At 41.2% G+C, this 288358-nt stretch overlaps 9 protein-coding genes, 1 long non-coding RNA gene and 2 pseudogenes across 26 annotated transcripts; 7 read left to right on the top strand and 5 right to left on the bottom strand.

Moving 5' to 3' along the window:
* The first annotated feature begins 19525 nt into the window (after positions 1-19525).
* CDC23 (cell division cycle 23) lies at positions 19526-36287 on the top strand. Of its 3 annotated transcripts, XM_081093216.1 has the most exons (16): positions 19526-19907; positions 19995-20067; positions 22226-22363; positions 23138-23180; positions 23678-23783; positions 23886-24018; positions 27767-27944; positions 28025-28122; positions 28267-28348; positions 32535-32688; positions 32809-32928; positions 33520-33595; positions 33924-33985; positions 34843-34921; positions 35002-35121; positions 35317-36287. In XM_081093216.1, exons 1-16 carry the CDS (start codon positions 19747-19749, stop codon positions 35485-35487), a joined length of 1794 nt encoding a protein of 597 aa, XP_080949342.1. In that variant the 5' UTR covers positions 19526-19746; the 3' UTR covers positions 35488-36287. The 3 variants fall into 3 exon arrangements, with proteins under 3 accessions (XP_080949342.1, XP_080949343.1, XP_080949344.1); XM_081093217.1 differs by lacking the exon at positions 19995-20067 and having other exon boundaries at positions 19716-19907; XM_081093218.1 differs by lacking the exon at positions 19995-20067 and having other exon boundaries at positions 19727-19907; positions 22230-22363.
* A 431-nt stretch (positions 36288-36718) lies between these two features.
* KIF20A (kinesin family member 20A) lies at positions 36719-45618 on the bottom strand. Its single transcript, XM_081093215.1, has 19 exons — positions 45571-45618; positions 44947-45129; positions 43124-43213; positions 42907-43026; positions 42072-42210; positions 41763-41950; positions 41547-41676; positions 41176-41370; positions 40957-41068; positions 40792-40860; positions 40440-40583; positions 40126-40291; positions 39872-40036; positions 39605-39744; positions 39113-39215; positions 38610-38811; positions 38290-38381; positions 37668-37805; positions 36719-37265 (listed from the first exon to the last, which is right to left on the bottom strand). Exons 2-19 carry the CDS (start codon positions 45109-45111, stop codon positions 36948-36950), a joined length of 2676 nt encoding a protein of 891 aa, XP_080949341.1. The 5' UTR covers positions 45112-45129; positions 45571-45618; the 3' UTR covers positions 36719-36947.
* Positions 45619-45830: 212 nt separating this feature from the next.
* On the top strand, positions 45831-70214 carry LOC308518951 (bromodomain-containing protein 8). 9 transcript variants are annotated; one of them, XM_081090759.1, is made up of 22 exons: positions 45831-46166; positions 47329-47425; positions 53645-53714; positions 54294-54343; positions 54557-54679; positions 55320-55400; positions 55829-55893; positions 57764-57900; positions 58442-58660; positions 59053-59197; positions 60042-60251; positions 60638-60918; positions 61262-61714; positions 62015-62108; positions 62308-62354; positions 63118-63332; positions 63701-63793; positions 63983-64051; positions 64438-64615; positions 65562-65666; positions 67607-67651; positions 69268-70214. In XM_081090759.1, exons 1-22 carry the CDS (start codon positions 46148-46150, stop codon positions 69325-69327), a joined length of 2856 nt encoding a protein of 951 aa, XP_080946885.1. In that variant the 5' UTR covers positions 45831-46147; the 3' UTR covers positions 69328-70214. The 9 variants fall into 9 exon arrangements, with proteins under 9 accessions (XP_080946885.1, XP_080946890.1, XP_080946888.1 ...); XM_081090764.1 differs by lacking the exon at positions 58442-58660; XM_081090762.1 differs by lacking the exon at positions 58442-58660 and having other exon boundaries at positions 65535-65666.
* Positions 70215-72698: 2484 nt separating this feature from the next.
* LOC308518949 (bromodomain-containing protein 8-like) lies at positions 72699-84835 on the top strand. Its single transcript, XM_081090755.1, has 7 exons — positions 72699-73059; positions 74304-74567; positions 76229-76386; positions 79357-79446; positions 79545-79613; positions 83769-83946; positions 84448-84835. The coding sequence occupies exons 1-7, from the start codon at positions 72754-72756 to the stop codon at positions 84496-84498; spliced, it is 1116 nt and encodes a 371-aa protein (XP_080946881.1). The 5' UTR covers positions 72699-72753; the 3' UTR covers positions 84499-84835.
* On the top strand, positions 84729-102892 carry NME5 (NME/NM23 family member 5). 3 transcript variants are annotated; one of them, XM_081090756.1, is made up of 6 exons: positions 84729-85234; positions 86463-86637; positions 89150-89355; positions 90855-90955; positions 97390-97508; positions 102480-102892. In XM_081090756.1, exons 2-6 carry the CDS (start codon positions 86509-86511, stop codon positions 102561-102563), a joined length of 639 nt encoding a protein of 212 aa, XP_080946882.1. In that variant the 5' UTR covers positions 84729-85234; positions 86463-86508; the 3' UTR covers positions 102564-102892. The 3 variants fall into 3 exon arrangements, with proteins under 3 accessions (XP_080946882.1, XP_080946884.1, XP_080946883.1); XM_081090758.1 differs by having other exon boundaries at positions 85229-85479; XM_081090757.1 differs by lacking the exon at positions 84729-85234 and having other exon boundaries at positions 86021-86637.
* LOC308519241 (small ribosomal subunit protein eS1-like) lies at positions 88389-89103 on the top strand (annotated as a pseudogene). The gene has a single exon. The product of its transcript is annotated as a small ribosomal subunit protein eS1-like (transcript).
* A 32475-nt stretch (positions 102893-135367) lies between the features above and the next one.
* On the bottom strand, positions 135368-140179 carry WNT8A (Wnt family member 8A; the record flags this gene model as incomplete). Its single annotated transcript, XM_081091099.1, has 6 exons — positions 139972-140179; positions 139846-139879; positions 139489-139627; positions 137495-137620; positions 137221-137363; positions 135368-135913 (listed from the first exon to the last, which is right to left on the bottom strand). Exons 1-6 carry the CDS (start codon positions 140037-140039, stop codon positions 135368-135370), a joined length of 1056 nt encoding a protein of 351 aa, XP_080947225.1. The 5' UTR covers positions 140040-140179.
* A 28955-nt stretch (positions 140180-169134) lies between these two features.
* FAM13B (family with sequence similarity 13 member B) lies at positions 169135-238887 on the top strand. The gene is made up of 25 exons (XM_081090750.1): positions 169135-169479; positions 188415-188581; positions 190531-190722; positions 191359-191571; positions 199718-199895; positions 200210-200351; positions 201166-201261; positions 201742-201902; positions 202798-202839; positions 203615-203767; positions 208739-208871; positions 215060-215124; positions 217725-217773; positions 218181-218325; positions 221393-221458; positions 223122-223332; positions 223916-224045; positions 225104-225185; positions 226944-227173; positions 229619-229702; positions 229934-230029; positions 232682-232765; positions 232860-233023; positions 234592-234693; positions 236559-238887. Exons 3-25 carry the CDS (start codon positions 190566-190568, stop codon positions 236680-236682), a joined length of 2907 nt encoding a protein of 968 aa, XP_080946876.1. The 5' UTR covers positions 169135-169479; positions 188415-188581; positions 190531-190565; the 3' UTR covers positions 236683-238887.
* LOC308519240 (elongation factor 1-beta-like) lies at positions 233791-234498 on the bottom strand (annotated as a pseudogene). Its single transcript has one exon. The product of its transcript is annotated as an elongation factor 1-beta-like (transcript).
* Positions 238888-240245: 1358 nt separating the features above from the next.
* PKD2L2 (polycystin 2 like 2, transient receptor potential cation channel) lies at positions 240246-271884 on the bottom strand (the record flags this gene model as incomplete). Of its 3 annotated transcripts, none has more annotated exons than XM_081090752.1 (14): positions 240246-241432; positions 241877-241989; positions 250979-251033; positions 251625-251689; positions 254854-254955; positions 255338-255458; positions 261003-261184; positions 261477-261647; positions 262890-263118; positions 264163-264384; positions 266251-266507; positions 268070-268203; positions 271214-271315; positions 271854-271884. In XM_081090752.1, the coding sequence occupies 14 exons, from the start codon at positions 271882-271884 to the stop codon at positions 241336-241338; spliced, it is 1881 nt and encodes a 626-aa protein (XP_080946878.1). In that variant the 3' UTR covers positions 240246-241335. The 3 variants fall into 3 exon arrangements, with proteins under 3 accessions (XP_080946878.1, XP_080946879.1, XP_080946880.1); XM_081090753.1 differs by having other exon boundaries at positions 261477-261581; XM_081090754.1 differs by lacking the exons at positions 255338-255458; positions 261003-261184.
* On the top strand, positions 249033-259394 carry LOC308518948. Its single transcript, XR_013995968.1, has 4 exons — positions 249033-250923; positions 253313-253391; positions 256657-256855; positions 258114-259394. It is a non-coding gene; the product is annotated as an uncharacterized lncRNA (long non-coding RNA).
* Positions 271885-273683: 1799 nt separating the features above from the next.
* Positions 273684-287622, bottom strand: MYOT (myotilin; the record flags this gene model as incomplete). Its single annotated transcript, XM_081090749.1, has 9 exons — positions 273684-274308; positions 274521-274654; positions 275086-275251; positions 276800-277007; positions 278006-278138; positions 278680-278729; positions 281154-281258; positions 282357-282531; positions 287270-287622. The coding sequence occupies 9 exons, from the start codon at positions 287620-287622 to the stop codon at positions 274136-274138; spliced, it is 1497 nt and encodes a 498-aa protein (XP_080946875.1). The 3' UTR covers positions 273684-274135.
* Positions 287623-288358: the final 736 nt, after the last annotated feature.

Below are 288358 nucleotides of genomic sequence, written 5' to 3'. Positions count from 1 at the left end.
TGCTTGAATTAGACTAATAGGTCATCTGTGCTTTTCTCTGAAGAAGGTCCAAATTCCTGGTAAACAACCAGATCACTCTCCCAGCCCAGGGCCCACAGCCAAGACCGGGGGGTGGGGGCACAGTGACTGGACTGAAGCTTTTAATGGTATCCTGGCTGGCTGGGATGGTTAATGCCATTAGACTAGCTTCTGGGTAACGAGGTGGGAAGAGCTGCTGGCAGCAGTGATAAATGGAGAGTACTGAATTGTAGACCTCAGCATGTTTGGGGTGAAGCACACTGTCTTTTAAACAACTATCTTCAAATTCACTCATTCAGTCAGTCAGTCAGTCAACGAACCTTTAACAAGTACTTGTTCTGTGCCAGGCTGTATTTTTCAAGATGTGTCCTTACCCATTCACAAGCTACCATTTCAGCAAAGGGGCAGCCTAGGACTCTGGCAGCTGGGCCTCAAGTTTGGGTGGCTGAGGCTCTTTATCCTAGTTGATTATAACATGTTTGACCTCGGGAAATATTCTTTACACCTCTGAGCCACTATTTCCTCATCTACAGTGGAGATGCCAATGGAAATACCTAACTTAAAGGTTTTTGCTTTTTTAAAAAATACATACAACATTAGTAATTTAATTTTAGCTAAAAAACTAATTGGCAGCCCTAGCTGGTTTGGCTCAGTGGATAGAGCATCAGCCTGTGGATTGAAGATTCTGGTCGGCGGGTATATGCCCGGGTTGTGGGCTCAGTCCCCAGTGGGGTGGGGTGGGAGGTGCAGGAGGCAGCTGATCAATGATTCTCATCATTGATGTTTCTTTCTCTCTCTCCCTCTCCCTTTCTCTCTGAAATCAATAAAAAAAATATTTTTAAAAAACTAATTGGCAATATCAACTAATGTTTATATCAATTTTAATGGTTTGGGTTGGCAATCTTTGGGCTTCCTATTTCTATAAAAGCTTAATAAGCATGAGGAATTTATGCTTGTTTTGATCTCCATAAAAATATTTAAAACCAGTCAGAGTTGTTTTGAGGACTGGAAATAATTATAACACTTAGCATAGTGCCTGATACAGCATGAAGACTTAATCAGTGACAGCTATTACTGTTATTTCTAGGAGAGGATCTGTGGGTACCATGTACTCCACTCCCTGCACTGGAGTGATGGTGAGCGATGGTGCTGGCTCTCCCTCCAAATGGGCTGAATTCTGGGAGATTCACTATTCAAGGTCTGAACTCCAGGATGAAGCCAGAGCTCTGGGTCTGTAGCTCAAGCCCTGAGGGACTTTGCACAAGCCATGGACTCAAAGAAAATGCTTTAATCAAGGGTCTTTTAGCTGCAAGTAACAGAAACATTGGAATTACTTGGTAAAAGGGGAGTGTCATGCAACCCAATCCCAGGAGTACAGCCAGGCCTTAGGGGATCTGGAACTGACAAGCTAGGAACCAGTTTTGAGCCCTATTTATTGAAGACCTAGACATCATGGACCATCTACTTCATTCTCTCTGCAGACCTACTTCTTCTGCATGACATTCCAGGTCCAGCAACTTCAGCTACATGACCTCCTATCCCAATTTCAAACTCATGGAAAATCTGATTGCCCGTACACAGGTTCTAGATTGGCTTTTCTGGATCGAGGGTCCATCTCAGGCCTATCAGCTGGGAAAAGAAACTAGTTTCATGTGCTAGCAAAGTGATTACAGGATCCCAGGCCTATTATTGGAGGGCAGTTCTCAGAGAAGTCAGTATGGCTCACTAGTACCCCCAAAGGCATAGACTCTTGTCAGGGAATTGGGGTGAATCTTAATCACCTGAGGTCCAGATTTGCTCTTGTGGCTTCCTCCCTGACCTAGAAGTGACTTTTCTGAGCTTCCTTCTTGGATGCCCTGAAGGGAGGGGAATGTAGAAACACAGGGCAGGTACTGCAGCTCCTTTGGGTCTGAGAATCACTCTGGGAGGTAGATCTGAGGGATTCTTTATGGCTGCAGAAGGAGGCTTTGCTGCCGTGGGGCTTGCTAGATTTCTGATCCTTGCAGTTGAAGAAGAAGCAAAGTGAAGAAAACCAGAATATGCCACCTGCTCTAGCTGATTTGGCTCAGTGGGTAGAGCATCAGCCTGGGGACTGAAGGGGCCCGGGTTCGATTCCGGTCAATGGCATATGCCTAGGTTGCAGGCTCAGTCCCCAGTAGGGGGCGTGCAGGAGGCAGCTAATCAATAATCTTCTCTCATTGATGTTTCTATCTCTCTCTTCCCTCTCCCTTCCTGTCGGAAATCAATAAAAATATGTTGAAAAAATATGCCATCTAAAATATGCCACTTTGGCATAAGGATTGTTTTTACTTGAAGGCAGTTGAGCTCTCCTCTGAGGACACATCTAATTGCAGAGCTGCTGCCCTGAAAGCCAGGCCTTGTGGAGCAGGCAGGAATCTTGGGGAACTGGTGTGCAGAATTCTGGCTTGGCATGCTTGACCTCCTGGCCCCGGGAGCTCCATGGCTCCTCACCCCCTCGGTGACATCCCAAGGCACAGAGGTCAGTGTATACGGGTCAGAAGATGAAGTGAGCCTTTGTCTGGGCTGGGAACAGTGACAAATAGGAAGGGAGAGTCCCTCCCCCACAGAGGGATAGCAGCAAATAGCCCCTCCCCATGCTGACCTCTCCACCAGTTGCTGTGGTCAGCTGAAGTGTCAGGACATTTGTCCCCAGAGTCTAGTCTTCCCAGACTTTGGTTGGCTTTCTAGTTCCCATGGAGGCTTCTTCCTGCTGAGTACTCACCATGGGCTGTCAGGACAGTAGGTTGGCACAAAGATGAGGACAAGTTTTGTGGTGGAGGCTTCATTATTTGAGTATTTGATAGGTCTCAAACACTGTGCTAAGAACTTTACATGTGTGTCCTTTTAAAAGCTGAGCTGCCTCATGGTCTCATCTGCACATGGTATCAATCTTGCATCTACATTACTTACATAATAATGTAGATGCAGTTTTAAAAAAATACAGAGCAAAACTTAAAATTCACTTTCCCCATCTCTCTGTCTGTATAGTATACAGAAGCAGCCACCCAGCCAGACTCTCTCCTCTCTCCCTCTGCTCCTCAGAGGACAGATTTAGGCCATGGATATACATAGGTAATATATTTTCATCTCACATGCATAATTCAATTTAAACTTCTTCATGGCCCTCTGAGAGCAGGCACTATTATCCCAATTTTACAGATGGAGAAACATGTCTAGAAGTTAAACTTGCCTAAATTCACAGAGTTAGTCCCTGGCACACGGATTTGAAGCAGGCTCTGTGCATATGATCCAGGGCCTATAAGACTCCTGAGGGAGGGGCAGTTAATTCATCATGGGGGGCTTCAGGAAGAGGCAAAGTTTCAGTAAGACCTCAAAGGATAAAGAGAAGCTCAACAGATAGAGATGGGCAAAAGAAACGTTTCTCAGGAAGGGAAGGAAGTTGGAGAGAGGAGCATATCCTATAGTGAGATGTCAGAAGGGAGGGCCATCTCATTCCTCCCTTTCAATGGTGGTCGGCTGGCTTGGCATTTAGATTTGCCTCATTTCCCAACTGCCCCAGGCAGATTCTGCTTGCCCTTTAAACAGTCTCCATCACAAAGCCTCCTTGTGTCTTCTGAAAAAGACCATCTGATTCAGGCTGGCTCCTCACCCAACCTTCTTCCCCTGGGGGAAATCTGTGGTGAAGGATCCTAGAAATGAACTCCTTCTTAGGCCAAATCAAATACACTTAATTCCTCAGGAATTGCATGTCATGTCTTAGGGAATGCAGCCCTCTGTTCAATGAAAGCATGTTATAGTGAGAAGAACACAATAGAAAGTTAATTCAGCTTGATCTGGGTGTGAATCTCAGCAAAACTACAATTGACCCTTGAATGACGTGAGGGGGGAAGGGTTTAGGGACGCTAACACCCCCTCACCCCTCAGTTGAAAATCCAGATATAACTTTTGATTCCTCATAAACTTAAGTTGTCTGTCAATATCCACAGAGGGGGAATGCTTCCAGGACACGTACCTCCAAACCAAAATCAGCGATGCTCAAGTCCCCTATATAAATGGTGTAGATCAAATGCATACAGTTGGCCCTTATCATCTTTGATTCCAACAGGTGTTTAAAAAAAAACACATGCATAAGTGCACCCATGCATGCAGTTCAAACCTGTGTTGCTCAAAAGTCAACTTTACCTTATTAGCTGGATGAATTCAAGCAAATTGCTTACTCTTACCATGCTTCGGTCTCTTGATCTGGAAAATGATGGGCCCTGTTGCTAAAAAGTGGTGTCTGTTATGTTTGTCAGAGGAAGAGGAAATGTTTGGCTGGGGATTTATTGGCATAATGTTTACTTCAGTGTTGGGTGCTAGAGACTTTTCAAATATGGGTTCCTTCTGCAGGAAGTGGACTGTATGAGATCTCAGGACTTGGGTGGGAAGGTGACTCCCAGCAAGCGGAAGTAAAGAGAGGAGATGGTGGACCAAGCATGGACAGAGTGTTTCCATCCAGAGTTCAGTTCCATGAACCTCTCCCAGCCCCAGTTTCCTCACCATCAAATGTCAGTTCAACTTCATGAATATTGGCCAGACACTTGAATTGTTATTTCATCTGTTTTATTTTCAAATGTAGTTTTCATATTTTGCCTTCTCCCAGAAGAGAGTTGAGGTGACTTATAAAAAGTACACAATACAACAAGATGAAAATAAAGGCATGGAAACCAGGGTGAAAAGAGAATCAGTGACAGCCAAGTCATTTCGGTAATTTGTGATGCATGTGAAAAGATCCATTACCACAAAGCCCCTACTATATCATGCTTGCCGGGTGTAGGGGTTAGAAATTGTATCTTAAATAGAACTAAAGGTAATATTTCTATTTTATAAATGAAACTGAGGGTAAGTCCTGCCCTGGTTACAGCATATAGTGTGCATTTGTGTCTTTAAGGGAGACGAAGAACTCCTTTGTAAATTATACAAAGTTTAGGACTCCTGTGTTTGTTTGGCAAGAGGTCGCAAGCAGCTGCCTCTCTTTTCTCCGCTGAATTACAAAATCCTGACCACGTGGTTCAAATGGACATCCAGGAGAGGGCGGGTAAAAGGAGAATAAACCTACATTAGTATTTCAACAAGTTATCCTGCCACACAAAATGTGAGTGTTTATTCTGAGTCTGCTAAGTGCTTCACACTTAGTATATTCCGTACTGAGTGTGGTCTAAGTTACATATTGGAGGGTAGGTAGCCTGGGAGTTAAGGACACAAACTTGGGTGGGACAGGTGGGAGTCCCGCCTCCCGCTGCTCGTCCTGGGGTCCTGTGAGTGCTCCTGCACCCGCCAGCGCCCATCCTCTTCCTGCCTGTGGGTGAGCCGCGGGACTGAATCCGTGAGCTAAAGCATGCTAAGTGCTATGCCCAGCGTTAGTACACAGTACGCAACAACACAACGGCAAACGTTTTTATACTGTAAGATTGGCAGGGGCATGGAAACCCTCAAACATTGCCCCCCAGTAGCTGCACCCTGGGTCTAGTTAGGGAGGTGGCTGCAGCGTCCCATACCCCGCGCCCGCGCAGGCGGAATCGCGGTTGGGGAGCCGCAGGCGGCGTGCGGAGGAGGCCCGCCGCCTAATGCATTTGTCAGTTAATTAGGGTAGGAGGTTATGTCATTAACGGCGGGATCGATGCAAAGGGAATTACTAGTAAGAGGATCTGGCAGCGCCGCCGCCGCGCTTTGTGCGGGGGCGGTGGGCCCAATTCAACAAAAATTCGATATGCATTAGCGGACTATCCACGCTGCCGGGGCGCGGGGCTGCGGAGCGCGGGGGCTGTGCCGGAGTCTGGCGACTCCGGCGGGATGCGGTGCCCAAGAAGGGCAACCCCGCCTGAGCCGCTCTCGGAGATCCTGCGTGAGGTGCGGGAATCCTCGCGGAGCGTGGGGTGCGGCAGGTCCTCGCGGGCGAGCATCGCAGCCTGACCCTGGAGAGGCTGGGGCAGCGTTTAAACGTTCCGAAGTGCGCCTTGTGCTTGTCCCTGTGCGCTTTGGCACAGGGAAGCCGCCCTGACCTCCCCAGAGTAGGCCAGGCCACCGTATAGCCCACCCTCCCAGTACTGACTTCCTTTCATGGCCTTTATCACAGTATCATCTGTACAGCTTCCTGGCCTTGTCTTTCTCCCGACCAGATTGTAAACTCCAGGAGAGCAGGGACTGAGTGGGCCTGCCTTGCACCCACAGGGCCCCAAACATGACAGGTGCTCAGTAAATATTTGCAGGGAGAATGAAGCCCCTCACCAGCCCAGTGAACTGGTATAGGGGGAGGAAACGGAGGCTCAGGCAAATGAAGTGACCTGCCCAAGTGCCCTACCCAACAGGAGCAAATCATCTGATCTGAATCTTGGTTTTCCCATCTAGGGAAAAATTACAGCTGCCTCCATAGTACATGCTGGGGACTGTGCTAACATTTATTTAGATTTGCCTCTAATTTTCCCAACAACCCTGTGAGACCGAAATATTTTATAAAGAAGAAATTTGAAATTAGCCTGTTTGCCCTCGGATCCATCGATCCCCTTCCGATACTCTGTCACAGGTGGGCCACCCCCACTCCTTACCTGCATCCCACCTCCCAGCAGGCTGCCTTTCCCAAGCTTCCTTGTCCACTGGCTTTTGGCTGGGTTTGGCCAGCGGAGGGCAGGGCGGAGGACAGGAGGAGCCAGGATACCCCCAGCCTTGGCAGCTTGGGGGAGGAAGACACGTCCCTCTACTCTCAAGGCTCTTTCCGCTTGTGTAAGTATCAAATAGGCAGGAGGCAGATTAGCAAGATAAAATGACCAAATTTAATTGCACATGTGTGGGAGCCCCCCATACATGAGGGAGTTAGAGACGCACATGGTTGAGAGGTTGAGGGAAGGGAAGAGAAAATGAGGAATATATGACGTTCTGCCCTGGGGCTGAGGTAAGGCACCGTGCGGCTTCAGAAGATAGTTTCAGGGAGAGCACATGTTCAGCAATTAGTAGTTTGCCCTCCGTATAGATAAGCCATAATGAAGTTATTTTTGGTGGTAATCTGATCATGGGCCAGGCTCCTAATTTAAATTCTTCTAGGTAGATAAGGGGTGGGTAAGTTTCTCTTGAGCTTGCATGGTCTTGCTTGCGTTTAGCTCAAAACAGCCCACACACCGCAGAGGCACACGCTGCCGTGCCTCGTTCTGAACGGGGCAGCAACTTCTGGGCTGCAGCTCCAGACCAGGAACAGAACGGAAGTGGTTTCCTGCTCTGGCTAATCTCTGGGTTACCTCACTTTCCCCCTGTCTGGCTTCTGTTTCTCCATCACCTGAGTGGCCACAGTGTTAAATTCTCAGCATTAAACTCTTTCTGTTTGAAATACTGAGAGTGAATTCATTTTCCTGATTACCAGAAGAGCCATGATTGAAATACAGATCTGTCTGACCACAAAAGTGCACTTTAAGCTTCTTATGGAAGATGACAGTGGGGCAAAGCAGTAAGAGAGTGATAACCATTTAACCACCCTGCTCAGAGAACTCTTCCCAGGTCCCTTCTTCTGTAAGAGAAATTAATTTTAAAGAGAATGTTCCACTCATAAAACCTCATAATTTATTATTGTGTTTAAGAAACCCTACTTTCCATAGTTAAAATAGTTTATATCTGTAAGTAAAGGTATTAATAGCATCAACCTACTAGAGTTGTAAAGATTAAATGAACTAATGTATGCCAAATACCTGGCATGTGGTAGATGTTCAATGATAGCTCCTACCCCCACTTCTTTAAAATCTGGAGAATTTTTAGTACCTTCAACTTTCTCAGCTCAATAATCCTGGAATGTGGGGGACAGCAGCTCTGTCTGCCATTCCCTAGCATTCTCCTTATCTCCTTGTAGACTCCCCTTGCCCATTGAACCAGTGAGCCAGTGAGTAGTAATCAGATGGCTTGCCTGGCAGTTACAATACACAGAAGATGTGTGCAGCGAATGCTCCTAAATCAATTGCATTGCCCCAGAGACTTGGCTGGCAATGAATGAGAGTGTGAGGTGCTTTTGACACACGCACACGAGGTCTGATTTGAGCGAAGATGTCTGCTCAACAGTCCCAAGGGCAATTTTCTCCTGATTGATTTGCAACCTTCAATCTTAATGGAAAAGAAGCCAAGTGTAAAGGAGGTAGTTTTCTCCCTGAACCAGAAATCCTGTTGTGTTTTCCTTTCTGAACTTGATGGGAAAGGGTGTAGGGGTGGGTACCATCTTTTATTACGTAGAGGCCAAAGTTTACTGGGGGTGGGTGCTTTAGGGTGGAAGTGGGAGTTGGGGAGAGGAACTTCTTAACCTATATACTCTCCTATGATCCCAGAGAACCGGGAGACCAGAAACTCCTCAGGATGACTGAATAATTTGCAGTTGCAGATCAGGTCTTCAGGTACTACAGCTTAGAGTAGTGGTCACCAACCAGTGGTCCATGAGGTCCGAAAGGTTGGCGACCGCTGGCTTAGAGCCTGGGGCTGGGAGTCCCACCTGTGGACAAGACACTTCATTTGATCCTACCCTGACTACTGCACAGGTGGCTGGGGGCTCATATGAGTCATTGAAGTAAAGGCAATTTGAGGAAGTCTGTAGACCTTATAAATATATCTGATATTGTGGTTTTAAGCTAGCGAGCAGCAGCTGAAACCTGCTTTTCATCACAATAGCATAAGCCTCCTATGCCAAGAAGTTAGGAGCACAGGACTTGAAGTCAACTAGATCAGTGGTCGCCAATGGGTGGTCTGCCGACTACTGGTGGTCCGTGAGGTCTGAAAGGTTGGCGACCGCTGAACTAGACACAAGCTTAAATTCTAGCTCATTGTGACTTGTCTGCTTCTCATGTAACCTTCCTGAGCCCCAGGTTCTTCATCTATAAGACAGAAATGCCTATCAGGAAGGGTTTTGTGAAGATTAAATTAAACGCGAGGGTGAGAGCTTAAGAAATGGTAGCCATTATTAAAACTGTTCACAAATTTATCTGTCAGGTAATGTTTTGGAACAAAATAGGGAGTTTGGTCAATTAAGTCATTATAGTCTCCAGAACTGTTTTTATTCTTTTTATTGCTTGATTTATTTTATTTTATTATTTTTTTTAATCCTCACCTGAATATATTTTTCCCCATTGATTTTTAAAAAGAGAGTGGAAGGGAGGGGGAAAGACAGAGAGAAACACTGATGTGAGAGAGACACATTGATTGGTTGTCTCCTGCATGCCCTGACCAGGGCCGGAGCTTGCAACCAAGGCATGTGCCCTTGACCAGAATTGAACCCGAAACCCTTCAATCTGCAGGCCGATGCTCTATGCACTGAGCAAACCAGATAGGGCTGCTTGATTGATTTGAGAGAGAGAGAGAGAGAGAGAGAGAGAGAGAGAGAAAGGGAGGAAGGGAGAGAGAGAAACATCAAATTGTTGTTCCACTTATTTATGAATTCATTAGTTGATTCTGGTATATGTCCTGACTGTGGATTGAACCTCGGTGTATCAGGACGACACTCTAACCAACTGAGCTCTCTGGCCAGGGCAAAACTGATGAATATACATGCTTTGCTTTGTCATCCCATGTGCTCTTCTCCAGGAATTGTTCCTACTCACAGTCCCTGCCAAAAAGCTAGATCTGGTTAGCCAACTGTGCCATATGATCCTGTCCCCTTGGCCACATGGGGACCAGAAGTGAACACTCAATATAACCTGACAAATCAGTTTCCTCTACTGGGAATGGGACCAAACAATTGTGGGGAATCATGCAGACCAGAACTAGTATTGCCACTAAAAAATTAATTGATGTTTCTATCTCTCATTCTCTCTTCCTCTCTGAAATCAATAAAGATATATTTTTTAAAAAACTATTATTATATACATTTTATAGATGAAGAACTTGAGACTCAGAACTAGCTTGTCTATAAATGCACAGCTAGTCAGTAATGGAGCTGACCCCAGATGTGAGTTGGCTTGAGTCTAGAGCAGTGGTTCTCAACCTGTGGGTCGCGACCCCTTTGGGGGGGTCGAACGACCCTTTCACAGGGGTCGCCTAAGGCCATTGGAAAACACATATATAATTACATATTGTTTTTGTGATTAATCACTATGCTTTAATTATGTTCAATTTGTAACAATGAAATTGGGGGTCATCGCAACATGAGGAACTGTATTAAAGGGTCGTGGCATTAGGAAGGTTGAGAACCACTGGTCTAGAGTCTATATTCTTTGGTCCCATGCTCCTCTGTCTCCTGAGAGTACTGGGTCTAGTACATAGAGAAGCTTGTGGAATATTATGTGTGTGTGGGGAGTGGGGTTGGGGGGGAGAGAAACTTTCCTCTACCCTTAAGGTTCTTCTTGCTGCTTTAATAATCAAAGATGAGACAGATTAACAAGAGAAAATAACCAAATTTAATACACACATATGTATGGGAACCATGTATACCTGAGAGAGTCAGAGACCCTACATAGAGGAGAGGTGTAGAGACAAAAAGGAGCATGGGTATATAAGACCTTCTGCCCTGGCCAGTGTAGCTTGGTTTGTTGGAACATCGCTCCATGCAACAGAAGGTCATGGGTTCAATTTCTGATCAGGGCACCTACCTAGGTTTCAGGTTCAATCCCTGGGGCATGTACAGGGGGCAACTGATGGTGATGTTTTTCTCTCACATTGATGTTTCTCTTTCTTGATGTTTCTCTTTCACTCTCTTCCCCCCCTTCCTCCTTCTCTAAAAAACAAAAAACAATTTGAGCCAGGCATGAGGGGCTTTCACAAGGTAATTGTAGGGTGCAGGGAGAACACGTGTGCAGTAATTAGTAGTTTGCCCTTGTTGTAATGTACCCCCCCCCCCCCGAATCACAGAAGGATGCCTCAAGAAGTCGAATTAAAGAATCACATTTATTGCAATCCGGGACTATGAGGGGCCATTCCCCAAATCTCATAGTGATAAGATGGTGGCAAAACCAGACTTATATAGGCAAAGATCACAAAGGTATTGATTACATCTCAAGGTTTGGAATGAGGAACCTAGTTTGCAAAAAAGCAGTTTACAGAAGCAGAATTAAGCATGTTAATTATAGTTTTGGGTCTCGGGGGTCACTAAATTGACAGAAACACCTAATCTAGAGCCCTCGGGTCTTGAGACCACTGAGTTGCCAGGAACTCATTATCTAGAGCCATCAAGGTAATTTAGAGTAATTGCGCTGTCCTGGTCTTGGGACCACTGAGTCAACTGGAACGCATTATCTGTGGCCACTAAAACAGCTTAGGATAATTGTGCTGTCCTGTTTCCCAGGTACAGAAGAATGTGCTTTCTAAAACCAGTAAGATAACAATCAATGGGATAGTCATTCAATCGAATGGGATGATGTATACAATTCAGAAAATCAAAATAACTTTTCTATTGTTAAGTCAAACAGCAGGGTTAGAGTTAAACTACAGTTTCTACCTGAGATGGTTGCGACCATACTTCACCCTGTCATCTAGATAGGTAAAAAATTATTTCTGATTTTAACTCTTATCACAGGCCAAGCTCCTAATTTAAATTCTTCTAGACCAGTGGTTCTCAACCTTCTGGTCCTTTATTTTTTTCTTTTTTTCTTCTGGCCCTTTAAATACAGTTCCTCAGGTTGTGACCCAACCATAAAATCATTTTCGTTGCTACTTCATAACTGTCATGTTGCTACTGTTATGAATCATAATGTAAATATCTGATATGCAGGATGGTCTTAGGCGACCCCTGTGAAAGGGTCGTTCGACCACCAAAGGGGTCGCAACCCACAGGTTGAGAACCGCTGCTCTAGACAGTTAAGCAGGGAAAGTTTCTCTTGAGCCAGTAGAGTCTTGCTTACCTTTAGCTCAAAATAATCTGCACACCATGGAGGCACACACATCATGGGGCGGCTTATTCTGAATCCCTCCCCTTGTCTGACTTAGTGACATAAAAGCTTGTCTGTAAGTGACATAAAAGCTGCTGCTTGTTCTGCTTGCATTTCCCAGTTCAGAATGAAAGAAAAGTGTCCGGCATATAGTAATTTTCAGTGTTAGCTGGCATGACTATGAATATTGCATTGTATGTTTTCCTCTCTGGCGAGGGAGGTAAATCCGTAGTCTATTGCTGACAGTGGGTACTTAGAGTTCTTGGATGAACGAGACTAATGGGGTAGGGGCATGGGAAGCAAAGTTGATCTAGAAAAAATGAGAAGTGAGGGTGGGAAGGTTGGGGGGTGGGGAAGGGCGGGGAGGGCGAGGGAAAGTGGTTGGCAGAAGGCCAGACTTCACTTTGCCTTTGGTGTGGCTTGCCCCAAGGGCTTGGGAGTTGTATAGCCCCTCTGCTTCTGATTGGTCAGCTCACCTTGCTTTATCCTTTATTTCTTTCCTTTTGGAGTAATGGGGAAGCTGCAGTTTGTGGTTACATAAAGCTTCCTGGAATTATTCCAGGAAGAAGGGAAGCGAACGAGGTGTTGGCAAACAAAGATTCCGGGAGGGGGTGGGGGGCGGTGGGGAGTGTGTGAGGAAGAGTGAGTGTGTATGGGCAATCAGTGCCCTGGAGAGGCTGGAGGGCACCGAATCAGGATGATTAAGGTGTAAACTCCAGCTCTTCCCTTTTAGCAACTGTGAGACCTTGGGCAGGCAACTTCCTATCTGCCTGAGTCTGATTTCCCGTTCTGTAATAAGGATAATTACCCGCTGCACAGACATTTTGTGAGGGCTTAATGAGAATGCATTTAAATGCTTAGTACAGTGCCTAATAAATACTAGTTATTATTCTTGTTATAACTTTAAGTGTTAGTAAGAATTTTATGTCCTCTGTGCCTGAGCTTATGTATTTCCCTCCTGTTTGCTCAGTCATGAAAATTTGAGTCAAATACCCCTGAGTGTCTCTTGGTATCTCCACTTTTCCCTAGGCCAAGCACGCTAAATTCACAGCCAGCAGGCCACATGCCTCGTTTAAATAAACAAGGCATGCTGCCCCTCAGTCTCGAGTTTGACATGCTTGCCCTAGGCCTTCCAGTGGGGCCAGGCCTTTAGAGACACTTGGGCAACCCCAGGGCAGTGCAAAGCATCCCTCTATGACTCTGGGAAGCCCTCCCCACCCCCAATCCCCAGGCAAGGAAGGATTGATAAAAGCCTTCTGTGAGTCACATTCCATTATGGGATTAAATCAGACTTACTCTGGGTCCTCTGACTGCTACGTGAGGCTGGATGCCTGAAGCTCCTGGTTATTGCCTTTGGCCCAATCTGAGGTCATCACACTTCCCTGGGCCCAAGGGACCCTCAGAGGCAGGGGCTTCAGAGAGACTCTGGCAGCCTTTTGGAATTAGTTTCAGTTAGCCAGCACTGACTATGCATGGAGGCCAATAGCCAGGCACACACTAGGCACCATGGGAGCAAACAGGAGGCTGGACTCTTAGCCAATCAGCTCCAACCTGAAGCAACAAATGACAGTCTCTATGAGGGCAATCAGCAGGGATGTGGGAAATAGCAGACTTAACGGGGAAAGGAATAATTGCATGATTGCAGGTAAATTGCTAAATTTCTGTGAGCCTTGGTTTCTTTGTGAGTTTGGAACATTAGCATTTACTATAAAAAGGCTAATTTAAATGGAAAGGTCCTAGTTAAAACAACAAAGTTTTTAGATGTAAACCTGGGTTTGGATTCTGCTTTGGCCACACACTGGTGTTGTGCTATGGCTGTCAGCTTCTCAGAGCCTCAGTTTCCTCACGTATGAAAAGGAGGAAATAACACTGCCCTCCCAGGGTTGTTGAGAAAACTAGGCATAGCAGTTAGCATTTTCTCACTGCACACCTCCACCCTCACCCCCAGAATGGCTCAATAAATGGGCACTGTTGTGGAGCGCGAGTGACAGAATGACCAGAACTCCAGACTGATTAAAATTTAGAGAGCCTTTTTTTTTTTTTTTAAAGTTTTTTTTTTTTTAAATATATTTTATTGATTTTTTACAGAGAGGAAGGGAGAGAGATAGAGAGTTTAGAAACATCGATGAGAGAGAAACATCGATCAGCTGCCTCCTGCACACTCCCTACTGGGGATGTGCCAGCAACCCAGGCACATGCCCTTGACCGGAATCGAACCTGGGACCTTTCAGTCCGCAAGCCGATGCTCTATCCACTGAGCCAAACCGGTTTCGGCTTAGAGAGCCTTTATTGACTGGCCAGTGTCCGCTCCTCCACTCGGGAAGCCCAAGAGAGAAGCAGCCCCGACCACCTGCAGAGTCCAATATTTAAAATATATATTTTATTGATTTTCTCACAGAGAGGAAGGGAGAGGGATAGAGAGAAACATCGACGAGAGAGAAACATCAATCAGCTGCCTCCTGCACAGCCCCTACTGGGCATGGGCCTGCAACCAAGGTACATGCCCTTGACTGGAATCGAACCTGGGACCTTTCAGTCCGCAGGCCGACTCTCTATCCACTGAGCCAAACCAGTCACGGCAGAGTCCAATATTTAAAGGGGACAACTACATCTGTGTTCAGGTTCCCATAGCAAGCAAAGCCAAGTTACAAAAGCTAATTGTGTAGTTGTAGCCAAGCTATTCATCACCCTCCTGTTATTCATTTCTGGGTCACTTAAAGGTCAGGACTATTCTTTTTTTTTTTTTTTTAATATATTTTATTGATTTCCCACAGAGAGGAAGGTAGAGGGACAGAGAGTTAGAAACATCGATGAGAGAGAAACATCGATCAGCTGCCTCCTGCACACCCCCCACTGGGGATATGCCTGCAACCCAGGTATATGCCCTTGACCGGAATCGAACCCGGGACCTTTCAGTCCTCAGGCGGACGCTCTATCCACTGAGCCAAACCGGTTTCGGCGGCTAGGACTATTCTTAATTTTGATCTGTTTGTTCTTTGTGGGCCGTAGCTCAGGTGTGGGAGCTCAGTTCCTAGAGACTTTGCACAGGCTGTCAAGTGGCTGAGGTGGCTAAGTAATTAAGCAGGCCTAAAAATTTTCTGACTCTGTAACAGTCACTAATGACTTTTCTTGGGTCAGTTTGGACAGGAGTGAGTTTAGCCTTCTTGTCAGCCTCCTCAAGTTAGAGAGGCAGGAAAGAAGATGCAGTTTCTCTTGCTGAAGCCTCAGAGGGTAGGGTTGGGGCTGTGGATGGGGCACATGTCTCTGTGTGTTCCCTGGCATGGACTGAGCCATGCCGCCTCAGTATGAGGTCGTTAATGAGATGTGTTTACCAGATGCGTCAGCTTGGGACTAGCCTCAGTGTGGAGGGCAGAGCAGCAGGGTAGGGAGAAAGGAGGATTTCAGTAGCCTCCAATAACTAGTGGAGCCTCCAAGTAGGCAGATGCAAGTGTGAGCTGTCTGGGATGCCTAAATCCTCACCGGACAGGATGCCCCAGCAAAGACTCAATCCGGAGACTGAGGTGCCAGCTATGGACTCCTGGCTTATACTTTGGTCTCTCTGCCCAGATCTTTCATCTTCCTGACTCCCTTCCTCTCCCTCATGTTTACTTGCCACCAACCCCAAATTTATTGTGGTTGATTCTTTCCTGACCTGAACCCAGTGGTCATCTGGCAAGTGTATAAGGACACTGGCTCCTGTGCCTGTTGGAAGAGCAAAAATCTTTGTGTACCTACTATGTACATAGCACGATCTCATCTCATCCTAAAAACAGCCCCATGAGCCCTCGCTGGTGTGACTTAGTTGAGCATCCTTCCAAGAACCGAAAGGTTGCCGGTTGGATTCCAGGTCAGGGCACATACCCAGGTTTTTGGTTGGTAACTGATCAATGTTTCTCTCTCACATTGATGTTTCTCTCTCTCTAAAAGAAATAAAAACATATTTTTCAAAAAACACACCCTATGAGCAGCTTTTCTTAATATCTGCCTATTCCAGTTGCGGGAACTCTCATTCTAAGAGATAAATTGCTCATGGTCACTTGGCTAGGAAGTAAGTGAAGCAGGATTTGAACCAAAGACTGTCCAACTCCAAAATGAAGACTTTTATACTCTGAATCCAAATAAAGAACATTCTCAGGTCTGAGCAGGTCTAAACTTTGCACTCTCTTGACTCCTGGGCAAGAGTGAGAACTCTGGTGTTTTCTCTACCCACAAGCCCACAGTGGCCTCCAGAAACGTGGACTGGTGTGGGGTCCTCTGATGTCTTCTTCAGGGGGCAGGAATCACGCACTGGGCCATATTGAGAATGGAGATCATTTTATCCCAGTTTTAAAGGGGGAGCCCAGAGGTTCCTGGAGAATATAAGCAAAATAAAACAAAAATGGGGAAACAGTAGGTCACTTTGAAGTGGTGACAGTAGGTGGCCCCTGCTATGGCAGTGGGGAGGCACGTGGGCCTTGAAGTCTGGCAGACCTTGGTTCAAGTCCCATGCTTTACCTGCTTCTTTGGGTGACCTTTAGCAAGGCATTAAAGTTCTCAAAGCTTCAATTTCTTTCCCTGTAAAATGGAATTGATAATAGTATTTTGTTGCAAGCATGCACATAAAACACTTAGCCTAATACCTGGACCTGAATTAATGTTAAAAAATGGTATTAGTAATAAAACTGGGTTAACAGCAAACACCTGTCAGAAACACCTGTTGTACAGACCCTTGTACAACACAGGACTTAGGGGCACCTACCCACCATGAAATAAAAAACTAGGTCACCTGTTTGCACATGTATCCCCAACTGCAGATCAAAAATATGTGTATCTTGATCTGGGTGATTGTTATATGAGTATGTGCATAGGTAACAAAATCATTGAAGTGTACACCTAAGATCAGTGTGCTTTTCGCATTTTATTGTGTGCATCTTGTACCTCAACCGAAATTCAAGTACAAGAAAAGCAAAAGGCCGGTGTAGCTGTTTGTTGGAGCGTTGTCTCATATGTCAAAATGTGGCAGGTTTTATTCCACATTGGGCCTTGAGTGGGAGGCAGCCGATTGATGTTTCTTCTGTCTCTGTCTCTCTGCCTGTTTGTCTCTCTGTCTGTCTCTCTTTCTGCCTCCCTTCCTCTCTCTAAAATCAATTAAAAAAAACAAAACAAAAGGAAGCTCTTGTGAGTCAAGGTTAGTAAAGTGAAAGGATTTGATTAAAAAAGAAGCTTGCAGCCTAAGTAGGGAAAAATGTATTATTGAGATATGTCAGGCAGTTAATTAATAAAAATATATGGTGTCCACCTCCCCTATTTTGTAACGTTTGTCCTATTTGTCAGTTTTCTTAAATGTGTCATTTGTATGACTTCTTTTATTATTCTAAATAAATATTCACTTCAGTAGTTAAAAAATATTAACTCCCTCCTGCCCCCCTTTGGTAGGGACTAGAGCAGTGCAGGAAAGCAGGAGTTGCCAGGTTGGGTAAGGATGGAGCCACACCCAGCTTGGAATCATGGGTAGCCTGGTGTGGGGTCCTGTGGCTGTCCTGGGGGAAGTCACCATTCTTGCCTACCCAATGGGAAGCCTGCTGCAATGAGGCTCAGCCTGTTACCCCTGCAGTGGAAGCCCTTCTGGAACATCTTGAGATAAAGAGGCTGAGCAACACAATGATGTCAGCCTGATCAATTATCCTGCTTCCTAACAGTTCTCAACAGTGACCTTGGAGGTGAGGCATCCTTAGGGGGACTTTATTGAGTAACAGGGATGAAGGACAGTGAGAAGGGGGAGTACCTAGGCTGCAAGCCCCTGATGAGCAGGGGTGGTAGGGAGGTCTCCCATTACATCCTGGGGCTATTACCTTGGGGAGATGGAATTGGACAAGCCTGCCTTTCCATTATGCAAAGAAAGGGCTTTTCAAGTAAATTTCCATTTAAGTATGAGCTTAGATCAGTAAAGATGGGGCCATAATAGCTTAGATGGTCATCACAGCTATTAAAAACACATTTTTCCCCAGTGCTCAGGCTGCTTATCATCTTCATATTCTTCATCCCCAGAAGACTATGACTCAACCTTTCCCAAGCTGCGGGGAGGCAGGTTAATGTCCATCTGTATTTTCAACTTTTTAATTCTGCCCACATCCTAGCACATGGGTCTACACTGGCAGTTGGACATTCCTCTCCCAATCTGGGACCCCTCGCTCCTTACCGCTCCTTACTGCTTGGCTCGCTGCTCCTTAGCACTGCTGTTGAGGCAGGAGAGGCTCCCGCCACCGCCACTATGCTTGCTCGCCATGAGCCAGGCTTCCAGCTGAGCTGAGTGGTGCTCCCGCTGTGGGAGCCCACTGACCACCAGGCAGCAGCTCCTGTGTTGAGCATCTGCCCCCTGGTGGTCAGTGCACGTCATAGTGACTGGTCCTTCTGCCTTAACGGTGGCTGGGCTTTTACTAGTATATATACAAATAACCCCCACCTCATAGAACAATCTTAAGAATGTATGTTTCAAATTCACATTTGCTCTCTCCCCTTTTCTTTGTGACCCTCTTAGCTTTTCCTACGCATCAGGTGAGGGGGGCTAGTTTCCTTGTTTTAAGGCTCTTCCTACAACTACCAAGCATTGGAAATTGAGCTTTCAGGGCAGGTGGCCCTCAGAGTACATCCCCCATTCTACATAGGCCACTGCCCCAACACCATTACTGGCCCAAGCTAGTGGTTCTCAAATAGGGATGATTTTGCCCCTCCTTCCCCAGGCATTTGGCAATGTCTGAGACATTTTCGGTTGTCACAGCTTAGGGGAGGAGCATGCTACCAATATCTAGTGGGTAGAGGCCAGGGATACTAAACATCTCACAATGGCACAGGACGGCCCTTCCCCATCCCCAACAAAGAACCAGTTCAAAATGTTAAGAATGCCAAAACCCTGCTGGGAAACTGACTGTCTTTCAGTCCTCGCTGGGTTTATTTGTAATAACTTCTTCCTGGTAGTAGTCCGTCCTCGCCCTTGTTTGGCCTCCAGTGTTGGGATGGTCACAGTCCTGCCATCTGCGGACCACATGGCTTTTAAGCAACCGCTCTTCTGCTCGAGCGGTTTGAAGAGTGGGTAGGGAGAGAATGGCTCCATCTGTTGGCCAGAGCAGGGATCACAACACAACCTCACATAAAATCGCTGAAAACACCCAGCTCTTTAAATGCTTGGATTCCTTTTACAAACATTCCTGCGAAATAAGCAGTCTGCTCCCCTCCAGTGACAGGTCACGACGTTTTGGGTTGATGGGGAGCAGTCCTTAACTCTGAAGCAGACGGAGGCAGCGGCAGCTCGACTAGAGGCAACGCAAGAAAGAAGGCCGGACTTGGGGCATTGAGTCTAAAGCAGCAGCATGGCGAGGTAGGAAAGACAACATGTCACCCCGGAGTTTTGCAAGGGATTGTATTCATCGAGTAGCGGGGTGGGGGCAAAGATGTAAGTTGTTCTCCAAGGATTCGTTAGACACCTGCATCATTTTGGTTCATCAGTGGCACAGGATCCGCTCGCAAACTACACTCTTTTCATCTTTAGTCCAATCACATCATCCCAAAGGTGCAGGGCACGCCCTCTTCTGCCCTCTTTCTGGCTCCTATTCCCACCTCCCGTTTTCCAGCCCACCTTTCCCAGTCCCTTATTCCTCTCAGCCACGCCCAGAGATCGTGGCTTCCCCACCCCCGTGTCCTGCTTCTAATTTTCCCGCCCCAGTAGCTCTTGGCCAATCGGGGAAGTAATGGTCTCCTCTTTCCCGGCCTCTCGGTGACGTTGTAAGAAGTGAGAGCTCTGATTGGTTGTCCCGGAGCAAGAGCGCACCAATAACAGGCAAACTTTTTTGGTGCCAGCGCACAGCTAGCATCGTCGCTGCTGATTGGCTGGAGCGGCTGAGACAGAAAGATGGCCGCGAGCCCCTCGGTAGTCCCTGTGGCCCTGACGGCGCCGGGGGTACCCATCTTGTCAGCTAGTGGCGATTTCTCAAACTTGCGGGAAATTAAAAAGCAGCTGCTACTTATCGCTGGCCTTACCCGAGAGCGAGGCCTACTGCACAGCAGCAAATGGTGAGATGCCGGGGTGGGGCGGGACCGGGCTTGGGCCCTTGGTCTTGGGGGGCTGGTGGAGCTGATTGAGTTTGCGGGGTGTTCCAGGTCCGCGGAGTTGGCCTTCTCCCTCCCGGCGTTGCCTCTAGTCGAGCTGCAGCCGCCTCCGCCTATGACAGAGGTAAGGACTGCTCCCCATCGACCCCAGAGGTAATGACTTGTCGCCGGAGGGAGCCGACTGCTTACTTCGCAGCAATGTTTGTAAAAGGAATGCGAGCATTTCAAGAGCTGGGCGTTTTAAGCGGTTTTTGTCTGTGTGGTTGTGTTGAGCTAGGAAAGATCCGGTGGTGCGTTTACTTAAGCTGAAGAGAATAAGCAAACAGTCCTCGCTTAAGATTTCAGCCCTTTAGCTTGTGTAGCCCAGCCTAGACAATGAGCCAGAATCGGAGGTTTTTACAACAGTGCGGAACTGGCTTTGGATCCGCACAGCTCTGGGTTCACGTCTCAGCCACACTAGGGACCTTCGGCAATTTAACCTCCTGAACCCGTTTCCTCATCTGTGAAATGCGGATAATGGTATTTACTTTATGGGGATATTGAGGGAATTAAAGGAGATGTGGCCCTACCTGGTTTGGCTCAGTGGACAGAGCGTCGGCCTGTGGACTGAAGGGTCCTGGTTTCGATTCCAGTCAAGGGCACATGCCCAGGTTTCGGGCTCCATCCCCAGTACAGGGCGTGCAGGAGGCAGCCAATCAATGATTCTCTCTCATCATTGATGTTTCTGTCTCTCTTTCCTTCTCCCTTCCTCTCTGAAATCAATAAAAATATATTAAAAAAAAGGAGATGTGAATATGTTTTATGTCACCTGTAGTACATGTGTTTACATAGACTATGTATCTGAGTGCTTTTCATCACAATCCGTTTTGTTACTTGATTCCTCCCTCCCTTTAAACACAATGACTATTTTTTACTCTGAAAGGTATAATGCAGCCTGGCTGGTGTGGTGCAGTTGGTTGAGTGCCCTCGGTGCACTGAAAGGTTGCTGGTCGATTCCCAGCCGGGTGGGTACATGCCCAGGTCACAGGCTTGATTCCCTGGTCCGGTGGTGCTTGTGGGAGGCAGCTGATCTCTGTTTCTCTCCTTTTCCCTCTCCCTCTCCTTCTTCCTCTCCCTCCTTCCCTCTCTCTTCCTACTTTTCTCTCTAAAATAAATAAAAACATATTTTTAAAAAGGTGTAATGTAGGTTGAGAGGGGGCAGGGGAAGAAATAAGCAAATGGTAAGTAGATATGAAAAGGGCCACCAGAATCCTAAGCTGAAGAGCCACATGTAAGACATGTTCATTCATCCAGTGAAGAAAACACTGAGTATGTTTTGGTTCCTGTTTTGTGCTGGTAATATTTGGGGCAAGAAGGATGAGGAGAATGAAATTATTAAAGTTTTAATCAACTTATCTCTAGAGTTTGGGATGTGGATTATATGTGTTTAATGTAAATATGCATTATTTCATTTTTTCACATAGAGAATTATAGCTGTATTGTAGTTTTTTGCACTAATATGTCAAAATGTTCTTGAAGTACAAAAAGTATAAGTAACTGCAGTATATTGCATTTATGTAGAAATTTAAAAGCCTGGGGAAGGAAGGGAATGCCAAATATTAATGCCAGACATTTTCTACGACTTTCTCTTTCACCTTTTCCCTCATGTCAAATCTATATTATTGGCTCCATTTACAGATGAAGAAGTGAATACTCAGAGAAGCCAAGTAACTTTCCTACTGATGTCATGAAGCCAGAAAATCAAAGAGTTAGAATTTGAATATAGGTCCCTAGTACTAAAGCCTATACAACTTCCACATTGGCAGAAACAATACAAGTTTCTGAGTGTGTTGGTTTAATATTTTACAAATTTTTTTTCCCCTCTAACTTTAAAAAAGTTGTATTTTTATTGATTTCAGAGAGGAAGGGAGAGGGAGAGAGAGCTATAGAAACATCAATGATGTGAGAAGGATGCACTGAAAGGTCACAGGTTGATTCCCGGTCTGGGTGGGTACATGCCCAGGTTATAGCCCCACGTCACCCCCCCCTCCCCCCCAAGTCATGTGCCCTGATTGGGAACCGAACCGGGATCTCCTGGTTCATAGGTCGATGTTCGACCACCAAGCCACTGTAGCTGGGCTCCCATAACTTTTTGTTTTGAAGAAAAAGTTATCTGACTTCATTATATATATGGTTTTGGGAGGAGGAAAAGGAGAGAAAAATTATTTCTTCCTACATCTTAAAATTGGATTTGAACTTTTTTGTCTTACTCCCAACCATTTATAAAAATTTGTCTCTTCTAGGAAGATGCCCAGGATATGGATGCTTACACCCTGGCCAAAGCCTACTTTGATGTTAAAGAGTACGATCGGGCAGCACATTTCCTCCATGGTTGCAATAGCAAGAAAGCCTATTTCCTGTACATGTATTCTAGATACCTGGTGAGGGCCATTTTAAGACATCATTCTACTTTGAACCAAGTGGAAAAAGTTAAACCTTTTAAATAGCATAGCAATAGCCTATTTGGTGAATGTACTTTATAAATGTTTGACAACAATAAAGAAGTCATAAAGTTAAAAAAGTAATGCTATGAAAGAAAATATTTTAAAAACTGATAATCATTATTGACAAAGGTGCGAGGCAGTAGACTCCCCCCCACGCCCCTATTTGAAGTCAGTTTGGGTAGATTATGTTAATTTGAAATACTATGACCAAGCAATTCTACTTTAAGTAACTTTAAATACCTCTGTTCATTGAAATATTTTTTTGTAATACCCCCAAAATGTGAACAACTTAAATATCCATTAGTCAAGAAATTCATTGTTAATGCTTGCCTGAAGTATTTTTTACTATAATGTTGCAAAATGATGATTTTCCCCTCTAGCACTCTCCACATTTACTGCTCCTCATTTGGCATTCTATTCTAAGCAAGAGCCTTTCCTTCTCTTTCCACTTATCTATTTACCTAGTATGGACTTAAGGATTCTTTTATTTTTAATTATTTATATAATTCATTACAGTACTTCATTATTTGGTGCTCAAATTATTCCAGATTTGACCAATGGGAGCCCCTGAATAGTTACTTAAAATTAGTGACCAATAGTAGATGCCATTTTGGTTGGATTTGGGCCCTTTAAGTAGAATCAGGCTGCTAGTTTTAGAACAGGTTCAGAATAAACTGGTCAAAAGACCTATGTTTGGATTTTCTTTTACAGTCTGGAGAAAAGAAGAAGGATGATGAAACAGTTGATAGCCTAGGTATGAACTTCTTTTTTCCCCCTTTTAGATTAAAGCAGGGGTTGCACACACAAATGCCTATAGAAGCCAGGCAGGTAGGACAAATGTGTGAAGTGGTCCGAGGAGGGCTATTGGAAATTCCATAGCACTACTGGCTGATTGTCTCCCAGCTGCAGCTGAGGGCTGCCTTGTGGCCTTGTCAAGGCTTTCTTCTCTGACTCTACTCCATTCCCTGCAACTGAAGCTGGAAATTCAGATTTCTAGTTGAGGCTTCTGATTTTTAAATGTTGATACTGATTCAAAACTTTAAAAACCTATGTGAGCCTAACAAAATATGACTGCAGACCAGTTATCAGTTGTTATTTTTTGGGGGGGAAAAAGTTGTGTAAGATATTGACCACTTGTGAGTGCTTGCTGGAAGTTTCAGGTGTAGCTGTTTGATGCCAAAAGGAATATTAGGTCTATAAAATGAAGACCAGCAGCTTTCTCTTAGATCAGAGACTTTGTTTCTTTTCTAGGCCCCCTGGAAAAAGGACAAGTGAAAAATGAGGCTCTTAGAGAATTGAGAGTGGAGCTCAGCAAAAAGCACCAAGCTCGGGAACTTGATGGTTTTGGCCTTTATCTGTAAGTGCTGGAGTAAGTTGGAACTTTCTATAACATATTCTCCTGAGCAGAAGAGAGCTGTTACAGAGCGTTACCTTCTGTGGTTGTTTCCTTCTTTCCTAGGTATGGTGTTGTGCTTCGAAAACTGGACTTGGTGAAAGAGGCCATTGATGTATTTGTGGAGGCTGCTCATGCTTTGCCTTTGCATTGGGGAGCCTGGCTAGAACTCTGTAACTTGATTACAGACAAAGAGATGGTAAGTTAAGATGAGCTATGTGGCCCTAGCTGGTTTTCTCAGTGGTTAGAGTGTCGCCTGCGATTGAAGGGTCCTGGGTTTGATTACCATCAAGGGCACATGCCCAGGTTGTGGGCTCGATTCCCACTGGGGAGCATGCAGGAGGCAGTCAGTCAATGATTCTCTCTCATCATTGATGTTTCTATCTCTCTTCCTCTCCCTTCCTCTCAGAAATCATGTTTTAAAAAGGATGAGCCATGTGAAAAAGTCTGTGCTTCAAGTTTTATATAATTCTGCAGTAATGGGTGGGTGGAGAGAGGTTTGCTAAGCCTTTGATTATATAGCTAGCTCTTTGCTCCTTCTCTGGTCTTTTTCACTGTTGGGATTTCGCTCTTCAGGTCTTCATTTGAAAGACAAATGTCTAGCTCTTGTTTGGTAGTTGCTGTTGGATTTGCATCCAATTATATTAGGACTAGAGGCCCGATGCACGAAATTCATGCAAGAGTAGGCCTTCTTTCCCCCGACTGCCGGCACCGGCTTCCCTCTGGCACCCGGGACCTGGGCTTCCCTCTAGCTGCCGGCAGGCACCCGGGACTCGGGACCCGGGCTTCCCTCACAGCCCCAGCTTTGTCCGGAAGGTCGTCTGATCTAATTAGCATATTATGCTTTTATTATTATAGACTAGAGGCCTGGTGCACAAAATTCGTGTTGGGGGGGGGGGTCCCTTGGCCTAGCTTGCACCCTCTAGCAATCTGGGACCCCTCAGGGGATGTCTGACTGCCGGTTTAGGCCCAATCCTCTGTGGGATCCCTCTCGCAATCCAGGAACACTGCTCCTAATCGCTCGCCTGCCTGCCTGCCTGATCGCCCATAACCGCCTCTGCCTCAGCCTCTGCTGTGGTGGCTTCACCTGGAATGATGTCTGGAAGGCCATTTGGCTGTCTGGTCTAATTAGCATATTACACTTTTATTTTATTTTTTTAATTTTTAATATTTTATTGATTTTTTTACAGAGAGGAAGGGAGAGGGATAGAGAGTTAGAAACATTGATGAGAGAGAAACATCAATCAGCTGCCTCCTGCACACCCCCTACTGGGGATGTGCCCGCAACCAAGGTACATGCCCTTGACCGGGATCGAACCTGGGTCCGATGAGTCCACAGGCCGATGCTCTATCCACTGAGCCAAACCGGTTAGGGCAGCATATTACACTTTTATTATTATAGATATCTTTTCATATTCATGTGTTCACATTCAAGTTTTACTGTAACTTATTTTATAGACTAAATGCTGTTACAGTTTCTCTCTTAATTTCAAAGATGCTATTATAAGAAAGGTTCCTCTGATATCAAGGATCATATTTATCCCAGCCGGTGTTGTTCAGTGGTTAACACCTATGTATGAACTAGGAGGTTATGGTTCGATTCCCCATCAAGGCACATGCTTGGGTTGCGGCTCTGTCCCCGGTGGGGGGCATGCAGTAGGCAGCCAATCGATGATTCTCTCTCATCATTGATGTTTCTATCTCTCTCTCCTTTCCCTTCCTCTCTGAAATAAATTAAAAATAGATATTTTAAGAAGGGATCATATTTAAAACATTTTAAGTCTCTGCTGAGCTCATAGGACTCAGAGAGGATACAGAGATTTGTTAATTAAGGAAATGTATATGAAATTGCTTTATAAACTGCAATCATTTTACTAGTCATTATTAGAGGATATTGTCTATACAGTTTATTTGCTGTTCTTCAGTAGTTAATGGAAATGATAGCACATTTCTTTTTGTTTGCTCTGAAGAGCCAAAGTCTGGTTGGTTTCTGCTAATAATGATATATGCTACTAAGTCTGTGTCTGAAACCTTTGTTTACTTATATTCACCTATCTAACTGCCTACTAGACTTTCATTGAAAGTTTGTTTTATCTCTGAATTCATAATACACAAAAGTAGATTTTTCATCTTACCTACCAAATTCTCTCTCCCAACTTTTTTTTTTAATATTAGTTTTTTTTATTTTTAAAAAATATATTTTTATTGATTTCAGAGAGGAAGGGAGAGGGAGAAAGAGATAGAAACATCAATGATAAGAGAGAACCATTGGTCAGCTGTCTCCTGCACACCCCCTACTGGGGATTGAGCCTGCAACCCAGGTATGTGCCCTGACTGGGAATCAAACCATGACCTCCTGGTTCATAGGTTGACATTCAACCACAGGCCAGGCTCTTTCTCTCAACTTGATAGATTCTCATTAGCATCACTATTTCTCAAGACACCCAGTCTTAATGCCTCAGAATCATATTTGCCTCTTCCCTTTCTCTTATCTCCTTTATCTATTCAACCACTAGACATGCCATGGTTTCTTTTTGTACCCATCTCTTGTTTTTGGCTTCATTTGCCATCTTGTTTATTTCCAATTTGGATTTCTTATAAGTAATATATACTTTCTATCTAGCTTTCCCATCTTTACACTTCCTTTTCCAAGCCCTTCGGCATACAGTTTCCAAATTTATTCTCAAAACACCCGTGTCATCATGATTCTCTTGCATAAAAATTCAGTGGTTTCCTATTGCATACCATTTCCTATTGCACTATAGGAACCACCCTACTATTTCAGTCTTATTTTTCCACTGCGTCCCAGCACAAAGCTTCCCTTCAAACAACCTAGTTTCATCAACCTCTTCACCCACATTCATCATAACTGTTTTTCTTTTTTTTTATGTTGTCCTTGCCTAGAATGTTCATTTTTTTCTCTTCTTCTCCCCTTTTTTCTATTCAAATCTACCCACCCTCCAAGACACCTCAAATCTTATTTATTGTTCGAAGCCTTCCTGAACTGGGCCTTTCCTCCCCATTGTGCTTGTAAATCCTATTACACTTGAAATGCCCTGTGTCCATTATTCGGTGCTGTAATAAAATTTCCCATGATAAACACCTTTAGACAAGTGATTTTCAAGCTTTTTCATCTCATGGCACACAAACCAATTACTAAAATTCTGTGGCACACTAAAAAATACAATTTTTGTCTATCTGACAAAAAAAAAAAAATAGATATAATTTTGGGTCATTCATACCAGGCGGGTATGTTGTGTTAACTCTTGTCACTTTTGTTTTTTTTTTTTTTTAATATATTTTATTGATTTTTCACAGAGAGGAAGGGAGAGAGATAGAGAGTTAGAAACATCGATGAGAGAGAAACATCGATCAGCTGCCTCCTGCACATCTCCTACTGGGGATGTGCCCGCAACCAAGGTACATGCCCTTGACCAGAATCGAACCTGGGACCTTTCAGTCCGCAGGCCGACGCTCTATCCACTGAGCCAAACCGGTTTCGGCTCTTGTCACTTTTTTTATTTGACTGTCTAAGGCAGGAATGGGCAAACTTTTTGACTCGAGGGCCACAATGGGTTCTTAAACTGGACCAGAGGGCCGGAACAAAAGCATGGATGGAGTGTTTGTGTGAACTAATATAAATTCAAACTAAACATCATTACATAAAAGGGTACGGTCTTTTTTTTCAATAGTTTTATTCATTTCAAACGGGCCGGATCCGGCCTGCGGGCCGTAGTTTGCCCACGGCTGGTCTAAGGGAAAAGGGGTCAGTGCCCCTGACTAAATAGTCAGGTGTTGCACATTTTAAAAATTCTTTTGGCATAACACTGTGCCTCTTGTGGCACACTGGTTGAAAATCGCTGCTTTAGACAATAAAAATAGTTCCTGATGTTCTTTTGGGAGAGGTCAAAATATATTAAGTGTGTTCCTCTCTCTCCTGCTGCCAGCTGAAGTTCCTGTCTTTGCCAGACACCTGGATGAAAGAGTTTTTTCTGGCTCATATATACACAGAATTGCAGTTGATAGAGGAGGCCCTGCAAAAGTATCAGAATCTCATTGATGTGGGCTTTTCTAAGAGCTCTTATATTGTTTCCCAAATTGCAGTTGCCTATCACAATATCAGAGGTAAGTGAACAAGGACAATGAAATTCTTCAAAACCTGAAAGTATCACTGTGTTGTTTTCTGAACTATGTTCTTTCTGCAGATATTGATAAAGCCCTCTCTATTTTTAATGAGCTAAGGAAACAAGACCCTTATAGGATTGAGAATATGGATACATTCTCCAACCTTCTTTATGTCAGGGTGAGCTGCTTCCTTTACTTGGACTTGATTAAGCTCTTTTGTGCTTTCATCTGGGTTGGATTGTCACCCAGTTGCATTAACTACAAGAAAAATAATTTAAGAGGTTCATTTTTCATGCTTAGACTGTCTTTTCTTTTCTTCCAGAGCATGAAATCTGAGTTGAGTTATCTGGCTCACAACCTCTGTGAGATTGATAAATATCGTGTAGAAACTTGCTGTGTAATTGGTAAGAATCATTATTCTTTTTCTTTTAAGATTTACCTTTATTGTAAATAATACAAGTATAAAAATAACAACAGTATAAAAGTGTCAAAGGTAACAAAATTATATACAGTAGAATGTGAAAGCTCACTATAACCCCATCCCCAAGATTGTTTGGAGAACGTGACTCCAGAATATTTTTCTGTGTGAATACAAAAAATATGTGTGTGCAAGTGTGTGTGTACAGTTTGTTTGTAAAAACTATATCATTATACACACTGCTTTGTAACTTCCTTTTTTTTAACTTAATATATCTTTTTCTTTTTTTATTGTAGTACATCTAGATTTTTATTATTTTTAATAGTGATCTAATATGTTTTTTGATCTAATATTTTATTATATAGATGTGCCATCATTTTACTTAATATACAAATTGCTTTAGGAAACATTTTTGTATGTGTACATTTATTTTTGCATGTTAATGCAATTATTTCTGTATAATAAGCAGTAAAAGACTGGATCAAAAGTGTATATATATATTTTAAACTTTAGTACTACTAAAAAGTTTGTAAGGCCTTAGCTGGTGTGGCTCAGTTGGTTGGGTGTCATCCTGTGCATCAAGAGGTTGCTGGTTGGCCTAACTGGTTTGGCTCAGTGGATAGAGCATCGGCCTGCGGACTGAAGGGTCCCGGGTTCGATTCCAGTCAAGGGCATGTACCTTGGTTGCAGGCACATCCCCAGTGGGGGGTGTGCAGGAGGCAGCTGATCGATGTTTCTCTCTCATCGATGTTTCTAACTCTCTATCCCTCTCCTTTCCTCTCTGTAAAAATTCAATGAAATATATTTTTAAAAAAAGAAAAAGAGGTTGCTGGTTGGATTCCCAGTCAGGGCACATGCCCTGGTTGTAGGCTTTAACCCTAATTGGGTGTATGCAGGAGACAACTGATGGATGTTCTCTCTCTCCTTCTCTTAAAAAGAAAAATTTGTAAGAATTTCCAATCCTATGAAAAGAGATGAGAGTACCTGTTTCTCTGTATTGGGGTGTCTCAATCTTGGCATTAATGACACTTTGGGGGTAGCAATATTTTTGTGGAGGGCTGTCCTATGCATTGTAGGGTATTAGCAGTATCCTTAGCTTCTACCCACTGCTCCCTCCTCCTAGTTGTGCTGATAAAAAATATTTACAGGTGCCCTACTCAGTTTAGCACAGTGGATACAGCGTAGGTCTGTGGACTGAAGGGTCCCCCGTCTGATTCTGGTCAAGGGCATATGCCTGGGGTTGCAGGCTCGATCCCCAGTAGGAAGTGTGCAGGAGGCAGCCCATCAATGATTCTCATTATTGATGGTTTTTTCTCTCTCTCTCTCTCCCCCTCTCCATTCCTCTCTGAAATAAATAAAAATATATTTAAAAAAATATTTGCAGTATTGCCAAATAACCTCTTGGGTCAGAATCATCTCTGGTTACGAACCATGGTCCTATGTCAGTGATGGCGAACCTTTTGAGCTTGGCGTGTCAGCATTTTGAAAAACCCTAACTTAACTCTGGTGCCGTGTCACATATAGAAATTTTTTGATATTTGCAACCATAGTAAAACAAAGACTCATATTTTTGATATTTATTTTATATATTTAAATGCCATTTATTTATTTACTAGAGGCCCGGTGCACAAAAATTTGTGCACTCGGGGGGGCAGGGGGGTCCCTCAGCCTGGCCTGTGCCCTCTCACAGTCTGGGACCCCTCGGGAGATAACACCCTGCAGGCTTAGGCCTGCTCCCGGGTGGCACAGGGCAGGCCCAATCCCTAGGTGCAGCCCCTGGTCGGGCTCAGAGCAGGGCCGATTGGGGAGTTGGGGCGCCGCCCCCTGTCATGCACAGAGCATGGCGTATTGGGAGGTTGTGATGCCACCCTCAGTCATGCTCAGGGTAGGGCCGATTGGGGGGTTGGGGCACCGCCCCCTGCCACACTCAAGGCAGGGTCGATGGGGAGGTTGTGGCGCCACCCCCTGTCACGCACAGAGCAGGGCCCATCAGGGGGGTTGGGGCTCCTTACCCTGTCACGCACAGAGCAGGGTCAATCAGGGGGTTGGGGAGCTCCCCCCGTCACGCACAGAGCAGGGCCGATCAGGGGGTTGAGGAGCTCCCCCTGTCACTCACAGAGTAGGGCCGATAGGGGAGTTGGGGCACCGCTCCCTGTCACACACAGAGCAGGGCGGATCAGGGGGTTGGGGCGCCGCCACTCTCACACTCAGGGCAGGGCCGATGGGGAGGTTATGGCTCTACCCTGTCACACACAGAGCAGGGCCCGTGGGGGTTGGGGGGGTTGGGGCGCTGCACCCTGTCACACACAGAGCAGGGCCGATCAGGGGGTTGGGGCACCGCACCCTGTCACACACACAGCCGCAGGGCGATCAGGGGGTTGGGGAGCTCCCCTGTATCAGGCACAAAGCAGGGCTGATCAGGAGGTTGGGGCGCCTTCCCCTGTCACGAACAGAGCAGGGCAGATAGGGAGGTTGTGGCCCCGCCCCCTGTCACACACAGAGCCGCAGGGCGATCAGGGGGTTTGGGCGCTGCCCCCTGTCAAGCTGATCCTGGTGCCAGGAGGCCTCTCGGCTCCGCTGATCCCGGTGCTGGGAGGCCTCGCGGCTCCGCTGATCCTGGTGCTGGGAGGCATATTACCCTTTTACTATATAGGATAGAGGCCTGGTGCATGGGTGGGGCTGGCTGGTTTGCCCTGAAGGGTGTCCTGGATCAGGGTGGGGGTCCCCACTGGGGTGCCTGGCCAGCCTGGGTGAGGGGATGATGGCTGTTTGCAGCTGGTCACACACCCTTCAGGGTTGGGGTCCCCACTGGGGTGCCTGGCCAGTCTGGGTGAGGGGCTGAGGGCTGAAGCTCCCAACTGCTCCTTTTTTTCTTTTTTTTTATTCTGGGCCAGCTTTAGCTCTGGCTCCAGCTCTGAGGCCTCTGCTGCTGAAAGCAGGTATCTGGTTTGTTTGGGTTCTATAATGGAAACAATGTATAACTCCAGCTCTGAGATCCCGGCTCGCTGAAAGCAGGTTTCTGGGGTTTTGTTTAGCTTCTATATTTGTTACAATGTTTCAAACTGCACGCTCAGAGGCCGGCAAGGCAGGCGGGGAACGTTGGTTTCTTCCGTCACTGAAGCAAGCAAGCCTCATGTTCGTTTCAAGCTGCCTGGCTGCCGGCCGCCATCTTGGCTGGCAGTTAATTTGCATATCGCCCTGATTAGCCAATGGGAAGGGTAGCGGTCATACGCTAATTACCATGTTTCTCTTTTATTAGATAGGATTATAAATATATTTTGTTGATTTTTTACAGAGAGGAAGGGAGAGGGATAGAAAATTAGAAACATCTATGAGAGAGAAACATCCGTCAGCTGCCTCCTGCACACTCCCTACTGGGTATGTGCCTGCAACCAAGGTACATGCCCTTGACCGGAATCAAACCTGGGACCCTTAAGTCCGCAGGCCGATGCTCTATCCACTGAGCCAAACCGGTTTCGGCTGACTTGCTTTTTTCAAGACCAATGATAATATAACTGCTTTGATTCCTGAGGGAGAGCAGAGCTCAGAACTCTACCTTTTTCACCCTTGAGGTATCCTAGCAATATAGTTGGAAAACCAAAATATAAAGCTTACTCTAAAAATGTCCTACCCTTTAAGAAAATATGTGGATAAATGCTATATCCAGATAAAATAAAATGAAGAAAAACTCGCAATGTTAGGGAACACTTTTTTTTTTTTAAGCCAGAATGTGTGATAAATGATATATATTTCCCAAAGGACCGATGGCATTTCCCTTATGTACAGTTTGGCTGTTCTACAAGGAATTTGGGGGAATGAGTTATGGTTTCATGTCCACTCTGTGGAATGCTATTTTAGTGGACTTTTATTTCTTACTTAATTTTTTGTTAATCCTCACCTGAGGATATTTTTCTTTTGATTTTTAGAGAGAGTGGAAGGGAGGGGGAGAGACAGAGAAAAACATTGATGTGAAAGACAAAGATCGATGTGAGAGAGGCACATTGATTGGTTGCCTCCCCCAGGGGCCCTGACTGGGCCAGTGATCAGAACCGAACCCAGGAGCCTTTAGTCTGTGGGCTGATGCTCTGTCCTCTGAACAAAACCAGCTAGGGCAGTGAACTTTTATTTTTATCTTTCTAATTGTTCATATTTTTTGTTTGTTTTTCAATCAGGCAATTATTATAGTTTGCGTTCTCAGCATGAGAAAGCAGCCTTATATTTCCAAAGAGCCTTGAAATTGAATCCTCGGTATCTTGGGGCCTGGACACTAATGGGACATGAGTACATGGAAATGAAGAACACATCTGCTGCTATTCAGGCTTACAGGTGAGCTCCTAGTTGTGAGGTTAGGTAGAGCTGATTGCTGTGTTGTTAGGAGCCTCTTTTGAGCCTGCAAGTTGCTAACTTTGATTCTGCTGTCTTACCAGTCTATCTTCCATTTCTTAGACATGCCATTGAGGTAAATAAGCGGGACTACAGAGCCTGGTATGGCCTTGGGCAGACCTATGAAATCCTTAAGATGCCATTTTACTGCCTTTATTATTATAGACGGGCCCATCAGCTTCGGTAAGTCTGGCCACTTGACAATGTGTTTGTTTTGGGGAGTGCTGACACTTTTCTCTCTCTTTTGATGGCTACTGAGTGACTAACTGGCGGGTAGTGTATAGAGCGTGGATATACTGGCCAAAGGGATGATTCATGTCCTGGATGGAAAGGAGCAAGATGGTGTGAGATTTCATCATGCTACTCAGAATGGTGTGCAATTTAAAATTTAAGAACTGTTTAGCCCTAGCCGGTTTGGCTCAATGGATAGAGCGTTTGCCTGCGGACTGAAGGGTCGCAGGTTCAGTTCTGGCCAAGGGCATATGCCTGGGTTGCGGGCTTGATCCCCAGTAGGGGGGCAGCCAGTCGGTGATTTTCTCTCATCATTGATGTTTCTCTCTCTCTATCCTTCTCCCTTCCTCTCTAAAATCAATAAAGATATACTTAAAAAAAAAAAAAGAACTGTTTATTTCTGAAATTGTCCATGTAATATTTTCGGACTGCAGTTGACTGTGGAAAGTGAAACCTCGAATAAAGGGGATCACTACAGTAGTGGTGGTGGTGGACTTTAGTTATCTATAAGTCTTTGCTTACACTACTACTATTTTCTCTCAGGCCCAATGACTCTCGTATGCTGGTTGCTTTAGGAGAATGTTATGAGAAACTCAATCAACTTGTGGAAGCCAAAAAGGTATCTGAGATTGAGCCCTTGAGAATTGAGTGGTAATCTCCTGCTTGGAGGAAGGGTGGGGCTATCTGTGCTCTGTAACTTCTCTTCATTCTGGTGTCTCTACATGTGGAAATAGGAATATTTAGAGGTACATAATGGGCTAAAAAGCAAAGCTTGGGTGACATCATCTGTGGGAATGTCAGTATGTAGCCTGGACCTATCAGATTTAGTAAAAATGCCTGCATCCTGCAAATCTGAAGTTCTGGGAGGCTTGCAGGACTTGAGCCTTTGTGTGATTAGTCATGGCACCTGGGCAATGGTCAAAGTGACAAGTTTATTTTTTTGGCAGTGTTATTGGCGAGCTTACGCTGTGGGAGATGTGGAGAAAATGGCTCTGGTGAAACTTGCAAAGTGAGTGAAAGGAGTAAAACGCTATTGATATTTCTTTTGGCTTCTCTGGTATGGTGGGTGAGCCTTCTATCCATCATCCTACATGAATGTGGGATGTAGCAGCGTGTATGAATATTGATCTGAAAATTTAGCCATTTGACTTGAGAGAATGACACTTCTCTTTAAACAGGGAATTGCTTTCCTATTAGGCAAGGGACCAAGAATGAATGAAAGGAATGAAATGAAATTTTTATGTCAGAGCAGTCTAGGAAAACTAAGTACTGATCTCCTAATAAGGACTAAGAAAATAAGGAATAATTCAGAAATAGTAGGCAAAGAGGTTCTTAAATATAATTTTATTCATGCCAGTTCTTTTCTGGTTTATTAGGAAAAAAACCTGAATTACTTGTTATCTTTTTAAAAAATCTTACTCTCTCCATTACCAGTAGCAGAGTAATGATTCTAAGCCAGTGATGGCGAACCTATGACACGTGTGTCAGAGGTGACACGCGAACTCATTCTTTTGATTTTTCTTTGTTAAATGGCATTTAAATATATAAAATAAATATCAAAAATATAAATCTTTGTTTTACTATGGTTGCAAATATCAAAAAATTTCTGTATGTGACACGGCACCAGAATTAAGTTAGGGTTTTTCAAAATGCTGACACACCGAGTTCGCCATCACTATTCTAAGCTTTGACAAAACCTCGCTTCTGGGCACTAATACTATTCTGGGTCCCAGTGTGCCATTTATGTAAAAATTTGTCCTTGTCAGTGTGTTGTCATTTTGTTGGTGTTAATCATGGGCTGTTACTATTTATCATTATTTAGGCTTTGAGATCTGATTTGTACTTAAAGACCAATTTCTTTTGTAGGCTTCATGAACAGTTGACTGAGTCAGAACAGGCTGCTCAATGTTACATCAAATATATCCAAGATATCTATACCTGTGGGGTATGTGTCCTGGACAGGAGGACTGGGTTGCTGATCTTATTATTCTTATCACCTTAGTCATCTCTGCTTTCCTTATCTAGGAAATAGTGGAACACTTGGAGGAGAGCACAGCTTTCCGCTATCTGGCCCAGTACTATTTTAAGTGCAAACTGTGGGATGAAGCTTCAACTTGTGCCCAAAAGTGTTGTGCATTCAATGATGTGAGTATCAGTTATTTAATAGTTTGGATTTGGGGCTCGAACATATAATCTTTACCATGATATGGGAGTAGAAAGTGGATAAGAAGGTAAGTGGGAAGGCTACCTTGATTTGTGAAACTTACATGAGTATTTTAGAACCTGTTTTTGAGAATATCCTTGGACATATTTTCAAATAGTTCCCTGACTTTGTTTCAGACCCGAGAAGAAGGTAAGGCCTTGCTCCGGCAAATCCTGCAGCTTCGGAACCAAGGAGAGACTCCTTCCGCTGAGATGCCTGCACCCTTTTTCCTACCTGCATCACTGTCTGCTAACAATACTCCTACACGCAGAGTTTCTCCACTCAACCTGTCTTCAGTCACACCATAGTTGACTATTTTCAAGCTAGCACATTGCCAGACCGATGTTAAGCCTTACCTCCATGTAAAAAAATGGCCATGTCTGTTCTTCCAAGGATCTTAGCTCTTTTTGTGTATACAGACGGAAACAGCTCCTTGGGGAGAGTTTATAGAATCACCTTTAGAGTAGACTGACAGAAGAATCCTGGCAGGAAACAGACACTGTCTTTTGCCAGTTAGAAGCACTTCTTCCTTATGTTCATAGTAGCTACAGAGCTTGGCCTTCTTCCCAGATTCTCTCCACCCCAACCCACCCCCAAACATCCTTGTACTAGCACTTTAGCACAGGCAAGGCTACAAGAACAGTTTTAATGCTGCTGGGAGTGGATGGTTTCCTGAGAAGTGAGGAAAGGAGAAAAGTTTGTGATTCGATCCTCTGCTGACAGTAGGGGCACTGGATACCCTAGCAAGGTTAGGGCACTGGGTAGACATGATCTTATTCTTGGATTTGCTGAGCATGACTGTTCTGTCAGATTAGGTTTAAATGAAGTAAAATTATACATTTGTTCTTATTCTAGGGAGACATTCTTCCAAAACATGGTTTTGAAGAGTCTCCTAGAATATTTCAAATTCGAAGAAACTTACTGGAGTTGAATAGAAGGGGCAAACATAATCACACGGAGCATGAAGGCCCCTACCAAGAGCAAAAGATGTCTAGTTATCTATATCCCCAACAAAAGCAAAGTAAGGATACAGGATTACAGATAATCTCATGGCCATTTGGAGATAACTTTTTATAACTACAGACAAGAATAAACTAATTTCAAGCTGGTCTGTTTTAATATTTTTGATGTAACTGTCTTTTTTTCAGGCTAGACAAGGTAAAGGGAATCATTGTTAGTGTGCTCTTAGAGGGTTTCAGGCCTTTGCATGCGTATTTAGTAGGAGGAATATGCTGTGGTTATTTATGTATGCTGCAATGAATTTGTACAGATGTTATGAATTATTCTGAGCTCAGGACTCAGCTTTCCTAGTTCATGTTTCCAAAACAAGTTTGTTACCTATTCACCTCCTAATGTGTGATACTTCATTTTATAGTAAGGAAGCTTTAGAATATCTAATGTCCCTTGAATTCATTTCTTACTAAGCTTTCTGGGCAACATTCCTGTGCAGGGTTTCCATGGGCCTGAATGATGATAATTTTCAAATTTTCTTCCCTTTTTAATTTGAATGGTTTTGTTAAATTTGGAATTCAAATTAAAAAATGTGAACAATATCTTTAATATAGCTTTTTTTGTGCTGCATAGAAACCATATAAGTAAAAAGCATGAGGTTACATAGGTGACTCTATTACAAAAAAACAACTAGTGTGTGAATATTACATTTTGTATAAAGTTCCAGGTAGATGGTGAAGTTTAAAAGAGACCTATTTCTTAAGCTGAGCAGCTGACCCACCTCAGGACAAGGACTGCTCTCTTCTTCCCCACAACCTCAGTATTTTTTGCCAAATGGCCCAGATTTGAGTAAAGGGGTATGCCGTGAGCGCAGAATCCGAGCATAAGGGCTGCAGTCAGTTGAGCTTTGGCAAGTGGGTGTTCGGGGAAGTAAATTTCGAAGAAATGGTTTCTTCCCTGGGGGCTCTTGGTTTGGTTGCTGGTTTTCCTGGTTGGCACCAAGGCGCTTTTTGGTAGAAGCCTGGCCTTGGAGTTTTAGCACAGTATGATACTGCTCCGCAATGCATGCCGCCTTCTTCCGAAGGTCCATTTTTACCAACATCATGTTGTTCTGCAGCTCAGCCAGGGTCTGATCCTAAGGAAGATCAGTAAAGTCATAGAAAACATTTATATCTGGTATATGAGAGAATAAGAAGGGCAAGGTGATATATGCCATCCACTACTAAGTACAACTGTAACTCTTTAAGGTCAGAGCTTATTGAACAGTGGGTATTTTAATATCAGAGCTTAATTGTTAGTGTTTTGTTTTAGAGGTTTCAGGCCTGTGCATAAAATAATGGTTTCTTACAATCTAAGCATCTTGGATGAAATGTGATACTATTTACCTCCCTAGGATTGTTACAACAGAAAATGCCTATAAATTAGTACAGTACTTTATACTTAAAATCTTGACCTTTCTCTTTTGCTCCTCATTCCCTTTTTCACAAAACCTGGAGTGGGCTGATGGGAGAGAAGGGGGTATTTGGGCTGTCCTAACCTGTTTGATTAAGATGTCATCACAAGTAGTCAAGGCTTGGCGAAGTTTTCCTGCCCCAGTGCTATGGCAACAGGCTCTTTCTGCTGACTGGAGAGATTCACCAAGTTTCTGAAGCTCTGTCCGTAGCAACCTTATATTCTAAAAAAGGAGGAGTAATAAATTGTGGCCAAGTTCAACTAGGATAATGATCTGGAGGAGTCAGATAGCCATTTGAAGAGAAGTAAAATAAAGGCAGGTCAGCTGAATAAAGTAGCCTCCCTCCAGGACAGTACATAGAAAACTTCTTAGCCTTACATGAACCAGGGATATAGTACTGGAAATCACCTTAGGTAAAAGTTTTTTCTTTTTTAAATATATATCTCTGGCTTAGATTGATTTTTTTTTTTTTTTAAAAATACATTTTTATTGATTTCAGAGAGAAAGAAACATCAACGATGAGAGAGAATCATTGATTGGCTGCCTCCTGCACGTTCCACATTGGGGATTGAGCCCACAACCCGGACATGTGCCCTGATGGAGAATTGAACTGTGACCTCCTGGTTCATAGGTATCAGACGCTCAACAACTGAACCATGCTGGCTGGGCTTATGTAAAAGTTTTGGTAACAGAGAAAGGTAATCACCTTCTGGCCCTCCTCTAACTTCTTGTCCACATCACTGGTGAAGGGCTTGGCTGAGGGTGGTGGTTCTAACATTTTCTGATACTTCCGCAGTTCTGAGGGAAGAAACAAGAAACATTAATATGCAGGCTTTCTAACCTTGGACTTATCTCTGAGTTAACAACAGCTTGCAGCACATATAAAAAGGGAGCCCTTGTGCATCCTAGAGTGAAAGGTCTGGGGATGTAGCGCCAAAATAAGGAAATTATGTTGGAGCTGGCGCCAGAAGGCCTAAGTTTGGAGAATAGTTCTGCCTTGAGTCACTACCCTCTTTCCTTCCTCACCGTCAGTGGTAGAGTTCAGCTCTGCTTTGCACTGGTTCAGTTTGGCTGTAACCTCCTGGAGCTGCTGGGCGGAGTGGGAAGCAGCAGCCAGCCTTTGTGACCGCCTTACAGACAATTCAGATCCTGATTGTTGATGAGCCATTGGCTGTTGTCTGGCTTCCTGCAAGCGAGCTTCTAGCTCTTCAATCTTCTCATCCCGTTCCTAAGAGGGAAGCAGAAGGCACAATTCCATCCACAGTCAAACACTGCAGAAACAGATGACTCCATAATGACCAAAATCTTCCCTGATACATAAGCTTTTTGGTTAGCACATATACCATTTTCTGGCCAACCAGACCTTTAATCAATTTGCCAAACAGACTGGCACATACAAAGCACTAAGGTACTAGAGAAAAGTGAGTTACATATTCCCACCCCTACCAGAGTTTATAAAATCTGTTAACCTCAAGCAAGTAGTGATGGGAATCTGAGTAGCCAGTTGCGGCTAGTTCAGGGCAACTCACCTGAAGCTCCTCTTGGTAAAAACTTGTCAGTGACTCCTTGAGGATCTTTAATTTCTCTTCATATGTTTCCTCTAAGAGTTCCTTTTGGGTGTCCAAATGTTCACTGTCAGGAGAAAACAGAAGTGAGTGAAGATTCTGAAGAGTGAGCCTGGAGGACAGATTTTTTTTTTAAAAAAAACAATAATATATTTAATTATACAGGAACTCAGTGGGACTCTTTCCCTCTCCCCATGTGGGAGTCTGTGCTGTGAGATTCTTTCCCCTTCCCCAAGTGGGAGTCTGAACTTGTTCTTCAATAAATTCCCACCTTTGCTATTAAAAAAATGATAAAACTAAAATGAATTTAACATTCATTAAGTTAATGTCCAGCTATGACCAGTTTGAAGAATTTTAATGGATGGAGGACAGATCTTGATGCACAACTCGATCCTAGTCCCTACTTCACACCCTCTGGTCCAGGTGACAGATGAAGAGGGGCCACTCAGCTGGTACCTGCACCACTGTTCACGCTGTTGCATCTGCTTCACCATCTCATTGCAAATTTCATCACGGAGCTGCATCTCCAGCTGCAACTTTTCCTGCCGTTCTTTCAAAAGCAATGCTTTCATGGCTTCCACCACCTGTAGGAGATCCTAGAAGGGACACAAGTCAGAGGTAATCAGATGGCCATGCCCCTAAGAGGCACAGGCCCACCTGGAAGGCAGCATGGAAAATGTGCAGCCATCAAGCTGCTGCAACAAAATTTTCTTGTATTCTCACCTCCTTGCTATACATGGAGATATCAGCTTCATTTTCAATGTCATCATCAAGGCCTGGGTCTGTCTTAGTTCCTATCTCTAAGCTGGGAGATGCCTGCAGACTGTGTTCCTTGATGAATGAATGTAGCGATGGGAATCCCAGTTGTACAGGTGGAGCATGCACAAGCTAGCAGGGGGAAGATATCTCAATTGAATCTGTGACTAGTCTCTAGTAGCTTTCTTAAAGGTACCATTCCAAAGGCACCAACTTCTCACCTGGCTGGCAATGGCTGAAAACTTGGCCACGTGAAGGGTCTCATCATAAGTAGATGCACAGGGATTCACATTGACAATCATGCAGGAGCGGCCTCGGCCTGTGAAGAAGCCTTGAAACACTCGAGTCAACTTGCTGTCGCGGAAGGGAATCAGGCTCTGCTTCGACCTGGCAGGGAATCAGAAGAGTAGAGCTGTAAGCAGAACTCCAGCCCTTGGGGTATTCTAGCACCATCCCGAGTGGTGACCAGGAAGTTTCTTAGTAAATTGCAGAGCTCCAGACCATCCAAGCCCATGGATTGCAGTCAAAATCTCACCTGTTCTGCTGGTTTTGGCGCAGGGCAGTAATACAGCGGCCCAGGGTGTGCAGAGAAGTGTTAATGTTTCCTGCTTCCTTTAGCCGCTCACCACTCTTCTGATCTTTGCAGCGTTCTGAGCCAGCCAGATCACAGAGTGACAACCTTGAAAGGAGGACAGGATCTGACATAAGGACCTACATGTTATGAACCTTCCAGCCCTTCCTATACTTGTGAGGAGGGGACGACCCACCAAGAATTTACCTAAGGAAGGAGAATCTATCAGAAGTAATCCCTCTGAGCACCTCCCTTGCCTCCTCCCCCACTACCATTTATGGCCAAGAAGTCCAAATTTCTAAATGGAAAATCTTACTCGCTGATCTTGGGGACTATATCCCCTTCCCCTTGAAGGTGCAGGATCCGAATGGAGAAGATGCTGTGACTAGAAGTTAAGAAAAAGAAAAAGGTCATTACACATCTTCCATGACCAACTGGAGGATTAATATAGAACAAAGGCTGGCTCTCACAACCGACTAACCTGCGGCTGGAGTTCTGGTTCAGGTGTGTGCTGGCAAAGCTCTGGTTTTTACGACCCACTTTTAGGAGTTTCAAGGCCTCCTCAGCATCCTGAACATGAATCCAGTTGAGATCTGAGGGCAAGAGAAGGGCATACATAAGATGGGAGTACCTAACTCTTTTCTTAGTCTCTGTCCAAGTCCTGTCCAGGGTTCATGTCAGCCTCCCTGCTTTCCCATACCTTTCACGTAGGGATTGCCATTCTGATCCTCATATAGCCGCAGAATCTGCCTCTTGCGCTGTTGGTTAGGTGGTTCTAACAGATCGTAAAGCAGTTCATTGTAGATCTCAAAGAAGGAGATCCAGATGGAGAAGCGAATGTCTGCAGGTACACTTATGGGGGCACTGTCTGGCTGTGCCCATCGGTTACTTGTTTCTGAGGAAGAAGCAAATGTACATCAACTCTAGAGTAGTCCATCTCCCCTTTGGCTTGCAGGGTCCTCAGAAGGCAGAGCTCAGGTTGCAACCTCTGGTCTATACTCCTGGCAGTTGTTGAGAGCAGGGAGTGGGTTCTTACTGTGACTTGGCACTGAGCCCAGTCATGTTACTTACCATCTAGCTGGCTACTGCTAGTAAACTGACTGGTGGAGGAGAGCCCAGCAATGCCACTGTCAAAGCTGGTGCTGGTACCTATCCGATTTTCAATGTAGACACTCTTCTTCAAGGAGGTAGACAGTTCCTCCTGGAGGGCCCCAGGGAGAAAATAAGTATAAAATTTTCCAGAGATTTGTCCCCTTATCCCCACCTCTGTAGACACTAACACTTCACCTCTTGGAAGCCTCCATTTAGCAGGGCCAGTTTCTTCATTTCCTCCTGTCGGATCTGCTTGCTGTCAAGCCAGATTACCTCATTACAGAGCAACGGCTTCAGATCAGGTGTGGGATGAAGTTGGCCTTGGAGACTATTGAAGATCAGAGCCAGGGACCGGGGCAGGATCCCTCCGTCTTTGATGGTACCTAGAGGAATGTAAAAGATGGGTAGCTGAGGCAAGTGCCTTTCTCCTCCAATTGTCAGCATCCAAAGGCAATGACAATACCATTACAGGCAATCAGCAATCCTGTGAGGCCTACTACTCACCTTGAATCGTGTGGGTTTTTCCTGAGTTGGTGACTCCATATGCATAGATAAGCCAGTTCTGTCCTTTGAGTACGTCTTTTACCATCTCCTTCACAGTCAGGTTGAAGAATGATGCTTGTCCTACTTCTGGCCCAAAGATCTAGAGACAGACCCAGTTTCTTGGAGACCTTTCATCTCCCATTTGCCTCCGGTGCAGAGCTAGCAGATGCATCTCTTCCTGGGTGGTTGGCTCTGGACAGTGCTCCAGCCACTTCTTCCTGCAGTGCTGCCAGCTGCTCCCTAAACACTGAGGACTCAACTACTCTCTGCCAGTCCATCTTTCATCCAGATTAACAAATACCTAAGGTATGCTATCCACTAAGTCCAATGCTGCATACACAATGGGGCAACATAATGGTCACAAGCATCTGTACTATCCTCAGATGGAACCTGTAGCAGATTCAAGTCCTAACTCTACCACTGACTAGCTTCAGCAACATTACCTTCACTGAGCCACAGTATCCTTGTCAGGAAAATAGGGACAATATAATTATAAGAGTTGTTGGGAATTAATGCACATAAAGTACTTGACACACTGGCTAGCTCATAACAAGGGTGCCTAAAATTGTAGACATGCCTAAACAGGGTAGGGCAAAAGTAGGTTTACAGTTCATATGGAAAATGATACAATAATTAATAATACAAGAATAAACTCTGTATTTCACACACAACTATAAAAGTACTTCCCCCACCCTCTATAAGAAGTTCACAAGCAAGTAAAAAGCTTTCCCACTAAAGAGGGAATAAGGTTGCCCCTACATGTTGGTCCCTTGTTCACAGACCAGTACCTTCATACCTTGGAAAAGGTGAACCTGTGGGTGGCTTGGCCAATTCCCCGCTCGTTACTCTTCTGGGCAAAGGAGTCTTTGGGTGCCTGTAGAACAAGGGTCTCCACATTCTCAATATGGACACAATCCTAAGAAAGGGGAAAACACAGTTGACACAGAAGGAAGCATTCCTGAGAACCTCTTCTGTATCATTCCACCTTGAATCCTCCCTCCTCAGAAACTCACCTGATCCTCCTGCCGTTCCAGCTCTGAAGGTAACAAGGGCCTGACCCTCAGATATACTTTCACCTTCTCTGTACTATCCTCAGATGGAACCTGTGGCAGAATTCCAGGCCAGAACTACAGATTAATCTCAGCAATTATCTCTAAGCAGATGGGCAAGCATAGCACAGTTCCTGAAAATAATGCTAACACTACCCTTGTTCCACCTCAAGTGTCTCTCTGTAGCTATAGCTACTCTTTGGTTCCATAATCATTCCAACCTACAAAGATTTCTTTAGTACTTTGTCCCTTTCCTACTGTCTCTTCAGTATCCTGTAATCCTGGGTTACCACACCTAGAGTTAGAACTGGTTGACTGGCATGACATAGTAAAGCACAGTAGGTAAGCACCTTGGAGGCAGACACACCTGAATTTGAGTCCCAATTCCTTCATTTAGTAACTATAAGACCTTGAACAAGTTCTTTAAATCTCTTTGCCTCACTTTCCTCATATAGAATGGGGTTAATCATATAGTACCCACCTCATTCTTTCAACAGATTTAAGAGATCTGCTTACTATGGCCCAGGAACTCTAAGAGGCATTATTGAGGCTCCTGCTCTGATAAACCTTTCTCTAAAAAGAGACTTATGGCCCTGACCGGTTTGGCTCAGTGGATAGAGCGTCAGCCTGCGGACTGAAAGGTCTCAGGTTCGATCCCGGCCAAGGGCATGTGCCTTGATTGCAGGCACATCCCCAGTAGGAGGTGTGCAAGAGGCAGCTGATCGATGTTTCTCTCTCATTGATGTTTCTAACTCTCTATCCCTCTCCCTTCCTCTCTGTAAAAAAATCAATAAAATCTATTTTTAAAATAAAAAAATAAAAATAAAAATAGTCTTACGAGTAGAGTTGTTTTTAACCAGGGCCATTTCCCTCCCAAAGAACATTTAGCAGTATCAGGACAGGTTTCTAGGTTGTCACAAGTGGGAAGGTACTACTAACATTTAATGGGTAGAGGCCAGGAATGCTGCTAAGCACCTTGCAAGGCACAGGACAGACCCATACAACAAAAAATTACCAGGTCCCAAATGTCAATGAGAACCTACCAGCTGCCATAGATGCAGGGCCTTCCACCCACCTCGCAGGTTTCTGGAGGTAAACCTGAAGGCCTTGTAGGGCCCCAGGAGCAGAGAGAAGGGAGTCAAGGGCAGGCCTGACGCCCAGCCTGAACTCCTCTGGAGGAAGGGTGAGGGCTGAGACAAGCCCTGGCAATATTCTGCTATTCTGCTTCCCCTCAGGAGACTTACATCAAAGTTCTGCATCAAATTTCAAGGCTTTGTGATATTCTGACAAATCAGGGACTACGTGTTAAGAACCAGCCCACCCCCAATTTGGGCGTATGTTTTGTACATACATATAGGTCGTTATATATATGGCTACCAAAACCAACCAAACAAAAAATGTCAATAAGAAACCCCAGCCAAACACAAAGGCTTCATGAATGGAAGCTATGGTTGGCATTAAGACCTGCATGTACATTCCACCTATTTAATGGCAGTATGACCTTGTGCAAATTCTTCAAGGCCTCTGGGCCTCATGGTGGAGAGATAACTATTATCCTTCCCTCAAGGGATTAACTGATAGTGTGCACTTGAGGGTATATCATTAATGCAATGCAAACAATAGTTCTTATGGACACAAACTCTACATTTTTTTACTTGTCATGCTCTTAATTTTGAATTGAACTCTCAGACCCTGAGGAAATGCTGGTCTTTGACCTCATACTAACTACTCAGTAGAGTAGGCTGAGGATATCACTTTCTGCTCCTACCACTTTCCAACTCCTTTACCTGCTGCTTGTCCTCCAGGGAGGTGGAGATGACAGAGCAGTCTGACAGCAGGTCCTTGCGAACCACAGACCTCAAGTCTGCAACTGTGGACTCAAACATGGGGGACACGACGACATCTTCATCCGAGAGCAAGCCGGCTGGTGGAGAAAGGATCCCTCGGGACATAGCTGAGGCAACTTAGGTCTAAAAAGAGACAAAAGTGAGAACCTTAAGGACAGAAAGGGCTGCAAATTCTAGGTAAAAAACAATTCCCTTACCCCAGGACACCTCGGCATCGCCCCCTGAATTTCTACTCTTTTCCCTTCCACTATCAGCGGAGGGGAAGGGGATGATAGGAGTTAATCATTTAATCCAGTTTAAGGCAGCATTTCTGACCACGTACTGGAATGAACAGATATCTGGCTGAAAAACCAGAAGGTCACGCTCCAAGTAAGGTGCCTCGCCCACGGGTGATGTGGAGGTGGCGTCAGTAGCCCTAGGCACCTCCAACCTCGCCCCCAGGGCCACAGTGAGGACAGAGGTATTAAGAAAAAAGCGATGGCAGCAGCGTCGCTTTCTGACAGCCTGTCCGGCGAGAGAAAGAGCTGGTATCCCAGCTGGGCTCCAGCACAAGCGCATACTCACCCGAAGACGCGACACCAGTTCCCCGTCTGGTACCAGCCCACTCACACCCCGCCGCCGAACCCGGGTTCTGGCCTTTATAAAACAAAACTCCGCCCACGAGGTGCACCTTTGTTACTGATACAATGTTTTAAAGTACGCGCTGCCTTCGTCCGCCAATGAGATAGAGAAGCCTGCAGCTACCAATCAGCGCAAGGAAAGGGGGCGGGTAAAACTGGGAAACGGTTTGTTCCGGGCTGACCTTTCCTTTCTCATGTGCGTCCGGGTTACTAACTGTCGGAGTTTGGAGTCGGGTACCGTGGAATTCTTCCCGCTTAACACTTTTTCTTGAACCCTCAGCATTTATTTCCCACGAACGCTCAGGGAAATCCTGAGGTTTCAGCCCTCATCCTTTGTCCTTTAGCACGTTCCTTCTCAGGAGCGCAAAAGAGAGCTGGTTTTGGACGCTTGTACGTCTTGGGGTGGGAGACTACATTTCCCAGGAGGCACACGAACAAGCGCCCAAACTATTTCCCAGAGTTCCCCACGTTTCGGCCCTACAAAGCGGTCTTCCCTCGGGGGCTGAAGACTTCAGGCCAAGATGGCGACAGGAACGGGCAGTAAGTGTGTGTGCTGTTTTTGCGTGGAAAGCTTTTGTAGAGCCGAGGCCCGGCACCGGGTTTCTGTCACACGCCTGGGGAGTAGGAGCAATGATTGCCTGAGAGCGCAGAGTCTTCAGAGACTTCCGCTCGACGAAAAGTGTAGGGTCTTGTGTCTTAGGGCGGCCGCAGAGGTTTGAGAAGCAGCTCAGCAAATCCTTGCATATTTGGGGACTGTGTGGAGTGAAAGATAAAGCTGCTCTAGAGACTCGGGCGTGCAGACGAAGACCTGTTGTGAGCCATATCGAGTGGCCGGCACCTCAAAGAGCCATTCACACTCCGACCAACGTTTGTGGGCCCTACTCTCCGTCACAGAGAAATGGGATAGTTTAACCGGGAGCTTTTTCTGGCCCTGGGGAAATTGCGTCTCTTGCACCTCAGCCATTTTCCTCTGTTTCGTGGACTGATAAGATCTTCTAGGCTCGACAACTAAGGGGGATCGGGGGTGGGGATTCTGAAAGCAGTAAACAAGTTTTTGCTTAGAAGGAGGCGGGGCAGTAAGGGGTGGCTACTCGGAATCCTGGGAAATGAAGTAAGTCCTGGCGCTCAAATTGGGATAAAACGGCTTTTTGGGAGAACTGCCTTATCTTAATCTGACATTGCCTGTTTTTTATTTTATTTTTTATTTATTTATTTTTAAAAATATATTTTACTGATTTTTTTTTTTTTTTTTTTTTTTTTTTTGTACGGAGAGGGATAGAGAGTTAGAAACATCAATGAGAAAGAAACATCGACCAGCTGCCTCCTGCACACTCCCCACTGGGGATGTGTCGGCAACCAAGGTACATGCCCTTGACCGGAATCGAACCTGGGACCCTTGAGTCTGCAGGCTGATGCCCTATCCACTGAGCCAAACCGGCTGGGGCTATTTTATTTTTTTATAAAGCAGGGTAGTCATGAAGAAATTAAATATTTTGCCAGATACTCATTGCAATTTGCACGCAATGAATAGGTACCACCCACCCAGTGGTGATATTTTACTAGCCAGGTGAAAATCAGGATTTGGTGATAGAGCTCACTTTGTCCTTACAAGTTGGGATGTTTTGTGTTAGGCTTCTAGACTTCTGGTTGGGGCCAAGAACTAGTGCCTCAGTGGTTGCTTCTAAACTTTCTCTCCTTTCAGAACACAAGCTGTTGAGTAGTGGCCCCACAGAACCATGGTCCATCCGAGAGAAGCTGTGTTTAGCATCTTCTGTCATGAGGAGTGGGGATCAAAATTGGTAAGATATTTAGGATGTCTGGTTTCTTGGGTCTTAAAAATTCTTGGGTATTTTTTTTTTTTTACATTAGTGGATTCCTGTAATTAGTCATACTGATCTGTAAGCAGTATCCTAAATAATGAAAGGGTAATATGCAAATTGACCTTAACAGTGGTGAACAACTGGTTGCTATGATCAACACTGACCACCAGAGGGCAGACGATTAATGTAGGAGCTGCCCCCTGGTGGTCAGCGCCCTCCAACAGGGAGACCTCTGCTCAGCCACAAGCCGGGTAGTCCGGGTAGTGGGAGTCTCTCCTGCCTCCTTGGTAGCTGTAAGGACGTCTGACTGCCAGCTTAGGCTCAATCCTGGGAGTGGGCCTAAGCCAGCAGGTGGACATCCCCCGAGGAGGGTCCCAGACTGCAAGAGGGTGCAGGCTGGGTTGAGGGACCCTCCCCTCCCCCCCCAGTGCACGAATTTTCATGCACCGGACCTCTATTCTATATATAAAAGCCTAAGCAATCGGTAGCAGTGATGCACACTGACCACCCGGGGGCAGACACTCAACGCAGTAGCTGCCTCCAGTGATCAGTGCGCTCCCACAGCGGGAGTGCTGCTCAGCTGACCGAAGTGAACCTCTCCCACCTCAGCGCTACCGAACTGCAGCTGCAGGTGCGGGGCTGGGATGCGTGGGAGTGGTGCCCTCCCGGCTCAGGCTCCTCCCTGGCCGCCTGCAGCTTCAAGCACTACTACATCCCTTGGCAGTCCGACATCCTCCAAGGGGTCCCGGATTGCAAGAGGGCACAGGCGAGGCTGAGGGACCCCACACTGGGCCTCTAGTTTCTTTTATAACAGTTTTATTAAGATAATTTACATACCATAAAATTAACCCAATGTATTCACAGAATTTAGTATATTCAGAGTTGTGCAACTGTCAGTCACTGTACAATCTCCACCTCATCTAATCATTTACTTCTGTTTCTATGGATTGCTTACTCTGGATATTTCATATAAATGAAATAATAATTTGTGATCTTCTGTGACTGGATTTTTTTTTTTTACTTGGCATAATACTTTCAAGGTTCTTATTGTATCATGTGTCAGTACTTTTTCTTTGTATGACTAAAATAATGGTCTCTATGAGTATACCACATTTTGTTTATCCATTCATCAGTTGATGAGCATTTGTGTTGTTTTAAGTTGATGTTTAACTTTTTGAGGAACTGCAAAATTATTTATAGTTTTATTGATTTCAGAGAGGAGGGGAGAGAGAGATAGAAACATCAATGATGAGAATCACTGATCGGCTGCTTCCTTCATGCACCCCATTGGGGATCTGAGCCCACACTCCAGGCATGTGCCCTTGAGTGGAATCGAACTCGGAACCCTTCAGTCCTCAGGCTGACACTCTATCCACTGAGCCAAACCAGCTAGGGCTACAAAATTACTTTTTTTTAACAGTGGCCCCACCATTTTAAGTGTCAAATAGTAGGACTCTGGTTTCCAATCTTTTTTGCTACTAGGACATACACTTTTTCGTTTTTAACGTTTCTCTTTTCCCCCCTTCTTTCCCTCAGGATCCAAGGCCATTTTAATTGTCTTAAGCCTTATAGTTTACTATACACATTTGTGTTTACATGGTATGTCTCTACTACTTTAACCATTCAGATGAGTTTACAAAAGCACTGTTATTGGTCATCTTTAGCATTTCTGCCACTTTATCTATCTAAAAAATAACTTTTCAAAGATGTAAATGGGGCCATAGCTGGTTTGGCTCAGTGGGTAGAGCGTTGACCCTTGGAGTGTGAAGGGTTCGGGTTTGACTCCGGTCAAGGGTGGGTACCTGGTTTACGGGCTGGATCTCTGGCCCTGATCAGAGCGCATTCAGGAGTCAACCAATCGGCGTGTCTCTCTCATATCAATGTCTGTTTCTCCCTGTCCCTTCACTTTTAAAATCAATGGAAAAATGTCCTCAGGTGAGGATTAACAATCTAACAGACAAAAAAAATCAGTTCAACGTATATTTGAATTGAGTTATATTTAAGTTAAAACTGAAATTTATCAAATTAGTGTGGTTAATTTGTCTTGGGGTTTACCATTTACTTTGATGCAAGAACAGCTGCTACATAGAATATCTCACACCTTTTTAAAAAAATATGTTTTTATTAATTTCAGAGAAGGGAGAGAGAGAAATAGAAACATCAATGATGAGAGAGAATCATTGATCGGCTGCCTCCTACATGCCTTCTACTGGGGATTGAACCTGCAACCCGAACATGTGCCCTGACTGGGAATCAAACTATGATGAAGGGAAGGGCGGCGGGGCAGAGAAACATCCACAGCTCAGACACATCAATCAGTTGCCTTCCACATTCGCCCCAACTGGGACCAGGAATCAAACCTGCAACCCAGGTATGTGCCCTTGTCTGGGACTTGAACCCAAGACCCTATGGTGCTTGGGTCAACGCTCCAACCATTGAACCACACTGGCAAGGACTGAATTATTTTTTTAAACAAACCGCCAAGTAAATTGGTTTGGAATACAGTCTAATCTGTATATTTCCTCACATTTTTATTAGAAAAATAATGTGAAAACACTTTGAAATTTTAAATTGGTATTTATTTTTTGAGGAAGTACTAAGACATAAGGTTCAAAGTTCAAAATGGTACAGTGTCTTTATCCCATCACTGTTTCTCAGTTCCCATGTTAGCAGTTTCTTGTGTGTTTCTGTAGCATTAATTTTGTATATATGAACAAAAATATATTTTCTTTCTCCTTTTAAATATCTTTTTATTGATTTCAAAGAGAAGGAAAAAGGGGAGAGAGAAACAGTGATGAGGAGAATCACTGATTGGCTGCCTCTTGCACGCCCTTACTGGGGATGGAGCCCACAACTTGGGCACGTGCCCTGACCTGGAATCGAACTGTGAGTTCCTGGTTCATGGGTCTATGCTCAACCATTGAGCCATACCGGCTGGGCATATTATATCTTTTAGGTCTTTGTATAGCTGTATATCAGGATCTGTCTTTTTGCTGCTTTTTTTAACAGCTGCATGGTATTGTTTTGGGATATATCATAAACTGGTACTGTCTTAATGGACACTTGCTAACAAATACAATCTTGCATAGTTATGTATAAGTTATATCTAAGATAAACTGAAAGTACAATGATTGGATCAAAGAATATATGTTTATAAAATTTGACAAATATTTCAAATTGCTCTACTCAGAGATTGTTTCAATTTATACTCCCATTGATAATATATCAGAGTATCTGTTTTTTATGCCCTGGTTCATATATTGTGTTTTTGATTTTGGACAGTATTATAAAAGGTGAGAAATAGTTTTCCTATTTTCATTTGCATTTATTCTGTGATGAGTGAGGTTGAATATTTTCATGTGTTGAGGAGCCAATTTTATTTCCTTCTATAAACTGATTTTTCTATTTGATTACATCCTTTTAATTTGGGGGGCTCCTTATGTATTGGAGAGATTAATCATTTGAGGTGTGAGATGCAGCTTTTTGTGCCGTCTGACTTACAGTGATATTTTTACCTTAAAACTTTTAAGCCCTTGACACATAGCTCAGTTGGTTAGAGCATGGTCCCAATATGCCAAGGTTATGGATCCCTGGTCAGGGCACATACATGAATCATCCACTAAATGCATAAATAATTGGAAAATCAAATCCATCTCTCTCTGTGTGTCTCTGTCTCTGTGTCTCTGTGTCTCTCTGCCCCCTCCCTCCCTCTCTAAAATCAATCAGTAAAAATAAATAGTTAAAATAAAAATAAATAGTTAAAATATTTTTAAAATGTGAGTTGTTAATAATTTTCTTTTGCAGCTCTTGGATTTTGTGTCATAAATAGAAAGTTCTTCTCCAGTCTGAAATATAAAATAATCTTATGATTTCTTCTAGTACTTTCATTGTTAAATTTTTTGTACATTTAAATCTTTGGTATATTTAGGACTTTATTCAGTATAAGTTGTAAATTATGGATCAAATTTTATTTTTTGGTTATAGCTATCCATATAACAATGTTAAAATTAACTTTCCCTTTAAAAAGAGTTCTGTGATACTGTTATCCCAACATAAAATTTAAAAACTTTATTTAAAATTATGAAATATTTAAACCTCATAGAGAAGTATGGAGAATAATAAATCTAGATTGCCCATGTACTCAGTACCTGGACAGAACAAATCTTAATATACTTTAAAAATATATTTTTATTGATTTAGAGAAAGAGGAAGGGAGAGAGAGAAACTTCAGTTGTCCTCTATATGTGCAGTGATCTGGGCCTGAACCGGAAACCCAAGGCTGGGAATCCAACTGGCAACCTTTCTGTGCACAGGACGACACTCAATCAACTGAGCCACTCTGGCTGGGCCAAATCTTAATATTTTGTCAAGTTTTCTTCTTAAAGAAATAGACAGTTTGAAGCCCCTTTACAGTTTTTTTCTACACTTTTTCTTGATCTCATTCCAGTCTAACTTTTCATTTTTGCCTGTTTGTCTTTATACCTGCAACTTTTTAAAAGGCTGTATAATTACTTATAGCAGAAAATTGTCATCTTTTCTAGTTAATATTATTGTTATAAATATCCATGTCACCACATATTTCATAGTTATATTTATGGACTGTTTAATTCATAGAGTTGAAGAGCCATATGGTAAACATCCTTTTGTAGGCATTTAGGAATAATCTATTCACAATTCTGATCAAGTCTACACCGTACTTCTTGGTGCTTGCTTATTTTGTCAATTATTTTTTTTTAATCCTCACCTGAGGATATTTTTTCCATTGGTTATTTAAAAATATATTTTGCCCTGACCAGTTTGGCTCAGTGGATAGAGCGTTGGCCTGCGGACTGAAAGGTCCCAGGTTCAATTCCGGTCAAGGGCATGTACCTTGGTTGCGAGCACATTCCCAGTGGGGGGTGTGTAGGAGGCAGCCGATCGATGTTTCATTTTTATTGATTTCAGAGCAGAAGGGAGAGAGAGAGAGAGAGAGAGAGAGAGAGAGAGAAACATCAATGATGAGAGGGAGTCATTGATTGGCTGCCTCTTGCACGCCCCCTACTGGGGATCCAGCCGCAACCCGGGCATGTGCCCTCGACCAGAATCGAACCTGGGACCCTTCAGTCTGCAGGGTGGCGTTCTAGCCACAGCCAAACCAGCAAGGGCTCCATTGATGTTAATTTTTATTTTTATTGATTTCAGAGCAGAAGGGAGAGAGATAGAAACATCAATGATGAGAGAGAATCATTGATTGGCTGCCTCCTGCATGCTCCCAACCAGGAATCAAGGCTGCAACCCAGGCACGTGCTGTTAACCGTAATCGAACCTGGGACCCTTCAGTCTGCAGGCCCGTGTTCTATCCCCTGAGCCAAACCAGCCAGGGCTCCATTGATTTTTAGAGAGAGTGGAAGGAAGGAGGAGAGAGAGAGAAACATCGACATGAGAAACATACATTGGTTGCCTCCTACACATACTCAACAGGGGCAGGGGAATGAACCTGCAACACAGGTACATGCCCTCGACTAGGAATCAAACCTGCGACCCTTCCATGCAAGGGCTGATGCTCTACCACTGAGCCATACCAGCCAGGGCTGTTACATTATTTTCTTATATTACATTACTAGGAACTATATTTTTGGGTCTGTATTATATTATAAATTGCTTTTCAAAAGGCAGATCTTTCTAAGAAGCCAAAATCAACATAAAAACATTTCCCCAAATGAACAGAAATGATGCTTTATTAGGTTCTAATACCTTCACTTCACCCAGGAAATATATCACCTAGGAAAACTGTTCAGCAATCACTCCTTCTCAATGACTTTAAATTTAGTCATGTTGCCCTGGCCGGTTTGGCTCAGCGGATAGAGCGTCGGCCTGCGGACTCAAGGGTCCCAGGTTCGATTCCGGTCAAGGGCATGTACCTGGGTTGCGGGCACATCCCCAGTAGGGGGCATGCAAGAGGCAGCTGAATCGATGTTCTCTCTCATCGATGTTTCTAACTTGCTATCCCTCTCCCTTCCTCTCTGTAAAAAAAAAATAAAAAATCAATAAATTTAGTCATGTCATTTTCCATAGTCACATATTACAGTATACCTCCCAGTGGCAGTTTTTTACTCCAGGGTTTGTACTCCAGACATTGAACTCTCAGTGTACTTTTCCTCCCCCCTCCCTTTTTTTTCCTTCTGTTTGGTGTGTATTAAGGCTTTTCTCATTTTATAGGGTATCAGTTAGCAGAGCAATCAAGCCCTTTGCAGAACCTGGCCGCCCTCCAGACTGGTTCTCTCAAAAAGTAAGTTCCCAAGCAAGTTTTAGAGGAGTCTCTGAGATGTGAAGTGGGTTCCCTGCCTTTAATCACAAGGCTTTTATACCATGAGTAGGGAAAGTAGTTGAGAATACCTTTTCATTATCCGTTATTTGCTTATCCATGCATGTCAGTGTAGCATAACTGTTAAGAGCCCCCTTTCAAAAAAGAAAAAAATGTCTAAAAGTAAAAAAAACAAACACAAAAAAACAAAAGATCCCAAGCTTGGGAATTAAATAGATCTGGGTTTAATATGACTCTACTTGAAAACTTTGGACAATGAGCTTCAGTTTTCTCATTTGCAAAGTAGCGATAAAAGTTGCTTCAGGATTGTTTTGAAGATTCAACTGAGGTAATACCTATAAAACATTTAGTACAGTGCCTTGCATATGGTAACGACTCAGTAGATAATAGCTATAAATATTGGCTATTAGGTTATCTTTTTATTTTGAACTGATTTGATGCTAAGTAATTTGCTCTCCTAGAAACATTCATGTCTTCCTTCTCTAAACTTTAGTTTATGTTGAAATTTTCCTGGCTTGCTCAACTTTCACTTTTTTTCCATAGCATTGTGCTTCTCAGTACTCTGAACTTCTAGAAACTACCGAGACCCCAAAGTAAGTACAAAACCAGGCACTCAAGCTAAATCTCTTTAGTGGAGAGTGTTTACTGAGGAAGTCTGGTTTATATCTATTTATATTACTGGGTGATAAAAGTATTGGAGCAGTTATCTGTGGTTAGGTGGTGGTGGAAAAGGCTCAAAGAAATCAAATGGGAATGGGAACAGATGTTCTCTTATTCAAATGTGTATATGTTTTAATTTTCCAAAGACGGAAACGGGGTGAAAAAGGAGAAGTGGTGGAAACTGTTGAAGATGTCATTGTTCGGAAATTGACTGCTGAACGAGTTGAGGAACTAAAGAAAATGATAAAGGAAACCCAGGAAAAATATAGGTACTTATCAGAGAAATGCCAAATGATTGGGGAAGACAAAAGAGACTGACTTCTAATACTGGTCAGGATTTTTATTTATTTATTTTTAACATTTTAATATATTTTTATGGATTTCCGAGAGGGAGAGAGAGATAGAAACATCAGTGATGAGAGAATCATTGATTGGCTGCCTCCTGCATACTCCCAACTGGAGATCGAGCCCACAACTGGGCATGTGCCCTTGACCAGAATCGAACCCAGGACCCTTCAGTCAGCAGGCCAAGACTCTATCTACTGAGCCAAACCAGCTAGGGCAGGATTTCTTCTTCTTCTCCTCCTCCTCCTCCTCCTCCTCCCCCTCCCCCTCCCCCTCCTCCTCCTCCTCCTCCTCCTCCTCCTCCTCCTCCATCATTTCAGAGAGAGGAAGGGAGAGGTTAGAGAGAGAGAGAAACATTAGTGATGAGAGAGAATCGTTAATCGGACACCTCTTGTACGCTGGGGGCCCACAGCCTGGGCATGTGGTCTGACTGGGAATCGAACCGTGACCTCCTGGTTTATGGATTGACGCTTAACCCCAGAGCCACACTGGCTGGGCTGGTCGGAATTTTTTAAGTAGCAGATTAAAAATCCCAAGTCTATCTACCTCTCTTTCTTCCTACAGACGACTGAAAAGAGATGCAGAACTAATTCAAGCCGGGCACATGGACAGCAGATTGGATGAGCTTTGCAATGACATTGCAATGTGGGTTGTATTATATTATTATTATTCTTATACTCCTTTCTCTCTCTTTACCCCTTTTCTCCTTTAGTAATCTGGCTTATTTCCTCCTTCTGCCATTCCTTTAAGACTTGAGAGATTCTGGAAAGGGAGAGCTGCATAGTGGCCTGGCATTGGGAGCGGGGGGGGGGGAGTGAGTTCTAGAAAGTAATGAGATGGATCATTTCAATGTGAGAACATAACTTAGTTCTAACTTAAAAATGGCTTCAGTTTGTGTGGATGAAGAACCAGTAGTTAGGCAGTACACTCAAAATTTCCTGTTTTGCTAATAATAATTCCTTTTTAACCCTTTCATCCAGAAACTGCTAGCCTGGCAAATAACTTCCTTGTTAGGCACTGTGAACTGGAGGAGCTAGAGCTGGCTAGGATCTAACCTTTAATTTCCTCTTTAGGAAAAAGAAATTGGAGGAAGAGGAGGCTGAAGTAAAGAGGAAGGCTACGGATGCTGCATATCAAGGTAAGCTGAGCCTAGTGACTGTTTAGTGATTGACTATACAGTATTGCATGCTAAAAGCAATTGAAAGCTATTTTATAATGTAGAATCCACTGATTCCAATTTACCTGCACACTTTCCTTTGTCATCTCTTATCAGAATAAAAACATCCCTTTGGAAATAGCTCTTAGAAAATTAGCTCTGCTCAAGTCTCACTAGATCTGTGTCCTTTTAGGACACAAAGGCATGAAAATAAAAACATTGAACATAATTAAGATTTTGGAAGTCAAAGGCCTATAAAAAGATTGAGAATAGCCCAAGCACTGGATATGGAGAGGAACTTAAGCATTTGTAATTCTAGGAATACATGCTCTGAGCTCATGAGATCTTTCCTTGTTAAAAGCAGAATCTTTTTTTTTTTTTTAATGTTTTTATTGATTTCAGAGAGAGAAACATCAGTGATGAGAGAGAATCATCGATTGGCTGCCTCCTGCATGCCCCCTACTGGGGATTGAGCCTACAACCCTGGGTATGCCCCAGCTGGGAATCAAACTGAGCTCCTGGTTCATGAGTTAAATACTCAGCCACTGAGCTGTACCAACCGGGCAAAAGTAGAATCTTAATAATAAGTTGTTAAGGATATTGAGGGATGTTTAAACCACTTTCCTACTCCAAGGGTTTTTGGGATAATTGAATAGTTTAAGTGTTTGCTTAATGTGCCCGGCCCTTGAGGCTCAGTGGTGTTAAACATTGGACCCGTGCATCAAAGGTCGCTCGCCAGTTCAATTCTTGGTTAGGGCACGTGCCTGGATTGTGTACTCGTTCCAATCGATCAGTGTTTCTCTTTCACTGATATTTCTGTCTCTCTGTCCCTCTCTTTTCCTCTCTTTCTAAAATCAATAAAAACATTTAAAAAATATATATATATTTTTTTTAGATAAAAAATTAAAAGGTGTTTGCTTAATGTAAGAATTTCTCTTGGGTAAGCTTTCTTGTTTCCCAGAGTGTTAAAGAAAGCCTTTTAAAAAATTTATTTTTAATTTAGCACTGCAGTTACTCAGAATAGGCCAAAAGGAAAAAAAAAAAGCAATTCCAGCCCTAACCGGTTTGGCGCAGTGGATAGAGCACCGGCCTGTGGACTGAAGGGTCCCAGGTTCGATTCCAGTCAAGCGCATGTACCTGGGTTGCGGGCACATCTCCAGTAGGGGGTGTGCAGGAGGCAGCTGATTGTTTCTCTCTCATGGATGTTTCTACCTCTCTATCCCTCTCCCTTCCTCTCTGTAAAAAAATCAATAAATATAAAAAAATCAATAAATATATATATATTTTTAAATATATTTTATTGATTTTTTACAGAGAGAAAGGGAGAGAGATAGAGAGTTAGAAACATCGATGAGAGAGAAACATCGATTAGATGCCTCCTGCACATCTCCTACTGGGGATATGCCCGCAATCCAGGTACATGCCCTTGACCGGAATCGAACCTGGGACCTTTCAGTCCGCAGGCTGACATTCTATCCACTGAGCCAAACCGGTTTCGGCAAATATATTTTTTAAAAAATGCCACGAGTTCTAGATTTCATGAAAGGACCACATATGGTACTATGTACATTGATTTGATATGCAAGTGTGCAATAAATATATACACATTCCTTCCTATCTGCTTTATGTCATTCTAAAGTATCCATAGGTCAAGCTGAGATTTAGAAATGTGAAAAGGCCATAACAGTGAAAATGAAAATAACAGAAGCAACAAAGAAAGCTTTCTAATCCAAACTCAATGCTGTTTTAGTAATGCAATATTTCTGTTTTTCCTTTATTATATAATAGCCAAGTATGTCTAGTTTCATTTAGTTAATCTTGAAGACTTAGAAATTGTTCTTATATGTTCTAGCTCGTCAAGCAGTAAAAACACCCCCTCGGAGGTTACCCACTGTGATGGTTCGATCTCCTATAGATTCTGCCTCCCCAGGAAGTGATTATCCACTTGGGGACTTGACTGCAACCACTATGGAAGAGGCCACCTCTGGCGTGAGTATATTTCCATATACAGGAATTAATCAGCAAAGGGGCAATAAGCCAGCAGAGAGCTGAGTGATGAGGAAATCACTTTTGGCCTGGAGGCAACTTCCTCTCTTGGTCTGAATGTCAAAGACTTACTTTACCTTGTTCTGTGCTCTAAGATAAGGATGGACCTAAAAACATTGAGGCTTTGACCTTTTGAGAGATAGGTAAAAGACTATATCAAGGAATTGTTTGTAAGTGTATTAGTCCTATGAAATTCCTGCTGAAATAAGGAACAGTTGTTTTTAATATATAATATTGGTAGTGGGTAAGGAGTTTGTATAAAAGGTAGGTTGGGTGGAGTGATTGGGTCATTGTGGGTTTGAGTAGGTGTAAAAGAAACAATTGTGGGGAAGAAAGTTGTGGCTGAGAGCAGGAGGGTAGGGGGTTTCTGGGCAGTTCCACTCAGGACTAAAACAATAATAGTTAGACACACTAACCCACCCAGATTAATAGGGAACCTTTCAGAGTTTGAGAAGTCAGATAAAGGTTCTCTGTTGTCTCTTAGGTAACCCCTGGGACTTTGCCGAGTACCCCAGTCACCTCGTTTCCTGGGATTCCTGACACCCTTCCTCCAGGCTCTGCACCCTTAGAAGCCCCCATGACCCCAGTAACAGATGATTCACCCCAGAAAAAGATGCTTGGACAGAAAGCAACTCCACCCCCCTCCCCTCTGCTGTCAGAGCTCTTGAAGAAGGGCAGCCTCCTGCCTACTAGCCCCAGACTGGTATGGAGACTTCTGTGGGTGTTTGAGAGCTGTGGTGATTTAATATTTTGGAAGGGAGTGCCTGGGACCTAAAATATGACATGGAAAAAAAGATTTAAAAGAGAAAGAGATCTCCTAGTTAAATATTAATTAATTAAAAAAACAAACAAAAAATCCAACACAGTAAGTTGATAGTGCTCTTGGATCCTGAGGTATTTGAAACCATAATTATTTTGGTTCTCTTCTCCAGAGAACTCTTGTTACAAAATTAGAGTTTCCCTTGGGTCTGAAATTACACTCTTTGGATATTAACTTTTATTTTTGTAAAGTTTGGTCAACTGCTGGAGCTTTTTTGGGAAGTGGTAGTAAAGGAAAGCTTGAGTGTAGCCTTCACCTCTATTCTTCCCTGATAGGTCAATGAGAGTGAAATGGCTGTGGCTTCTGGCCACCTGAACAGTACAGGTGTCCTCCTGGAGGTAGGCGGGGTCCTTCCCATGATACATGGTGGGGATTTGCAGCAAACACCCAACACTGTTGCAGCTTCCCCTGCTGCCTCAGGTAAGTCATCACTTTTCCATATTTACTTTACTTTAGAGATATTGAACTTGGCATTGATAGTCCTTGGTTTCTAGTCTTTGTTACTAAGCAATTGTTAATCCTAGATTTAAAGCCAGTCTTGGAACTATTTACCTGTTAAATCCTGTAGTGTCCCAGATTTTAAATCTCATCTTCAAAATATTGATAGCCCTGGATGATCACAGCATAGATATTAATGAGAGGAATAGAGAAGTTAATAGTGAAGCTGCTCCTCTGAGGCTTGCAAATTAAGATACCTGAGTTTATAGAGGATTGAGATTTGGATTCAGGGACCTGGACTTGAGTCTCAGGCCTACCACACTCTGATTTTGTGACCTTGGCCAAGTAACTTAACTCTTGAGCCTCAGTTTTCTCTTTTATTAATTGCAATGTTTATACTTCACAAAAATGTAGAGAGAATTAAATGATGTAGAAAATGTAAGGCAAAAAAAAGCCCTTTGCAAAATACCAAACAAACATTAGATATTGGCATTTGATTTTGGGTGGGTTATGGCACACTTAACTTTAGCAGAAGTGACATTTATTCACACCAGTTTTTTGTTATGTTTAATTTTTTTCTTGAGGAAAAATTACTACCCAGTTTTCATATACATTGTGTGTTCTAGTGCTTTGGGTCATTCCTATCTTGGCTTAAGATATTAAGTAAAGTTAGAGAAAGTAAAGATATAGTTAATGAGTTTGTTCAACAGGAATTGCTTTCATCCTTTGAGATTAAAAATTTTCTTGGTTGTGTCTTAAAGTGGCTATTGCTTCTTATTCATGTGCTTCTTTCTTACCTCATTTTGTGTACCTCTTTGTCTGTTAGGTGCTCCCACTCTTTCCCGGCTTTTAGAAGCTGGTCCTACACAGTTCACCACACCTCTTGCTTCCTTCACTACTGTTGCCAGTGAGCCTCCAGTTAAACTTGTGCCACCCCCTGTAGAGTCTGTGTCCCAGGCTACCATTGTCATGATGCCTGCGCTACCAGCACCATCCTCTGCTCCGGCTGTCTCCACTCCTGAGAGTGTAGCTCCAGGTGCGTCCCTGACCCACGCCCTGAGCAGCCGCTAGGTCCAAAATTTCAGTTAGAGAAAAGTGATCAAGAGCATCAGCTGTAATTCACATGCCTCTGTTCTGTTCCCCATGGACATTTGCCATCTTTATCCTTAAGAAAAACAAGAATGTGAGAAGAGGTGGGTGGGCTTTTATGTGTTGGGGGAAAGGCCAAATGTACACATAAGAGTGGGCTTGAGAATATGTTCTCACTAAAACTGGGAGAAGAAAACATAGGCAGATATAAGAACTTTTTCTGAGCTTTAGTGTATGGGTACTTGACATCTGTCTACATCCTTGATGTGATCTCCATGTGGTCGCTTAGTTCTAAATAAGCTTCTGAGATGCTTTTCTCTTCCTGTTATTCAGTGAGTCAGCCTGACACTTGTGTTCCCATGGAGGCTGTGGGGGATCCACATACTGTGACTGTTTCCATGGATAGCAGTGAAATCTCCATGATTATCAATTCTATCAAAGAAGAGTGTTTCCGATCAGGGGTAGCAGAGGCTTCTGGAGGATCAAAGGCTCCCAGCATAGATGGGAAGGAAGATTTAGATCTGGCTGAGAAGATGGATATTGCTGTGTCTTACACTGGTGAAGAGCTCGACTTTGAGACCGTTGGAGACATCATTGCTATCATTGAGGACAAGGTAACTATTCAGCAACACCCAAAAGAATCTCTCATGGGTCCTACATAGGCTTCTCTCCTCAGCCTCTCCTTGCTTCTCATAGTAACAATTACATAAACAGTTTTCCTGCTCTGTCCATCTCCATCTCTGTAGTCCCAAAGCCCTTTGGTGCCGACGTACTAGTTATCTCCCAGCCATCCTTATGTTACTGGTTTGCAAAGGACAGATGCCTGTCCATTGATTGCTTCTACTACATGGAGAAAATGGAGAGAGAAGCTGCAGATTCAGGCCATCTCATTCGGTGCTAACAGAATTGAGGTAATTGAGCTTCTGCGACTTCAGCAGTGTATGTTTTATGGGACAGGTGGATGATCATCCTGAAGTGCTGGATGTGGCAGCAGTGGAAGCAGCATTGTCGTTCTGTGAAGATAATGATGATCCTCGGTCTCTGCCTGGCCCCTGGGAGCACCCTATGCAGCAGGAACGGGACAAGCCAGTACCTCTTTCTGCACCAGAATTGACAGTCAAGCAAGAGAGGCTGGACTTTGAGGAATCGGAAAATAAAGGAATCCACGAACTGGTAGACATCAGAGAACCTGGTGTTGAGATCAAAATGGAACCTACAGAACCAGAGCAAGGCATTTCAGGGGCTGAAATAGTCACTGGGGTCGCTCCAGCCACATGTATGGAGCCACCAGAACTCAGGAATCAGGACTTAGATGAGGAACCCAGAAGTACTGCAGCTGGAGAGATTGCTGAAGTAGATGTTGCCAGTGGGAAAGGCGATGAGACTCCAGTTACAACTGTGAAGACAGAGGTATTTACAATAAGGGTCTGGGAGGATGAAGGGTTATACCTTAGGTAAGAAGTGAAAGTTTAGGCCTCTGGTTTTTTGTTGCATTCCTGAGTTTTGACATGTTTGATGTGTCTAAAGTGTATGGGTGTGATGAGTGCTATACATATATATACTTAACCTATATCTGTTAAAGAATATAATAGAATCTAATTACATGGATAGGACTTGGAATTACTTGTATAGTCACATTATCAAGAATAAAATTGTGTAAGCTGCAGTGATTTACCAGTACTTAGGGTGTTTGTTCTTTTTGGTCTTTAGGCATCCCCTGAAAGCATGCTATCTCCATCACATGGCTCAAATCCCATGGAAGATCCTTTAGAGGCAGAAACTCAGCACAAATTTGAAATGTCAGGTAAATAATAAGGCTAAGAAATCTGTATTCTGTAACTAACTTGGAATCATTTGCTTTGGCTTCTGAAGGAATGTGGGTTGTGGGCAAGTAGAGGAGATAGAATAGGTCAGCATGCAAAGGAGAGCTGCAGGGGATTATTGTCCATAGGAAGGGGAAATCTAAGGTGGAAAACTTCAGGTAGTCTTTCTCTCCTCTGCAGACTCATTGAAAGAAGAATCAGGGACTATTTTTGGAAGCCAGATAAAGGTATTTCAGACTTTTCCTTATTCCTCTTGGTGTGTGACTAGATTTCCCTATAGCACTACCTTTTTAATGAATTTCAGTAAACTCCCATCCTTATTCTCTGAGATGAGACTGGTTTAGAAGTTGCATGGGGAAGAGCTGCAGTGGACAGTTAGGTGTAGTGGGAATATTATGGCAACGTGTGCTTCCCATCTGAAAATTTGTGAATATCATACAGACCTTTCTTTGCATATAATGCACAAAGAAGCTTTGATATATTCAAAGAGATATATCAAATGACTAGGGATACTAGAGACAGGGAGAACATATAAGAAATTAGATTATTAGTTACACTATTCAGAGGAAATCATCCTAAGTTTTCTTTTTAGCATTACTAAAGTAGTAGTAACAAATAGATTCAAAGCGATGTGAGCTTGCTCCATCAGATAAGACACAAAATAAAAGCTATTTTTGATAACTTTGTACCCAGGGTCAGAGTTCCTCTCAAGAGCAAGGGGAAAGAAGGAACGCCTCTTAGCTTAGTCTTAAGTAAGTAGCTTTTTTTGTTTCTTCCTTTTAAAAAGATCCTGGCTTTGTCCAGGTTCTAAATTACTTGATCACTCAGTGTCTGTAAGTGGATGGTAGGATAAGCGGTAGAGGGCTCAGTCAGGAAACAATGTGAGGTCATTTTCTAGAACTGATCTAACCCAAAAGGCAGATTATGTTTAATGACGCTTTGCATAATGACTTTGCTTGCATTTGCTGACTGGAGCACACTGTGTCTAAGGATGCCCCAGGTGAGGATGAGGAGGAAGATGGAGTCAGTGAAGCAGCCAGTCTAGAGGAGCCTAAGGAAGAAGATCAAGGAGAAGGCTATTTGTCAGAAATGGATAACGAACCCCCTGTGAGCGAGAGTGATGATGGCTTTAGTATACACAATGCTACTCTGCAGTCCCACACACTGGCAGACTCCATCCCCAGCAGTCCTGCTTCTTCTCAGTTGTGAGTATCTAAGAGTCTTCCTTTGAGGTCAAGGCAGTGAAGGTGAGAAGTAGGAGAGGATCTTTTCTTTAATCTTACTTTTTCATCTTCCCTTTCTTGGCCTGGAACAAATACAGGCATACCTCGGAGATACTGCGGTTTTGGTTCCAGACCAGCACAATAAACTGAGTATCACAATAAAGCGAGTCATAATCTTTTTGCTGGTGGAGGGTTTTGCCTTCAATTTGTAAAAAATGTAACATCTGTGAAGCTCAGTAAAGCAAAGCGCAATAAAATAAGGTATGCCTGTAGTTGACAAGAAATAATTAGGACTTTTTTTTTAAACTTATGCCTAGTGGAACTTCTGTATTTTTTTATTTTTATTTTAGCTCTGTCTGTAGTGAGGATCAGGAAGCTATTCAAGCACAAAAAATCTGGAAGAAAGCCATCATGCTTGTATGGAGAGCTGCAGCTAATCATAGGTGAGTAGGGACTTTACCAGTTAGTAGGAACATTTTCTCCTCATTGTTGGTGACTAGAAAAAAATTTGAGTAGGCTTATTTGGGGCTGGAAGCATTGGCTCTTAACAACTTTCAGCCACTTTGGTCAAGTTCTCTCACCTCTGCTTCTGGAGGATAAGCCAGTAATTGCATCTTATTCTCTTTGGACAGATATGCCAATGTATTTCTGCAGCCTGTTACAGATGACATAGCACCTGGCTACCACAGCATTGTGCAGAGGTAAGCCATAATCAATTCAGCATGCCAACTTCCCTGGATTATAAGTTGTCCAGTCTTAGTGGATTTTTGCTTTAGACAATAAGTTTAAAGCAAATGTTTTTGACGTGAGTAAAGATGACCAACTGCTAAACTGATAATTTCAGCAGCTGGGTCACTAATGATAGTCTAAAAGAATTAACCCCTTTTATTTCCTTTCTCAATACTTGTTATACAGGCTGACTTTGGTTTTTGGGTTCAGTGCATGTTTCATGGTGAGGGTTTAGTGTTCAAGTCCTGGCAGCTGGGATTAGCAGGATGTGTGAGAAGATCTATATGGTAATAATATATTCAGGGATCCAGTTGAGTCCTCTTCCCCTCTCCTAGATTTACCTGTTGTTCTTTTTCAGGCCAATGGATCTGTCAACTATTAAGAAAAACATTGAAAATGGACTGATCCGCAGCACAGCTGAATTTCAGCGTGACATTATGTTGATGTTCCAGAATGCTGTAATGTATAATAGCTCGGATCATGATGTCTATCACATGGCAGTAGAAATGCAGCGAGATGTTTTGGAGCAGATCCAGGTACTTTGAGGATCCTCAGTTTTTTAGCATGGATGAAATGATAATACTCAAGGGAATGATTCACACTGATGTCAGGAAAGGGGTGGCTTTTACTTGGAATAGCCATCAGGCAGAAACACAGGAACATGAAATTTTATTCTTGTTGGATTCATGTTAGGTTTTTAAAAAATACGTATTTTTATTTTCAGAGTGGAAAGGAGAGGGAGAGATAGATAGATAGATAGATAGATAGATAGAAACATCAGTGATGAGAGAGAATCATTGATCAGCTGCCTCCTGCACGCCCCACACTGGGGATCGAGTCCACAACCTTAGGCATATGTCCTGAATAGGAATCAAACCGTGACCTCCTAGTTCATAGGTTGATGTTCAACCACTGAGCCATGTCTGCCGTGCTCATGTTAGTTTTTTCATGTTGGTTTGGTAAATGAGTTGTGAGAGAATAGTCTTATCTTTCTTAGGCAAATTTCCTGAAATTTTAAAATAAAATTCTTATAAAATGATGAGTGTATATTTTGTATTACATTAAGTATAAGTATAGTAGACAGTCAATAAATAGTTCATTCTTTCTCATCACAGATAACTTATTTCTAATCTATAATTGCATTGCCAGGCACCCTTTGGAATATTGAACTTGAAGGGATGTGGTCTATCTCTGCAGAGTCTGCCAAATTACTTAAATTACTTGGTGATCTTTGGTTCATCTAGTTTTATTTGTGATCCTATGTTTTAGCAAAAAAAAAAAGAAAAAGTTAGAGCCATTTGGCATTTTTAGATTCTTGAAAATGTACAACAAAAATTAAAAGTGATCTAAATTTCTAGAAGTATTTGAATGCTGATTGCAAAAGGGTACTATATGAAGTTCTATTTACAAAGCCTAAGGTGTCTTTAATTCTTCCCTACTGGATCTGGTCTCTAGGGCCAACTGTGTTTCTTCTCCCTACAGCAATTCCTGGCCACGCAGTTGATTATGCAAACATCTGAGTCTGGGATCAGTGCTAAAAGTCTTCGAGGAAGAGATTCTACCCGCAAACAGGATGCTTCAGAGAAGGTGAGGAGACCAAGAAAGAGCCTTTTTGCCATTGTTCCAGTGCTAGAAGTCTGAAGCATCAAAAGAACTTTGTTACGGCTTGGTATTGTTGGGCTTCTATATTCCAATGGTATACGTACTAGGTGTACCAGTTAATAATGCGGATTTTTTTCCATAGCTGGAGTTACACATATGTTGATATTTATGCTGTTTTGTTGTATTGGCAGCAAGCTTCAGAACTTCATATGTCAAATTTGCTGAAGGTGTTAACATCATTGATATTTTTACACTTAAAAATGTTGAATTTCATGCCAAAAAAGGAGCATTTGCGGGAAGTTTTAATTCATTATTTTGAAGAAAAGTGCTGCTGAAAGTTATCGTATACTTCAGGAAGCTTATGGTGAACATGCTCTATCTCAAGATACTTGTGAGCGCTGGTTTAAACGCTTTAAAAGGGATGATTTTGATGTGAAAGACAAAGAACATTCAGGTCAACCGAAAAGTTTGAAGACCAACAATGACGAGCATTATTGGATGAAGATGCGTGTCAAACTCAAAAACAACTTGCAGAAAGATTAAACGTTGCTCAGCAAACAATTGCCAATCGTTTACAAGCAATGGGAAAGATTTTAAAGGAAGGAAAATGGGTACCACGTCAATTGAACAAAGGACAAATGGAAAACTGAAAAGTCATCAGTAAAATGTTGCTTCAGCGGCATGAAAGAAAGTCTTTTTTGCATCGAATTGTGACTGGCGATGAAAAGTGGATTTATTTTGAGAATCCCAAGTGCACAAAATCATGGGTTGATCCAGGTCAACCATCAACATCGACTGCAAGTCCAGATCACTTCGGAAAGAAGACAATGCTCTGCGTTTGGTGGGATCAGGAAGGTGTGGTGTATTATGAGCTTCTAAAACCAGGTGAAACCGTTAATACTGATCGCTACCAACAACAAATAATTTGAGCCACGCTTTGATTGTGAAACGACCAGAATGTGCCAGAAGACACGACAAAGTAATTTTGCTTCATGATAACGCACCATCACACACTTCAAAACCAGTTAAAGACACGTTAAAAGATCTTGCCTGGGAAGTATTAACCCACCCGCCATCTTCACCAGACTTTGCTCCTTCACATTACCACTTGTTCTGATCAATGGCGCATGCACTTTCTGAGCAGCACTTCAAAACGTACGAAGAAGTGGAAAATTGGGTCTCTGAATGGTTTGCCTCAAAACAAGAAAAGTTTTATTGGGACGGTATCCACAAATTACCTGAAAGATGGGGGACATGTGTAGCTAGTGATGGACATTACTTTGAATAAAGCACTTTTAAAAAATATATCTTTATTGATTTCAGAGAGGAAGGGAAGAGGTGGAGAGAGAGAAATATCAATGATGAGAATCATTGATGGGCTGCCCCCTGCACATCCCCCACTGGGGATCAAACCTGCAAACTGGGCATGTGCCCTTGGCCAGAATCGAACCCAGGACCCTTCAGTCCACGGGCCCATGCTCTATCCACTGAGCCAAACCAGCAAGGGCTGAATAAAGCACTTTTGATGTTTCTCTTGAAATTACTGTGTTTTCTTTGATTACAAAATCTGCATTATTAACTGGTACACCTAGTACAGATTTTAGAATGTTGGTCATTTGCTTCCATCCAAACAGAAGAAACCTGTGACTGGAAGGCTGACCCAGTCACATGGGAGAAATTGTGAGCTGAGTGAGCAAATTATTAATTCTTCTAAGAGTGCTCGCAATGTGGAGTAAATGACTTGGCTTGTAATAAGTTCCAGAGGCATAATGACCAGATTGCTTTTGGATCTCTTTCCTCTTGTTCTTGAGTTTTTAAGTTTTGTCTGTGTGTGTGTGGTGCTTGTGTCTCTGTCCTGAGGTTTGGGGTGCTTATGGCTGAGAGTTTCTGTGGAACCTGATCAGTGTTTGTTTGTCCTCTAACAGGACAGTGTCCCCATGGGCTCTCCTGCCTTCCTTCTCTCTCTCTTTGTAAGTATTGAATGGCTGCAAGGGGTGGTGTTGCCACAAAGATTCTCTGCTCCCGCTGGGGGTGGGTTGCAGAGGGAAAGCCAACATGCAGACTGTAGCAATGTGTTGAACTTCTGTTTATTCAGGTCATTGAATAAGAATCTGTCTCTTCTGCATTCCTGTCTTTCTGCATGTGTGTGTGTGTGGGGGCTGGGTAGGGACTTTTTATGAGTTCACTGGACTGGAATGAGGTATTGGTAAGGATCTAAGATGTACCGCTCCTCATTTCCTGACTCCACCTTTTGCCAATTCTTTTCTTACAAATAGAAAATTATTCAGAGCAGCAGTTGCTAGCTGGCTTTTGAAAAGTGTTCCTCATACTAGATACTCAACACACAGTTTTTATATTTTCCCCTAATATTAAGTTGCAAGACTGATGTCTGATATATAAACATTCAGTAAAATATAAGATAAAGATCTCGGTAACAATGACCACTGCAGAGAATAGTGGCTGGTGCAAATAGTGATAAGCTTAGGAAAGCTAGCCTAAAGACTTTTATTTCTTTCTCCATGAATTGGAGACCCTCTGACTGTTACTCATTTTGGGGCGCTGAGACATGATGTAATGGAAAGGGCATTAGGCTAGATAGAAAAACCACATGATCTTAAATTGACTGGATTATTTCTTGGAGCCTTGTTTTCCTCATCTGTCTGCTGGAGCTAATATATGATGTACCTGTCCAGCCTACCTCACAGGGATGTTGTGAGGATAAAATGAGATAAGAGGTATGGAACTGGCTTGAAAAAAATTAAAGTGTTATACAAATACAAGATGGTATTTTTATTTTTACTGTTGCTTCAAAGGCAACTTGTGTTGGTGAGCTCTAAATATTGAGTCCTTTAATGTTAGAAATGTTAAAATGGCCTGGCCAAGCAAAAGTGTTCGTTCATCTTGCCTACAGGCCTCAGCCTGTACCACAGACAGAACACTATAATCTCCGTTCTTTTTTATTGGCCTGCAACAGTGACTGGATCCCCAAGCAATTGGCTGGCTGTTACAAGGCTGGTTAATAGGATCTTTTATCTATGGAAGACAGCAATGTATTGCACAAGAGGAAGGATCTGGGCTGCAGGGAGAGAGCAGCAGATGGAAAGAAGCCTTCTGATTGTCCTGATCTCATGGAAAACAACTGTCAGGAGGTGCTAGGGAACTAGTGCCAGGGTCAGTCTGCAGGAAAGGCCTTTCTTTAGGGACCAACAAACAGCTGGACAGGTATGTTAGCTAAGAATCTCACTATCCACTGCCCTTTCTGACTCTTCCACCTTTTATTCTTTCTGTTCCTTTGCACATAATTTGGGGGCTGCGGAGGGGTGACAAATAGTCATTTTGTGGGCCCCAGATGAACTCCAGCAATCTCTGGTGGGCAGGAGCAAGATACTCTGTACTATATATTCTCTTCCAAACTACTAGTAGGTGATTTTTACCACACACTATGGGAAGACCTATATCCCCCTCATTTCCTGGATTTTTCTGCTGATTCCCCTCTCCCCTAAGAAATCAAATCCCCAGCATTCTTGTTCTCTCATTTTTTAACCAACTCATTCATGCTCCCTTTCTTTGTCTGCCTGTCATTTAGGATGGTGGCACCAGGGGGCGCCGCTGTGCCATTGAAGCAGATATGAAGATGAAAAAGTGAAATCTCAGAGTACCCTCATTGAGCTGAACCCGAAAAAGAAATAAACAAGTTAAAGTTTGGGCTTGTGGGCCCAGTTCCAGAATTGGGAGTTAACAGAAGAGGAGGCTCCTGGGCCATGTGACATGATCTGGGAAAATCTCAGAGAGTTGGAGTAGCATAATTGCCTGTTTTAGGGCAAAAATCATGGGCTGTGTTAATATCCTAATGTGTAATAATAACAGATTGTAGCTAATTTGTACTGTCTTGTGAAGTGTACAGACTTAAAAAAAAAATCTGTGAAGTGTTTGTGTTCACAATAAACTCTGAAAGAAAACTCGTCTGGTGTGTTCTGTGTGTGTGTATGAAACCTGTGATTTCTTCTGCATTATAATTGTTTTATCATTTGTTAGAGAGGGAAAGTGGTCTTATAAAATGAATTATTCTGTTACAACTCAGAGAAGGTAAATAACCAAGATTTAACTTGTAATTAATGTTTTAAAGCAGCGGTCGCCAATTGCACCTCACGGACCACCAGTGGTCTGGTGACCACTGCTCCAGAGGTTTCTTAAATCAGCAGTTGCCAACCTTTTGGACCTCGCGGACCATTGGTTGGCGACCGCTGTTTTAAAGTGTTGTGTTGTGCAGTAAGGACTCTTATTCAGCTTTTCTTGAATATTTGGAAAAACTTAAAGGTTTTAAAAGTTTTGTTCATGTCATTGCCCTAGATTTGAGCATAGATATATCGGTAGTGCTGATCTTTATTTCATTTATTTATACGTAATATTATGCAGATGGTATTTCTAGGATAGTATATTACTGTTTACTTATCAATTTCTATGTGTGGAGCTCTTACGTGTTTTAGGATTCATAACATTGCTATTTGAAGACTAAACTGAGTTTGAGTTATCAAATTTATCACTTGAGTTTATTCTAACTTCTCTTACTACATAAGAATTAACTCCATGGAAACTAGTTATGAGCCTTTTATTATAAAGAGATGGAGATTAATAGGGTATTGCCTTATACTTTGAGCCTTCTTGAGAAAGATGGGTTTAAGAAAGATGATTAGGCCCTAGCCAGTTTGGCTCAGTGGATAGAGCATCAGTCCAAGGACTGAAGGGTCCCAGGTTCATTCCAGTCAAGGGCATGTACCTTGGTTGCAGGCTTGATTCCTTGCCCCAGTCAAAGCTTGTGCTGGAGGCAACCAATTGATGTGTTTCTCTCACTTCCATGTTTCTCTCTATCCCCCTCCCTTCCACTCTTTCTAAAAGTCAGTGGAGGATTAACAACAAAAAGATGATTAGAAGTCAAATCATATATATATATATATATATATATATATATATATATATATATACACACACACACACACACACACACACACACATACATATATATATAATTTTTTTTTTTTTTTTTTTACTAATTTCAAAGAGGAAGGGAAGAAGCATCAATGAGAGAATCATTGATCGGCTGCCTCCTGCACGCCCCACACTGGGGATCAAGCCTACAGCCTAGGCATGTGCCCTGACTGGGAATCAAACCATGATCTTCTGGTTCATAGGTTGCCGCTCAACCACTGAGGCATGCTGGCCAGGCCAGATCTTTTTGGTTTAAATACTTTTTAGAGTTTGTTAGGATGCTAACAAGCTAAAACAATACAGTCTTTATGAAGTGATGGAAAGGAATTTAATGAGCCCAGGAAAATAACTGCAGTATACCCCCAAAGCAGTGCACAAATAGGCATGTAAATAAGTAGTGAAGCCTTAAAAGTTGGAAAAGTATGGACAAGGAGAACCATTAAAGGGACAAAGATTTTGGGTTGGTAGAGAAAGTGATGAATGAGTTTAGCAATCCTGGTTAAAGGTGTAGTATCTATGGTGGGGGCAATAGGGAGACGTAATTAGAACAGGGATCACCTAAGGAATAACGAAGTACGAATACCAGACCAAGGAAGCAAAGTAGGGTTTGATTTACGGAGTACTTTGAGTGGCAGATTGATAAATTTATATTGAGGGAATGGCTGTTGTAAAGCCTTGCACAGGAAGAGTTGAGAGCAGATTGGATTAAAGAGAAATTGACACCCTAACCAGTTTGGCTAAGTGGATAGAGCGTTGGCTTGCGACTGAAAGGTCCCAGGTTCAATTCCAGTCAAGGGCATGTACCTTGGTTGCGGGCACATCCCCAGTAGGAGGTGTGCAGGAAGCAGCTGTTCGATGTTTCTCATCGATGTTTCTAACTCTATATCTTCCTCTCTGTAAAAAAACAATAAATATTGTACATATTTTTTTAAAAAGAAATTGACCGGGGGGAAGGGGGTTATCGCATTTATTGAGGAACAAAGAATGGGTATTGAGAAAAATGGTGGAAGAAAACTGGGAAGTGGACTTGCTTACCAAATGCAGGAGATGAGTTAAAACAGGATCAAGAAATAGTGTTGATGGGGATAAGTAAATTGGAGAGAGCAAATGATTTTGGAGATAATCAGGAAGAGAAGTGATCTTAGTTTTTGAAATGTTGAGTTGAAGCAGATGGTAGAGCACCAAAAGGGAATTGACCTTTGGGTACAGGGAGAAATGAGACCAGAATGCATATCCGTTAAAGACAGATTTTGGGAGCCACCTGAAAAGATATCAAAATTGAAACCTCAAAGTATATACATTTTTAAAAGTATGTATCAATGAGGAAGTAAAAGGACTAAGCAAGAACATAGACAAGGATTTATTGAAAGTTTTAAAGGGAGAGAACAAAGGGGTAAGAAAATCAGGATAGTGTAATGAAAGGAAAGGAAGATATTTTTAAAACTTGATGTTGCGCTTTTCATTCTGAGAAGTGAGAATTGGATATAACGGGTAATCTTAAAGTGTGTTTTGAGGATTTAATGGTTCATAGGTTCATACCTATACACTGAGGAAAATATCACTTATCCCTCAAATTTATTGCCTTGCAGTTGATTTTAAGAATGATTTGGGATAGAGGAATTTTTTTCAGCTAACTATGGTCCAGTTCTTTATTTTTTATATATTTTTCAATTACAATTAATATTATTTTGTATTAGTTTCAGGTGTACACCATAGTGGTTAGATAATCATATACTTGGCAAAGTGTTCCCCTTGATATTTCTAGTACCCACCTGGCACCATTCATATTTATTGCAATATTGTTGACTATATTTCCTATGCTGTACTTATGCTCTATTTCTTTCTCTTTTGGAGTATAAGGAAGTCTAAGAAAAAAATACTTATCGGGTAATATCTTTATTATACTGTTTGACATGGGACTTTTTCTTTATTCCCAATGACAGATCATTTTGTCTCCTGGTATCTCATTTCAGCTATTTTTTTGTTGTTACTAATGAGTAGAAATACATTTCTGTCCCCTTATCTTTCTAATGAACTTGGTAGATGAGATGCAAATGCCTTAGGAATATTGAGTTGAGTGAATTTAATGCATTTTTTTTCTATGTATTTACAGATGGGGCGTGAGTGGGTTTGGTTGGATTCTGAACAAGACTATCCCAATGACTCTGAGTTGAGCAACAACTGCAGATCCCTCTTCAGCTCGTGGGACTCCAGTCTGGATCTTGATGTGGGCAGCTGGAGGGAAACTGAGGAGCCAGGGACTGAGGAATTAGTGGAAAGCAGCCCAGGGACAGAATCTAGTGAGCTGCTTATGGGGGACGGAGGCAGTGAGGAATCTCAGGAAGAGACACAGCAAATCAGCCACCAGAACCTCCTCCACTTTCTCTCTGAGGTAATGGGGAGTCATTATTTCCAAAGTTGGAAGAGTCTTAACGCTAAGAGAATGCTTACTCATATATATTTTTACCATTCTTAATATTATTTACTGAAATATATGCTCCACAGTGGCAGGGACTAAGTTCATTGCTGTGTCTTCAGCACTTGGTACTAACACAAAATATGCTTCAAATGTGTACTTTTGGGCTGAATATTATAAAATCCAGTTATTGGAACCCTGATAGGAAATGAAATTTCTGTATGCAGGTCTACCCTATAAGAGTATCCTTGCAATTCATTCTTTCAGTCATGAGATGATTCTTGCCCAAACTCACCTTAAAGCTTATAACGTATGACATTAAGGCAGTAATTTATAGTGTTTTTATTACCCTAGTTAAGGTCTGAGGATCAGAAATAGAATTTGACAGTTTATATTTATGCAGCAACTACACACACATTCAGCAGAATATAGGTCAAGATCAGCAAGAATCCAGTTCAAATGTTGCCATTTCTGTTTTGGCAGACAAAATTTTCAGCAGTTCGATAGCCAGTCCCAATTGATCAGAGTTGACACTTGAGGTGAAAATGTAGAACATAAGCTCCTTGAGGCAAGAACAGTATCTTGTTTACTGTTAGGTCCTTACCAACTAGTAATAGTGCCTGTGTATCCTTCCTATATAATAAAAGCCTAATATGCTAAGTGTCTGGTTGACTGGTCGGCCGTTCAACGAATCAAAGCATAATATGCTAGTGATATGCTAAGGCTGCTCAACCACTCACTATGATGTGCACTGACCACCAGTGGGCAGACGCTTCAACCAGTAGGTTAGCTTGCTGCTGGGGTCCAGCCAATAGGGACTGACCAAGATGGGCCGGACACGCCCTGGAGCCCTCCCGCGGTCCCTTCCTGGCTGGCCAACCTCCCATGTCCCTCCCTGGCCCTGATCGTGCACTGGTGGAGGTCCCTTGGCCTGGCCTGCACCCTCTCACAATCTGGGACCCCTCAAGGGATCCCAGAGATTGTCAGAGAGCCGGTTTTGGCCCGATCCCACAGACCAGGCTGAGGGACCCCACTGGTGCACAAATTCGTGCACCAGGCGTCCAGTATAAGATATTCAATGAATTTTAAATGATTGGGAAAGTTAATCTATTTGCCATCTCAGGCTTAGACACAGTGGCAGTGTAATCATGTGGCATTATTGATATATAGATTATGATTTCTATTGATGTTTCTAATCTAACGATAGACTATGATTGCAGGTAGCTTATTTAATGGAGCCATTGTGCATTAGCAGCAAAGAATCAAGTGAAGGTTGCTGCCCTTCACCTGATACCAGACAAGAGGAAAGGGAAATTGAAGCTACTGAAGGAGATGAGGAACCCTGCAGAGAGCCTGAAGAGCTTTCAGCTAAGGTAGAACCATTGGTAGCTGAGGAGTCACTGGGAGAAAATGGAAGGCCAGAGATGGCTCCAGCTCCCTCAGATATTTGTGCAGTTTGGGGACTACCAACAGAGAATGAAGAGGTAAGTGAATAACTTAAATCAGCTGTCTAGCTCTCTGCACAGGGAGGCAGAGCAGAGTGGTAGAGCACATAGGTAACTCCAAAGTTCAACTACCTGGGTCCAAATCTTGGTTTTAGCATCAATTAGCTGTGGGACCTTAAGCATGTTAGTGAACATTTTAGAACCTCAGTTTTCTTTGCTGTAACTGGAATTATTTCTTTCTCTACCTTATATTTTTGCTGTGAGGTTAAATGATAATTCATGGGAAAAACTTCGCATAGGGCCTAGTTCATAGTAAGCAATCAGTAAAATTCACAATTTATAGTATCATTAATATTATCTGACCAGTTAGACTAGTTAGCTCCAGGACCACAAAAATAATGAAAATTTTAAAAGGATACAGCATCCGCCCTAGCCAGTTTTCTCAGTGGTTAGAGTATCACCCTGGTGACTGAGCAGTCGTGGGCTTGATTCTGGTCAAGGGCATGTACCTTGGTTGCAGGTTCGATCCCTGGCCCTGATTGGGGCAAATGCAGGAGGCAACCAATCAGTGTTCCTCACATCGATGTTTCCCTCTGTACCTCTCCCTTCCACTCTCTCTAAAAATCAATGGAAAAAATATCCTCAGGTGAGGATTAACTAAATAAATAAATCTATAAAAGCCTAAGCAACCTTTTGACCGTTCGCTGTGATGCACACTGACCACCAGGGGGCAGACGCTCAATGCAGGAGCTGCCCCCTGGTGGTCAGTGCGCTCCCACAGTGGGAGTATCGCTCAGCTGACTTATGGGTGCCAGATGCCAGGCTCACAGCTGGTGAGCGCCTCTGTGGTGCGAGCCTCTCCTGCGGACATTCCCCCTGTGCACCCCTACCCCATCTGGACTAGGACCGTGACCAGGATCAGGACCAACATCAGGACTTATTGGGCGTGAGCCTGCTGCTGCTTCTCGGTCATGGGTGCGCTGGTATTACCCTATGACAGGTGTGCAGAGACCGCAGCGGAAGGGCAGTGAGCCTAACGAGCTGCGAGCTGCGAGCGGCGGTGGCAGCCGGGCTCAGGCTCCTCCCCAACCATCTGCTGCTTCTCACACTACTACATCCCTCGGGGGATGTTGGATTGCCGGTTTTAGCCCCATCCCCACAGGCCACGCTAAGGGACCCCACCGGTGCACAAATCCGTGGCCCGGGCCTCTAGTAAATAAATAAAAGGATACAGCATCCATCTAGAATTGAATATATTGCTTTTTTATTTTTTTCTTGGAGTACAGAGTCAAAGTTCTCCAGCAAGATTGTTAACAAGAATTGACTTAGGTCTAGTTAAGTCATATTTCTCTAATTTCTTTTATAGCTTTATATATTTGGCCTCTTCTCACCTTAAGGTCAGCTGTCATTTACTTCATACATGTAAAATTACCTTGCAGAGGCCCTGAACGTGTAGTTCAGTTGATTAGAGCACTAACCCAGTACTCCAAGGTAGTGGGTTCAATCCCTGGTCATGGTACATACAAGAAACAACCAATGAAAAAATAATTAATTTTTTAAAAAAGAAAGAAAGAAACAACCAATGAATGCATAAATAAGTGGAATAATAAGTCTCTCAGTAATAAAAATAAATAAATTAAAATTACCTTGCAGATAGTAAATCTTTTTCTAAAGTTTCCATTGTTTCCTGGCACTCCTAGGGAGAGGTTCAGCAAGAATCCAAAGAAGAGGACCAGGGCGAAGGGTATGTGTCAGAGATGGAAGACCGGCCCTCCTCAGGTGAGTGTGATGATGGCTCTAGCATTCAGGAGGCTCCTCTGGTGGATGTCCTTTTCAGCCATGCTACTTCCTCAAATCTGTAAGTATGGATACTTATCCAAGCTTGTTAGGATTTATGCTTTTACTTCTGTTTATGCCTGTTTGAATTGTTAGCATGAATATAGATTATTTTTGCAAAGTAAAAAAAGGAAATTAGAGTTGGAAAACACTAGAAATAGAATTAAATATAATTTTACTGTATAAATATAAGTCTATATGCTTTCCTCTTACAAAACAAGTCTGTTTTGTCAACATTAAGAATCTCTTTCATAAATAACCCTTCTTTCTAATCTTTATTCAGGCAATATTGCTAATTCAGATTGTCCCTCATGTCTATTATACAAACTATACTTCTTTTAAAAATACTAAGGCAGGCTCTAACCAGTTAGCTCAGTTCGTTAGAGCATTTCCTGATACACCAGGTTATAGATTCAATCCTTGGTCAGGGCACATATAAGAATTAACCAATGAATGCATAAATATGTGAAACAACAAATCGATGTCTTTCTTGCTCTCGCTCCCTCTCTCCCTCTCTCCCCCCTTCCTCTCTCTCTAAAATCAATCAACAAATTAATTAATTAAAAAAATACTAAGACAGCTCCTATTAACTTGAAATGAAAAATTATTTTGAAGTTATGATCGCTCTGTTCCTTTTTCACAAATCTTAGGAAATTGTTTATATGCTTGTCTTATCTTTTTATAAGTTATTATGGGGTCAAAGGTTACATTTTAGAATTTTTTTCTTTTTAGTAAACTGAAGTTTTTTCTAAATCAGAAAACAAAGTTATTTTTGTTATGACAATAAATAATTCCTTTTCTGGGCCTGATCTTTTGTCCATTGAGAGAAGATAGCATGAACAGTTTTGTTTTCACTATATTCCTGATCCACCCACATATCTGTGGAAAGGCAAACCAATAATTATTTTAGCCTTTTTAAATTTAAGGCATACAACTGAACCATGTATATATATTTTTTAAATAGCAGATTTCAAATTTTTGTTATACAAATAGAATACAGCTTAAAAACTAGGTTATTGAAGAATTGCTTCTTTTGCTTTTCTCTAACTATGTATGAGAAGATGGCATGTGATAACTATCTAAAAAACAGGAAATCTCTAATCTGGGATGAATTATTTCAAGATATTTCAGTGTCTTGAATGGCAATAGATATCAGTAATTGAGTTTGCTTGATCAGATAGTTTAAGGAGAACTAGAAAGCTGAGTTCTTGTGCTGTCATTGGGAAGGTTAAAACTACATGGAGGGATAGACATTCTCCAGGCCCCTCTTTTCTGTCTTCACCCTTAGTCTGTACTGACTCTCAAGAGTAGAGAGAAGTAGAGCCTTTGGAGCATCACTCCCAGTCTGCAGCTCCTTTCCACTCCCACACTTTTTATTATTATTAAAGTAATTAATTAATTAATTAATTTTAATTTCTCTAGATTCCTTATTTTTTATTTTTATTGATTTCAGAGAGGAAGGTAGAGGGGGATAGAGATAGAAACATCAGTGATGAGAGAGAATCATCGACTGGCTGCCTCCTGCAGGCCCCATACTGGGGATCGAGCCCGCAACCCAAGCATGTGCCTTTGACAGGAATCGAACCCAGGACTCTTCAGTCCCCAGGCCGATGCTCTGAGCCAAACCAGCTAGGGCTCCACTCCCACACTTTTACTTGTAGTTGCTTGCCATGCATTTCTAAATAGGTGGAAATAAAGATAAGCAACAGGTTGTTTCTTAAAATATTGCAAAGGCGATTGATTATGAGGTTACATAACCTAGTGCAGTACCTTTCATATAATGGAACGTATTAAATACCTGTTGCATAGATGTGTGAATAAATTGCACCAGCACCAAGGAGTTATTATTCATTCTGGTTGACTGATCAGAAACAAAGGAATTTTGTTTGCAGGACTTTAAATGCCTTGCTCTGATAGGGTCCTGTGTTTAAGGATAAGTTGATTTTTGTGGTATATAGTTTAGATGCAGGTAAGATATTACATCATGAAAATGAACAGTTATGTGAAGCTGCTCAAATTGGAGAAAGATAAAATGAGATGTGAGTTGTTCTCAAATGGATGCACACTATAAGATACATAAAGCAAAATGAGGGTATGAAGACTTAGCTGTGAAGAGAACTCATTTAGAGAAAATAATAGGGTGGATAATGTTTAACTTTTGGAGTAAATAGAAAACTTGCCAACTTGGAAAATTATAAAAATAAATAGACCTGACTGGGTAGTTCAATTGGTTAGAGCGTTGTCCTCCCTATATGCCAAGGTTGTGGCTTTAATCCCTGTTGAGGGCACATGCAAGAGGCAACCAATAATGCATGAAGAAGTGGAAAAACGGATAAATGTTTCTCTCTCCCTCTCTTAAAAAAGAAAGCATTGAACAGTTTCATCTCTGAAGAAAAACTAAATAGTTTAACTCAGAGAAGGAATGGCCATGAGAATAAATGAAATTTTCTTAGGTATTTTAAGAGTTACTATATAGAGGAGAGCGAAAAGGAAAAATACTTAAATTGTGTAGCAATCAGACAAAATGTGAGAATTCTTTGGGATGTGAAACCAAGTATTTACTTCTGTGGAGACATAGTTATCAATGTGTCATATTTTTACATAAAAACAGGACTAGATTCATTTATCAGATACTTAATTGAGCACCTACAATGTGCCAGGCACTTGGGAAATATCAGTGAAAAAAGACTACTTTCATAGACCCAGTATTTTAGAGTCACAGGTGTTAATGAGCAAATCAGCAAAGAGACCTGCTGGAGGCAATTATAGATTTGTAATATACTTTATAAAATGATAACTACTTCATTGAGTAATAGTGATTAGTAAGAGAATATTTATAGAATTTGGGGTCCCTTATGGAAGCATTATTTTTTTATTCTTATAGTGTTATTAAGTAGGAACACTGTCTTGAGAAAACCTCATTACTCCCTAGGAGAGACAGAATGCCATTTTTAAAGTTATTGTTTCTTTTCTGTCCTTTTCTATCCCATAGGTCTGATCTAAGCCAGAGTGATCCTGTTCAGGATCACTTACTATTTAAGAAGACTCTCCTGCCAGTATGGAAGATGATTGCCAGTCACAGGTAGGTCTCCAAACCACTGTTGGTGTTCATAGCGATTTTTCTCATTTAGAGTGACTTTCCACGGTTTCTTCATCCTTTCTGGATTTGTCCCCTAACAGGTTCAGCAGTCCATTTCTGAAGCCAGTGTCAGAAAGGCAGGCCCCAGGATACAAGGATGTGGTGAAAAGGTCAGTGGAAAAGGGGGCAAGAAAGGTTGGTTGCTTTTGTGTCTGTCTTTTCTTACATTATTTTCCATCTATTAGATTATTTATTTCATTTATATTACTTACAAACTTAAGATAAACTTTATAACTGAACAAGTTTGTAAAGTTATGGTGAGCTCAGTCTTTTTTTTTTTTAAATATATTTTATTGATTTTTTACAGAGAAGAAGGGAGAGGGATAGAGAGTTAGAAACATTGATGAGAGAGATCAATTAGCTGCCTCCTGCACGCCCCCCACTGGGGATGTGCCCGCAACCAAGGTACATGCCCTTGACCCTTCAGTCCGCAGGCCAACGCTCTATCCACTGAGCCAAACCAGTTCGGCAGTGAGCTCAGTCTTTATTTGAGAAGGAATGAAGGGGAACAAAAAGATAAAATAGGCTTATTTTAATTGTTAAATTTTAGGTAATACGATTCATTTATTATGATCTTACATTTGCCTTCAGTAGTTTTGTTTGTTGTTTTAAATATATTTTTTTATTGATTTCAGAGAGGGAAGGAGAGGGAAAGAGATAGAAACATCAATGATGACAGAGAATCATTGACTGGCTGCCTCCTGCATGCTCCTTACTTGGGATCGAGCCTGCAACCTGAGCATGTGCTCTTGACCAAAATGGAACCCAGGACCCTTCAGTCCGAAGTCTGATGCTCTATCCACTGAGCCAAACCAGCTAGGGCACCTTCAGTAGTTTTTGACATTGTTCTTTTGGTGCAAAATTCTAAAAGGAACACTGTATTCATTCTGACAGTTATAGGTATGGCTAAGACAAAGGTGATAATCCAAATGATGTTAAAAACATTGGCTGGTTGCAGTATTTTGGATTTTTATAGCATGTTTTATTTAAACTGTCATAAATAAAGTGATGAACAAAATAGATCCAGAGACATAGAAATATGGAGCAGACTGTCAAATATCAGAGAGAAGGTGGGGGTGTGTGTGGGGGAGAGATCAAAGAACTTGTATAGATATATGCATAACCCATGGATTCAGACAGTAGGGTGGTAAAGGTCTTGGGGGCCTGGGGGTGGGCTAGAAGGGATCAATGAGGGGGGACATATGTTATACTTTCAACAATAAAGATTTAAAAAATAGAAATAAATAAATGAAAAATGCTGTCATAAACCAGAATGTTAATCCTATCTAATAATAGACAAACATGGTAATTGACCATACCTTTGCTACGCCTCCTGTAGGCTAATCAGCGAGATATGCAAATTAACCGCCAACAAAGATGGCGGTTAATTTGCATACGTAGGTGCCAAGTGGTGGAGCGAAGGCTTGAAGGCGGCTCCAGCTGGAGCGAAGGCCTGGGTCCCGGGTGCCAGAGGAAAACCGGTGCCGGCAGCCATGGGAAGAGAAGGCCTATTGCACGAATCTTTTCATGCAACAGGCCTCTAATAGAGTATAAAAGATCAGGAAAGGACCATTGGAGACAGATTCCTTCATTCTATAGATAAGGAAACTAAGTCTCAGAGGTGGTCTTCACTTGCCTGTGATCAGTGAATAGCAGAGCTGGAACTAAATCCAGATTCTTTTTTTTTTTTAATATATTATTTTATTTCAAAGAGGAAGTGTTGGGGTCCCGCCCCAACAGGTCCAGGGGTTCCCCAAGGTGTGGACGGAGTCGGCGAGGAAAGAAGGACACAGAGGCAGTGTTCAGGTGATCATAGCCAGGTTCCTCCTAGCCAGGTTCCTCCCTTTATTGTCATCTAACATCTGTATTTATACTATTTGGTCTTAATCCTTTCCATTCTATTCAAAAGGTTAGGGGACTCTTATCTCCATTCAAGGTCACTCTATTGTTCTATTATGCTACAAGGAAGTAACTGAAGGAGGTTATTCTAAGTAAAGATTATGTAGTTTAAGCGTGATTGTTCGTAGTTAAAGTGATTACCCCTCTGGCACTTAGTTAAGGGGTTTACTTATAAAAAGCCTCACCTGGGGAAACAACCTTTCTTGGAGAGGTGACCTTGGTTAAAGCACATAGCGCTTAAGAAGGGGAGCAAACATATTAAGAACAGTATGCCATATATGCCAAGGTCCCTTGAAACATCCCTGCAGCGACTGTGTCAAGCAGCCAGGGTGGATCAGCTTCCAGCAAGGAAGGAAGAGGGAGAGAGAGATAGAAACATCAATGATGAGAGAGAATCATTAATTGGCTGCTTCCTGCATGCCCCCCACTGGGGATTGAGCCTGTACCCAGGTATGTGTCCTGACAGGGAATTGAACCATGACCTCCTGGTTCATAGGTGGATGCTCAACCATTGAGACATGCTGATTGGGCTAAATCCCAGATTCTTACCTCTCACTTCAGTCCTCTTTCTACACTACTGTTCCTTCACTTATATACCCACTCCCTGTGTTTCATTAATAATTTGTCTTAAGCCCTAGCTGGTTTGGCTCAGTGGATAGAGTGTTGGCCTATGGACTGAAGGGTCCTGGGGTCGATTCCAGTCAAGGGCACAAGGGTTGTGATTCCCAATATAGGGCATGCAGAAGGCAGCCGATTAATGATTCTCTCTCATCATTGATGTTTCTATCTCTATCCCCCTCTCCCTTCCTCTCTAAAATCAATAAAAAAAAAATATATATATATATATATTAAAAAATTATAATTTGTCTTAATATTCACTTCTCACTCTTTTCTTCTCCATGAAAGGAGAAAAACAGCCCTGACCCGTTTGGCTCAGTGGATAGAGCGTCGGCCTGCGGACTGAAGGGTCCCAGGTTCGATTCCGGTCAGGGGCATGTACCTGGGTTGCGGGCATATCCCCAGTGGGAGATGTGCAGGAGGCAGCTGATCGATGTTTCTCTCTCATCGATGTTTCTAACTCTCTATCTCTCTCCCTTCCTCTCTGTAAAAAATCAATAAAATATATTTAAAAAAAAAAAAAGGAGAAAAACATTCTCAGCTTTTGATTATGCAATACTAAAAGTAGATTTAATATCTAATATATGACTCCACATTGTAAATAATCAGTCAATAACTACCATATGACAAACTGATCATTGGAGTTATTTACAGCTTTGGTACCTGAGGCCAACCCTCCTCCTACAATAGTGACCATAGTGGTTGGGCCTATAGGTTCTGAAGTCAGACTGCCTCCCAATTAGATTCCAGGTTGTGTGACTTGGAGCTAGTACTTAACCTCTTCAGATCTCAGTTTGCTCATTGCCAGTTGGTTGTAATAATGGTACCTACCTTATAGGTTTATTGGGAGGTTTAACTGAGTTAATATGGAAAGTACCTAACTTAGTACTTGGCCTATTTTAGGTAGTAGCAGTCAAATGGTAACTACTGTTGCTATTTTATTATATGATGAGGGTTGTTATCTTTACTACCATTTTCATTAAGAGCTAGTTACTGCCCTAGCTGGTTTGGCTCAATAGATAGAGCATCGGCCGAGGACTGAAACGTCCCAGGTTTAATTCCAGTCAAGGGCACGTACCTTAGTTGAAGGCTTGATTCCCAGGAACATGTGGGAGGCAACCAATCAATGTGTCTCTCTCACATTGATGTTTCTCTCTGTCTTTGCCCCTCCCTTTCACTCTGTCTAAAAATCACTGGAGCCCTAGCCAGTTTGGCTCAATGGATAGAGTGTCGGCCTGTGGACTGGAGGATCTTGGGTTCGGTTCCAGTCAAAGGCATGTACCTTGGTTGCAGGCTCCTCCCTGGCCCAGGCCCTGGTCAGGGCTCATGCACGAGGCAACCAATTGATACATCTCTCTCACATTGATATTTCTCTCTCTGTCTTTCTCTCTCTTCCAGTCTCTCTAAACATCAATGGTAAAATATCCTCGGGTGAGGATTAACAAAAAAAATAAAAATAAAAGAAAGTGGGTTACTGCCCTGGCCTGTGTAGCTTAGTGGGTTGGTCATCGTCCTGTGCCCCTAATGGTTGCTGGTTCGATACCCAGTAGGAGGCAGCCGATCAATGTTTGATTCCTGCATAGATGTTTCTCTCTCTTCCTTTCCCTTTTTCTTACTCTAAAAATCAATTTTTTAAAATGCATTAAAAAACCCCAAACTGGTTAGAACTCAAGAGAGCATGTTATGTCATCACATGTTCCACATGAAGGTTAGATTTCCTCTGTGTTTTTTTTCTTGGCCACCTGTAGACCCATGGACTTAACTACCCTGAAAAGGAATCTGTCTAAGGGGCGGATTCGCACCATGGCACAATTCCAGCGAGACTTGATGCTGATGTTCCAAAATGCTGTGATGTACAATGACTCTGATCATCATGTGTATCATATGGCTGTGGAGATGCAGCGAGAAGTCCTGGAGCAGATTCAGGTACTGTATGTAGACAGCTGCAAGAAAAATAAGTGTAATCTCTGGAATCAGATTTTAGAAAGTCTGAGAATAAGGGTGGGTGATGTTGAAGTGTTTCCAGAGTTTATGTTTAGAGGTGATTCAAGGATTAACATTTTACCTGCTGGTTTGGGAAATCCTGAGCCTCAGTAGGACCAGTTTTAACAGTGAAATACTGAAGGGTTCTCAAGAGAGCTGTAATGGTAGTGGGAGCTCCTGCCAGAGTCTCAAACCAGAGGGCTAAACATGTAAACCAGAGGCTGGAGTCACTGTCCATTTTAAATATTAATATTAATGTATGTTCACACTATCTGTCCATAGGGGATAAGATATAGTAGCCAGAAGATGACATTTGAGGGTTTCTTTTCTGGGTAACATCATATTTTACAGAAAAAAAGACTAATCAAATTTCACTGTGGAAAAGAAATTCAAACGTCTGTGGCTTTTAAGATTCATAGCTTGCTATCTGCCTTGACCTTGTAGGTGCTGAGTATTTGGCTAGACAAAAGAAGAAACTTAAATAGTCTGGAATGAGAACCAGCCAACCCAGTGCATGATGAAAAACCTGTTTTGTTAACCTGGAACTGCTACCCTGACCTTTTCTGGAATTTGGACCTCTCATTGAGACTGATCCAGAGAAGATCCCAGTACTTGTTTACCTTCTCTGTTGTCTTTCATAATAAGAATAATACCTTAACTCACAACCTAGGAGTCAAAGATGCCTGTGGACATAATTTTAAGAAAAGGGGGGAAACTTATTTGATGTAATAAATATCACGCATATCTTTGTTCTGTATCTATAGGCTAAATTTAGAGGTAATTGGATTAGACCTCTTATGACTGCTCTATAAATAAATGTTACTTCACAAGTATAAGATTGCTTTTTAATGATTACAGAAGCTGGGAATAGAGGGGACAGCATCATTTGGTGAAATGAGGAAGGTATTTGACATGGAAGGGGCATGGGGTGGGTGAAGGGAAAGTGTTTATGCTTTGTCTCATTTATAAAATGGGGATAATTGAAGCATGCTTCAAATGAGTAGGAGGATGAAAGAAGCTAAATTATGACGAAAATGTAAGAAAACGTCTAGTACGCTAAGATTCTCAAGGGGAATAAAAATGCCTGTGGCTGGCTCCCTTGATTAAGAGGAGCCCTCCAGAGGCTGTGAAACGGGCTGCTGGGATTGACTCTCTGCAGCCACCGTCCCTAAACTGGGCTTCACGTCTCCTAGCAACGAGCAGTGGTCGCACAGGACGCGTTAGCACTGAGGTGAGTGCCTTAGACCAACCTCAGACTCAGAATCTGCGGATGCAGCTGGGAGAGGCCCAGGGGACCTGGGATCCTACTTTCCAACCCTTCCTGACCCTACTATGCATAGTCATCCTGGCGGGCCGGGGCGCTGAACCTGTCGCTGTATCGAGGAGAGTTGCCTACTCAGTCTCCGGTTGCTGCGCCTAAAATCTTCGGCATTTCCAGCCTTCAAGTTGCCCTGTAGCATCTCCACCTCATTGAAAGTATTTAGGAATCTCTCCCTCTCCCTCCCCACCCCCTCTCTCCCTCTCCCTCTCCCCCCTCTCTCTCCCCCTCCCCCTCTCCCTCTCCCTCCCCCTCCCTCCCTCTCCCTCTCCCTCTCCCTCCCCCTCTCCCTCTCCCTCTCTCCCTTTCTCTCCCTCTCCCCCTTTCCCTCTCTCTCCCCCTCTCTCCCTCTCTCCCTCTCTCTCCCTCTCTCCTTCTCCCTCTTCCTCTCCCTCTCCCTCTCCTTCTCCCCCTCTCTCTCCCTCTCCCCCTCTCCCCCTCTCTCTCCCCCTCTCTCCTTCTCTCCCTCTCTCCCTCTCTCTCCCTCTCTCCTTCTCCCTCTCCCTCTCCTTCTCCCCCTCTCTCTCCCTCTCCCCCTCTCCCCCTCTCTCTCCCCCTCTCTCCTTCTCTCCCTCTCTCCCTCTCTCTCCCTCTCTCCTTCTCCCTCTCCCTCTCCTTCTCCCCCTCTCTCTCCCTCTCCCCCTCTCCCCCTCCCTCTCCCCCTCTCTCCTTCTCTCCCTCTCTCAATCCTCATGGACATAGACAGTAGTGTAATGATTGCGGAGGGATGGGGTCGGGTGCAGGTAGAAGTGGGCATAGAGGGGATAAATAGTGCTGATGGGGGAGACGGGGAGAAGAAAAGACAGTGTTCAGGAAATCCCAAGGCACAACCGCAGAGTAGAAATTGTATTACAGGCATACCCCCTTTTATTGCACTTGCTTTCTTCACTACACAGGTATTGTATGTTTTACAAACTGAAGGCAAGACCCTCCATCAGCAAAAAAGATGATCACACCCTTTATTGTGATACTCGAGACAGAACTTGCAATATCTCCCATGTATGCCTGTATCAAAGACACTGCTTATAGAAAAATATATTGCAGTTTCTAACTTTATAAATTAATAAGATCAAGCACTTAATAATGCCCTTCTTAATCACAATTACATTTAATTGGGTCGGGGGAATGCATGTCATTGCAGTTGATACCGTCAAGAATCTCTTTAACTTGTACCTCAAAAAACCAAAATGGAACTATCGATGTCCCCACTTCAGATATATGTAGAAAAAACTCTGGCCATTATCAAACCAGATATTGTTGACAAAGAGGAGGAGATACAAGATATTATTATCAGATCTGGATTCACCATTGTTCAGGTAACTTGGGGAAATGATTATGTTGTTTTCTCTCATTCATCTTTTTATGTTTATGTAAATGTGTTAACCTATTTAGATCCATAGTATTTAGCATTAAATTTAGGTTTATTCTTCTAACTATAAAAGTTACATGAGATAGTTTTAAAGTTTTTTCTCACACTTCAAAATACGTAAAATGAAAAATAAAATTCTTTTACCTCCTCTCCAAATCCCAGTCTTCAGAAAGGGGCAACCATTAACACTTTCTGTTCTTCCAGGATTTTCTATGCATTCACAAGTATCTCTCTCACCCCTTAAAATAGGACAATCCCCTTCTCTTGACCACCTTTACAAATCCCTCAAATAGCATTTCAGATCATTACATCTGAATCTAGTTTATTCATCCTAACTTTTGTGTAAATCCCCCTGTGTGGATGAACAACAATTTATTTACTTGGTCCTCTTTAAAAAAAAAAAAGTATTGATTTTAGAGAGAGAGGAAGGGAGGGGGAGAGAGAGATAACATGATGAGAAAGAAACAACATTGTTTGGCTGCCTCCTGCACACCCCCTGCTGGGGATTGGGAGCGCAACCCAGGCTCTCAGAAAATGACCTCTTGGTGCATGGATCCATGCTCAAGGACTGAGCCACACTGGCTGGGCTTCTTGGTCCTCTATTGATAGACTTTGAGACTGTTGGTATTTTTTTTTCAATCATTACAAACATTTAATGTTTTAAGCCTTTTTTGTTCTGCAGTTGGTAGAGGTTTGAAAATGAATGTAAAAAATATTAAATAGAATTTAATATGTTTAATCTTCCTTTTTTGTAGCTATTTTATTTGAAATTCCAGTTTTTATTCTCTTATACTGGGTCATATTGCCTATTTAGTCAATGTTTTAAAAAATGAAAAGGAGAATCTTCAGGAAAGAAATGGGATATCAGTTGAACTTAGGTGGAGGCTGAAGATAGGGATGGTATAAGAAAGTGTAAGGAAAGAATACAGGAAAGTATAAGGAAATATTTCATATAGTAATGAAAGGACTCAGGTAAAATGAACTTTTTAATAAATGTTAGGAAAACCAAGTAGCAATTTTTTAAAAACTTGGATTGGCCTTTTGGCTCTCTGAGCAGCACCATGGCGTTGGGCAAGAACCAGTCTCTTATGAAAGGAGGCAAAAAGGGACTCAAGAATAAAGAGGCCGTAACCGGTTTGGCTCAGTGGATAGAGCGTCGGCCTGTGGACTGAAAGGTCCCAGGTTCGATTCCGGTCAAGGGCATGTACCTGGGTTGTGGGCACATCCCCAGTGGGGGGTGTGCAGGAGGCAGCTGATTGATGTTTCTCTCTCATCGATGTTTCTAACTCTCTATGCCTCTCCCTTCCTCTCTGTGAAAAATCAATAAAATATATTTTAAAAAAAAAAGAATAAAGAGGTTGACCCATTTTCTAAGAAAGATTGTATGATGTGAAAGCACCAGCTATATTCAATATAAGAAATATTGGAGCCCTCGCCAGTTTTTCTCAGTGGTTAGAGCATCAGCCCTTGAACCAAAGGGTCAAGGGTTCAATTCCTGGTCAAGGGCATGTTCTGTCCCTGGCTCCAGTTAGGGGCACATGTGGGAGGCAACCAATTGATGTTTCTCTCTCCCCCACCCCCATCCCATTCTCCCTCCCTTCCACTCTGTCTAAAAATCAATGGAAAAAAATATCCTCAGGTGAGGGTTAAAAATAAATAAATAAATTTTTAAAAAGAAATGTTGGAAAAACACTAGTCATGAGAACTCAAGGAACCAAAATCACATCTGATGGTCTGAAGGGTCATGTTTTTTAAATGAGCCTAGCTGATCTGCAGAATGATAAGTTGCATTTAGAAAATTCAAGCTAATTACTGAAGCTTATTCAGGCAAAAACTGACTAATTTCCATGGCATGGATCTTACCTGTAACAAAATGGTAAAAAAGTGACAGATCATGATAGTAGCTCATGTTGATGTCAAGATTAGCAATAGTTATTTGCTTCATCTATCTTTGTTGTTTTTATTTAAAAAAAAAAAGTGAAACAATCAGATTTGGAAGACTCTTATGCTCAGCATCAACAGGTCCACCAAATCCAGAACCTGATGGAAATCATGACCCAAGAGGTGCAAACAAATGACTTGAAAGAAGTGGTCAATTAATTGATTCCAGACAGCATTAGAAAAGGAAGAAAAAGCTTACCAATCTATTTATTCTCTCCATTGATATCTTTGTAAGAAAAGTCAAAATGCTGAAGAAGTTCAAATTTGAATTGGGAAAACTCATAGAGCTTCATAGTGAAGGTAGCAGTTCTGGAAAAGCTACTGGGGATCAGACAGGTGCTGAAGTTGAATGAGCTAATGGATATAATTTTATTTACAGCCTACATTTAATTTTCTTACCTCATCCTTTCTTCATAATACAAAAATAAATGTCAAATTTGTAATCAGGTTGGTACTAATTTCAAGTTATTATTGAACTGTCACTTTAAATGCTTTTGTTGATTTTGTTTCTCTTATAGAGAAGAAAACTACAGCTTAGCCCTGAGCATTGTAGTAACTTTTATGTGGAACAGTATGGAAAAATGTTTTTCCCCAACTTAACAGCTTATATGAGTTCTGGACCACTTGTTGCCATGATATTAGCTAGACATAAAGCCATCTCTTACTGGAAAGAACTTTTGGGGCCAAGTAATAGCTTAGTAGCTAAGGAGACACACCCAGACAGGTAATTTTATTTTTTTTCTTTCTTTTTTTTTTTGATAAAAACCATACATCCTTTTTATTGTTAAGTCATAAAGAGGTATCAAAATTAAAAGCAAAAATTACAGGGTTAAGACTTAACATAACTACTAGGAGCATCAAAGGAGGTGAAAATGGGACTAGGCGCAGGGCAATATGAATTAATGAACATGGAGATACAGAGGCAGAGCTGCCTTAAACAGATTGTCAAACTGCAGCGGGAAGGCCGGGGAGGGTTGGGGGGCAGGAGGGAGGGGGGTAAGAGATCAACCGAAGGACTTATATGCATGCATATAAGCATAACCAATGGACATAAGACACTGGGGGGTAGGGGAGGCCAGGGGATTGTCAAGGGTGGGGAAAAAAAAAGGACACATATATAATACCCTTTGTAATACTTTAAGCAATAAAAAAAAAAAGAAAAAAATTAATGAACATGGGAGGGATGAGATGGGGAGAACAGTGAGCATGTGCTGAAGGTACTAGGGAGAGGATCTGGTGAAAATTTTGATCTTAGACAAGTGCCTACATAAAGAAATAATGGGACAACATTTCTAAACCCCACTATGTGCTTAAGAGTCATCCTCGCCATTGCGCTGTCCCTCAGGTAATTTTCCTAGGGAAAAATGCAATCTAACTATGAAAATGAAAAAAAAATCTGATTTCATTGTAATAGGGATTTTCTTTTATTTGAAAGTTTTCCTCAATTTAACTGTTTTTTGTTGTTGTTGTTTGGTTTTTTGGGGTGGCAGGGAGGTCCATTTTATGTTTTAACTATTTAAATCTGTATCTTAATACCAAATAACACAAAAGGTCTCAGGGAATGTCTGTTTATGGTTGATTAACCTTATTCTCTTATCCTGGAATTAAACTACCACTGAAGTAGGGTTTTTCATGAGAAAATTGGTGTGGTATTTTGAAAAAATATTGATAATATAGGACCAGATATCAAGATTTCCAGCATTATCATTAATGTCTAGAAACCAGTGGACATTGAATTCTTGCACTTTTTAAAAAAATACATTTTTATTGATTACAGAGAGGAAGGGAGAGAGAGATACAAGCATCAATGATGAGAATCATTGATCGGCTGCCTCCTGCACACCCCACACAGAGGATCGAGCCTGCCACCTGGGCATGTGCCCTGACTGGGAATTGAACCATGAACTCCTAGTTTATATAGGTCGACGTCCAACCACTGAGCCACGCCAGCCAGGCGAGTTCTTGCACTTTTGAATTGATACTGCTTTTTCACTTCTCACAAAACACCTCTTTTTCATCCAGGGAACTCCTATTTTCCCAGTATATCCCGCCTGAAGATTTTAAAGATATTTGACCCTCATCTAGATTAAAGCTTGAATTCAAGCTTAAAACCATATGTGAGAAGTGGCAAAGTTTTTGTAAAATACCTAAATAGGATGCATATATGAAAAGTAAGAAAAAGGTTGTCAGGTAGGATGGTCATCATCTCTAACTTGCTTTTAGTCTAAGGGCAATTTATGGCACAGATGACCTAAGGAATGCACTTCATGGGAGTTATGATTTTGCTGCAGCCGAAAGAGAAATTCGATTCATGTTTCCTGAAGGTGAGTTATAGATGAGTAATTAGTCAATTGCATCTCCTTATTGTTTGCTTTTTCTTTTATTTTGGGATGTAACTAGGAAAAAAGTAATTGCTTTTCTCCAATGTATTTTGTCGTATTTTCAAGTTGTAGTTAAGTTAAAGCCAAGAATAGAAAACTCAACATTATCTTCAGAACTAAATTGTGCCTTCTAGGAAATCATTTGAGAACAGTTTAATTTTTTTTCTTTCTTTTCTCTTGGACTAGAAATATTTAGGGTTTCTCTTCTCCTTCTGTGTTGTAATTCCTTCGAGTTATCTATAATGCATCAGTAAAGTTTGTTACACATGAAAAAAAGAATCTTCATTGGAAATTATGATTGGTTTACCATTTTCTAACAGTTTACTGTTTGTCCAGCACGCATGCAATTGTGAAATTAATATTTCTTGGCCCTTTTTGTTTGTTTCCATCCTGTTATAGAGATTATAAATCATTTATTTATTTAATATATTTTATTGATTTCAGAAAAGAAGGGAGAGAGATAGATACATCAATGATCAGAGAGAATCATTGATTGGCTGCCTCCTGTACACCCCACATTGGGGATCGAGCCCACAACCTGGGCATGTGCCCTTGATCAGAATTGAACCCAGGACCCTTCAGTCTGCAGGCCAATGCTCTATCCACTGAGCCAAACCAGCTTGAGCTATAAATCTTTTAGAAGTAGGCACAATGAGGACAACACTGAGGTTTTTAGTTTGTTTTCAATAATTTTAAGGCAAAGAAAATTTGCTGATTTTCATTATAAAGACAAAATGCGAAGCATCAGGTAGTTTTGAAATTTTTTTTGCATGTTATTTCTTTTCTAACTCATTTAGACTTGTTCCTCTCTATTTTATACTGAATAATTATTCAAAGAAAATGGAAAACTATCTTGGATATTTAAAAGTGCTGATTTTTAAACAAAAACTTTTATAGATACTTGTATCCAAAAGTATTTGCCTACTTATATTTAATCTTACTGATCTAATTTCTGTCACATATCCATTGTATTAAGGTGTTGTTTTCTTCACAACTGTTTATTGTGTAAAATTTCCAACATACACAAAAGTAGGCAAAATAATATGATAAACCCCTAATGAACCCATCACCCAATTTTAATAGTTATGGTCAATCTTATTTCATCTGTAACCCCTGCTCCTATTTCTCCTGCTTCCATATTATTTTGAAGCATATCTCAAACATCAGTTGATGTGTTTTTTGTTTTCTTTTTATTAATATATTTTTATTTATTTTAGAGAGGAAGGGAGAGGGTGAGCAAGATAGAAAGATCAATGATGAAAGAGAATAACTGCTTGGCTGCCTCCTGCACACCCCCTACTGGGGATCGAGCCTGCAACCCAGGCATGTTCCCTGGCCGGAATTCACACTGTGACCTCCAGATTCATAGGTCGATGCTCAACCACTGAGCCACACCAGCTGGGCAACATCAATTTTTTTTTTAATGTTGTAGTACTTTAGATATAGTCCTACTAATGAATTAGATTTTTCCTCCTTAGCTTTTAACTAAAATAGGATAAAAATTCACTTTATCTTAAGTGGAAGATAAATTTGGAAGCTCTTCTTACTCATAAGGTTATATCCCTAAACTGTTATTTTAGATTGCCTTTTATTTAACCCATTAATTAATCCTCTAGACATGAATTTAAAAGATACAGTTAGACATTTGAGAATCAGCAGTTATAGGATACATATAAGTGATTAATTACCTACCACATTGCAGATCTTTTGCTGTGGGAATATGAAGTTAATTTGGCATAAGTTCTCAGTTTGTGGTATGAGCTCCATCTTGTTTAGCAGTCAGTCAAGAACTATGTGCAAAACCCTATATGGTGCATGGCTAAAGCAAGTTGTAAAGATATTCAAAAACATATTGCTAACCCTTAAAAAAATTAGTGCTCTTCCTTTTACCTTTAATAGGGATGGCTGGTAAAGCTTTGCTACCTTCCATTCATTCAACAAGTTTGTTGAGTTACCAACTTAATAAAAATAAAGTCAAATAAGATGTCCCTGCTCTCAAGATGATCTTATTCTAAAAGCCTATGAAAATATACAATGCAATGTATAAATTATAAATGTCATTAAAAAGTGCAATGAAAGTTTATCAACATAAACATAAAAACACTTTTTATTCTCATGACCTCATTTAGCCCTAGATGCCAGAGACAAATGATAAATGGTCAGCAAAAATAGATGAGGTAGAAATAATTCAAAAATGAAGTTAAGGAAATAATTTTATTTACAATAGCATCAACAATAACAAAATACTTAAGAATAAATTTTAGCCCTACCTGGTGTGGTTCAGTGGTAGCAAGGGTGGGCAAACTTTTTGACTCGAGGGCCACAATGGGTTCTTAAACTGGACCTGAGGGCCGGAACAAAAGCATGGATGGAGTGTTTGTGTGAACTAATATAAATTCAAAGTAAACATCATTACATAAAAGGGTACGGTCTTTTTTTTTTTTAGTTTTATTCATTTCAAACGGGCCGTATCCGGCCCGCGGGCCGTAGTTTGCCCACGGCTAGATAGAGCATCGGCTTGCGGACTGAAGGGTCCCGGGTTCGATTCTGGTCAAGGGCACATGCCTGGGTTGTGGGCTCAATCCCCAGTAGGGGGTGTGCAGGAGGCAGCTGATCAATGACTCTCTCTCATCATTTTTTTAAAAATATATTTTATTGATTTTTTACAGAGAGGAAGGGAGAGGGATAGAGAGTTAGAAACATCGATGAGAGAGAAACATCAATCAGCTGCCTCCTGCACACCCCCTACTGGGCATGTGCCTGCAACCAAGGTACATGCCCTTGACCGGAATCGAACCTGGGACCCTTGAGTCCGAAGGCTGACACTCTATCCACTGAGCCAAACCAGTTAGGGCAGACTCTCTCTCATCATTGATGTTTCTCTCTCTCTCTCTCTCTCTCTCCCTTCCTCTCTGAAATCAATAAAAAAAGTATATTTTTTAAAAAAAGAATAAATTTTTAAAACGAGTGTAATTCTTGTACACTGAAAAGCACAAAACATTGCTGAGAGAAATCAAAGACAATCTAAATAAGTAGACATCCATGTTCATGGATCAGGAGAGTCAGTATTATCAAGATGTCAACTGCATATCCACATGCAAAAGAAAATAACTTAGACACTTGTTTCATAGACCTACAACGTCAGAGCTAAAAACATCTAGAAGAAAACAAAGGGGAAAATCTTCATGACCTTGAGTTGGACAGAGAGTTCTTACATATAACATCAAAAGCATGGTCCAGCCCTAGCTGGTTTGGCTCAATGGATAGAGCATTGATCTGCAGACTGAAGGGTCTCAGGTTCGATTCCTGTCAAGGGCACATACCTGGGTTGTGGGCTCAATCCCCGGTAGGGGGTCTGCAGGAGGCAGCTGAGCAATGATTCTCTCTCATAATTGATGTTTCTATCTCTCTCTCCCTCTCCCTTCTTCTCTGAAATCAATAAAATATTCTTAAAAAATGGCCTGGGTGGATGTTAACTCCTTAAAAAAAATAAAGCATAGTCCATAATAAAAAATATTGATAAATGGGACTACATAAAAATTAGAAGTTTTGTGCTTCAAAAGCTATCATTAAGAATATGAAAAGATAAGCCACAGGCTGGGAGAAAATATTTGCAAATCATAGATAAAGAAGTAGAATTAAAGGGTGGGGCAAAAGTAGGTTTATAGTTGTTCATGTGTAAAATAATACAGTAATTAATAAATAATAATACAAGAATAAACTGTGTTTCATGTACTCCCAGCCATAAACCTACTTTTTAAAAAATTAATATATTTTTATTGATTTTAGAGAGGAAGGGAGAGAGAGATGGAAACATCAATGATGAGAGAGAATCATTGATCGGCTGCCTCCTGCAAACCCCCCACTGGGGATCAAACCTGCAACCCTGGGATGTGCCCTTGTCAGAAATCGAACCCAGGACCCTTCAGTCTGAAGGTCAATGCTCTATCCACTGAGTCAAACCAGCTAGTGCCATAAACCTACTTTTGCTCCACTCTGTATAAAGAACTCTTACAACTCAATAATAAACAACCCAATTAAAAAATGGGCAAAATATTTGAATAAGCATTTCACAAAAGACAATATATGAATGGCTAATATGCACATGAAAAAGTGCTCAACATAATAATTGGAGAAGTGCAAAATAAAACCACAATGAGATACCATGGCATTTTCACTAGAATGGCTGTAATCAATGGTAAGGATATAGCAATACTGGGATCCTCATACATTATTGTAAAATGTTACAGCCACTTTTGTATTTTTACTTATTTGGAGAGAGAGAGGGAGAGAGAAAAACAACAACATTGATTTGTTGTTCCACTTATTAATGCATTCATTGGATGATTCTTGTATGTTCGCTGACCGGGCTTGAGCCTGAAACCTTGGTATATCAGAACGATGCTCTAACCAACTGAGCTACCTGGCCAGGGCTTATAGCACTTAAAAAAACAAAACAGTTTGGCAGTTTCTTAAGATATTAAGAAACCAGGTAAGTCTGTTAGCAATTCAACTCCTGGTGGAATCTACCACCCATTTTGAAAACATCCATCTACATAAAGACACGTGAATCTTTATAGCAGCATTATTTAATGTACCCCCAAATTGGAAACAATCCAACTGTTAGCCATACAGTGGAACACAACTCAATTAAAAGGAGCATGATACATGCCACAACATGGATGAACCTCAAAACATGCCAAGTGAAAGAATCCAGGCACAAAAGACCACATATTACGTATATAATCCACTTATATGAAATGTCCAGAAAAGGCAAATTTTTAGAAACAGAAGCACAGTGGTTGCTGGGGGTAGGAGTGGGAGTGGGAAATTGCAAATGGACACAAGGAAATATTTTTGGAGTGATCAAAGTGTTCTAAAACTGGATGATGGTGATGATAGCACAGCTAAACATTTATTAAATATCACTTGTATACTTCAATGGATGGATGAGTTTTATGATATGTAAATTATACCTCAATAAAACTTTAAAAAATTATAAAAAATGGAAGAGGTCTGTGCTCCCATGGAGTTTATAGTCTAGTGTTTGAAAGATAGCCATTAAATAAGAATTACCCAAATAATTGCATAGTTATTGTGTGATAAGTGCTATACAAAAACAATTGTAGACTGTAAGGAAGGTCTGACTGAGGAAGTGACTTTTTAGCTGAGATCCAAAGAGTAAACAGTGGTTAACCAGAGTAAAGGGAAGAATGTTCTAGCAGAAGGAATAGCATGTGCTCAAATCATGAGCAGGAAATAACATGGCACATTCTATAAAGAAAAAAGATTTTGGTAAGAGAATTAAGATGAGGTTAAAGAGGTAGTATAGGTGACATGGTACAGAGTCTTACGGGCTATAATATGGAGTCCTGTCTTGACTATACTATATATGCAAGCAAGAGCCAATGAAGCATTTTAAGGATGGGAGTGATATAATCTGATTTTCATTTTTAAAATAGGGTCTGGGGCACTGGATGGATATCTCAGTTGGTTAGAGCGTCTTCCCAATATGCCAAAGTTGTGGGTTTGCTCCCTGGTCAGGACAAACATATAAGAATCAACCAGTAAGTGCATGGGTGAGTGGAGCAACAAATTGCTGTCTCTCTCTCTCTCCCTCCCCCTCCCCCCCCTTCCTCTCTAAAATCAATAAATTTTTTAAAAGTAGCATATTGATGGAGGTCAATCTCAAAAGATCTACTCAGCCTTATAAAATACATTCTTTCTTGTATAAATATATTCTTTCTTGTATTGCAAATCTGGTTCACCTCCATAGTGTTCAAATAAGGCTGAAAAGACTAAAATTTCCCCAAGTTTTTAAATAATTCATTTAAAAACCTGAAAAATAAGAGCAGGAATATTAATACATATTATATAGACAGATATAAGTTTTATGTGTATATTCAGTAGTCTATAAGAGAGCAAGAACTACATATTATTCACTGTTATACCTACCACTTTGTGAAGCACCTGTCATTTTGTTGGTAGGAATTTTTGGATTGAACGAATCTCCCTGATTTTACATCTTCTTCATATTTTTCTTTTTCATAACATTGTGTGTTACAACATTTACTGTAAATAACATGGAAATGAAAATGCAGAAAAGGATATAGTTGAAAAAATAATCAGAATCTTACACATGATTACTATTAGCATTGTGATATGTTTCTTGCCAGTTTTATGTAGTCTTATTTTTTTAATGTGTGTGCTTGTGTGTTTTTGAATCAACCGCTATGCTATGTATCAGTTCTATTCCCTTAAAAACCTTTATAAGTATTTCTCATGACATTAAAATTTATTTGAAGGTAACTTTTAAATGACTGTATAATATTTCATCATTTATGTTAGCTTTAATGGGGATACATTTGTATTTGCAGTGATTGTTGAGCCTATTCCAGTGGGACAAGCTGCGAAGGACTACTTAAATTTATATGTAACACCAACTCTGCTTAAAGGACTCACAGAGCTTTGTAAGCAAAAACCAGCAGATCCTTGTGTAAGCAATCTTTTTATTCACACTAAAGAATATTGAATATAGGTTTCATATCTCAAAGATTGTCTTCTTTGCAACAGTATAAGTACTGAGAATCATTTGTTGTTGTTGTTGTTGTTGTTGTTGTTGTTGTTGTTAATCCTCACCTTTTTTCCATTGATTTTTAGAGAGTGTGGAAAGGAGGGGGAGAGACACCCAGAGAGGAAAACATTGATGTGAGAGAGACACATTGATTGGTTGCCTCCTGCACACACTCCGACCTCAGGCCAGAGATGGAGCCTGCAGTCAAGGTACATGCCCTTGTGCCCTTTACCGGAATTGAACCTGTGATCCTTCAGTTCATGGGCTGACTCTCTAGCCACTGAGCAAAACCAGGTAGGGCATGAGAGTCATTTTTAAAAACGTTTATATACAGTTTAGATACTTCTGTATGTGTAACTTTTTTTTTTTTATTTAATTTCAGAGAGAGGAAGGGAGAGAGAGAGAGAAACATTAATGATGAGAGAGAATCATTGATTGGCTGCTGCCTGCATGTCCCACACTGGAGATTGAACCCACAAACCGGGCATGTGCCATGACATAAATGTTACTATATTTAAATATATATTTATAGATATTATTTTAATAGTTACATGATTTCTTTTGTTGCCTTTATTATTATTCTTTTATTGTTTGAGTTGTTTGCTATTTAAATACTATAACAATAAACAGCTGAGCATAAAGCTTTTCACATATCGAGATTATTTCATTCGGAAAGAAATCAGAAAGTAGAATTATAATTCAAAACATAAAAAATAATTTAAAATTGACCCTTAAAGAACTTGCTTTATATTTTAATTATTAATTTTTGAATAAGTAATATTTGAATATAGTATAATTCAAAGGTCACAAAAGGATCTACACTAATAAAAGAGAAAAATGGTAATTGGCGTACGGCGATACCGTTTTCATTGGCTAATCAGGGCTATTGCAAATTAACTGCCAACTAAGATTGGCAGTTAACTGCCAACAAGATGGCGGCTAATTTGCATATGTGGGCACAATGCAGGGAGGCGAAAGGGAAAGCAGGAAGAAGCCCCCTGCCACTGACAGTGATCGGAAACCCAGGGGGGAGCTAAGAGCTGGGGGGCAGCCATGATTGGAGAATCAGGCGCCTTTGCCGCCCTGGCCAGTGATAGCAGGAAGTAGGGGTGGAGCCAGCGATGGGAGCTGAGCACGGTCAAAGCTGGCAGTCCCAGGAGCTAGGGGTCCCTTGCCTGGGCCTAAAGCGAAGCCCACGATCGCGGCGCCCCCCGCTGCCACTGCAGATCCCCACTGCCTGGGCCGGACGCCTAGGCCAGAGGCGTTAGGCCTGGGCAGGGGCGGAACCTGCAACCGCGGGGAGCTGGGGGGTCCCCTGCCCAGGCCTGACGCCTCTGCCAGAGGCGTCAGGCCTGGTCAAGGGGCCGATCCGGTGATTGGTGATCGGAGGGTGATGAGGGTCAACTCCTCTGGCTGAGGCATCAGGCCTGGGTGGGGGGCGGAGCCGGGGATTGGGGGGATATGATGGTCCCCTTGCCCAGGCCTGAAGCCTGGGTCAGAGGCGTCAGGCTTGGGTGGGGGGTGGAGCAAGCGATCAGAGGAAGATGGGGGTCCCCTGCCCAGGCATGATTCCTGGGCCAGAGGCCTCAGGCCTGGGCGGGGGCCAGAGCCAGTGATCGGGGGGAGATGGGGGCCCCCTGTCCAAGCCTGACACCTCTGGCAGAGGCGTCAGGCCTGGGCAAGGGGCCGATCAGGCGATCGGAGGGTGATGGGGGTCAACGCCTGAGGGCTCCCAGTATGTGAGAGGGGGCAGGCTGGGCTGAGGGACACTCTCCCCCCACACACACACCCAGTGCACGAATTTCGTGCACCGGGCCCCTAGTATATAATGAAAAGTAACTCTCCTTGCTGTTCCTCAACCACCCAATTGTGGTCCTTGAAGTAAATTGCTGTTACCAGCCTCTAGTATAATCTTTATGAGAAAATATATGCATATACATGTAAAAGTAGGTTTGCAGTTGATCATATGGGAAAATATATCATGCAAGAATCTATATATATAAAAGGCTAAGCGACCGGCTGACTGGCCGGTAGGTATGACTTGCACTGACCACCAGGGGGCAGATGCTCAACACAGAAACTGCCCAGTGACAGCAACTCTCTCACTCCGGGACCCCTTCGGGGATGTTGGAGAGCGGTTTCAGCCCAATCCCCGCAGGCCCCACAGGCCAGCCCAATGGACCCAGCCTGCCAGAGGGACCCCGCTCACTCTACAGATGCCCTTTGAGCCACAGCTCTGTCCCAGGTGCAGCCGGCCAAGGAGGGACCGTGGGAGGTTGGCTCCAGGGTGTGTCTAGCCCAGCGGTTCTCAACCAGTGGGTCGCGACCCCTGTGGGGGTCGAACGACCCTTTCACAGAGGTTGACTAAGACCAGCCATGGGCAAACTATGGCCCGCGGGCCTCCGGCCTGTTCGGCTGTTCTATCGGGCCCGCGGAGCCGAAAGAGCGGAGGGTTCTCTTGCTCTCCCCTCCGCTCCTTCACCAGCACCAGTGTTAACATGTATTAGTTCACACAAACACTCCATCCATGCTTTTGTTCCGGCCCTCCAGTCCAGTTTAAGAACCCATTGTGGCCCTCGAGTCAAAAAGTTTGCCCACCCCTAAGACCATCGGAAAACACATATAATTACATATTGTTTTTGTGATTAATCACTATGCTTTAATTATGTTCAATTTGTAACAATGAAATTGGGGGTCACCTCAACACGAGGAACTGTATTAAAGGGTCGTGGCATTAGGAAGGTTGAGAACCACTGCTCCAGGCCCTAGTAAAGTAACCTCTCTATATTTCATGTACATGGAATTATAGAATATTTGTTCTTTTGTTTCTGGCTTATTTCACTTAGCATAATGTTTTCAGAGTTCATTCATATTGTAGTATGTATCAGAATTTCATTCCTTTATGTCTGAATAATAATTATATATATATATGTATATATATATAATTTTGTTTATTCATTCATCTGTTGATGAGTACTTGGGTTGTTTCTACCTTTTAGCTATTGTGCTTAATGTTGTATGAACATTGGTGCACAATTATCTATTTAAGTACTTGTTTTTAATCCTTTGGGGCATATACCTATGAGTGGAATTGCTGAGTCATATACTGTGTTTGGCTTTCTGAGGAACCACCAACTTATTTTCCACAGTGATCACTTTTTACATTCCCACTAGCAATGTATGAGAGTTCCAGTTTCTCTACATCCTGGCCCACACATATTCTTTTCTGTTTTTGTTTCATTATAATAATCCTAGTAGATGTGAAATAGTTTATCAGTGTGGTTTTGGTTTGCATTTCTCTAATGTAAATTATGTTGAGCATCTTTTCATGTGCTTACTGGCCATTTGTATCTTTGCTTTGTAGAAATGTCTGTTCCAGTTAAAGTTTTCTGCCCAGTTTTAATTTTTTGTTGTTGTTGAGTTGTAGTTTTTTATATGTTATAGGTATCAAACCCTTGTCAGATATACGATTTGTTAAATTTTTCTCCCTTTCTGTAGGTTGGTTGTCTTTTCACTTTCTTGATAATGTTTTTTGATGCCAAAAAGTTTAAAAATTTAAATGAAAATCAATTTATCTTTTTTATTTTGTTGCTCATGTTTTTGGTGTCATATCTAAGAATCCCATTGCTAAATCCAAGGTGATGAAGATTTATTTCTATGTTTTCTTTTAAGATCTTAATGGTTGCCTGACTGGCGTGGCTCAGTGGTTGAACACTGACCTATGAATCTGGAGCTCACGGTTCAATTCCCTGTCAGGGCACATGCCCAGGTTGTGGGCTCCATCCCCAGTGTGAGTCCTGCAGGAGGCAGCCTTTTAGTGATTCTCTCTCATCATTGATGTTTCTATCTCTCCCTCTCCCTTCCTCTCTGGAATCAATTAAAAAATATATTTAAACAAGATTTTAATGGTTTTAGCTCTTATATTTCAGCTGTTGATCCATTTTAAATTAATTTTTATATATGTGTTAGGGTTTATTTCTGGACTCTCAGTGCTATTCCATTGGTCTATATATGTCTGTCTATATGCCAGAACCACACTGCTTGGATTGCTATAGTTTTGAAGAAGATTTTGAAATAAGAAAGAACAAAGTCAGAAAATCCTCCAATTTTGTTCTTTTTCATGATTGTTTTAGCTATTCAGAGCCCTCTTGAAATTCTATATAAATCTGAGCCTTGACTTTTCCATTTCTGCAAAAATGATTGTTGGAAATTTGATATTGTTTGTGTTGAATATGCATATCAGTTTGGGTAGTATTGATATTTAACTTCTTAACAGTATTATTAAGTCTCTCTAGCCATTAACACAGATGTCTTTATTTAGGTCTTTAAATTTCTTTCAACTATGTGGTGGTGGTTTTGTTTTTGTTTTTTTTGTTTTTGTCTTTTAACACCAAGATCTGCAAAAAGCCAACTTCTAACATAGGATACCAGCTATGTTTAATAGTTTTCAGTTATACAAGTTGGTTAAATTTATTCCTAGATACTTGTTTTTCAGTGCTATTATAAATGAAAGTGATTTCTTAATCTCCTTTTTGGATTGTTCGTTAGCAATGTATAGAAACAACTGATATTTTTGTGTTGATCTTATAACCTACAACTTTGCCAAATTCATTTATTAGCTCTGGTAGCTTTCTTGTGGATTCTTTGGGATTTTCTATATATAGGATCATATCATTTGTAAGTGGAAATAGTTTTACTCCTTCCTTTCCAATTTGGATCTGTACTTGACAGTCTTACATACTGTAAAATTTAGTGTTTCAGTTTTTAATGGTCATTTTTTCATTATTCTTAGAGTGATTTTGAAAACTGTTTTAGGTTTAAATTGATATACTATATATTGAAGAAAATATGTAAATGTTTACTAAGTTAAGGTATCTTTTCTTTTTTCCATAGATTTGGCTAGCTGATTGGCTGTTGAAAAATAATCCCAACAAACCTAAACTTTGTCACCATCCAATTGTAGAAGAAACTTATTAAAATAAAGTCCTCCAAAGAACAAATCATGAACGATCTCATTTTAAAGGCATGCTTCTAGGCTTCTACTTAAAAAACAAATAGATCTCACTCCTATGTGGGATATAATGATCAACATAATTTGATGAACAAGAATAGATCCAGAGACAAATGGCGGGGGGGAGGGGGTGGTGGTTAGAGAGCAACCAAAGGACTTGTATGCGTGCATATTAGCATAACCAGTGGACACAGACACTGGGGTGGTGGGGCTTGCCTGGGGTAGGAATTGGGTGGGGGGGTGTCAATTGTGGAAAAAGACATATGTAAAACTTTAGACAATAAATTAATTCATTAAAAACAACAACAACCATAGTTCTTAAGGGTTTAAGTAGCTACATGTGAAATAAATTGTTTTTTTAAATTATTTGTTAAAAATACCTTTTAAAAGAATAGTAGTGTTTTGTGCAGCAGATAAGATTATCTAAGGGAAAATATAGGGTTAGGGTATGATTTTTAAAAATATATTTGTATTGATTTCAGAGAGGAAGGGAGAGGGAGAGAAAGATAGAAACATCTATGATGAGAGAGAATCATTGATCCGCTGCCTCCTGTATGCTCCCTACTGGGGATCGAGCCCGCAATCTGGGCTTGTGCCCGACCAGGAATTGAAACTGTGATCGCCTAGTTCATAGGTCAATACTCAACCACTGAGCCACACCAAGCAGGCTGATTTTTTTTATTATTCTTAAGAAAATTGTATTTATTTAGAGGCATTTAGAATGTCAACAAAACAACTGCAACTTTTTTTGGGGGTTACAAAGTGGTATTTAGTTAATAGATCAGCAATGAATTCATGTAAGATGCATTAGAGACAAATGAGTGAAAAACTGCTATCCTTATAAATAACTAATTTGTCCTATGTACAAACAATAACCTGCTTTAAACTTCTATGCCAATTTACAACCCCCCCACTCCCACCCCCCTGTACTAGGCAAGGCGATTGGCTATTGAAAATACCACCAGGTCAGAGCTAGCTAGCATTTAACACATTTGGTAGTATGTTAACTATACCAAAAAAGATACTACTGTACAGTTTAGAAACAAGTCTTGCATATAGCCTTACATTTCTTTTCTTTTTTTTTTCTTTAAAGGGAGTGAGATGTGTTAAATGCTTTATAGACTAAAAATTAGAACCAGCTTATTTATCATCATCTTCTGCCTGTCTCCTCTTCATCCTTTTCATCTTCTTTCTTTCCTCCTTTTTCTTGCTTTTTGCAGCCTTGATGACTCCCTTTTTAGCCTCATAACCTTATGCAAGTATATATTTTTCATGTTTTTCCTTCAGTTTAGCAGCCTTATGAACATGGCTTGTCATCTGCAGTATTAGTCCACATCTCTCCCAGTTTCTTTGTAGCATCACCAATATATAGGTTGTCCCCAAAAATGTATACACACACTTTGAATAATTAGAAAGGCAGTGTTTATTAAAATATATTTCTTTTTCAAAATTGAGCTATCAGCTGTTACAGTGTGTATATATTTTTTGGGACACTATGTATAAGCCAAGGTGTTCTTTGAACTGGGGGCAATAGAACAATAAAAAGACTTAAGGAGGCCTCTTGGGTGCATTGGGATCTTTGAACTTTTTTGTTTACCCTTTAGGAGGAATATAGGTTTTCATTTCTCTTTTATAAAGGGTATTTTCTGCCTTTGAGATATCTTCAAAGTTTCCTTTCTCTAGCAGATAGTCTCTCACCTCTCAGCACTTTTCAGAAAGCTCTGAGAAGGTGACTAAAGCATCTAAGTACTTTTTCTTGTGCTCCTCTCAGTAAGTTTGCACAAAGAATGTATATGATGTCATTTTGCTTCTCGGTTTCTTAGAATCTCCTTTGCCCATGTTTAGTTTTTCTTTTCTTTTTTTTCCCTCAATGAGGCACAAAGTCACCCAGTCATCTGCAGTAGTATTAGTCCACACCTTTCAGGCCCTCACTTGCCCTGGAGTTATCTCTATGGAATTCATGTACTGCAGTGGTTGTCAATTTGGAGTATGATGATTTTTTAAAAATCTTTATTGTTGAAAGTATTACATAGGTCCTCCTTTTCCCCCCATTAACCTCTTCCAGCCTGCTCCCATCTTTCCCCCACCCCCAGGATATGATTTTAAAAATATATGCTTTTATTGATTTCAGAGAGAGGAAGGGAAAGAGAGAGATAGAAACATCAACGATAAGAGAGAATCATTGATTGGCTGACTCCTGCACGCCCTCTACTGTGATTGAGCCCACAACCCAGGCATGTTGCCCTAACCCAGAATTGAACTGTGATCTCCTGGTTCATTGGTCAGTGCTCAATCACTGAGCCACAATGGCCAGGCTAGGGTATGATTTTTAACAATGATGTAACAGTAAGTATTAGAAGGCTGATGTGAGATGTTGCTATAAGTAGGTCCTCGGGTTACGTCGAAGATCCATTCCTACAGCAAGACATAATGCGATTTTTGCTGTAAGTCAGAACCCACCTAACCACCTGCATAAGCACCTACATCACTCACATGGAGCACATATACAGCAGTAATGAAGTGAAACAGTAAGAAAAATTTAATTTTATTTTTTTAAATTAAATCTTTATTCAGATTATTACATTTGTTCCTCTTTTTTCCCCCCCATAACTCCCCTCCTCCCAGTTCCCGCCCCACCCTCCGCCCTCACTCCCCACCCACTGTCCTCATCCATAGGTGCACCACGATTTTTGTCCAGTCTCTTCCCGCATCTCCCACACCCCTTTCCCCCCCAAAGAATGGTCAGTCCATTCCCTTTCTATGTCCCTGATTCTATTATAATCACCAGTTCATTCTGTTCATCAGATTATTTATTCACTTGATTCTTAGATTCACTTGTTGATAGATGTATATTTGTTGTTCATAATTTGTATCTTTACCTTTTTCTTCCTCTTCCTCTTCTTAAAGGATACCTCTCAGCATTTCATATAATCCTGGTTTGGTGGTGATGAACTCCTTTAGCTTTTTCTTATCTGTGAAGCTCTTTATCTGACCTTCAATTCTGAATGATAGCTTTGCTGGATAAAGTAATCTTGGTTGTAGGTTCTTGGTATTCATCACTTTGAATATTTCTTGCCACTCCCTTCTGGCCTGCAAAGTTTCTGTTGAGAAATCAGCTGACAGTCGTATGGGTATTCCCTTGTAGGTAACTGAGTTTCTTTCTCTTGCTGTTTTTAAGATTCTCTCTTTATCTTTTGCTCTTGGCATTTTAATTATGATGTGTCTTGGTGTGGTCCTCTTTGGATTCCTTTTGTTTGGGGTTCTCTGCACTTCTTGGACCTGTAAGTCCATTTCTTTCACCAGGTGGGGGAAGTTTTCTGTCATTATTTCTTCAAATAGGTTTTCAGTATCTTGCTCTCTCTCATCTTCCGGCACCCCTATAATTCTGATGTTGGTACGCCTGAAGCTGTCCCAGAGGCTCCTTACACTGTCCTCGCATTTTTGGATTCTTTTTTCATTTTGCTTTTCCGGTTGGGTGTTTTTTGCTTCCTCGCATTTCAAATCTTTGCCTTGATTCTTGCGCTCCCCTGGTCTGCTGTCGGGAGTCTGTATAATATTCGTTATTTCAGTCCGTGTATGCTTAATTTCTAGTTGGTTCCCCAATATAACATCGAGGGTCTCATTAGTTTTCTTGTAGATCTCATTAAGTTTATCGGCAGCTTCTAAACAGTTCTTGAGAGACCTTAAAAGTGTGGTTCTGAACTCTAGATCTTCCATTGACAATTTTGTCCTGTTTCTTTGTCTCCGCATTTTGTTATGCTTCCTTGGTGCACCTCCTAGTGGTCTTTGTTCACAGTCTTATAGTTAAATCTTGATTGTTGTAGCTAATTCCAGGGAGGGTTTGACCTCCAGGCCAAGTGGCTATGAGAATCAGCTGTGTCTGCAGTGAGAGAACTTCTGTCCACTAGGGAGGTGCTAATCTAGCCTTTGCCTGAGGCTATCCGGCAAATGCCTTTGTGCAGGGCTTGGGCGGGTCGCACAGGATCAACAGGGTGGGCCAGAGAGAGCAGTTATGGCGGCTCTCAGTCCTGTCCCCAGGGGTTCTGCCTCTCTGAGTCCCAGCACCCGCTGCAAACCTCGGAGAGAAAGCTGCACTCGCTCTGACTGAAGCCAGACAGTCCCGCTTCTTCCGTTTGAGTCTGGGTCCCTAAAGACTCGCCTGTATCTGGAGCTCAGAGTCTGCGACTCCCTTCCGATTGAAAACGCCAACCACGCCCTCCGCCGCCAGCCCGCTCTGCACACTCCGCACCTCAGAATTTGACTTCAGCACTGCGCCTCCTCTGAGTGTCCATATGCGTTTCTCTTTCCTCCTAGTTGTAGGACTTCCACTCAGCCAGCGTTCCTGTGGTTCTGGGTGATGTCCGTTCCATTTTTTAGTTTCACTTTTGAAGTAGTTGTTCAAGGCAGCAAACTCCGGCGTTAACCTATGCCGCCATCTTGGTTCTCCAGTAAGAAAAATTTAAAAGGATGATAACAATTCCTGACCTTTACTTGTGGTAAGTAAATAATAAAAAACATAAAGCACATATGTACATACATTGAAATGATTAAACTTTTTTTTTATATAAATAAATGGGAGATGGCAATGTTATCAAATAGTTCTTAGATTAATGTTTTACTATTATGTTTTTGTGATGAGGTACTAGTTTGTTTATTATGTTTTTATTGATTTTAGAGAGAGTGGAAGGGAGAGGGGGAGAGAGAGAAGCATCAATGAGACAGAGAAATATCAATCAGCTGCTTCCTGCACACTCCCAAATGGGGATTGAACTCACAACGTAGGCATGTACCCTGATCAGGAATCAAACCAGCAACCTCTTGGTGCATGGGACAATGCTCAAGCAACTGGGCTACATTGGCCAGCATGACAAGGTACTAGTTGTGTGTTTTTTTAATGTTGTGAAATTATTTATTAAAGAAATTATAATTTACTTTTTAAATAAATCCAGGTTGTGAAATACTTTTATTAAGACTAAATACTTAAACTGGCCTCATCTTTTCAAAAATCAATGTCATAAAGCAAAAAGCAGAAATGGGGAGGAACTGTTCTAGATTTTAAAAAACTAAAGAGGCTTCAAAAAACTAGAGAGGCGGAGGAAGGAGTTCTGTTCTCAGTGCCTCGGGACTCAAGACTGCAGCATCGGTTCTTCCCTGGGTCTCCAGAGTGCTGGCCTGCCCTGCAGATTTCAGGCTTGTCAGTCGATGGAGCCCTAGAGATGGAGTTATTGCAGAATTGCTGTCAATGAGCTTTGGGGGAACTCATGTCAACAATGATATGAAAGGAAAATTGAAATGGCATTCACTAGAAACAGTTGAAGTTGCCAGAACCAGTAATTGACAGTGGGACAAGACACAAGGGAATTTGCAATCTCATGTTTCTGAGTACGATGCACAAGAGCTACAAATAAGAGGCCTGAGAGAAAACGGCGGAGGTATAAACGGACGTGTCCTGTGCCTTGTCCTGGAGCAGATAAGGGTGAGCAGCTGAAACGGGTAACATACAGCCCGAATAGGCAGAGGATTTTCAGCTGAGAGACTGTCTGCAGCTGGGAAAGACCGAGAACCCCCAGAAAAAAAAGGACGGTTGGAGACTGCGGCTGAAACCTCTCTCGGTGCGCCAGCTAAGCAGCGGAGACTGCGCCATCTTGGGTGGCTGTTGCCAGCATCCAGAGATCAGCTACTAACCTGGAAACAAGGGATCTCAAGCAGCGTGACTGCGTGAACTCAGATGAGCACTGCTTCTTCTCACGGAAAGGTTAGACTTCCCCTAAAGGTACAGTTTGCAATTCGGGTTGGAGAGAGGACTGAGCTTGCGCGTGCGGGGCGAAATCTGCACCCCACAGAGTCCGCAGCCGTTGGGACCAGCGTGACCCATGAGTGGGGAAGGGGCCCCACAGGACTGCTGGCAGAAGGGAACGCTAAAAATAAGCCCATAGCTGGACTGGATGTAAAAAAGCAGCCTTAGACCTTGCCAGTGTGCCGGCTGCTTGGTGCCAGGGGCGAGTGGGCGCGCGGAGACTGTGCGCAGACCTGGAAGGTGGAGGCTTGCGAATTCGCACAATGTATCAGGCTCTTGTTACAGTTCCCCTTAGATCCGTGCATTTGATTATTAAACCCAGTGCATGGGATTTCCCAGTTGGGGTCATTCGCAGAGCCTGTAGGGGAAAGTTCTTTTTGGGGAGCCTGGGAAACAGAGCAGGCAGTAACGTTTAAAGAACCAGCTCTCTGCAGTGGACTTTCCCAAATCAGTTTCAAGTACCATAGAGAAAAAAAACCGTACTGATAGAGAGGACTTATAGCCTTGGAGGTCAATCCAGACACACTGCCACCCAGAGGCAGATCCACGAACTGTCTCTTCTGTGATCACAAATAAAGGCAGTCTGGTAAACAAATACAACCTGCCTTAAAATCAGGACTGTGGTTTATGGCACAGAGGGACAGCGTATCGCAGGGAAATTCAACACTCTCCTGAATGCCTGGCAGGACTAAGGTGTGCCAAAAAGAAGAGTAGAAGATCTGAAGCACCTTCACTACTGCATATTTTTATATATTTTTTTAAATTCTTTTTTCACCATTTCATTAAGAACCTATTTTATTATTATTTTTATTTTTTTTCATCACTTGATTTTACCTTTTTAATTACTACATTTTTTAACCAGTATTATTGCTATCATTTTACCATTTTTTCAAGTGTCATTTTATTTTTATTTTTCTTTATTTTATTTTGGGATTAGTGTTCTACACTCTATTTTCATCGTTCCTTTAGCATCATTTCTATCTCACATTTACCCTTAAGCCAAAACTCTCTTCCTCACTTTTCCCCTTTTGTTGTCCTGTTTCTCTTACCCTATTCCTGCTTTAGATTTTCCCTATTCCTTCTTTTTACCCACTGTCTAAATTTTACCCTACTTATATATCTAATTTCCAGTCCCTTGCTCTAAATCCATATACACCTCTCTCTTATCTTTCTTCACTATCCAATTTTCTCTCTCTCTCTCGCTGTTGTTTTGCTAGTGTTTGCTTGATTTTGAGTTTATTGGGTTTTTTTATGCTTGTTTGGAAGATTGTTTTGTTTTTCATTTTCATTTTTCTGTTTTGCTTATTTTTTCTTTCTCTGGTTATTTTTGTGCTTCTGTTTTCCCTTGCCTTGCTCGATATTAGTGGTTGTTTGTAGTTTGCATTAATCTCCATGGATCTGCTGCTGGAATTCATTGAGATTAGTTGCGGTTCTCTTAAGAGTTTTCTCCCCATACAAATAGCCTCTTCCCCACCTCTATTTCATTCTCTCTCCTACTTTTTTTTTTTTTTTGGTCTGTTTTTTTCTTCTCTCCCTTTTCCCAATCTCATTTCGGCACTCCTTTTTGTTTTTTCTTTTTCTCTTTAATTTTTTTCTCTTTTTTCTTCTTTATCCCCTAATTCTCTTCGCTCGGGTGGTCACCTTTATTTGGGGTTATTAATATCGTGAATGCATTTTGTTCAGTGCCTTGTACGTTGAATCAGAACTGTCTAGAAGCCACCGATAAAGTTATTGAGATCCTCAAGAAATCTAATGAGAGCCTCGATGTTGTGATAAAGAACCAACTAGAAATTAAGCATACACAGACTGAAATAACGAATATTATACAGACTCCCAACAGCAGACCAGAGGAGCGCAAGAATCAAGGCAAAGATTTGAAATGCGAAGAAGCAAAAAACACCCAACCAGAACAGCAAAATGAAAAAAGAATCCGAAAATACGAAGATAGTGTAAGGAGCCTCTGGGACAGCTTCAAGCGTACCAACATCAGAATTATAGGGGTGCCAGAAGATGAGAGAGAGCAAGATATTGAAAACCTATTTGAAGAAATAATGACAGAAAACTTCCCCTACCTGGTGAAAGAAATAGACTTACAAGTCCAGGAAGCGCAGAGAACCCCAAACAAAAGGAATCAAAAGAGGACCACACCAAGACACATCATCATTAAAATGCCAAGAGCAAAAGACAAAGAGAGAACCTTAAAAGCAGCAAGAGAAAGGAACTCAGTTACCTACAAGGGAATACCCATACGACTGTCAGCTGATTTCTCAACAGAAACTTTGCAGGCCAGAAGGGAGTGGCAAGAAATATTCAAAGTGATGAATACCAAGAACCTACAACCAAGATTACTTTATCCAGCAAAGCTATCATTCAGAATTGAAGGTCAGATAAAGAGCTTCACAGATAAGAAAAAGCTAAAGGAGTTCATCACCACCAAACCAGTATTATGTGGAATGCTGAAAGGTATCCTTTAAGAAGAGGAAGAAGAAGAAAAAGGTAAAGAAAAAGGAAGATAAACAATCCAATAAAAAACTGGGCAACGGACCTAGATAGACACTTTTCGAAAGAGGACATACAGAAGGCCGAAAGACATATGAAAACATGCTCAAAGTCACTAATTATACGAGAGATGCAAATCAAAACAACAGTGCGTTATCATCTCACACCTGTCAGAATGGCTATCATCAACAAATCAATAAACAACAAGTGTTGGAGAGGATGTGGAGAAAAAGGAACCCTTCTGCACTGCTGGTGGGAATGCAGACTGGTGCATCCACTGTGGAGAACAGTATGGAGCTACCTCAAAAAACTAAAAATGGAACTCCCATTTGACCCAGTGATCCCACTTCTAGGAATATATCCCAATAAACCAGAAACTCCAATCAGAAAGGATATATGCACCCCTATGTTCATAGCAGCACAATTCACCATAGCTAAGATTTGGAAACAGCCTAAGTGCCCATTAGCAGATGAATGGATTAGAAAACTGTGGTACATATACACAGTGGAATACTATGCTGCGGTAAAAAAAAAAAAAAGGAACTCTTGCCTTTTGCAACAGCATGGATGGAACTGGAGAGCATTATGCTAAGTGAAATAAGCCAGTCAGAGAAAGATAAATACCACATGATCTCACTCATTTGTGGATTATAGAGAACAACATAGACTGATGAAAAGGGACAGACCCAAAGACTGAGAAACAGCAATCAGGCTATCAATCCCCAGAAGGAAAGTAGGGGAGGGCGGGGGTAAGGGGAAGAGATCTACCGAAGGACTTGTATACATGTATATAAGCCAAACCAATGGACATGGACAACAGGGGGATGGGAGCATGAGTGTGCGGGGCGGTGGGGGGGGGGGGAGGTTGGGGTTAATGGGGGGGATGAGGACACATTTGTAATACCTTAACTAATAATAAAAAAAAAAAAAACTAGAGAGGCTTCTGATCAAGATGGTAGCATAGGTAAACACGATAATCACCTCCTTCCACAACCACATCAAAATTAGAACTAAACTATAAAACAACCATCATTCAGAAATCTGGCTGAATGGAAGTTCCACAACTAGAGAATGAAAGAAGACACCACACTGAGACTGGTAATGAGATAGGCTAGTAAGCCAGGGGCAGTGGAATAGGGAAACTAAGACAGATAGTTAAACACAAGCAGTTTATAGCCATCTATTAAATCGAAAAATCCTATCTTGCCTGAGAGTAAATGTGGAATCTTAGAGACAAGGCGGGGGTAGGTGGGTGGTTGGGAAGAGATCAACAAAAGAACTTGTAGGCACATATGCATAACCCATGGGCACATACAATAGGGGGGTGAAGGAGTAGGGGACGGGTAGGCTAGAAGGGGTCAATTGGGGGGAAAGGGGGACATATGTAATACTTTCAACAATAAAGATTTAATTTTCTTTTTTTAAAGAGTAAAAGGTTTACACTCCTCCCTAACCAGAAGGTAAATAGCTTAAGTCACCCAACTGTCTGACTGGTGTGTCTCAGTGGATTAAGCTTCACCTCAGTCACCAAGAGGTCATGGGTTTGATTCCCAGTTTGATTCACTGTCAGTGCACATGTGTGGGTTGTGGGCTTGATCCCAAGTACGGGGCATGCAGGAGGCAGCTGATCAATGTTTCCTCTCTCATCACTGTTTCTATCTCTCCCGCTCCCTTCCTTTCTCTCTAAAAAAATCAATAAAAATATCTAAAAATCAATAAAAATATATTTTAAAAAAAACAACCCTCGCCCAGTTGGTGTTGCTCAGTGGTTGAGTGTTGATCAGGAACCAGGAGATCTCATTCGATTCCTGGTCAGGGCACATACTTGGTTGATCCCCAGTAGTGGGTATGTAGGAGGCAGCCAATCAATGATTTTTTTCTTATTCATCATTGGTGTTTCTATCTCTCTCCCCCTCCCTTCCTCTCTGAAATCAATAAAAATATGTTTTAAAAAAAGAAAAAGAAACATCAATGATGGAAAGACAAACTAAAATCTTTTTTTTTTTATGTTTTAAGCTTCCACTTTAATAAACTAGAAAAAAGAGAAAAACCCAAAGCAAGCACAAAAGAAGGAAGTAATATAGACAAAAATGAGAACAGATAAGTAATAGAGAAAATCCATGAAACCAAAAGCTAGGTTTGAGAAGGTCTATGAAATCTTAACCTCTAAAAGACCATGGTCAGCTACCAAGAGTGCAATGCCTTAACAGTATGTATGTTGTCAGGCCCGAGGGCTATGCTTGTTAGAGAGTGCTAACTTTCTCTCCTTTAATACAACACTAAAATCTTAAAGATAAAATATAGATTGCCATATTTTGAGCAATGGCCAAGAATATAGGATAAAGCAAATGGTTTTTACAATGGTGTTTCTGTGTGACAGCTTCAAGAGGTCATTTTCGCTACAATAGCCTCCTCTCGTGGAAAAAAAAGTTAGCATTGTATATAGCAGAAAAATTCCATACTGGAAGTCATCTCTGCCATTTGTGGGGTTTTTTTGTTTTGTTTTTGTTTTTAAGGGAGGGAAAAATAGAGAAAGAAGGCTAATTTGAGTTATATTTTGGAGATAGACAAAAATACATGCAAATGAAAAATAATATAGTTAGCCATAGGATTATTTAATTTTGGACTCATTTGAGGTCATTATTTCATGGGCCAGAACTGGAAAGTGTAGCATAGGGTGAATAGGAAAATGAGAGAACTGCTTTCTTATTTACTTCCTAGGTAACTAGAAAGGGGAGATGACTGCTTTCTGGCATAAGCGATACTGTACACATATTTGTCATCGTTAAATGCTGGTGATTTTGTGCATTTCTTTCACTCTAAGTGTTGTATACCAGTTAATCCAGATATATCACTTCATTTAGTTCCTTTCTCCAGTATTCAAAGAACTCAAAGAAGAACGCAAGCAAGCATGCTTTCTTAGATTTTTCTTTACTTCTTTAGGAATTTAGATCTGAGGTGAAGCCCCCCTCTTCCTAGGCCTCTTGTCAGTCTTCTTATACTTAGCCAAGAAATAAGGAATATGTCTAACCTAGGCATACCTACCTCAGTTTCTGTTTGGGGGGGTTGAAGAGTAGAATCATGCTTGAAAAAGAGAACGCAGGGCAATAGCCTATCTGCCCTGGTTTAAGCATTAGCTTGATTTGAAAGAGTCACAGATACTTTTGAGAAGTACTTTCCCAGCTCAGAAATATTTTAATTTCTCTTATGCAGTTAACTATAAGAACTATTTAGATTAAGCTTTAATTTTTGATTCAGAGGTGGCTCTATTCTTTGCTATTTCTGTGACTTCAGGTGCTTCTCTTGGGTTATTTTTGTTAGTCCTTTCACTGATAACATTCCTTATCCTAATTTTGCAACTTTCATTTAAGATCCATAATTACTTTCCAAAAATTAATTAAATCTCAGAAATTCCCAGGCTTACAGAGAAGTTTACTAACTAAAGGCAGGGTTCAGTGATTTCTGGCAATTTCACAGAGAGGCTGCAAATGAGATAGCTTTCTCCCACCTCACCAAAGCACATGATTAAAGAAAAAGATCTTTGTGGAGTAGTTGTGTATAGCTTTCCTATTAAATTAAGTAGACTCTTTAGTCCTTTGGAAAGGGGAGATGACTAAGTAAAATTATGTTGTCTATTCCTTTCCTGCTTCCCTGGCCAGAAAGTACTCTTCCTCATCCAAATAGAGAGTTGATGACACTGCTGTGATTGATGTCTTTTGTTCCTAGGCCAAATTGTTTTTTTATAGCCCACCCCCTGCCAGCACTTTCCGAAGTGCCACTGCCATCAGCTCCAGAGGGAGCCCCTTCCTTAGGCTTCCTGGTCATCAGGCTGCATTGTGATGACAGGGAGGACGGAATGGGAGGAGAAAGCAGCTTGCAGACAAATGGGCAGCTAATCAGACCAACAGCCTCATCACTAGAATCATAAACTCGCCCCACACCTCTGTTTTTACTTGCCTCATCTGCATTTCTTGGCTGAGATGTGGGGGAGTGCTCCTTGGAAAATTATGGTTGCATATGATATATCAAAGCAGCCTCCAATTCCCCACTCCCTTTTTATCCCCTCAAACCAATTTTACTCATTCAACCCAATATTGTCAAATCATTACAAACTTTACAGATAATAAAAGCACAATAAGGGAATATTTTGAACAACTTGATGTGAATATCTTTGACAAATTTGATTAAATAGACAAAGACCTTGAAAGACACAAACTACCAATAATGTGTCGACCTAAACTACAATTTCCAAATCCTCCTTTAAACTGTCTGTCGTTACTGTGGATCTCTTTCAACGTTCGACTCTTATTTTGGAGCAGATTACTGAGCTTACTTAATTAGCACTCTCAACTCTTCAACTAGGATCTGGCACAATGTTTATTTAAATTGTGGGTTGGAAAGAGTTAAGCTATTGTATAAGAATAAGCATCTCAAGGGCTAACCTTAATCAGGATTGTAAGATCCTGATCCTTCTGGGTGGCCTTTATGATGGGGCTAGAATGACAACCTCTCTAGACTTTACCTAGTGTTTCTCGTCCTGGCCAATGTGAGAACATTTCAAGGCGTCTTTAACATATATATGTGGTTTAGAGCCTCTTGCCCCATAAAATAGTTAGACAAGGACCAATATAAAACAATCAACCTACAATGAGGTTGAAGCTTTGGAAACAAGGGACATCCTTTTCAGCGGTGCTTGTTTTTAGAATGTGTCTCTTAGCAAATGGACTGTGAAGAATTGGTCATGCCAAACTTCTAGCCATCCGATGCCTGGCTACAGATTAAGCATCTCACGTGAAAATTTTGACTTTAAAGCTTCATTCTTTCAAAGTTCCATTAAAGTAAAATATTATATTTAATAGGACTCTCAAGTCCTAGTCTAATTTAACTTGTTTGCACCTTTCAGAGATACAGGTTCAACACATAAATGACCAGGCATTATGAGTTCCTTCATGCCTCTCAGGGATGTTTGAGAAAATGTAAGATTTGAAACCACTGTGATCTTTGTAGTGAGAAACAATATAATACATTAAGTAAAAATGTAATATTGTTAGGGCATTATTCTATTGGTGAAATCACATTGTTATATCCCTCTTTCTGTTGCTAATATAGTAAGACCCAACTTGGCCACGTCATTGTAAGGAGGATGCCAAACCCTTTATTTCACCTTTCTATGGGTCAGGGTGCCCCCACCTGCCCTCCTCTCTTGGCTCCAGAGATAGTTACCTGTCTCCGAGGCTTGACCCTAGGCTCTCCTAAGCCATCTGAGCTGGCCTTTTGACTGGAATCCATGCCCTTGCATCTTTTCATAATGCTTTTCTTCCTCTTTACAGCTCTATTATTTTGAAAGTCTCTACATGTTTTTTCCTGCCCCCTTCTTGATCATTTCCCTTTATCTTTTTTTCTAAGACCATTACACTTTCATTTGCATTTATTAATCACTAGAGGCCCGAAATTTGTGCACTCGGGCAGGGAGTCCCTCAGCCCAGCCTGCACCCTCTTGCAGTCCAGGAACCCTCGGGGGATGTCCAACTGATGCAGAGGCGAGAGAGGCTCCTGCCACCACCGCTGTGCTTGCCAGCAGTGAGCCCAGCTTCTGGCTGAGTGGCACTCCTCCTGTGGGAGCGCACTGACCACCAGGGAGCAGTTGCTGCTTTGAGCAGGCTAGCTGAGACCTGCTCAAGGTCACACAGCAATCTAATGGCTGGGTCACATCCAGAACACTACTCATTATGCCAGGACCCCCTTGAGAAGTAGTTAAAACCTCAACCTGCGGTCTTATTGGTGGGGTTAATACAATAGTAAACCCTTTAAAAATATAATACACAAATAAGCTTCTTTCAGCACAAAGTTCAAATTAGTGAAACCTAATCATAAGACTGTACATGAGGAACATCTGACTATTGCTATTTTACAGGCTATAAATTTCTAGAAACCAAAAACAGTTCTAATTTTTTTATATGGCAATTGTCATGGGGCATCATTTGAAGACCAGAACTGTCAGGATAGAGAAACTTAGAGGCTCAGAATAGAATTTTAAATTTTGAGAAAAAGAAATTGTAAATATCTAATACTGTTATTAGAGCATCGAACTTCTCCATTGTTCGTGGGAGTGGAGTTCTTATAATATCTTTTGAAAAATGATGTTTCTAAGATTCCCACAGGAGAATGAATGGTTTTTATTGATGTGGAGTTATATTGCTTGGGTTGTAAAGTCCCATGTTCCCTAACCCAGTCCTGAAAAAGGTGCAGCCGGGTTTCCAGGAGAGCCAAACGGAGGGCCAGTGTCCAGAGCTTCCGTTCCATGTTGCAGTTGGGTCCAGTTCAGCATCGGGTTAATTAAATGCCATCAGTCCTTTGTGTGGGTCCCACATGGCAGTGAGCCACGTGGGTGCAGGGGAGCGTGTCCCTACAACAGGAATCACAGAGGTGCAGGCAAGCAGGAAGGCAGGAAAAGGCTGAACTTGCTTTGTTCAGAAGTTTAAATATTCAGGTTTCTTGCCCTTGCAGTGGCCACGCCTATTCTGGCCAAGTACCTGTTCCCAGGTGTGATTGACAAGTAAGCACCTTCCTATGTCACTCAGACCTTACCAGACATGCATCCATCCAAGCTGCCTTTGTCCAGTCCGTTCCCCATCCATCAGTGGGGAACAGACTTGGGGAGTGTTACATTTGCAAAGCTGTATAAATGGCATGCCTATATTATCTAGTCTTCCCTTTACTCCTTGCTTGTTAAATACTAACCAAATTATTATAATGCTATCAAAACATTCTAATCCAATCCACTTTTTTTTTTATAATAGAGAGATTGAAGCTCAGAAAGTAAATTAGATGGCATTATAGCAAAATCTGTGGTAAAATCACCATCACTTTCCCCACAAAACTGAATTGCCTTGATTACCTGAAATTTAAATTGGATCAATAGTCACAGAAGATGCAGGAATAACTCCTTTGGGGAAAATGTAAGACAACCTTCAGGGAACTAAAAGTAAACATTAACTTAATGTCCTTTTGGAACATGAACCTCATTATTGTTCAGGCAACTTCATTGCATGTGCAGATTTTCTTGGCTGTCTGATAGTCCTTATGTGTTACTGGCGGAATTGCTTTTTCATCAGAAACATAAGAATTCAGCCCAGCCCGTGTGGCTCAGTGATTGAGCGGTGACCTCTAAACCAGGAGGTCACAATTTGATTCCCAGGCAGGGCACATGCCCAGGTTGTGGGCTCGATCCCCAGCAGGGGGCATGCAGAAGGCAGCAGATCAATGATTCTCAATCTCTTTTCCTCTCCCTTCCTCTCTGAAATTAATAAAAATATATATTTTTAAAAGAAACATAAGAATTCAGAAAGAGAAAAATGGAATTTTCTTAGCTAATGGGAACTTGAAAAGCTCCAGACTGTGATCTATTCTAAAGTGGCCTTAGTTTTTCAGAAACTTCTGGACTTGGAGAGGAATCAGAATGGCCTTGGATCATCCTCTAAGAGAATAATTATTTTCTTTTTAAATATATTTTATTGATTTTTTTACAGAGAGGAAGGGAGAGAGATAGAGAGCTAGAAACATCGATGAGAGAGAAACATCGATCAGCTGCCTCCTGCACATCTCCCACTGGGGATGTGCCCGCAACCCAGGTATATGCCCTTGATCGGAATCGAACCTGGGACCCTTCAGTCCGCAGACCGACGCTCTATCCACCGAGCCAAACCGGTTTCGGCTAATAATTATTTTCTAATATCTTAGCCACAGAGGCAACAAAAAATGCCTGGCTATTCAGTAGAATTTTGTGGTGTGTGTGTGTGTGTGTTTTAAATGTTTTTATTGATTTTAGAGAGGAAGGGAGAGGGAGATAGAGACATTGAGAGAGAAACATCAGCATTGATCAGCTGCTTCCTGTACACCCCGTACTGGGGATCAAGCCCACAACCCAGGCATGTGCCTTGACCAGGAATCCAACCCGTGACCTCTTGGTGCATGGGTATGGGCCAATGCTCAACCAATGAGCCACACTGTCAGGTTATTCAGTAGAGCTTTAATATTATTTTCATCCTCACTGTTTTCTTTAGTTTGTGAATTGTGCAGGTATACCTATTGGAGCCCAGGATTTAAGGGAAATTTTGTATTATTGTTATTTTCTAAAGAGAATCTATTCTTTCCAGTTTGTGTTTCTATAGATTCTGGCCAGATTTTTCTATCACACCATACTCTGGGTCTTAAAGAAATCAGGCTGACAAGGAGGAGTATATGACACAATGGGGAAATGCATCCATACCCTCGGCCCAGCTCTGTCCTTCAAACTCTGGAAATAATTTAGAGTCAATCCCAGGACTCTGGTGTGTGTGGGAAGCTCATAAGGAGTGTGTGTGTGTGTGGGGGGGGGGGGCGGGGGGGGGGGATTCGAGTGCCAGGGGCCCGAAGAATCTTCTGAAGCTCCCTGCCAAGCTGGCCTAGGATTAACCCCATCGTTCCCCAGCCAGAGCTATCCCAGCTGTCTTGCTCTCCTGTTAATCTATGGAATTGACCAACTGAGTTTGACCGTGACTGGCTTTGTTTTGCAAAACAAAATTGGTAAGGCAGGCCTCATGCTGACTGACTGAATAGTGTCATCAACCCAATTCAAGGGGTGCCACAAAAGCAAGGAAATGAAACTTCAATTTCCTCCTCATGTTAAATGATAGCTTATCATACCATTATGACCCTTATGCAGCTCAGAGCAAAGTATTTTATTGCTTTTTTTGTGTGAACAGCAATAAACCACTCTCCCATGTTTTCCTCTAACCCCCATTCTCACCCCACCTCTGATTCAGGCTCATTGGAAAGGGCAGTTCTCTATTGTCAATGGTCTGAGAACCAAAGCCTTCGTTTTTTACCCCCATCAACCTGTCATAAGTTTACATTTATTCTAGGAAGCACAAGATTTGTTTTTAAACAAAACAGAAACAAGTAAACAAGAGTGTGTGTGGAGAGGAGCCACCCTGGCTTCAGAGCACACTTGTAATGTTCAGCTCCTCTCACTACCTGGATGAGCTTTGCTTCATTTCTGGGCCAGACACAATGGTTGCTTTGATCCCTGCGTTATCCCTGCCCCTGTATACCTCCATTAGAATGTTCATCATACCACATGAGCACAGGTATGCTTTCCTCCTTGATTGGGAGGGATTATATCCTTCATCTTTATGTCCCCAGCAGGCACCTAGCATAGTCCCTGACCCATAGAAGGCATTCATTGAATGAATAGAGTGATAAAGGTCTCCACAAAGGTTAGTTTATCTATTTCCCTACCTGCCAGAAGTCTGTACCTCTCTATTCCCAGAATCAAAATGAGATTCAGCTGCTCAGCTTCATCATCGGGCACTTGTGGATATTAATGAGAGAGGTGTGGTGTTTCTTAAGACTTGGATCTATGCCCTCTTCCCTTTACTTCCTACTCTTAGGAAATCTCATTTACTCCCAGGGCTTCAGAAACTATCTCTATATTGGTGATTCCTCAATTTGCATCTCCATCTCAAATTTCTTCTCTAATTTGTTACCCACCTTTCCAAAACTTAATAACCAAATGCCTACTTGATATCTCCACTTGCGTGTCTCAGAAAAATTTCAAAATTAACATGTTTAAGATAGAATTCTTGATTCCCATCTTTACATTATTCCTACCCTGGTCCTCTCTCATTTTGCCTATGTCCATAAATGTCACTCAGTTAGTAAAGCTAGAAAACGAAGTCATCCCAGGTCCCCCTCCTCTCACCCACCACATACAACCATCTACAAATTTTATTGATTCCACTTCTTTTATACATACTATTCATCTGCCCTCTTCTCTCTACTTACCGCCTCTAAGCTTAGTCCAAGCCACCATCAGCTCTTGCCTGGCCGAATACAATTGCATCCTTGTCTTTAGGTCTCCACTCTTGCCTCTCTCCAGTCCATTTTCCATAAACAGCCAATATGACTCTTCTTACAAATAAATAGGATCCTGTCACCACTCTGCTTAAAATCTTTTAATTTCTTCCCATTTCTCTGCAACAAAATTCTGACTTTTTACTCTGACCGACTGGATCTTGCATAATCTGGCCCCATCTTCCTTTTCTAAATTCATCTCATGCCATCACATGCAAACCATGCTCCAGTGGCATCAGACTTTGATCATTTCCTGGAATTTTCCAAGCTCTTCTCTGGAATATGCTTTCCTGCAGCTCTTATAACTGGTTTGTTCATCCTTTGGGTATCAGCTTGAATGTCAACTTTACAGAGAGCCTTCTCTGACCACTTTTCTAAAGATGTTGCCGCCCATTATAAGAATACCATTTATTTCGTCAGGATGCTTATCTCAGTCTGTAATAATTTTTTTTAATTTGTTCATTGTATAATAACCTTCATGAGGGCAGAGACCTTTTCTATGTCATGAACTTCCTCACCCCTTGCATTAGAGCTGTCTATGCATATATATGCCTGTGCCTATTTATTGAATAGGTTCTCAATAAAGATTTATTAAATGAATGGATGGATGAAATGGGTTATAAATAGGGGGACCACATGATTATTATCAACTTTTTGGAGTGGAAGGGGGCACAATTACAATTACACTTGGGACAACAGGCATAAACTATGAAGTAATAGAAAGTGCACTGGGTTTCCAGACATATCAGAAGTCAAGGTGACTCTGATTTTGTGCCCACAACATTCCCCCGCCACACACACACACACACACACACACACACACACACACACACACACACAACATTTTTAATCAGGTGAAGCCAAGTTAAGGTGAATACCAATGAAGGGAGGAAAGAATACATGCTGTGAAGAGTAGTATAGTTGTGGGATGGGCTGACATTTTCTGTTGCCTTCGGCTTAAATGGTAATGGTGTGTTTGGGAGCCTCATATATTCTTCTCTTTCCCTTTTTCTTTTTAATATAGCACATCCGAGCCTTCTCCCATCAGGCACCTGCCTGAGTTACTGCCCAAGTGGTTGGTCCTAAAAGTAGCGTGAAGCTCTGACTGGTATGGTTCAGTGGCTAGAGTTTTGGCACACACACCGAAGAGTCACAGGTTCAATTCTCAGTCAAGGGCACATCCCTGGGTTTCAGATTTGATCCCTGGCCTGGTCAGGGTGCATGCAGGAGGCAACCAGTTTATGTGTCTCTCTCACATCGATGTTTCTCTTTCTCTCTCCCTCCCTCTCCCTGTGTCCCTCCCTCCCACTCTCTACTTAAAAAAAAAAATGGGAAAAATATCCTCTGGTGAGGACTAACCAGAGAGAGAGAGAGAGAGAGAGAGAGAGAGAGAGAGAGAGAGAAGTATGGAGCCCCCAAAGCAGAGGACCTAGAGATTGCTTGAACTTGGAATTAGGAGACCTGAGATCTATCCTCAACTTAACCTTTTAACTAGCCAAATGACCTTGGGCAAATTGTTTTTCCTCTCCTGTAAGGTGAGAAGATTGTAGATGACTTCTAAGGTCTCCTCCTTCTCTGAGATTTCATGACTTGTACACTTACACCACCTTTGGGCAAGATTGTTTGTTGTCAGGAGAGCACTAACCACCTAGCACATGCAGTGTTGTGAGAGGCTTGCAGAGGCACCAAGAGGAATAACATATCCCTACTTCCAAGGAGTAGACTTGCCAGCCCTATTATTGAGACAGAAAAATACACATGCTTAGATATAAAGGCAGCGATATTTATAGTCTATCAAACAAAAAGGCAGGCAATATCAAGGAGCAGATAGACCTCAAGGAAGAAGTGTTTGGAGTTGGAGGGGCAGTAGGTAGGGCAAAGGTATTTCAAGTAGGGAAAAGGTCTCAACTGGGATACAGAAGTTGCATGGGAAAGGTGCATGCAAGAAACTGTCATAACCTAGTCTGTCTGGAGCTGAGGAAGCAAGGGATAAACTTTGAAGAGCAAGTTAGGAGCAGTTACCTCTGGGAAGAATAGTGGGCTTGGGGAAGAATGGAATGAAGATGATTATTCACGTTTTGGTCTACTTCTAAATTGTCTGAATTTTTATGAGAATACTAGTAGCCTGGTGCATGAAATTCATGCACATTAAAAGGGAATTGATTGTCCTAACCGGTTTGGCTCAGTGGATAGAGCATCGGCCTGCGGACTCAAGGGTCCCGGGTTTGATTCCAGTCAAAGGCATGTACCTTGATTGCGGGCACATCTCCAGTGGGGAGTATGCAGGAGGCAGCTGATCGATGTTTCTCTCTCATCAATGTTTCTAATTCTCTATTCTGTCACCAATAATGGCTTCTTTTGGTTTCGGAAGTATTTTGTTCCAATAGTTGGTCTTTAAACATATTCTCTTCTCCCTGCTGTCAGGGGCCAGGGTGCAGGTGAATAGGATTGCTAGCTGGCAGGCCCCTGACAGCAAACTGGCCACCTGTCGATTCCGTGAGGAAAGGGGCTCCCTCCTCACTCCTGTCAGAGTCCAGGATGCAGGAGAATGGGGTTCCTGGCTGGCAGGCCACTGACAGCAAGCTATCCAACAGCAGATTCTGTGAGGAATGGGGCTCCCTCCTTTCTACTGTCAGGGTCTGGTTTGAAGGTCAGCCATGCCCCCTGTTGGGCCAGACCCAGAGTTCTACCACGCCATGGCTTCTACCTCAGCAACCCAGGACTGACTGCTCCTGGGCGCTCCTAGTGCTCTGAGTGTGGGTTCTTTCCTCAGGCCACATGGGAAACAGCTGGGGAGGGTGCAGCCCTTGGCAAAATGACCCAGGATTCAATGCGTCCACGCTCCAAGGGTGGGTTCCTGCCTCAAACCCCACCCTTGCTGGAAACAGCTCCAGGAAACAGCTGGGGAGGGCGCAGCCCTTGGCAAAGCAACCCAGGATTGAGTGGGTCCACACTCCTAGGGTGGGTTCCTGCCTCAAACCCTGCCCTCACCGGAAACAGCTCGGGGGAGGGTGCAGCCGTTGCCAAGACAACCCCTGCAGGACTGACTTCCTTCTGCTTGGTCGCGATTCTGATGGTCGTGATGAACACCACCCATAGTTTTTATATAAGTAGATATTCATAGAACAAAATTTGTTAATGTTTACAGTAGGGTAGTGCTACGTTTAGGATACTTAAAATGTTTGCCCAAAGAATTAGGATTTTATTCTCTAGGACATTGAAAGTTTTTGTGTGTTTTTTTAATCCTCACTCAAGGATATGTTTGTTTGTTTGTTTTAAATATTTGTATTGATTTTAGAGAAAGAGGAAGGGAGGAGGAAACATTGTAAGAGAAACATCGATCAGCTGCTTTCCATATGCACCCCAGCTTGGGATAGAACCTGCAACCTGGGTATGTGCCCTGACTGGGAATCAAACCTGTGACCTTTTGGTGCACTGGATTAAATTATTGATTTGAGAGAGAGGAAGGCAGAGAGAGAAAGAGAGAAGCATCAATGTGAAAAAGAAACATTGACACCCCTCTGCCCTACATGCCCCGACCAGGGATCGAACCCACAACCTGGGCATGTGCCCTGACTGGGAATCAAACATGCCACCTTTCAGTGTATAGGACGACACTCCAGCCAACTGAGCTACACTGGCCAGGGCAGTTTTTTTGTTTTTATTTTTAAATCAGGTCATGCTAAATGCGTGAATGTGTGTGGTATACTAGTATTAGATAAATATGGTAACACTATGTTAGGTGCAGAGTTGAGAGGCAAAATACCAGCTATTGAGTTAGTGGGAAAATCAGGTTCAAGGTACAATAGTCAGTCCAGAGTGGAGGCAAAGAGCAAAGATAATGGAGAGGAAGGTATGGAGGACAAATCAAAGAAAGATGACTAAATATGAAAAGTTCAGTAGAGGGAGGAATCAGGGATGACTTAGAAGTGAGCCTCAGTTGCTGAAAGTTTCATTAGACCACTGATGGAAACAGAGAAGTCAGAAGAGAAAATTCTGTCACTTGAGTAGAAGAGGCCAGTGAAACAGAGCTGTGGTGCTTAGAGCTTGCATGGAGATGGGGATTTAGGAGTCCTCAGAAGAGAAGTAAAATTGGAATTTTAGAGTATGTAACTTCTCCATGGGTGAGAGCGGAGAAAGAAGAGTGTTCTGACTGTCAAGTTCATACTCTTGCCCCCACACTACCTCAAGCCCCTAGCACAGGAGGACCTTGATGATTGAGGTCTCAACTGATGGGATTGAGAATCAAGATTACTTGGCTGAGTCTGGCCGGTGTGGCGCAATGGTTACATGTTAATCTATGATCCAGGAGGTCACGGTTTGATTCCAGGTCAAGGCACATGCCTGGGTTGCAGGCTTGGTTGCCAGTAGGGGGCATGCAGGAGACAGTCCATCAATGATTCTCTCTCAACGTTGATATTTCTATCTCTCTCTCCCTCTCCCTTCCTCTGAAATTAATAAAAATATATATATTTTAAAAATTTTCTTAACTAAAAGTGAGTCATGGAAGGTAGTCATGCCCCAGGCTGATATCTTCCTTAACTAAGATCAATCTTTACCTTAACTGAACCTGTCTGTTGTCTTTTTGCATCTAAGGTAACATACCTGACAACTTCCCTTTGAAATGTCACAGTATTGTCCTCCTCTAGACCCCTCAGTCCACAACCTCCACACCAGAACAAGAGGCCAAGGAATCCTTCATTGTTATCTCCTTTGTCTTCCCCAGCCCCATACCATCTCTATGTGCTATAAATGTTAATTGTTCACTATCCTATATCCACCAATGTAAAAGAAGTATTCATCTCTTCATTTCACTCTTTATCGATCTGAGAGATTTTCCCACTTTGCTTTCTCCTGCATCCCTAATCTATCAATAATTAATTTAATGTAACCTTCTTTATGCCTCCTCCTCCTTTGATTATAATGTATAAAATAAGGTGCAAAACTGCCATTTCTGGAGAATGTTCTCAATCTGTTGAGATTTTGCTTCCTGGCAAGTGTTGTCAGTTTGGCTCAAATAAACTCATAAAAATTCTTGCAGGTTTGACGTTTCTTACATTGACATTTACCTGATGACCTTGGCAGGATTCCAAAGAAGCCCACCTAGGACCACCTTGTAAGACCTGGACTTGCTAGGTGCCTGCAGGGGCCCATTGTGCCCCACTGGCTCCTCGTTTTGCACCAGTGAACTTGGGTAGGTTTTGCTTGGAATCCTGAATCTCCCTGTTTCAAAGTAAGAAGCCCTGATTTTATGTGAGCTATTTATTTAAAAATCCTCGAGGTGGAATTAAAGGTGCATTAAGGACTGAGAAAACCCAGGCTAAGGTAGGGCAGGAGGAAAAATGGGTAACTGGTTTTTCATTCTGGCTTTTCAATTGGAATTACTTTCTGAGAGCCTGAACAAAGAAACCAGCTTAGAGGGTTCCTGGGTTTGACTGGATGTTATTACAACTGGATTCCAAATTTTTATTAATGGCCCCTTCCTTCCTTCTTTCCTTTTTTCCTTTTCCTTCCTTCCTTCCTTCCTTCCTTCCTTCCTTCCTTCCTTCCTTCCTTCCTTCCTTCCTTCCTTCTTCTTGCTCTTTTGCTTCCTTGCTTTATTTATTTTTTAAAAATCTTTACTGTTGCCCTAACCAGTTTGGCGCAGTGGGTAGAGCATCGGCCTATGGACTGAAGGGTCTCAGGTTCGATTCTGGTCAAGGGCATGTACCTTGGTTGCGGGTACATCCCCAGTATGGTGTGTGCAGGAGGCAGCTGGTCGATGTTTCTCTCTCATTGATGTTTCTAACTCTCTATCCCTCTCCCTTCCTCTCTGTAAAACCATCAATAAAATATATTAAATATAAAAAATAACAAATCTTTACTGTTGAGAGTATTACAGATACCCCCTCCATTTCACCTATCAACCCCTCCACCCAGTTTCCACCCTACCCCAGGTTTTTACCACTCTATTGTCTGTGTCCATAGGTAATGCATATATGCATATAAGATCTTTAGTTAATCTCTTCCCATCCCCTGACCCCCCTTCTCTCTGAGATTCATCAGTCTATTCCATGTTTCCATGCCTCTGGTTCTATTTTATTCATCAGTTTATTTTGTTTATTAGATTCTTGTTCATTTATTTTGATTTTTAGATTCAATTGTTGATAGATATGTATTTATTGACATTTTATTGTTCTTATGCTTTATCTCTTCTTCTTTTTAAATATATTTTTATTGATTTCAGAGAGGAAGGGGGAGAGAGAGAGAGAGAGAGAGAGAGAGGGAGAGAGAGAGAGAGACATCAGTGATAAGAGAGAATCATTGATTGGCTGCCTTCTGCACGCCCTCTACTGGGGATTGAGCCCACAATTTGGCATATGCCCTGACCTGGAATCAAACTGCGACCTCTTGGTTCATAGGTTGACGCTAAACCACTGAGCCACACTGGCCAGGCTCTTCTTCTTAAAGAACACCCTTCAACATTTCATGTAATACTGGTTTGCTCTTTATCTGATCTTCAATTCTAAATTATAGATTTGCTGGGTAGAGTAATCTTGGTTGTAAATTCTTTTTTTTTTTTAATTAAATCTTCATTGTTCAGATTATTACATTTGTTCCTCTTTTTCCCCCCCATAACTCCCCTCCTCCCAGTTCCCACCCCACTCTCCGCCCTCACTCCCCACCCCCTGTCCTCATCCATAGGTGCATGATTTTTGTCCAGTCTCTTCCCGCATCTCCCACACCCCTTTCCCCCCCAAGAATAGTCAGTCCATTCCCTTTCTATGTCCCTGATTCTATTATGATCACCAGATTATTTATTCACTTGATTCTTAGATTCACTTGTTGATAGATGCATATTTGTTGTTCATAATTTGTATCTTTACCTTTTTCTTCTTCTTCCTCTTCTTAAAGGATACCTTTCAGCATTTCATATAATCCTGGTTTGGTGGTGATGAACTCCTTTAGCTTTTCCTTATCTGTGAAGCACTTTATCTGACCTTCAATTCTGAATGATAGCTTTGCTGGATAAAGTAATCTTGGTTGTAGGTTCTTGGCATTCATCACTTTGAATATTTCTTGCCACTCTCTTCTGGCCTGCAAAGTTTCTGTTGAGAAATCAGCTGACAGTCGTATCGGTATTCCCTTGTAGGTAACTGAGTTTTTTTCTCTTGCTGCTTTTAGGATTCTCTCTTTGTCTTTTGCTCTTGGCATTTTAATGATGATGTGTCTTGGTGTGGTCCTCTTTGGATTCCTTTTGTTTGGGGTTCTCTGCGCTTCCTGGACTTGTAAGTCTATTTCTTTCACCAGGTGGGGGAAGTTTTCTGTCATTATTTCTTCAAATAGGTTTTCAATATCTTGGTCTCTCTCATCTTCTGGCACCCCCATAATTCTGATGTTGGTACGTTTGAAGCTGTCCCAGAGGCTCCTTACACTACCTTTGTATTTTCTGATCCTTTTTTCATTTTGCTCTTCCAGTTGGGTGTTTTTTGCTTCTTCACGTTTCGAATTTTTGACTGGATTCTTGCGCTCCTCTGGTCTGCTGTTGGGTGTCTGTATAATATTCTTTATTTCAGTCAGTGTATGCTTAGTTTCTAGTTGGTTCTTTATCACAACATCGAGGGTCTCATTAGATTTCTTGAGGATCTCACTACATTTATCGGCGGTCTCACCAGTCTTTTCGAGGGCCTTACTAAGTTTATCGGCAGCTTCTAGACAGTTCTTGAGAGACCTTAAAAGTGTGGTTTTGAGCTCTATATCTTCCATTTCTGACATTTGCGTCCTGTTTCTTTGTCACCGCATTTTTGTATCTTTTCTTGGTGCACCCCCTAGTGGTCTTTGTGTGCAGTCTTGTTGTAGTTAAGCCTTGATTGTCGGCAATACCAGGGGTGATTTGACCTCCAGGCTAACTGGCTATGAGAGTCGTAAATTCTTATTATTCATCACTTTCAATGTTTCTTGCCACTCCTTTCTGGCCTGCAAAGTTTCTGTTGAGAAATCAGCTGAGAGCCTTATGGGTACTCCCTTGTAGGTAACTAACTGCTTTTCTCTTGCTGCTTTTAAGATTCTCTCTTTGTCTTTAAACTTTGGCATTTTAATTATGATGTGTCTTAGTGTGGTCCTCTTGTTTGGGGCTCTCTGTGCTTCCTGGACTTGTATGTCTATTTCTTTCACCAGGTAGGGGAAGTTTTCTGTCATTATTTCTTCAAATAGGCTTTCAATATCGAGCTCGCTCTCTCTTCTTTTCCTGGCACCCTGATAATGGGAACGTTGGTACACTTGAAGTTGTCCCCGAGGCTCCTTACACTATCTTCACATTTTTGGATTCTTTTTTCTATTTGCTCTTCTGATTGGGTGTCTTTTGCTTCCTGTTCAAGTAGAGTATATGGGGCGTTATCCAAGACGTCTCTTGAGATAAACTTAACCGTGCAGGTGTTCGGACATTAAGTAGTTGCTAGTGAAGAGACTACTCTAAACAAGCAGGACCGAGGGTAGTATTATCATCTGACCTTATATTAATATAGTTAAGACTGCCAGAGGAATTACACCACACAAAAATATGCAGTTGTAAATAACACAGCATACTTTATTACTCACAAGTTTCCTGGTGCCGTGGGCTCACACTTAACGGGGTTCCCGGGGAAGAGTGGCATCCTCTGCTGGCAGTGGCGGATCCATCTTTGGGTGGCTGGCCGTCTGGTTGGGTCAGCGGGAGGAGGGCGACTGAAGTCTCACGATTGGAGGTTCAGCCGTTCTTCTGCTGTCCGGCGTGGAGCAAGGCAGAGTGGAGCTTGGACCAAGAGGATGATCGATGACTGAAGTCGGGGACCCATTTTTAAGCCTGTTCTGACCCACAGCAGTTCAGGTGGCTATCAGTAACATATGTCATCACACAAGTGTTAATCAGAGTACAAGCTGGTTATCAATCACAGTGTCACTCAAAAGGTATCTATCAGGTTTACATACGTCATTCCTAAGGGTAACATTCAGCTATAATCTTATCTATATGGTGCAGCCAGGGCTTGGCCAGAGTGGTCATTCCCTGTGCTCTTTAATATTTCACACAAGTATTTCACACAAAAAATAATTTTTCTACATTTCCTATAACACTAATTATTTTCTATTGCTATAACAAACATTGTAACACTCTTTTTTTTTAAAATATATTTTATTGATTTTTTTACAGAGAGGAGGGGAGATAGTTAGAAACATCGATGAGAGAGAAACACCGATCAGCTGCCTCCTGCACATCTCCCACTGGGGATATGCCCGCAACCCAAGTACATGCCCTTGACCGGAATCGAACCCGGGACCCCTCAGTCCACAGGCCGACGCTCTATCCACTGAGCCAAACCGGTTTTGGCATTGTAACACTCTTTACTTATTTCCTATCATTATCACGATGACACTTCCTCATATTCCAAGTCATTGGTTTGATTCTCAGAATCCTCTACTCTACTGTTGAATCACTGTAAATTATTGTTATTATTATTTTATTGATTTCAGAGAGAAAGGGAGAGGGAGAGAGAGAAACAGAAACATCAATGTTGAGAGAGAATCATCGATCGGCTGCCTCCTGCATGCTCCCCACTGGGAGTCGAGCCTGAAACCCAGGCATGTGCCCTTGACTGGAATCAAACCCGGGACCCTTTAGTCCACAGGCCAATGCTTTATCCACTGAGCCAAACCAGCTATGGCTATGTGTGTACAGTCTTGTTGTAGTTGAGTTTTGATTGCTGTTGGTGTCACTGGGAGGAGTTGACATCTAGGCCAATTGGCTGTGAGGACCAGCTAGGACTACAGTGGAAGAGCTGCTGTGCAGGAGACACCCCTATGGAGTAGGACTTGCTTCAGTGGAAGGCCTGCATGACCGCCTTACAAACTCAGATCAAAAGTATCCAAATAGAATGGTCTGAAATTAAAACTTCTTAACTAAAAACAAGTCATGGCAGGTATTCATATCCTAGGTTGGTATCTTCCTTGATAAAGGTCAATCTTTATCTTAATTGAGCCTGTCTGTTGTCTTTTTGCATCTAAGGTAACATATTTGATAACATACCTTTGAAATGTTAAGAGTATTGTCCTCCTCTAGATCCCTCAGGGCACAATCTCTACATCTATCAATAATGAATTTCACTTTCACGTAACCCTTCTTATGCCTCCTCCTTTTATTGTAATGTATAAAATAAGGCACAAAATTGCCATTCTCTAAAGCATTTTCTCAATCCATTGAGATTTTGCTTCCTGGCAGTTGTCATCAAATTGGCTCAAATAAACTCATAAAAATTCTTACAGGTTAGACATGAACTTGGACAAGGTAGAAATGTAAGTGGGGACTGATAGGGCAATCAAAGTTCTGTGACAGCCAAGAATAGGTAGATTTTTCAGATACTTGAGGGCAAAGACATGATGGCAGTTGAGGTTTGAGAAGGGTACACACCCCACTTGACTCCTCATAGAAACCCAAAGTAGGTGCATTTGAAGACAGTCTAAGAAAAAGAGTATGAAAGAGAACTAGTGGAAAACTGGAGTAATTAGGGTTATTTGGCTTGGAGAGAAGGAGTGTTTGAAGACCTGACTCTATGAAAGTTCCTAGAAGATTTGGTAAGCTTACAATATAGCAGTGCTGATTCAGGTTAGACATGCAGCAAATGTCCTAATAAGCACTTCCAAGTCAGGAAGAAATGGCTTCCCTCTCCCTAACTGTCTTTCAGAACAGTGTACAATGTGCTTCTCTTCCTTCAGCTTTGAATTAAGAACTCTTAAGAAGCAGGTGGTTGAATCAGGTGATCTGGTATAAACTGCAGGAAGTTCTTGGTGAAGAAATGAGAAGGGATCTTCTCAGGATCACCGAGTTCCATCTAGGTCTGCACAGGTACAGGTCTACCTGTACCTGGTGCACCACCAGGACTTTCCCTTACCCACATCCCACCCATCTCTTACCCACATCCCTACTTTCATTACCTAAAGTATAGTCTGAAGCTTTCTACAGCCCTGGCCTAATTTCTTTAATGCTTCCCATTGATCATAATACATCCCTTTTCTGATGAAAACATCAGCCTGACAGGGTGAGTAGAGCACCAGCCACGGAGAGTGTTCAGGGCTAAACCCAGCTTTCCTCCTATGGTAGAGAATGCCTCAGAATTAGGTGGTGTAGAGTCCTACCCAAACATCTTTAACTTCCTCTGGAATTCTTTGCTCTGGTCCTTGCTTTCATTTCATTTTCTTGCAACCCAAACATCTTTATTTTGGTTCTAAGTCACTATCTTTTGTGATCAAGGATTATAAGTAGTTTGTGATCTGGGGCTAGGAATTTGTCTTTCTCTGGATCCTGTTTTTTCTTCCTTTATCCTCTAAAACAAACACCCCTCCTTTGATATTCCTTTTGAAACTTTGACCTCTAATATGGACCATAATAGTTAGCCTTTTTCATTGAGTACTCCCTGAGAACCAGGATCCTGCCCTCCCAAGTCAGCAGGAGTTAGGCTATTGGCTTTATCATTCTAAGGAAGGCCTTTGCATGTCAAAAGTTAGGTTTCTTCATTCTGGAGAAGGGCTGAGAAATGTGACTCTCCTATTTGCAGAAGAGGGAGAAAGAGGACACCTTTCACTGCATATGAATAGTAGTCACTCTACAAAGCTGTCAAGACAGTTAAGATTATCTGGGCTCCCAGAGTGTAAGTGGTGGTGTACAAGTGGTGATTTATCAGCCAGCCTCAGTGTTGGTAGCAGGTCTGAATTCAAATCCATCTCCTTGTGTTTAATTTTAGCTTGGGTGCTTAACTTCTCTGAGCCTGTTTCCTCAGTAGTAAGAGGGGAATAATTGTAACCTTTTAATTGGATAGTGTTGAGGACTAAAGGAGATAATATATTTTAAGCATGTGACATTTAGTAGGTGTTCAGTTACTTCCTTTCCACCCTTACCTGTATGATAACTCACCAGCAAGCTCTAAGGAGATTGCAAGAGACCAGAGGGAACTCTAGGTAAAGGCCTCAGGATTTTCTTAGGAGTCCTTAATTCTACCCACAGCAAAAGTCAGATGAAGGAAGAGGAGGAAGAGGAGGGGGGAAACCTTTGTAGGGGCCTGACAAGCATAAGCATATTTCCCTTTTTAATCTAGACTGAGAAAATACAGGCTTCTGTTCTCCAGATGATGAAACACAGCACCTGGATTTACTGAAATATGGGAGTAGGCTCAGGAACAGGTTTCCCTCAATGAGTTGATTCCTTTTTCAGCAAGTTTTCAAATCCACCACCAGATTGTGGCCAGTCTTCCTGTGTTGGGTCCTGAACCTATTGAACATGGGAGTTTTAATGTTTTGTCACCTTAATGATAGCCAGCTTGTTAAGGACGAGCCAAAAGGGAAGAGGTGTAGGGTAGTAACGAATGAATCTGAATGACACTGTAATGCCTTGGAATGAATCCCTGACAGGAAGGTGATGGATGTAGAGAAATTCAAATTCCTTTAGTTTCTGGCCCAGAATCCATGTGGGAAGATTGGTTGATGTGATTGATTGCCAGGAGGGTAAGATGAATGAGGATGGAAGAGGCTTGGAAGAAGTAGGACTAAGAGCTTTTTGGGGAAGTTGACAAACTTTTCACAGAATTCCCAATTACTCTGGGTTTCATTAGTGAAAACCTCAGATATAAACCCACAAAAAATATAAGGCATGTTCTTCTTGAGTGACAATTTGGACAGGGCAGCAGGGGATGGTTTTTTTAAAAAAAAACCCTCTAAGGAATGTCAGCAAGGCCCCAGGGAAAATGTCAAAGCCTCTGGTACTTGGGTTCTTTGGATGGAGATTGAGTTAGGAATAAAGGGAGAAAGTCCACATTGTTCATTTCCCTAACACAGCATCACAACTCAGGTTTCATGGTGGGTTCTTTGGCATCTATGTTTACTGAGGTTTAACCTCAAGACCAGATAATTTTATGTTTTTGGTTTTCTTTTTCTCCGAGTCACAGGAAAATAATCTTTTGGTTGCCTATTTATTCACCACAATTTTGTGCTTAGTATCTCTTCCATTCCCTCTTCTACTAACTCTACACACACACACACACACACACACACACACTCTTCCTTTTTGTCGCTAACTGTAGTGTTTTTTACCTTCCTTAGAAGAAGGGAGGTAGAGGAAATGTTTCTGTTTTTTTGACATAGGCTAAATTGACTCTGGTCTCTGGCATCTGTGATAGTTTTAAAAGCACTGGAGTGGACTCTCAAAGCACCTGCTCATGGTGTCTACTGAGATGCCAAGTTCCTTAATGAACATTTCACCTTCCTTTTCATTAAAAAAAAAATTATTTCCTGTTGGCATTTAAAAATAACTTAGGCTTGGCCTTTGCTGAGAGGGGAGACCCCCAGGATGGAGATGCTCAGATTTAGATCAGTGGCTTAGCTCCTAAGGCTCTTTTTGGGAAACTACTCCTCCCCCAAAGATTGCCAGTGGAAGATGTAGAAATGCAAATGAGGAAGGTAGAATCCACAACTTTCCTAGTCTCTTGCCCTGGGGCCCAGGTCCTTGGTGTACAGACACCCCAGGAAGCCAAAGTTAAGAGAGTAAACACACTTTGAATATGGTTCAAGTTCAAAGGGCTTCTTTGTTCCTCAAGTTGCTTAAATTGCATTAAAATAACACCTCTTTTCTGGGAATCTGGATTGGCCAGTTTCTCAGTCTCAATTTTATTATTTGTCAAACACTGTTGTCAAGGTGATTGGATGGTTCTGGTTTTTCACTTAGTTTTGTGCATAACTGGAATACATCATTCCCTTTCTGATCCTAAGTTTTCCAAAGAGAGAAATAAAAGGTCTCAGCTGGATATATATTCTAGAAGCATTTATTGGAAAATAAAGTTGAGTTCACATTCTGGGAGTAAAACAAAATAGAGTTGTTTTACAGCTCTTTGGGGGGTGGGGGGGGATTTCTCTTGGGGGTTGAGGGTTGTATAGATAAGTTGTAGTCACCTGTCCACTTACTGGGACCATTACTTCTCCATGGTCCAAAGGTGGTTTCTGAGCTGGAAAAGTCCTCAGGTCATGTTGGATCCTGGTTCCCCAGGATTGGGTGGGAAGAATTTTTCAAAAGTGCATACTCAGGTGAAAAACACAACTACAAGCCTCCCACGAGGCAGGTATGTGGTCTCTGCTGCATTCATCTGCATAAACTTGTAGCTGGTCTTTTTGGAGCTAGTCAGAGTAGGGGAAGGTTGCTCCTTCAGGAGCCTGGACAGAACTCTGTCACTTTCTGCTTCCATTCCCTCTGATTCTCAGCGGCACAGCTAGGTTGAACGTGTTCTGAAACTTACAGGGAAACATTACTTTGAAGGTCCCTCTGGATATGGATCCCAAACCAAATAACCTCCAAAAGTACAGGTACAAAAACCAGGAAGTAACTTGTGGGAAGATACAATTAGGAGGCCCAGGCTCCAATTTCATACTCTGTTAAGAGTATGCTGTGTAATCTTGAGCCTCAATTTTCCCATGTATTGCAGATATCAAGACCAACCCTGTGATTTTCCAGTATACTCTGTCCAAGGGAGAAGCTGTGTCCCCCTCCATTGTCATTCAACTGGACAAGTAAGTTTGTGTGGAGTGTTATCATGTGCTGCCCTTGCCTCGAGACCAAGCACTGCCTAGGGAGCGGGTGCAATAGTACTTGTTCACCACATGCTTACACTGGTCACACTTGACTATACAGCACCACTGGAATTTGCAGTTACAGCTGCTGATGGCCTCAGTTCTCCTCCCTTCCACCTGCAGGCCACACTCAGTGCACAGGCGCCTGCAGCTGTGTCGATCCCACCTGGATGTGTTGTGGCTGTTCTGCAAACATTCCCGACCCTCTGTGCCCAAGATGCCCAGGCTGGAATTGTGGATACAGTAATTTGGTGATTCTTCTAAAAAGATCAGTTCAGCCTCTGCACTGGGAAGGAAGGCTTCTCTGGGTGTCCAGTGGCCCTCGGCACTGTTCCCAGCTCTTAGCTGCCGCTTATCCATCTCAATTTTCAGTGCTTGATCATACTTGGCCTTTAGGAAGTCTCCTATCTCCCGTAAGTCAGCCAGCTGCATCCAGCATGTCTGGATGCTGCAGCTCCCTGAGATGCCATGGCATTTGCAGGTCCTTTTCATGGTGGCTCTTACGGCCTTCACAGAAAGACAGAGAAAGATAGTACAAGTGAGAGAATTGCTCTGGATAGGAAAGACCAAATTTTAGAGGATCCTTGGAATTACTTGGGGGAGCCCATGAAAAATATTTTTTCCTGGGTCCTACTTCAGATCTTATCAATTAGAATGTTCATAGATTTAAGGGCCCTGGTATTGGTGAATTTAAAGCTCCACTGGGTGATTCTTAAAGAAAGCCAGGCAAATGTTGAATAGATTATTGGAGTCAGGAAACCGAGACTCCAGGCCCAAACTTCATCACTTGAGCTTGTTGCTTTATCTGCCCAATTGGAATAAGAATGATCCAGAAAGTACTTTGTAAATTATAAAAGAAAATATGATCATTAGCACTGATATTGTTTTGAATCTGGGGGCTAGAGTATTTGTGGGGTCTGGATTTGTGCTCTGAGACCTCTCGCAGAGGGAGGGAAGCTCCTGGAGTTTGAACCCCTACCCCAAAGCAATTACCCACATCTGTAATTGCTCTGAAGACCTCTTCCCCTTGCCCTGGGCAACCAAGACATCTAGATATAGGTTCAAAGGGAAATTTCTATGCTCTTAGCTCTAAATCCAACTTGCTTCCAGATCTGAGTTCAGAATACCTAGCAGGGGTGGGAACTTCCGGCCCACGGGCTGCATAAGGTCCGAGAAATCATTTGGTCTAGCCCTGCCAAGGCATTAGAGTTGAGTTAATTAAATGTTTGACCAAATATAGCAGGCTAATTTTAAAAAAATAATTAAAAAATAATATTTTATTGATTTCAGAGACGAAGAGAGAGAGGGAAACATCAATAATGAATGATTGGCTGCCTCCTGCATGCTTCACACTGGGGATAGAGCCCACAACCTGGACATGTGCCCTGACTGGGAATCAAACCGTGATCTCCTAGTTTATAGGTCAATGCTCAACCACTGAGACACACCAGCTGGGCAAAAGGGTTAAAAATTTTAAAGTTACGGAAGCAAGGCCTTGATTCTGGGCTCTCAGAAACCTGCCTGTGGAGGAGCCAGAGCACCAGGTTTAGTGATAGGAGGACTAGACACCAGACCTGAGTTCATTGTCTGCCTATGATGCTTATTAGTTGTATTGCCTTGACTAAGCCACTTGGAATGGCCTTAACTGGCTTTTTCATCCAGAGAATGGGGGTAACCATCTCAGTCCTGGCTGGGTGGTGTGAGGCTGAAACATGGATATGAGATAGCTCTTGGTAAGTTGTGAAAGGCTGTACAGATATGAAGCTGTTGCCAATACTGGGCCTGATGGCTGACTGGCCAACTCCCATACCCACCAGCCTGCCTGCCCTGTTGTTGTGAAGATTCATCAGGGCTCTGGCATCCTTTCCCTTCTCCAGGCTGTCCACAAAGAGTTTGGAAATCCTTTCCCCAAATTCCACATTGTCGCTGCAGCCTCCCCAGATCCAGCCATGGCCTCCTATACATATGAAAAGAATAAGTTCTGTGTACAGTTCCCTATGAAGTCCCAGGAGAAGAGTCATGGTCATCTTGGCTGACACGCAGCTCTGCACTCCTCATCCCTCCCTCCCATTAGAGAGCCCAACATACCTGTTTTTCCATTTTTTGACTCATCACAGCCACAGCTTTCAAAGTCGCCCATGCTACAGTTCTTGGTGATGGTGTGCATGACTCCCGCAGAGCTGATAGCATGAATGAATGAAGTCTCCCTGGTGGCTTTGGAGAGAGAAAGGGGACTCGAAACGTGGACTCTGATGACCTAAAACAGAGGCTTTGGAAAAGCAATGCTGTTCCTCTCCCTTGTCTCCTGCCCCTTTGAATTTAAGAGGATGCTCTTCTACTTGAGAGAACAGTACGTATCTTGTTACTTCATTCAGGCAGGAATGAGTATCCCCACGCTCTAGAAGTAAAACCCAGAGACAAAAGAGTGATGGGACCAAGGCCACTTTCCTCACCAGCTGTGGTGTTGAGAGCAGGACTCTTCTCTCCAGAAGTCCAGCCTAGGCCTCTGGTCATTACCCACTGCTTTTGGGCCTCTGGCATTGAGGACTCATGCCCTGAGGCTGTCTTAGGAAACAGAGGACCTTTTCTTCCTTCTGACATACAACTAGAGCCCTGTAATAATCATAATGATCATGGCTACCACTTACTGAGCTTGTATCTTTTTTTTTTTTTTTTTTTTTTTTAATTCTCACCAGAGGATATTTTTCCATTGATTTTTATTTTTTTTAAAATATATTTTTTTAAAATATATTTTTTATTGATTTCAGAGAGGAAGGAAGAGGGGAGAGATAAACATCCATGAGGAGAATCATGGATCCTCTGCCTCCTGCACGCCCCCTACTGGGGATCGAGCCCACAACCTGGGCATGTGCCCGTCACTGGAATCGAACCTGGGACCTTTCAGTTCGCAGGCCGACACTCTATCCACTGAGCCACACCAGCTAGGGCTCCGTTGCTTTTTAGAGAGAGTGGAAGAGAGAGGGAAAGACAGAGAAATATTGATATGAGAGAAACACATCAACTGGTTGCTTCCTGCACATGACCCAAACAGGGCCCAGGCCAGGAAGGATCCTGCAACCGAGGTATGTGCCCTTGACTGGAGTCAAACCAGAACCCTTCAGTCTGCAGACCGACGCTCTATCCACTGATCCAAACTAGCTAGGGCATGAGCTTGTATCTTCTTCTTTAAAAAAAAAAAAAATATATATATATATATATCTTATTGATTTTTTACAGAGAGGAAGGGAAAGGGATAGAGAGTTAGAAACATCAATGAGAGAGAAACATTGATTAGCTGCCTCCTGCACACCCCCTACCGGGGATGTGCCCACAACCAAGGTACATGCCCTTGACCTGAATTGAACCTGAGAACCTTCAGTCTGCAGGCTGACGCTCTATCCACTGAGCCAAACCTGTTAGGACAATGAGCTTGTATCTTAACTCTTTATAAACATTGTCCCATTTCATTTCCATGCACTCCCCATTCTTTCTGTATACCCCACAGGGAGATATTTCTTTTTGTCTTCATCTTCTTTACTCCTTCCCCCAACTCTTCTCTGGCAACTCTTTATTGTTTCTATGCAAACTACTACACAGTTACAAATAGCTGCACAGATGCACACACAGGTGTACACACATACCCCACCTGAGGCACAGCTCAATGTGATCTCTCAGCTCCTATGCTGTTGGGATTTTATGGCAGCTGGGCAGATGAGATATTCCCTCACAAACGCAGAGCCTTTTCCCCATTTTTATTTCGTTCAAATCAGTGCAAGATAAGTGAGTTCAAACACACAAATATAGGCATGCATTTTTTAAAAACAGAGTAATTATTACATTTGTATAGAAACACCTCATTCAATCCTTACAATGCTCCTGGTGGGCTGGTCTTATGATAAAATAACAGAACTGGGGCTGAGAGAGGGGAAGTAACTTAGTCAAGTCACACAGCCAGGAAGTGGCAGGTCAGCAGATCACTGATAACTTTTTCATATCACTATGCACATATATGCTACACATGCACACATACTGCAAGCCCACCTCCATGCACATATCCCCCCTGTACAAGTGCACAAACTTACCACCTCTCAGCCTGTTGTGAGTAGAGAGCTGGAGAGCATTTTCAGGGCAGTTCCAGCGTTCCCAAGCAAATTGGAACTTACACTCTTCAATGCCACTCTGGGCACCCAGCGCCACACTGGTAGTGTAGGTCAGATAGGCCTTGCAAAGGGAAAAGGGCTATGAGCTTCGGGCCCAGCTCAGATCAGGTCATCTGGGGAGCAGGCAGAACTCAAATGGGTTAGCTCTCTATGAAGGAACAATCATGGGTTCTTCTGGGTGAGGGATTCTGGTACTATCTCCCTCCCCTCTTTTCCTTCCCCCAAAGAGATCCCTTAGGAAGCTGAATGGGTAAAAACAGAAGCCAGAGAGCATCCTACCTTGGGACCTGTTATCAGGAAATTGTTCACTGACCTACCAAAGAGAGAAAAAGTGAGGCATTGGTGAACAGGGCTGAGATAATGGGGCTACCTTGGCAGGGAGTGAGGGTGGGGGAAAGGACTTACCAGGCAGAGGCACTGAAAGTGGCATAGCATATGCCCACAGCCACCCTGAGCATGAACAGGACTCCCATGGCCCTGCCCTCCCCGAGAGGACTAAATTCAGCCCAGGGACAAGTCCAGAGAAAAAGTGAGGAGAGGGCAGGGTCTTCCTCAGTATATATGTTGGGAAATTCTGAATGGCCAAGGGGGAAAAATCAACAGCCCTTTTCATTTGTCCCTCACTGGCAGGGCTGCAGGAGCCACTGGCCCAATGGGGGACCAGGGAGGAGGGACTGAGGCCAAAGCCTCAAGGAAAGCCCCGCCCTACCTCACCCCACCCCGCCCCTCCAGCCCTTCTTCCCTCTCCTCCAGCCCTTCTTCCCTCCCAGGTTGACAGGGGGTCTGAGGTCTTTCCATACTCTGGAAATATCTTCCCTCTATAAATGAGACTTATGTCTCTTCCTCCTTGAGGACTCATTTCTCAGACTCTTATAGCATGGAGCAGGCAGGGTTCCTAACCCTGAAGGTAGGTCACCTGTCCCTTGGAGCTTCAGTGCCTTATCTGTCAAAGAGACCCCACCCCTTACCCTGCCTTGCTCCCTAAGGTGTTAATAATTATGTAGTTACCCAAGTAAGGGGTACACTATTCCCCCTTCCTCCCTTGTTGACTATGAAGTCATGGAATTGTGGGACCAGGACGCAGAAACACTGCAGAGTTCACCTCTATAGCAGTTCCTTCTAGCACATTCTACCAAAGTAAGCTCTAGTGAATTTCTTTCATTCCTAATATGTCTATCATTTTGTATTTGAGGGTTAGATCTCCAATTTGTTAGCTGTTTGTATACGTGGGAATCAACCTTTGGACCACCCAGGGCTGTATTTGAAAAGATTGATGGCTTTCTTTCTGATACCACTTTGTTTCAAGGACATCAGCCCCTTAGGCAGGAATCTGTCTTTTAGATTTGCTTAGTAGTCTTAGTGCTTAAGAAGATGTCTGGATGAATGAAAAATGGGTCTTATGCTTCTTTGTTCCCCATAGCACCTGGCATTCAGTTGGTATTCTATAAAAATATTCCTTTATTTTCTAGAAAGCAGAGGGGAAATTAGTGTGCTTTTTGTGTGCAAACTTTGTGCTTGCTCCTGTGCAGATTCTCTAAAGATATAAAATGTTTTTTTAAAGGAATTTAAAATATTAAGGGAAGGCCTCTGCTCTAGGTATTGGGAGCCATAGACTTTGGCCACTAATCTGTTATGTGACTTTGGGCAAGCTGTTAACTACTGTGTGGATTCAGTTTTGTCATCTATAAAATGAGAGAGTAGGGAAAATGTTGAATGTTGAATGAACTCTAAAGATTTTCCCAGCTCTCTTGCATGCTTTAATCCTAATTTTATAATTTGCAGAATTTATTAATGCCAGAGGTGACTGTAGGCCAGACATGGGGAAATATTGTCTTCCCTAACTGTCAGCATGAGAATCACCTTAGTTAACTTTGAATCCTTCAGTTGGCCATCAAGATAGACCTGTAAGATAGATACCTGGAGACAATCAATGCCTTCTTCAGAGTCCTCTAGGATTCTGTCTACATAAGACCTCTGTGCTGAACTGTCCAAATCCTTCATTGTGGACAGAGGGGTTTCCTGGGAGGAGAGAAGAGCCAGAGACAGGCACTCCACTCTAGAGTCTACAGATCATTTGCAACCAAACTGTGCTTCCATTTCCTTAACCCCAGCTCTACTCTCTCATTAGTAGTTTTATTAATTTACTAGAGGCCCAGTGCATGAATTTGTGTGTGTGTGTGTGTGTGTGTCCGGGGGGCGGGGGTGTCTGGCTGTCCCTCCCCGATTGGGGCGATAGGCCCAGCCCGGCCCAGGGGAGCAGACACGGGAGGTTGGCCGGCCAGCCTCACTCCCTTGTTGAACTCTGGTCAAATGTCCAGTAGAGGGGAACAATTTGAATATTATCCTTTTATTATATAGGATTTTAGTTTATTTAAATTTTGTTAAATTGATTTATAGAGAAAGAATAAGAGAAAGGGAGAGAGAGAGAAACATCAATGATGAGAGAATCATTGATTGGCTGCCTGCTGCACACGCCCTACTGGGGATCGAGTTCATAACTGGGCATGTGTCCTTGACTAGAATCGAATCCGGGACCCTTCAGTCTGAAGCTCGACACTCTATCCACTGAGCCAAACCAGATAAGGCTCATTGGTTTTTTGTTTTTTTTTGTTGTTGTTGTTTTTTTTTTTTTAAATATATTTTATTGATTTTTTACAGAGAGGAAGGGAGAGAGATAGAGAGAGTTAGAAACATCGATGGGAGAGAAACATCGATCAGCCGCCTCCTGCACACCTCCTACTGGGGATGTGCCCGCAACCCAGGTACATGCCCTTGACCGGAATCGAACCCGGGACCTTTCAGTCCGCAGGCCGACGCTCTATCCACTGAGCCAAACCGGTTTCGGCGGTTTTTAAATGATGACCCAACTCTTGGTTTCTCTTTTTCTGGAATGGAAATCTGGAATGAAGATTAGAGCAGAAGATGACAGTAGAGATAGAGTACGCCTATGACAAGACAGAATAGTGTCTCTGAACCAGTGGTGTTCTGATAAGTGTTTAACAACTAGCTTTGGTGTGACAGAAGCCATAATTGGTAGTATTTGCTGATTTTCATGGTGTATTCTCACGATGGCTGATTTCAAACTACCAATGTGGACTTAGGAAGTAATGAACAGTAGCACATCATTATGTAATATTTTTATCATATCATAGAAATAATAGATATAAGTAACCTTGAGTATAAAGTAAAATGTAAAAAATTAGAAAGTGATGAATTTTCTTTTTTTAATTCTTTATTGTTTAAAGTATTACTACATATAAATTCTTTTCCCCACATTGTTCCCACCCCCTCAACACATGCCCTTACCCCCCTACTGACTGTGTCCATGGGATATGCTTATATGCATGCATACAAGTCCTTTTGTTTATCTCACCTCCCCAAAAGTGATGAATTTTCATTACTTGTTATCTTTGTTTTTAATATAACTTATTTAATTGTAAGTTTATGCAATTAAATTTCTTCTCTTCTTTTTAAAATTGTTGGCAGTATTACAGATGTCCCCCATTTCCCGCCCTTTGCCCCCTCCACTCAGCCCACACCCCTAAAATTTAATTTTGTTTTTGTTAATCCTCAACCAAGGATATTTTTCCATTGATTTTTAGAGAGAGTGGAAGAGAAGGGGAGAGACACAGAGAGAAAAACATCGATATGGGAGAGATGCATCAATTGGTTGCCTCTTGCACGTGCCCCGATCTGAGTCGAACCTGAGACCCTTCAATCTGCTGGCTGACACTCTAACCACTCAGCAAAACTGGCTAGGGTCAATTTAATTTTTAATAATGGCTGTGTTTAAGAACCAGTTTGCAAAGTTCCTGAAAATTTATCAATCAGTTCTCTAAGTCAGGAGCCGCCTCCCAGAGCACCACTGTAGGCCAGTCATAGAACCATAGAGTGTCTCAGCTAAAGGGTTCCATTTTACAAGGAGGTAACTGAAGTCCAGGACTTACTCAGGGTTACACAGTGAGTTTGGCCCAAGAGAGCCTGGATCCTACCATTCTGCTTTCCCCAGGACTGAGGGGTTTGCTGTGGTGTAGGACTCTAGGTGCTTAAACAAGGACAGTCTTGGGCAAACTAAGATTGTTGGTCACCTGTGATGATGATGGTGTGCATCCCAGGCCAATACTTCTTTCCAAATGTGCACTTTCATTGAATTCCCCAAATCCCTGTTCCCCGACTTTTCTTTTCCAGTCTCCTTCCAGGGCTTTGAGCCTGCAGAACAATTCGGGGGTCTTTGAGGGGGGAGAGTATGGAGTGAGAGGGTGGAGAGTGGCTGGAGAATGCCAGAAAAGAGATAGGATTTCTGACTTTTTACACGACTCTGCTAATTAGATAAGGAGGGTGGGAAGCAGGAGAATGGGCCTCCTTGCATATTCTACAGAGTTGTGACACTGAACAGAGCTCAGGAATTTTCAATCTCTGCCACCCCTCCTCCCTGGAACCTTGTCTCTTCCTACCCCCTGGGGATACTTGACTCCCAGTCCAAATGCCTTAGCTTCCTGGGCTCCTGACCCTCCCTTTGGCCCTCAGTTGAGTCTTAATGACTTGCAAAGTTCCTCAGTGGTATGCCCAGAGAAGGAAGAGGGGAAACCTTGTGTCCCTTTCAGATCCAGGGTTCCTGTTGTGGGGAGAAGGCACTCCTGTGTGGAAAATGGGAACAGTTGGTGTCTGTTAAACACATGGGCCTGGAGGGCTGGGGTACATTAGAGGGGATGTCTGCAAGCCATGACTAGATTTGTTTCATGTTCAATGGTGTGTTTCCTTTATCAATCTAGAAGCTCCCTGGGGCTAGGCCTTGTCAATCCCAATTACTAGAGACTCTATCCAAGGATAGTAGCATTTTCTCCCACCAGATTGAGGTGCCAGATGGCAGAAGCTACAACTTCACCATTAGCCTAGGAAGGTTTGGAGTTGGAAGGGCTCCTCCAAAGAGAGATTTAAGTTGGCAAAAACCCCTTAATTATATCTTTTATTCTTTTACCATTCTGAACTCCCATCTCTGGACACTGGATAGTGCACAGAAATTCACAATTAATGATCCTTGATTGATCGTTGGGAAAGAAAGTATAGTAATAATTGTAGGATTTTATTAGTTTTCAGAGACATATGCATTTATTTATTCATTCTAAAAATGGTTATCTATTGAGTTCAGGCCAGTACCCAACACTTCTGGGTCTAAGATGAATTATCCTTAATTTATGTTTTTATTCTGAAGGAGTTCTCAGTCTGGTATGAGAGATAAAATTACAAATAATTTATAATACTCCAGTGAGATACAGTACTCTGGAAAGGTTAGAGGGGTGTGTGTGTGTGTGTGTGTGTGTGTGTGTGTGTGTGTGTGTGTAATGAGACAATTCCTTGGAAGAGGACTACTAATAGAGACCTGCCATCTGGTGGCAGCAAGTGGTACAAGAGGCTCTTTGTTGATGGGATGTGGGATTGAGTACAATTTCAGCCTTTGTTGAACTTCTGCCTAATGGGTAGCCAGCTCAGAGTTGGCATTGTGGTGGATATACAGTAATGCTTCTAAGATGATCTTGTCCTTGAAAAACTTGTGGGTATAAGATATAATTGAGAAACTTATCAACCAAGCAACAAATACTTGATGTGTGCTCATGAATAAATAGGCTTTTAAAAAAGTATGTGATTCATGCTTGTTACTAATGTGAGAGAAATACATCAATTGGTTGCCTCTTGTATGTACTCAAACCAGGGCTCGGGGCCAGGGAGGAGCCTGCAACCAAGGTACATGCCCTTGACTGGAATCGAACTCGAGACCCTTTGGTCTGCAAGCCAACACTCTATCCACTGAGTCAAACCAAGCTACGGCTGCATATATAATTTAAAAAAATAAAATTGTGCTGTTATTCCTCATTTTGGTTTTAAAACTTTTATACCATAAACATATTTCTGTGACACTACATATCAATATACCTGTTTTCTCTTAATTTTTATATTAAATCAAAATTAGGCATTCTCATAAGAGTTACTAATTCTATAAGGTTTGATAAGAAAAGTGTCAGGCCCTGGCTGGGCAGCTCAGGTGGTTAGAGTGCCATTCTGATACACTGAGATTATGGGTTCAATCCCCTATCAGGGTACATATAAGAATCAGCCAATGAATATAGATGGGTGGAACAGAAAATCAGTCTCTCTCCTTTCCTTTCTCTCTGTCAAATCAATAAATTAAAAGTGACAGCCCTCTTCAACTTTACACTCATTTTCCTCTTTAAGAAACAACCTTTAATTCTTTTATCTGATGCTATTAGTATTACTTCTGTATTTCTAAAAAATCGATTTGAATTGTATTTATTGATTTTTTCAATTTTAAATAGTTAGGTGTCTACTGACCCCGCCCACCCCCCCTCCCCACATGGAGGATGAGGAATTGCCTTTCTTTTTTTTCTCCCCACCCACTAAACAAAAATGTGTCTTTCTCACCCTCCCATCTCCCAATATAGTTAAATAGTAATTCATGCATGGGTGGGGTTGGGGGGGGGGGGGGCGGACGTGATTGGCCCTCTGGGTGGGCGGTGGTACACCCTTGCCAGCCAGGGATCTGGATTCATCCGCTGACGTTTGCGTCTGTTGTCAGGAGCCACCTGGTGGCCACTTTTATATCCTTTCTTCCTTGTAGAGCATCTAGGGAGGGGAAGCAGCCACAGTTCCCAAGGCCAACTTCCAGGAGGCTGCGGTGCTATCAGGCAGCACTGGTCTGTAGGTGCCTGGCCCATTCTCCAGAGATTGGACCTGCAGGACTACTGAGGGAGTGAGTGGCTGCTGCTGGGCTGGTGGGTTGCTGAGCGGCATTCCCGCTGTGGGAGCGCACTGACCACCAGGGGGCAGCTCCTGCGTTGAGCATCTGTCCCCTGGTGGTCAGTATGTGTCAGGTGCACAAAATTCATGAACAGGTAGGATTCCTAGGCCTGGCCAGTGATCAGGGCCGATTGGGGTCTTCTGGCTGCCAGCCAGGGCCTTCCTTCTGGCTGCCAACCCGGGCCTTCCTTCTCTGGCTGCGGTCTTCCTTCATTCCATGCTGCCTCCTCGAGATCAACACACGTCATACTGAGTGATCGAACTCCTGGTCTCCTGATTGAACTCCTGAGGGGACAATTTGTATATTAGCCTTTTATCTATATATCTATATATCTATATATCTATATATCTATATATCTATATATCTATATATCTGTATATCTATACTAGAGGCCTGGTGCACAAAAAATTGTGTACTTGGGGGGGTCCCTCAGGCGGCCTGTGCCCTCTCGCAGTCTGGGACCCCTTGGGGGATGACCACCTGCTGGCTTAGGCCCGCTACCCGGGGGATCGGGCCCAAGCTGGCAGTCAGACATCCCTCTGGCAGCCCAGGAGCCCTCAGGGGATGTTCACTTGCCAGCGGGGAGCAGACCTAAGCTGCAGTTGGACATCCTTAGCGCTGCTGAGGAGGCGGGAGAGGCTCCCACCACCACCGCTGTACTGGCAGCCGTCAGCCTGGCTTGTGGCTGAGCAGAGCTCCCCCTGTGGGAGTGCACTGACCACCTGGGCTCAGCTCCTGCATTGAGCATCTGCCTCCTGCTTGTCAGTGTGTGTCAGTTTGGGTCAGTTTGCATATTACTCTTTTATTATATAGGATAGAGGCCTGGTGCATGGGTGGGGGCCGGCTGGTTTGCCCTGAAGGGTGTCCCGGATCAGGGTGGGGGTCCCGCTGGGGTGCCTAACCAGCCTGAGTGAGGGGCTGATGACTGTTTGCAGGCTGGCCACAGCCCCCAGCCACCCAAGCTCTTAATGGAGGCTGGCTGGAAGCAGGTACCTGGGATTTATTTAGCTTCTATAATTGAAAATTTGTTGCCTTTAGCGGAGGCCACAGCCGGCCAACCAGGTGGGAAGCTTGGCTTCCTCCATCGCCGAGGCAACCAAGCCTCCTGCTTGCTCCAGCTCCGTGGCTGCCGGCTGCCATCTTGGTTGGGTTAATTTGCATATAGTCACTCTGATTGGCTGGTGGGCGTGGCTTGGGGCATAGCAAAGTTATGGTCAATCTGCATGTTTCTCTTTTATTAGATTAGATATCTATATATCTATATATCTATAGATATAGATATAGATAACTATATATAGATAGTAATTTTACTTAAGGCAATATTCAGTATTTACGTTATGATCATGTAAATACTATTTAGATGAGAGTAATATAATAAACCAGGTTTACTTTTCTTTCCTTACAAGTCTTTTGTCTTTCCTGAAACAAATCATTATCTTTTCTTTTGTTGTTTGCTTAATTTTCTATGTAGTTATCATCACTTCAACCCCAAACTCTGCCACTTATCTAAAATACCTCTCAAGATGTTTAGCTCTCAAACCTGCTTCAATCTGGCCCAGTTACTGCTCTACATACTGCACAGCTTTCTTCTCCTAATGTTCTCTTCTCTTTCTTGCTTTAACTGGACCCTAGCTCAGTATGAAGGGCATTGTTCCTTGAAACCCTCTCAAGGAGTGACTGTTCTACACTTCACACACTTTGGTGCCCTCACAACCTCCCTGCTACTCAGTGACACTTCCAGACTATTCTTCCTCTCTCCTCCATAAATGCAACCTTTGTATCATGTGTTGTTTAACTTTACTACTCATTGCTCCTCTTTGTTGTAGCTATTCTCTGTACTCCTCCACCTCCAATCTGTTGAAGATTTTAGGTCCTGGCTCACTGGCAGTCTGTATTAGCTATCTACTTCAGTGTAACAAATTACCCCTAAAATGAGTGGCTTAAGACAACAAACACTTATCTTGTAGTGTCTGTGGGTAAGAATCTGAATGCAGCTTAGCCAGGTGCTTCTGGTGCAAGGTCTCTTCATAGCATGGCAGCTAGCTCCCCCAGGGTGAGTGATTGAATGAGAGCAAGAGAGTGAGTGCACTTAAAACAGAAGCCACTGTCTTTTTGTAACCTAATCCCAGAAGTGACGTTCATCTTTCTTCCCCCTGTATTTTGTTAGAAGTGTGTGCATAAGTTCAACTCACACTCAACAGGAAGGATTACACAAGAGTTTTAATAAATACGAGGAGGGCTCTAGCCGGTTTTGCTCAGTGGATAGAGTGTTGGCCTGCGGACTGAAGGGTCCCAGGTTCGATTCTGGTCAGGGGCATGTACCTTGGTTGCCGGCACATCCCCGGTGGGGGGTGTGCAGGGGGCAGCTGATCGATGTTTCTCTCTCATCTATGTTTCTAACTCTCTATCCCTCTCCCTTCCTCTCTGTAAAAAATCAATAAAATATATTTTAAAAAAAATACCAGGAGGCAGGGACCATTGGTGACCATCTTAGAGGCTGCCTACTACAATCTGCTCTCTGGCTCCCTAATGGTTTACATCCCTCCAACATGCAGAATATACTTTCCTCCCAACAGGTCTGTGAAGCATATCTTTAATCTTATAAAAGGCCCTTTTGTGTTGCATGGCCGGTGTGGCTCAGTGGTTGAGCATCGACCTAGGAACCAGGAAGGTCAGGGTTCCATTCCGGTCATGGACACATGCCAGGGTTGGGGGCTTGATCTCCATTGTGGGGCGTGTAGGAGGCAGCTGATCAATGATTCTCTCCCATCATTGAGGTTTCTATCTCTCTCTCCCTCTCCCTTCCTCTCTGAAATCAATAAAAAGATATATTAAGAAAGAATGGTCCTTGCTCTTAGAAGAAATTTTATATCTGGAAAATATAACATACATGAAACATTTTTAAAATCAACAATACTGAAATAGGTAGAGGGTATGATAAGTATTGCATATGAATCGGACCCTAAGTTCTGTGGGATTCATGGCTGGGAGTGATTTCAGTGGCCTCGGCCTCAGGGAGGAGGAGATATTTGGCTGGGTTTGAAGGACAAACAGGAACAGAGTGGAGAGGAGGACACAGGTCACTTTAGGGATAAACTCAAGTATAACCTTGTATATGGGAGATAAAAAGTAGCCCTTCTGATATTTCTCAAAATACTTAGGAGTTAGGTTCAAACTGAAGCAGGTTTTTAAAGACAAAAGTCAACCATGCAGAGAGTAGGGGGAGAAGGTTCCCTACCAGAGGAACCCCAAGGGCAAATGCTCTGAGATCTTGATGAAGTCCAGGGTCCAGGAAGCAGAGAGCTGAGAAAGCTGAGGGGAGCAACAGCAGCCAGATCACATGGGCCCTATAATCTGGGTGATTGAAGGGCTTTAAGTGTAAGTGCGGGGAGCCGGGAATATGACTCACTTTTTTTGTTATTGTTGTTAATCCTCGCCTGAGGATATTTTCCATTGCTTTTTAGAGAGAGTGGAAGTGAGGGAGGAAGAGAGGGAGGAGGAGGGAGGAGGAGGGAAGAGGAGGGAAAAGGAGGCGGGGAGAGAGAGAGAGAGAGAGAGAGAGAGAGAGAGAGAGAGAGAGAGAGAGAGAGGAATGTGGAGCGAGTGGGGGAGAGATTGAGAGATTTATCTCAAGAACTGACAGCCTGGGTATTTAATTTACCTTTCTCCCTTATTCCCAATCTGCACCTCAATCTCAGCATTTTCTACTCAGTACAATTGGGGAGAAAGATGATGGTATCACCTGGAAAGTCAGAGCTTCCTCTGGTGATAAAGGTGATGGCAACAGAGACCAATGGGAATGTCCATTGGTAGTTGGAAATTTGGCTCAGAAGCTGGGAAGAGAGGACAAACTCTGAAGATCTAGATTTTGGAATCTACTGTGGAGAGGAAATAGTGGAAGCTGTGAGATTGTATGAGGTACTGGAGAGAGGGAATTGAGAGAAAAGAGCAGAGGGCCAAAGACACGTTCTCAGTGAAGCGATACCAGCAAGAGAGGCAGGGGGATAATGAAGAGTAAGGCTGCAGCGCCAGGGCAATGCAGAACCCTAGGATGATGTAAACTGGGGCGGGGGGGGGGGGGGGGGCGGGAGTGCCTGCTGAGTGATGGATATAGTAGCTTAATGGCAAAAGAAGTCATGTTGCCTGGCTCATGACTCAGGAAGGCTCATGGCAGAAATGACTTGATGGATGGGCAGAGGAGGGGGATGGAGATGAAGTTTTCAGAGGAAAAGGCCCAGGAACCAAGGTGCAACAGACACCTGAGTATCTGTACAAAGTCAGGGAGTTGTTACAGTTTGTGAGTAGAGGGTTCTAGTCAGGAAGTCTTAGGTGATAAATGTGTGTAGGAAGAGTTGAATCAGTTAGTTGATATATATATATATATATATATCTCCCATGTGGACCAGGCACCAGGTTAAGTGCTGGGACTATATCTGTGAACCAGCAGACCAGATCCTGTCCTCTAGAGCACATTCTTTAGCAAATCAGACAGAGCTGCACAGCAAGCAGAGGGGTTAACACGTTGTCCTATGCGATGCTGCTCTCGTGTGGCCTCTAACAGAACTGGATGGAGAAATGTCCCCAGCCTGTGGAGGACACAACAGGGAATGTGTGCAGATGAAATACAGACTGTTGAAGAGCTGGGTCTCCAACAATGCATGAACATGTGAGCCTGAGCTGTGTACACACAGGTTAGGAAGAGTGCATTGGAAAGTCAGGGAAGTGGTCGGAGTTTCTATGGAAGCCATTCATTTGGAGAGATTGACCATTGATTTATTAGCCTTTGCAAGGGGAATTTGCATTTCATAAGAAACTCTGATGATGGAATTATTGCTTGAATCAGTAGGAAGAAGCATTTGGTGTAGAGTAGGTAGTCAGAGCCATCCTTGCCTCTAAAATGATACCTTTCCAGGAGTTATCTGCCTGCTCAGAGTCCAGCTTTTACCTTCCATGTGATCTGAGGGATACTGCTTCACTCTCTGGGTATCATTTTCCCCCCCCACCGGATATCATTTTGACCATTCAGAAGCACAAGTTGGAATTCTTGGTTTTCTAGAGATGAAATCACTCCCTCTTAACTCCTAAATGACTATAACCCTGCTTATCTCACAAACTCAGCTTTCCCAGAGAAAACAAGGGAGAGATAATGAAGAGAAATGGGCAATAGGAAGGAGAATACAGTTTTTAAAATTCTGTGTGTGCCCTGGTCAGTGAGGCTCAGTTGGTTGGAGCGTTGTCCCATGCAACAAAAGGTGGTGGGTTTGATTCCCAGTCAGGGCACATACCCAGGTTGTGGGTTCCATCTGATCAGGGTGCTGGTACAGAAGGCAACTGGTTGATGTTTCTCTCTCTCTCCCTCTCCTTCTCTCTGTCTGAAATCAATAAGACCGTATCCCAACAGGAGGCCTGGGCTCTAGCTCTGCATCTGTCATTATCTCCCTTCCCTTCTGAGCCTGAGTTTCCCCCTCAATTGTAAAGTAAGGTACCTAGACAAGATGATATTGAGGAGCGCTTCCAGCCCTGATAGAACAATCGGACATTTGCCCAGGCTGCCTCTTGGAGCTTGGCTTGAGCCTGGGCAGAACCACCAGAGGGTGCACCCAAAGGTTCAGGGACCAAAAATTCTTAGACCATCCTTTCTTACAGTTTTTTCTGTGGGTGACATTAGTTAATATCAGCAAATAGTGTATTTTAATTATTGGTTGTCACCTACAAAATAATGTGAGGATTATTGTTCCTAATTGTCATATTGTTTCAAGGAATATGTAAACCAAAAATAAGAAACTTAGTAATTAAATGTCTCAAAGCTCTCAGCTAGCACTATATTCATTTATTTTTAAAAATTATTAATTGATTGATTGGTTTTAGAGAGGAAGGGGGAGACAGATAGAGGCAGAGAGAAAGAAACATCAATTTGTTGTTCCACTTATTTATGCATTCATCGGTTGATTCTTATATATGCCCTAACTAGGGATCAAACCCACAACTTTGGCATATCTGGACAGTGCTCTAACCAACTGAGCTACCCATCAAGGGCCTGGTACTATATTCATTTAAATTATAGCATATACAGCTCTGGCTGGGTGGCTAAACTGGTTGGAGCATTGTCCCATACACAAAAAGGTTGTGGGTTCAATTCCCAGTCAGGACACATACCTAGGTTGTGAGTTTGATCCCCAATTGGGGCACATAAGGGAGGCAACTGGTCAATGTTTCTCTCACATCAATGTTTCTCTCTCCTTTCCTCTCTCTCTAAAATCAATAAAAACATATCCTTGGGTGAGGATTTTTTAAAAAAATATTTTAAAATTTATAAGTGAACTAGGGGCCCAGTGCATGAATTTGTGCACCTTGAAAGGAACTGTGGGCCACAAGGTGCGGTGGGCACAGGGGCGGGTCTTGGCCCATCCTCCCCCACCTGGCCCCTCCCACCGCGGCCCCCAGTCCCCTGTCTGCCTGAAGCCCCACTCCCGCCGCTGCTGCGCTGCCGCTCCCATGTGCTGACAGCACTGGCCCCACTCGCACCCGCTGATGGCAAAGAGCGATTGAGGCTGGTACCAGCAGTGGGTGCAAGCGGGGCAGTCGCTGGTAGCAGGTGCAAGAGACAGCTGCCAGCCCCGATTGCTCCTCAGGAGCAGAGGGAGTTGGAGAAGCCCTCAGGGCAATTGGGGCCAGCAGCTGCCACTTGCACCCGCTGTCGAGCCATCGGGACTATTTGCATATTAGGGTTTTATATATATAGATAGTTTCTGTCTCTCACTTTCTATTAATATCGAATAGAAAATGTTTCTCTCTTGTAAATTTTCTAAGTACATACTGTTTTGAAATTGGCCTCTTACACCAACTTTATAAGGTCATCATCTTTTGGCAAGAAATTCAAAACCAATTAATTTTGAAAATAGTTCCATTGGACTTTTCCAGAGTTAGCCGTGGAATAACATAAGAGCCTAGATCCTGAAGTCAGACTGCCTGCCTGGTTCACATCTCGGCTCTGTAACTAATTAGTATATCTTCATGTTTCTGTACCTCTGTCTTCATTTGTAAAAGGGGATAATGTTAATGGTACCTGCCTCAGAGAGATGTTATGAGGACTAAATGAGCTGGTATGTGTAAAGTGCTCAGACCTCTGCTCGGCCCAAGGTAAGCACTGTGTAAGTGTTCTAGTTCAATGTCAGGTCCTTGGGCCCAGGATTTTAATTTGTTTTGTTCACTTATATGTTCCCAGTGCCTAGCACTGTGCCTAGCTCATAGCAGGCATTTACTAAATATTTATGGAATGGAAGTCTATGTCTTGGGAATAGGTATTCAAAGAGATATGTGGTTATTCATGAAGTTTTTAAAACCTATGGGATTTATTTATTTTAACCCTTTAATTTGTACAAAGGAAAAATTGCGGCCCAGAGAGAAGGAATCTTCCCAATGTGACACGAGTTTTGCTGGCAATAGAGTTAAATACAAAATCGTTGTCAGAAATGAAAACCACTTGATAGAATCTTTTTTCCTTTCTTTCTCTTCTCTCTTCTTTCTTTCTTTCTTTCTTTCTTTCTTTCTTTCTTTCTTTCTTTCTTTCCTTCTTCCTTCCTTCCTTCCTTCCTTCCTTCCTTCCTTCCTTTCTTTCTTTCTTCTCTTCTCTTCTCTTTTCTTCCTCTTCTTCTTCTTCTTCTTCTTCTTCTTCTTCTTCTTCTTCTTCTTCTTCTTCTTCTTCTTCTTCTTCTTCTTCTCTCTCTCTCTCTCTCTCTCTCTCTCTCTCTCTCTCTCTCTCTCTCTCTCTCTCTCCAGTTGTTTCTCTCCCAATATTTACCAGAACCTCTTGTGCAGAAATGTTCAGCATTCATTTGAGTGGGTGCCATGGTATCTGAAGCCATAAGCCACAATGTCCACTGATTGCAGCATTCTCCCACGGGAACAAAATGGCTTGTCCTGAGAGAATACAGACAACTGTGTTCATTCTGTGTACTTGGCTCTTATTTTTCTACTCAGTCAGATGTCTGCTCTTTCCTTCCTCAGAAAGCCTGGGACTCAGTGTGTGTAGCCAAACTCCCACAGTCACTCCAGAAATGAACATTGCACTGGTTTTGCACTAAGACCTGTTTCCAAATCCCATTTCAACCAGTTTGACTGTCTTGAAATAAGAGAATCACCTGAATTTAAAGGAAGATTTTGTGAGTGAAAGGCTCACCCTAAGTATTTAAAAGGGTGGAGATGGTATTTAAGATTCTGATAATATTATCAGAATCTTAAATTTCTGAAGCATCCTGAAACTAATTCCACCCATAGGATAAAGGTCTCACCCACCTCTCCCAACCCCCAACCACAATCCTACTTGTTAGAGTTCGGGCCTTTCCTATGTTAGATTTATCTCAGAGAACAAAGAAAGATCAGGAAGAAAAGAATGAAAGGAGGCTTCCATTGAATTTGCAAACATAATGTGTTTATAGGATGACTCAGATACCACATGTGAAAGTGCTTTGTAACATGTTGACATAATAATGAAAGGGATTTTTGATCCTCAGAAGAATTGGAACTATGTTCAATTTGCTGGATCTCCAGTGTCTGGCACATAAATCTTTAAAAACACACACACCTTCTTATTGTTGGAAAGGTTTAATTATGTAAAGGTAGAAAGACTTGTTTAATGCACCTCCATATACTCCACTTCAAGCTGTTATCAATTTACTAGAGGTCTGATGCACAAAATTGGTGCATGGGTAAGGTCCTTAGGCCTGGCTGGCAATCAGGGCCGGTCTGTGGGGCGACCGGTGGGGCAATTGGGGGGGCCCCCACTGGCACCTGCCTTGGCTGGCGTGGGGTCTGCGGGCTGGAGGCAGCTCCTCCATTGAGTATGTGCCCCCTGGTGGTCAGTGCACATCATAGCGACTGGTCCTTCCACCAGTTGTTCCGATGTTTGGTCAATTTGCATATTAGGCTTTTATTATATAGGATTACACAAGTATTTAATTAATGCTTTTGGAAGGAAGGAAGTTTGGCAGCTTCTCAGACATAATTTACTCCACCCTCCTTTTCTTTAGAAGATTATGATTAATATGAACAATAAAATCATAAAATTACATTTCCTACACCTCTCATTAGGTTAATCACATTTGAGAAAAAAAGTGAAATTCTTAAGGACACTTTTCATTCTGGGTTAATAGAAGGGCTGTAAGATAAACATCTTTATTTTTTTAAAGAGCAGAACTTCAAACTGTTTGCTGCTCATGCCTATGATTGACAGTTCATCCAGCCTCAGTGTTAAAAAAAAAAAAAAAAAAAATTAGCCCTGGCTGGCTTGGTTCAGTGGATAGAATGTCGGCCTGTGAGCTGAATGAAGGGTCCCGGGTTCGATTCCAGTCAAGGGCGCATGCCCAGGTTGTGGGCTCCATCCCCAGTGGGGGGCGTGCAGGAGGCAGCTGATCAATGTTTCCCTCTCATCACTGATGTTTCTATCTCTCTCTCCCTCCCCCTTCCTCTCTGAAATCAATAAAAATATATTTTTTAAAAATTAGCATGGCTGGTGGGTGCTGGGAGGTGACTGAAAACCACACTAGTTTTAGAGCTGGCTTGTCCTGCCATCAGCCCTCTGCTTTGACTGAGATATGGATGGAATGGGGCCAAGGTCTCCATGTTTTTGAAGTTTCTATTTTATCTTCGACCCTTGTCCTGCGGGTTGGTTCTTTATCTCTAAGGACACAGATATTATAGGTAGTGAAGTCTGATAAATTTGCCTGAACAGTCTTTTTGCAGTTTTCAAGAAAGACCAGGGTGGTGAAAAGCTTGCCAGTGGTCCGGACTGAGATGGGCATGTAGCTACGGGGCTATGTTTGGTAAGTCACTCCATTTGGAGTTTCTGCGTTTCAGCAAAATGAAGCTTTTTGGTATAGTGATACAGTGGAGAAAGTGCAGCTTTTAGAGTAAAAGAGACCAGTGAAAAAGACCATGGTTTGAATTTCATCTCCATATGTTTCTCATATTTCTCATGTACAGAATGTTCAAAGAAAAAAAACATTTTAAAGCATTTAGTGCAGAGGCTGGCACACAACCAAGTGCTCAATATATAGTAGCTACTCTTATGATCAAAATTAGGAAGTTACAAGCAGAAAAATAGGCAATGGCGATGGATCAGTAATGCACTGGATAAGAAATACAACTGGCCAGGAAGCATATACACAGTCTCATTTGTAATTAGGAAAATATAAGTTAAATAATGTGTACTGTTGTTTTTGCTCATCAAAGTGGCAAAAAGTGAAAAATATACATAATATCCATGGTTGGTGAACATTTAAGCAAATAGTCATTCTCCTATACTGTTCACAAAGCCTCTTCTGAGGTAAGTTTGGTAGTATCTATTAAATTTTAAATGTGTTACTCTTTAACTCAGCAATTTTGTTTCCTGGAATCTGTTAAACACAAATATACACGAGTGTACAAGCATTTATTGCACTACTGTTTTTAATATAGAAAACTGGCAAAAACTTAAATTTACTAACATAGACATATTTTTATGAAATATTATTTGTAAAAAGCACATTATAGAACATTATAGTATGATCCTTTTTTTATTAAGAAAAATAATTGTTGCCAAAACCGGTTTGGCTCAGTAGATAGAGCGTCGGCCTGCGGACTCAAGGGTCCCGGGTTCGATTCCGGTCAAGGGCATGTACCTGGGTTGCGGGCACATCCCCAGTGGGAGATGTGCAGGAGGCAGCTGATCGATGTTTCTCTCTCATCGATGTTTCTAACTCTCTATCTCTCTCCCTTCCTCTCTGTAAAAAATCAATAAAATATGTTTAAAAAAAAAATAATTGTGAGTGTGTGCATTTTATAATTGTGTGAAAAGAGGTGTGGGAGGACATCCTCTATAATAAAAGGCTAATATGCAAATTGACCAAATGGCAGAATGACCAGTTGCTATGACACGCACTGACCACCAGAGGGCAGACGCTCAATGCAGGAGCTGCCCCCTGGTGGTCAGTGAGCCAGAAGCTGGGCTCACGCTGGTGCCTCTCCCGCCTCTGCAGCAGTGCTAAGGATGTCTAACTGTCAGCTGAGGCCCGCTCCCCATCAGTCAGACATCCCCCAAGGGCTCCTGGACTATGAGAGGGTGCAGGCTGGGCTAAGGGAACCCCCCCCCCCTCCCAGAGTGCATGAATTTTGTGCACCGGGCCTCTAGTATCTCATAAAGTTTAGCTTTAGTAAAGGGAGTAAGATTACAGGGTAAAGAGAGAGTTTTGCTTTTTATTCTTTAGTCTTCTACATTTTTTGAATTTTCCTGATGACTATATATTATTTTTGTACAGTGGTTCCTCAAATAATATCATTTTGTTCAATGTCATTTTATAACATTGATGAGAAAAAAATGGGTTCCTACCGGGGCCACTGTGTGTATAGAGCATGCAGGTCTCTCCATGTCTGCATGGTTTTTCTCTGGGTACTCCAATTTCCTTCCACATCCCAAAGATATGCACATGAGGTGAACTGGCATGTCCGCATTGTCCCCATCTGATTGAGTGGGGTCTGTGTGTGAGTGGCCCTGCAATGCAAGGTATCCTGTCCAGGGTGGGTTCCCACCTTCCACCCTGATCTGCCGGGACAGGCTCTGACCACTCGTGACCTTAAACTGCAATAGCAGGTTGGAAAAGAATGATTCTACTTATTTTTTTTTTAAATATATTTTATTGATTTTTCACAGAGAGGAAGGGAGAGAGATAGAGAGTTAGAAACATCGATGAGAAAGAAACATCGATCAGCTGCCTCCTGCACACCTCCCACTGGGGATATGCCCGCAACCCAGGTACATGCCCTTGACCGGAATCGAACCTGGGACCCTTCAGTCCGCAGGCTGACGCTCTATCCACTGAGCCAAACCGGTTTCGGCTGATTCTACTTATTTTTATTAATCTTTCTTAAATGTATGTATAACTCACATTTATTTCAGTATTTAATATTAGAAGGTTTTTGGATCTTTATTTAAAAGTTTGGCCGAAACCGGTTTGGCTCAGTGGATAGAGCGTCGGCTTGCGGACTGAAGGGTCCCAGGTTCGATTCCGGTCAAGGGCATGTACCTGGGTTGCGGGCATATCCCCAGTGGGAGATGTGCAGGAGGCAGCTGATTGATGTTTCTAACTCTCTATCTCTCTCTCCCTTCCTCTCTGTAAAAAATCAATAAAATATATTAAAAAAAAAAAAAAAAGAAGAAGTTTGGTGATGTTTTTGTGACCAGAAATAGCCATAGGAACTTAACTCTTGTTAATGTCAACTAGTCTATGGTAAAATTGGTTTCATTATGCATAATTTTTCTTAAAGAACCTATTGATGATGTTACTAGTGAGGAGTTAATATATATGAAGTTAAATTATAAAGGGTGGTGGTATAAATTAGACATCTCTCAACCCCTCTCTGAGTACTTATTTATGGTAGGGCCAACATAAGAGCTGGATAGAGCCAAGCACATCTTAGGTCCGGAAGAGCAGGAAGAGCTCGTATGTAAGAAGCAAAACTTCCTCTTCATGGTTTGCGGCTTGGATTGTTGGACCAGTGAACCCAAGTGACCCTTCTGAATATGGCAGGACTGTCTGGGAGCAAGAGAGAGGTATTTCGGTAGCCATCTGTCTACCCAAAGTGCTCTGTTAAAAAAAAAAATAAAAAATTAAAGAAAGGTCCTGGACTTCTTTGGAAGGGTCAAGGTGAACTCAGAGTTGCAGTTTCTCAGAATCTAAGACTCTTGATATCTCTGTTTCCCCTTGAGTCAGCATGTCTGATTTTATCAGACAGGCCAGATTCCTAATAATGAAATTCCGCTTTAGGTCTCAGGGAGCTTTTTTGGATTACAGGTGCCCACCAACTTCTCTGGAGTTTGCACATTCCGCTCCTACCACTGTGTATAATATCTGGGTGAGAAAACAGACACAACCTCTTATTTAAGATAGGGATGGGCTGAAAGAAGGGAAATCCTGTTTTCCTGCTCAAGGGTAACTTACTCCAACTCTGAAAAGAGATTACGTGGAGTTAAGAAAAACATCACTCAGAACTTGCTGATTTTTAGATTGTATGCAGAGGGGAATGGCCCTACATTTCATCATGTTGCTGATATTTTAACATTTAAAATTGGCAACAATATTTATACAAGAGTATGTAATGTATAGACATAGCTTGAAGGATAATTCTGAAAAACGAATCCATGTATCCTCCACCCAGTTTGAGAAGCAGAACATTACAAAACCCCTGAAGGTCTGTGGTGGGGCTGCCAGCACTGTGGTGGGTGCAAGTTGTGCACTGCACAGAGGTCCCTGCTAAGGGAAGGGAGGTCTCTTGGGGTACAAAGACTCTGTCTGCTGCTAGGCTGTGGGCTGTCATTTTCTAATTCATCTGCCCAGAGAATGGTCCTTTTTCTAGCTCCCACAGAAGCAACTTAGAAGTTGGTGCAGCCCTGTCTTGCGTTGTCCCACCAACATGCCCCATACCTTCACTGGAACTAACATACTCAATTTTGGATTAATTATTCTCTCGTTTTTCTTTAGCACTTTAAACAATCTACTTCTCTCTTTTTTTCTCCTAGAAATGCCATTTGTCATTGTATTATTTTTTTTAATTGTTCTAACAAACTGCTACAAATGTAATGGCCTTAAAGCAACACACATTCATATTGAGGGGGGTGAGGCTATATGGTAAGTCTCTGTAGCTTCTCCTCATTTTTGCTGTGAACCTAAAACTGTTCTAAGTCTATTTTTTTCTTTTATTGATTTGGAAGAGAGAGACTTCAATCTGTTGTTCCACTTATTTATGCATTCATTGGTTGCCTCTTGTATATGCTCTTATCAAACCTGTAACCTAGTGTATCAGGACAATATTCTGACTGAACTCCCTAACGGGCTGGTCTATTTTTTAAAAAAGGCTTAAGTACTAGTATTAAGGGAATCTGGGAACTCTGAATACTCTTTTTGCAACTTTTCTGTAAATCTATAATTATTCCAAAACAACAACAACAACACAAATTTATGATCTCACAGTCTAATTTGGGTCTCACTGGGCTGAAATCTGGGCTCTAGGGGAAAATCTAGGGAGCCTTCAGGGGAGACTCCATTTCCTTGCCCTTTTAGATTCTGAAGGCTGTTTTTACAGAACTCTCCTCCTTTCACTGGGAGTCAAGGGTGGGGCTGAAAGTTACAACCCTCCAATCCTTTGGTCTTTCTGGCATCCGCCCCATCCTGAGGCTATCTAGGGGCCACGCCTTAAGTCACCTCTTTAGGTGTGATGGAAAGGGACTTGTTATGAATAACAGAATATTCTGTGCTAGGGATCTGGGACAAAGACAAAATACATATAGCTTTAAAAAATATTAAAAAAAAATTTTTGTATTGATTTTAGAGAAGAAGGGAGAGGGGGAGAGAGAGATAGAAACATCAACGATGAGAGAGAATCATTGATGGTTACCTCCTGCACGCTCCCTACTGGGGATCGAGCCTGCAACCCTGGCACTTGCCCTTGAATGGAATTGAACCCAGGACCCTTCAGTCCACAGACCAATGCTCTATCCACTGAGCCAAACCAGCTAGGGCCATATTTCTTATTGTATCACAATATCACACATACTTTATATTCTGAATCTGAACTAGAATACTTGCAGTCATTGCAGGTATTCTGAAGTTCATTATATCCTTGTGTTTTTGATGATAATTTATTATAAGGTCATATTTCTTGGAACCTTACCTGTAGGATTTTCAGAAAGGATTTACTTTTGCTTATATAGGGTGCCTGGGGGCACTAAAGTGATCACCTTTATGATTATCAGCTCAGGGTTTTGTTTGTTTGTTTGTTTTTGTTTTTTAGCTCAGGGTTTTCTGGGTCACATAGACAGTCTGAAATTCTGGCCCCCCATAGTATGCTTGGGAACTTGTTTAGGAATTTTCAGAGGAGACTTGTTTTCTTCTGTTCCATCCACAGTTAACATGAAGACAGTCAGATATCCTTACCCTTTCCCTCTGTAGGTCAGGTTTTTTTCTTGTTCTCCCACTGAGGATATAACCCTTCAGAGATCTTAGTTTTGGGGAAGTTGCCAATGTGATATATGGGCAAGATGCCAGAGGCCTGGAGAATAGGGATGCCTTATTTAACCTAGATAAGGTCATGGAGGCTGCCCAGATAGAGTGACACTTAGGACACTTAAGCTGAATTTGGGCTTGTTGAACAATAAGCAGGAGTTAGCCATGCAACAGGAATAATAACTTGTGTTTATCAGAAGGCAGGAATCATGTCTCGTGTGTTCACTACTGTGTTTCCAGCATTTAACACAGTACCTGGCACATAACTAGGTGCTCAATAAAATCTTAAGTGTGTGAATAACTAAGAAGTATCAAAGTTTTCCAGATGGAGAAAGAAATTATAAAGCCAACAAGAAGAAACAAATAGCAAAATCTTATTAAATAACAACAAATTTGGTTAAACCTTGCCATTTCTTTTTCAACAACTGTTTTTACAGTACTTGTTTTTGGCAAGATACTTATTTAGAATTCAGACAGTGCCACAAGCTAAGAGGGATAATAAGACACATGCATAATAACTATAACACTTCTCACAGTTTGGTTTCTCTTTCACTATGAAAGCCTAAAATAAAGGGTGTGAGCCTTCATGCTTTAGAGCTTCTCTGCTGGTGAGCTTGGGACTGGGAAAACACTAAATGCTTCTGCAAATCATCACACCCTTGTCTTTAGTGAATAAGAGCAGTCAAGTGTAAATATTTAGCAAAAATATGGTTGCACATAGATTGCAATCTGCAATTATATGGGCTGTTGGTTTGCCATAGAAGGCGTGGGCCCAATGACAGGAGTTTGAGAAGGAGCTTGGCTGGTCCAAAGGTAGGAAGGCCAGCCTGGCCAGTGTGACTCTGTTGGTTGAGCCTTGTCCCTGTGCACCAAAAGGTTACTGATTAGATTTTCAGTCGAGGCTCATGCCTGGGTTGTGGGCTCAACCCTCATTGTGGGGGGAGGGGGGGGTTGAGGGTGTGCAGGAGGCAGCAAATGGGTGTTTTCTCACATTGATGTTTCTCTCTCTTCCCTTCCCTTCCTTGCTCCCTAAAAATCAATAAAAACACATATTTTTTAAAAAGGTAGGAAGGATAAAAAGCCTAAAGCCTCTAATGAAGAGGTAGGATATGCAGAATGACAAGAGCAAGACCCTCCTACCTGGATTTCTGGCTAAAGAGGCAGTGGAAGGCCCATGGTTTTGTGAATGTCTCATTGAGTCTCTGAGCACTTTTTCTTTCCTTAACATGGATATAGGGGAAGGGAAGAAATGGACATCTATTCTTTTTTTTAAACAATAAAAGTTCTGATTGTAGAAAAATTATTTAGCTGACTATAGGATTTAATAAAGAACTCCAAACAACTTAGTCTTATAGCTGACAATCTCATTGGTTTATGTTATTGTCATACACTGAATTTTGAGTTATCAGGCCAAAAATGTAGACTTGGCAAAGATGACAGTTACTGTCAATTGTTCCAGTTCCCCAAACTGGATGGCACCAATGGCTGTGTGAGCGAATACAGAAGCTGAAATCAACATTATGTTAACTATGGTTCTATTTCAAAAACATTTCTCTTCCAGAGATATGTATGATGAAGCTTTTTCAGGGCAAATATTATGATTATGTCCCCTAACATAGTGCCTGGCCCTAAGATCAGAACAGTATTTGCCATTATTTTGATGTTGGCATGGGATTTGTACACCCTGGAACAGTTTCTTCTCTTTGCAGCTAGTACTACTATATTTAAAGGGCCAGTGACCATAATGACTGGAATGACTGCTTGAGCAGTCGCTATGAGGTGCACTGACCACCTCTCAGTCCCTCCCTGCCTCCCCCGCAACCTCCCAGCCCACAGACTCCAATCGATCGCAGCATGGCGAACGGGGAACCACGGAGAACTGGGTGGGTGGCGGCGGGATGGGACTGGAGAGCTGGGTGAAAGATGGCCCTGATCGCGGGCTAGGCCAAGGGACCCTACTCGTGCACGATTCCGTGCGCTGGGCCTCTAGTATATATATATTTTTTGTTTATGAAAAACATGCATTCTTGCACACTGACACAGTGATCTGGGGGAAAGTGACACAGACAAATTTCCATTGCATTCCTCAGAAGAGCCAGAAATACTATTCTCTAATGGTGAGTTGCTTCTCTCTCAGAAGACTTAAATTTTGTTAGGATTTTAGTCCTTTCTTTTTTCTCAGAAGAAATTAATATTTCCAGAAAGTGAAAAGTAATTACTGAGTTTGATTGAATTTGATAGCATTTTACTGCTCAGTGGAAGTCAGAGTCCTTACAACCTCTTCTCCCTATGGAGGAGTTTCCCCACCCACCCCACAAAAATTGCATATATTTTCCCATCCCTATCTACACTTATGAGTGGGCACTGTAAAAAGCTTCTAATTAAGGAGGAGGTGTGCTTGTATTTGTTGTAATTCATGAGGTTCAGAAGATTTTAAAAACAGCACCAAGATTTTGGGGGTGGGAGTTGTTGGTTTTCATTTAAAAATAAATGGAGCCTTAGCCGGTTTGTCTCAGTGGATAGAGTGTTGGCCTGTGGACCAAAGGGTCCTGGGTTAGATGTCCAGTCAAGGGCACGTACCTGGGTTTCCGGTTCATCTGCAGCCCGGGTTGGGGTGCGCGTTTGGGAAGAAACCAATTGATGTGTGTCTCTCACATTAATGTTTCTCTGTCTCTCTCTCCTCTCCCTCCCTCTCTCCCTTCCACTCTCTCTAAAAATCAATGGAAAAAAATGTTCTTGAATGAGAATTAAAAAAACAAAAAAGGAAGAAAAAAAAGATAGTAGCAGCCTCCTGAACAAAAGTTAATCTATATGCTAGCACTCAAATAGCCTTGGTCAGAGATGAGACCAGTAAGTGAGAGGAAGACATAGGAATAATGAAAGTTTCCTTATTGATGGCACAAGAGAGTGGCTCAACATCCTACTACATCTGGAAGAGCTGAATTCAATCAAACTAATCTATGGTGAGGAGCTGGGGGGAAGAAGTCCATTTGCATTCTCTGTGTGTGTGTGTGCGTGTGTGTGTGTTTTAATATATATAAATTATTAATTTCAGAGAGGAAGGGAGAGGGAGAGAGAGATAGAAACATCAATGATGAGAGAGAATCATTGATCGGCTGCCTCCTGCATGCCCCACACTGGGGATTGAGCCCGCAACCTGGGCATGTGCCCTGACCGGGAACTGAACCGTGACCTTCTGGTTCATAGGTTGATGCTCAACCACTGAGCCATGCTGGCCAGGCCATTTACATTCTCTTTGAATAATAAGGGTATTAGTTGTAAAGTGACTGCAAAGACAGAGCTACTCCTTGACTTCAAGTCTCATTCCAGTGACACTGGTGACTCTGGGGAGGCAGGCATACTGAAGTCCTCTCTGGCATCTACGACATGGTCTGGGATTGCATGAAATATATATTCCTTCCATGGTGATTTGACTCATGACTTTACTTCTGAGAGGCCTTAACCTCTGTTCAGATAAGTTGGGTAAAATGTTTGTTTCCCTGGGCTATAAAAATATCACCTCACGTAATAATTTTCCTGGCAGAGAGAAATTTACTTTTCTTCATTCTGATATCACTGGTATTTATAATAAACTAGAGGCCCAGTGCACAAATTTGTGCACAGGTGGGGTCCCTCGGCCTGGCTAGCAATCGGGGCCAATTGGGGCTACCTTGCCCAGTCCCAATCTGGGTCGATCAGGGCCAGCCATGGGGAGGGACCACAGGAGGTTGGCCAGCCGCGGAAAGGCTGGCTGTGGGAGCACACTGATAACCAGGGGGCAGCTCCTGCGTTGAGTGTCTGTCCCCTGGTGGTCAGTGTGCATCATAGCAACCTGGTCGACTGGTCATTCAGTCAACTGGTCATAACAGTCACTTAGGCTTCTATATATATAGATGAGTGGTCTCGTTATAAAAAACAAAATAATAATTTTCCTGGCAGAGAGAAATTTACTTTTCTTCATTCAGGTATCACTGGTATTTATAATAAATGAGTGGTCTCATTATAAAAAAAAAATAATAATAATTTTCCTGGCAGGTCTCCCCTCCAGAGGAAGTCTTAGAATCATACCAGTCACTTCTCATCCTGGCCAAACATTTTTCTAAAATGCTATTTTTGACACTAGTTATATATTAAAATGTCACTTTTACATCTACAGGTAAAGAATTTATAGAAAAAAAGAAAAGGGATGTACTTTTGAGGTATTCTCATAGTGACTGTCAAGTATAGAAATTCCAAGATGTCAAAATGAAGTTACATTTTCAGCCACATAATTCTTTGTTGTAGGGAAGGCTGTCCTGTGCATTGTAGAATGTTAGCAGCTTATTTGACCTCTACCCACAAGATGCTAATAGCCCCGTCTGAGTTTTGACAACCAAAAAGTCTCCAGACATGACAAAAACAAAAAATCATCCCAGTGGAGAACCGGACCAAAATACCCAACGATTCCCCCCCCCCCCCAAAAAAAAAATTTCACTAAAGTTAGTTATAAAATGGACTTCCCCTATAAATGAGAGGATTTAGACAAAATCAGGTAGATAAGACTAAATTCTTATAGTAAGTTATAAAAGGTCAAGTGAGAATATTGAGTTTTCCTTTTGAGACTGTTGCCAGTATGCTATGTTTGACTGTTACCTCAGATGCCAGCCTGCCTCTTACCTCAAGCTGAGAAAAGCCTAAAATGGAATTGTTCAGGTACTTGAGATGTGTCTCTTGCAGTTTGAGGGGCAGAGTGGACCTGAGTGTACTCCTGCCAGGAAAATACAGAGGGACCAGAGAAGGACTGGCAGGTGTTTTAGTAGCAGAGGAATACTGAAGCGGAACTGGGATTGGCCTATTCTCCCAAGTCAGTTTGGACAAGAAGCGCGTGAGAGCTTCATGTGGGCCAGCTGTGGATCAACCATACAGTGCTGCCCTCAACAGCACCATCAGAAATATGTCCTCCTTTGTCCAGAAACTTCATTGCCATCTATTGGAAAATAGTCACACTAATTTAGTTTGGACAAAACACTTTACTGTCACTTCCTATAAAAGTTAAGAACTTTCCTGTTTCCCTTTCTTTTCTTCTCTCTCCCTCCCTTTGGGTCTGGTTGGTAAGCTAGAAGAGGGCAAGACAGAACAGGCATGATGCCTCTCCACCGCAAGGAGTGAGCTAGCTGTCCTAGCTGGATAAGAAGGAAGAGTTTCACTCTTTGTGACTCAATGACAAAGGACTTTCTATTACTGAACGGGGTGTATGACAGATCTACTTCCCCTGCACAGGTTTAAAGGGATGACAAAAGATAAAAACAAAGGTATTCTGTCTTATTTTTAAAAGTTAAAAACAGTATGTTGAACATACTGGTTACCTATTATAAAGTAAGATCTGGAAAAAATGTCTTCCAAAAACATGTTCTTGAATTTTATAGAGGAAAATGATCATTAAATCAATTCATTTGTTTTTTGAGATTCCCATATGTTGGGAGTAGGGCATATAAATGCAAGGGAGTCTTGTCCTCTGGGAACTTACAGTCTTGGGTTCCATACTCAAGAATAAAGTACTTATTACAGTCAGTTATGTCAGCAAGAGCCTATGTTGCATAGGCGGGGCAGGTTCAGGAGGATTTTTACTCTAACAATTTACTCTCTTATGATTTTTACTAGATTATGATTAAGCTTTAGAAGCAATTATTTTGCTCCTGTTCTTCAAGCATGAAATCACAGGTAAAGCTTCCATTTAAGATGTTTAAAGAGAGATGCAAAGCTGACTGCATAGGCTGCATCCTGATTGGGCTTCTATGAAACCAGGATCTGTCTGGTCCTCAGTTTGGCAGATATAGTAACTTACATTTCACTTCACTCCAACTTAATCAGGCTCTGGGAAATTAATTTGGATAAAACAACTCTATAATTCAACCCAGTGAACAAAGCCTGATTATAAACCATGATGTGAATTCATTAATTGAGAAAGACTGTATAGCTAGTATAACTAGAACCAGTCTGTGCCTTGGACAATTGTTTCTCACTGGTGTGCTGATCTACTCTGAGGGCCCTGAGGGATGGGAAGACTACTTGATGAGTGTGGAATCACAGTAGGGGCCTTTATATGTTCTTAAAAGAATATTCAGGATTTAAGTTTGCTAGATATAAACCCAAAATAGGCAGGAATCGTATTTGCTAAAGTATCCTAAGAGACTAAAACTTAGTAAACACTCAGTAAATATTTGTTGATTGTGTGACTGATCCAAATTAAGTTTTTTTAACTGTCCTGATCATGGGTATTGGTCCTGGTTATTAGAATCAGTAGCCTTTCTCTTGGACAGAGTGGGAGCTCACAATACATTCTTATTGAGATTCTGCTGGTTCTAGACTCTTTATGGACCCCACCCTTCTTTTATGACAGCATCAACTGGGCATGTGACACTTAAGTTACAGATTATTTATTTTACTCTGATGAAAGTTGGGAGCCACCCTGGCCTCTGTAACACATTTACAGATCATCTCATAGGGTGACCTTTTTTTTTTTTTTTTTAAATATTGTCTCAAGTTCTATGAGGGTTCTTTGTTTTACATTTTCCAGGTTACTGACTTCCAGCTAGGCAGGTAGGGGACAAGCGAATCGTGGCGGTTTATATTTTTACAGACACCCAGAATTCTTTGTGTAGGCGTGGATCTACCCACTGCCAGGGTGTCCAAAGGCAGAACATTGCGTTCTACTCAATGGAACATCTAAGCCCTTAACAGACTGAAGCAAAGAAGAGATGGGCTGAATATGCAAACCTTTGGGAGCGTGTGGGAGCTGCAATGAAGTACAGGCGCCCCAGGCTCAGAGTGCTCCCCATTCTTTTTTTCTCTTTTCAGGTCTGCCTCTCAAACTCTGGTTTGGTATAGAAAGCTCCCTGTGAACACGTTGCCTATGGACTTTCATATTCTCAGACTCCCTCCGCCTCAGAGGCATCTGTGCTCGCTCTAGAGCAGCGGTTCTCAACCTGTGGGTCGCCACCCCTTTGGGGGTCGAACAACCCTTTCACAGGGGTCACTTAAGACCATCGGAAAACACATATATAATTATATTGTTTTTGTGATTAATCACTATGCTTTAATGATGTTTAATTTGTAACAATGAAAATACATCCTGCATATCAGATATTTACATTATGATTCATAACAGTAGCAAAATTACAGTTATGAAGTAGCAACGAAAATAATTTTATGGTTGGGGGTCACCACAACATGAGGAACTGTATTAAAGGGTCGCGACATTAGGAAGGTTGAGAACCACTGCTCTAGCGTCTAGGCCACGTCCTCACGTGAGGAGGCAGGTGGGAGGCGGCCCTGGTCCCCGACCTAACCCCCGTTCTGGGACTAGGAGCGTGAGTCACTGCCTCGGTCCGCCGGCGGTTTTCCGTGAAGGACTCGGTGCTCCTAACTTGGACAAGGGCACCCGGGTCATTCTGGCCTTTGCAGGGGGGCACGACCCCCTCCCCCCCATCTCCCGCAGAGCCCAGGCGCGACCTCAGTCTTCCGGCGACCGGTCCTTATCCTTCCTACAGCCCCTCCCCAGACTGAGGAGCCCCAGACGCCTCCCTCAGGCCCGCGCCCGGCTTCTCGCACCCCAATCCAGGGCCCGAATTCGAGAGAAGCAAGGCGTTTCGGAAGCCCGCAGACCCGGAGCCTGCGGCTTGGGGCTGGGGGTATCCCCGCCCTCACGGCGCGCAAGCCACGCCCCCGCCCGTCCCTCCCACGTACGTCACGTCCGGCCCGGCCCCTGGCCGCCCTCCGCCCTCCGCCCTCCGCGCTCCTCCCGCTTGCCGTTAGGGAGGCTCTGCGCCTCAGCTGCCGCCACCGTCGCCGCTCCCGCCCCCTCTCCCGCGTCTCCGCCGCCGCCACCGCCGGGGACATCCGGGGGTCGCTTATCGGGCTGGCCCCGTGCCTCAGCCGCCGCTTTAGACCCTCGCCAGCGGCCGTCTTCGGAAGAGGCTTGCCGGCCGCGGACGCGCTCGAGGCCTCAGTTCTCGTCCTCCTCCCGTCCCCGCGGGTCCTGGAGAAGCGGCCGCGGCCGGGGAACGGGGCGTCGCGGTTCCAACGGTAGGTGAACGGGCGGGTACCCTGTCTGCGCATGCGCCGGCCGCCGGTCGCCGCGGCTCTCCCCCCGCCTCTGCCGCCCACCAGCGCCAGTCCCACCCGCGCGGGCCCAAGGGCGGTGCGCGTCGGGGAGCTGGGGCGCCTGGGCAGGACCCTGCTGGTGGGGCATTTGGTAGAAGGGGCCCCCCTTCTCCCCGAGGGAGAGCGAAGGAAGCCGTGCCCAGGCTGCGGGGGTGTGAGGGGCAGCCTTCGGTTTTCAGCCGCTGCAGTGCGCGTGAGCGGCGTGCCTTACCGCCCCGCTCCTCCCAAATACAAGCAGGCACCGCAGCCCACATTTGTTTGCCGGCTTCCCCTGAACACCGGCCCCGCGCCGCCTCCCTGCCCACTTCCTTTATGCTGGGCAGCGAAGTTGATGCAGAAAAGGGAGTGTGGTTCGCTACAGGCTCCACTGCGCCCCTTTTAAAGATCACGTGAGAGGAGCGAGTGCCGACTTCCTTAAATCGCTCGGAGAAGGTCGCCGGAATTAGGCTGCCGGTGCCCTGGGGACTGGTCTAGAAGGCACTGCGCGCAGGTCAGGCCAGAGGGCTCTGCGTTACGTTTCCGGGGGGGGGGGGGGCCTGGTTTCCGAGATAAGGTTATAGGAAATGGAATCGGTTGGCACACTTGCCCAGTGGGAATTTGTAAGCTTTTTTGTTTGTAATCAATGAAAAATAAAGTTGACTTTTAGAAAGACAGTTGCAGAATTGCATTCGGTTCCCCATTATGCCGTCGAATTAATGAAAAAAGTCTCTAAAGTATTGGGCATTTATCTTTCAAGTTTGTGATCATGTAAAAATGGCAACCGGAGCCACAGTATTGCTGACTGGGAACAAATAACTGGGATGCACTTAGTTTTAAAAAGGCAGACATTAAAGGATAGTTTTGAATTAAGTGACTCTGGGTTAATGTGAGGCTACTTTTGTCGTCAACTTTCCTTTTTTGCTATCTTGCTGTACTTGTTGGCCCGGTTTCTCACAGGTCTATGCATTTAGTAAGTACTTGTTGAATGGAGTTGAATGAACTGGTCATCATTTGTACATCCATTGGAGCGCCTTCTTACTTCCTTAATCTGTGCTGCTTTTAAAACTGGGACAGAGCCCTGGCTGGGCAGCTGAGTTTGTTGGAGCGAGGTCCTGATACTCCCAAGGTTGCACCTGGATCCCCTTGCAGGTTGAATCCTGGTCTGGGCACATAAAATAATCGACCAGTGAATGTGTAAATAAGTGAAACAACAAATCGATGTCTCTTTCTCTTTCCCTCTCTCAAATCAACAAATAAAATGAATACCCCCCCTCCCCCAAAAAAACAACAACAACAAAAAAAACTGGGGCAGTATATTCTCCAATTTAATTGTGTCACCAATTAGGGATCTGTGACAGTTTCAGTCCTTGGAAAGATGTAGGAAGGCATATCACAGTGTCATAAAATTCTTCATTGGGTTAAGTAAAATATTTTTTTATTAGAATGCCATTGTTTTAGGACAGAGAAAATGGCGGAAATGTTTCTCTCCAATAAAATGACTACTTTTATTATCATTTATGAATAATCTTGGTCTGCATGGCTTCCCTCTTCATTGTACACTAACTTTAGTATTGGGGAAATAGTAGTATAAATTGTTATAGCTATACTTTTTTTGCACTGAAAGTTCACAGTCTAGTGGAGAAGACAGATATACAAATAAGTATAATTAGTATTTTTTTTTGTTCATGTTCCAGCTTCCTTCCTTTTCCCCAAAGCAGTTTTTATACGTCTGTGCAAAAAGAGAAATGTCCTGATTTCAAGGGATTCATTTGGCTAGAACAAGTTGTTCAATTACCCTTAATATCCCTTATACAAAAAATGAAGTTTGTTGTAGTTTTGTATTAATGAGCTATAAGAAATGATAAACTGGTCTTCTTAAGACATAACTCATTGCGCTAAGTGGGCCCTTGGTGTGCATCCTTTCAATGGAGAAGAGGTGAAAGGTCACCAGAATAGAGGAGTCTTGAAGAGTACGTTTGTAAAAATTATGATTATGCACACACATAACTGACAAGAATGTGTTCTCTATTATGCATATAAAATCGTGTACCTTTTTTAAAAAAAGGATCCATCATTGTGCTGATACCTAGTGGGAAGAGCTAATTTAGCAGCTATTCACTTTGACTTAATAGAAAATCATGCTAAATTAGCAGACCAGTGACATTAAGTGGGGAAAGGGAATCTTTGGGGGGCCATCTAGCCATAGAACATTAAAGGTTTGCCTCTTAATCAGGAGACAAGCATTTAAAGAGTCACCTTTCCTTATACTTGCATAAGTAAGATTAAACATTTTCCTGTTTTTTATTTTATTTTTAATGTATTGATATGTGAACCATGTAGAACTCTAGATTTGACAGATATTTCAGAGGTCATCCTTTGGGGAAATTTATCTGATTTTGGAGACTAACTCCAGGTACCACATGGTCTTCTTGGCTTTTTGAATCAGAATTGTGGCTGGTTTCTAAGTAAATGTTAGTAAATAGTTTGCCCTTTAATGGTGCTTATTTTAATGTTATGGTTTTTTTAAGACTTTCATTAGAAAGATTTGCAGTTAGATTCAGTGGCACATTCTAGCATAACCATTTCAAATTTTGAAGTTTAGCCAAGTGAGTTGAGACTGTAAAAGGGGAATAGTGCCTGCTTTGCAGCATTCTTTTTTATTTTTTACCTTTTTCCTTTTCCTTTTAATCTTTATTCTTTATTTTATTTTTTTGCTATTTTTTTGTTTTTTAATTGTCTTATTGCTTAAAGTATTACAAAGAGTATTATATATGTCTCCTTTCTTTTTTTTTTTTAATTAAATCTTTATTGTTCAGATTATTACATTTGTTCCTCTTTTTTCCCCCCATAACTCCCCTCCTCCCAGTTCCCGCCCCACCCTCCGCCCTCACTCCCCACCCACTGTCCTCATCCATAGGTGCACTATTTTTGTCCAGTCTCTTCCCGCATCTCCCACACCCCTATCCCCCCCAAGAATAGTCAGTCCATTCCCTTTCTATGTCCCTGATTCTATTATAATCACCAGTTCATTCTGTTCATCGGATTATTTATTCACTTGATTCTTAGATTCACTTGTTGATAGATGCATATTTGTTGTTCATAATTTGTATCTTTACCTTTTTCTTCTTCTTCCTCTTCTTAAAGGATACCTTTCAGCATTTCATATAATCCTGGTTTGGTGGTGATGAACTCCTTTAGCTTTTCCTTATCTGTGAAGCTCTTTATCTGACCTTCAATTCTGAATGATAGCTTTGCTGGATAAAGTAATCTTGGTTGTAGGTTCTTGGTATTCATCACTTTGAATATTTCTTGCCACTCCCTTCTGGCCTGCAAAGTTTCTGTTGAGAAATCAGCTGACAGTCGTATGGGTATTCCCTTGTAGGTAACTGAGTTTCTTTCTCTTGCTGTTTTTAAGATTCTCTCTTTGTCTTTTGCTCTTGGCATTTTAATTATGACGTGTCTTGGTGTGGTCCTCTTTGGATTCCTTTTGTTTGGGGTTCTCCGCGCTTCTTGGACCTGTAAGTCCATTTCTTTCACCAGGTGGGGGAAGTTTTCTGTCATTATTTCTTCAAATAGGTTTTCAATATCTTGCTCTCTCTCATCTTCTGGCACCCCTATAATTCTGATGTTGGTACACCTGAAGCTGTCCCAGAGGCTCCTTACACTATCCTCGCATTTTTGGATTCTTTTTTCATTTTGCTTTTCCGGTTGGGTGTTTTTTGCTTCCTCGCATTTCAAATCATTGACTTGATTCTTGCGCTCCTCTGTTCTGCTGTCGGGAGTCTGTATAATATTCTTTATTTCAGTCCGTGTATGCTTAATTTCTAGTTGGTTCCCCAATATAACATCGAGGGTCTCATTAGTTTTCTTATAGATCTCATTAAGTTTATCGGTGGCTTCTAAACAGTTCTTGAGAGACCTTAAAAGTGTGGTTCTGAACTCTAGGTCTTCCATTGACAATTTTGTCCTGTTTCTTTGTCTCCGCATTTTGTTATGCTTCTTTGGTGCACCCCCTAGTGGTCTTTGTTCGTGGTTTTATAGTTAAATCTTGATTGTTGTAGCTAATTCCAGGGAGGGTTTGACCTCCAGGCCAAGTGGCTATGAGAATCAGCTGTGTCTGCAGTGAGAGAACTTCTGTCCTCTAGGGAGGTGCTAATCTGGCGTTTGCCTGAGGCTATCCGGCAAATGCCTCTGTGCAGGGCTTGGGCGGGGCGGGTCGCACAGGATCAACAGGGTGGGCCTGAGAGAGCAGTCATGGCGGCTCTCAGTCCTGTCCCCAGGGGCTCTGCCTCTCTGAGTCCCAGCACCCGCTGCAAAGCTCGGAGAGAAAGCTGCACTCGCTCTGACCGAAGCCAGGCAGTCCCGCTTCTCCCGTTTGAGTCTGGGTCCCTAAAGACTCGCCCGGATCTGGAGCTCAGAGTCTGCGACTCCCTCCCGATTGAAAACGCCAACCGCGCCCTCCGCCGCCAGCCCGCTCCATGCACTCCGCACCTCAGAATTTGACTTCAGCACTGCGCCTCCTCTGAGTGTCCGTATGCGTTTCTCTTTCCTCCTAGTTGTAGGACTTCCACTCAGCCAGCGTTCCAGTGGTTTTGGGTGATGTCCGTTCCGTCTTTTAGTTTCACTTTTGAAGTAGTTGTTCAAAGCAGCAAACTCCGGCGTTAACCTATGCCGCCATCTTGGTTCTCCCATATATATGTCTCCTTTCTTTTCTCCCCTTGACCCTCCCCTAGCCTCCCATGCCCCCCAGTGTCTTGTGTCCATTGGTTATGCTCATATGCATGCATACAAGTCCTTCGGTTGATCCTTTTAATCTTTATTGTTGAAAGTATTACATAGGTACTCCTTTTTCCCTCATTAAGCTCTTCACACAGCATTATTCTTGGTATGAGAAATACCCTGTAAAATGCTTACAGATATTCTATAAAGGATGGTTGCTTTGCCTTCTTGATTTGATTATCTTTGGTTATTGCTGGAAGTCGGTATGACAGCTTTTAACTTTGAATAGCCAATATTATTTGCTTCTCATTTATGTCTTTATTCAGCATATATATAAAAAAAATTAAATTATGTGTCAGGCATTGTGTGAGGTCTTTGGTGATACAAATGTGAAATGAAATGGTTCCTGTCTTCTATTATGTGAGGTAATTGCTAAAAAGGTGAAAGGTACATTAGGAGCAAAGAACTGTCTGTCCCAGGAAGTAAGGGAAGGTTTGACAGGAAGCTGGAGTTGAGACTTTTAAAAAAAATTTATTTTTTTAAAAATATATTTTTATTGACTTCAGAGAGGAAGCGAGAGGGAGAGAGAGATAGGAACATCAATGATGTGAGAGAATCATCGATTGGCTGCCTCCTGCACGCCCCACACTGGGGATCGAACCCACAACCCAGGCCCTTGACCAGAATTGAACCTGGGACCTTTCAGTCCTCAGGCTGAGGCTTTATCCACTGAGCCAAATCGGCAAGACCTGGAGTTGAGACTTTTGAAGATCAGTGTAAGTTTGTTGAACAAGATGGGGTTGGTCATGGTGTTGAGTTAGGGCTCCAAGCACAGAAAATAGTATGTGCAAAACCTGTGTGAACTCCAACTAGTTAAGTATTTATTGCTGAAGAGTCCAGTCAGGTGGAGGAGTATCAGGAAAGGAGATTTTACTGGTAGATGACATACTTGGAGAGTTTATCCTGTATGCCAGAGGTTCTTAAAACTTTGTATGTATTACAGTCACCTGAACGCTGCATTGGCTTGTGGCTTTGCATTCTATACAGGGTGGGACAAAAGTAGGTTTATAGTTGCTCGTATAGAAGATAATACAACAGTTAATAAATAATAATCCAAGAATAAACTCTGTTTTCAGTATTCATAACTGTAAACTTACTTTGAATAAACCCCTCCCCACTCCCAGATGAAGTAGGAGAACCAGTGCTTGGGTTGCTGGTCTCAAAAGTGAGGTACTGGTACTGGCACTTTGGATAGGCAGATGACCTATTGAGTGAGTGTGTGTGTGTGTGTATGTGTGTGCGTGCGTGTGTGTGTCACTTTGGATAGGCAGATGACCTATTGAGTGTGTGTGTGTGTGTGTGTGTGTGTGTGGCACTTTGGATAGGCAGATGACCTATTGAGTGAGAGTGTGTGTGTGTGTGTGTGTGTGTGTGTGTGTGGCACTTTGGATAGGCAGATGACCTATTGAGTGTGTGTGTGTGTGTGTGTGTGTGGCACTTTGGATAGGCAGATGACCTATTGAGTGTGTGTGTATGTGTGTGCATGCGTGTGTGTGTCACTTTGGATAGGCAGATGACCTATTGAGTGTGTGTGTGTGTGTGTGTGTGTGTGGCACTTTGGATAGGCAGATGACCTATTGAGTGTGTGTGTGTGTGTATGTGTGTGCGTGTGTGTGTCACTTTGGATAGGCAGATGACCTATTGAGAGAGAGTGTGTGTGTTGTGTGTGTGTGAGGAGGGGGAGCGGGGTGAGAGTGAGAGTTGGGGGTGTGCAAGAGGCAGCCGATCAATGATTCTCTCTCATCATTGATGGTTCCAACTCTCTCTCCCTCTTCCTTCCTCTCTGAAATCAATAAAAATATGTTTAAAAAATAGTATGTTGAAGTGAACAAATCCTCAGGCATAGGATTTGCAAGAAATCCTTTATACTTTCTTTTTTCTTTGTAGGCAAAGGCGTTCCTAAACTTTTGAGTGTTAGAGCTCTCTTTAATTTAAAAACTTTCTAATGAATTCTTACTTATACTTTGATAAACTACTTGAGCAAAGTCAATATGAGTCTAATAATAATTTAAATGACTTGTGTTTTCCTGATCAAATAGCATCTATGAACACTTGACAGATCAGTTTATGTGCTGGTGAGACATGTGTTCGACCTTTCTGTTTGCTTAGTGTACTGTTAAGGATCTCAGACAAATTAATGCCTTGCCAGTTTCTCAGTCTAGGAAGGAACCACCAATTTAGCATATTGGCAACTTTTGAAGTACCATCCTTGTTCAGTTAGAATGAAAGAGGTGCCTTTTCCTTTGCTTCAGTGCATTGTTCAGAGTATACTAATGAAAAGCTGAATGTATGGAGCAGGGGTAAATTTATTTTTCTTAAGTTTGGTTCACTGATTTATAGCTAGACACAGCACTTGTCTACAAACTTAAATCTCTTTTCCCACAGCTTACCATCTTCGAGACCTAGCTCTCAAAGAGACCTCTTGGCTCTTCTCTCTTTGTATATTAGCGATGAGTTTTTTGTTTTGTTTTGTTTTTGCGGGGCGGGGGGGCGGGGGGGGGGTAATTTTTAGCAATTTTGAGGTAGCTCTTTTAAACTTCTCTATGTAAATTGTATCCTATTTTGTCAAAAGCATTTTGGACAAAAGCGACTTTTTTTTATTATTATTATTAGTTAAGGTATTACAAATGTGTCCTCATCCCCCCCATTAACCCCCAACCTCCCCCCCACACACACACACACTCATGCTCCCATCCCCCTGTTGTCCATGTCCAATGGTTTGGCTTATATACATGTATACAAAAGCGACTTTTCTTTTCTTTTTTTTTTTTAAATTAAATCTTTATTGTTTAGATTATTACATTTTTTCCCCTTTTTCCCCCCATAACTCACCTCCTCCCAGTTCCCACCCCACCCTCCACCCTCACTCCCCACCCACTGTCCTCATCCATAGGTGCACAATTTTTGTCCAGTCTCTTCCCGCATCTCCCACACCCCTTTCCCCCCCAAGAATAGTCAGTCCATTCCTTTTCTATGTCCCTGATTCTATTATGATCACCAGATTATTTATTCACTTGATTCTTAGATTCACTTGTTGATAGATGCATGTTTGTTGTTCATAATTTGTATCTTTACCTTTTTCTTCTTCTTCTTAAAGGATACCTTTCTGCCGGGAGCCGGTCCATCCTTGCTGTTTCAAAGGACCTGGCATATATGGCATACTGTTCTTAATATGTTTGCTCACCTTCTTGGCACTATGTGTTCTAACCAAGGTCTCTGAGAAAGGTTGTTTCCCCAGGCAGGGATTTTCCCCTGAAGTTAGGGAGGGAATAAAACCTCTTAACTAAGTGCCAGGCGGGTAATTAATCACTTTAACTATGAACAATCATGCTTAAGCTACATAATCTTTACTCCCTGGAATGGAGATAAGAAACGCCCTAACCTTTGTAATAGAGATTGATAGGATTGAATCAACTGGTATAAATACAGATGTAACAAGACAGCAAGAGACAGAGAGAGAGACAGAACCTAGGCACAGAACCTACACAGAACATTCTCTAGAGACAGAAGAACTTTGCTGGAGAGAACATGGCAAAAGATCCTGGACAGAAACTGGCCTCAGAACCTAGAGACAGAACCTAGCGAGAGAACATGGCAAAAGATCCTGGACTGAACCTGACTACAGAAATTGGCAAGAGAACCTGACTAGAACCTGGTGACTGAACCTGGCTGGAGAACCTAGCGAGGGAACATGGCTACAGAACCTGGCTGGAGAACCTAGCAAGAGAACATGGACACAGAACCTGGCTGGAGATCCTAAGCAGAACCTCTCTGGAGATCGAGACCAGAACTAGGCTGGAGATCCTGGCTGGAGATCCTGGCTAGGCTGCTGATCAACTGAACACTGTCTCCGTGTCCTTCCTTCTTCGCCGACTCCATCCACACCTTTGGGGACCCCTGGACCTGCTGGGGTTGGACCCCGGCACCTTTCAGCATTTCATATAATCCTGGTTTGGTGGTGATGAACTCCTTTAGCTTTTCCTTATCTGTGAAGCTCTTTATCTGACCTTCAGTTCTGAATGATAGCTTTGCTGGATAAAGTAATCTTGGTTGTAGGTTCTTGGTATTCATCACTTTGAATATTTCTTGCCACTCCCTTCTGGCCTGCAAAGTTTCTGTTGAGAAATCAGCTGACAGTCGTATGGGTATTCCCTTGTAGGTAACTGAGTTTCTTTCTCTTGCTGTTTTTAAGATTCTCTCTTTGTCTTTTGCTCTTGGCATTTTAATTATGACGTGTCTTGGTGTGGTCCTCTTTGGATTCCTTTTGTTTGGGGTTCTCCGCGCTTCTTGGACCTGTAAGTCCATTTCTTTCACCAGGTGGGGGAAGTTTTCTGTCATTATTTCTTCAAATAGGTTTTCAATATCTTGCTCTCTCTCATCTTCTGGCACCCCTATAATTCTGATGTTGGTACGCTTGAAGCTGTCACAGAGGCTCCTTAAACTATCTTCGTATTTTCAGATTCTTTTTTCATTTTGCTTTTCTGGTTGGATGTTTTTTGCTTCTTCGCATTTCAAATCTTTGCCTTGATTCTTGCGCTCCTCTGGTCTGCTGTTGGGTGTCTGTATAGTATTCATTATTTCAGTCCGTGTATGCTTAATTTCTAGTTGGTTCTTTATCATAACATCGAGGGTCTCATTAGTTTTCTTGAGGATCTCACTACATTTATCGGCGGCTTCTAGACAGTTCTTAAGAGACCTTAAAAGTGTGGTTCTGAATTCAATATCCTCCATTGACAGTTTTGTCCTGTTTCTTTGTCTCCGCATTTTTTATGCTTTCTTGGTGCACCCCCTAGTGGTCTTTGTGCACAGTCTTGTTGTAGTTAAGCCTTGATTGTTGTCGGCAATACCGGGGGTGATTTGACCTCCAGGCTAACTGGCTATGAGAGTCCCAAAAGCGACTTTTCTTGTTTATTTCTATTGATTTTGAAGGTAGAACTTTTTCACATGAAAATGATAATTTAGCTTGGCAGATACTGCTCTTTCTTTTTTTTTAATTTAATGAACATTTAAATGAATAAATGGATACATTGAGCAAGACCAAACTATTCCATCTTTTTAAAAAATACAGATTTTATTGATTTTTTTTACAGAGAGGAAGGGAGAGGGATAGAGAGTTAGAAACATCGATCAGCTGCCTCCTGCACACACCCTACTGGGGATGTGCCTGCAACCAAGGTACATGCCCTTGACCGGAATCGAACCTGGGACCCTTCAGTCTGCAGGCCGACACTCTATCCACTGAGCCAAACCGGTTAGGGTGGCAGATACTGCTCTTACTATAGGTTGCCTTATATGTAAAATGATAAACTGTTATTAGTAAGTTGTAGACCTAATCTTATTACTGTTGTAGTGTTTTCTTAAATTATTTACTTTGAAAAGACTTTAAACTGATGCCTGTAATTAATGTTTTCAGTTTAATTTTATTCTGTATTTCTTAGGTATGCTGTATTGAAAATTATATTGTAATTTCTGGATATGCTAGATAGCACAGAAGGGGCAAATGCAAGATTGGTTATTTTTTTTAAAAATATTTTTTCATTGATTTCAGAGAGGAAGAGAGAGAGACATGATTACATCAATGAGAATTACTGATTGGCTGCCTTCTGCACGAGCCTGCAACCCGGCCATGTGCTTTTGACTGGAATTGAACCCGGGACCCTTCAATCTGCAGGCTGACGCTCTATACACTGAGCCAAATCAGCTAGGGCCAGGATTGGTTCTTGAAATACGGTTAAAATAAATCTTTTATTTTTTTTTGAGGTGGAAAAATATTTAAAATATATGTGTGTGTGTGTGTGTGTGTGTATGTGTGTGTATGTGTGTGTATATAATTTCAGAGAGGAAGAGAGAGGGAGAAAGAGAAACATCAATGATGAGAGAGAATCATTGATTGGCTGCCTCCTGCACGCCCCACACTGGTGATCGAGCCTGCAACCCGGGCATGTGCTCTGACCGGGAATTGAACTATGACCTCCTGGTTCATAGTTCGATGCTCAAACACTGAGCCATGTCTGCTGGGCTGTGTGATATTTTCCTCTTTATTTTTTCATTTTTATCTTAATAATAAAAGGCTAATATGCAAATGGTTGTGATACCCTCACGCATAACAACTAATCAGCAGGAGGCTGTGTGTGCAGCAGGCGTGGGTGGGTGGGGACTTGCAGTGTTGGGTACTTGCGTGAGGCTCACGTCTCTGCCCCCAGCACTGGGCCCAGGGACTTGAGGCTTGCATCCCTGCCCCTGGTGCTGGGTCCAGGGATGTGAGGCTTGCGGAGGCCTACCTCTTTGGGGCGATGGATCGCGGGGCTCCCACACTGTGACAGGGCACAGGCCAGGGTGGGGGACACCCTTCCCCCTCCCCCACCCCGCCCCGAGTGCACGAATTTTGTGCACCAGGCCACTAGTTGAAGTATAATTTAAATACAATAGCATTCACCAATTTAAAATGTTCGGTTCAATAAGCATTATATATTTTGACAAGTATATTAAGCATTGTAACCACCACGATCGCATTCGTGACATAGAACATTTCCATCAGCTCTGCTTTTTAGTTCTCAATGCTTTTTAATTTTCTCATTAGTGAAATGGATATTATGGGAGTATCTATTTCCATAGGATTATTGTAAGGATTAAATGAGTTGATATATATTTAAAGCCCTTAAAATAGTTCCTGGCATATTGTAAGAGCTTAATGCTATCTGTTCTTATATTTAGTATTGATGCTGGTGTTCTACCCTTTTTAAAAAAACCCTCACTAGTTTTATTAGGTATTTAAAACTTAGATTCTATGCTAATAAGAATGGTGTGTTGCTGTCATACATATGTCTATATATAAATGGATCTGAATGGAGTGCAAAACTACCTTGAGCCTTAGCAGAATTCATTTTGGAATATGAAGGTAGGCTTTTCTGAATGTACCCATCAGCCATCTTTATCAATAAGTGGTATTTAATTACATTAGTTTTATCACTCTTGCCTCATGGTAAAGTATGTAATGTAGAATTCAAGATTTTTTATTCATTGTCAATGCCATCATGCCAGGCAACTGTCACTTGTATTTAAAATGACTTTGCTGCCGAAACCGGTTTGGCTCAGTGGATAGAGCATCGGCCTGGGGACTGAAAGGTCCCAGGTTCGATTCCGGTCAAAGGCATGTACCTAGGCTGCGGGCATATCCCCAGTAGGAGATGTGCAGGAGGCAGCTGATCGATGTTTCTCTCTCATCGATGTTTCTAACTCTCTATCGCTCTCCCTTCCTCTCTGTAAAAAATCAATAAAAATATATTTAAAAATAATAATAAATAAAATGACTTTGCTGTTTTGATTTATAATAAAATCATCATTTTGGAAGCCTTTGGCTATTTTATATCTTAAATTTTTAAAAAAATTGGCCTAGCCAGCCTGGCTCAGTGGTTGAGTGTCATCCTATGAACCGGGTGGTCATGGTTCGATTCCTAGTCAGGCACATGCCTGGGTTATGGGCTCGATCCCCAATAGGAGGCGTGCAGGAGGCAGCCAGTCAATGATTCTTTCTTATCATTGATGTTTCTTTTTTCTTTTTCTTTTTTTAATATATTTTATTGATTTTTTACAGAGAGGAAGGGAGAGAGAGAGTTAGAAACATCGATGAGAGAGAAACATCGATCAGCTGCCTCCTGCACATTTCCCACTGGGGATGTGCCCGCAACGCAGGTACATGCCCTTGACCGGAATCGAACCTGGGACCTTTCAGTCCGCAGGCTGACGCTCTATCCACTGAGCCAAACCGGTTTCGGCTCTTTTTTCTTTTTTTAAATATATTTTTATTGATTTTATACAGAGAGGAAGGGAGAGGGATAGAGAGTTAGAAACATTGATGAAAGAGAAAGATCCATCAGCTGCCTCCTGCACACTCCCTACTGGGTATGTGCCCGCAACCAAGGTACATGCTCTTGACCGGAATCGAACCTGGGACCCTTGAGTCTGCAGGCCGATGCTCTATCCACTGAGCCAAACCGGTTAGGGCTCATTGATGTTTCTATCTCTTCCTCTCCCTTCCTCTCTGAAATCAATAAAAACGTATTAAAATTTTTTTTTAATTTATTAGGGAGAGAGAGACAATTTGTTATTCCACCTGTTTATGCATTTGTTGTTTGCTGATTGTATGTCCCCTGATCGGGTGTGGAACCACAATCTTGGTGTATCAGGACCACTCTATTCCTTGAAAGTCTACACATTGTATCCTCTGTGTAAAGCCTTTTATTTAACTGCCTTTTTCATTTTATTGATCCTCTCTGTTAAGATATTTCATCAGATTTCTTTGGGACATTTTTTGTGGTACCTGCTATTTTTTATTTTATTTTATTTTTTTATTCTTTGAGAATCGGAAATTGTAGTTTAGATGTTCCATTACTTTTCTAGGACTACAATGACAAATGACTACAAATGTGATGACTCTAAAATAGAAATTTTTCTCTCACAGATCAAGAGGCCAGAAGTCTAAAGTTAAGGCGTGGGCAGGGCCATACTCCTTTTGAAGCTCTGGTGCAGACTTCCTTGCCTCTTTCAGCTTCTGGTAGCTCTTGATGTTGTTTCTTGTCTTGTGACAGTATAACTTACTTTTCTCCCTCCATCTTCATGTGGCCTTCTTACCCACTGTGTGTGTCTTGTCATCTTATAAGGACACCAGTCATTGGATTTAGGATTCACCCTACAACTAGGATGATTTCATTTTTGAGATAATTAATTACATACATAAAGATCCAATTTCCAAATAGTAACATTTGAGGTTCTAGGTAGACATGAGATTTTTGGGGACACTATTCAACTCACTACAGATGTAGAAGGAATATTTACATGATTTAAGTTCTGTAAAGGGAAGTGGAGCAGGACTAAGTAATGCCAAAAACTATTTTGCAGTCTGCAGAAATATTTTGGGCTACTGCAGTCTGAATGCCCTCAATAGTGTGCTCTACATAATGGTCTCAAGTGAATAATCATTGACTAGTAGGGCTTGCCACTAATGTCATGCATTAAATAACCTTTCAGCAAGCTCTGAATAAATGACCTCCTAAAATGTATGTAAGATTTTGTGGCCAGTTTGAGTGATAAAATGTGGGATTCTATGGTACTTTAAATTGTATAGTGATTAAGAACAAGGACTTTAAGAGCCAGAATTTGAACCCAGTTCAAACTGTCTGGGTTCAAATTCTGCCTCTGACCCTTAACAGTTGGGATTTCTGTGGGTAAATTGATAAATCTCTATGCAATGTCTCATTAAAATAAAGGTTAAAAGAATAATACCCAATTAATACATGTAAAGTGCGTGAACTGTCTAGCACACAGGAACTGCTCATTTAATATTAGCTGCTCCTGTTTTCATCTTCATTGTCAATGCTCTTCAGGAGAAAAACTCAATAGCTGAAAAATTTATGCCTTTGTTTTTCTAGTAGTAAGGATCTCTGTACTGATGAATTCATAGATTCCTACCCAGTGTAACCTTAGGAAAGATGCTTTTCAGATTGTTCAGTTAGAGGCTGGGAGTAGTAGAGAACACAGGATGAGATAACTGGTTCCTGATTTCACTAAGGACACTAAATGAGTAGCTATTTTAGCGATTATATGTAATTTGCTTCTGACAGACTCCAGTGAGTCTTCATTTATTGTACATCAAGCAAATCCCTTTTCTTTATGTCATGATGTATCAACCTGAATTGTAAGTTCATTAAACATCTTGTCCCTGAAGTTAACTTCTTTAAAGGATCTTAAATATAATTGACCCTCTGTATCTGTGGGGCCCTCATTCAGGCATTCAACCCAGATGTGGATGGAAAATATTTAGGAGAAAAAAAGCTTTTTTGTTGCTGCCATGCTATATAGTTAGGCCTGTCATGGTTGGTACTGAGTATGTACAGGCTTTTTCCCTTGTCATTATTCCTTAAACAGTCCTATATAATAAAAAGCCAGTGACCATAAGCATAACGACCAGAATGACCACGTGACCAGTTGCCATGAGGTGCATTGACCACCTCTGCCCCCCCCCCCCCCCCCCCCCCCGCGCCCACAGGCTCTGATCGCAGCATGGCAAACGGAACCGTGGCGAACAGGTGAACTAGTGGAATGGCCGACCTCTTGGTCCCTCCTCCCCTGGCCCACAGGCTCCAGGGAACCGGAACCATGCTGCGATTGGGGAACCATGGTGAACCGGGGGATGACGGCGGGGTGGGACTGGGGACTGGCGAGTGGGCAGAAGATGGCCCTGATCGCAGGCTAGGCCTAGGGACCCTACCCGTGCACGATTTTGTGTACTGGGCCTCTAGTATAGCATGATAACTATATACATAGCATTTACATTGTACTAGGTATTATAAGTAATCTAGAGATGATTTAAAGTATAGGGACGATGTGTATAGTTTATATGCAAATACTGTATTATTATCCTACTAGAGGCCCGGTGCACAAAAATTTGTGCACTCGGGGTGGGGGGAGGCATGGGGGGTCCCTCAGCCCGACCTGTGCCCTCTCGCAGTCTGGGACCCCTCAGGGGATGACCACCTGCTGGCTTAGGCCTGCTCCCCAGGGGATTGGGCCTAAGATGGCAATCAGACATCCCTCTGGCAGCCCAGCAGCCCTCGGGGGATGTCCACTTGCCAGCGGGGAGCAGGCCTAAACTGCAGTCAGACATCCTTAGCGCTGCTGAGAAGGTAGGAGAGGCTCCCACCACCACCACTGTACTGGCAGCCATCAGCCTGGCTTGTGGCTGAGCAGAGCTCCTCACATGTGAAAGCGACCTGATCACTAGAGGGCAGCTCTTGCATTGAGAGTCTGCCCCCTGGTGGTCACTGTGTGTCATAGTGACCAGTCATTCCCAGTCTTTCTGCTGTTAGGGTCAGTTTGCATATTACCCTTTTACTATATAGGATAGAGGCCTGGTGCACGAGTGGGGGCTGCCTGGTTTGCCCTGAAGGGTGTCCCGGATCAGGGTGGAGGTCCTGCTTGGGTGCCTGGCCAGCCTGGATGAGGGGATGATGGCTGTTTTCAGGCTGGTCACACCCCCTTCAGGGTGTAGGGCCCCACTGGGGTGCCTGGCCAGTCTGGGTGAGGGGCTGAGGGTTGTTTTCAGGCTGGCGGGTGGCTGAAGCTCCCAAACTCTCCTTTTTTCCTTTTTTTTTTTTATTCTGGGATTTATTTACTTTCTATGGCTGTCACTGGAGCTGAGAGCCGGCTTTAGCTCTGAGGCTCGGCTCCAGCTCTGAGACCTTGGCTGCTGAAAGCAGGTATCTGGGTTTGTTTGGCTTCTATAATTGTAACACGGTCCTGCTCGCTCTAGCTCTGACAGCAGGTTTCTGGGGTTTGTTTAGCTTCTATAATTGCAACATAGTTGCTTAGAGTGCAAGCTCAGAGGCCGGCAGCAGCAGACGGGGAACCTTGGCTTCCTCTATCACTGGAGCAAGCAAGCCTCCTGTTCGCTTCAGCTGCCTGGCTGCTGGCCGCCATGTTGGTTGGCAGTTAATTTGCATATCACCCTGATTAGCCAATGGGAAGGGTAGCAAAGTTATGGTTAATTACCATGTTTCTCTATTATTAGATAGGATATAATAAAAGCCTAATATGAAATTGTTTGACCGGGAGTTCAACCGCTCGCTATGACATGTGCTGACCACCAAGTGGCAGCACGGAACATGGTGGGCATTGGCGACATGGCACTGGCAACAGGCAGCAGTGGAGGCACTGCCGGCCCTGATGGGCCCTGACGGGCCCTGACGAGAATGGGACCGCAGCAGGATCGTGGAGCAGGTGTGCGGGCAGCGCCAGGCCAAGGCAGGTGCGAGTGGGGGCCCTCTCACCCCGCTGATTGCCCTGCAGACGGTGACCAGTGGCTGGCAGGCCCTGATTGCTGATCAGGGCTGGCCCCAGGCTGGGACGGGGAACTGGGGTTGGGTGGTGGCGACCATCCTCGTGTGGCACCTGGGCGGGGGGCTGCGACCTGTCACCGGCAACCTGAGGGGGCGGGTGATGGGGACGGAGGTGCAGTGAGAATGCGGGGTGTCAGCCGAACTTGCTCTCACTCCCCCTGCTACCCTCCCCAGGAACACCAGGGCTCATACTGGGGAAGCCCCGTGCTTAGGTGCCAGGCACCACGAGGAGCCCGCCCCACACCTGCATTGCCTCTTCTGGGTGAGCCAGGCCACAGCCACTGGGACTGCAGGGGCTGGTTGTGCCGGGAGCCGGTCCATCCTTGCTGTTTCAAGGGACCTGGCATATATGGCATACTGTTCTTAATATGTTTGCTCACCTTCGTGGCACTATGTGTTTTCACCAAGGTCACCTCTCTGAGAAAGGTTGTTTCCCCAGGTAGGGATTTTCCCCTGAAGTTAGGGAGGGAATAAAACCCCTTAACTAAGTGCCAGGCGGGTAATTAATCACTTTAACTACGAACAGTCATGCTTAAGCTACATAATCTTTACTCCCTGGAATGGAGATAAGAAACGCCCTAACCTTTGTAATAGAGATTGATAGGATTGGAATCAACTGGTATAAATACAGATGTAACAAGACAACAGGACACAGAACCTACACAGAACCTAGAGACAGAAGAACTTTGCTGGAGAGAACATGGCAAAAGATCCTGGACAGAAACTGGCCACACAACCTAGTGACAGAACCTAGCGAGAGAACATGGCAAAAGATCTTGGACAGAACCTGGCTGGAGAACCTACAGAACCTGGCAATAGAACCAGGCAAGAGAACCCAACCATGCTGATCAACTGAATGCTGCCTCTGTGTTATTCCTTCTTTGCCGACTCTGTCCACACCTTTGGGGACCCCTGGACCTGCTGGGGTGGACCCCAGCATGGTTGGGCTCCCCGTGGGTTCATGCAGGAGCCAGTATGCGAGGCCTGCAGCTTCCATGCGGTGCCACTGGGAGGCCCAGAGGCCCACGCTGTGCCCTGACCCGTGGCATTCGGTTGCACTCACCACATCTCTGCGTGGGGACTCGGGTGCCGTGACTTAGGCAGAGGGGGGCGTGTGGGGCCCCGGCGGCCCAGGTGTTGCCCAGGGCCCAGAGCTGGGACCTGCCCTTCCATGCCAGACACCTGCCTTTGATCACCAGCCAGGCCTAGGGACTGCACCCGTGCAGGAATTTCGTGCACCGGGCCTCTAGTTTTATGTAGAGACTTGAGCATCTTCAGATTTCATATCTGAGGAGGAGTAACAAATCCCCTATAAATATTGAACCCTGAACTTTTCTTAAGCAGAATGCTTCAGTGTAGTTTACTGAGCTTATTAAAAGATTTTAAAATAGATTATGAGAATTCACAGGTGATTAAACATTGCCAAACAGGTTTTTCCCTTCTTCCCCTCTCTCTCCAGCCTGTTTGCTAATATTTAATATTATTCAAAAAAGAGAATGGAAACTAATTCTCTATGTATTACATGCATGCATTATCTCAGTTAAACTTTAACAAGTGTGTAGGTATTATTTTATATAAGGAAACCTAGGCTTAGAGACATGGAAGTTGTTCAGGGTCACATCTACAGAATGGTGGAGTTGATATTTGATTGCATGCCCTTCTGGTTCTGTTAACTGATCTTTGCCAACATGTACTATTACCTCTCCAAATCAGAAAGCTCAGATAACTAGTTCTTGCTAACAAAATGTTCGTTGTATACAAAGAAAAGAATAAAGTATGTAAGTGAAGTTTCAAGCTTAAAATTATCTTTCATTCTTTGATCTGAAAATGTTTCCATGCTTTGTTCTGAGTATTTATGGATGGAATGGAACTGGGTGGGGTGTCTATGCAAATGTGGGTCCATTGAGGAAAATGAATTATTTGAATAGCATAATCTTTGAAAATGTGTACTGCCAAAGATTCTCTTGTGCAGTTCCGTTATTTATTTTTGGCAAAAAGATTCTTATCCTAGTTAGCCATCATACTTTTAAACTTTGTGCAAGATTTTGCCCCTAAATAGGTCACAGATTGATTTTTTTTTTTTTAGGCAGAAGAATGCCTTTCAGTATAGGAATCTTCCTAAATGAACCTCACTGCTTATTCTAGTCCCTTCTCACAGTTAAAGATGTTATAGGAAATTAAAAGAATTTTTTTTTCTTCTTCTAGATTAATTGCTGAAGTACTGATCGAATTCTGCGTTTCTTCAATGAGGAACTACAGGCTGATCTTCTGCCATAATCTCAAACAGCCATAAATGACAAAAGAATGCTTGCTCAGTGAGGGTAGCTGGTGCAGAATTCGTTTTTTAAACTTAGGTGTTTAAGTACTCAAAGGTAAGTTTTTCAAAATGGTAATTATCCACAGAGATTTTGGAGTTTACCTAGTATTACTGCTATTTGATTATTAATTTGAGGTTTTGTAGTCATTAGCTGGTACCAGATGTATTGAAGAATGGATCTTATGTGTCTAAAACATTTTAAATTTATGGCATTTTGCTGTCCCTAAGTTAATGTCTACTGTTCTTTTATGTTGGATGGATTCATTTCCTAGTCATGTTATGACACTTTCTTGCTCCAGTGGGTACATCTATTCTGTAGGGTGTCCCAAAAAATGTATGTACACACTTTAAATAATTATAAAGGCAGTGTCTATTAAATGACATTTTATTTTCAAAATTGAGCTATCAGCTGTTAAAGTGTGTATACATTTTTTGGGGAATACACTGTATATATGGACTTTATTTATTTATTTTCACAATATTTTTTATTGATTTTTTTACAGAGAGGAAGGGAGAGGGATAGAGAGTTAGAAACATTGATGAGAGAGAAATATCAAATCAGCTGCCTCCTGCACACTCCTACTGGGGATGTGCCCACAACCAAGGTACGTGCCCTTGATTGGAATTGAACCTGGGACCCTTCAGTCTGCAGGCTGACACTCTCTCCACTGAGCCAAACCGGTTAGGGCTGGACTTTATTTTTGTAAAAACTTCAGAATATTGCCTGGCCGGTGTCGCTCAGTGGTTGAACATCGACCTATGAACCAGGAGGTCAAGGTTCCTGCCCAGATTGCAGGCTCAATCCCCAGTAGGGGGTGTACAGGAGGCAGTCAGTCAATGATTCTCTGTCATCATTGATGTTTCTATCTCTTTCTCCCTTCCTCTCTGAAATAAATAAAAAATATATATATTAAAAAAAATCAGAGTATTGAACAGATTAAATTTTTTGCTTTGTTATTATTCTCTTGTAGTACAGAAGGAGTTGTTTCTCTGGGGTGATGAAAAAAGCCCAGTTTGTATCATTTTGTTCATTATTAACTTTTGAAAAAGTTTTTTTCTCTTTTATTCCTTTTTGTTGAACTTATTGGGGTGGCACTGGTTAACCAAATTGTACAGGTTTCAGCTACACAATCCCACAACACATCATCTGTACACTGTATTGTCAAGTCTCCATCCATCACCATTTATCCCCTTCTTTTAAAAATACTCCTTTCCCACATATAGTAATATGTTTATTTTAGAAAATGAATTTTTCTTGGGATTGGTTTTGATGCTTCAGATATTAGAAACATTTTTCCCACTGCCTCTTTACTGATCACAATTACAAAGTTAAGACTAATAACTTAGTTCTTCTGTGCTGTGCAGATTTTTGTTTTGGGTAATTATGAAACAGGATTGATAATATTCTCATTGAAAGTCGATGTCTAGAACTGAAAAATTTCCTTTGTTTATAAACACATATTATGGCTGCTCTGTCATGTAGAAATAAGAACTGGTTAATCTTGTTTTTATTAGCCCATTATTCATAAAAGTGATTTTTGTAAAAGAAACACTTGTAAAAGTGATTCGTTTACATTTGGGTGCTTATGAATAGAGGGGTTAGATGAGTTTCATATAACAGAGTCCAGACATGATTGGGTTTGGCTTCTTACCTGTGTCATTAATAAGCTTGGTCAGTAAAGGTCGTCTTTGAGCCAGATTTGCCCTTTAATTCATCTTTAGGACATTAATGTCCTTTGCTAAGTTTAATGATCAACTTTGCCATTGTTTGATAAATATGCAAGTGTTAAATGGAGTATTTAGACCTAACCCTACATAGTAGAGAAAATGCTTAGGTCATTATATTGAACTTTATTTGTAGAACATACTAGTGTGGGCCTGATAACTGAAACATATTTAATAGGTGAGAACACACTGAGGTGTAAAGCCTTTTCTTCAATGTATTTAGTCATATTGCCACCTGTTAATCATTATAGTCTTTTTTTGTTGTTTTTCATTTGGCAGAAAAGACAGCTTTGATTTCTGGCTGCAAAAAAGATATGAGGAAGAGCTCCTCCCCTTCCTTGAGTAACTGCAACTCCGTTCTTGCTAACAAAATATTTGGAATTCCACTTGATGAGCTGCAGCAGGGAGGACATCCAGACAATGAGGTTCCATTCATAGTCCGCCACGTTGTGGACTATATTGAGGAACATGGTATACATTTCCTTACTTTGAGGGCTAGCCTTTGTTTTAATAAACACTACTTGTCCCTTTTTGATCTTGGATTTTTTTTTTTTTTTTTAGCATGGAAAGTCCAAAATATAATGAGGAAAAACATTAGAAATTCTTTTTTTACGTTTTAGTGTGTTTTATACTCAGAAATGCCCAATGTAGAACATTTTAGTGTGGGGGAGATATTAGGAGTATTTTTAATGGATAATGGGGTGGGATAGCCCGACCAGTGTGCTCAGTGATTGAACTTTGTTTGACCTATGAATCAGGAGATTAGGGCACATGCCTGGGTTGGGAGCTTGATCCCCACTAGGGAGCGTGCAGAAGGCAGTCGATCAATGATTCTCTTTCATCATTGATGTTTCTATCTCTTCCTCTCTTTTCCTCTCTGAAATCAATAAAAATATATTAAAAAAATAGGGGGGTGGGATAAAATAGAATATCCCTCAGGACAGACAGAGTTAGTATGTTTTTAGGTGTGTAATTTGAAGGTGTTTAGCCCAGTCAGGGGAGCTAAGAATGGCTTTCTAAAAGTCTGAATATTTTAAGTTGAGTGGAGAATATACGACCAAGTAATCGAAGTTGAAGCTTATTTAATTTTGCCTTGAACTAATGTAGGAGGTCTGGAGCAACAAGGACTTTTTCAAGTCAATGGAAATGCTGAGACAGTGGAGTGGCTTCGGCAGAGATACGACAGTGGAGAAGAAGTGGATTTGGTTAAGGAAGCAGATGTTCCCTCAGCTATTAGTCTTCTTAGGTTTTTCCTTCAAGAACTTCCTGAACCTGTTATCCCTGGCAGTTTGCATATTCACTTGATGCAGCTTTCTCAAGGTAACAAAATTTGATTCTTATCAGTCATTTAACATTAATTTCAAACTCCTTACCTTTAGAAATCTTGATGTGTAAGCAGTAATTATAGTAGTTCTGAGATTCATTTTTTATGTGCCCATTTCGGGGACATAGGCTTTTTGGGGCTGTTTGGTCTAGTCAGGAATGGCAACTTACCAGATTCCTGTGGTATATTTACTTTTTATAATTGGTCTAAGAAATAGGTTTAAAAGGAGGAAAGGCAGGATATAAGAACAAGAAGTAAGCCGAAACCGGTTTGGCTCAGTGGATGGAGTGTCGGCCTGCGGACTGGAGGGTCCCAGGTTCGATTCCGGTCAGGGGCATGTGCCTGGGTTGCGGGCATATCCCCAGTGGGAGATGTGCAGGAGGCAGCTGATCGATGTTTCTCTCTCGTCGATGTTTCTAACTCTCTATCTCTCTCCCTTCCTCTCTGTAAAAAATCAATAAAATATATTGAAAAAAAAAGAACAAGAAGTAAGAGGATAGGGAAAGAAGAAAGAAAAAATATATTTAAGGTGGTTTGTGTAGCAGAGTAGCCAGTGGTGTTGCTTAGTGGTGATGTTATTACAGGATATTTATCCCTGGTTTGATAGAACTTTCTAGCAAAAATCAGAAGACAACTTTGATTTTAGGTTTAAAATATATTTAAAGCTTATTCTTGGCCTGAAAGAAAGACAATATCAAATTGTACATCAGGCTCCAAGCTAAATAAAGAAAAAAAATTTGTTCTTGTTGGGTTAGTTTTTTGGTGGTGACTAAAAGTAGGGCCCAGCTGGAAAGGAATAGGGACAAGAAAAGTAAAGGTAGTGACAGGCAGAAAGGTAAAAGAACCAAGAAGTGAGGAAATTCTTGTGTTCCTAGAGCCAAGTGGTATTCATGTGTACATAATGAGTGATATGTTTGATTATACAGGAAACTTTATGAAGATGGCATATAATATTATACATTTGTTGAATATTTAAATTATTTTTTTCTGGCTTTTCTCTTTGTGTAATGGAATGTCTCTATTTCTTTGAATTGGAGCTTCTACAGAAATTCTGTGATGTTAAGAAATTATAGTCCTAGCTGGTTTGGCTCAGTAGATAGAGCGTCAGCCTGTGGACCAAAGGGTCCTGGGTTCGATCCTAGTCAAGGGCATGTACCTTGGTTGCAGGCTTTTCCCTGGCCCGGGCCCTGGTCGGGGTGCATACAGGAGGCAACCCATCAGTGTGTTTCTCTCACATCGATGTTTCTGTCTTCCCCTCTCTTCTACTTGCCCCAAAAATCAATGGAAAAATATCATTGGATGAAGATTAAGAAAACAAAAAAACAAAACAAAAGAAATTATAAATACTAGATGAGTGGATAAAAAAGCTGTGGTACATTTACTCAATGGAATACTTCTCTGCTGTAAAAAGGAAGAAAATATTACCCTTTGTGACAGCATGGATGAACCTGGAGAACATTATGCTAAGTGAAATAAGCCAGTCAGAGAAAGACAAATACCATACGATTTCACTCATGTGGAATTTAATGAAGAACTACCAAGCAAAATAGAGACAGACTCATAGATAGCAGGCAGATGGCTTGGGTGTGGGGGGAGGGATGGGTGGATGGAGGGATTGAGCAAAAAAGAAAAAAAAGAACTCATGGACACAGATAATAGTGTGGTAATTGCGGGGGATGGATAGAGGTGGTAGAGGGCATAGAGGCAATAAAAGGTGATGGAAAAATTTTAAAAAAGAAATTACAAATACTTCCTGAATGCAGGACATCCTAATATATAAAAAGCCAGGGGCCATCACAACCGAAACAACCACATGGACGACCAAACAGCAGGCTGTGTGGGGAAACCAGGCTGGCAGTGGGGGGGACAGTGAGGGACAACCAAATGACTAAACAGCAGGCTGCATGGGGTGACCAGGTCGGCAGGGGGGGGCAGTGAGGGGCGACAAGGCTGGCAAGGAGGGGCAGTTGGGGGCGACCAGGTCGGCGGGGGTGGGCAGTTGGGGATGACCAGTCCGGTGGGGAAGGGCACTTGGGGGTGACCAGGCCTGTAGGGGGGGCAGTTAGGATAAATTTGATGGGTCTCGGCATGGTGGGAGGGAGCTCTGGGCTCCGGCTGGGGTGCAGTGGAACTCTGGGTCTCACGCAATCGGAGGCGTGGCTGGCCTTCAAACTGGACCCTGATAGGAGGGAGGAGGGAGCCTCATTTCTTGCAGAATCAGCCGTTGGTCAGCTTGCTGTCAGTGGCCTCTCAGCCAGGAATCCCATTCACCTGCACCACAGACGCTGACAGGAGGGAGGAGGGAGCCCCATTCCTTGCAGAATCGGTCGTTGGTCAGCTTGCTGTCAGTGGCCTGCCAACCAAGAATCCCATTCCCCTGCACCTTGGACTCTAAAATATTTCCTCTAATTAATTACCTTTTAATGTGCACGAATTTCATGCACCAGGCCATTAGTCCTATATAATAAAAGGCTAATGTGCAAATCGACCGAATGGCAGAACAACCAGTCTCTATGACGTGCACTGACCACCAGGGGGCAGACACTCAATGCAAGAGCTGCCTCCTGGTGGTCATTGTGCTCCCACAGGGGGAGTGCCACTCAGCCAGAAGACCAGAAGCTGGGCTCACAGATGGCGAGTGCAAAAACAGTGGTGGGAGCCTCGCCCGCTTCGCGGCAGCGCTAAGGGTGCCTGATTGACATAGGGAGTGGGCCTAAGCCATCAGTTGGACATCTCCCGGGGGCTCCCAGACTATAAGGGGGCACAGGCCGGGCTGAGGGACACCCCCATACCCCCAAGTACACGAATTTTGTGCACCGGGCCTCTAGTTTTATAATAAGCTTGTGTGTATCCTTAAGCAGTATGTGGTCAGGAAAGGAGGATTTCATTTTGGGATAGCTCTCCATTTTATTTCTTAAATTTTAAGCACTTACGAGCCTAAATTACTGGATGCCTCTGATTTATGTATAAAGTTCATTACAATTATATTTTATGGCCCTCTTACATATGTTTTAGTTTTTACAGCTAGATGATGGGGCTTACTTTGAACTTGCTATATTCAGGAATAGTTAGCTGATTAAATTTTGTTCTTTTATTGTGCCACCTGGATCAAAAAACATGTTTCAAAATGAAGTGTCATCGATAATGTCACCTTTTCTCAAAGTATAACTTTATTCCCCCAGCAAATATTTACCTTTAAAATAATTTTTAATTTCAGAATTAATTTCTTCACCTTTTTGTAGGTTTTTCCCCCAGGTTTACCTTAAGTTACGTAATGAGCATTTTACATCCATTAAATATGGTGAAACTGATGTGTTAGAGCTCTTTTTATGACTTTAGAGCCATTTTTGCTTTATAGTGATAGGATTTTATGTTCCCTGTTTTAGCTGAATTGTAGACAAGTCTTTAAAGTTTCAAGAATCAGATAATATTCAGCCTTGAATGAAAATTTATAAAAGAATAATTGGAATGAAATTTAATGGTAATATAGTCATTGACTCATTGAGACTTTAGAAGCTATTTGTCACTAGGATTGTCATTTTAATCAGTATTCATTTAAAGTATGACAGCAACATCCTATATAATAAAGAGGTAATATGCATATTGATCGTCACACCCTTGCACACGATGGGCACCCCCATGTGGTCACAAGATGGCCACCATAATATGGCTGGCAGGTGAGGGCAGTTGTGGGCGATTAGGCCAGCAGGGGAAGGCAGTTAGGGGTGACCAGGCCTGCAGGGGAGGGCAATTGAGGGCGGCCGGGCCGGCAGGGTAGGACAGTTGGGGGCAGTTGGGCTGGCAGGGGAAGGCAGTTAGGGGCGACTGGGCCTGCAGGGGAGGGTATTTGGGGGGGACCGGGCCTGCCAGGGGATGGCAGTTGGGGGTGACCGGGCTGGTAGGGGAGGGCAGTTGGGGGAAACTGGGCTGGCAGGGGAGCAATTTGGCATTGATCAGGCTGGCAGGGGAGTGGTTAGGGAGTGATCAGGCTGACAGGCAGAAGCAGTTAGGGTCAATCAGGCAGGCAGGCAGGTGAACGGTTGGGAGCCAGCAGTCCTGGATTGTGAGAGTGATGTCCAACTGCCGGTTTAGGCCCGATCCCTGTGGGGGATCACAAAATACCATGTGCGGGCGCACACGTACAGTGCGATTGAAACTTCGTGGCCTATGCACAGAAGTTGGTATTTTGTGGAAGAGCCACACTGAAGGGGCCAAAGAGCCGCATGTGGCTCGTGAGCCACAATTTGCCGACCACTGTCCTGAGGGGTCCCAGATTGGAGAGGGTGCAGGCTGGGCTGAGGGACACCCCCCCCTCCAGTGCACAAATTTCGTGCAGTGGGCCTCTGGTTTATAATAATAAAAGCATAATGTGCAAATTGATTGAATGACCAAACAGCAGAATGACTGGACGACCTTCTGGATGATCATGCTATGACATGCACTGGCGCCAGGCCAGCCAAGGCGGGTGCAATGTGATTGGTCGGGGGGCCCCGCCATCGCCCCATGATTTTCCCACAGAGGGATGCCCAGGCCACCCAGCTGGCAGTGCTGCGGTGGGTGCTGCGGCCGGTGGGCGGGGCCTCCCTCTGTGGGCGATTGATCTGGGGGCCCTGTGATCGATCACCCCACAGAGGGAGGCCTAGGCCACCGGCCAGCGACACTGTGGAGGGTGTGCAATCGCCCTGCAGAGGGAGACCCAGGCCGGCCAAGCAATTGCAGCCCATGCCTGTTGACCGCAGAGGGAGGTGACTGGTGGAGGGGGAGGGGGGGCAGTGCTGCATAGATGGCAAGCAGTGGCAGCGGCGGGGATGGGGCCAGTTGCCGGCAGCGGGGGGAGGGGGGGTGGGGGGAGGAAGAGGAAAGCCCTGATAGGCCCTGATCACCGCCAGGCCTAGGGACCCTACTTGAGGGGGTCCTGGATTGCAAGAGGGTGCAGGCCAGGCTGAGGGACACCCACGACCTGTCCCCCCACCCCCCAGTGCATGGATTTCGTGCACTGGGCCTCTAGTGTACTGTGTTATCTATCATTCATGGAATTACAATATGCCTCTAATTTTTAAGGTGTGCAAAAATGCTTGTGGCTAATAAGTCTTCCAGTGTTACAGTATGAGAAATCTACCATTCCCTTCCATTCCCTATTTACATAACTATTAGCATGTGTGTATATGCGTACACATGCAACCACATACACATCCATTTCTTTAATAGCTATGCAGATGGGTGTGGCAGTAATTGAGGTGATATTGGCATTTCTGTTGTAATAAAATCTATTTTATTTCGTTTATTTGTCTTTTGACCATTTTTAAAAATATATATGTTTTTTGATTTCAGAGAGGAAAGGAGGGAGAGAGAGAGAAACATCAATGATAAGAGAGAATCATTGATTGGCTGCCTCCTGCATGCCTCACACTGGGGATCAAAGCATATGCCCTGACTGGGAATTGAACCAAGCCCTCCTGATTCATAGGTTGATGCTCATCCACTGAGCTATGCTGGCCAGGGCATTCTTTAAAAAAATAAAGTGTATATACATATATATGTGTGTGTGTGTATATATATGTATATGTGGGTATATATGTGTATATATATGTATATCATATATATGGCAGCCTTTATTCTAGTGCCCCTCTCTCCCAAGTCATGATAACCATTCTGTTGATTTTTGATTTTCAAATTTTGTCAGCTACTGGTTTAGACCTTGATGGTTTGTCCAACTACTTATACATTATGTTTTAATAGAAATCACAGTCCCCAGTTTTGTGAATGATGCTTGAAAGAATTGCTAGTCGAGGGATACTTCTTAGATATATACCAGGGGTGGGGAATGTCCGGCCCATGAATCATCTGGTCTGGCTCTGCCAAGGCATTAGGGATGAGTTAATTAAATGTTTGACCAAATATAGCAGGCTAATTTTTTTTTTTATATTTTATTGATTTTTTACAGAGAGAAAGGGAGAGAGATAGAGAGTTAGAAACATCGATGAGAGAGAAACATCGATCAGCTGCCTCCTGCACATCTCCTACTGGGGATGTGCCCGCAACCCAGGTACATGCCATTGACCGGAATCGAACCTGGGACTCCCCAGTCCGCAGGCCGACGCTCTATCCACTGAGCCAAACCGGTTTCGGCTAGCAGGCTAATTTTTAAGTTGATAGTTTTGTGTAGCCTGAGAATGATATTATAAATATTCAAATGGTCCTTGGCAGAAAAAAGGTTCCCCACCCTGATATATGTGTAGGAAGTACACTCAAAAGGAAATAAATATAAGCGGGTTTGTAATTTATGTGTGTGTGTGTGTGTGTAGATATAGATGAAAAAAAAAATGCTTCTCTGCCTTATTTGGAAACTTTAGAAGCAGCCTGACAGGTATAAATATTTGTGTGTAGTAAAAATGTACACAGACAAAAGAAGAGCAACATGATTGTGTATTTCAATACTGTGTAAAAACATTCTTGCCTACATTCTTGCCACCCAATCAAATGTTTTAGTAGTTGGGAATCTTTTTTCTGTGATTGTGTAATTGTTCAGCTTATTCAACTAATATTTATTGAACACCTGCTATATGCTAGGCACTGTTATAGATTCTGGGAATGCAGCAGTGAACAAAACAGAATAAAAATGTCTTATCAGCTAAAATTTAAAGGTCATGAAGGGAGAGAGAGGAAAATAGATGGTAAACCAAATAAATATGTGGGTATGTTAGATGGTAAGTGCTACAAAAGTAGAGAGGATGTTAGATAGAATTTGTCAGTGTTGCTATAGCCATCATATTGATACTATTACTTGCATGTATTTTTTGAATTGATAAACGTGATTTTCTAAATAATCCTTTTTTGCTAAATGCTTAGTTTAAAATTTTCCACCAGTAAGGCATGGTTGTTTAAAAAACATTAATTCAGGCATTGTTCCATCCAAATATAAAATCAAAGTACATGTGTGTTTGAATGGGGACATTGATAATATTACAAAATATAGAATTGTTATTGCTTGCACTTCACATTTTAAGTGAAACTTACGTGACTGTCGCCCTTCCTGACAAACTTCTTAGACATGTGTTATTTTCACAGATGGTCAGTGTCATGACCACAACCTAGTAAGAGTTTTTCAACCAAGAATTTTAAAATTAGTATTAAGAACCTGAAGAAAAATATTTTTAAAAATTGGGTTTATTTTTACTTACTTTAAAAAATATTTATTGATTTCATAGAGTAAGGGACAGGGAGAGAGAAACAGAAACATTAATGATGAGAGAGAACCATCTTGCACGCCCCACATTGGGGATCAAGCCTGCAACCCTGGCATGTTTGACATGGTAAACACAAGGCCTACTTCTGTTAGTTGAAAACTCACTTGCATAACAGAAACCAACACCAGCTTAGAGGAGAAAAACACATGAGAAATGGAATTCCTTTTTATTTAGTTCTATTAGTATTGCCAAAGTTAATTGTTCATTTTGGAATGTCAAGGCAGAAGAAAGTCACTCCTTTGTTTTCCCATAAGTTCAAGTTGAAAAGTATGACATTGTTATCAGGTTAGATTGCTTCTCTCTTTTTTTAAAATAAAAATATTTTTATTGATTTCAGAAAGAAAAGGAGATGGAGAGAGAGAGAGAGAGGGAGAGAGATAATCATTGATCGACTGCCTCCTGTGTGCATTGCTCCTGCAATCTGGGCATGTGCCCTTGACCAAAATCGAACCCGGAACCCTTCAGTCCGCAGGCTGACGCTCTATCCGCAGAGCCAAACCAGCTAGGGTTAAATTGCTTCTCTTTGCTCACTAGTACTTGACTGGTATTGGCTAGTGTATTTTGACTTAGATTTGACACTAGTTTGGAAATACAGGTACAGTCATGCAAGAGACAATATGATGAGAATTAAAAAAAAATAGAGAATTGGGGCCAGTGAGTAATAGATGAGGAAAACATCCTCCAGCAATTGAGGAGTTGAGTTCCTTCTCCACTCCTCTTTTCTACTTAATAAGTAAAATGCAAAGCCTGAGGGCATTTGGCCTCTAGTAGAGGAAGTGAAGAGGTTTTGAATTGTTACAGAAAAAAGGTGATGTGGGTGGAGTAATGTGAACCTGGCACAGTATTTGAGCTTTGCTTTTGCTTCATTAAAAACACCTGTCATTATGTTTTATAGATTATAATAACGAAGATGAATTTGGAAGAAAGTTGAGGTTCCTCTTGCAACAGCTTCCATCTGTTAATTACAGCTTGTTAAAGTTTCTGTGTAGATTTTTAGCCAATGTAGCATCACATCATGAAGAAATTTGGTCTGCAAACTCTTTGGCTGCTGTCTTTGGTCCAGATGTCTTCCAGTAAGTTTTTTCATAATTTTTGTTTAAAAAAACCCCCCGAGTTTGTGGAATAGAATCATTATGCTGTCTCCCAAGGATCATTATGCTGTCTCTCCAAGGTTGCTTGATGAACCATTATTTTTTATACTAGAGCTGCTTAATCTTCCTAGCATTTTTTTGGACAGGGTACAAATTAGGTAGGGTTTACAGATGGGAAAACTGAGGCACAGAATGATGACATTGCTCAAGATTATGAAATGACTCATTGGTTGTCTTCTGACTTTACCTGTGATTGATTTAAGAACTCTCAATTCAATTTGGACTTTTATTCTTAGCGTTTACACAGATGTGGAAGATCTGAAAGAGCAAGAAATAGTGAGCAGGATAATGGCTGGACTTCTGGAAAATTACTATGAGTTTTTTGAAAATGAAGAAGAAGACTTTTCATCTAATGATTTGAGTTCAATTACTGAACAGGTGAGAATATTTTACATATTCTACTTGGAGGAAGAATTTTTTAAAAAAGAATTGCTCTCAAGGGCTTGGTACAAACTTTGGTGGAATTTTTAAGTACTAAATTGGAAGACATGCTGTTGGTTATTATATGGAATCATCTACATCCAAGTAATAGCTGAATGTGATATTTTTTTTAAACAACTTGTCCTCAATTTGGATAATATGGGAAAGGCATTGAAACCAGAATATATGGTAGAGATTTTGTATGTTTATTTCTTCTTTGTGTTTTTTCTTCTGTTAACTTAAGCTTTGTGTATTTTGTAAGAATAGTGGTTTTGTGTGTGTGTGTGTGTGTGTGTGTGTGTGTTTGAAGAATTGCTAGCATAGAGGAATGTAGGCAGAGGGTGAGAAGTAGAAGGTAGAGGGAAAGGTTCAATACAAAGTTCATGCAAACTCTTAAGCAAATAAAGTGTTTCTTAGTTAAAGTAGCAACTCAGTATAGCAGTGCAATCATTGTCATTAATGAGAAGCATTAGAGTAAGTTTAGGTTGCAAGTAATTTTTTAACTCTTGTTTGTAACTTTTGAAGCAAGTTTGTCTAGTGCTCTCTTCTTTTTGAATTTCACCCTATTAATCTAACTATTTGGCTGTTAGAATCTTTTAACGTAGTAGATATTTTTAGTAATAGTATGAGAGAGAGGACTGGATATGATGAATAGGGTGAGTTTGAAAAATGGCCCAGAGTCAGTAGACATGGGGTCCTTAAATGAATGTGAATCCAGTAGAATGGTTTGAAGATGTAGGTGATAATTATGTTTCTGTATACATTTGAGAAGGCAGGTAGCAGCATTCTCCACAACCTGGAGTGTGGAGAGCAGGCATTACACAAGACCCTAGAGAGGGGAATTATAGCAGTCAAAGAAAGAAGAGATGGAGGTATGGATGAGGGTTTTCTTTAAGTGGAGTTGAGGTAGCTGCATATATATAGGGCAGGTTCAGAATAACTTATGAACAGAATAGACTGTTGATAAGTGGAAGGTCAAATTGACAAGGAGAGAATCAGAAGAACTTTTGAAGATAAATGTGGGGTGAGAGAGCATTTTTATTTAAGGTTTTAATGTTTACTCTTACCCAAACTAATATAATCAATTCTTTTTTTTAAGTCTCTATTTATTTATTTCAGCTGTGTGTGTGTGTGTGTGTGTGTGTGTGTGTGTGAACCCCTACCCAAGGATATTTTCCCATTGATTTTTTTGGTCCTAGGAAATGAAGTGAAAAATGAGCTGTGTTTAAAATTTTCTTAGAATAGTACATCTTAGGTAATGTTAATTAATAGTTTCATGAAATTTTCTTTTCTTTTTTGTTCTTTTCTAGTTTCATCAAATTTTAATTCTCTGTTTCTTTTTATATAGGTTAATGAACTTTCTGAGGAAGAAGAGGAAGATGAAAAGCTGGAACATATAGAAGAACTTCCAGAAGAAGGAACAGAAAAATCAAATGACATGCCAGAGGTGGTACAATTAAGGATGACTGAAAACATCCTGGAAGCAAATAGTGTTACAGCATCAACAAGGTAGTATTTCATTTGAAAGAACTTTAGCTTTTGAGCATTTTATTCTAGAAGTAGATTCACTCAACCACTAAATCAAACAAGAAAAACTTAAAGTAATCTTGCTAAGAAAATTTTAGTTATAACATAGGTATCTTTCTTTTTAAATACAATCTCTTACATATATTTCTTTTTAAAAACACAAATTTATTTATTTTTGTTAATCCTCACCTGAGGATTTTTTTTTTCCCCACTGATTTTTTTTTTTTTTTTTTAGAGCGATTGGAAGGGAGGGAGAGACAGAGAGAGAGAGAAACATCCATATGAGAAAGACATCCATTGGTTGCTTCCTGCACATGCCCCAACCAGGGCCGGGGATTGAGCCTGCAACCAAGGTACATGCCCTTGACCGGAATCAAACCCAGAATCCTTCAGTCTGAGAGCTGACACTAACCACTTAGCAAAAAATGGCCAGGTTTTGCCTTTTCTGTTTGTTGCTTGAGAACATCCTCTGAGTAATAGCAAATACTATTACTCTGTCAAGGCGTATAGTGCTAGTATTGAGATCATCATACTATCCTACATGGGGTACTTTTATTGGGAAGTAGTCAACTTTTCCTCCTTAAGATTTGGAATAAGTCAGTGTTTCTCCAAGTGAGTATCAGATGAAGTAGCTGGCATCATCTCTCCACCCGCCACACACACACACACAGGAGGGAGAATGTTTTTAAGGATCCTTTTTGTGTGAAAAAGTAATTTCTTTAGAAAATTAGTGTCTTACTCTGCTAGAGATGAACATAAAACTAACTACATGCTCTTCTGGTTGTTTCAAGGTAGTACAAATGTGGCAGTTTTCAGCATATTTTGTAGTCATTTAGTATTTTAAAGTTTTATAGCTAATTTCTTTCTTTGATTACAGTGCCCATATTTCTCCCACCAGCATCTTACCAGCCTCTGCAGAGTAAGTAGTATACTTACAGAAGACAATTTAAAAGTTAAAAAAAAATATTGCTGAATTGTAGAAATGAAAATCATGTATTTATTGTGCTTCCTTTAGAGGAAGGATTGTACATAACACAGTGAAACTAGTTAGTAGTTTATATACTGTAGTAGAAACAAATGAAGAAGTCAGTAAGATTGAAAACTGTTAGAGCTTTTTTATTATTTTCTTGAAGAAGTAGACTTTGGCCCTAACCAGGTAAGCTCAGTTGGTTAGAGCATCATCCGATACGCCAAGGTTGCAGGTTCAGTCCCCATTCAGAGAACATACAAGAATCAGCCAATGAGTGCATAAATAAGTGGAACAACAAATCAGTGTTTAAAATAAAAAGAAAAATAAGAAATAGACTTCACGTAAAAAGTAGGAACAATACCCTTACATTTTCTTTCTTTTATTTAACTGAGCATGGTAAATTATTTTGTTTATAAACATAGTTTTGAAAAGGCTATTTAAGTGACTATATAGTAGTGAGGATGATTGACACTGGTCCTTCCCACCTCTGTAGTAATAGTGACATTATAATTGATTTGTATAATATCTATTTGGGCAGATTTCATTATAGAATTTGATCCTGTGTTTTGTATTCCTTCTATGTATTTCTTTTTACACTCTAGCTCACTCATTTAAAATTCATGATAATTTGTTTTACTGGTCATAGTTTTTAACATTTATGTTTATGTAGTGAAATATGCAGTTAGGATGACTGTGTCTCACTAAAATGTGTTCTGTTTTGTAGCATTTTAGACAGAACAATTAGAACAACTGTGGAACAGCACCTTTTTGATCTGCAGAGCAGCATAGATCAGGATCTTAATTTACAACAGCAAAGTCTGGTGTGTAATAATGAAGCAGGAAGTATTAATTGTGATGGGGAAGGATCTAATAACCAGTAAGAAACTTTTAAAAACATTTTACTACTATTATGAGTTATAAAATTGTTTTGTTATCATTAAAAACCTTTATTTTTATTTAAATAATGGGGTCTCATCTTAGAGATTTCTGGAACTTTGTGTGAGAAGTGACTTTGTATGTACTTGTATGTAAATTATCTATACTAGTATATATAAAAACCTAAGTGATCGTTATGATGGAATGACCAACTGCTATGACATGCACTGACCACCAGGGGGCAGATGCTCAAAGCAGGAGCTGCCCCCAGCCTGCAGGCCCTGATTGCTGGATGGGGCTTGCTACGTGACCTCCTGGTTTCTCCCCCCCTAGCCAGTAGGCTCTGATTGCCCGATCAGGGCTGGGCCCCGGGCTGCAACAGGGAACTGAGGGTGGGTGGTGGCGACCAACCTCATGTGGCGCCTGGGCGGGGGGCTGCGACCTCTCGCCAGCTACCTGGGGGCAGAGGTGACAGGGACGGAGGTGTGGTGAGAATGCGGGGTGTCTGCCGAGTTTGCTCTCACTCCCCTGCTACCCTTCCCCAGGGTGCCAGGGCTCGCGCACTGGGGAAGCCTTTGCTCAGGTGCCGGGCGCCTGCGAGTAGCCCGCCCCGCACCCGTGCAGCCTCTTCTGGGTGAGCCGGGCCACAGCTGCTAGGACCACAGCTGCCAGGACCATGGGCTCCCTGTGGTTTTGCGCAGGAACAGATCTGTGAGGCCTGGTGGGAAAGAGCACACTGCCTGCCTGGCTTCCATGCGGCACCGCTGGATGGCCCAGAGGCCCACACTGCACCCCAGCCCGTGGTGTCCAACCATGCTCACCGCATCTCCGCGTGGGGACTCGGGCACCATGAGTCAGGAGGAGGGAGTGGGGGTCCAGGTGCTGCCCAGGGCCCAGAGGTTAGCTGGGACCTGCCCTTCCACGCTAGATGCTCACGCTTTGACCGCCAACCAGGCCTAGGGACCGCATGTGTGCACGAATTTTGTGCACCGGGTCTCTAGTATTATATATACACGTATGTACATAGAAAAATCTCTGAAATTGTTTATTAAGCCCAACACAGCCAGGTTTTCCTCCCAGAACATCAGATAAAGTAGTTAGCTTACCTTTATAGACTGTTATATGAAAAACTAGTGGCCCGGTGCACGAAATTCGTGCACGGGGGAGGGTGTGTTCCTCAGCCTGGCCTGCACCCTCTCCAATTTGGGACCCCTTGAAAAATGTCCTGCCAGTTTACAGGGATTGGGCCTAAACCAGTAGTCGGACATCCCTCTCGTAATCCGGGACTGCTCTGCTCACACTGCAGCCACCGCTACTGCCTCAGCCACTGCCTGCCCATGGCTGTGGGCCCAGCTGCAGAGGAGCCTGGATAAGAAGCTGGGCGAGCTAAGCAGCCAGAGGAGGAGCAAAAGGAGGGAGAAGGAGATGTGAACCGGCCCTCACACCCTCCGGCCTTGTCTTTGCAAACACAAGTGGGGGCAAGCGGCTGTCCCTGGTGCTTTCTGTGCCTTGTAGCTGCTCCGGTGATATGACCAGGGCTGCATGAGCAAGCCAGGGGCCTCTGGGAGGGGGTGGGTCCTTGGGCCCAGCGTGCCATGCCTTGCGCTGGGGTGGGGGTGGGCTGCAGTGGCTGTTCCCTGGATCTTCTGGGGAGAGCCGCCCCAGGTCTCAGTTTTGCTGGCACCAGGACCCCCTGGGGCTCTCCGAGGTCCCTCGCCAACTGCCTTAAGAGAACCTTTAAGAGAGGTTCCGGGAGTCCGGGTTGCGGCCTGGCCTGCGCCCCGCCCTCCTGCCCTCGGATCGCCATGGTGATCGAGGGGCACAGGCCCTCCAGCCCTTCAGTTGCCATGGTGGGGGTCCGGGGTTGATGCCTGGCCTGCGCCCCGCCCTCCCGCCCTTCGATCGCCATGGTGGGGGTCCGTGGTTGCTGCCTGGCTTGCAACTCGGCCCTCCCGCCCTCTGATCACCATGGCGGGGGTCCGGGGTTGCTGCCTGGCCTGCACCCCGCCCTCCCGCCCTTCCACCGCCATGGTGGGGGTCCGTGGTTGCTACCTGGCCTGCAACACGGCCCTCCCGCCCTCCGATCGCTATGGCGATCGAGGGACACAGGCCCTCCCGCCCTTAAATTGCCATGGTGGGGGTCCGGGGTTGCTGCCTGGCCTGCAACACGGCCCTCCTGCCCTCCAATCGCCATGGCGATGGAGGAACGCAGGCCCTCCCGCCCTTCAATTGCCATGGTGAGGGTCCAGGGTTGATGCCTGGCCTGCGCTCTGGCCCTCCCGCCCTCCGATCGCCATGGCGGTCCGGGGTTGCTGCCTGGCCTGGGCCCAGCCCTCCCGCCCTCCGATTGCCATGGCGATCAGGGCCGCAGGCCAGCTGGCAACCCCAGCTTTCCTATGGCGATCACCCGCTGGGGGGTGGGGAAAGGCAGCCGTTGCCCACCCCCCAACTCTTGCCTGCCGCCTGGGTTGCTGATCACCGTTCTTCAGTCCTTCCCCTTTCGCCTCTCATCATTGTGAGTATGCAAATTAACCGCCATCTTGGCTGTCAGTTAATTTGCATATCTTGCTGATTAGCCAATGGGAAGGGTAGCGGTCGTACGCCAATTATCATGTTTCTGTTTTATTAGATAGGATACTTCTAAAAGTTAGACTTCTGTGCAACAGGGTCACACCAGGAGAAACAAGCAGAGATCTAGACTGATAGGTTACAGGGACAGGAGAATATCACTCCTGGTGCATGTGATCATTGAATGACATGGTGAGCAGAATCATCTTTTCCTGTTTAAATTGTTATCCCCTGTCACTAGCCTCCTTTCTCCTTACATGGTTTTTTTGTTTTGTTTTGCTTTTTCCTTAAGAGTAGCCATTGTTAGTTGAATTTACATAAGTTTAAAGTTCCTCTGTGTACTGTGTTATGTGATGTAACTCCATTCTTTAATATGACTTGTTACCTTTAAATGAATGAATGTCCATCAATCCACTCTCTCTTTATCCTGTCAAGTTTCATTAAATGTACTGTTTATTTTTGTCTCTCCATGGAATGTTGTAAGGAATCTACCTTGGTTGGCGGCTGCCTAGCCGCCCAGGGCTGGCCCGAGGCGCAGGCAAGACTTGGATGGTGGCTGCCCAGCTGCCCAGGGCCGGCCCAAAGTGCAGGCAAACCTCGGATGGCAGCTGCCTGGCTGCCCAGGGCCGCCCGAGGTTCAGGTAACCAGGGCCGGCTGAGGCTTGCACTGTTGGCAGTGGCAGCAGCAGAGGTGTGATGGGCATTGCCTTCCCCTGATCACTGGGTCGCCTCTCACCAGTGTGGGCTCCCAGACTGAGAAGGGGCAGGCCGGGCTGAGGGACCCCCCTGCCAGTGCATGAATTTTCATGCACTGGGCCTCTAGTATTGTATAACTGCAGGTGTGTCATGTAGCTTGCGTGAATGGCATCACCAGCCTGTGCAGCTCTAAGCAATGGCCCTGGTTTATCTCCTTTTAAGGCATGATTAGAACTGATAGAACTGCCCTAGCCATTTGGGTTGAGTGGATAGAGCATTGGCCTGCAGACTAAAGGGTCCTGGGTTTGATTCTGGTAAAGGGTACGGTAAAGGTTGCAGGCTTTTCTCTGGCCTGGGCCCTGCCCGGGGCTTGTGCAGGAGGCAACCAATCGATGTGTTTCTCTCTGTCTTACTTTCTCTCTTCCAGACTCCCTAAAAATCAATGGGAAAATATTCTCTGGTGAGGAGTAAGGAAAAAAACAAAAAAATTGATAGAACTGGATCTATAGGGAGTATTTGGGCTGAATATGAAGGGAAAAAGCAGTATTTAAAAGTTGGAAAAAGTGGGAAAATGTTTCAAAAGATGTAATATAAGCAGGTTCCTTAGAGTTTGCCCTTAGCTTGGCTAGAGATGTTGAAAACCTATGCCCATGCTTAGACAATATTCTCATTTCTACAACTGGGGACAGTATTCTTATTTTTACCACTCATTTTCTCTCAGTAGTGGTATTGTCTTTGTAAACAAAAACCTGCAGAGTTTTGTATATTCTAAATTATGTAAGATGGGAAATCTGCAGTAGAGCTATTCCTGTTGTATTTGGTAAAGTGTTGGACACTATGGTGTCTAGTGCTAGATTTGTATTATTTATTTTTATTTTTAAAAAATATATCTTTATTGATTTCAGAGAGGAAGGGAGAGGCGGGGGGGGGGTGGAGAGAGAGAAAGAGAGAGAGAGAGAGAGAGAGAGAGAGAGAAAGAGAGAAACATCAATGATGAGAATCATTGATTGACTGCCTCCTGCATATCCCCTATTGGGGATCAAGCCCGCAGCCTGGGCTGGGCATATGCCCTTGGCTGGAATCAAACCTGGGACCCTTCAATCTGCAGGCCGATGCTCTATCCACTGAGCTAAACTGGCTAGGGCTAAATTTGTATTTTAATTAAACAAATAGGTCATTATTATGATTGAGAGTGGATATTTTTAAGGAAAATTGTTATTTTAGTACATAAATGAGTTTTAAAGCCATTCATCTTGTTTTTTTAAAAAAAAATCCTCATCTGAGGACATTTTCATTGATTTTTAGAGAGAGGGGAAAGGAGGTAGAGAGAAAGGGAGAGAAACATCGATTCATTGCTTCTGGGGCTGGGGATAGGACCTACAACCTAGGTATGTGCCCTGACCAGAAATTGAATCTGTGACCTTTTGGTGCATGAAACAACACTCCTACCAAATGAACCACACCTGCCAGGGCACCATTCATTTTTTCAAAAGAGTTAACAAACAAGGTAGATTCCTTACAACATCCCTTGGAGAGACAAAAATAAACTTAGTGCATTTAATGAAACTTGGCAGGATAAAGAGAGAGTGGATTTTTATGAAAAGGGTGTATTTTCTTTAATAAGTAAAAGTTTCAGATCATTGTTTATTTTAAAGGCATTACATATTCAATATTTGACCTGATCTGATTTTTTAATCATCATTTCTAGGGTTGATATTGCTGATGATATTATTAATGCCAGTGAAAGAAGCAGAGACTGCTCAGAACCTGTGGCCAGCACTAATTTAGACAATGAAGTTATGCAGCAAGATTTTGTATTCGATGATGAAGAAAATAACCAGGTAAGAAATGCAAAGACTTAAAAAAAAATCCGTTGGGTGTGCTAAACATACAATTCTGATTGTTTCATGTATTCCTTTGACAGCAGAAGCCATAGTTCACTATCTTTTCTAACACACGTATATATTTTGATTCAAGGAACACACATTATTTTAGTAGTGGTGAGGAACCATTATTGGGTAGAGAAGTAGGTATAAAATGCCTTATTTTAAATTAGAGGCCTGGTGCACGAAATTCGTGCATTGGGGAGGGGGGGTGTCCCCTCATCCCAGCCTGGCCCCTCTCCAATCCGGGACCCCTCGACGGATGTCCCTGGGATCAGGCCTAAACCGGCAGTCGGATATCCCTCTCACAATCCTGGACCGCTGGCTCCTAATTGCTCACCTGCCTGCCTGCCTGGTCGCCCCTAACTGCCCCCTGCTGCCGGCCAGGTTGCCCCCAATTGCCCCCTCCCTGCTGGCCTGGTCACCCCCAACTGCCCTCCCCCCCCCCGCCCCTCACTAACCCCCCTGCCGGCCTGGTCATAGACAGCCATCTTGTGAGGGCGTGAGGGTTAATTTGTATATTACCTCTTTATCATATAGGATATTTTCTGGAAAGACAAATTATGACGTTAGTTGAGGTGGTTGGTGGTATTGTCCTTAAATTTTGTTCTTTTAAAAGGTTTTATTTCCCAGGTTTTTTTAATGAAGGGCCTTTTTATAATTAGAGAAAACCCATGAATATAATTTTAAAAATAAATTATTTTCATTGTCACAATTGCTAGTAGTAGCATTGTTTTTAACATAATTTCAATAAATGTACAAAGCAGCATCTTTCTAAGACATGTTTCAGAGCTTACTTTTTGGTGTTGTTAATCCTTACCCAAGGATAAGGATTTTTAAAGAGAGTGGAAGGGAGGGGAGAGACAGAGAGAGAAACATCGATGTGAGAGAGACATATTGATTGGTTGCCTCCTACATGAGACCCGACCAGGGCTGAGATACATGCCCTTTGACTGGAATTGAACCCAGAACCCTTCAGCCCACGGGCTGACGCTCTGTCCACTGAGCAAAACTGGCTAGGTTCAAAGTATAGCTTTGATAACACTTTTTAAGGTAATATACTTAATTGATAAGGAAGTTTTCTTCAGCATGTTTTCATTCTAAACCAAGCATGTTAAACTCACGGCCCAGCCAATATAACAGTATGGAAGAAACATTTTAATAAAAATTTTGTAACTTAATTTTTACAATATCCTGTTATACATAATTATTCATAATGAACCACAATGTTCACTAATGACTGATTACTATAATTGTGTTGCATTCATTTCCCTTACGTGCCTTACGCGCAGGCACACCATTTCTCTCCACTGATACTAGCAGTGAATATTTTAGCAGCCGATGGCCACGTCATTAGTCTTGGACTGACTTGTTTGGTGTGCACAACAGCAAATATTTCGCTTTTGGAGAACAAGAAAAATAGGTTTATTTGTGTTACACTTGTTCATTTGTGCAGTTATTCAGTGTCTGGTAAGTTAATGTTCAAGAAAAAAATATTAATTTTTATTAAAATTTTCTGTTATTTTATGTTAACAATTACTCATTTTCAGCCCTTTGTATCTAGCATGTCTCTATCAAAATAAACCTATGTTTCTATGAAAATTGAAGCTTTTGTTTTTTTGTGGCCCACATAAACTTTAAACCTTGTTTATTTGGCCTGTGTTAGCCTTTGAGTTTGACATGCTTGTTCTAAACCATAAATCAAAGTAGGTATAATAAATTTAGAGTCAGGCAATTGAGATTTGTATTCTGACTTCACCTCTTCATAGCAGTGTGACTTTAGTAAGTCACCTAAATTCTCTGAGCTTCTTTTTTTTCTTTTCTATAGATAAGTGGGGGGGAGGGGAAGGGTTAATACCAATGTTAGAGAATTATTTTAAATATGGAAAGAAGTAAAAGTATAAAATTATGTTATAAATTGGAAAACATTTCACAGAATTTAAGCTGCTGCTGTTACTACTGACTGGACTTGTATATTGCTTGTGTATTAATGCTATTTACTCTGGTATATTAGATTAATTCCTCTATTCATGGTTTTTGCTTCTGAGGTTGTCTTCTTACCCTTTCCTGGACTATTAATTTCTGCCTGCCTCCTGGATCATTTCCATTAAGATATTTATGTTATTATTTCTCTCATGTGTAGTATGAAAAACACACACCCTCTTTTCACCTTTATCCCAGTCTAGTGACAACCCTTTTTTCCTGCTTCTTTTTGATAATCCTCACCTGAGGATATATTTTCCATTGATTTTTTTTTTTTTTTTAGAGAGTTTTGGGAAGAGGGAAGGAGCAGGGGAGAGAGAGAGAGAGAGAGAGAGAGAGAGAGAGAGAGAGAGAGAGAGAAAGAGAAAGAGAAACATGTATGTGAGACACATTGATTGGTTGTCTCCCACGTGTATCCTGACTAGGCATTGAACCTGCAACCCAGGTAGGTGCCCTTGACTGGGAGTCGAACTGGTGACCCTTTGGTGCATGGACTGACACTCTAACCATAGAGCACACCAGCCAGGGCTCTACAGATTTTAAGATACAATTTTTACATATTTGTCTTTTGAAAAAGCGATATATTCAGATAGTAAAAAATTTAGTTACAAAAGGATCTATGGAAAAGTCACCTCCCTATTCCCATCTATCCATTTTAATTTCTCCTCCATCATACTGACATAAAATAAAACTATTAAAAAAACCCCAAACTGTCCTATGCAAATAAATGCTGCAGTGAATAGCCTCAGAATTAACCATTTCACCTTATACAAGCTTATCTTAGGATAAATTTATAGAAGAAGAATTTTGGGTCATAAAATGCATGCATTTGTAATATTACTATATATTGCCAAATGGCCCTCCATTGAACCAATTTACACTATCAATTAACAATGCATAGTAGTACCTATTTCATGGTGCCTTCTCCAATAGCAGATTTTTTTTAATCTTTATTGTTGAAAGTATTACATAGGTCTTCCTTTTTTCCCCCATAAACCTCTTCCAGCAGATTTTTTAAATTACAGCCTATTATGGGAAACTTGAACATTGTAATTTTCATTAACATTTTTTTTTCCAGAGGGGTGGGGGTAGGGCAGGGTGGGTGGGATGGGAGAGAAGGGGGAAGGGGGCTCATTAACATTTCTTTTTAATTATTTTTATTTATTGATTTTAGAGAGAGGAAGGTAGAGCTAGGATTTAATTTGGTTCTTTGAGTAAAACACCAGGTCTTGTTTTAAATATTTGGTCTGGGTAATAGTTATTTCATGTACCCAGAAATCGAAGCTACTATATTCTAGAGCAAGGGTAGGGAATCTATTTTCTGCCAAGGGCCATTTGGATATTTATAACATCATTTGAGGGCCATATAAAATTATCAATTTAAAAATTAGCCTGCTATATTTGGTCAAAAATTTAACTCACCCTTACTGTCTTGGCAGGGCCACATCAAATGATCTTATGTTTTAGAAAATGAAGGTTGCTGAAGTCTATTTCTAGACCAGTGCTTCTCACACTTTGTATCTCAGGACCTCTTTATATTCTTAAACTAGAGGCCCTGGTGCACGGATTAGTGTACTGGTGGGGTCCCTTGGCCTGGCCTGCGGGGATTAGGCCAAAACCGGCTTTCCGACATTCTCTGAGGGATCCTGGATGCAAGAGGGCACAGGCCAAGCCAAGGGACCCCACTGGCCTCTAGTATGCATATAAGATCGTTGGTTAATCTCTTCCTGCCCTCCCCCCTCCTCCCTCTGAGATTCATCAGTCTGTTCCATGTTTCCATGCCTGTGGTTTCTGCTCCTGTGTTGTGTCTTCCCCCTGGTGGTCAGTGTGTGTCATAGCTACCGGCCATCCAGTCACTTAGGCTTTTATCTATATAGACTAGGGGCCCAGTGCACAAATTTGTGCACCTTGAAAGGAACTGTGAGCGGTGAGGCTGTGGTGGGCACAGGGGCTGGTCTTGGCCCATACTCTGTGTCCCCGCCCACCCCCTCACAGTGGCCCCCGATTGCCCCTCAGGAGCAGGGGGAGGTGGAGAAGCCCTCAGGGGTGATTGGGGCCAGCAGCCGCTGCTTGCACCCGCTGACAGCACTGAGTGATCAGGATCGGTGCTGGGTGCCAGCAGTGGGTGTGAGTGGTGGCTCCAGCGCCAGCTGCGGGTGCAAGTGGGGTTGGCGCCGGCAGTGGGTGTGAGCAGCAGCTCTGGCACCAGCAGTTAGTGCGAGCAGCAGCTCTGGTGCCAGAAGCTGGTGTGAGAGGCGGCTGCCGGTCCGATCGCCCCTCAGGAGCAGGGGCGGGTGGAGAAGCCCTGAGGGGCAATCAGGGCCAGCAGCTGCTGCTCACACCCACTGACTGTGCTGAGCAATTGGTGCTGGGCACTGGCAGCAGCTGCGAGTGGTGGCTCTATTGCCGGCAGTGTGTACAAGTGAGGCCAGTGCCAGCAGCAGGTGCGAGCACCAGGCGGGACTGTGGTGTGCGGGAGCAAAGAATTTTCAGTAGGCTTGCCCTGCCAGAGGCTTGCCCTGATGACAGTGACTGGCGCGGTGCCCCACCTTGGTCTGGCACCCCTGCTCACCTGTTCCACCATCCCGCCATGGCTGACGCCTGCCATGTTCCGTGCTCTGCCGCCTGCTGCTGATGCCTGCCATGTTCCACCCACACCCCCTGGTGGTGAGTGCATGTCACAGCAACCAGTTGTTCCGCAGTACGGCCTATTTGCATATTAGGGTTTTATAGATATAGAGGTTATTGAGGATCCTTGCCCTGGACTGTTTGCTCAATGGTTAGAGCATTGACCTGAGGATCGAAGGGTCGAGGGCTTGATTCCTGGTCAAGGGCACGTACCTAGGTTGCAGGTTCTATCCCCGCCCTAGGTTGGGGTGTGTGTGGGAGGCAACCAATTGATGTGTCTCTCTCACGTTGATGTCGTTTCCCCCCTCCCCCCTCCATTCTCTAATTATCAATGGAAAAAAATATCCTCTGGTAAGGATTAACAACAACAACAAAAAGTTACTGAGGATCCCATAAAAGTATTATTTACATAGATATATTTATCAGTTTTACTATATTAGAAATTAAAACAGAAATATAAAAATGTTTCTTAACTCAAATAAAACAATAATACACTCATTCAAGGTAACATAAATAAGGTTGCTTTTTTTTCTTAATAAAAAGCGGCTATTTAAAATTTTTTTATTTTGAGGAGTGTCATGGTTGTTGCTATAGATTCTTTTGTATGAAGTGTATGAAGACAATTTAGCCTTACAGAGATAAGTAGATGGAAAAGGGAGAAGTATTTTAATAGCTCTTTCAGATAATTATGGACTGTCTTTCATATTAAACAAAATTGGGTCAGTTTCTTAGCCAGTCAGAGAAAGACAAATATCACATTATCTCACTCATTTATGGAATATAATGAACAACATAAACTGATGAACAAAAACAGATCCAGAGACAGAGAATCATCGATCAGAACGTCAAACCTCAGAGGGAAGGTAGGGGAGGGTGGGGGTAAGGGGGAGAAATCAACCAAAGGACTTGTATGCATGCATATAAGCCTAACCAATGGACACAGACAACAGGGGGGTGAGGGCATGAGTGGGGGGTAATGAGGGGATAAGGACACATATGTAATCAATAAATTAAAAAAAAACAAATGAATCTTGAATTGAACCCTTTGTTGATTTCAGAGGTAGTGATAAACACTAAGAAGTTTACATAATTTGTAGTAATGTACAGGACATTTGTGTTAGACTTGGTAGGTATTTATTATGGGGAGTAATAGGAATGGGATGGTGTCACTAAGCCCATTAAGAAATGGAGGAGTGTTCTTATGTGTTTTGAGATTCACAGTTGTTTCAAATAAAAGGATCTGGTGAACTACATGACCTCTCTGTCACCTGCTAAGAAGTTACCAACTTCTATGTTTGTGACTCAGGAGAAGCAGAGTTTGCAAGTGGGACACAAAACAATCTTTTTTGGAGGAGAGAATTATAAGGAAGGAAAAAGAATGTGATAGTGGTAGTAGTACTTATTACATAATAAGGTAGTGAGCTAAAGAGGGGCATTTGACTAACTTGTGATCTACTTCTCTAAGATTGGAAACTTCCTCTCATATATGAGTATTAGGAGCTCCATTAATACAATAGTGGTGTTCTTTTTATCAGTCTGTAGGTATACTGTTAGAGCCATGTGGTGACCATGGTGATAGTGAAGATGGCTGTCTTGAGAGGTAAGCATTTTCTCTTATTGTTGCTAATTAATGAATCATTTTGAGATTTGGGGTTCTTAAATTTGTGGGTGGAATTTTTCGATGACTCTTTTGTAGCATATATTTTAGATAATCTAAAGAACCAAGCTTCTTATTTTAATGGTAAGCATAAAGCTGATTAAATTCAAAAGGGTGTAGGTTTAGACAGTTAAAACTTGGAAAACATTCAGAGGGATGAACACAGCCACCTTAGAGACACTTAAAACTTTCAGTTCATTTGTAGAACAATTAGGAATTTATTGATACTCTCAATATATCTTTCAGTGTATCATAGTCTTGGAACTATGCATGACTAACTGAAAGATTGTAGTATATTTGCTTCAACAAATATGTATAGGATGTTTTTGTTCCTCTTCTCCTTGGTATGTCCCAGGACTGTCTCTTTATAAAAAAAATTAAATTTATTGAGATAACATCATTAATATATAAGATTCAGGTGTACAACATTATATAATTCGATATTGGTATACCGATATTTGACCCACTTTACCTAATTTGCTCTCCCCACCCTCTTTCCCCTCTGGTAGTCACTGTTCTGTTGTGTCTATCTATGAGTTTGTTTTAGCTCGTTTTGTTAGTTTGTTTGAATTATATTTTTTAGGGGATCTTTTTCGTCTGACTTCACTTTGCATAACCATCTCATGCAGTTGATGCTTGTTTCCCTCCTTGTTTATCAGCAGTAATGGGAAGGGGATGCCTTGCAGCAGTGAATATTTAAGCCATATGTAGTTTCCATATACAATGGAGACTCTAATACTCAATAGATAGAGTCTCTTTGAACAGTAAGAAGTTTTCTAGAATGTTTTAAGTCACCACGTAGGTTTTAGATTTTGTTACCCTTTTTGTGATTCTTTAAGATGTTGCTAAGAAGTGTATTGTAACTTTCTTAGGAAAGATAATTGATATTCTGAAAACAAATCAGTAATAAAGTTGCAGACTAGATTGTAAATACTGAGAAATTCCAGATAGCATTATTAATTTGGTGATAGCCTATTGGCAAGGATAAACTTGCGTTAATGCCATTGTCTCTTTTAATTGTGAGTAGGAAACCTGTTCCCTGAGGGTAAGTAAATTCTTTGGAGCCATGTCTCTGGAGTGTCCCCATACTCTGAAGGTCCACAGATTTCCTGCTTACAGCAGTTCCTTGTGCTTCCTTTCAGGAGGCAGGAATGACCCTCTTCCAGCCCAGGGAGTATTGGAGCTATGGGCTGAAGATATAAGATTAACAGCATTGACAGGCATCCCCAGAATGATGACATCTGGATTTGGTAGAACAATAAGGATCCATTTAGTGAGGACTCAATCTTTTTGGAAAAAGCTCTTTCCTCTTCAACTTGTGTATAGGTTAGCAAACTTGTTTTAGATCCAAAGAGTTTCTTGGTTAGGTGGATTTTACATTTTGTATGTTTAACACACACGTTTCTTGAATTTAGTCTGTTAGGGTACAATTTAGCTTATCCCACCACTTGTTCCTATTCTAAGCAAAGGAAGGCCTTTGAGTTTGCCAGGGAATTTAGTTGTTTACATGTTTAGCAAGAATAAGATAATTAATTAGGTATATGAAGAGATGACTTGCCCTATTTAGATCAAGACCTATTTTCTGAGTGCATATCCTGTTATGGCAGGGTAGAAGTAGCACCTGTGCATATCATTGTAAATTGGCACAGTGTCTTTGGGGAGAAGAAATTTCCCTCAGTAACTATATTTTTAACCTACTATGATACTAGATGCTCTGTTGACTGGTTATATAAGCAGAGATCATTTGTGATAGTTTGCTGTTACACTTGTTCTAAATAGGGGTGGGTTTTTGTGGGGAAATACGAGGTGAATTGAAATAAAATTTCCTATTTACATTTTATCATGATAATTTTAGGAAGGAGAGGTTTAGAAGTTTTGATTGTGATAGAACACAATCAGATTTAAGATATAGGTCATAGCTATACCTTTCAAAAATCATCTTTAAAAGAAAAATATATCCTAGAGTGAGGGAATATAGAGCTGTTTGGTTAAAACTAATATTTATTTGACAAAATCTTTTGTATTATACATTCAGTTCTTTTGGTTTCTATTTATTTTGGATTTTCTTTTTTTTAATCCTCACCAAAGGACATGCTTAGAGAGAGGAAGGCAGAGAGAGAGAAACATTGATTGGTTGGTTGCCTTCCACATGTGCTCCATCTGGGGATCAAACCCCCAGCCCAGGCATGTGCCCTGAATGGCAACCCTTTGGTGCACAAAATGACACTCAACCAACTAAGCCACTCTGGCCGGGCTTATTTTTCTTTTCAGTTTAAAGAAAATTTTGGGGGGTGTGTGTGGTTGTATGGGAAGGTGGTGAGTGTTACTTAATTTTTCTAACCTGAAGTGATTCTGTGGATCTTTTCAGTAGTGTGTGATTTTCAGATATAGGGCTCCAAAGAATGGGAATGTGTCTAGTTGTCATTCTTCTGTCACATTATAAATGCTAACTCTATGGGGAAGAGATGAATCTAGGTAAGAAATATGCAGTGATAGTAACCTATTTATTCTTAAAAGACTAATAATTTTATTTGTATTTTTAGGAAAGAATATTTGTCATTTGACAGTGATAAATTGTCGCACTTAATTCTGGTAAGAATTCTTTTTCGTTTATGGTTCTTAGAAATTTGACTAGGCTTAAGCTTCTAATTATTATATCTGGCTTTTAACTTCTGAGTTGTATAGATCTCAAGGGGGTTTAAAATATACTCTTACCAAATGTTTTACAGTTAAAGTAGCACTTACTATGTCACTTTTGGTTACAAGAAACTTAGTTATGAAAATACTTTCCTGAATTTGGGGTCCAAACATTGTTTCCTAATAAGACATATAAAACTGCAAATTTATATTTGAAAGTATTGTGGATGGTGGGAGTGGGGCAACTTATTGTATAGACACAGTAAACTAATGAAGACTACACAGGATATATGCTGGTTGTCTGTCAGATGGGTTTGAAAAGCTTCCTAGATGTGAAATGTATTCTTTATTTTAAAATACAGGACTCTTGTACCAAGATGTGTGATTTGAATGCCAACACTGAATCAGAAGTGCCAGCAGATCAAAGTGGTGTTCAAGGAGAAGCAGCATGTGTCCAAATTCCACATTTAGATCTGAAGAATATTTCTGATGGTGATAAATGGGAAGGTAATTTTACTCACATGAATTATTTTCCTGATAATGTTCTTTGTAAATGAAATTTTCCAAGCAGTTATGAGATTACTGGCCTTTTTCTGGAAATCTTATTGATTTTTATTTTCTGTTCTCTTTTTCATATAAGAAGAGTGAATGTTTTTAGTCAAATGCATTAATGAGATTATGGGGCAACTATCTCTTATGAACTAGACGATCTTATCTGATCCATTAGCTTTGAAGATAAATGTTAAAACAGTAAAAAATAAAACACTCAGGAAAGGCTTTTATTAATTGTTAAACTAGATAATATTGACCAGTCTTTAAAAGTCTAGTATCTTGACGTCTTGGGGATCTCACCATATTAAAGAGGGGACTTATACATAGCTGCCTGTTCTTTATGATCATAAAAAAAAAAAAAGATCTTCAGGGGCATTTCTGTGCAAATACTGTACCATTTCCCTGTTAGGTTTGGTTATGAAGTTTGGGAGCCAGGCCCTAGCAATTTTTATAAAGGAGAGAAGTTAGAATTTAAATTTAAAAAACAAGACATCTGGGTACTTGGATTTCATTATATATGAGTTTTTCTTTTTTATCAAAAAAAGCAAAAACTAAATAAATATTGAATTCCAGTGATTGGTTTGCATGTTTATGGGGATATATGCTAATATTTGCATTTTACTTTGACATTCATGAAAAAATAAGATGGTTAATAGGGTAGATAAATGTTATAAAGCATGTATAGTCAAATGTTAATGGTGGAATCTAGGTAATTGATACAGGTGTTCATTGTAAAATTCTTTAAACTTAACTGTATATTTGTAAACTTCCAAATAAAATGTTGGGGTGGGAAGAGCTAGCAAGCAACAAATTTGGATCCAGGAGTCCTTTTGGATCATACACCTTCCTTGATAAAAAGAATTGAGACAACTCAGGAATCTTAAGTAAAGTTACATATTTGTTCACTTGGATGAAGATCCCTTGGATATCTCACCTTTGGCAAGTTAGCTAATAACATACAGTGGCAATAACGAGAAATTGCAATGCCAATACCAATCCTTTTGCCGCCTTAAGTCAACTCACCTGATCACATTTGGAGTGTTTTATGTATTTATTTTTAAGATATAGCCAATTTTTAAAGTCCCAACCAAGTCATTCTCTGTGCCAACTTTTACTGCTGTCTCCCATTCCCCCTCTATTTTTTTTGTTTAGATGTTTTGTATGCGCGCCCCCCCCCCCCCAGTGGCATATTATGTGTTTTAACTTAGACTGATACACAGATAAGGAAGTTGTCTTTCATTTGCTATATTCTGGGTTATTCAGGATGTTTAGAATTTATGAAGATGTTCCCCAGAGTTAGGGGGACACGTTGGCATCCTGGTGGCAGTGAAAATCAAATGTCCCTCTTAGTTATTTATCCTGGCATAGTCACTGAAAAGGAATGATGGTCAATAGATCATCCCTCAAGCCACAGTAGGAAAGGAATCTCTGAAAGATGAGGCTGGGATTCTGACAAAGGACTTAGGCTCCTTCCTCATGGAGAATGCAGCCCTTTACAATCCAATGCTGAAGGTCCTCATCTTAAGTATTAAGCATAAAAGAGCAATTATTTTTCATCATTTGAGGAAATAGGACATTGTCTAGCTTCAGCTTTCTGGGCATTTCCCAAATAGAACCTAATGCTGGCCTCTTTTTTGTTTCTGTGTCAGAATCCACCCCTTAACAGCTGGTGTTATGGAAGGGAGGTAACATTGACTACCGATCCCTGATTTTCAGTGCCCAAAGTGCCCTGTCACCCACCTGGCTCAATAGCCTTGACAAGTCCCTGCAGTTCTCCTTCTGGCACTTCCAGGAATAGGGTCAGTGATTTTTCAGACATCTGAGTGAACTTCTCATTCATGAACCTGTATGTACTTGGAAGAGTGGCCATTAGCACACCATGTTGTTCCTTCCAACTTTGCCAATAACACAAGGATTGATTTTCTGTAAAGTTAGGATATCCTATATAATAAAAGCCTAATATGCTAAGTGTCTGGTCAGCTGGTCAGCCGTTCAACCAATCAAAGTATAATATGCTAATGGTACGCTAAGGCCACTCAACTGCTCACTATGATATGCACTGACCACCGGGGGAAGATGCTCCGACTGGTAGGTTAGCTTGCTGTTGGGATGCAGCCGAGAGAGACAAGGCTGGACACGCCCTGGAGCCCTCCTATGGTCCTTCCCCAGCTGGCCAACCTCCTGTGTCCCTCCCTGGCCCCAATTGTGCACTGGTAAGGTCCCTCAGCCTGGCCTGCGCCCGCTCGCAATCCGGGACCTCTTGGGGGATGTCAGAGAGCCGGTTTCAGCCCGATCCTGCAGGCCAGGTCGAGGGACCCCACTGGTACACGAATTCGTGCACCGGGCCTCTAGTTCTAAATGTCTTTGTTAAGAGGCTGAATTACTTTAAACCCTAGATACCTTAGAATCAGAGACAAACCTTGTTGAGTGTAACTCTTAGCAGAGAAGTGGGGTGACTCCAGATAGAGGTCCACTTTTTCCTATGTGTGAGTTTTCTTTTTTGTATTGCTCCAAGTATAGTCAGTAGAATGCAGTTAGCAAGCAGGTAGCACATATATACCACTGGTATGCATTTGTAGCAGTTGTTCAAAAGGTCCTGGCTTTTAATGGAAGTGGATAACATTTTTCCTTTAGATTCTCTCCTGCTAACTCTTGAATGGAAAACAGCAATCAAAGAACAGTCAAAGGGAGATTTTTTGTGTGTGTCAAATCAATTATACTGAAAAGCTTCAAACAGTACCTGGTTAAGAGTTTCCATTTCTTTAGTTTTATGTTTGAGTTTTAATAAACAGTACTCTTTGATTTTTTTGCCTTGCTTGCTGAAATGGAAATGTTATGTTTGTGTTTGTTTTTAAAGTTTGGTTAGTAATTTCTTTGGATAAAGTTTTTGAGTGGAATGCCTAATTGGTTTTAGGATAATATTTTTGGTATCTTTGGCTTGTGTTAGTTATGTGTATGGTTTGTTCTGACTGTGCTGTATGTTCACTTTAGTATTTTTTGCCATTTTTTTCCATTTTATTAGCATCATGCCCTATCACTTTCCCCATCATTGATTTCAAAACAATGCATCTGCAGAGAGATGGGGAGGGTAAGTATGGTTCACCATAGTTTAGTTTTTATGCCTTTTTATGGTTCACTTTGTTTGCCTTTTTTATTAGCCCTTCTCCTGCTGTCCCCATATGGTTGGAAAACTGATCTGGGTTAAAAATGGTACCCAGAAAAAATTGTTTCTGTTATTTCTATCTTTTCTTAAAATAGGAGATTTCTTGTAAAATGTTTGCCAGTTACTTATATGCTGGGAAGCAGGTACAAGGGGTTGCTTTGAAAATCACTTTATTGCTGGGTTTCTTGTGGAAAGGCACGCTTTGTACCTTTTTAGTGATCAGGTTGATCTTGGCTTTAAAAACTAACAAAATATATGTTTTTATTACCCTGGCAAAACTATAATGCTTTAAACTGCTAATGCATAAAGTTAGAAACTAAATTACTAAAGTAACAATCCTTAGCTATTGAGTGCAGAAAAAGAAAACGTCATTCTTGATTTTTGACACTGTCAAACCATCTTTGCATCCAAAAATACTTTAAAACTCATTTTTGTTATTGTTAATAACCATGGCATAAAAGTTTTAAATTGTAGTTTTAAATAAAGTTAATGTGTAGATAGAAAAGTGAAAAGTGTCTCCCCTTCCCCACAGACTCCAGTAATACTTGAAAGTTAATTTTATATTTGGCGTATATTTATGGCCTGTGTATTTATCTCTGTGTTTATATGTAATTAAGCCTTATATATGCAAAGATATTAAATATGTCATTGTGGTTTTATTTGAAAACATACAGGGTAACCAATAAAATAAATGTGCTTAGGAAAGATGTGCTATTAAATTATGTCTTGATAATACTGTTGGGTGTTTAATTATTAAAATATATATTGTGCATCAGAATCCTGTAACAGAAAATAACCACCACAGTTTAATGTTAGAGGCTAGGTGCTATTAGGTGAGTTAGCTACTCATTTGGAAATGTTAGAATTCATTTGGAGTCAGAGAACTCCATTTGGTGAGTGTTCTGTATAGCTTGGGGAATAGCTTCCACTTCTTTTTTTAATATATTTTATTGATTTTTTACAGAGAGGAAGGGAGAGAGATAGAGAGTTAGAAACATCGATGAGAGAGAAACATTGATCAGCTGCCTCCTGCACACCCCCTACTGGGGATGTGCCCGAAACCAAGGTACATGCCCTTGACCGGAATCGTACCTGGGACCCTTCAGTCCACAGGCCAATGCTCTATCCACTGAGCCAAACCGGTTAGGGCTAGCTTCCACTTCTTAACATAGCCACTTTACAGTCAGGGACAATTTATTCACCTGGCAGCATTTGGCTAAGTTAAATTCCTGCCTAAGGACTTTTGAGTGTTTCTAAATGAAGACTTTGCCATACTTGAAAAATAACATTTTTGTAATTTTAAAGAGCTTGACAGTGTCCTTTCTTACTTTGCGACTAGGTTCAGAAATTTAAAGTATTAACTCCTTATATGAAAATAGAACTCTAGACTTAAAAATGAAACTCAGGCAATTTTAAACTATAGTAGGCTTTATGAAGATCCTAATATTCCTTGTTTTTAATATCATAAATATTATATGACTCACCACATAATGATCTGATTTAAAAGACATATAGCTGATGTTGTGTGACTTCTTTTCCATGTGGAACCAAGAGACCCATGGTACTATTCTTTGTGTTTGTTTTACAGAGCCATTTCCTGCTTTTAAGTCTTGGCAGGAAGACTCTGAGTCTGGGGAGGCTCAACTCTCTCCACAAGCTGGAAGAATGAATCATCACCCCCTGGAAGAGGACTGTCCTCCAGTATTATCACACCGTAGTTTAGATTTTGGCCAAAGCCAGCGTTTCTTACATGATCCAGAGACATTGACTTCCTCATCTAAAGCACTGTCTTTTGCTAGGTATATGATTTTTATGTACTTATGAGGAGTAATTCCTATTATGTACCCAGGTCCTTTGAAACTCAGGCAATGAGGTTCAAAGCTTTCTCCCATATATCATGAAGCACATTTTTGTAGCTTAATTTTTTTGATCCCTAAATTCTGGGTTCATTGGGGAATACTGTTTGGGATCTGTTCTCTAATAGAAATTTTCTCACGGTGCATTTATTCATTTAATCACTTATGATTGGATTACAGATCTCTGGAAGGGAAGCAGCAAGTGGAGCTTGTCAAAATTTTGAATTGATCCTTAATGTCAAAATCTTTCCTGTGCAGTTTGAACACAAAAAGAGCTCTGAGCTGCCTAGATAGCTTTGTTTTTGCCTTTGCCCAAACAACTTTTGAATGATTTCAAATTGTTTTAGTCAGTGCTTGCATTAGCTAATTTTATGGCCTGTAACACTATAGCATAAGTTTCTTTTTCTGTTTTTTAGTATTAGGGATATACTTCTTGGTAATAGTATCATGTTACATAAGGGCAATAAGAGATACGGTGTTAACTTAAAAATTTAACACATAGTGTTTGCCTCTTGTTTTAATTCAGGATTCGAAGATCATCCTTTAGTTCAAAAGATGAAAAAAGAGAAGACAGAACACCATATCAGTTGGTCAAGAAACTTCAGAAAAAAATCAGACAATTTGAAGAACAGTTTGAAAGGGAAAGAAATAGCAAGGTAAGTTTGTAACATTTCCAGTGTGAGATAGATCTATTGGAACTGGGAGAATGTATTTGGAGAGCATTAGTCCATCTCTTCCTGGGAAAGAGAATCTGAGATGCCCAGACATCATACAGATCTAAAATTATATAGATCTCTTAGTTTCCTGGTTTTCATGCCAGCTATTTCCATTGGAAAAACAGCTTGTAGAGTTTCATATTTTTATTGATTTCAGAGAAGAAGGGACAGGGAGAGAGAGAGAGAAACATCAGTGATGAGATAATTATTGATCGGCTTCCTCCTGCATGTTCCACACTGGGGATTAAGCCCACAACCCAGGCATATGCCCTGTCCAAGGAATAAAACTGACCTCCTGGTACATAGGTCGACGTTCAACTACTGAGCCATGCCAGCCGGGCTATAGAATTTTTAAAGTAAATACATCAGTGGTTCTCAACCTGTGGGTCACAACCCTTTGGGGGTCGAAATACCCTTTCACAGGGGTCGCCTAAGACCATCGGAAAACACATATATAATTAATATTGTTTTTGTGATTAATCACTATGCTTTAATTATGTTCAATTTGTAACAATGAAAATACATCCTGCATATCAGATATTCACATTACGATTCATAACAGTAGCAAAATTACAGTTATGAAGTAGCAACGAAAATAATTTTATGGTTGGGGTCACCGCAACATGAGGAACTGTATTAAAGGGTCACGGCATTAGGAAGGTTGAGAACCACTGCTTTACATTGACAAATGACATTAATATTACTTCTGTTCTCCCTCCAAACCACAAGTACCAAGGGTAGGAGGTGGAGAAAGAGATAGTTTAATAAATTTAATAATCAGAACATGAAGTGGAAAGAAGACCCATATTCAAATCTGGCTCTTGCCAGTTGCTAAATACTGCTCTGAGAGCTTTCATATCTACTTAAAATAAGGTAAGTTGAAAATGAGGATTGAGTGAAATCTCTGCTGTGGAAACTATAAAATATTACTTAGGCATAAATTAATGTAACTATTTTTTACCACAAAAGTGTCAGTGTTCTGTTTCTTTATTTTCCAGCCTTCTTACAGTGATATTGCAGCAAACCCAAAGGTATTAAAATGGATGACAGAGCTTACCAAACTGCGGAAGCAAATTAAAGGTATAAAATGTGCCACTTTTGTAATATATTTTCATTTTTAAAATATTCTTTATAATGTGTATGGGAATTATAGTTATACTTTTGATAATTTTAAATCTTGGACACTGTTCACCAAAGTAGAAGTTTTCTTATTAGTTATGGTCAGTTGTGGCACTATTACAGTTCTTCCAAATGTCTTCCTGTGTTTTGATTAGTAGTGTTCTTTGGAAAGGTGCCCTTGAATGTATATTCATAGGTGATATTATAAAGTTTATCTGAAATATATCTCAAATATTAAGCAGTTTTGGTGTTTGGTATTTCATCTTAGACTAAGAATATCTAATCATAATAAACTGTTTTTACTACAAAAACTAAATAATAAGCCTTCTTGAATCCAAAACTAGGTGTTGTGTTACTGTTAATCCAGAACAGCAGTTGCTAAGATATAATTACTTTGTATGGTTAGTGAGCATGTTTTTAAAATTTTTTTTTCATTTATTCATTTTAGAGAGGGGAGAAGAAGTGGGGAGAGAGAGAGACAGAGACATTGATTTGTTGTTCCACTTGTTTATGCATTGATTGGTTGTTTCTTGTATGTGCCCTGATCTGGGATCGGACCCACAACCTTGACTTGTTGGGATGACGCTTTAACCAACTGAGCTACCTGGCCAGGGTAGTGAGCATGTTTTAAAATAATTGTTAATATTAAAAAATTTATCTGTACCCAGTAGGGGTTTATAATCTGGACTATCATGTTTTAGTGTATTCATTTGAATTCAACCAAATTTTTAGTATCTTTAGGTATAAAGTAGTTGTACTTGAAGACATGAGGTTATAGCAGTGAACAAGATAGTGTTCCTATTGTCATTGAGTTTACATTTTTGTCGTTCTAATATCTCTTTTTTAGAATTGTTTCCTACAACTCCGTTAAGCATTTCCTTCTTTAATGCCAATTTTCAACCATATTGACATTAAACAAGGAAAATTGGTTTCCAAGTAATTTTTAATTTTTTTCCCACTCTTGTCCTATAGTCCATTCTCTTCATAGCAGCCAGAATTATCTTTTCAAGAACTGTTACTAATCTTGTCTAAAGCCCTTCATTAGGCTTCCTTTCCCACTTAGAATAAAGTCCAGATTTTTTGCCATGGATTTCAAAGCCTTGCATACTCTGCCCTTAGCTCATTTTGTCACTTTCTTTTCTCATTTTCTGTTCCTTACACATGGCACATTTTAGGGCCTATGCACTGTTGGCTATTGCCTCAATTGGGGAGGAATGTCCTTCCCCTAAATCTTTTTACTAGTTTATCTTCTTATTCCATGTTCAACGAGGATGTCACTATCTCAGAAAGGCTTTAATTGTCAATCCCATCCAATGTAGCTGCTCTTCCACAATCACTGCTCTGTTCCTTTCAGCACTGTGAAACCATCCTATCTTGTCTTCTTTATAGCACTTAGCACTCTGAAATTACTTGGTTTATGAATTTGATTACTAGGTTTTTGTTTTTACTTCCCGAATTATATACTACATGAAAATAGGGACATGTCTGTTTTTCCAATGCTTATCAGAGCATCTTACATTATAGTAAGAGCATCTTACAATGTCTATGAATATTGGTTGCTATATATAATTTAAACATTTCATGTAATCTTGAAATATCTGAGCCTGAGTGCTGTTAATGTATATTTTCCTCTTTTATATCTTGTTTGCTGCTTACTCTTTTGACTTAGTTGCATTTTAGTTAAAGTCACTGATTTATCTTCTTGGTTCTGAAATGTAGACGCAAAACACAGAAGCTCTGATGGAGAATTGTTACCTCAGACACGTCCACGTAGTAACACTCTTCCAAAAAGCTTTGGCTCTTCTCTAGACCATGAGGATGAAGAGAATGAAGATGAATCCAGGGTCATTCATAAGGAGAAGAAGCCATCTAAGGAAGCAACACTGGAACTTATTCTGAAAAGACTGAAGGAAAAACGTGTTGAGAGGTGTCTTCCAGAAGATATCAAAGTAATTTTGAGCTATGGTTTTGCCCAGACTAGCCTAGAGTCCCTAAAATAAAGTAATTACCACAGTGGCATAGAAATGTCTAGGTAGTGTGACTAGCCAGAGTCTGCTCCCCAAGCTTGCAGATATAGATACATGTGTTTATCAGCACACCAAGAGTGCCCGGTCATTTAGGGATCTGTGCGTTTACATGGGAGGCAGTTGGTAAGATGAATAAAGAGCATGCAACAATGTGAGTTTGAATTCTGGCATTGTATCTTAACAGTTATATGTATTGAATTTTTATGCTTGGCCCTGACTGATTATAGTATGTGCAGAGGTCTTAGATAGCTCTATGACTTACATGGATATGATGATGCCCATTAAAATACTAACACAATATGGTTATTATAAGGATCAAGTGAATGACTTTTTTGAAACGAACCATTACTCACTAAGCCAATGCCTCAGGCAGTCCTGGTCAAAGCACTTGGCAACCCAAATCATTTATCATGAGAATTGCTGGGAGAGTACAGACGTAGATAGATGGTCCCAAGTGAAATTTTGTCCATGCTCTCTCAACAAAGAGTTATACCTCTCTCATTATCTAAGTATTGGGGTTGCTCTCCTTTGAACAGAGCTGGGTTAGAAATTCTAATTGCTCCTTTTCTCCACCTTTTTGTTTTTTGATCTTGTGTTAGACCAACCTCCTCCCTTTAAGTTATTTTGATTGGATTAGCTTTTCACATTCATTATCCTAGGTTTAAGAATCAGGCTTGAGGTTGAAATTACATTGTTCATATTATTATAGAGTCTATACCAGTGGTTCTCAACCTTCTGGCCCTTTAACTACAGTTCCTCATGTTGTGACCCAACCGTAAAATTATTTTCGTTGCTATTTCATAACTGTAATGTTGCTACTGTTATGAATCGTAATGTAAATATCTGATATGCAGGATGGTCTTAGACGACCCCTGTGAAAGGGTCGTTCGGCCGCCAAAGGGGTCGCAACCCACAGGTTGAGAACCGCTGGTCTGTACCCAGCTGGCCTCTACTAAATGTATATAACCTAAAGTGACACTTGTTAGAGGAAGATATCCAGTGATTTTTTTTTTTTTTTTAACCTCTAATTTCACTCTGGTGAGAAACAGGATAGATCAGCGGTTCTCAACCTGTGGGTCGCGACCCCTTTGGGGGTCGAACGACCCTTTCACAGGGGTCGCCTAAGACCATCGGAAAACACATATATAATTAATATTGTTTTTGTGATTAATCACTATGCTTTAATTATGTTCAATTTGTAACAATGAAAATACATCCTGCATATCAGATATTTACATTACGATTCATAACAGTAGCAAAATTACAGTTATAAAGTAGCAGCGAAAATAATTTTATGGTTGGGGGTCACCACAACATGAAGAACTGTATTAAAGGGTCGCGGCATTAGGAAGGTTGAGAACCACTGGGATAGATAGTATTATCTATTCCTGGGATTAAGTAGAGAGTTTATTTGGTGTAGTGTTAAAGGGAAGTCTGTGGAACAGTGGTTTGCTGATATGTTAAAAGGTCCTTTGAAAGAAAGCTGGGAGGTTCTATAGGCAAATAAATTTGGGGTGTCTTCCCTACTCTAGTATAATTTAGAGTACTAAAAGTTATGACAAGAGGATTATAGTGAAAAGAAAGTTCCAGATGAAGAGATACTGAGGTTATAAGGTCTAAAGTCACAAATTGACATTGTTTTTATTCACATTCTTTCCACTATACTGCTTCCAGATTTTGTTTTTAGGAGAAATATTAGATTATAAGACCTGTATATAGTTAAATATCAATAAAACTGTGTAAATACAAATAAATTAATAGGCATTTATGCGTGCTTATTGTATGCCTTTACAACATATACTAACTCATTAGAGCAGCCGTGGGCAAACTACGGCCCGCGGGCCGGATCCGGCCCGTTTGAAATGAATAAAACTAAAAAAAAAAAAGACCGTACCCTTTTATGTAATGATGTTTACTTTGAATTTATATTAGTTCACACAAACACTCCATCCATGCTTTTGTTCCGGCCCTCCGGTCCAGTTTAAGAACCCATTGTGGCCCTCGAGTCAAAAAGTTTGCCCACCCCTGCATTAGAGCCTTATGAGACAGGTGAAGTTTCCCCTTTTCTAGATTAAGATAGTGAACAAAAAGAGGTCAAATAATTTACGTAAAGCCACTAAGCTGGTATTCATAACTTATTCAGATAAAATATAAATTAAACCCACCAACGAAGACTGGTACCTAAATATTAGAAGACCAGATTCTGCAGGTGACTGAGAAATGTTGCCTGTAAATTCACGAGCAAAGATGTATTCTTATTAGCCTCAGTTAGAGTGGTGATGGGCTGCCCTTTCATCCTAATTATTTACATTGGGAGTGAGGACAGTAATGATGGTGCCAATGGGAGTGTTTTGTTTTTTTTCCTAGAAAATGACAAAAGATCATTTGGTAGAAGAGAAAACTTCGCTCCAGAAAAGTCTTCTTTACTATGAAAGTCAACATGGAAGGCCGGTAATGTCTCTCTTGCTTAAAAAAATAAAGTTGATGTCTATCTTAAAAAAGAGGATCACACTTGTGGCCCACATCTTCAGAGCTATATTATAGAGCATTGTTTCTTTCATTTGGGAAATTGACTACTTATTTAAAATAACTTCTAAAAATTGGGGGGAAAGTCAGATTGCTCAATATTTTGGACATTTTACATTTCTTACGACCAGATAATTTCCATTGTTTTTGCTTCAGGTGACCAGGGAAGAAAGGCACATTGTTAAACCTCTCTATGATAGATACAGACTTGTAAAACAGATGTTGACAAGAGCTAGCATCACTCCTATCCTTGTAAGTAAAACATGCAAAAATTTATCTAGTTAATTTTGCCAAGACCTACTCTTAAAAAAATTATGGTAGTATGTGGGAGAAAGAGACTTGGTAGCATGAATTGTATATTGTAAGGTGGTTACTGCTTTAAAAAAGAATAGGAAATTAATAAGAAGTGCCTGCTATTATCTCTACTAGTAGTCATTTTTGTAAAGCATTTTTCTGTATGATTATGTCATTACATCCTGATAAGTTTCAACAGGTAACAGAAGATAGCCTCATAGCCTCATTTCACAGATGATGAAACTGAGGCTCAGGAACAATATGCCAGGGTCACCTACTTTGTGGAATTAAAATAACCTATATTTCAAACTCTTACCTAGCTTTTTTCCATTTAAATTCATGTCTTTGAAATTACATTAGTTTTGTGATGTCCATCATGATTATGTTTTTTTATTTGCACAATATCAACTGATTTTTTTCAAGTTTATCTTTTTAAACGAAAAAGTTTGTTAAAATAATGCTTATTCATATTCATGTACAATTTAGAGAATTGTAACTCTAATACTAATGTATAAATTAAGTGCTATCCCCAAATTAACCATTAAATTGTATGGCTTTAGATTTCTCTCAGGCTCAAGTAGAAAACAGCATATAGCCCATTTTGCATCCTCTCATAGGAATTAATTTACTAGAGCTTATGGTTTGCTTAGGCTTGCAGGCCATTTTTATGGTTGTAGCCACTTTCATGGGGGGTTTCCTTCAGGCTCTCACCACCTGATTACTCATTAGAAAGTTCACATTGGCCTTCTGAGCACTTTTTACTTAGCCTTCATAGAAACTGATTCTTTTTTAATTTAAAAATTTTTTTATACTTAGAGGGAAGGGGAAGAGAGACATTAATTTGTTGTTCCATTTATTTATACATTGATTGATTACTTCTTGTATGTGCCCTGACCAGAGATTGAACCCTTAACTTTGGCATATTGGGATGACTAACCACTGAGCACACTGGCCAGGTGGCCCTGATTCTATTCTGAATTGACTGTTTTTTTTTTCAAGTTGGTCATCTCAGCACTTTTATTTAGATATAGTCAGCTTTCTTTGAACAAGGGGAAAAAAGCCTGTACAGTTTATATTCTTTGTATATAAAAGTTAATTTAATCATTACTGATTTTTTTTTTCATATTATATGATTCCATTTATATGAAATATCTAGAATAGGCCAGCCCATAGGTACAGAAAGATTAGTGTTTGCCAAGGGCTAGGGGTAGAGGGCACCTGAATAACAGCTGATGAGTATACGATTTTGGGGGGTGAGGGTTGTGATGAAATGTTCTAGTGGTGATGGTTGTATAACTTGTGAATTCAGTATATTAAAACTCACTAAAAAAAGTGAATTTTATGGTATGTGACATATCTCAATGAAGCTGTTACTTTTTTACAAAAAAATATTGATTTGAGAGAAAAAGGGAGAGGGAGAGATTGAAACATCAATGATGAGAGAGAATCATTGATTGGCTGTCCCCTGCACACACCCCACTGGAGATTAAGCCTGAAACCTGGAACCATGACCTCCTGGTTTACGCTGGCTCTGCTGAAGCTGTTACTTTTTAATGTTTGTTGTTGTTGTTGTTAATCCTCACCCGAAGATAATATTTTTTCCATTGATTTAGAGAGAGTCTAAGTCGGGGGGAAGGGGAGAGAGAAACATTGATATAAGACACACACCCATTGGTTGCCTTCTGCATGCTCTGGGGATCGAGCCTGCGACCGAGGTACATGCCCTTGACTGAAATCAAACCTGAGCCCCTTCAGTCCGCAGGCCAATGCTCTAGGCACTGAGACATACGGGCTAGGACTAAAGCTGTTACTTTTTAAAAGAGGTATGAAGTGTTCCTCAGACCAAAATGGTTGACAATTATTCTTAAAAAGAAAATTCTTTTCCAATTAAATTGTCATTCTTTTTTTTTTTTTTTAAATATATTTTATTGATTTTTTACAGAGAGGAAGGGAGAGAGATAGAGAGTCAGAAACATCGATGAGAGAGAAACATCGATCAGCTGCCTCCTGCACATCTCCTACTGGGGATGTGCCCGCAACCCAGGTACATGCCCTTGACCGGAATCAAACCTGGAACCCCTCAGTCCGCAAGCCGACGCTCTATCCACTGAGCCAAACCGGTTTCGGCTGTCATTCTTTTATTTAGAATTTTAAAAATATTTACTGAATGAGCCCTTTTAGAATTATTTATTTGTTTGTTTTAATCTTCACCTGAGAATATTTTTCCATTAATTTTTAGAGAGAGTAGAAGAGAGGGAAAGACAGAGAGAAATATCAATGAGGAAGAAATACATAGATTGGTTGCCTCCCACAGGCGCCCTGACCAGGGCGCTGACTGGGGAGGAGACTGCATCCAAGGTATGTGCCCTTGACTGGAGCTAACCGGCTAAGGCTAGAATTATTTGCACATAAAATATAATTTATCGCTTTTATGTACACACAACTAGAAAATACATATAAGCAAGAACGTTTTTGTTTTTTTTTTACTAAGGAATTCCTAAATAATAGCATAAATGATTAGGATTTTGAAAATAAAGTTTAATATTATTGAAGTGAAGCCTCATTGAATTAATAATTAAAATTTAATCATTTGTATGTTAATTATTGCAGGGCTCTCCATCCACCAAGCGAAGGGGTCAGATGTTACAGCCAATCATAGAAGGAGAAACTGCACATTTTTTTGAAGAAATCAAGGTAATCCTTAAAAGAATTAATCTCTGATCTCTTTTCTAAAAGAAAAGTTGAAAGTTATGCCTGTTTGATTCTTTATTTTTGAATATCTTTTTAGGAAGAAGAAGAAGAAGGTGTTAGTCTGTCCTCTGAGTTAACTGATATATTGCAAACTGCTGTACAGGCACAGTCTTCATTAGAAAACTCAGAATCTGATGTGGAGGAAAATCAAGAAAAACTGGCTCTGGATCTCCGATTGTCAAGTACTCGAGCAGCATCTATGTATGTTGGCTAGTTTGTGATTTTAGTCTATTTGTATAATAAAACTTAATATGACAAGAAATGTAATGTTAAATAATTGAGCACTTGGCAGGAATTAATACAGTACTTAAGAGATACATCCTTTTTAAAAAAAATGTGATTTACAAATACATGTCCAGTTCACAATTTTTAAATTAAATATTAGTGTGTTGAAAAATTTAAAAACTAAAATTCTATATTTGCTTTCTAACAAAGTGCCAGAAACAGCTGAGAGTTATTTGTTAAGTTCTCTGTCAGCTTCTTACCTGATATGGTGTCTGACTTTGGTTCTTAGCCCTGGCTTCACTTTAGGATCACCTGGGAGGATTTTTTTTTTTTTTAATCTTTCAAGCTTTAATTTAAAGGGCACTGATTCAGGATGGATTTTCGATTTTGTTGAAAGCAGCCATGTTCATGGACTGCACATAGTCCTCAAAAGCAGTGATCTGCTCTAGCATATCTGTTCCAATTTTATCATCTTCCACTACACCACTGATGGTGAACCTATGACATGCGTGTCAGAGGTGACACGCGAACTCATTTTTTTGGTTGATTTTTCTTTGTTAAATGGCATTTAAATATATAAAATAAGTATCAAAAATATAAGTCTTTGTTTTACTATGGTTGCAAATATCAAAAAAATTCTATATGTGACACGGCACCAGAGTTAAGTTAGGGTTTTTCAAAATGCTGACACGCTGAGCTCAAAAGGTTCGCCATCACTACACTACACACTGTATTTGAAGTTTTTAAATTCCATACCCCACTGGAACCAGTTTAGAAGAGCCCCAGATCAAGCCGTCTGCTTGGATGCTCCTGACATACTCCTCTAATTTTGCCATATCTGTCTCATCATCCCAAGGTTTCACATCTAATAAGATGGAAGACTTGGCAACAAGTGCAGGTTTTTTGGCTTTCTTTTACTCATACTGTGCCAGGTGTTCTTCTCTTAGCCTCTTTGCTTCTTTGCTTTCCTCCTCCTCCTCAAGTCCAAAGAGATCAATGTCACTGTCATTGTCTTTACTATCAGTAGCCCCACTTCCTGTGGTGTCTTCCACATTAGCAGGGCCATCCTTGTCCAAAGCTTTCTTCACTCCAGGCAGACTGGCCTTCTCCTTTTCGTAAGACTTGATGTGATTGTACCAATGAGGGGCATGGTACAGGTTGGCAGGTGGTGGCCCGGAGACTGCTTCAAATACTGCCACGCCTGCTTGTGATGGTACACACCCCTTTAGCTCTTGTCCTCCTGGTAGTTGTTGAGGACCTGGAGGCCGGAGGGCTTTTCAGGTCTCCAAAGCCCATGGTGTTGGCTGACCCGGGAGCTGGGCGGCAGCAGGGGAAAGTGGAGTGCGGGCTATTGCTAGTGAGTGCTAAAAGGGAATAAAGGGCAGGAATTTTTTTTTTTTTTTTTTAAGTATTGCTGCAGAGCCCTACTGGCAACTATTCTGATTTAGTTGGTCTGGGGTGGAGCAAGGGTTCAAACCACTGTTGAGAACATACTGAATCAACAGTGCCCTTTCAGTAATGTTTTCTTCCTATTTCAATTTTAGGCCTGAATTACTGGAACAACTTTGGAAAGCCAGAGCTGAAAAAAAGAAACTACGTAAAACATTACGGGAATTTGAAGAAGCATTTTATCAACAAAATGGAAGGTTTGTTGAGCATCACAAAATTGAGCCTTTTTAAACTCACAAGTGCTCACATGTTAAATAAAGAGGATCAGAAATAAATTGTGCATATAAGAATATTAGCACTGACAATAAAAGAAACATTTTTTTATACATTGAAGCCCTGAAAACATTTTTTATACATTAATGGCAAGAAAATGTCAGAGGTGCCTAGCTGGTTTGGCTCAGAGGATAGAGCGTCAGCCTGTGGCGAGTCCTGGGTTTGATTGCAGTCAAGGGCACAGGCCCGGGTTGTGGGCTTGATTCCCAGTGGGGGTCATGCAGGAGGCAGCCGATCAATGATTCTCCCTCTCCCTTACTCTCTGAAATCAATAAAAATATATTAAAGTCAGAGCTGAAGTAAACAACATCTGATAAAATATTCTAATGTCCTAGATAGGCTTGGTTGAGTGTCAATTTTTTGTTCTTTTATACCACACGCTCACCCTTTTGGAAGTGTTTGTGAAACAAGATGTATTAGCAAGGGTCTCATAACATGAGTGGCATCTTCAATTGGTTTGGATTCTTATACTGAGACCATTGTTAGGTTTCATTGTTCATTCCAGGCTGCCCATTTCCAAGGTTGTCACAGGGTGGCAATCATGTGGCTCCTATAATACAATATGACAGTTGGCTTTATCTAACTGCATAATGTGCAGTTGACTCAGTGAGACTCTTTTTTGAGTAAGAAAAATACATTCTAATTCAAATGGTAGCCAGAAATGCGGGCTATCTCAGGTCTCAGAAAAGTCTTACCATGTAATGGTGATCTTACCAGCCAATGGGTAGATTACAAATTCTAAAATGTGTTTACTTTAAATAATTTGAGAGTTATCTATATAGGTTAGCAAAAATAGTTTTAAAAAATCTCAAGTACAAGAATGAATTTTCCAAGTACCTTTTCATTCTTTGTCTTATTGGAAGAAACTTTGCTTATAATTATTATACCTAGTGCTTTACCTAGTGATTAAAGTGGATTGTATTGGGTCATCAATAACTAGAGGCCAGACACACAAATTCATGCACCAGTGGTGTCCCTCGGCCTGGCCTGTGAGATTGGGCCGAAACCGCTCTCTAACATCCCCCAAGAGGTCCCGGAATGCGAGAGGGCGCAGGCCAGGCCAAGTGACCCCACTGGTGCACAATTAGAGCCGGGGAGGGACGCGGGAGGTTGGCCAGCCAGGGAGGGGTCATGGGAGGACTCCAGGGCGTGTCCGGCCCATCTTACTCGACAAGCTAACCTACTGGTCACAGCATCTGCTCCCTGGTGGTCAGTGCACGTCATAGCAGGTGGTTGAGTGGCCTTAGCATATCATTAGCATATTACTCTTTGATTGGTTGAACAGGTGACCAGACACTTAGCATATTAGGCTTTTATTATATAGGATATAAAGTTAGGAGACTACTTATTTGCTACTATAAGTAAGATGTTTTGCTTTTACATTTCAATTCACTGAAGCCAGAGTTAATGTCTGAAATGACTCATTATAGCCCTCTGGCACTTAATATGTACACTCACAGACCTGACAGAGTCTAGCAGTGTATGTCTTATTAAAATTTTACCTATAAAATATAAAGTAAAAGATTACCTCTAGTTATTTACAATTATCATTGCTAAGTATAGTATCATTTAATGTATCAATAGAAAAAAAATCCATCAGAAATAGAAGTATTTCAGGAATGTTCTTTGGGGATGGGGGGGGGTGGATTAATCCAATAATATTTTTTCCTTACAGAGCAATTTTTTATTTAAATTTATATTTGGTAGCATTGTCTCACATTAGGATAACTCTGGGACTTTATTTTCCAGATGATCTCTAGAATATTACACGTTTTATTTTCTCCCCTAGGAATGCCCAGAAAGAGGATCGAGTTCCAGTACTTGAGGAGTACAGGGAGTACAAGAAAATTAAAGCCAAGCTTAGGCTTCTTGAAGTTCTTATCAGCAAGCAAGATTCTTCAAAATCCATATAAAAATGCTTGAAACATCATAAAATCAGTTGTATTCCCTAAAATTATCATCGTGTGTACTTGGCTGGTACTTTTTGTCAGGCACTCAGAATCTCATTTTGTAATTTGGTTGTGGTGCCACTAGAGAAATGATGGGGGGAGGGTAAGTAGACCCTCTCTAGGGAGCACAATGTTCCATATTAACCACAGACTGTTCTCCACCTTTAACAAACATCCCGTTTTCTTCATTGTTTTGTACTACAGATACATCCTATTAGAAAAGACTAGTATTTTATCCTTTCAACCTCAAGGACTTTGGAAGTACAAGCTTTTTGTTACTACCAACTTCATTGTTTTTTTTCATTACGGAAGAAAATTAAGAGGAAAATCTTCACATTGAATTCTTTGGTTGCCTTTTTCTTACACAATGACTGAAAATTTGAAAGAAAAGCATATAAATGTGCACATATGCTCCATGTTCTATGTTTTCTTCGAAAACTAAAATCAACTGAAATTTCAAGTCCTACTGTGGAACACATTTCTGTTTAATTCCCAAAGTAACACTTTTTCACAGGTAGTATGTTAACAAAATTTTGCAGTTCAGTGGTCACACAGCTCCTGGATCAAGATAAGAGAGGTTAGACCAAAAAGTGACCTTGCTTATTCGTATGGTGAAAACACAGAACTGAATCATACCACATGCTGCCTATGGGACTTAAATTACTATTTGTTTTCTCAGCTACTGTTCATCAACTGGTGATGATGTGATTTGTCTGGATCAGATCCTCCATATTTTCTCCCCACTGACCTCCAGATAATATGAGTAAAGAGCCATGTCAGTATGTAGGAACTCGAATGGTACTCAGATTTGTGATTTCAATTAAATAGGCCGAAATTGGCAAAAGAATCATTATGCCTGAAGTAAATCTGTTCTTAACAAGGGCTATACCACTGCATTTTTACATGTTCCTTTAGGAGGTTGCATCCTTTTTTTCTCTTAATCAGCAAAATCCATAAAGAAAACATCTTTTAAAGGGACCACTTTTTGCTCAGTCACATGGTGTTTAAAGCGCTGGTCACAAGATATGTAGTGGTGTGCCCCTTGTTATATACTCTAAGTATATCTTGTTTTCTTTGGCTTTGCATGGCTTTTTCTTTGAGTACTCACGAGGTATGATTCTGCTAATCATTTTCACAGAACGGTGACTTTATTTGTGTTAACAATGTAACTGTCATTAATAGCATATTCTGGTCAGGCTCAATCCAAGTGTTCATTTTTTTCCGGTGCTTTTTTGGAATGATGAGTGTCTTACTTTGATTGTGCCCATGTTTTGCATGTAATGACTCGTGCTTGGTTTTCTTAACTAGTTAATATTAACAATTTGTTCCATACAAAAATGGACTTTTGCAACATCCTTTAATAAGATGAGGAAGCATGAACCTCAGTCTTCTGGCACTATTGCATAGTAAGCCCATGAAGTAGCTTGATAATAAGTAGTATTTCTAGTGCTTCATATTTCACGTGTGTGTGCAATGTCTTTTTTGCAGGGAGGGAATATTCATTGGTAGTCAACATGTAGTTAAGGAGTACAGCACTAAATCCTGCCCTTTGCATGTCCTTTCTTTTGATGCAGCTAGGTCATTCATAATGTATACCTAGAAAAATGAAATTGAGAATGCCAAAAGATCACTTTGATTTGAATCCATCATGCAGTGTGCATTTAGTTAATTTCTATCACTCTCCAGGCAGGAGTATATACAAACATTTAATGTGCACTGTATATTGTTTTATATGAATGTTTTATTTTATATACCACATGCAAAAATGTCCATATGCACTATTTAAATGTTTTAAATAATATATTCCTTCTTTGTAATGCTAAATCTATATGAGTACCATATTTTTATAAGTCAGTGGCCTGACTGGTTTCATTTTAAAATTAACAGCTGCTTCATGATATTGGTTATTCACTGTTATTGTTTGGCTGTGAATAGAATAGATAAAAGTGGCATGGCAGCACTTACGCTGTGTGACAATATTGTGTGTCATAGTTGAGCTGTAGGTGGTAGAATAAGGCAGTTTGTGATAGTTTTACTTTGGTATAAGTTAAAACTGAATATCTATATATAAACAATATATAGATATATACATGACTACCCATATAATTGCATTGATGTCTGGCACTTCATTGTATAGACTTTTGTAATAAAAGAACTTTGATGTTCTAAGTCATTGCAAATGTTGTTTGCTTCCCCCCACCTCCACCCCCACTAGATGTTGAAAAGTGAAAAAGAGAGACCTCAAGTGTTCCCTTGTCTTAATGTTCTGAGGCTTTGAATTACCCTAACCCGGTATCATATGGGGGGACAATAGGGTTAGTAAACTATCTGGCTGGCTACAGCTCTGGGAAGTGGTAAAACAGGGAAAGGCATGTTGTTGATTCCCTTGTGGGAATGTAGGGAGAAGATGCAGAGAGAATAGTAAGCATTTCTTGTTGCAGTGAATTATTAAGAAAATGTGGTGAGCTTGGCCCGAGGAATGTGGGTAGATTTAAAATGTCCTTTATTCAGATTTAAAATCCAGGGACTATTGAGCAGCAGTGTGGAAGTTGAGTACTATGGTCAAATGCTATTGCTTGGGCTAAGAGAACAAAAGGTTTTTCTAGGAGGATTTATGTAACTTAAAAAAAAAAATTAGAAGAGTTTCCTAAATGCCAGCCACACATAACTTTCCAACCATCCAAACAGGGCTTTGGGAGTACCTTCATTTACACTTTTCAAACATGACTTTTTATAACCCTGATACTCCTACTTTGCTCTTTATTTTTTAAAGTGTATTTTGCTTTCTAAAGTAGTTGAGGAAGCACTTTTGGGAAACTTTAGATGTCGCTATAGAAACCGTTTAAATGAGTTTCTAGTTTGAAGGTATTAGTGAAATTTCTGTAAGTGGTTAGAAAGTTTATTCTTTAACACTTTAGCTTTTTATAGGAGACTTCAAATTGGAAGAATGGAGATGAGAGATTATTTTACCTCAGTCATTGTGTGATGGCTTTGCAGAGTCCTATGCGTTTATTATCTGGTTCATGGTACATGATGAGAGCACCAGTGGTTTTTACAGTTCGTGGAACATTGAAAAATCATCATAAAAAAAAGAAAGAAAAATCATCTTTACCTACTTACTGAGCTATTAAGTAGAGACCTCCACCATGAACTGTAAGCAGCATTATTTTGTACTTTTCCCTTCACATTCATAGAATCCTATCTAATAAAAGACAAAAAGGGTAATTAACCGTACCTCCGCTACGCTTCCTATTGGCTAATCAGGGCGATACGCAAATTAACTGCCAACAAAGATGGTGGCCGGCAGCCACGCAGCTGAAGCGAGCGGGAGGCTTGCTTGCTCCAGTGATGGAGGAAGCCAAGGTTCCCGGCCTGCCGCGGCCTGGCTCTGAGCCCGAAAGCAACAATGTTTCAATTATAGAAGCTAAACAAACCCCAGATACCTGCTTTCAGCCAGCAGTGGCCTCAGAGCTGGGAGCACCACTGACGGCAACAATGTTTCAATTATAGAGGGTAAATAAATCCCAGAATATTAAAAAAAAAAAAAAAAAGAAAAAAAGGAGAGGCTGGGAGCTTCAGTCGCTGGCCAGCCTGAAAACGTCCCTCAGCCCCTCACCCAGACTGGCCAGGCACCCCAGTGGGGACCCCCACCCTAAAGGGGGTGTGGCCAGCCTGAAAACAGCCATCAGCCCCTCATCCAGGCTGGCCAGGCACCCCAGTGGGGACCCCCACCCTGAATGGGGTGCAACCAGATGCAAACAGCCATCAGCCCCTCACCCAGGCTGGCCAGGCACCCCAGTGGGACCCCCACCCTGATCTGAGACACCCTTCAGAGCAAACCAGCTGGCCCCCACCCATGCACCAGCCCTCTATCCTATATAGTAAAAGGGTAATATGCAAACTGACTGTAACAGCAGAAAGACGGAATGACTGGTCACTATGACACACACTGACCACCAGGGGGCAGACGCTCAATGCAGGAGCTGCCCTCTGGTGGTCAGTGTGCTCCCACATGGGGGAGCTCTGCTCAGCCACAAGCCAGGCTGATGGCTGCCAGTACAGCGGTGGTTGTGGGAGCCTCTCCTGCCTCAGCAGCACTAAGGATGTCCAACTGCATCTTAGGTCTGCTCCCCACTGGCTAGTGGACATCCCCCGAGGGCTGCCGGGCTGCCAGAGGGATGTCTGATTGCCATCTTAGGGGAGCAGGCCTAAGCCAGCAGGTGGTCATCCCCCGAGGGGTCCCAGACTGCAAGAGGGCACAGGCTGGGCTGAGGGACCCCCCCCCCCCCTCGCCCCCCTGAGTGCACAAATTTTTGTGCACCGGGCCTGTAGTTTAATAATAACATTATAAAGTCCTCTGTGTGAACCAGTGTATATATACTTTGGAGGCATGTTGTAATATACATGATTGTACAGTGGGTCCCATCCAGGGGCACTTAAGTCCCAGAAATCATTTGATGATTATCATTGACTCTGGCAATAGTTTGATGATAGGTGGTTTAGTGCTTTTAAAGTATATCGGAAATGGGGACAAGTTTAAGAAATAATTCAATACAGAAATGAATCTTTGTTAGAAATGTACAGTGATTGCATCACAGATTCTCACCTCCACTTGTCTCAGTAGGATAGAGCTGAAACCTTTCTCATCACTCGGTTTAATTTTAAACTGATGTAGTGTAATTCTTTCTCCAGCTCCACGGCATATAAAAAGAGGCTACGAGATAATTTAGAAGGAAGTAGAGAATGAATCAGTAACACACTTTTGTGCATAAAAGAGATAGCAGATTATTTGTGCCTGTTGTAAAGTGCTTTGAGTGGTAAGGGATTATTTGAACTAAAATATGCCTGGTATGGTCAGTTATGCATCTAATCTAAAGCTGTGTGGAGAATGAACAGTATCTGCTACCCATATCAAGTATAAATGGCAGTTCCTTTTTAGAGAAGCAAGGATAAAAAGCAGTTGGTCTCACTCCTACATTTAAACAAGAGAAGGCCTGCGCTTTCTGTTTAACTTTAAAATTGGATAAAAGCAATTGGAAAAATAAGTGACATCTTAGCAGAAGAGGTTTTGGGTTCGGGAAAATAAAGTGTGTAACTCACGTCCCCAACACCCATGTCATGATAATCCCATCGTACCCTGGTGAGAACAAATACTTACTCTCTAAATTCTTGTTGAGTGACAGGCTGGTAGTCATCTTGAATTTCTGTAGAATAATACTTTTTCTCAAGCCTCTCTTTCCATTTTTTCATCTGCTCTGCACTTTGAATCTCCTGTCAAGTTAGAGGAAAAGCCTAGTCTGCAATCTTTTAAGTTTTTCTTTATTTCAAGTCTGTCTTACGAGGATCACAGGGTTGAGGTTTGAGTCCCACTGCCTTTTTGCATTAGCAGTCACTTCAGAGGACCTGGTGTTAGAACTGTTGGTAGAGTTGGGGAATTTTAAAATTAAAATTATCAGCTTATTTTCATTTCATTGCCTCCTCCTCACTGCATCTCCAGCTCACTTTTTTCATGATTTTCTTCATTCTTCACTTGGCCAAACCTGAGATATTTTTGTACCTCTATTTTTGCAACTATACTTCAAAGTATATCTGTGTGTATTCTTTGCCTGCACAGCTGCTTCTCAGCCACACTCCTGCAGTTTTACCTAACAATCCCAATCCCCTCTTCATAATTACTGCATCAATTTGTACACTCCAATCTGTCTACATACCCCCAAATTAGTTCCTCGTACCAGCAAATTCTTTGCTACATCCTTCTCTGATCCTAAGGAGTCCTTCTTGTGCTTTGTCCTCACAACCGCCCACTTTCCTTTAGTGTGCAAATACCTTTTCCCAAACTTTGGAAAAATTGCCTTGTACATTGTGGAAAATAAGGACAACTCTAGAAAAAGAGGGAAAGAGGAAAGTGCATTTAGACGTGACTCAAATACTTGTCAGTAAATGAGTATGATATTGCCCTGCTCCAGCAATATCACTAAGTAGCAAAGTGGATCCGTGTTACAAGGTTTTGTTTTTTTTTTTAATATATTTTATTGATTTTTTACAGAGAGGAAGGAGAGGAATAGAGAGCTAGAAACATCGATCAGCTGCCTCCTGTACACCTCCCACTGGGATGTGCCCGCAACCAAGGTACATGCTCTTGACCAGAATGGAACCTGGGACCCTTCAGTCTGCAGGTCGACGCTCTATCCACTGAGCCAAACCAGTTAGGGCACAAGGGTTCTTGATTACCTTCCTCAGGATGATGACACCTGTGTTTATGTGTTGTTCACCTGATAAATGTGTGCTGTTCTGGTTAGAGAAACTTATCAGATAGTATTTGAAGTAGGAAAAGATTGCTTTTAATCTTTCTAGTTTTATTTTGGCCACATTACAGCACCCACATTTTGACATATTTACTAAATGCTTTTGATGTGTTGTTTAAAAAGTGGTAGGCCCCATAACTATCTCTAAATGACCAGGCCTATAATAATGTGGAAACATTAGTAATATGGGTTGAATAGATTATGCCTGCTAAACTTGACTCATCTTTCAAAACACCCATCTCAACCATCACTTTTTTCCATGAAGCCTTCCTAGACAGTCATAGGAAAATCAAAGGCAGAGCAGCAACCCACTAGGGACATTTCCTCCAAGTTTCTAGGTTTTGGTCATCCCACCTCTTCCCTGTAAGTGGTAGCTGCCTTTTATAGTTGTTTCTGGATTAATTTGGTGTTCCACATTAGTTCTTATAGTCATCCTAAAAGCTCAGAAATGAATTCTCTGTAGTAAACCTCCTTTTGAACTACCTAGTGTGTTTCTGTTTTTCTGATTGGATCCTAACTGATGAGTACTCGGTGGCAGGGGAGGTGCAAAGGAACAAACTCAGAACAGCATGCTTCCATCAAGGGACAATTGACTTAAGAATTTGAACCTTCCACCTGTCCATTTGGGATCCTTTACCAGTGGTTCTCAACCTTCCTAATGCCGCGACCCTTTAATACAGTTCTTCATGTTGTGGAGACCCCCCAACCATAAAATTATTTTCGTTGCTACTTCATAACTGTAATTTTGCTACTGTTATGAATCATAATGTAAATATCTGATATGCAGGATGTATTTTCATTGTTACAAATTGAACATAATTAAAGCGTAGTGATTAATCACAAAACAATATGTAATTATATATGTGTTTTCCGATGGTCTTAGGCAACCCCTGTGAAAGGGTCGTTCGACCCCCAAAGGGTCGCGACCCACAGATTGAGAACTGCTGCTTTAGGCAAAGATTCAACTGGCTTTGGTGATTGATCCTAATTATCAAGAGGAAATTGGTTGCAACTACAAAATGAGTGCAGAGAGGGCTATATTTGGAGCCTAGGAATTCTTGAGTGGACAGGTGCTTCCAATACTTACATGTCCCAAAATAAGCTTTTAGTTTAAACATATTTTTAAGGAATTTTGATTTGAATAAAAAAAGCCTTAAAGTCACTCAGAGGATGGATGTAATTACTATTGGGACTTTGCTTCTCCCTTTTTGGGGAGAGGCTAAGAGTACCTTTATTTGTATAAAGGATAGTTTCATCTTATTAGATGGAAGCTTGAAGTGGTTACTGTTGTTTTATGGGAATTCAAATATGTTTACTAAACAGCCAATAGGATAAACTGGGCCAACTACTCAGCTAATGTCTCCCAACTAAAAATTTAATCCTCATACTATTCTCTGTGATGCTGTGTTTCAGGCTTTGAAACTCATCCCAGACTTGCTACTAGCATTTTTTGGCGTACCCAGAACAAGACTTATCACACTCCCTCAGTGTGGGCTGGGGGTGCCCTTAGAGGTCTGAGCACCTATTCAGGGCCCTTCTCTATGATAGTAGGTTCTGATAACCCCGCCTTTGTACCTTCACCCTGGAGTGGTAGCATCATCCTACAGTGATTATTTATGTTTTGCCTCAGTGTTTTTATTTTTTCTGTCTTCCAGTACTTCATTAACCAAATTCCCTGTGGTAAATTTTCTCTATTTGAAACATATAATGTGATTTCCATCTTCCTGACTAGGTCCTGACTGATACATTAGTAAGTATATATTTTCATTTTGTCAAGTGTATTTTTGTGTCTTTAAGGAATGTTTGAAATTTTTCCTTATTTTGTTTTTAAATACTTTTTAGTAATTCCTTGGCATTTTCTACATTGTTGCTTTTATAGAGTCTTCTATTAATTTTTTTTTAACTAGTTGATATTTATATATATAACATGGTTGCATGTATGTAATCATTTTTCCTACTACTTTATGGAATTTGTTATAAATTTTCAGTTCATTTGTATACCTAGAAAACTTAAAGGAATCACAGAGGTACTTTTTATACTTCTAATTTATTTCTCTTAATTGTTTTGGCTGATCCCTCCAATACCTCTTTGTCTTGTTTCTGATGTGTCCAGTGTTTCTCCCAATTAAGCAAGTGCTAGATTTGGGGTGAATAAATATGTTCTTATTATATCAAGGAAGTATCCATCGCTTCCTATATTGCTTTATTTCCCCCTCAAGATTGAATGTTGAATCCTATCAAATATCCAACATCTATGGAAAATGATCATGTAATTTTCCTTTTAGACTCTATTAATAGAATGAATTATTACCCAATTTTGAACCATCTTTCCATCTTAGAATAAATTCTATTAAAATCATCTGTATATATAAAAGCCTAAGCGACCTTGGACTGGTAGCTATGACATGCACTGACCACCAGGGGGCAGATGCTCAATGCACAGGCATGGAAACATGGAATAGACTGATGAATCTCAGAGGGAATGGGGGAGGGGGAGGGTGGGAAGAGATTAACCAAAGATCTTATATGCATACTAGAGGCCTGGTGCACGGATTCTGACATCCCCTTACGGGTCCTGGATTGCAAGAGGGTGCAGGCCAGGCCAAGGGACCCCACTGGTGCACGAATGTGTGCACCAGGCCTCTAGTGATATATAATTTTGTTCTGTTAGGTGGTTTGCTAATATGTTATTTAGGACTTTTGCTTCTGGATTTATGTGATACTTTCTTATTTATTTATTTTTGGTAGGATCTTTGCCAGATTTTAGAATCACTATATAATCACTTTGTAAAAATAATTTGGAAGTTTTCCATTTGCTGTGGAACAACTTAAATAGCTTGAAATTACTTGTTCTGTATAAAATCTGGTCAAATACACCTTGGTTGGTTTAGTGTTGTCCCATGCACCAAAAATTTGCCAGTTCAATTCCTGGTCAGGGTACATACCCAGGTTTCAGGCTTGATTCCCAGTGAGGGTCGCGGGGAGACAGCCAATTGATGTTCTGCTCTTTTTAAAAATACACATTTTTATTGATTTCAGAGAGGAAAGCAGAGGGAGAGAGAGATAGAGCCATCGAGGGAGAGAGAGATAAAGCCATCGATGGTGAGAGAGAATCATCGATTAGTTGCCTAATGCACGACTTCTACTGGGGATTGTGCCTGCAACCCAGGCATGTACCCTGACCGAGAATCTACCTATGACCTGGCTCATGGGTCGATGCTCAACTACTGAGCCTCATCGGCTGGGCAATGATATTCCGTTCTTACATCCATGTTTCTCTCTCTCCCTTTGCTCTCTAAAAATCAATTTTTAAAAATCTGGTAAAATTCCCTTGTGAAACCAACTGGGCCTGATTTCTTTTGAAGGTAGCTCTTTGATGACTTGATTTCTTCTACAGTACAGATTTGTTTAGGCTTTAAAAAATCTCTTCTGTGCTCAGTTTTGATCAATTTGATATTTATAGAAAAATCCATTGCATTCAGTTTTTCAAATGTTATTTGCATAAAATTGTACCAAAAGTCTCTTAGTGACTTTTTTCAGGTGTACAACATAATGATTTGATATATCAGGGTGGGGCAAAAATAGGTTTACAGTTGTTTGTATGAAAAAAAAATAAGACGAGTAAACTCTGTAGGCCTGGCCAGTGTGGGGTCGATTCCTGGTCAGGGCACAGACCTAAGTTTCCGGTTCCACCCCCGGGCAGGGCATATATGGGAGGCAACCGATCAGTGTTTCTCTCTCACATCAATGTTTCTCTTTCCCTCTCCTCTCTCTCTAAAATCAATAAAAGCATGTCCTTTGGTGAGGATTAAAAAAAGAAAAGAAAAAAGAATAAACTGTTTTGTGTACTCACAACGGTAAACCTATTTTGCTTCACCCTGTACATATTGTGAAATGATCACAGTAAGTTTAGTTAACATCCCTCAACATACGGTTACAGATTTTTTTATTGTGATAAGGACTTTTAAGATCTCTTAGCAGCTTTCAAATATACAACACAGTATTATTAACTATAGTCACCCTGCTGAACATTATATCCCCATGTCTTCTTTTAAAACTAGAAGTTTGTACCTTTTGACTACCATCACCCATTTAGCTGATCCCCCACACCCACCTCTGGCAAACACCAATCTGTTCTCTGTATTTTTATTTTAATATATTTTATTGATTTTTTATAGAGAGGAAGGGAGAGGGATAGAGAATTAGAAACATCGATGAGAGAGAAACATCGATCAGCTGCCTCCTGCACACCTTCTACTGGGGATGTGCCCACAACCAAGGTACATGCCCTTGACCGGAATTGAACCTGGGACCCTTGAGTCCGCATGCTGATGCTCTATCCACTAAGCCAAGCTGGTTAGGGCTGTATCTGTGAATTTTTAAAAAATTATTCCACATGTAAGTGAAACAATGCACTTCTTCTCTTTATCTGACTTATTTCACTTAACATAATGCTATCCATGTTGTCACAAATGGCAGGATTTTCTTTTTTATGGCTGAATAATATTCCATTGTGTATATAGACCACATTTTTTACCCATTTTTCCATTGATGTACACTTCCATGTATTGGCTACTGTAAATAATGCTGCAATGGATTCATGGGTGCAGATATCTTTTTGAGTTAGTGCTTCTATTTCCTTTAGATAAATTCCCAGAAGTAGAATTGCTGAATCATATGGTAGTTCTATTTTTAATTTTTTGAGGAAGCTCCATATTGTTTTCCATAGTGACTGCAGCAGTTTACATTGCCCCCCTGGGGTGCACAAGGGTTCCCTTTTCTCAAAATCTTTGCCAACACTTGTTATTTCTTGTCTTTTTGATGATAGCCATTCTCACAGGTGTGAGGTGCAATCTCACTGTGGTTTTGATTTGCAATCTTCTGATGATTATGTGAGCATCTTTATTATTACCTGTTGATGACCCTCTGTATATCTTATATGGAAAAATGTTTATGCAGGTCTTCTGCCTACTTTGTTGTTGTTATTGAGTTATATGAGTTTTGTATATATTTTGGAGATTAACCCCTTACCAGATATATGATTTGCAAATATTTTCTGTTTTGAAAACTATAGCTTTGTAATATAGTTTGAAATCAGGGAGCATGAGTCCTCCAGCTTCGTTCTTCCTCAAGATTGTTTTGGCTATTCAGTCTTTTATCCTTTCATACAAATTTAAGAATTTGTTCTATTTCTATGATAAGTGCCATTGGAATTTTGATAGGGATTCCATTGAATCTATATATGGGTTCATGTGGTATGGACATTTTAACAATATTAATTTTTCCAATCCATGAGCACAGAATATCTTTCCATTTGTTTATGTTGTCTTCAATTTATTTTGGTGATATTTAAAATTTTCTTTTGTTTCTTGATTATTTCCCCCATTGTAGTTTTTTACTTTGCATGTTTATGCTTTCTCTTATTCCGTTTGTTGTCTAGTGATTTCTTTTCACTGATCTTTCCAAAGAACCAGCCTTCTTATTTATTTATTAGTATACTAATTGCTGTTTGTAACTCAGTTCTGCTTTTATTTTTATTTCTTATTTGTTGTCTATTTTCTTTTTGAGTCACATGCTAAAATTAATGTGTTTTCTCTCTTTGATTTTTATTGATAAATTTAAGGCCACTAATTTTCCCTCTGGGTAGGGTATTTGACTTTATCTTATAGATTCTGTTAAATAGTGTTATCATTTTGTTTTCTGCAATTTCATTTTGTATTTTCTCTTTGATTAAAAATTGTTTAATAATTAAAATTTTTCTTGGTTAAATAATTTTTTATTTTATAATTTTATTACTATATTTTTATGTCATTTTCAGATTTTTTTCTTTTTAAAATATGTTTTTATTGATTTTAGAGAGAGAGAGAGAAACATCTATGTGAGAGTGAAACATTGATTGGTTGATTTCTGGGCTCTCAATTCTGATCATTAGTCTATTTGTCCTTATGCCAATACATACTATTTTGAAAACTATAGCTTTCAACAAACTGAGCCACATAGGCGAGGGCAAGAATTTTTTTCTGTATTAACTACTTTTTGGAATTTATTGAGCTTTTCTTTGTGGCCCAATATATGATCAGTTTTAATGAATGGGTTTTCGAAAGTATGTATCTTCTGAGAGTACAGAATTTAACACATAACTGTAAGATTGCCTGTTTATTATGTTGTCTTTTTTAATCCTTTTATTTTTCTTGATCTGTTGTCTATTTTTTGTGTGTTCCTATTACTCCTTTTGTAAGTCCAGTAGTTTTTATGGAAGTTGATGACATGTTATTTGGTGCATTGATAATCATAACTATTAGAGTTGATCTTAGCCTTATAAAGTGCCCTTCATCTCATTCAGAGCTTTTTGTCTTGAATTCTATCTTTAGTTAGATTGTGTCCCCTGATATCTTTTCCTTGCCTATTATACCTTAGCTCATGCTTTTATGTTTAACTTTTCTGAATTTATTTTAGGTGTATATTTTAGGATATAGTGTAGCATTGGGTATTGCTTTGTGATTCAGTCTGAAAATATTTTTCTTTTTAAATAGATTATACTTTTTGCCATTACTGATATGTCTGCTATATTTGGTCACAATTACATCATATTGTCTTACGATTATATTTTAAGTCTTTTACCATGTGTTATATTTTCTGTTCTCTTTTTTGGTTTTGTACTTTTGCCCATTTGTTCCAGTGCATGTTTTTAAAATATTTTTGTTGATTTCAGAGAGGAAGGGAGAGGGAGAGAGAGATCATTGATCAGCTGCCTCCTGCATGCCCCATACTGGGGACCCCACACTGGAGATTGAGCCCACAACCTGGGCATGTGCCCTGACTAGGAATCAAACCATAACCTCCTGGTTCAAAGATTGACATTCGACCACTGAGCCACGGTGGCCAGGCTCAGTGGTTTGTTTTTAGTCATGTAACTTTTTATACATACTGAGACCTCCCTTTCTTGCTTTGGTTCCCTCCACAAGGAATCAAACAAGTTTAACAAGAAAATTAGCTTATAATTTCTTCCTCCTCATCTCCTTCCTCTCTACTACCCAATTACATTTTAAATTATGTTTCTATATTTCCTTGTATATGAGAAGTGGAGTCTACTGTAAGACACACTTTTTTTTTATGTACCACTTATGAAAAATGCTGCCAATTAACATATGACACACTATCAACCATAAGGCACATCTTGATTTCAGAGATGTTAAAATGTGATAAAGGAGTTTTAAAATAATTAAAACAATCTTATTTACTATTGTACTCTTAAATATGCTAATGTTTTTTCTTCTTGGTTAACTCTAAAAGATAATTTCAACTATTATACTAGTATATGAACCAATCAGCTTTTTCTGCTTATTCCTTCTCTGTCCCTCCTTTTTTCCAAAACTTCTCCAATCATCTCTTGGTTGGCAGAAGCTGATCCCTGTAGAATCCTCAGGAATACAACAGTATTACCTGAGTTCCTCCATGTTCAAAACTCTTTGAGCCTTGAAGTATAGTTTTGCTAGATATAAAAATCCTTGGCTTACATTTTCTTTCCTTGCATATATTGTGTGCTTTATAATTATTTCTTAAACATACATGTATATATACTGAGTCATTTATTGAATGTTATAGTTCTGAAATATAAAAAATCATTAAAGTGATTTATCATATATTACTGATTACTAGAGAAAATTTATATAATCATCTCAATTGAGTATACTCACTAACCCCTGTGTGAATATCCCACAGTGAGAGTACAGCTGTAGGACCAGGATATCTGGCTGAAGGCACCAGTAAGAAAGAGGGAGCATCTGGAATCCAAATGATTTGTCCTAAACAAGGGTATAGATTCTGCGAGAAATATTTGGAGGTGGCAACTAATGCTCTGAAAAAAGAAATCATTTCAGTCCTAACTTGGAACATTTTTGTAAGCATATTTCTAATAAAGCTATAACTTCATTATGAGAAAATTAACATCTTACATTTTCGTCAAAGCCTTTTCTTCTGGCTTGTTCAGCCAAATCTTTGTTTTTCCTACTGAAAATATGAAAGAAAAATTAGAGGCACATGTCAGTAAATAGGGAAATGCCAGCATAAAATACAAGCAGATTTATATAAAGGTTCTGAGTTGCATTTCTGTTCTTTCTGATATCTGACTTTTTGGAAAATGTGGTCATTAAGAAGTTACTCAGAGAATTACATTTCTAACTATAAAAAAGTATTTATGTCCCATTGTCAGAGGTGTGGGTTTGGAAAGCATTTTAATGACAAAGTGACTCAATAAATGTAAGTGTATTCTTAATGTTTTGTGTAAATGTTTTTATTTCAATAACTAAATAAATGCATTAAATGTAGACTAAAATTGTCTCCTACCTTTAGAGAAGGAATTTCACCCTCTTGTCCAGCTTCTGTTAAGTTTTATTAGTGGTATGGCATAGCTTATATTTCTTTTAAATTAGCTTAGAGTTTCAAGACACTCTCAGAAGTTAAGCACTACCGGATTTATTAACATATTTAGAGCCAGCACTTTGGATGGTGGTGGTTTTGCTATCAAAATCTTACTCTCATAAGTTTCTCATACAATATAGAGATTTAAAATGGTAAATTAAAATTTTAAAGTCATCTTACCTTTTATTGTCTTCATCCTCTTGAGGTTTCTTTAGTTTGAGTTTTTTGAGCACATTGTTGTAACTCTGGACATAATAAAAAATAAAAAAATATATCCTGTATTGTTAATTTTTGGTCCAGGTGAAGGAAATATGGAATGCTTGTCTCTAGGGATTGCTACACTAAAGAAAAGTAGAGGCAAATGCTATGATTATCCTTCTTTTCAGTTTGTCAGCACTATGGTTTCTGCCTGCTGGTGCAAAGGAAACAGTTTTGTGGGCATCAGACCTGCACTTGAAAAAAAAACAAAACCCTTTAAAAAGTACTTTAACAAACAACATATATGCATAGCCCATGGTCACAGACAACAGTGGGGCTGGGAGATAGGTGGGCAAAGAGGGGAGGAAGGGAGAACATTTGTAATAGTGTCAACAATAGAAATAAAGTACTGTTAACAGTTATGGCATTAAAGATGTTAACACACTGTGGCCCATATGGCTCAGTTAGTTGGGCATCGTCCTGTGCACAGAAAGATTGCCTGTTTGGTTCCCAGTTAGGGCACTTGCCTGGGTTTCAGGCTTGATCCCCAGTAGGAGGCAGCTGGTCAATATTTCTCTTCCGCAAATCAATAAAATAAAAAAATTAAAATTAAAAAGTTAACACTTTAATGCATAGAACCAACATAATCAAGATAAATGATGAAACCACAAGGAAGTTCATTGGTGGACATATTAATAGTTTTCTTTTACACATAAGTTCTTGGACACAGTTCTTAAATCCCACTAACCCTACACCTGTTAGGACCTTTTTCATGTTAAGTGTTTTAGTTAAAGCTGTGGCTATGCAGAGGTAGGCAAGATGGTTTGTACACACATGACATTGCTACCATCCAAAGTGAGGTAGTGTCAAAAGGACAGAGAAAGCCCGGCCTGTGTGGCTTAGTGGTTGAGCATTGACCCAGGAACCAAGAGGTCATGGTTCATTTCCCGGTCAGAGTACATGTCCATGTTGCGGGCGTGGTCCCCATTGGGGGGCATGCAGGAGGCAGCCAATCAATGATGCTTCTCATCGATGTCTCTCTCCCTCTCCCTCTCTAAAAATCAATAAAAACATATTTTAAAAAGAAATAGAGGCCAGAGAAGATTCCTTTGTTGGAGGAAATAGACTGTCAGTGAGAGAATATACTTGGGGTCAGAGAATGACATGAGCAGAGGAGAGAGTGAGAGGAAGCATAGTAAATAGCACTGTGCTTACAACATTGGCTGGGACCTACCATACTGGAAATGGAGGCATAGGAGGTAGAAATTCTATAGTTAGATGACTGTAAAGAAAGATAGTTTGGGGCTGTGAGACTTTGGAAGGGCACTGAATGTTTGGGTAAAGAATTTGAAATAATTTACTTGAATATTATTCAAATAAATACTTGAATATTATTTTCGTAGCCCTGGCCCATTTGGTTCAGTGGCTAGAGCATCAGCCTGCGGACTGAAGCGTCACAGATTTGATTCTGGTCAGGAGCAGATACCTGGGTTGCAGGCTCGATCCCTGCCAGGTCAGGGCGCATGTGGGAGGCAACCAGTCGATGTCTCTCTCACATCGATGTTTCTCGGTGTCTCCATTCCTTTCACTCTTTCTAAAAATCAATGGGAAAATATTCTTGGGTGAGAGTTAACAATAAGAATAATAAGAATTTGAACTTTTTTTGATAGGCCTGGGGAAACTGAAGAATTTTGAGCAGAAAAATGATATGCTCAGAGCTGGCCTGGCACGGGAAAGAGGCTAGAACAGGTAAGATGTTACTATACAAAAGCCTGAGTGAAAAGTACTGAGGGCCCTGATAAAGTGGTGACAGAATTAAGGGTGTCCTTGAGTTCCACATACATGAGCAAAAACTAGACAAGCTGCCGGGAGCCGGTCCATCCTTGCTGTTTCAAGGGACCTGGCATATATGGCATACTGTTCTTAATATGTTTGCTCACCTTCTTGGCACTATGTGTTTTAACCAAGGTCACCTCTCTGAGAAAGGTTGTTTCCCCAGGTAGGGATTTTCCCCTGAAGTTAGGGAGGGAATAAAACCCCTTAACTAAGTGCCAGGCGGGTAATTAATCACTTTAACTATGAACAATCATGCTTAAGCTACATAATCTTTACTCCCTGGAATGGAGATAAGAAACGCCCTAACCTTTGGAATAGATTGATAGGATTGGAATCAACTGGTATAAATACAGATGTAACAAGACAACAGGAGACAGAACCTACACAGAACCTAGAGACAGAAGAACTTCGCTGGAGAGAACATGGCAAAAGATCCTGGACAGAACCTAGACACAGAACCTAGAGACAGAAGAACTTTGCTGGAGAAAACATGGCAAAAGATCCTGGACAGAAACTGGCCACAGAACCTAGAGACAGAACCTAGCGAGAGAACATGGCAAAAGATCCTGGACAGAAACTGGCCACAGAACCTAGAAACAGAACCTGGCTACAGAACCTGGGTAGAACATGGCAAGAGAACCTGACTAGAACCTGGTGACTGAACCTGGTTGGAGAACCTGGACAGAACCTGGCTGGAGAACCTAGCAAGAGAACATGGACACAGAACCTGGCTGGAGATCCTAACCAGAACTTCGCTGGAGATCCTGACCAGAACTTGGCTAGAGATCCTGGCTAGGCTGCTGATCAACTGAACGCTGTCTCCGTGTCATTCCTTCTTCGCCCACTCCGTCCACACCTTTGGGGACCCCTGGACCTGCTGGGGTTGGACCCCAGCAACAAGCCTTGGCAGCAGATTGTATAAGCGACAAAGAAATAAGTCCAAGGTATTAGAGCCTAGGGTACCTGAGAAGAGTGTTGTCATTAATGGAAATAGGAAAGTGAGGAAGGTAAGGCACATGGAGTTCTGAGTTTAGATTGTTTATAGAAATTAGCCAGCATCTAAATGGAAAACTTTTGGATGTTTATTCAGTGCTTTGCATTTAGTAAATAGCCCAATTACTATTTGATACATTAAACTCTGAAATAATTTTGGTCACGTTTTTTTAAAAAGCCAGAGAGTTTCACTGCCCTGGTAGTGAAATAATACAAAAATGATTATCACTGGGCCAAACCAAAAAAACGCACACACTCTCCTCAAAAACACACACACCAGAACCAGAACCCACTTTTGGGTTTAAGTGTTATTCAAACTACAAGCGTATAAACTGAACAAGATTTGTCTTAGAATTCTAATTAGGAAAAGAATTTGACATACCTTCTTAATCATTTCACCAAGTTTAAAAGATGGTCTTCTGCCTAATGAATAATCATCTTGCACTTCCGAATAGGTATAATTAATTATTGCCAAGAACATGTTCTGGAGAGAAATATTCAAATAAGAAATTATTTCAATAAACATTTAGTTTAAATGTTAGTGATTTTGGCAAGTGCTGGGATTTGTAAAATTAGATTTAAATTTTAAAAGTAACTCATATGGTCAGATGGTCAGTAATAGAGAAATTGCTCTGAAGACTAAAATATAGTAGACTGGGTAATGTGTAGTTTGTGGACCTGGGCAGACATGTTTATGGAAAATAAACAGAATTTAAAATAGTGCATATGAGTGGTTACTTATATATGCATTAGTCAATGTGAAGTGTTCTGACAGCTAACCAGTGGTACTATAATTTCTTCTAAGTTGTTCATTTTTCACTCTAAAATATTTATGCAAAAAAGGAAACATATATGGTCATTCTTACCAATAGGACAAAGACTATGAAAAAGATGAAGGTGATGAAGTAAATGGGTCCCAAGATACGATTTTCTTGCTGAATAGCAGCAAAATTAAAATCCCCAAGAATAATTCGAAACTGTGCAAATCTTTGATGAGAAGAAAGAAAAAGATTAGAAAATATTATATCCCTTTATACATGCATGACAACTGATGGGGGTTACCAATGTGTTTAGGAAAGTATTTAGCTGTGTATGGCATATGCTGTATGGCTTTAGTTATGTTACAGCACAGAGTTCTATAAAACTGGATGTAGAAAATTCCCCTGAAGGCAAGACTTGAGGTACCTCAATAGATGAACAGGTAGTCCAGGAAATGTTGGGCATCAATTTATTTAACTAATGTCAACTCAATGTTTACCTGCAAGATTTGAACCTTGAGCTACTTTTTTACCGACTGATCTTCACAGTGGCCTCCTTAGCTATTCCTGTGCCTTTCTAAAGCTTAGAATACTTTCACTTTGTTCAAGTGATTTTCAACTTGTACCTAGAACCAAGAGCCCTAAAATGTCTTCTGATATCAATGATATGTTTAATTTTTGCTCTTCTTTGAAAATAAAGAGCCAATAATTAGTCACTTGCTGAGTCTCAAACATGATCCTGAGGTTTATTTTATTCTCTTTAATAACAATAAAAACTTGGTTTTGAAGTGAAATAGCATTTAAAATATTTTTTTAATTCTTTTAAAGATGGAAAATTAAGAAATTAAGGCTTAGAGGTAGAGGTAGAGGTAGAATTAGAATCTCTTAATCTGAGGTCTTATATTCTCATTAATTTGCAGTGGCATTGCCAGACACATCAGGGGTATGTAATAAATTATGTGAGTTCTGTTTATTAAGGGGGAATCTGGGAAGGAATTTTTGAAAGTATGTAGATACTTCGCATGATTGGCCAGTCAATCAAAAGGGAGAGCGCTTCTTGTTACTTGTTGCTTTAGCCAATCACATAAAGGGTCATAGGGCTAGCTACCAAGAAGGAAGAAAATGCGTTCAAAGAAATCGACTATTTGGAGTCCTGGGACTCAGAGTTATCTGGAATTTCATTCCTAATACCCAAAACCTTATTAAGTCATGCTCAAAGTATTTATCCAGCTTTTAATACTGGTTTGTAATGCTCTTCTACACAAGGTAAAAAGAGAAATGCTAAATTGCAAAGAGTCCAAAATTTTGCAACAAATCAAATGATTTTTCCTTTTTGGGATAGGAGAATAAAAGGTTCTGTTTTAATATTTCTAACTTGATCTTTTTTTAAAAACACACACACACACACGTTTTTTTATTGATTTCAGAGAGAAGGGAGAGAGACATAGAAACATCAGTGAGGAAAGAGAATCGATTGGCTGCCTCCTGCTGAGGATCAAGTCTACTACCTGGGCATATGTCCTTGATCAGAATCGAACCCGAGACCCTTCAGTCCGGAGATGGACACTCTATCCACTGAGCCAAACCACCTAGGGCTAGCCCAGGACATCTTAATTCAAGTTTAAGGTATGAGATTCCTTGGAAATCTAGGTGATTAAATTCAGGCTTCAAGTCACTATAAGGGGTTTACTTTTAACTTGAGGCTGGAACACTTTAGGCTTCCTGCTTGATTTGTAAAGAGGTTATCTGAAAATCCACGTTTGCCCTCCACCCCCTAACACAAACACACATGCAGGTCCTGGGCATTGTCTTTTGTCTCCTTCCGAAGAGGTGGTCAGAAACACAGTTTCTCAACTTTTTCTAGATCAGCAAAAACGCCTTCAGGGTGGAGATTTGGGGAAGATGGTAAGAAAAACTCAGAATCTGTCTCCTCACCGAGACAACAATCACATCGGCAGCTGTCTGGTCTGATATAATTATTTTGGAATGCTGGAGTCTGTTGAAGGCTCACAACTTCCAAGGAAAGGCTCAGACAATTTTGTTCAATTCCAGTTTTTAGTTTGGCAGTAGCTACCCATCTCCCACCTCCATCCCACGGCCTACAGCTGTGCATGTATTCCTGGAATAGTTTACACGCAGCTCGTGGGAGCCACGATGGGCAATAAGGACCCTGTTCTCCAGTCATCAGGGGTTTGTGTTCTGATTGCTGCTTCTGATCACAGAGGTGCAGACACAGAGGCAGGTGTTCTCCACATCTTTGTTGTAAGCTCCTCCCCGCAGCTGAAGCAATGTCCTTGGGATTTAAAGGGCTAGTGCCCTTCCTCCCCCTTCATTTTTCTCTTTTTCCCCTTTTGGGAGATACTATAGCCTAGGATGGTATTCAAAACCAACTGCATATATGGAGGAATTAGAAATTCACCATGCATGCCCTAAGGAAAACACAGGCTCAGAAAAGACCTAAAAAAACATTAAGTTTACATCTTAGGCTGATACTTAGTATGGAGACAGTCTGCAATAACAACAAACCCAGCAAACTCTGGGGAAGGGGAAGAATCTAACTTACAGAGTTAACACATTATTACACTCAAATGTCCAGTTTTCAACAACAACAAATGACAAGACATACAAAGGTACAGTAAGGCCCACTAAAAGGAAAGAAATAAACCAATAGAAATAATTTTAGACAAAGATCAGATGGCATGCCTGCTAGACAAAGACTTTAAAAACAAACCATCTTAAAGATGTTCAAAGTACTAAGAAGACATGGAGAAAAGGACATATGAATAAAATGGAAATATAAATAAAAACTAAAAAATTATAGAGCTAAAGATCAATAACTGAAATGAAAATTCACCAAAAAAAAAAATAATTTTTTTTTCACCAGAGGAATTCAAAAGCAGATTTGAACAAGCAGAAGGAAAAAAAATCAGTGAATTTGAAGATTAATATTGAGTCTGAGGAACAGAAAAAAAAAAGATTGAAGAAAAGCAAGCAGAGCTAAGGGACCTTGGGGCCATCAAGTGAGCCAACATATGTGTAAGCACGTGAAATCACTATCATTAATTAGGGAAATGCAAATCAAAACCACAATGAAATATCTCATACCCATTAGGATAGCTACTAAAAAAAGAAAAAAAAAAGACTGGAAAATAAAAAGTTGACAAGGCTGTAGAGAAGTTGAAACCCTTATGCACTGCTAGTGGGGATGCCAAATCATATAGCCACTGTGGGAAAGTTTGGCAGTTCCTAAAAAAAAATTCAAAATATACCCTAGCTGGTTTTACTCAGTGGATAGAGCGTTGGCCTGTGGACCAAAAGGTCCCTGGTTTGATTCTGATCAAGGGCATGTACCTTGGTTTTAGGCTCCTCCCCAGCCTGGGCCTTGGTTGGGGCTCATGTAGGAGGCAACCAATCAATGTGTTTCTCTCACATCGATGTTTCTCTGTGTCTTTCCCTCTCTTCCACTCTCCCTAAAAAATCAATGGAAAAATATTCTTCCGTGAGGATTAACAAACAAAAAAATTCAAAATAGAATTACTATATGATCTAGCACTTTTACCTTAGGGCATATACCCCAAAGAATTACTAGTTAAAGAGCCTCAGGGAGATATTTGTGCAGCCATGTGCTCAACAATTAAAATATGGAAGCAAACCACTGACAGATTAATGGATGAGCAAAATATGGTATAAACATATATGGACTATTATTCAGCCTAAAAAAGGAAGGAAATTCTGACATGCTCTACAACACTGTTATGCTAAAGTGGAATAAATCAGTCACAAAAGGACAAATACTGTATGATTCTCTAGGTGCCTAGAGTAGTCAAAATCACAGGGACAAAAAGTAGAACAGTGGTTGCCAGGGTCTGGGATAAGCAGGGAGATGAAGAGTTCTTTTTTACTGGGTATAGAGTTTCAGTTGTGCAAAATTAAAAAGGGTTCCAGAGATGAGTGGTGGTGATGGTTGCACAATATAAGTATGCTTAATATCACTGAACTGTACCTTACAAGACATGGTTAAGATGATAAATTTATGTGTATTTTACCACAATAAAAAAAAATTCTTACTGACTTAAAAAAAGCCCTTCAGGGCAAAAGTAGCATTGGGTGCTGGGCTTCTCTGGATTCTTGCCTTCAGATTGTGGCCCAGTTATTACTCGCTTTTTTGTTAGTTCTAAAGAATTTCAATGTTTTCCAGCTTTTTCAATTGTCCTGAAGAGTTGGTTGATCTGAATAATCTAGGACATCATTACCAAGCACAAAAATACCCTGAACCCATTCCAGAGTTCTCTACTTTTTTCTGTGGCTTATACCTCCAATTTTCCCACCAACCAAGGTAAGACAAATTTCTGCGGTTCTGTAAATTACTACATTTATATTCAATATTTAATACAACTACGTTTTAAGTAACATTTGAATTGATATCCTAGGAAATGACCAAAAAGTTGTTAAAACTGCAAATATTCTTTACTCAGGATAAGCTAATTAGACATTTTAAAAAAGATTTTTTTGTAATGTTTTATTGACTTCAGAGAAATGAAGGGAGAGGGAGAGAGAGATAGAAACATCAATGATGAGAGAGAATCATCAGTCAGCTGTCTCCTGCATGATCCCCTACTGGTGATCAAGCCCAAAACCCAGGCATGTGCCCTCACAGGGAATAAAACCTTGATCTCCTGGTTCATAGATTGACGCTCAACCCCTGAGCCACACTGATCGGGTTAATTAGACTTCTTAAATTATAGGTTGTTTGAAGTTGAGAAGGATCTTTGGAAGTGATTTAGATCAATCCCTTCATTTACAGATAAAGAAATTAGGGTCTAGAAATGTTAAATAGCAAATGGCAGAATTGGAAAAGTAGAGTTAAATCCTCTTGGTTTCTGCCCTACTCTTCCCACTACTGATTTAGTACAGGTTTATTTCAGAAAAATGTTACTACATTTTTTAACATTGGTACTTCAATTATTTATATGTGGGTGGTGAAAAGAGGGCAACCTAAGACATTTCTTTAGACCAGATGTCCCCAAAATCAACAGAAAGGGTCATGGACAAATATGTTCTTAACTAAAGTTAAGAAAGTGATTGGGGTTTTTCTCACAGCCATTACTTTGCACTGCAAATTTTCCCAATCTTACTTAAATCTGAGGCCATTTCCCCGCAGACAATTTTGGTCTAGAGTCCACAGAGTGTGTTTTGAGAATTGATATTTTAGAATATCACAGTTTACTTATACTGACAGAGCTTGCTTTACCTACTTGAAAAATGGAGTAAATTTATTAAAATTATTCAGTTTTAAAGGAAAGCCTGAATACTTTTCTAAGGATTCTAATTAGTTTTATAAGTTTGTTGCCTGCTGATTGCTTTATGTGTATAAAGCTATTTTTAAAACACAGCTTTATCAGAGCAGCAAAGAGCAATCAGGTCAACATCAATAAAAGGATTCTAAAGATGGAGGCCTCTAAAGAAAACACGATTTCCTTTGCTCAGAGACATGGAGCCAATTTCTTTTATCTTAGGTAAAATTTTCACTTCTAGTGAGAAATGAAAATTATTTTTCCAACTTAACCTAGTAACTCTTAAAAAAATGGTATCACCATCCATTTGGATCTTTCAATGCCTAACCATACTTTGAGTATGACATACTTAGCTGTTAGTGAAAATATAAAACCAAGTTTAAAGTTATTAAAGCTTATGTTACTACTTAACATAGATCTTTCCGTGATTTTTTTGTTATAAATTGGAAAATATAATTACATTTATATGAAGAGCTTACATGGAATTTTGAAAAGTAGAAAAGTCGTCAACCTGTGATCCAAAAACAAGAAATCCTAACTGGGCATAAGCAAGGAGTATTATAAAAAACATGATGGCAAATCCTACTATGTCTTTGATACAGCAGGACAAGGTTGATGACAGCTGAGACATTGTGTTATTAAAGCTTGTGAATTTGAATATCTGAAAAAGAACATAGTTAATTGAAATAGGGTATTAAAGATTATAATTACTTAGAATAAGTTAAATTAGCTTCAGAAAAAAATCTGCTTTAATTTCAAAGAGGTGCTTAATGATAGGGGCATTTAAGGACGTGTCAGCAATCATTACATTGCCAAACTACTTGTAAAATTTCTGTATAGTTAAGGATATTCTTTTGTTTTTTCATGCTTTGTAGTTTAAGTTCCCATTTTGATATCTAATATAAAAATATTATATCTATTCTATTGTATCGAATATAATAAACTGTAAATACCTTTATCCATGCAAAAAAGATGGTAATAGCAAGCATATTGTTGTAAAAAATGCGCCAGTGTGCGAGCAAATAGAAGTCTGAATATTCTTCAGTACGTTTTAACAGCTGTTCAAGTAAGAGAAAAATTTGTATTTTACAGAATAAGTTGAAGAAAATGGTCAAAAAACACAGCTATATGGGGAAAAAAGAGAAGGGTTAAATTAGAGGCTATTTCTACCTCTAAATCTCCTGCAGTCTATGAAGAAGCACATGAAAAAGTTCATCAAAAGTTCAACAAAAGGGAGGGAGAGATAAAACATAGGGTTTTAGTACATGGAAGTAAGCCTTAATTTATAGAAGTTTAATCATCATAAATGTAGAAAAATATTGATCAACCTGACCACCCTACTCTGCCTGCTTGTTTCCTTGAGTCCTAAAACACAAATGTATATAGTGCTTCTATAATTCTGACTAGGCTGTAAGGATTTCTGCTCCATGTAACTACATGATACCTAAAGGTTTTATATTTCCACCATATAACACTACAAGGACAAAATTTTACAGTTTCAAACAAAGAAGCCCCGTTGGAACCCTTTAACTTCTTTAGAAGATTTCAGGACTAGATGCCAGAGCTTTATAACTGTCATGGAAATTTCCTTTTGATTTCCCTTGCCTGAAATAGTCAAATCATTAAACATGTAACACTATGCCTGCCATATGTTAAAACATTATTGGGGGTACTAGAAAGGTAGATGGCACACTTTCTGACTCTGATAAACTTTCAATCTGGTTTTGGGAAACAAGGCTTATCTATTAACTTGGCCAATAGGGGTGAAAGATCAGATTGTATACACCAGAAGTGTTTGTTCATTGTTCCTAAACCACGCTCTTACCTACCTACATCTCTGTTTATTTTATTATGTTCTAGTGACCAGGACTGGCAGTATTCGGAGTTTCTTTCAGGGACTATTTCCCTATACTGGTGTCCTCTGTGCCCACAACCTACCCTCTAACTGTTCAAACCTCCTCCCCCTTCAGTATTTTGTGTCTTTTAGCTATTCTTCCTAAATTCATTGTGAGGAGGAAAGCAGATTTAGGCAACAGAGAAAAGATCCATGATTTTCAATGTGATTGTAAAGAATAGATTTTTGAGTGGGGGTAGGTGAGACCTATTGTGCACATTAAATCATGATACCTATGGAATTACCTATTCCTCTAGGTTTATCCTGGTCCTCCCAAGAATCAAACCAGGAAAAAAAAAAAGGCTTTTCCCTTTTGGAAGCACACCATTAGTATGTACTATAATAGTTCATTTTATGATTTGATATTTGAAGCTTTTAAAATAAGTTACGATGAATAAAAATTTCTGCTTTTTGCACCTCTTATTGATGGGTTCATATGTGAGTTCCTTCATACATGTGACTATATACTTACCACCAAAAGTAGTAATTCTAGCCAGTTCCAAATACGTTTGAAATAGGCAAACTTAAATTCTTTCATTTTGTTGCCTTCTTGTATTAGGAAGAGAGTAAACAAAATTAAAAATGTGATTTCACAGAAAACAATAAAATAATCATAGTAGCTAACATAGATGAGGAGTTTCACTGAGTAAAACTGCCATGAAGTAAGTATTCCTCCAGTTGCAGGGAATTCTGCCACCAACCTGTAAAATTAGATGTGTGCATTTCAGGCATTTATATTTCAGTACGTAATTCAATGTGAAATTTCTAATCAGTGCTGATGTGTAATTTAATGATAACCAGTTATTTTATACAAAATATGTTTTCTTGAGGTCACGGGTTCAATTTGAAAAATTTCTACTGGATTTACTTATTTTTTTAATGACTGTACTCTTTATGTACTTTGCATATTTCCAGTGGTCAAAGACCAAGATAAATAAGAAAATGAGCTGTGATTTTAGCCAGACATTCATTCTATGCTACGTTTAGATTGTTTGTTCATAACTGGGAATACTAATTTATCTCCACAGGAGAATGAGATGATGTTCAAGAAAATGCTATACCGTTAGTTACTGTTATTAGTCAGGACTCCCCCCAAAATAAGTAATTCTTGAAAAGTCAGAGAAGGGAAATACACTTTCTTTCTTTACCATATCAGATCACATATTCTACATTTTTTTATATATATTTTATTGATTTTTTTACAGAGAAGAAGGGAGAGGGATAGAGAGTTAGAAACATCAATGAGAGAGATCCATCAGCTGCCTCCTGCACGCCCCCCACTGGGGATGTGCCCGCAAAGAAGGTACATGCCCTTGACCAGAATCGAACCTGGGACCCTTCAGTCCGCAGGCCGACGCTCTATCCATTGAGCCAAACCGGTTCGGCAGATCACATATTCTAAATGTCAAGATCACATATTCTACTAAAGCAAGTGTTATGTTTATTTTAGGCACTGATGTTAGATATGAAGATCTTTATGTAAATATAAGTATTAAAATGAATTCCATCACTAAATATAATAAGATTTTGAGGTTGTTCACTGTACTTCTAATGTTCTTCACAATTTCAGATAATTAAGAATTGGCAGTACTTTAAGGAACAAGCATCTCTATCACCATGTCACAAAGTTATTATTTCTACCTAAAGATATTAGCAAATCTTATTGGTACTGGAATAAGATGCTGCCAAAACAAGAACAAAAACAAAACAGCCAGTTAGTTAACAAATGGTTTTGAGTCACTCACCTGATGATGCAAAACAAGTTTACATTAGCATTGTATAACGTAAAATCAATAAAAATAACTCTAGTTCCTCTTGTGATCCAGTTGTTCTGTTGAAGTTTAATGAAGTTGTTTTTGGTTTCAGATTTTGATTTTGATAAAGTGAAAATATATCCCCCATTTCCGTAAACACCAACAAATCCCCAGTGCCAAGGGGAGTTGCTATTAGGAGTAGAATACTTCCATCTGTTAGATATAAAAAGAACAGTGGAGAGATGAGAAGGACCTGAATGAGAAGCATTCTAAGAATTTCAGTAAACTTTGGTTCAAAAGTAGTTGTTAAAAAAAAATAGTACTAAGTTTGTAAGTATTGTAGTAATTTTGAAGCAAAACAATGAGTTAAGAATGAAGTTAAAAGAATATTTAATATGCTTTCATTTTTTTTTTTTGTATAAGAATGAGTCTTTATTGCAGTAGCCAGTGGCCATATAGCCATCAGACAAGACAATTCGTCACAGCAACGTCCATATACAGACAGGCAGCCAGACACCAGCTGGTAAATACAAATTCTTCCCATAAAGCAGCATCAGTCTCTGAACCCACAGTTACTATCTGTGCAGCTGCATGCTGCCTCTAGCCCCCTACTTTACACAGCAATAGTGTGTTTTCATTTTTTAATGCTTATTGTGAACAAGACACTGGACTACCTATAAGAAAAAAAATTTTTAAATCTATTTTTGCCTCAGGGAGCTTAAAAACTAGAAAATAATAACTGACTTTGTTCTTTAACATATTGTCTCTGTTGTTTTATTAGATCTTAAGTCTTTGACTAGAACAAGAATACCAAAGGTTTAGATTCAGAAATATCTGTCTCAGCATGGGAAAAAAAAGGTGCTTCATTGTCTGTCTTCTAAAGGTCATATACCATTTATAAAATACTCAGTACATAGGACCTTTGTCATAATGTAAATATTGTTATATAGGTATGTTATTTTAATGAAATTACATAAATAAAGTAAAATGTGTATAACTAAGTTTCTTTTCCATTTTTTCTTTTAACTTAATTATAATGTATATAAAAAAAATAAAGCCTTGATTCCTCATTTCAGTCATTCTATCTACCCAAAACAGATTGGAACGATTATCCAAAGATGTACTGCTTAAATTGTATTTCTATTAATGATACTATTCTTGTTTATAGGGGGGAAAAATGACACCACTAAGAAAAAAATACTCATATTTAATGAAAATTCCATAAAAAAGATTATCTGCCCCCTAAAATTTTCACAGGACCCTAAAAACAATGATGCCAGCAGCTTCTGTGCTAAAGGGAGGTAGTGTCAGTGGTTTTGGTTTTGTGTTTTTTTTAATCCTCTCCTGAGGATATTTGTCCATTGATTTTTAGAGAGAGTGGAAGAGAGAGGGACAGAGAAAACAGGGCCAGGGAGGGGGAGGAGCCTGCAACCAAGGTGCGTGCCCTTGACCAGAATTGAACCCGGGACTCTTTGGTCCACAGGCCGATGCTCTATTCACTGAGCCAAACCAGCTAGGGCACGCATTTATTTAAATATATATATATATATATAGACAGGAGTCTACACCAGCAGTAGCCTCAGTCATTTTGAAGAACAATGGTCATAACAACTTTGGCAGGCATCATCAGATGCAGTGCCTGTAGAGCATAACTGCCCCTTTTTTAATGTTAGCAACAATAGAGACATCACTGAAGTAAGCTGCAGTGAGAAAGAAGGAAAGTTGCCCAAGACACCTAGGATACTCCTTAGGGATCCCAAGAAGCATTTGGGATGTGTTTGAAGTGAGTCTGGCCAAAGCCAGAAGAGCTCATTGAGTCTTATAAGAGCAAAAATGGACACTTTGCCTTGTGTCCAATGAGTTAGCACTTCATATACCATTTGGTAGACAAAAAAAATAACAGGTTCAACTCCTTCTTTTTTGTTTTTTAGACACTGCATTGCTGAGTCATCCTTTGATACTATTATTGGAATAAGACCCCTGTTGGTATTATTTGGAAAATACACATATTTTCACAATTGTTTATAGATACAACGGTAAGCTGCTAGAAAATGTTACATGTAATTTTATGCTACTTACTCAGTATGAACTTTAAGGCCAAAATCAGATATGTCTTCATTTTCAGAAGTGTATTTGGCATAACAATCGCTCATCAGAAACTGAAGGGATGAATAGACCTTGCATGTGTTATTTCGGACTTTTAGTTGACGGACTCTGGGGACTCCTAAGAGTATGTTCTCAGAGTAGATGCGACTGCTGTTCTTTGAATTATACAATTGGCTGTTACTGTACCATGAGTCCCAGTATAGACCTTCCAAAAGGGGTCCTTCCATAAACTTCACATGGAAAAATAAATGTTATGGGGAAAATATTTCATGTCAACTGAATAACAGACTCTACATTCATAATGTTATCCATAAGAATATAAAAATCAGTGATTTTGAGGATGAGTATGAAAATTATTGACCAAGCCAACATTAATATTAATGATAACGATGACCTTGTCTCCTTGATAAGTTCCAAATTCTTAGCATGGCTTTCATTATTTGACCTAATTCATAGTTTGGCCTTTTCTATCTCATCTTCTGTCCTATATAATAAAAGGCTAATATGCAAATAGACCGAATGGCTGAATGACCAGTCGCTATGATGCACACTGACCACCAGGGGGCAGATGCTCAACATAGGAGCTGCCCTCTGGTGGTCAGTGCACTCCCACAGGGGGAGCACCACTCAGCCAGAAGCCGGGCTCATGGCTGGTGAGCCAGCAGTCAGACATCCCCCGAGGGCTCCCGGATTGGGAGAGAGCACAGGCTGGGCTGAGGTACCTCTCTGAGCGCACAAATTTTGTGCTCCGGGCCTCTAGTATGCCTATAATGTCAAATATAGCCCCATATGTACAATTACTTATAGAACATATTGTTTAATTCTTCCTCGAATGCCCTTCTGCTACGAATCCTTTAAAATTCAACTGAATAGTCACCTCTTGAAAGCCTTTCCTGCCTCTTCCAGCTCCAATGGTTGTGACATGGGATACCTAAAACTACTGTTTTCTTAGTTGTTCTTTCCTCACAATGTAAGCATCTTGCTAAGTGTAATGAAAAAAAACACAAATCTGTTTCAGTGTTGAAGGAATTATTCTCTTTTGCAATTAAAAACACTATAAAATTATATTTTATATACATACTCTTTATTATATACTGTACATTACTGTAACACTCACACAGTATAGGGTTGTATAGTATACCCACATAACCTATGTTTCACTTTATGGGCAATTAAAGAGTAATTTTCACTATACACAATTATAGACTGACTTTGGATCCTATCACATAAGAAGCAAGTTTTCTATTTTCCAAATGCAATAAATAAGATTAATTTTATTTTAAATAAAATAAAATAAAATCTTAGGTTTTTGTTAATCCTCACTTGAGGATATTTTTCCATTGATTTTTAGAGAGAATGGAAGGGAGAGGGAGAGACAGAGAGAAACATCAGTGTGAGAGATATACATCGATCGGTTGCCTCCCATACATGTCCCACCAGGAGATCAAGCCTGCAATCCAAGTACATGCCCTTTACTGGGAATTGAACCCAGGACCCTTCAGTCTGTGGGTCAACACTCTATCCACTGAGCCAAACTGGCTAGGACAATATTTATTATTTTTTTTAAAAATAAGCACACACTGAGAACATAGCTCTTCAATAAACACTCACTGGTTGGTTGACTCTAATATAAAGAAATGATATTCATTTTTATTCATTCCTTCACCAAATATGCACTGTATCAAGTGCCTACTACATGTGCCAAAGTTAGTAGGAACAAGTGCCTACTACATGTGCCAAATGTTTATGCAATAACTAAAGCTACTTTATCCACAGTCACATGATACCTTACCTTCCAAAAATCAGGGATGCTGCAAATAGACTTAAAGTTGGTCCTTTCATCACCAGGCACAGAAGTGTCCAAAAACAGAGATGACATAACTTTGTTTAAGTAATACATATGTGGGTTTACCATCCCAAAAGACACTAAGGAGAAGAATTTTTTTGTTTAAAAACTTATATTTAAAAACTGAGTTTATCAGGATTAAATATGTACTTATAATTTGTCCCCAATTTTGTTTTAAAATTCAATTTTAATTTTTGTCTAATTATAAAAGTAAAATAAAAACATATAAATCAGGAAGAAGATTCCTGTACTTCCACTGCTAGAGTTAGATTTGGCATATACTCTCCACATTTTTCTATACACACACATTTATAAAGAAAATTATTTTTTTTTTAAAATATATTTTATTGATTCTTTACAGAGAGGAAGGGAGAGAGATAGAGAGTTAGAAACATCGATGAGAGAGAAACATCGATCAGCTGCCTCCTGCACATCTCCCACTGGGGATGTGCCCGCAACCCAGGTACATGCCCTTGACCGGAATCGAACCTGGGACCCTTCAGTCCGCAAGCCGACGCTCTATCCACTGAGCCAAACCGGTTTCGGCAAGAAAATTATTTTTATAAAAATGAGATTGCATTCTACATACTATTCTGCAAGTTGGCTTTTTTCTATTACGTACATTGAGAGCAGGCAATATATTACGGTGAATAGTTAAGACTATGGACTTTGCCCTGGCTGGTTTGGCTCAGTGGATAGAGCATCAGCCTGCAGGCTGAAGGGTCCTGGGTTTGATTCTGGTCAAGGGCACATGCCTGGGTTGTGGGCTCAATCCCCTGTGGGGGCGGGGGGAGGGGGGATGCGGGAGGTGGCCGATTAATGATTCTCTCTGATTGATATTTCTATCTCTCTCCCCCTCTCCCTTCCTCTCTGAAATCAATAAAAAAGTATATATATTTTTTAAAAAAGACTATAGACTTTGACTACAAACGGTTTGAGTCCTATCATAGGAATAGTATTTCTTTTTTTTTTTTAAATATATTTTATTGATTTTTTACAGAGAGGAAGGGAGAGAGATAGAGAGTTAGAAACATCGATGAGAGAGAAACATCGACCAGCTGCCTCCTGCACATCTCCTACTGGGGATATGCCCGCAACCCAGGTACATGCCCTTGACCGGAATCGAACCCGGGACCTTTCAGTCCACAAGCCAACGCTCTATCCACTGAGCCAAACCGGTTTCGGCAGGAAGAGTATTTCTTATCTCATAGTTTTGTTATGAGAAGTGAGATAATGCATGTGGAACATTTAAAACTATGTTATGGCACTTGGTAATAATTTTAACAAGTATTAACTAGAATTCTTTCTCTTTCTAGGGGTGGGTGGGTGAGTTTTAGAGTGGAGTGTAGAATAATTTTTTTTTTCTAGAAGCCCTTTAGTTTTTACAGATCATGTATCTTTAACATCATTCCATGGCACACATGAATGAGCCTATGCCTTTCGTTAATGTTGCATTATTTCACTGGAATGTTAAATCCTCCGTTGATGGAGATTTAAGTTGTTTTCAATTCTAATTATATAAAGGTTTTTGATCCTGAATAATGGGATTATGATCTTTTTACATTTTTCTATTCCCTAAATGTTGTAGTTTTTAAAAACCAGTCTAAGACATTTTAATTTATAAGGTTGGCTGTAGTTGTCTTTTAAATCAAGATCCAAGTCAAACTCACACCTACAAACCTATTAATTAATTGATATATGATTACCAGTGTTTAGTCCAGTGATGGCGAACCTTTTGAGCTCGGCGCGTCAGCATTTTGAAAAACCCTAACTTAACTCTGGTGCCATGTCACATACAGAAATTTTTTGATATTTGCAACCATAGTAAAACAAAGACTTATATTTTTGATATTTATTTTATATATTTAAATGCCATTTAACAAAGAAAAATCAACCAAAAAACGAGTTTGCGTGTCACCTCTGACATGCGTGTCATAGGTTCGCCATCACTGGTTTAAGTCCATACCAAAATGAAGTCAGTCAGGCCGGTGAGCTTATATCTACTCTATGTTAGGCACTCTAAAGACAAAATGCTGGTATGGCTCAGTGATTTGAGTGTCAGCCCATGAACCAAGAAGTCACTGGTTCAATTCCCAGTCAGTGCACATATCTGGGTTATGGGGGTAATGCAGGAGGTAGCAGATGAGATGTTTCTCCCCTTTTTCTCAAATAAGTAAAAATATTATTAAAAATGTTCTTTATAACTGAAGTCAATGACATTGACCGACATAGGAGGAAAGTAGGTTGAGAAGTTTTCCCAGTCCTCCTTAACAGATCTGTATTGATCCATGTTTTGTGACTCAGCACAAGCATATTTTACTATTAACTGTGCAACAGAACAGGAAAAAGAACAAAGCAGATTAAAATTAACTCCTTTGGCCTCATTTGTAGTTTCACCTATGAAACTGAGCTAATCCTATTCCTATATAATAAAAAGGCTAATATGCAAATCGACTGAATGGCAGAACAACCGGTCACTATGACACACACTGACCACCAGGGGGCAGACACTCAATGCAGGAGCTGCCCCCTGGTGGTCATTGCGCTCCCACAGGGGGAGCTCGGCTCAGCCAGAAGCCTGGCTCATGGCTGGTGAGCGCAATGATGGTGGCGGGAGCCTCTCCCGTCTCTGTGGCAGCGCTAAGGATGTCCGACTGCCGGCTTAGTTGGACATCCCCCGAGGGCTCCTGGACTGCGAGAGGGTGCAGGCTGGGCTCGGACCCGGCCCCCTCCGCACTATTTTCATGCACCTGGCCTCAGTGTATCTATATGGCTCTAAAAGAAGTTAGAATTGCCAACTCAAGGGAATAATTTACAGTCAAGACAGAAATGCCAACTGAAAGGAATAATCAATTCAACCAATGCTGCCTATGAAAGCTTTACATTAATTACATCAGTGATCTCAAGTTTTGTCCCTTAAGAATTGGAAATAGTGTCAGTGTAAATGAATGTAAGGTAATGTCTGAAACGTGCCACTGGTATGTGTGTTTTAGTATTCTGAAAGCCTATGGCTTATAAAGTCCACATTTTATTTCTCATCTCCACATAACTTTAGTTCAAGTAGCATTTCATCTACATCTGTGTACTTACATATACATAGGATTATTAAAAAAATAGAGTAGAGTAGTAACTCCTGAAGTGTGGTTCTACTTTCTACTTCATTTCTGAAATGCAGGTTATGTTTTGGAGCCCCTGTGGGATATAAAACAAAATTTTCCTTACGTTATTATGTAATTCATAATGTATAGAAATAAGAACGATGTAAAGCCAGCCACTTTTAGTGCTATCCTGTGTGAAGGACAGGGTCTGTGGCTTCTGATTATATTTTTCTTCTCACTTTTATAAGGGAGGAATAATTTCTAACATTTCCCCTTGGGGATAAGTGGGCAGGCATTTTGTGACTGTATACTAATGAATTTTGTAACATGAAACGGATGTACAGGAAAAGACCAGTCCTGTTTTAAAAGGAAAAAGCAAAATAGAAAATAAACCCCCCACATCTGTCCCTAATCGTTTCCTCCACCAGGCAATACCGTTTCTTGGGAAGCCTGGACGGGAAAAGGACTCGGCCTAGGACTCAGTCAAGGTCACGACTCCCTACTGTCTAGAGACGGTCCTCCGCTAAGGGGAGGTCGTGAAGGCTAAAGGTGCTGGAGGTCATCTCTCTCACAGGAACAGATACGAGGTTACAAAATCCCCCCCCCCCCACCCCCCCAGACGCATCCCTCACCGCCTCGGTGCCAACGGGAGGCCACAGGCATGGCGGGCCTGGGAGAGACGCCGGCTCAACCACCCTGGGTCCGCCGCGCCTGCGCCTGCGCCAGCCGCCTCGCTCCTGCGCCTGCGCGAGCCCGCCGCTCCGCGAGGGGCGCCCGCGGCGCTGCAGGTTGTGAGCGCGCGTGCGCACCGAGGACCTTCTAGAAGCGCTTCGCCCGAGGTGGGGTTGGAGGTCGCGGCGTTCGCCTCCAGCGGAGGGCCACTTCTAGGGCAAACCTGGCGTTGGGCCTGCGGCTAATCATAAAAATAGTGGTAACTCACTATAACGGGCTACTCTTTTTGAATACTTTTAATACTAATTGGCTTGTTTGGTCTTCACACACCCCTTCTTGAAAGGTAGGTGTTTTGTCCTCATTTTAGGTCTGAAGAAACCGAGGGTGCGAGAGGCTAATTTATCCAAGTGCAGGCTGGCCGGGCCGGACGCCTGGGCCCGAGGCGAAACCGAGACCCCCGCCTGCCTCTGCTCTCGGAGAAACTGGCTATTAGCCGAGAGATGTTGCCAGAAATAGCGTCCAGCCTCCTTTCCCACTCGGTATGGCTAAAGGGAACGTTAACATAGGTAAAAACGAACAAATAAATAATAACCCAGCGTTGCAGTGATTATGGAAAAGGCCGGCCGAAGCGGTACTCCTTGGGGGCCCAGACTCACATCTGGCCCGGCGCTTTGCTAAGACGAGGGAGGTTCGAGGTTCGTAAACCAGCTGTAGAAAAGGCCGAGCAAACCCGCTGTGAACGGGCACCGGAGCCGGCCAGGCGGAGGCGGAAGGGACGCCCGCGCCGGCGAAAGGAAAATACGGCGGGAATCAGTTGAAGGGCCCTGGGGCCGCCAGCAGGGAAAACCATCAGGCTGTTTTGAAAGTAAAGAAATAAAGCCATTTTTGTTATTTTCCTGAAAGAGATGTAGACTGATGTTGATAAATGCTGTTTTATGTGCAGATAAAAAGCAAAAACGAGGCCACACAGCAGGGAGGGTCAGAGGCTACCGATGATAAAAGGGACAGGGAGGCCTAACAGCCGCTGGACAGGGGCCAGAGAAGAAAAGGCTGCTGTCCCAGCTTCAGTTTAATAAAAGGGTCTCCCCCTTCCTGCGCGTAGACTCTCCGATGGTTACAAAAGTATGCTTTTTAATGTAACAGGCTATATGAGCTTGAAATGTAGGAGGAAAAAAACCCCCAAAACACAGCTATTCAGGTTTACATTAAATATAAGAATTAAGCAGATGACTACAGATTGTTCTTTTTTTTTTTTTTTTTAAATCCAAGCTTTGCTTTTGTCTTTTTAATATATTTTTTTATTTTTTTACAGAGAGGAAGGGAGAGGGATAGAGAGTTAGAAACATCGATCAGCTGCCTCCTGCACACCCCCTACTGGGGATGTGCCTGCAACCCAGGTACATGCCCTTGACCGGAATCCAACCTGGGACCCTTCTGTCCGCAGGCCGAAGCTCTATCCACTGAGCCAAACCGGTTAGGGCTACAAATAGTTCAGATTCCATTGAGTTCAATAGTCTCAAAGATCTTGAAGAATTAGCTACTTATCTGGATAAAACAATGAGAATTTCAGGAGAGATTTACTCATGCTTTTGAAGTGCAAACCTTGGAAAATCTGGCCCAGTTTCAGGAGAAATCGAGCCGTGAATTTTTACCAAGAAGACACACCGTTCTAGAATATAATGTTCTTTTGGAACTTGTTACCCTTAAGGTTTGCTAGTTGTTGGAGAAATAAAAACCAGAAGTTTTATGTTAAAGATCTAGAGTTTTGTGAAGAGAAGACAGTCTGTTTTAAGTAATTGAAATTTTATTCTTTTTGAGATAAAACTTCGGAACACTCAGATAATTGATTACCATGTTAGTATTCGTATAAGAGAAAATGGGTAAAACAGTATTTAGAAAGCAGTACCAGTATTTATAAGCATTAGTTGTGTCTAAAAAGTTGATATTAATTTGTAACCTGTAATTGTTAAATGTATGACTTCAGTGTTTAAAATCCCACATTTTAATTTAAGATAGTCTTCTACAATTACAAACCATGTACCTGGATTTTCTGTTGGCTTCACGAGCCAGAGAAGTAGATAGAATGTGCAAGAGTCAAAGGATAAATAATATTATAAATGTACATTAGTTTTATTACCTAATGAAAGTCATAATCTGTTAATACAGCCATCGATTTATTTCAAAACTTCAATTGAATATATTACTAATAGTGTAGTTGTGCTTTCCAATGTTGGTGAAGTTATTAAAGTTCTTCACTTTCATAGAGTCCAGATTGAGCTGCCAGACGCTGAAACTCTCCTTCAGGGTTAAAAGCTTGTTTCACATCCAAACCTTTTCCGTTAAGTGCTAAATATTTGCTGAAAGTTGGCCGAACACGTAACTGTTTAGGAGCTGGAAGAGTTTGGTTTGGACGGGCTGAAATAGAGCAAATAAAAATTAATTTAGAAAACCTAAACAAAGGGGTTGCATTAGGCATTCATATCAGACTAGGAAAAGAAAAAGAAACCAAAACTGATTATATATATATAGGAAAAATCCCTCAGATTTTGTGCTATGCTGGGATTTGTGACTTCCTGGTAAAGTCATTTATAACACTTGACTTAATGCTTTATATCAGTGTGACATACCTGTAACATCTAATCTTGTGTTACATGTGATCACTCCAGCTTCATTAACTGCAGACACAGTATACCACCCAGCATCTTTCTTGTTTACATCTTTTATCAGTAAAGTAACTCTTCCAGAATTATCATGATATAAGCTGAAAAGAAACAATTAAAAAATGAAAGTATAGGAGTTGATTTTCCTGTGAAAGTTTATTTAGGATGTTCGTGATCTACAAAGTCAGACTAATATGAAAAAGAAGCATTTGGGAATTCTGAGGCTATATTTAGTCATTGCCAAATAGCTATTAGTTTTCTCGAATTAAATATCCCCACAGCAAATCTTGTTTATATCATCTATTTCTTTGAGCCATCTTTGTTTATTGTTAGTAACAAGCTAAATGCTAGCCTACTTTATGCTTTAAATTTCTGATTAGTGGATTCTGGCTTAATGAAGTTTATATTTCTATATATGTTTTAAAAACGAGACAAATTGAGATCACAAATGCATGCCATTTATAATGCATTTCAAAGTGTAACTGGATTGACTAAAGTAAATTACAGTTAAATCTTGAAATACTTATCCTACCTTATCCGATCAGTGTTGAATTGTACCATTTCATTATTTCTTTTCCAGAAAAGTTTTGGTGGAGGTACAGCTGAGATTTGGCATTCTAGCTTCACTGAGTCTCCCTCAAAAACTTTTTTGCTCTGTGGTTTATAGATAAACATTGGTGCTCTTCTATGTTCTTTTGCTACATATTAATAAAAAAAATCAAGTATTTTAAATATTATAAAAAAATATCAAATCAAACCAAAGTATTATGAAATTTGTATGTTGATATAAAAGTTTTTAAAAGTAAAAAAGATTGGAAGCTTCATGTTTTAGTTTTGCTAAAATAATATACAATACCATTGTATTATACAATTCAGAGTTCTAAAACAGTAAGGTAATGATGCATTGAATTTATAATCATGTTTCATTCAAAGAATTTAAGTCTTAATGTCATTTATCATGTCATCTATAGAGAGGCAGCATGAGTGGTGCAAAAGAGTACCATCAACTTGGGTTCAAATTCTCTATTTGCTCCATTAGCCATGCCAACTTCTGGAAATTTTGTTTAGTTTCTCTGAGGCTCAGTGTTATCCATTGTAAAATAATACAATACACAAGCAATAGTGATTGCTGTGCTTACCATACAAAATTATTCTGAGGATCAATTGAGATAATGAATGAAGAAGCACTTTGTAAACAATAAAATAATATACAAATGTCAATAATGATTATGTCTTTTCTTCAAATACCTGAAGGATAAGAGGAAATGATACTATAATACCATAACCCTAGGTTTTCTGAGGGAGAAATGAGGAGATTGGACAGATGCCTGCCAAGGTCTCTTTCAGCTCTAACATTATGGCATTTCTGAAACTATTGGCGCAAGGAGGATTTGCCCAAAGCTTAATCACTTGACTTTTTGCTTTTTGATTTCTCGATCATCCATTTTTCTCTTAGACTGAGGCCCCTTATTATATCATAGAATAATTTTAAAGATTTTTCATTGATCTGGGTAGAATACAAACTGAAGAAAATTTTTCAAGTTGTCAAGCTTTTATATAACAAAAAATGAATGATAGCAAACTCTTTTATGTGATATACCATAGCTTAAACCATTACAAATGTGATATATTTAAAGCATTTAAATTGTAATAATTTAAAATAGAACATCAACTTTATGAGAATAGCCTTACAAAGAACATTTAAGATATGAGTTTTGCCATACATGTTTTCTAAAGCTAGTAGGCATGTTTTTATCATAATTACAGATGAGTGTCCTAGTAAAGGGAACACAGTCTAAGGTAAAAGTTGACATTTATTCTTCAGTTTTAAACTATGCATGATTACGACAGTTCTGTGAAAATGTGTCAGATTGATTATTTTAGATTGTAGACCAGACAAATGATTAGACTAAAATTTTTCACTTTAAGACCTGTTTGTTACATCTATAGAAATGCTTCTACTATCTTATTGGTCTGTCTGAAATTGTACCACTTCTTTATTTCCTTTCCAGAAAAGCTTTGGTGGTAGATCTATCATTCTAATTTCACTGAGTTTTCCTCAAGAATATTATCCCCCTCATCCTCCCACCTCATTTTTGGCTTTTGGGTAAAAACTGGGGTTCTACTGGGTTGTATGGTGTGGACATTAACCTTAACTATGAAGTCCTCTAGGATTTTCTTTTTTAATACTTTCTTTTTTAATACTGCAGGATTAAAGAAACTTCATGATCTCTTGGAGGGCTTACCCAGGACGTCCAGCTGCACAGTAAAGGTGGCTTCTCCTGCTCTGTTCTTGGCCACACATACATAAGCCCCTGCATCTGAAACTCTGACCATTTCAAAGATGAGTGAATGAAAACCCTTCTCAGACACTATCATTTTGTGAAAATCATCTGATTGAACTGGCCTTCCATTTAGATACCATGCCACATCAGGAGCTGGCAGTCCGCTCACCTAGAAATGAAAACATAAGGAGATAACAGAGTTTTAAACGATAGCATCACTGGAACCCATTTGTCTATGAATTTTAACAATTTCAGTACCCGAGTGGGTTTGTGATTGAAAATGCAAAGCAAGAGCTTAAAAAGGTATTTGCTTTCAATAATTTTTAACAAAACAGTATAAATTAAAACTCTTCAAATTAATATAGTATTTTATGTCTATCTTAAACCACATCTAGCTCTTTCATGTGCAACGTCAGGCTCTTTAAGATCTTTTAATAAAGGACTATGGAAGTCATATGGCTTTTCTGGCTAATGGTGACTGCAAAAGCAGTCCCAGAAGCACATACATGTGAGGCTTGCTGATCTAATGAATAACCTTTCCAAAACAGTGTTCTCGAGCTGTAGTTCTGGTGTATGAGTGGCAGTTTGTTAAGTGTTCTTATATAAGCCTTAACAATTAAGTCCACATACTGACTTTCATTCTTATAAAATGTTTTTCAATCCAGAAAAACATTTTATAAGAAAAAATTCTCCAAAATGAGGATAATGAAATTGTAGGAAAAGCTGGCCTAGTTTGAAGAACTCTTCTAGGCAGAGAGAAAGCAGAGTTGCTTGAATTTCTTAATGGAGAAGAACTAAAGAGGCACTCTACTTTTGAAATCCTATTATTATAGCTTCACTTAGAGCATTCATTAGGTGGTTGGCACTATTATGAATACCTTATACCTATTTACTCAGTCCTCAGACAACTTTATCAAGTAGGTACATTTGTTATTCTCTGTGTTATTCTCATTAGCACAGTGAGGTTAAATTACTTGTCTAAGGTTATATAGCTGGAAAGTGGCAGAGCCAGGATTCAAACCCAGGTAAGGTTGGCTCTAGCATTTGTGTTCTTATCCACTATACATACTACTTCTCAAGTTGTATAGCAAGCTATGAAGAGGAAGAGAACATTTTTTAAAACTTAGTATCTCATTGTTAATTTTCTTCCAATATTTTGAAACTTACTTTGAAGTCCATTCTGCAGAATCTTCCTTCTTCAATTGACATATTCTCTGGCACTTGAATGAAACGAGGCGGGTAAAATTTCTCCTGGATTGCATCCTCATCATTCACACCTCCCCTTGAAGATGATCTACTTCTACAAAAGTATTTTAATAACTACTATGCAAAAAGTTGTAATTGTTCTTACTTTCACACAAACATAATTTAGCCATCAAATCTGAAACCCCAGAGTCTATACTGTTTGATAGTGTAGTAACAATGGAGAAAGGCCTTAGGGCTGTATTTAGCTGTGGAATATTTGATAACTATTAGAAATGGTAGCAGTTAAAAACATTTGGTACAAATTGCACTCTTTCTTTTTTACAATGCCATGAATTGGTGAAGAAACTGATCTACTAAAATGCAGAGTACCCCATGGATTGAACCTGCAACCCAGGTATATGCCCTTGACTGAGAATTGAATCCATGACCCTTTGGTGTATGGACCGATGCTCTAATCATTGAGCACCACCGGCCAGGGCCAGATAAAATTTTGGTCACCATCTCTGACATTAGAAAATTCACATTGTTTTTTATAAAAGGTATATGAAAAACTTGAGAGCTTTAAAAGGATTACATTTTTAAGCTAAAAAATTTCAGATAGCAAAATATATATTTAGAATTAAATTATTTTTTACCTTACTTGTGACGTAGGAACTTGCAACCGTGCATGTTCTGAATTGTGCTGCTTGAAATTAAAACAGAGTGATAATGTCAACATATAATTGTTAGCTTGAAATGAAGCAGAACTAAGTAGTTGTAGTTGAAAGGAACATTTCTGTGGGAAGCCACCCATTGTCTTCACTGTCAGAGAAGTGTAAACAAGGATCCCAAACGCTGGTGAACCTAGAGCCCCTGGCAAGGGCCAGAGCTACGCACAGATTGTTTAGTCCAGACAATGGGGGCTCAAGCAATTTCCTGACCAAATAGTCTCAGAGTAAATCTTTCTAATATTTACTGGCCTTTAGGATAGTTTGTCTGTTACCGCAATTACCTGTCTAAGAACTAGATGTGTATCCAAAATTGAATAAAAGGTTGGCAAGGCCTACGCACTAGTGGAAGTCCTTTCCCTCGCACTGGGCTTCCCTCCTAGCCCCCAGTATTTCCAAATTATTATTTCTTGTCTCATCTCTGTCATTTGCACGCGGCCATTCTCCAGATCCTGAACCCTGAACCACGCAGGACGTGGACACATTTCTCTGTTAACTGTATTTTTACAGTTATGGTCAGTTCTATATATTTAGCTTTTAAACATTTAAAACATACTGCACTGACCTTATAATATTCTAGCAAGAAATCCTCAGAATTAATAAGACTGTTCCACAGGCATGATTTATGAGACCGAGTTGATAGTGGTTCATTTTTCAGACTATTTTAAAAAATATATATATTTTTATGGATTTCAGAGAGGAAGGGAAAGGGAGAGAGAAATAGAAACATCAATGTTGGGAGAGATTCATTGATTGGCTGCCTCTTGCACAACCCCACTGGGGATTGAGCCTGCAACCTGGGCAATGTCCTGATTGGGAATTGATCTGTGACCTCCTGGTTCATAGGTCAACACTCAACCTCTAAGCCCGACTGGCTGGGCCAGTTGACTATTTTTTTTTTTTTGACAAAGGATGATGTGTCCCTCTGGTATATTTGAAATGGGAGCACTTAGTACAGATTGTCCTTTAGTAAAACAGGAATAGACATGAAGTCATTTTTGTTGGCAGTAGATACAGGGTATTATACCTGCTGCTTAAAAGTGGCACCAACAGCAGTAAACACATATTAGACTGGAAAATACTTCTCTTTTTAGCTCATGACACAAAATCCTGATGGACTTCATGGAAGACATGTGTAGAGCTATGAAAAGTCTTTGAAAAACAACATTAGTTACTTCCTGCTTAATAAAGATATATTTAATTTAAGCAAACATCTTTTAGAATTTACTATCTGAGCACCAGAAAATTATTTCTATTTGAAAGTAAAATCAGGAATTGATGGAAATTATAGTAGAGTTAATAAATTGATTAAATATTTAATGCCTGTTTATATATTGCACTGTTCTTGGCATAGTGGGAGATAAAAAGAAGTGAAAAATATAGTTCCTACTCAAATATCTAAAAAACATCTGTACAGCAACACAGCAGATCATTACAAATAATTTATTTCTGGATGAATATGTTTAATGTATTTTGTCATTTTAAAACAAGATTCTTAAAACTCACAATTTTTGGCTGGCAGTAAGATTTTCTAAGCAAAATGTCAAAACAATTTAGTAATCAAGCAAATCAACTATTTTTTTAAAAAAATTAAAAATAATCCAGTTAAACTCAAAATTTCCAAAAATTTTGGTCATCATCTCTGACATTAGAAGATTCACATTGTTTTTTAAAAAGATATGTGGGAAGCTTGAGGGATTTATAAATAGTACATTTTTAAGCTGAAAACATTTTAGTAAGTTTTTTACTTTGTCATTTTAAGGTGGTTTGAATATGTATATATTTGTATTCGTAGATGGTAAACTTCAGTTATACATAGTTTGATGACATTTTGTTTGAAGTGTACAAAAAATGTAGGATTTATATTTTCTGATTTCATAATGATATATTTTGCTGCTGTCTCTTTTCCTGGTACCACCACCTTCATTTTAAAGTGTTTTTTAAAACAAATGTATTTTTACTATTTTCAGGGAGAGGAAGGGAGAGGATGAGAGAGAGAGAGAGAGAGAGAGAGAGAGAGAGAGAGAGGGAGAGAGAGAGAGATATCAATGATGAGAGAGAATCATTGATCAGCTGCTTCCTGTACTCCTAATGGGGACTGAGCCCGCAACCTGGGCATGTGCCCTGACTGGGAATTGAACCGTGACCTTCTGGTTCACAGGTTGACACTCAACCACTGAGCCATGCTGGCTGGGCATGTGACATTTCTTAGGGAATATTAGAATCACCAGAAAAGGGGGTAAAAGTAAAACTTCACATATATATTTTAGGTTATCACCACCTCTCCCAGGGAAGCGATTGACTTTTACTTTGAATGCTATTTATAAACATTTAGAAAGCAGATATTTAAAAATCATACACACAAAAAGGATTCCAGTTAGATAAAGATTATTTTAATTTACCTGTGGTGAATCTTGTGCCTCACTGTCATTTTGAGCTTGTAACACAGCAGCTGCATTCTGTGGTCCTAGCAATCTTCGAGCCATCTTCTCCTCATATGTTAGCCGCTTTAAAGAAATGTCATTAAAGAGAATGGTAATGAGATTTAATATAAGTTGTTTGTACAGGTTTAATTTAAAACCACTATGAATTTTACCAAAAAAGTTCTGTCTTTAGAATTATAGGTAGATGCTATGTTTTAAAAATTATTTTCTTTCATTCAAAGCCTTTCCTTCTACTGTAGTGCCACTTCTTTCATCTGTGATATTTGCTTGTTTTCTTTTTGCTCATTGGAAGAGCAGGCATAATCACCCTTGAATATGGCTCTCCTAAGTCAAGGGAAATTCTTTCCCTTCCTTCTTGTGTTATGTTCCAATCACCTCTGTCTTTGACTATAGTACTACATGTCCTCACTTTCAGAAAGAACTTGTATTACTTGAACACTGAATATTTGACTTACTAACTTCTGGCTGAAAGTAGTGCAACTGATATGTTAAATGTATTTGGGTTAAAGGCATATAGTACTGTTTCAAAGATAGGTGACTAAATACAATGTACACAGTAAGAGTTACATAATAAAAGTTATAGCTATTTGTCCATCAATAATATTTACCAAATATATGAAGAAGTCAGGTTGACAATATTTCCTATTATTTGATTATTAGACATATTTTATGAGAGGTAATGCTTAAAACAGAAAATATTAAATCATTCAGATTGATTTTTAATTTGCTTCATTTTTTACTACTCCACACCAAAGAGGTGATTTCATGCAGAGAAACATTAAATAGGGCTCAAATATTCCTTTAAAAAAAGATTATCCTATTCCTTGCTGATTATACAGTCATAGATCTGTGAGACAGAAAGACCTTTCTTATTGAGATTAGATTTTATAGTTTAATTGGCTTTTTGTATAAAATAGACTTCTTTCCCTAACCGGTTTGGCTCAGTGGATAAAGCATCGGCCTGCAGACTGAAGGGTCCCAGGTTGGATTCCGGTCAAGGGCATGTACCTTGGTTGCGGGCACATCCCCAGTGGGGGGGCGTGCAGGAGGCAGCTGATCGATGTTTCTCTCTCATTGATGTTTCTAATTCCATGTCCCTCTCTCTTCCTCTCTGTAAAATATCAATAAAATATATTAAAAAAAAATAGACTTCTTGCTCACTTGATTTCCATTATGAAGAAGGCTGTCCTTGCATTTTAGCTTTCTTTCCAAATCTTGAATCAGAGCTTCTTTTGATCCTTGTATTTCATGGTCAGGAGTCCTTGGTGTGGGCTTAGCATTTGTACTTTGGGATGGCTTAGCATTCACAGATTGGCCAACTGAGAGTTGTTGATAGCTTTAAAAATAAAAAAGATTTTTTAAAAAGAAGATATTTAAGATGTGTATCTTTTTTAAAAATTGAATTTATTGGGATTACATTGGTTAATAAAACTACATAGGTTTAAGGTTTATAATTCTATAATACATCATCTGTATATTGTACTGTGTGTTCACCACCCCAATTTATGTCTCTTTCCATCACCATTTATTCCCCTTTTACTCTCTTCTGCTTCCCACCACCCCCATTTCCCCCCGGTAATGACCGTACTGTTGTCTATGAGGTTTGTGTTGTTTACTCCAAAATATATTACCAAAAAAAAAAAAAAAGATTTGTATCTAAAAGAGACTTGGCCTTATTTTGTCAGTCACCTTTAGATAGATTGAATCTAACACTTAGTACTACTAGTGTTAGTACAAACACTAATTTCCCTAGTAACAAGAAGGATTTTATAAGAGTTGTTACCAGCTTTTTTGTTTCTTTTCATTTTGGCAAGTGAAAAGTAGCAGGAGGAATAATTTAGATTAGATGCAAGGAGCATGTCCTTTCTTGAAGGTCTTCCCTAAGAGGTGAGAGTAAGTCTAGTTACTTGTAGCTTGAGAGCACTTCTAATCTTAAAACTGAATTTCCTAAGTTTGATTATAGGTGGATGTGCTTGACTCATATGAGCTCAAGAGGGCTGATTTTTAGCATCTCTTCCCAGCTCCCTGTGATCTCATGATGTGGTGGGAATATCTACACCAGGTAAATTGGTAAGTACCACAGATCATGGCTCCTTCCTCCAGCTGATTGTTACACATTTACCAGTATAACCACTGATATTTAGTGACTATTCTGTTGCTAAATGGAGTGTACAGTTTACATAGTCATTGGCTTTTCTTTTAATTTCCAATTCCTATTACTTTCTTTTTTTTTAAAAGATTTTTTAAAATCGATTTTTAGAGAGGAAGGGAGAGGGAGAAACATGCATGTGAGAGTACAACTTCAATTGGTTTCCTCCTGCATGCTCTCTACTGGGAATCAAACCAGTAGAGAATCAAACCAGACACGTATGTGCCCTGACCTGGAATTGAACTGGTGACCTTTCAGTGCATGGGATGATGCCCAAACAACTGAGCCACACTGGCCAGGGCTCCTATTAATTTCTTATTCTAGAAAATGCAAATATGGCACTATATAACAAATAGCTTCTAAGTAATGACAGTTTCTTTAATGTTGCTGAAATGATATTTGGAAAAAGAAAGGAATGAGAAAGGAAGGAGAAAGAAGTGTAAAATAAAAGGGGAGATTTGGAGAGAAAAAAAGCAAATTTGAATAGCAGTTGAAGAGTTTGGTTTAAATCCTTATTTCAAGTTCTGATCCTAAATTTCCTTCTAAGATGTTCTTGCTCCTCCCAGAGTTCCCTTGTTGATTCTGCTGGAGAGCAGAGGTAGTAGTGTGAGACTCCTATCCTATTAGATCTGTAAGGAAGAGTTTTCACAGTGCTTTGTTCATATTTCACATAGTTTAGTCGCTTAGGGCCATATAAGTGCTAGCTTATATCTATTTAATGTGGGGAAAGTGGCCTTTAATGAATATTTTACCATTAGTATAATAAACATTCTCCAGTTACCTAGATGAAACAAACTTGCTCTCTTCTGTGACATGTTCTTATTCAAATATTCTCAATAATCATTAAAAGAATTTGTGCCCTGGCTGGTGTAGTTGAGTGGTTGGAACATTATTAGCCCTCACAGCGAAGGGTGGTGGGTTGGATTCCTGGTCAAGGGCACATACTAGGGTTGTGGGTCCGCTCCCCACCCCTGGTAGGGGTGCCTTCAGGAGGCAATCGGTTGATGTATCTTTCTCACATTGATGTTTCTCTCTCTCTCTCTCCCCTTCTCTCTTCCCTTTTAACTCTCTCTGAAAAGCAATGGAAAAAATATCTTCACCAGAGGATTAACAAAATGGGAAAAAGAATTTGTAAGCTAAGTGGAAGTGTATCTTCTCTGAATGGAGCCAGAATTTTAATTTTTGTAGTCTTTGGGGACTTGGTTAGTAATCTCTAGATTGTAAACATAACTGAAAAATAAGTCTTATTACTCATTATTGTATCATTATATCCACTAACAGAGCTTGGGTATAGGTAATACTATCAGTTGAATGAATGAATGTTTTTCATTGTATTCAAGATGCTCTGTAATGAAAGTTGGTGATACACATTTCCTCTTCTTACATTTCAGATCTTCAAGGTTGTCTATATTAATCCTTAATTAAAGTAAATAGCCAAACCAAATAAGTAGGGTTTTTGTTTTTGTTCATTTGTTTGTTTTGCCATTGAATTCTCAGGTTGAAATAGTAAAATTCCTTTGGTCTTATAGATCTGTTCCTCCAACTGTATGAAGTTAAAATAGCCTATTTTTTTTAATGGTAACCTATCATCTTTATAAAAGTCACACATTTGTTAGAGTGAATTACTGTTAAATAATTCTTTTTCAGACTCTCATAATATCTCTGAGAAAGCTTGAGGGATATCAAAACCAAGCCTGAGAATCAGTCACTTTATTCACTGAATTCACCCATTATTACCAGTTCAGATGGTTTAAGTGTTAGGACTTGATATCTACTTATATTTATAAACTTATATTTGCACACTGCTGTATAGGTCTTTTTTCTATTGTTATCACCCAGATCCTTAATTTTGTTACGAATCAGAAAACTGAATCACTGAGTGGGTAAGGTAAAGTTGCTGAATATCACACAGCAAAGTTTTTGGAAGGAATCATTAGAATTAAAGAGTTCCACTCAGTTTCTAGTTGGTGGTTTATCCTACTGATAAAAAACTAAATAAAACTTTCAAACTTGTCTAGGTCAGAATCCAAGAGATTATTTTAGAAGACATGGCAAACTTAAGCCCATGATAACAATGAGGGAGTTGGCGCGCAAATGTTCAAAGGCCCAGAGCTTTCCACCGTGTGCAGCTGGGCATAGAATGGATATCAAGTGGCTGTGGGCAGATTAAAAGGGTTATCTGTGGTTGCTGAAAATGGAACAGCTAAAGCTGGATCTTTGATCTCTGGTTTGGGGACCTCCCATGTTTTATTTCTTATCCTCTCCATTTTGCCGTTCTTTATCTCTTATTAGTTTTGTACACATGGTTGAGGCTCGGTAATATTTATTTGATGGCTTTCTTTTCTGGACAGGAATTTGGAGTAGGACTGAAATACTTTATTAAGGAAAATATAGTCAGAAAAGGTTATTTTAGATTTTAAAATGTTCATATAAGAAATGTGGAAATCACTGAAAGTTAGATGGAAAAAGATCGTCTGGATAAAATGTTACCAAGAAAAATCTACCATGTGTTATAATTGCCATAATGGAAATTTGGGAGGGAAAAGAAAGAGAGGGCTTTTAATTCTTGAATACACCTTTTAAAATTATTAGATTGAGCCCTGGCTGGGTAGCTCAGTTGGTTAGAGCATCATCCTAATAACACCAAGTTGCAGGTTCAATTCCCAATTAGGGCACATACAGGAAGCAACCAATGAATGCATACATGAGTGGAACAATAAATTGATGTTTCTTCTGCCGCCCCCCCACCACTAAAGTAAGTAAATATATTAGATCAGACATATGACAGGCCATTTTTGTAGGTTAAAATAGCTATCAGCCATTTCAAATGGTTCAGCCTAGTAGATAGGATTTTAACAAATTTTTGGTTTTTATTCTTAAAAATATTAAAAAGTTTTCTTTGCAGGTTGAATGCTATAGTCAGTTAAATTAGGTTTCCAGAGTAGTCACCAATAGTAGGAATCTCTAGAAAAAAAAATTAGCCTCTAGAGAAGACTGAGAGAAATTAGCAAGAATGTCTGCAAATTTGTCAGCCTGCAACAAACACATTCCATCCAGACAATTTTTTCAGATGCCTCTGATTTAATTCTTTGATGTTCTAGCCAGCCAAGGAATAGGAAAACTGATAGCCCTAACTTTACATAAGGACAAAGTATTCAGTTCATGTTTTAAAAAAAGCACAACCACTATGTCCTTCGTATCAGGTTCTCCTACTACAGTTTTAGGACTGTGAAAATAGTACATGCTTGCATAAGGCTGCAGGTATTCTTCCCTGTGTTTAGATCAGCCTAACCAATTTGAACAAAGTGTGGTTTTAATCATCAAAGGAAACCTTAAGGTTGTAAACTTGTATCTATTCAAGCCTTTTTTCTGAACATAATAAGGAAAAGTCATACATTTTAGTGTCTGAATCCCAGATTTTCTTTTTAGCCAAGTGAATATTCAACATCAGAGGGGAAAATGGAAAGGAAGAAAGGTAAAGACTGAGAAGAAATTTAATAGCCTTTGCTTATGTGAAAGGAAATCCTATCTGAGGATGAGCAGGCAGGTGTTCTTCATCTCAGCTGAGCCCAGAACCAGAGCAATTAAATTTACAGCATGAGGAACTTAGCTTAGGACTGGGGCAATAGTCACTGTCCTTGGTATATTAGAAATATTTTTTGAAGGTGGAAAATAATGGCTAATTGTGGGGTCATAGATGATTTGATTCAGTTCAGCCTGGACACTGCATAATGGGTCAGATGATCTCTTATTGCGAGTACCCTGGTTCAAGGTGTTCTAGGAGAATTTTGAGATCAGACATTGAGGTCACATTGCCTTTTTAGATAGTGATGAACTACAGCATTACCTCCCCCTGCCCCCACCATCTTTGGACATTGTATATGCAGTATATATCCATATGCATATATTTTAAAAACTCACTTACTTGGAGTCCACAGTGGAAGGGATTTTACTGCTACTGTAATCAGGCTGTGATGGTAATATGGAGCTGAGGAAGCTGGCGGGGGACTGGTTATAGGTGGCTGTAACCCTTTGGCCCGGGTTGGAGCCACCAGGCTGCTGGGGAGGAGCAGGGAAAGCAGAGGACATGGTGATGTGAGAGCTCACTGTTGAGGAAGCAGAAAATCTTTGCTCTGTGCATTGGCGGGGCTGAATGATAATAGAAGACTGTTTGGTCTGGCTAGCATAGCTGGAGGTTTCCGGTCCAGGAGGCTGCAGTCTGGAGCCACATGGATTTTGGGATTGGATGAAGTGTTTTGGCCGTTCGTAGTTAAACATGCTTAGCTGGTATACGGGAGATGAAGGCAATTTATTACTATAATGATTTGCTCCTGAAGAGTTGGGGTCCAGAATTTGGCACTGCAAGCCTGGAATTATAGAAGGTCGCAAGGAATCAGAAGCAACCTTGGTCTGCCCCTTCTTGTTGAGATCCTGGGAATATTGTGTTCCTGGCTTTGATGGAGGGGCCTTCTCTTGAAGAATGTCTTTCCTTCAAAAGGAGAAAATGATTCAGTTACAATATTTGCACAAAGAACAGTACTGTTTATTTAACATCTTTAGGAACTTAAGTGCTTTCAAGGTTATCTCTGTGTAGAACTTTCCAGGTTTCTACACTTCCTTTTTCTCTGTCATTGCACAAATGACTTTTTCCATGTTTCATGATTATTTCTTTGTCCAGAGGCTACTGTTTCATTAACCACAGAAATTTAATTATTTAAAAATTATTAGCAGTTAAATATATAACATGTCAGCTTTCATTCAGTTTGAATCCTTCCCATTGCTCATCAAAACCAATGAACAGCTCTTCTGATACACCAGTTAATTCAGGTCCCTGTGATCTGTGATGAATGATGTTTTGGTAAATCAAGGGGAACTATATATGCTTATTTTGTAAAGAATGTTACTCTAATGTCCATATTTACTCCTTTGCCCTTTCACAATTTCACAAAGTAGAGTGAACATCTATAATTGACAGTTAACAACTTTGAGTGGATTTTTTTTATCTTACGATTCA

This window comes from Myotis nattereri, assembly GCF_964212035.1.
Source record: "Myotis nattereri genome assembly, chromosome: 5".
Classification (NCBI taxonomy): domain Eukaryota; kingdom Metazoa; phylum Chordata; class Mammalia; order Chiroptera; family Vespertilionidae; genus Myotis; species Myotis nattereri.
The sequence above is the reverse complement of the archived record's forward strand: the minus strand, read 5'-3'. Positions and strand labels throughout refer to the sequence as shown.

Bases quoted from the DNA above. Each gene is read 5' to 3' on its own strand.
- FAM13B (XM_081090750.1), top strand. From the start codon at position 190,566: ATGAGGAAGAGCTCCTCCCCTTCCTTGAGTAACTGCAACTCCGTTCTT. The intron at 201,903-202,797 runs GTAGTATTTCAT...CTTTGATTACAG, and splicing joins AGTGTTACAGCATCAACAAG to TGCCCATATTTCTCCCACCA. The intron at 221,459-223,121 runs GTAAGTATGGTT...TTTGTTTTACAG, and splicing joins TCTGCAGAGAGATGGGGAGG to AGCCATTTCCTGCTTTTAAG.
- KIF20A (XM_081093215.1), bottom strand. From the start codon at position 45,111: ATGTCCCGAGGGATCCTTTCTCCACCAGCCGGCTTGCTCTCGGATGAA. The intron at 40,861-40,956 runs GTTAGTCGGTTG...CTTAACTTCTAG, and splicing joins AACCAGAACTCCAGCCGCAG to TCACAGCATCTTCTCCATTC. The intron at 37,806-38,289 runs GTGATTACCTTT...CTCCTTTTTTAG, and splicing joins AGTTAGAGGAGGGCCAGAAG to AATATAAGGTTGCTACGGAC.
- LOC308518949 (XM_081090755.1), top strand. From the start codon at position 72,754: ATGCATTTTTTTTCTATGTATTTACAGATGGGGCGTGAGTGGGTTTGG. The intron at 79,447-79,544 runs GTAGGTCTCCAA...GTCCCCTAACAG, and splicing joins AAGATGATTGCCAGTCACAG to GTTCAGCAGTCCATTTCTGA. The intron at 79,614-83,768 runs GTCAGTGGAAAA...GGCCACCTGTAG, and splicing joins TACAAGGATGTGGTGAAAAG to ACCCATGGACTTAACTACCC.
- LOC308518951 (XM_081090759.1), top strand. The intron at 60,252-60,637 runs GTGCGTCCCTGA...CCTGTTATTCAG, and splicing joins TCCTGAGAGTGTAGCTCCAG to TGAGTCAGCCTGACACTTGT. The intron at 62,109-62,307 runs GTAAATAATAAG...TCTCCTCTGCAG, and splicing joins GCACAAATTTGAAATGTCAG to ACTCATTGAAAGAAGAATCA.
- NME5 (XM_081090756.1), top strand. From the start codon at position 86,509: ATGGAACTATCGATGTCCCCACTTCAGATATATGTAGAAAAAACTCTG. The intron at 89,356-90,854 runs GTAATTTTATTT...ACTTGCTTTTAG, and splicing joins AAGGAGACACACCCAGACAG to TCTAAGGGCAATTTATGGCA. The intron at 90,956-97,389 runs GTGAGTTATAGA...TTGTATTTGCAG, and splicing joins TCGATTCATGTTTCCTGAAG to TGATTGTTGAGCCTATTCCA.
- CDC23 (XM_081093216.1), top strand. From the start codon at position 19,747: ATGGCCGCGAGCCCCTCGGTAGTCCCTGTGGCCCTGACGGCGCCGGGG. The intron at 28,349-32,534 runs GTAAGAATCATT...TTTTTCAATCAG, and splicing joins AGAAACTTGCTGTGTAATTG to GCAATTATTATAGTTTGCGT. The intron at 33,986-34,842 runs GTGAGTGAAAGG...TTTCTTTTGTAG, and splicing joins GCTCTGGTGAAACTTGCAAA to GCTTCATGAACAGTTGACTG.